The sequence below is a fragment of the Podarcis melisellensis genome (genome assembly GCF_964234715.1).
Source record: "Podarcis melisellensis genome assembly, chromosome: 6".
NCBI classification, from domain to species: domain Eukaryota; kingdom Metazoa; phylum Chordata; class Lepidosauria; order Squamata; family Lacertidae; genus Podarcis; species Podarcis melisellensis.
This window is the reverse complement of record NC_138538.1, coordinates 75,482,261-75,741,671: the sequence shown is the minus strand read 5'-3', so window position 1 is coordinate 75,741,671 and position 259,411 is coordinate 75,482,261. Positions and strand designations below refer to the sequence as shown.

The 259,411-nt window shown below is 42.9% G+C and overlaps 10 protein-coding genes and 2 long non-coding RNA genes across 23 annotated transcripts; 5 read left to right on the top strand and 7 right to left on the bottom strand.

Annotated features, from left to right (window-relative positions):
- The first annotated feature begins 16,093 nt into the window (after positions 1-16,093).
- Positions 16,094-27,173, top strand: VCAM1 (vascular cell adhesion molecule 1). Its single transcript, XM_081916030.1, has 7 exons — positions 16,094-16,436; positions 17,912-18,187; positions 19,771-20,091; positions 21,235-21,501; positions 22,137-22,403; positions 22,696-23,061; positions 25,193-27,173. The coding sequence occupies exons 1-7, from the start codon at positions 16,148-16,150 to the stop codon at positions 25,351-25,353; spliced, it is 1,947 nt and encodes a 648-aa protein (XP_081772156.1). The 5' UTR covers positions 16,094-16,147; the 3' UTR covers positions 25,354-27,173.
- A 5,665-nt stretch (positions 27,174-32,838) lies between these two features.
- LOC309371436 lies at positions 32,839-38,523 on the bottom strand. The gene is made up of 3 exons (XR_014169110.1): positions 38,419-38,523; positions 36,867-36,952; positions 32,839-34,111 (listed from the first exon to the last, which is right to left on the bottom strand). It is a non-coding gene; the product is annotated as an uncharacterized lncRNA (long non-coding RNA).
- Positions 38,524-50,862: 12,339 nt separating this feature from the next.
- On the bottom strand, positions 50,863-62,174 carry RTCA (RNA 3'-terminal phosphate cyclase). The gene is made up of 11 exons (XM_081916082.1): positions 61,989-62,174; positions 60,328-60,428; positions 58,905-59,048; positions 56,949-57,072; positions 55,305-55,363; positions 54,970-55,111; positions 53,446-53,570; positions 53,254-53,312; positions 52,874-52,968; positions 51,769-51,873; positions 50,863-51,389 (listed from the first exon to the last, which is right to left on the bottom strand). Exons 1-11 carry the CDS (start codon positions 62,034-62,036, stop codon positions 51,291-51,293), a joined length of 1,101 nt encoding a protein of 366 aa, XP_081772208.1. The 5' UTR covers positions 62,037-62,174; the 3' UTR covers positions 50,863-51,290.
- Positions 62,175-63,527: 1,353 nt separating this feature from the next.
- Positions 63,528-83,796, top strand: DBT (dihydrolipoamide branched chain transacylase E2). 2 transcript variants are annotated; one of them, XM_081916070.1, is made up of 11 exons: positions 63,528-63,629; positions 67,987-68,110; positions 69,250-69,325; positions 70,551-70,732; positions 71,818-71,945; positions 74,219-74,456; positions 75,668-75,834; positions 76,873-76,950; positions 78,531-78,722; positions 79,634-79,705; positions 81,452-83,796. In XM_081916070.1, exons 1-11 carry the CDS (start codon positions 63,579-63,581, stop codon positions 81,617-81,619), a joined length of 1,476 nt encoding a protein of 491 aa, XP_081772196.1. In that variant the 5' UTR covers positions 63,528-63,578; the 3' UTR covers positions 81,620-83,796. The 2 variants fall into 2 exon arrangements, with proteins under 2 accessions (XP_081772196.1, XP_081772197.1); XM_081916071.1 differs by lacking the exon at positions 63,528-63,629 and adding an exon at positions 66,812-66,835.
- A 1,339-nt stretch (positions 83,797-85,135) lies between these two features.
- LRRC39 (leucine rich repeat containing 39) lies at positions 85,136-96,985 on the top strand. 5 transcript variants are annotated; one of them, XM_081916088.1, is made up of 10 exons: positions 85,136-85,575; positions 85,762-85,815; positions 85,928-86,100; positions 86,537-86,642; positions 88,453-88,609; positions 90,178-90,314; positions 93,882-94,027; positions 95,586-95,738; positions 95,966-96,105; positions 96,852-96,985. In XM_081916088.1, the coding sequence occupies exons 3-10, from the start codon at positions 85,940-85,942 to the stop codon at positions 96,899-96,901; spliced, it is 1,050 nt and encodes a 349-aa protein (XP_081772214.1). In that variant the 5' UTR covers positions 85,136-85,575; positions 85,762-85,815; positions 85,928-85,939; the 3' UTR covers positions 96,902-96,985. The 5 variants fall into 5 exon arrangements, with proteins under 5 accessions (XP_081772214.1, XP_081772212.1, XP_081772213.1 ...); XM_081916086.1 differs by lacking the exon at positions 85,762-85,815 and having other exon boundaries at positions 85,889-86,100; XM_081916087.1 differs by lacking the exon at positions 85,762-85,815 and having other exon boundaries at positions 85,847-86,100.
- TRMT13 (tRNA methyltransferase 13 homolog) lies at positions 96,670-104,800 on the bottom strand (the record flags this gene model as incomplete). 3 transcript variants are annotated; one of them, XM_081916073.1, is made up of 11 exons in its annotated part: positions 96,670-97,329; positions 97,647-98,049; positions 98,733-98,807; positions 99,886-99,952; positions 100,251-100,418; positions 101,036-101,142; positions 101,866-101,938; positions 102,968-103,030; positions 103,474-103,540; positions 103,632-103,678; positions 104,657-104,800. In XM_081916073.1, the coding sequence occupies 11 exons, from the start codon at positions 104,798-104,800 to the stop codon at positions 97,134-97,136; spliced, it is 1,410 nt and encodes a 469-aa protein (XP_081772199.1). In that variant the 3' UTR covers positions 96,670-97,133. The 3 variants fall into 3 exon arrangements, with proteins under 3 accessions (XP_081772199.1, XP_081772200.1, XP_081772201.1); XM_081916074.1 differs by having other exon boundaries at positions 101,866-101,935; XM_081916075.1 differs by lacking the exon at positions 102,968-103,030.
- Positions 104,801-104,834: 34 nt separating this feature from the next.
- On the top strand, positions 104,835-122,654 carry SASS6 (SAS-6 centriolar assembly protein). Of its 2 annotated transcripts, none has more exons than XM_081916029.1 (17): positions 104,835-104,958; positions 107,845-107,905; positions 109,648-109,727; positions 110,923-111,027; positions 111,886-112,057; positions 113,652-113,729; positions 114,830-114,949; positions 115,031-115,222; positions 115,446-115,640; positions 116,201-116,290; positions 116,380-116,559; positions 117,094-117,175; positions 117,743-117,864; positions 118,179-118,304; positions 118,806-118,903; positions 119,389-119,483; positions 120,819-122,654. In XM_081916029.1, the coding sequence occupies exons 1-17, from the start codon at positions 104,888-104,890 to the stop codon at positions 120,905-120,907; spliced, it is 1,956 nt and encodes a 651-aa protein (XP_081772155.1). In that variant the 5' UTR covers positions 104,835-104,887; the 3' UTR covers positions 120,908-122,654. The 2 variants fall into 2 exon arrangements, with proteins under 2 accessions (XP_081772155.1, XP_081772154.1); XM_081916028.1 differs by lacking the exon at positions 104,835-104,958 and adding an exon at positions 105,003-105,145.
- Positions 122,655-123,463: 809 nt separating this feature from the next.
- Positions 123,464-145,735, bottom strand: MFSD14A (major facilitator superfamily domain containing 14A). Its single transcript, XM_081916072.1, has 12 exons — positions 145,474-145,735; positions 136,562-136,657; positions 134,134-134,196; positions 132,986-133,113; positions 131,929-132,043; positions 131,258-131,476; positions 129,352-129,465; positions 128,506-128,577; positions 127,931-128,043; positions 126,412-126,509; positions 125,998-126,161; positions 123,464-124,897 (listed from the first exon to the last, which is right to left on the bottom strand). Exons 1-12 carry the CDS (start codon positions 145,558-145,560, stop codon positions 124,691-124,693), a joined length of 1,476 nt encoding a protein of 491 aa, XP_081772198.1. The 5' UTR covers positions 145,561-145,735; the 3' UTR covers positions 123,464-124,690.
- Positions 145,736-155,437: 9,702 nt separating this feature from the next.
- Positions 155,438-183,587, bottom strand: SLC35A3 (solute carrier family 35 member A3). Of its 3 annotated transcripts, none has more exons than XM_081916091.1 (8): positions 183,483-183,587; positions 170,242-170,446; positions 169,284-169,438; positions 169,052-169,174; positions 165,799-165,970; positions 163,327-163,445; positions 162,268-162,401; positions 155,438-157,641 (listed from the first exon to the last, which is right to left on the bottom strand). In XM_081916091.1, the coding sequence occupies exons 2-8, from the start codon at positions 170,426-170,428 to the stop codon at positions 157,551-157,553; spliced, it is 981 nt and encodes a 326-aa protein (XP_081772217.1). In that variant the 5' UTR covers positions 170,429-170,446; positions 183,483-183,587; the 3' UTR covers positions 155,438-157,550. The 3 variants fall into 3 exon arrangements, with proteins under 3 accessions (XP_081772217.1, XP_081772215.1, XP_081772216.1); XM_081916089.1 differs by lacking the exon at positions 183,483-183,587 and adding an exon at positions 177,848-178,265; XM_081916090.1 differs by lacking the exon at positions 183,483-183,587 and adding an exon at positions 177,665-177,686.
- Positions 183,588-188,847: 5,260 nt separating this feature from the next.
- Positions 188,848-225,474, bottom strand: LOC309372194 (uncharacterized protein; the record flags this gene model as incomplete). The annotated part of the gene is made up of 44 exons (XM_081915491.1): positions 188,848-189,179; positions 190,855-190,884; positions 192,417-192,455; positions 193,366-193,428; positions 193,970-194,077; positions 194,444-194,473; positions 196,325-196,363; positions 196,488-196,526; positions 197,180-197,209; positions 197,299-197,337; positions 197,472-197,510; positions 199,047-199,163; positions 200,222-200,266; positions 203,132-203,203; positions 203,550-203,585; positions 203,746-203,787; positions 204,469-204,510; positions 205,424-205,462; positions 205,760-205,801; positions 205,966-205,992; positions 206,323-206,355; positions 207,120-207,146; positions 207,992-208,024; positions 210,406-210,444; positions 211,567-211,608; positions 212,921-212,956; positions 214,036-214,104; positions 215,230-215,271; positions 215,403-215,444; positions 216,015-216,047; positions 216,943-216,987; positions 217,486-217,524; positions 218,150-218,200; positions 220,634-220,672; positions 221,413-221,448; positions 222,150-222,185; positions 222,426-222,464; positions 223,280-223,315; positions 223,556-223,594; positions 223,701-223,739; positions 224,735-224,773; positions 225,291-225,329; positions 225,387-225,409; positions 225,459-225,474. 44 exons carry the CDS (start codon positions 225,472-225,474, stop codon positions 189,093-189,095), a joined length of 1,917 nt encoding a protein of 638 aa, XP_081771617.1. The 3' UTR covers positions 188,848-189,092.
- On the bottom strand, positions 225,468-255,379 carry LOC309372434 (uncharacterized protein). Of its 2 annotated transcripts, XM_081916048.1 has the most exons (30): positions 255,289-255,379; positions 246,743-246,938; positions 246,007-246,143; positions 243,603-243,691; positions 242,686-242,818; positions 242,276-242,305; positions 241,900-241,935; positions 240,233-240,274; positions 238,645-238,695; positions 238,355-238,396; positions 237,940-237,978; positions 237,167-237,196; positions 236,943-236,981; positions 236,823-236,840; positions 235,979-236,011; positions 235,545-235,577; positions 234,569-234,607; positions 234,308-234,337; positions 233,842-233,877; positions 232,631-232,669; positions 230,752-231,036; positions 230,218-230,250; positions 229,901-229,939; positions 229,612-229,650; positions 229,453-229,491; positions 229,276-229,314; positions 229,125-229,157; positions 226,593-226,637; positions 226,372-226,416; positions 225,468-225,587 (listed from the first exon to the last, which is right to left on the bottom strand). In XM_081916048.1, the coding sequence occupies exons 2-30, from the start codon at positions 246,936-246,938 to the stop codon at positions 225,483-225,485; spliced, it is 1,794 nt and encodes a 597-aa protein (XP_081772174.1). In that variant the 5' UTR covers positions 255,289-255,379; the 3' UTR covers positions 225,468-225,482. The 2 variants fall into 2 exon arrangements, with proteins under 2 accessions (XP_081772174.1, XP_081772175.1); XM_081916049.1 differs by lacking the exon at positions 229,901-229,939.
- On the top strand, positions 250,546-253,882 carry LOC309372471. The gene is made up of 3 exons (XR_014169517.1): positions 250,546-251,326; positions 251,621-251,709; positions 253,247-253,882. It is a non-coding gene; the product is annotated as an uncharacterized lncRNA (long non-coding RNA).
- Positions 255,380-259,411: the final 4,032 nt, after the last annotated feature.

Genomic DNA, 259,411 nt, shown 5'->3' with positions numbered 1-259,411 from the left:
CTGTCATGCTGCCGGAGCACGATTTCTGTTCTTATCCTGAAGCAAAGTTCTTAACCCGAGGTAATATTTCTGGGTTAGCGGAGTCTGTAACCTGAAATGTATGTAACCCCAGGTACCACTGTACAACCTTTTCCAACACTGTTTGCAGCTTGGGGGCAGACATACTGCTTCGTTTCCTATCAGTGCACGTCCCTAAACTTCACACTGAGATCCTTTAGCTTTTCATACCACAAATGATCCCATAATGCAGTAAGGATGATATGCTGAAGGTCCAGTATAAATCCACCTCTAATTCACTATTATTGCATCAGTAACATGTTACAGAATACACCCACGAAATAAACGCCAGTCTAGAGGGCCTCCGAGAAGACATAAAGAAGATTACTCTGTAAAAACATTCATCAGTATAGAACTGCCTTGAACTGGCAGGGGCACTGGAGGAGGGTGGGACTCTTCCTTTTTAAAAGAAAAAATATTTATGATTTTCAATTTTATACATTTCAATAACTTTACAATCATTTTAACATTTCGAAACTCTACTTCCTTCCCCCCTCTTTCTGCGGTCCCTTAAATTTATTTTTTATATTTTCTGCATATTCCAAATTAACTTAACTTACTCATTTATTCGCCTACTTTAAATATATACACTTATAAAACTGCAGGTTATGGCAATCATCCTGTCAATGTTCTGTTTACGATTTGTTTGCAAATATTCAATAAACCATTTCCACACTTTTATTTAAAAAAAGTTTGTTATCTTGATTTCTTATCTTTCCGGTAAATTTCACCATTTCTGTGTTTTCCATAAGTTTTTGTATCCATTCTTCTTTTGTCAGGACTTCTTCTTCTTTCCATTTTTTGGGCAGGTGACATTCTTGCCATGGATGGAGCTCCTCCTGTCCCCTTTTGTTGGCACCCTTCTGCTTCAAGAGACAATGGAAGAGTGCACCATTAGGAAAAAAAATTATTCAGGGCGCAAGCCTGGGCAGTGTGCTGGGTAGAAGTAGATTTAGGGGAGCACAAGTTTTTTTTAAAATATTATTATTATTATTATTATTAGGGGAGCACAAGTTGTTTGGCCACACTAGGCATCAAGCCAAGAAAGCGCTGCAGGGGCACCCCAGCAATGACAGAATGAAAAGCGAGAGGCGGGGGGCACCAAATTTTGGCCTTGCCCTGAGTACCACTGAAATTTGGAAGCCCAAAGTCTGCCACTGTCCTGGGCTGCCCAGACAACAAGACCCCCCCCCAGACCTCTTGGCCTCGCTGTTGTGGTCTAAATGAAAGCAGAGCAATGCGTTTGTCACCAGCTTGGCTGCAGGAGTTGCCAGAAAGAGGTGTTCAAGGCGCCATACAACCGTCTTAAGGACACTGCTCTGGATTTGTGTTGTGTTTACTCCTTCGCCTTTTGCATGTTCAGACTCAGAAACCTCCCCCCTAAATAAATTCACACTTGACCTAAATTTTGATTTGCTTTTTGAATTTAGGCCACAACTTTATTGATTACAGAAAGTGACTGGTTGCATAGGCTCTGATTCAACTAGCTTCCTGCCACGCAGGTAGCACTGTCCCAGGGCACCAGCATAGGTCAGCCAAGGGTGAACACCTGGAAAAGCGGAAAGCTGGGAATGGGCTAACTCCGCCACCCAAATGTCCCCCTGGACTCAGGCATTGGGACAACCCCCTCTCAGGGGTTGACCAAACCATTGAGTCCCTGGATTCCTTTAACGGAATACCCTTCACATACGGATGGCGAGAGCGTTCTCCCATCCCTATCACCTGAACCAGAGCCTATCTGCAACCTTCCAAGTTTTGACGATTTGCTACACGGCAGGTGAAACCCAAATGGCAACAGCTAATCAGCCAAGTGGGGAAAATTCCTGCCGTGCCCCTGTCCCAGCGACAGACGACACATGACGGCATAGCAAGGTCAAGCACAACAAGCTCTAAAAGTACGGAGAGGTGGGCGGGTGTTCTGAATGCATGCACCAAAAGAGGAAGCTCTGGGTCATGTGCATGGGCATAAATAGGTCCCTCGAACCATTTGGACTGTGTCCCATTGGCCAGATTATAGCCAACTTTGAGGGACCCACCAATTGGGTGTTGTGGCTTACCAATTGTACCCACCCACAACACAGGGTGTCGGTTGTCCAGGCCTCACCGTAATACGTGCCCTCTTTAAGGGAGGACCCAATTTCTGCTCCCAAATATGTCTTGCAAGGTAGTGGTTTCAGGGTTTTCCTCGGGGTTTGCTCCCAAAGCCTTTCTTACAAATGAGCATACAGTGGTACCTTGGTTCTCAAACTTAATCTGTTCCGGGAGTCCGTTCGGCTTTCGAAACTGTTCGAAAACCAAGGTGCGGCTTCCAATCAGCTGCAGCAGCTTCCTGCATTCAAGCGGAAGTTGTGTCGGATGTTTGGCTTCCAAAAAATGTTTGCAAACCGGAGCACTTACTTCTGGGTTTGCGGCATTCAGGAGCCGATTTGTTCGACGACAAAGCAGTTCAAGAACCAAGGTACCACTATAGCAAGACAGCAGAGATTTAAGGTCTGTGTTTTCCTTCTTCCCGATGGGCTACCTTCCCAGGTTGACAAGCCTCATCTGGCCCTCACTTCCCTCTACAGCAGGTGCAGAAACTACCTTCTTGACCATTGGACTCATTTTGGGTCTCGTCCACTCAATCTGCCAGAGCCTGTCTTGCAGTATATACAGCTACCGTATTTTTCGCCCTATAGGACGTACTTTTCCCCCTCCATAAATGAAGGGGAAATGTGTGTGCGTCCTATGGGGCGAATGTAGGCTTTCGCTGAAGCCTGGAGAGTGAGAGGGGTCAGTGCGCACCGACCCCTCTCGCTCTCCAGGCTTCAGGAGAGCCCCAGCGCCAGCCCCACAAGGTTGGGGGGCAGAGGGAGGTGGAACGCCGCCATCCTGCTGTCTCCCAAAGTGGTTTGGAGGCTGACGGCAAGGAGACCCCGCTGCCAGCCCCGCAAGCTCCGGGGACAGTGGGGAGGCGCAGCGCGTCTTCCCGCTGTCCCCGGACCTGATCTGAAGGTGGGCAGCGGAGAGAAGAGCGCTTCTCCCCGGTGCCTGCCCCACAAGCCCCACAAGCTCCGGGGACAGCTGGTCTGAAGGCGGGCTGCGGGGAGAAGAGCGCTTCTCCCCGCTGCCGGCCCCACAAGCGCCTGGGGGGGAATATATTTTTTTTCTTTATTTCCCCCCAATGGGCCGCTGCGTCCTATGGGGTGAAAAATACGGTATATTAAAATTGCTGGTGCTTGGAGCTTCATTTGCATCTGTCACACAGGGCAGGGGTTTATAACCTTTTCACTCCAGGATAGATATTTATAGATTGTGGCTAAGGAGAAAGGTATTTGGCTTCTAACTTCAGATGTGGGAGCACATTGGAGCCAAAGTAAACAGGAATGTGTACATAGCCTAAGACAGCTCTTGTCTCCTTGTTTTCCTAATATATTTATTGCAAACAGTGAATCACCCTGTGAATTTTTAAAAAATCTTCATTGTTAAGCTGTTTAATTGCCTTCCCATTGGGAAATATGCAGCTGTGAGTCATTTCAGTTTTCTTGTTATGGTGGCGGCCAAATCTTTTATCTTTTGTCAGATTGCTGGTTAATAGTTCAGAAATAACTTTCATCAAGCCGCACCCAGGCCAAGCACAGTTATGTCCCTTTAACAGTCATGGTAACTTTATCCTGGCAACTTGTAGTTTAGACACTTCCATTTCCCAACATCCTTAACAAATGACCGTTCTCGGGATTATCTCTTGATTGATTTGGGAAGAGACCTGCCCACTCTCACAGAGGAAGAAGCAACAGCATTCTGTGTTGCAGATATTAATATTGTGCAGTTTGAAGCGACTGGAAGGGTAAGAACTGACTCCTTATGGAAGAAATAATTGTCCAGGCCCATAAAAGTACTATTCAAACTTTTACTTGCAGAACTCTTCAAAAACAGAACATAAGCATCACAGTTACATCCCAAAATATCCATACAATGTCTTGTGCTGCCCAGCACAGGCTCAGCATCTTAGAAAATATGAAATAATCCAAAGAGACTAATGAGCAAAGGTTTCTCTCTCTTTAATAGCATCCATTTCCCGTGAGAGCTTAACTTACATCAGGGTTTCCCAAACTTGGGTCTCCAACTGTTTTTTGTGTGTTTTTTGGGTACTACAATTCCCATCACCCTGGCCACTGATGCTGATAGCTAGGGAAGATGGGAGTTGTAGTGCAAAACCAGCTTTGCCTTAGTTTGTTGGTGAACACAGCAAAGCATTTTTCTCACTCATAATCTGTTGTGGTACAGTCAATAAAGCTACTACCTGCATTATAGTTCCTGAAATCAAGAATATTGTTTCCATCCATGTTTGGGTACAACTGGACACCATTTTGAATCAAAATGGTGGACTGAACCTTTCAAAACTGCACTGATTTCTTTTGTTTCCTAGAATTCCCAAGAAGCACTGGGTACGAGTCTTATAGTCTAGTCTACTCTAGTCTAGTCAGTGCTTTTTTTCAGGGGGGATGCAGGGTTACGCATACCCCTAAACATTTTGTGAATCCAAATTTGGCCTGATTGAAGGGCAATATTTCAATATAAATGAGAGTACTCTTAAACATTTTTTTATAGAAAAAAAGCACTGAGTATAGTATAGTATAGTATAGCATAGCATAGTACAGTGGTACCTCTGGTTAAGAACTTAATTCATTCTGGAGGTCTGTTCTTAACCTGAAACTGTTCTTAATCTGAGGTACCAATTTAGCTAATGGGGCTTCCCGCTGCCACCGCACTGCCGGAGAATGATTTCTGTTCTTATCCTGAAGCAAAGTTCTTAACTCGAGGTACTATTTCTGGTCTAGAGGAGTCTGTAACCTGAAGCATCTGTAACCCGAGGTACCACTTTATACCAATATCTATAGCTATCTTCAAGTATTAAGAAGAGATCAGAACTTTGCACTCCCAACTTTTCCTGGAGCAGAGAATGGTTTTTGGGTTTGTACACCAGAATATGCTCAGTCTCTTACAGGCAATTTATACACCTATGTGCCATAAAATATTGGCCCTTCATTGGAAGTGACATAGAGAGTCTTGTTGGTGGGGCTCAAAGTGCACTTCCTGTTTCACATGCCAATTCATCAGTTGAGGTTGCAGTCCTGAAGTGGCAAATACGCATACACAAACACCCTAAGAAGACATATGTGGCTATTGTTGTTTGTTTGGACTGGGAAAAGGATGATTATGGAAGTTCCAGGAGTGTGGATGACCCTTCTTCTCCTACCCCCAAAATGCCCCACAAGAGTTGGAAGGTGGCTAGCTTAAAGAAAGTCCCTAAAACTCCCTTGGACTTTATGGAAGAGAAAGACGTGCGTAGCTTAAAATAACAGAGAAAACCCAATCTTCAGGGCCATCGCTTTCCTCCTGAGATGGCACCAGGTGCTCAGCATTGTCATAGGCAGGATACTGGATCATAAAGTGGTCTTGCTGACGAATGAAAATATCTTCCAGCATAAGAGCCAGGGTTTCTCTCACCCCAAAGGCAACTAACACCAATCTGAGTGCACACTTTTATCCAGACTGCCAACTCTAGCCAAGTCAGCGCACCAATGTTCTTTTCAACTGCCCTTGGAGGAAATCTGCAGGGACAACAGGACGATGAGGGCTTCCTTCGAGGGATATTTACCTTTGCCATGGCAGCACATGGGTCAAAATAATGGTCAACATGAAAATGCAAAACAAAGAAGTCAAACGAAGCGAGGAAGGTCAGTGATCTGATGGTAAGAGGAAAGATAACAATGGAAATCTTGTGGATGTCAGTAATTTGGTTGGTAATTTATAGATACAGCATCTCCTCTGGTCTGTTTTGCTTGGACATCCTGCTTCTGTTCTGTGTGTGCCCTGTGTGATAATTCGATTCTGAAAGCAACTCCGGTGAGAAGAATGCACGACACGATGCAGAATTTGGGAAAGCAAAATGCCCCCCACAAATGTTTAGAAGTGATGGTGGGTGATGTTGAAATATGAAGTGAAATCTCCCATCCAATATATGCCTAAGGATTGGTCTAGAACAGGCTTCCTCAAACTCGGCCCTCCAGATGTTTTGAGACTACGATTCCCATCATCCCTGACCACTGGTCCTGCTAGCTAGGGATCATGGGAGTTGTAGGCCAAAAACATCTGGAGGGCTGAGGTTGAGGAAGCCTGGTCTATAAGACAGCGTGGCTAAGAATCCTTAAATATTATTGCGTACCACCCCAATCTCCACAGCAGTACAAGATCCAGGGAGCCAGGCACTTGCCCTTTGAGAATGAGGCAAAGCGGAGACTGTGGTGTCTTTAGGATATATGGTTTATTTACGCATATATGCAACCTGAGCCTGTGATGTGGAGGGGTTCACGGCAATACACTCCAGTAAGGTCTCTTGCTTCTCCCATAAGCACAGCACGATTGCATCCAAAACAGAAATCAGCCATGCTCTCTGATTTCTTTCTGCGGCCTGTTGCAGTTTTTGTCAGCACATTGCTACCAACTGCTATCCTAAAAACGCTGGCCTTTTATCTCCTACTTCACTAGAGTACGTAGGAGCTTATACCCCTCTGCTATTCAGGGCAAACTGCTTTGTTCTTTGCCCATCTCCCTGCCCATGTTAGGTTAATAACTCAGCCATCATCACTTTCTCCATGCATAATTTTACATGCTTCCATCGTGTCTCCTCTGGCTCGCATTTTCTCTAAACTCAAAGGCCCCAAATGCTGCATTCATGGGGGAATGAAAGCCAGCCCAAACACAGCAGAGGACAGGAAAAGGATGTTTATGCTGGCGTTAACCCACCTCCCATGTGGTAGAAGCCTATGGCTACATTTCCTTACAAATTCCCATCATTTGGCGGGCAGCTAGCTAGTAATAACATGATATTTTGTCTTAGTCACATGATATGAAATATTTGGTCCCCTGGATAATCCAAACATCAGCTTTGACGTTTGTAAATCACCCCCCATCTTCGTAGGCCTGCGGACTTTGCTGTTCCAACTCATTAATGCTAAGAATGTTTCATTTGCAAGGGAAATTTATTTAGCCCTTTGAAAACCCTCTATGCCTTGGCAGACAGTAAGGGCCCATGTTCCTACCTGGCAGGAATATCTAAGAACTTGCAAATAATGTGGTAATAATAATAATAATAATAATAATAATAATAATAATAATAATAGTGATGATTTGATGGTCCAGCTAAAATCTGTGAAATGGAGGCTATGATTTTTGAGCAAGCAGCCAGAAAGAAAACCACCTTACAATTTTAGACCAAAGAGCCGAGGTTTTAATTGAAATCATTTTGTCGAGAACACAGTCCCCCCGCAATTGGGCCTGTTCCATCGAAAATACCTGCCGCAGAGATTTTAAAGAACATTTCTTTGTTCGCCTGTTTGTTTAAATATTTATAAATGGCACTTTCATAGAAAATATCACTAGGTGGTGTACAGCATAAAAACACACAATGCTGCAAGAATATCAAGAAAAAAACATCAGTAGCGTGCCAGTAAAACGGTTGTTGAAAAGGTCGTCATTCGAAGCCGTAGCTACAGTTTTTAAAAGACACGTAAGAGAAAGCAGGGATGTCTTCCAGCAGACTCCCACTGGCAAGGTGTTCCAGAGGGCACATGGTGTTGTTGTTGTTGAACTGTAGCTGTTTTTAGAATGTTTAACTATTTTAGAAGGCGTTTCAAGGTTTTTTTTAAGTATGGGTGTGCTTGGTGCCTTGGGCGCCTTTGGAAGAAAGAGGAGGATATACTTTCAATACATAACAGCAACAACAACAACTGGTCCCTGGCGAAGGCCAGTCAAAACTCAGGGGCAGGGGGGACCACCCAAAGTGTCCCATCAGAAGAACTCAATGATCAAGCTGGACAATGTTTGATTGGAAGTGAAGGGCAGTGTGGTGTAATGGTTAGAGTGCTGCACCTTGGAGACCAAGGTTCAAATCCCCACTCGGCTGGGTGACCTTGGGCCAGTCACTCTCTCTCAGCCTAGCCCATCTCACAGGGTCGTTGTGAGAAGAAGAATGGAGGGGGCAAGAAGGTCAAATGCCACCCCGAGCTCTCTGCAGAAAAGGTGGGAAATAAATGCCATAATAAATGAATAAAAGCAAAATTCCCAAGTGCCTCTGCATAGAATTGCAGCCTTGGCAACTCAGTAATCTCTGCTGTTGACTCTCCCACTGTCCAACAGTTCTTCTTACAGGTACTTTTATCTGGAAAGTGTATTTTTAGGATAGGTTCCCTTTAGTGTGCATAGCAAAAGAGGCAGAAATGTGTTCGAGTATGAGCAGCTCGTAGCCTGATAAGAAATATACGCAGCCACAGACAAGTCAAGTGAATGGCGACATGAGCTGCTGAGATTGAGTTTCCCTTTCAAGAGGCTTGTTTGGCTGGGCATCAAAGACGGCAGTCCTTGTATTCAGATATACATATTTGAAGGAAAATGTTTTGCATGACTGTGTCACCCTCTATCAGAGCGCAGAGTGAGTGCTCTTTGGAGATAAAGAAGCAAGTTTTCTTTTTAAAATAATGTGATGTGCGTGTGAAATCCTGGCATACGCTGTCTGGCTGGGTGCTGGATGATGTTGAAGAATATTTCAATTGAGCGAAGTGACTCATTTGATCCCTTACCTATGAAAATTTCTCAATGTATCAATGTGCTCTCAAGACCCTGGTTTTCAGCCAAATTGTACTTTGAGCGACATAAGAGGGTTTTTATTTTCTACAAATCAGATACACATCTAAGCTAGTGGTTAACTTCAGGCTGCTCAAGGCTGGTGTACTTCTGCAAGTGTATTCTGCAACATGTCATTGATGAAATTACAGTGGTACCTCGGGTTACATACGCTTCAGGTTACAGACTCTGCTAACCCAGAAATAGTGCTTCAGGTTAAGAACTTTGTTTCAGGATGAGAACAGAAATCGTGCTCCGGCGGCACAGCAGCAGCGGGAGGCCCCATTAGCTAAAATGGTGCTTCAGGTTAAGAACAGTTTCAGGTTAAGTACGGACCTCCGGAATGAATTAAGTACTTAACCCGAGGTACCACTGTATAGTACTTTAGTGATAGATTTATGGAGGTTAAAGGGCTGACCTGGAACAGAAGAAATGGAGGTGAAGGCATCTAAACCAATTAAATGTTTTCGTCTCAAAGACTTCTTTTGCTTGAAACAACGCTTCTGCTAGCCAAGTTTATTTGAAAACAGGATGCGGACAGAAGGTCTGATTTTAGAGAGAGCATTGTTAACTAGGTTCATGCCCATTTTCACATTTTAAATTTGGGGTTTCCACAACGTGCATTTGGTGCCAACAACAACAACAGGGCATTTCCTTACTTTCCTTTTTTCTGGTTGTCATTTTTCTTGTTACAGCTCACTAGATTCTTAGATAAGGTTTCGTTTCATCCACAGAAGAACCTCTGTTTCAAGGAAAGGTGAAAATCAGGACATGGCTGGGCTCCTCGATGGAGGACCCTCTCACTCGGGCCTTCCCCCCCCCCCACCACGCCTTTGCCTCTTCACAGACACACCCCACACAGATGAGGGCCACAGTGTCAGGTGTGGAGAGTCCTCCCCTCCCTTTGGTAACTTCACAGATAAGAATTAACGCGTGGTTGAAAGATTTATAGTCCTTTTATTACAGCATCATGCTGCAGGCACAAATACACAGCTCTCCGCAAGGAGGGCAGTTGGCTACTCTAAACCCTTCTTCTGACTTTCGCTGCATTTTGGGCGCCAGTGAGAAGTTCCTCCCTCCCTCTGACTCCTTTGCTCTCTGATACATTTGGACCTCTGGGTCCATGGTGAGGGGGTCCCCCCTACACACTCTCAAGTGATGTCCCAACTAGCTGCTCCCTCCCTTCTGATTCTGCTGTCATTATATCGTAACTGGGTAACTTCCCCTAAGCTGTTCAGCTCCTGTCTCTCTCTCTGCTTCTGAATATGCTGTAGACGGGAGGGGGGCTCTTCCCCCTTCAGTTCTCCATCGGAAAGAAGCTGGTCTGCCATGGAAAGCATTCCCCAGTCCTCATCTTCAGACCATTCCCTGACATGCAACAACTCCCACCTCCACAGTTTGTTTTGCGTGGACAGGCGGGCAGCCCCCGTGTGGAACAACAACTCAAGACATCATGCTATGGGATTAACATTGGCCACAACTTTATTATGTTTCAGTTGTGGCTCAGACATTGGGCGTTTATCCCTCCCAGTCCCCCACCGGGGATCTGGGGAACATCAGGGTTATCCAGTGGGGGGGGGGCTAGCTCTGGAGAACATATGTTCAAGCAGAGACAGCCTGCCCCCATTCCACCGCCGTCACAGGGGAGAGCAATGATGACCTCTAGGCGTACGGCCAACGCCTCCCCTCAAACAACCCCTTTAACAGGGAACCCTGGTATCGCCGCTGTGAAGAGGAGGGGACGTGGGTCACCACTGCACGCCCCCCCTTTAGGGAAGATAGGCTAAAGGATTCCCCCAAAGCCTGATACTGCCAAAGTTGTGACGTTTTGCCACAGAAAAAGCAAACCTGCCAATGCAGGAGAATTCCTTTCCGGCTCTTCAACAGCGACCTTGACGTAGCAGCGCCCACGTACCTGTGGAGAAAAGGTTAACCTGCAAAAGAAGTCTTAACTGAGGGTGGGAGAAGTGCTGGAGCCAACTTACGATTCCCAGGTAAGATCCTCCCCCAATTGTGTGGGCAGAGTGGTCCCTCCCCCTACCTGGCCTGATCACCTTGCCAACGCCTCCCCAGGTGGGATTGGGCAACTGGCTGAGGTAGGCGGAGACCTCCAGGTATCCCACCTGGGGAAGGCAAAGCCAAGCCTGTGCTAATGGTGCCATATAGGGTCCAGGGGGCTGTGCGTGACCACACAAAGGGCGCCCCCCATTTAATGTGGGGAGCGGTCATTGTTTCAAGCTGAAGTTCCAGGTTGGGGGCGGGGGGACTCAGGAGGAGCCAGGCCTGATCTTGTGACATACTTCCAGAAGCCAGTGTCACTTGGGCCATGTGACATGGAGGAGGAGGGGGCGTGTGAAGGTGCAATGCAAGAGTGTGGCACCCAAAAACCCTGCGTCATTTGGTCCCGTGCTCTCGCACAAGTAAAAAGTAGTATCTTCCGGGTTCCAACCAATCAGAAGCTGGGGTGGCTTCTGTAATTTCAGGATATCCCAGTCAAATTGGGATGGTCAGTGGGTATGTTTACCCTAATGGTCCATTAACCACTGTGAAGAGGTCAGCTGTATTTTGGTAAATCACCAGTCTTTCTGTCTTTCTTGCCCTCTTGTGTCCACCTCCTTTACATTCCATTCCAATCTACATAGAAGACAGGAATTTCCCTTTATTTCTGAGAGCGAGGAGGATTTATTAGAAGTTCGAAGGCGGTTGCTCAATGCGTTGGGAAAGAGGAATTTTCACATTTTCCACCCTGGTGGAGGCTTCAGCTTCAGCCATTCCATGAAATGGGGCAAAATTCAGAGGGCGGCCGACTTTTTGGCCAGTCTCTATACCTTCGCCATTAAGAGTGGATTCCTGTTCAGACATTAGCAGGTGATTGTGGTTATTCCCAAACTGCAAAACTTTTTCCACCTGCTGATTTGTAGATCAAGCTTGGCCCAATGAGCAGACCAATGTGTTGTTTTTCTGGTCAGCTCACCTACAAACAAGGGATGAATATTGGAAACAAGGTACGCAGAGAAAATGTAAAGTAAAGTTAAATGATTCAGATTTCTGCTCTGACTACCGAGGTGGAAAACGCTCATTTAGTTTCGGTTTCCTTCAGACAGCTTCATTTCCTGGTTCCATTCTGTTTCTGAATTTTGAAGTCATTCCATTGTTTCCACTCGGAGGGCCACCCAAGTCTAGATTAAAGTAATTTTCTTTTAAAGTCCCTTCCTGGAATTAGGAGCAACAGCAATAACAAAAATCCCTTTCAATTATTTGGCTATGGCAACCCCTACTAGGCCACTAGAGGATAGAGAAATAAAATCACAGATTACTTTGGTAAAAGAGTGAAAGAGCTTTAGTTACCAGCCATTCTAAGGTCATTAAGGTCGATCTCTTGTGTTTCTACCCTTTATGAAATCTCTAGTTTATCTCTTTAGAATATAACCTGTGGCCATTTTCTACTGTGTATTAGGGGTATTATGGACTGTGGGTGGGGTGCAGGGGTTCTGAGGAATGACAATTTTGGTGTGGCATTTTTCTATATTTATTCGTTACAATTCTATCCCATCCTTTACATCAGAAACTCAGGTCAGCAAACATAACCTGTTCTTCTGCCCCATTGTGTGGGCTGAGAGATAGTGCTTAACCTAGGTGGGTTAGCGGGAACATCTAGAATATTGCCAGGGCACTTTTCAAAATAGTGTGCAACGGTGTTCTCCATTACTGTTATGTATTGAAGTTCTCACCCTGGCCACCAGGAGTATCGTGTATATAGTTTTCACTCAGGTCCACATCAGTTACTTTAGGTGGAAAACTCTGGGTTGTTGTTGCTACAATGTTGACAGCCTATACAAGTCGGCTGAGCTGTTTGCTGTTCAGTTCTGTTCCAGCTTACAAATAAAGAGCTGCTTTGGAGAAATCGCTGCATCGTCTGCTATGTCTATCCACTATTTAACAATTACTGTCCCTTCAATGTGCATTTCCACAGACCTTTTATTCGTTTATTTTAATTCCCTAGTCCTTTGAAAGAAACCGGGGCAGTGATCCACTGATATACAGAAAAGATATGCTGCATGTTCACATACGAAGGCATCTTCGTCACTGTACAGCTTCCTATTTTGACTATTTTTAGTCATACATAGGTTATATACATAGTGAGGAAGAGCAGAACAGCTATGCAAAGTCAATAGGTCTGCCCCACGAGGGGGGAACCGAGCTCTGTGCACACATGTGCTCAGGAAGTGCTTGAGAGGTGCCTCTTTGGCACAAAACGGATTATAACCATTCCAGCGTCACAATGACAAAAAGTGGGGGACAGGGATGACATGGGGATGGTTTCTGTATAAGTAAAAGTAAAAGGTAAAGGACCCCTGGATGGTTAAATCCAGTGGACTTCAACAATGGGGTGTGGCGCTCGTCTCGCTTTGCAGGCCTAGGGAGCTGGTGTTTGTCCACAGACAGCTTTCTGGGTCATGTGGCCAGCATGACTAAACTGCTTCTGGTGCAACAGGACACCGTAACAAGTGCCAGAGTGCACGGAAACACTGTTTACCTTCCCGCCGCAGTGGTACCTATTTATCTATTCATGCTGGTATGCTTTCAGATGGCTAGATTGGCAGGAGCTGGGACAAAGAGACAGAAGTTCATCCTGTCACGTGGATTCAAACTGCCGAGCTTACAATCTGCAAGCTCAAGAGGCTCGGTGGTATACAGCACCCCAAAAGATGCAGAGAGAAAACACCCATGAAGCCTGTGTGCTTCATGGCTAAATAGGGATTCGAACCCTGGTCTAATCCAGCCCGCTAGCCTTTGCACCACATTGTGTTAAGTTGTGGGTGAACATATCAGATGACACAGTGATTCTTCAAACAGCTCTTGTTTATTCACAGGCCAGAACAGAAAACTGAAAGGTTCAGCCATCCTGCTTATATAGAGCTCCACTAAAGCGCAACAGTAACCACTTTCTGTAACTATCCAATCACTGAACGTCACTTTCAATCCCTTATTTGCATATGTGGACCTGAGTGAAAACTGTCTACAGTATCCCCCTGCTGGCCCAGGGTGAGAACTTCAGTACATAACACATTGGCTCTTTTCTCAAATGGTGAACAAAGTTTCGGAGCGAAATGGCTTGTCAAATTCCCTTCCAAGTGCATGACACATTGATAGTGCTTAGCAATTCTACAGAGCTTCTGTCACGCTCAAATTTGCAATGAACCAGAAAACAAAAGGATCCATCTTGTTTTCATGCTGCCTAGGTTTGCAAAAAAAACTTTTTTCCCACATAAGGAAAACTGTCACCCGCGGTGGCCTATCCTGTTTCACCGCCTGAGGCAAAACAGGAAGGTGCTGGACACCCTGCCAAACCCCTCACTTACAAGGGCTCCTGCAAGATCTCTCTCGAACCTGGAAGCCACCACAACCACTTCTCCTCACTTCTCCAGTGACAACAGGATGGGTGGTTTGCCTGTAGAGGCGCCTCTTGGATTCTGCCGCCTGAGCCAGTTGCTTCAGTCTGCCTCATGGAGGGGCCGGCCCTGCTCACCTGCTCATACGAGGGTGGGGAACTAAGCAAGATAATGGACCATGCAGAACTGGCAAAATTAACTGCAAAATTAAGATAATCTAATGATGAGTGTTTTATGAAAGAACGGGTGCCTTTTTTCGTACTAAAAGAAATATAATAGTATGATGAACTCGTGAGAAGGATTTGATCTATGAGCCACAGAAGTAATTAGATTATAGCATTGTGGGTTATGATTTAATAGATAGTAGGGGAAAACAACAACTCCCTGGAAAACAGGAAGGGAAGTCGACGAAAATAAGAGGAAAAAGCATAATTGTATATTGGATTGTATATGTTGAAAATGTTGAAACTTAATAAAATATAATTGGGGAAACAGCAGAGGACAAACAAGTGCAAGCAAGGAGTCAGCAAGACTCTTGTACATTATGGGATATTTTAAAGGGGATATTTATTGAAATTATTCATGGCCACATTCATGGAATGTTTCTGGCCTTTGTTATTAAGCTTCAGTTTTAAAATTGGTTTTTAAAAAATGGTATTTTGTATTTTGTCATGTAAGGTGCCTCTTCAGGGCTAAGTCCTAAAAGCAATTAAATAAAGGAGTGACAAGGGGAGGAACACAAGGGTGGGGGACCTCAGGCCCAGGGGCCAAATGTGACCCTCCAGACCTCTCTATCTGGCCCTTGGAAATCTCTCAAGCCCCACCTCGATTCCTCAGGCCACACACCTCACTGTTCCTACTTTGCACAGTCCTTTGGTGTTTTTGCCTGGCTGCAATGTGCCCTTGAAGTCTTGCATGACCGGGTGGATGAGAGAAGTCGGCGCAGAAGCTAGGCAAATGTAACAAAAGTAAGATTTGGTGCTCTGCCTCTGGCCCTGCCCAGCTCTGAAATGTGGCCCCTGGGAGGTTGCTCAGAAAGGACTGTGGCCCTCAGCCTGACAAAGATTGCCCACCCCTTTGCTAATGAGTACAGGTCAGGCCCTCAGCCTGACAGATCAAGGGACCATGAGCCAGTAAAGCAAATAAAAATAGGAACCTTAATATAGGAATTGTTACAACAGCCCTGTAAGGTTGGCCACTGTTCTCATTCCCTCTTTGCAAGGGGTTTGGGGGGGGGTACAAGAACCAAACGAAAAAGAAAGAGGCTCACTTAAAGTCCTGTATATGTTGTCACTTGAAGTCATTTAGGGTCATTTAACCCTTTTTCTTCACCATTTCCCCTCCTGTAGAACAAGCCCTAAAATTCCTTCCTGTAGGCAGATGAAGATGATGGATTTTTCGGAGCTGGCCAACCTGACTGGAAGAGTCCGTGATCAGAAAGAGGAGGAGTATCAGGAAGAATGGATGAAATTTAAAGACTATTTAGCTAACTATATTAAGATAACTTAATTGGGAAAGCTTGCAAATAATAGATAGCCTAAGGATTCAAATATGTAAGGATAAGGTTTAAGATGTTTAAAGTTAAATTAGAAAGAATGAAAGATGTTAAGTGATCAAGTTAACTTTTTGAGAAAATCGATTTTGGAGAACTGTTAAAATGATATATAATGAAATTCAACCAAGGGGATTTGAGGAAATCACTTAATAATGTTACCAAGATTTAAACAGGATGTATGTATGTTTGTTTTGAAATTTTGAAAGTTAATTAAAAAATTGAAAAAAATAAATAAAATTCCTTCCTGTTAGATTTTCATTTTTCTCCCGCACTTAAATTTATTTTCTCTTCCTTTCTCTCTCCCCCCCCCACTCCCTTCTTGACAGAGAGCCTCTTGATTTTCTTTCATGCTGTTGTCAGGGTTTTTTTTTTGTGAGAAACGAAATTTAGCTCAGGAAGCAGTAGAGGGAGAAAAGCCCAGGGAGCGACTCCAAATCCACTCCTCGCTGAGGGGGGTTTCACTTTTCACTCTTGCTTTATGGGGTTTCCCGGCATGGAAATTCCAACTTTGTCTTGCCCACCTCACCCCTTCCCCACAGCCCACCCCTCCTTCACTGTATATAAAAAAAGAAAGAGATGGAGTTTCCTCACACTGCTTTCCCTCTCGGAGCAAAAGCCTCGGCTTTCATTTCTGAAGGAGCAGCATCAAGGTTTTGAGACTGGTTTCCTATTCCCTCTCGAAATCAGTTTTAAGACAAAAGGCAGCCAAATGTCAAGAGGAACTTTGTCAGCGTTGACGGCGCTTTTACTTACGGCTGTCCTAACTTGTGAGTTGTGTGTTTTGCTTGTGAGTTGTGTATTTTTCAGGAGGTGGGAATTCTGTGCTTTTAGATATATACTAACACTGCTATCTGTTGAGTTTTGGCTTTGCCTACCCACCCTGCCTTTCACTTCAGAAAATAAACATGCAGCTGTAGTTTGTTTAATGTGAGGCGTGTTTTTAAAAATTGCATGCTCAGTCTAGTAGTATGAGACACTTAAACTATTACCTTATAAATGAATGGTTTCAGGAAAATAGCATCACTTGTGCAAGGAATAAATTTTAATGATAAATCTAAATTATTTAGGTGCAGAAGGGGGTCCTTAATAAGAGGGTAGTCCTAATCCTCATTTGAGAGTAAAACCTGCAGTGGTACTTACTTCTGAGTAGGGATGGATCAGTCCATTTTGGTTATCTCTGTTTATCATTTTTCCAGTTATCCACATTTTGCACTTTAGTGTAAATTTCTGTTTTAACTAGGGTAACATATGCTTTGTTGGAAGCAATTAAGTTCTTTTCACCGATATATTAATTATTATGCACACTTTCCCACAAAATATGCAATTTTTTGTTCGGTGAACTGTATTGCAAAATTCAAGTAAGTGTGAATTTTGAAGGAGAGCTGCATGCATTTTTGTTTTGGAAAGCGTGAATTTGCTTCAGCTTTAAATGTGAATGGAACAAAATTTCTCCTCCATCCCTGCTCCTGAGAATTAGTGACTGCATGCATAAGATTGTGCTGACAGTCTGATCCTGCCTGTGTTTACTCATAAATAGCATAAATTCTTTCCCCTGAATTCAGTAAGACTTACTTGAAGTAGGTAGCCATGTCTGTTAAAAATGTCTACTCAGAAGTAAGTCCTATTGAACTGAATTAAGAATGTCTACTCAGTAGTAAGTCCTATTGAATTGAATTAAGAATGTCTACTCAGAAGTAACTCCTATTGAAAGTGGGGTTAGGATTGCAGCCTAAATCTTGCTGAGTTCAATGGGGCATATTCCCAGCCAGGTAATTTTACATTGGAATTCCTGCCCAAGTACTTATGTACAGATCATGCAATTTTAGAAATGCTGTTACAGTTGTATGCAAAATCAATTTGTGTATTAAACAGGTCAAGTGAAATGAATTAAACAAGGCCTTTGGGGCACTAATTCACCTGCCGTCAGCTGTTCAAATCAGTTGGTGACAGATTTTAGGTTTCCAGCAAGCATAAATTTGTATAGGTTTATAAACTGTCACAACTGTAGATTTAACCCCAGACATCTGAAACTCAGTACAGTATTTGCTTAGACAGTTGTGTGTCCTTGCTTGGCAGAATGTGCCATCGAATTCAATGGGGTGTGGACTGGAGACGACTTGTTGAGAATAGACAATCTGACGGATTTAGACATTGCCTATATGGTGGGGAATGCCATTAGCTGAAAACATAAAGCCTAACTGAATTAAAGAGATTGACCCTGTTTCTTTCCCTCTTCTTTCAGCTAAAGCTTTTGAGGTGGAGGACATTGTGCCCGGCCACCAAGTTGCCGCACAGATTGGTGAAGACCTGGAGCTATGGTGCAACACAACTGGTTGTGATCGGCCCACTATTTCCTGGAGGACTCAGCTTGACTTCCCGTTAGGTGCAAATGTGAGCCGACGGGGAAGCAACTCAGTCTTAACGATGAAGGTTGGCTTTGAAAACGAGCATGAATATCTCTGCAACACTAGATGCGGGGAGGTCAGGAAACAACAGAGGGTGCAAATTGACATTTACTGTAAGTAGTATTCCTGCACAACCCTCTGAAACAATCACATTTCAACCTACTAATAATTATAACCCTTGGCGCCGGTTTGTTTTCTGTGTTTTAGTTGCACCTTACTTTTTCCATGGTCTAGATCCAGGGTTTTACGTGTTCATTGTTCCACGTGTGTCTCATTTGATCTGTGCTCATTTCTGAATTTGTTTGTTTTGCTCAAGACAGCCCAGATTACAGAGAGAGGTTGCATACCAGTTTATACAGTGTGAATAAATTGTGTACCGTAGTTTTCGCTCTATAACACGCACCCGACCATAACACGCACGTAGTTTTTAGAGGAGGAAAATCCGTAGGCATGCCACCCGTAGGCATTCCCTCCATAACACACATAGACATTTCCCCTTACTTTCTAGGAGGAAAAAAGTGAGTGTTGTGGTGCAAAAAATACGGTAGCATTCTCCTGGGATGAGGGGCCTGCACCCCCTCCTCAAAAAAGTTCAGTTAAGCAATTTTGGACCCACCACTGTATATGAAGTCGCTCTTAGAGGCATGAAGTGTCTTTTATTAGTTTTGGCTGATCTACGACCTGCAGCCCTACCTGGACACAAAGAGCCTTGCTACCATTATAGCTGAGCTGGTTAGAGCATGGTGCTGATAACGGCAAGGTTGCAGGTTCAAACCCCATATGGGACAGCTGCATGTTCCTTCATTGCAGGGGTTTGGACTAGATGATGCTCAGGATCCCTTCTACAGTTCTATAATCCTTGCTCTAATAACCTCCCACTTCCAACACTGCAATGATTTATATGTGAGGTTGCCCATTAGATGGCCCTGAGTTCTAGTATTGTGTGAGAGGAAGAAAAAGCTTCCCATTACCTGCTTTCTCTGCAGCGTGCATTAACATACTGAATAGGTTGTGTTGAACAAAATCTCCATGGAAATCTACCTGCTTAAGCCTCGCTGAAGTGAGCAGGAGGTGAACAGAGCACAGTCAAGCTCTTGAAGGGTTTACAATTGAATATTGTCAGTGAGGGGGGGACGATTCCCCATTACAGTGGTACCTTGGTACTCAAATGGCTTGGCTCCTGAACATCTCAGCTCCCGAAGGCCAAAAACCGAAGACGTAAGTGTTCCGGTTTGCGAACTTTTTCGGGAGCCGAACGTCCTGCAGCCAATCAGAAGCCACCCCTTTGTTTTCGAATGGTTTCAGGTGTCAAACAGACTCCCGGAACGGATTAAGTTCAAGAACCAAGGTCCCACTGTACAGATGGAGCCGTTATAATTTAAAACACATGGTAGAAATTTTCCGTGTTGCTTTCTAAATACACGGAAGCAAGTGGGTCCTTCATATTTAGATGCAGCTGAATGAGTACTTGTTCAACAAACATGCAGAATTTGGAAAGTTCTTTGTGTCAGGGAAGAATTCGCATATGAAAACCCCCTCACTGCTGCTTCAGTTTTCCTTCAGCCGTGATAGGTCTTAACTTGAGAAGCAGATCAAAACACCAGAAACCTGAATCTAGGGTGTGTGCACAACATGCAGACATTCCACTTTGAGTCTCTCTTGAGTAACCTTTTCTCCCTCTGTGTCCTCTTTCTAGCATTCCCCAGTGATCCTGTTATAGAGATCAGCCAGCCGCTTATTCTGGGGGAACCAGCCACTATCACCTGCCGTGTTCCTAAAGTGTATCCCGCTGAACGACTAGAGATCTACTTGGAGATCGAAGGGGAGGTTCGTCGGATGACAGAGTTTTCCCGAGAACCCATTAACAAATCTGTCGAGACGAAAAGTGCGAGCATGACGTTTACTCCCAGTGAAGAAGATAATGGGAAAGAAATCACATGCAGAGCCGAACTGCCAATTGATGAAATGGAGTTTGAGCCCAAGGCGAGGAAAACAACACAAATACTGCATGTTAACTGTAAGTAAATTGAGACAATTGGTATTCAGGGATACATTATATATACAGGAGAGAATCAAGACCTAGTGTGCAGCACTGATTAATTATCCCATTATCATCATCACCATCATCAGTGTGGATGTGACTTAGTTTTCATTTTTACACACTGTAAAGGTAAAGGTACCCCTGACCATTAGGTCCAGTCACAGATGACTCTGGGGTTGCACACTCATCTCGCTCTATAGACTGAGGGAGCCGGCGTTTGTCTGCAGACAGCTTCCGGGTTATGTGGCCAGCATGACTAAGCCGCTTCTGGCGAACCAGAGCAGAGCACGGAAACGCCGTTTATCTTCCCGCCAGAGTGGTACCTATTTATCTACTTGCACTTTGACGTGCTTTCGAACTGCTAGGTGGGCAGGAGCAGGGACCGAGCAACGGGAGATCACCCCATTGCGGGGATTCAAACCGCCAACGTTCTGATCGGCAAGCCCTAGGGTTACAAACACTTCGGGTTACAGACTCCGCTAACCCAGAAGTAGTTAAGAATTTTACCTCAGGATGAGAACAGAAATCGTGTGTCAGCAGCAGAGCAACAGCGGGAGGCCCCATTAGCTAAAGTGGTACCTCAGGTTAAGAATGGTTTCAGGTTAAGAACGGACCTCCAGAACGAATGAAGTTCGCAAGCAGAGGTATGACTGTAATAATAAATCTATCCCATTTTGGCTCTTGATTTGGCCATTGTTTAATGTAAACCACTTGCTGGTTTTTACTACAATTAAGCGATGAGTACATCTTGCTAAGTAAAGAAAATAAATAAACCATATGGAAGCAATAATACATACGGATCAATTTCTTCTGAGAGACACTAATGCTTTGTGACACACAAAGTACCGGTAGATCTTTTGGCACTGGCTGCAAAAGGAAAATTAAAACTGGAAAGAGTTAGATGATATTGCTATGATCTATTTTGGAGATGTTTAATCTGATTTTTCTTTGCTTTATATTATTGGTATTAGTTGTATTATTGCTATGTTTGTATTTTGTACACTATAATGTGATGGTCAGAGCTTTTGGCTAGCACAATAAACTTACTGAACTGAATGAAAACATTTAACAGCATCCACTAATGACAGGTTTGCAACATGGTTGTTTCTCCTTTCGTAGATGCCCCCAGACTTCCAGACTTCTCCATCCTTCCTGCTGGGTCAGTTAAGGAAGGAGAAAGTGTTACTTTGCAGTGCTTTGCAAAGGGCAACCCTGCTGCCAAGGTCACCATAAGGAGGAAATCAGCCAGTGAAAAAGTGGTCCTTGATAGCAAGGATGGAGTCGTCCACATCCCTAGAGCGACTCCTGATGATGCAGGAGACTACGAGTGTGAAGCAGAGAATGAGTTTGGGAAAGTCAAAAGGGAAGAAACACTAAGTGTGGAATGTAAGTTTGAATAAATAAGCAATACTTAGCATCTATTTTATTTGTTTGTTATTTACTCAATGAATTTATATGCTGCCTTTCTGCTCAGGAACCCAAACTGAGTTTTAGAGCTCTCCAGTTTTGCGATTCGCCCATTGACTCTCTGGCAGATACTAATAAAAACACAAACGAACACAAACAGCCCTCTCCCCAAGTCCTGTCTTCCTTCTTACAGGCCAGATGGTGTCTGTTGGCCCTGGAAGAGGGTGGACTTTGTATCTCTGCCTGCCCTGATCTCTGCCTTCTCACAGGGCAGAATGGTGTCGGTATTACATTTCCGAGTGCCCTTGCCCTGTAAGACAGGTCAAGACTGACCAAGCGCCCCTCTTCTTGCCTTCAGATGTGTTTAGCAGAAGACCTTCATGTTCTGGAAAGCGCTGATGTTAGCATAAGCTGCTTCGTGAAAGCTTTTGCTTTGAAGCGTGTGGTGTAAATAACTGAAATAGATAAATGAAAAAAACAAATCTCCATATTCCAGCTGTGGGGCTAAGGTTGTGAGGTTTGTCTTAAGACCACCCAGGGTATCTGCAGAACACACCTCACATCTTTAGTCAAGGCTTGGATAAAGTGCATCCTTTTTCCATTTTGTTTTCTAGATGGACCAAGGAATACAAGGATTGTCTCTGTGCCTTCCAGCACAGTGAAGGAAGGAGACACCGTAACTCTGACTTGTTCCACCTATGGGAGTCCCACCCCAAAGATTTTCTGGAAAAAGCACCTTTTGGGCGGAGGCTCTCGGCTCATTTTGGAAGGTGCTACTTTAACCATAAAAGCCGTACAGGCAGAAGCTATGGGACTTTATGAGTGTGAAGCAGTTAACGTGGCTGGGAAAGAAAGCAGAACTGTGGAAATAATTGTTCAAGGTAAATAAAGGTTTACAGCAAAACAAGTTCAGCTTTGATTTCTAGGGCCAGATTGTGTGCTCTTCACTTTTGGTTAAGGGCAGAGATGAAATTAACTTGCCTGCTAAATCCTTCTCTTCAGTTTTTAGTGCTGGAATACTCCCCAGCTCTGAATGCTCAAATGTTTGCCAAATATTTGAAAAGTTGAGATATGTATGTGATTCTTGATTTGACAGTATTTGCACAGTGTAACTCAACCTTTTTATCTGGATTGATTAAGAATGCCACTAAATATATCCCCATTTTTCTCCAGTCTTGTCACCCTCTACTCCAGAAATGTCACATTCTACTCCAGAATTGTCACCAACTGCTTCAGAATTGTCACCCTCCACTCCAGAATTGTCACCCTCCACTCCAGAATTGTCACCCTCCACTCCAGCATTAACAGATCAAACTGAAAATGTTACTGAGGTGGAAGATTTCGCCATTAAGAGCACAACCTATAATACTCAACATCAAGTGACTGACAGCAAAGAGGACGATCCGGAAAAGGAAACTTCCCTCACCACAAACGGAAGAATCTTTACAACGTATACAGCATCCAGAAACAATACAATCACGTACGCAGTGAAAGTTGATGATGTTGGAAACAGTACAGAAGAGGACAAAATAGTCAAAGGTAAGTAATTCACTGCCCCTCCCCAACTATTGTATCCTCACACCAGAGATGTGGCAATCATGGGAGTTGTAGTCAATCAATACCTGAGTTAGCCAGAAAGCTAACTACAGTCATACCTCGGGTTGAAGTAGCTTCGGGATGAATATTTTTGGGTTGCGCTCCATGGTGACCCAGAAGTAACGGAGCGTGTTACTTCTGGGTTTTGCCGCTTGCGCATGCGCAGACGCTCAAAATGACGTCACACGCATGCGCGAAAGCGGCGAAACGCGACCCGCGCATGTGCAGTTGCGTGTTACGTTCGCTTCAGCATGTGAATGGGGCTCCGGAACGGATCCCGTTCGCATCCAAAAGTACCACTGTACTTAGTTGCAGTATAAGCTCTTGGTGGTTTACAAGAAATATTAGGATCCTCAATAAAAATAGATTAAAACTAATAATAAAAATAAACATGAAGCGTGATACCCGAACAACATCCAAGTGTCGGGATGTGCTTGTCTGAACAAAAAATATTTTGAAGACATGCCGAAAAGAGTACAGCAAAATTGACAAAGAAGTTAAACCATGGGAAATAATTTAAGGGAGGAAAAACAGAAATACCATGTCTTGGGCAACAGTTTGGGTATTTTATTATGTCTCTTTACTCAAGAAGATCTAGCAGTGGAAGAAACTGTCCATTTTGGTTCTCTCCGTTTCTCCAGTTTTCAGTCTTAAATTCAGTTCTCCACATTTTGCAGCAATTTGTGTGTTTGTGTTTTTTAAAAGAAATCCACAAGAAAATTCATCACCATTTTAGCATGAATTTCTCTTAGCAAACACTTTTTTGCTTGCACTTTTAATGTGCACATTTTTGCAAGCAATTTGCATTTTTGTATGTTATTTTTACTAATACCTTCATTTCTATGCACACATTTGACCTAGCTTATCCATTTTTGTCAATATTATTTACATCACAATATTCGGATAGGTGTGGATTTTGAAGGATTCATATTGAACATATTTGTCAGGACTGCCTCCAGGTCCCAGCTCACAGAGGACCAACGCCCAGTTGATTTAATGTACAAAAGTCTTTATTGAAGTTTAGTTTCCATTTCAAACCCCAGAGCGTGCAGCCCTACGTCTTGACTTCAGATCGGCGAAGTCCCCTCTGAATCACTACCCCTTCCGCACCAGTTTAAGATCCTGGCCCGGCTCCACCTCCTCCGCTGTTCTTTCCTCCTCTGGGTCCTTCTGCCCCCTGGGGTTTCCTCCCTTCTGGACTCTTCTGACGCTGACCCTCCTGAGTCTTGCCCTTCCTTCCAGCGGGCTTTAGGACCTGGCTCCCCATCCGGGCTACCTGCTGTGCCGCTCGCCTGTACATTTGAACTTGGCGCGCGCGCCCAGCCGGTAACCTTCCTCCTGACCGTTCCCCCGCTCTCCGATGTGGGCGTGGTCAACCCTGACTCCTTTCCTCTCGCTGGTGGCAAGAACACTGTTCCCGATTCCTGGGACTCCTCCCCCCTACTGTGCTCTGGTGGGGAAGCTGGTCCTGACTTCCAGCTGCTGCTCAAGGAGTCCCCGCTGGCCCCTTCCTTCTGGGGCTTCCCCTTTGGCACCCCCCTCACCCTGGCCATGGGCGCTCCCTTCTGTGAGTCTTCCGATTCGCTGGTGAGACTCGTGGAATCTCTCTGACCACTGTCACTGCCTACTCCCCCCTCGGATTCCTCCTCCTCGCTCTCCATTTGCTCCCTCTCGTGTGTCTCTGCTCCTGAACCCCTGACAATATTGTTTCAGAAAGTGCAAATTTTGTGGATTTGACTTACCAAATTGAATTTTTCCTCCATCCCTAACAATGATGCAAACAATTGAGTTGGAGGAGGGAGCAAGAGTGATGTTAAATTCAGAACGGAAGGGAATTATTTTGTTAGGACAGAGCTAACCAACATGGAACACTTTGCATGATGTTGGACTACAACTCCCATCAGCCAAAGCAAGCATGACTAAAGGTCAGGGATGATGGGAGTTGTAGTCCAACATCATCTGTAGGGCAGTACATTGGCTACTCTGTGTGAAGATGTATTGTCTTTAAGGTAGCACTACTGATATAATAACTCAGCTTCACTCAACTTCTTTATCTTCCCCCCGATTTCTGCAGAGAGAATAGAAGAGCCAGATTATGTGACTCCTGTGATCATTGCTGTTTCTTCATTAGCAACGGCGGCTGGGCCCGTGGCAGCCCTATTGATTTACATTTTTCGAAAGGCGAAAATCAACAGATCCTACAGCCTGGTGAACTCCCTGAAACCAAAAGTATAAACAGAGCAAGAGTAACCACACGTTTTCTGCAAGATTAACAGAGGTGGATAATGTTGTGCATTGCTTTGATGAACTTCCTCATCATAACTCAATGTGATAAACCAAAAATACGCACTTTCATGAGAATCACCGTGGTGTAGTTGTTAAGTGTGTTGGGCTAGGACTGTGGAGACCCAGGTTTGTCCCCACGCAGCTGTTAATCTTGCTGGGCTCCCTGGGGTCAGTCACTCTCTCAAGCTAACCTACCTCACAAGGTTGTTTTAGTGAGAAAATGGGGATGAGGCTATGGGTGCTGTCCTGAGATTCTCAGTGGAAGGACAAGGTATCTGAAGAAGTGTGCATGCACACGAAAGCTTATACCAAGAACAAACTTAGTTGGTCTCTAATGTGCCACTGGACAATTATTATTATTTTTTAAATATATTCTGACTGTGTCAGACCAACACGGCTACCTACCTGAAGGTTTTAAAATGTGATATATACAGCTTCACATCTATTGGTAGCTAAGTTAAGGGATCTGTGGGCAATGGAAGACTGTGGGGTTTCAAATTTCAGCACCATAATTTCATTCTACATCATAGTTGTGGTGCCCCCAAAGCCCTGTACCCAGTGGAACTGAACCACTCAGGCACCCCTAAATCCACCTCTGTCTGTGGGGCAGATGTTACCTATTAATAAAAGGTAAATCGCTTGCTTTCGAACTGCCTTCACAGAAGGAAATCCTGGAAGCATTAGACCATCCTTAGAAATAGCGTATATTTTATAAAGTCACAGATCTGAGGGGGAAATGCCCAAACTTGCCATGGCCCTATTAGTTCTGTGCCAAAGCATTTCCTTCCACATATAGCGGAATAATTGCTGGATGGTTCAGAAAGCAACATTGGTGAGTTTGTATTATTACAGAGTGTGGGGTTCCCCCCAAGTCCAACTGAAGTTAGGGATTTTAAAGACCCACTGATTTCAGTGGAGGTTATTTTAAAAGACACGCTTAATCTTTCCACTGAAATCAACTCTACTTCTTACAGTTGGGCAGATCCACACATTTGAACTAACGTGACATCGTGTCTGTATACATACCCAATCCTTTCTGTCGTTTTCAGCAATGCAATCTGGTAGTTTCACGAACCTACAGCAATGTAAAGTGAAGTTCTATGAGAAAGACTAGGTGGAACTCTTAACATGTTCCTCAGCACCCATGCCAGGAATCTGGGGAGGGGGGAGCTGCAACAGTTAAGCTTGTTTAAAACTGTCACAACATGGTAGTGTGTAGACAATGTTCTGTGACATCCTTCTCTATGACTGAATAAAACTAAGGCTGCGATCCTATGCACACTTAATAGGGCATATTTATCTGAATAAATATGCTTATGATCACATGGCAGAACGTCCTCCACTCATATTAAGTGGAGTTCAAAACATGTGTTGTCTCCCTAAATTTTTACCACAAAACAACAAAACTGACTTTTAATGTCTACTTTGAAGGACGCTCTCAACTGTAATTTTACAAAAATTAGCTTGTACAATAACGCTCATGAAATTCATTTCCAGTGGAGTGATGATATGTCCTTCTGAAAAGATTTTCGACACCCTCACCTGCAATTTCATGTTCTTGGTACTTTTACGTCTTGCACAGTATTATTTAAATCTGTTTGTAGCAACAAAGTTTTTTTATCCTGTGAATAGAATATTCATGTTTACATTACCTCCGCTCCCATTTGTAAAATGTTGTTCTGCTAAACAGCAACGTAGCCGAAGTTCTGTAGCTAGTTTATGTGTTATTATTACCTTTGTAAATAAATGTCCTTTTCCTTGCTTTGTAAGGGTTGCTGTTTTCTTTTGGTTCTTGCGAGATTTCGTAGAATTGTTTAGTTGTTTGCTGTAAACCTGTAGCCTTCCAGATATTGTTGGACTCCAATTCCCATCAGCCCCAGCAAGCATGGCCAATGTCTAGGGAGGATGGAAGTTGTAGTTCAGTAACATCTGTGGAGCCCAAGATACACCAGCTCTGCTGTAAACCTTGGTTTGCTTAACTACACCTGCCTTCAGCACTGCAGCTCTCTCAGTCAATGGAAATTAGCTAGTAGGACTAGGAACTAATGGATGTTGATGTTGCCCCACAAGGTGTCTGTCTACTTTAGCAGTGGCAGTTGTGCTAATGTAATCGACAGTGTGAACCAAGGGTGTGAAGGACAGACTGTCTGAAAAGAACATCGGAGGGTGGGGATGAGAAATTTCACAGCAGGCCTTTCAGACCCCCAACATGTAACCAATAGTCACCAAGGCGTCTGCAGGATTTTTTCCAGGTTGAGGGCAAAATACATACCGTACATACAAAACTAGTGTTTGAGAACAGACTACCATTTCTGGTAAATTCCAAGCTAGGTAGACCTGGCCTCTGAGAAACTTCTATACCATCTCTACTCCTCTGTTATTTCATGATGAGTAGACCTGACGTGTGTGATTGTATCTTGCCAATGAAACTCTTAATCTCACTTCTGGCTCCCATCAACCCGCTCTGGCCCTTGATTAATTGCACCGCTGATACAATCAACTTCAACTTGCATTTCCCCAAATGGCAAGAGCAGCAGGAGAAGGGATTGCTACACTGCTAAGTGGTCATAAACTCTGCATCCCACCCCACCCCCAGTAAAATGGATGTAACAATATTGGGCTACTTTGCAGAGCGGCCATAACCCACTCTCTCTCGATACAACACCCATTCCTGATTATATCCCACTTTTTCTTCCCAAGGAAATAACCAACTTGATGTCCCCATTTTCACTTTTATTTTTACAATGATGAGAACTCTTTCTCTCTCTGCCTGGGATGATCCTATGGCCATTGGGGAGTGCTTCTGAATAATCTCCTATGAAATATTGGCATTGGCAGGGAATTGTTTTTTAACGTTAACAAATTAAATATTAAAGTTTACAATATTTAATAAATTTTGAGTAAGACCCGAGTAAGACGACCACTTTCTGCTTTGGAGAAGAAGCAGTATTTCCATATGAGCCTTTTGCTCTTATCATTTTTGGCCAGTGACTACAGGGTTGGAATGTCTTACAGCAATTGTGTGATTTTTGGGCTTATGACTGCTAGTCTCAGTACATTAGCCAGGTCAACAGCAACCATTCCGCAGATTAGGAATCCTTAATCCAACTTCCCTCTTCCCCAGTAAGCACATAACCTCTTCTAGGAAAGCTTCTCTTCTGCCAAGATTCCAGCATTGATCCTCAGCAGCTTTTGACCTATCCCTTCATGCAAACATTTGATAGTTTGTTTAGAAAGAGAGGAATGCAACCACTTTTTGACAATGGTTTGCTGTTTCTGCTCTACTGACGCCATGACACGTACACAGAAAGAGCTGGCAAGGGCTCCTCCAGATGGGTCTAATTTTATACATTCAATTTGAAGTTAGATTGGTGTTAAATTGCCCTTATTATTTCAATCAATGCAACAAGGATCCTCACAAATGTCTTAAGGCAGTGGTGTCTTAAGGAATATGGCAGGGAGGGAAGGAACATGGGAGTTTACTGTATTTCAGCTTTTGTCCAAAGGCTACCCTAAAACCACATGGTAGGATGAAAAAGACTGACCTTTCCATTACGCACTGTTTCAGACTAAAGATGCGGGTGGTGCTGTGGTCTAAACCACGGAGCCTCTTGGGCTTGCCGATCAGAAGTTCAGTGGTTCGAATCCCCGCGACAGTGTGAGTTCCCGTTCTGTCCCAGCTCCTGCCAAACTAGCAGTTCGAAAGCACGCCAGTGCAAGTAGATAAATAGGTACCGCTCCGACGGGAAGGTAAACAGTGTTTCTGTGCTCTCTGGTTTCCATCCCGGTGTTCCGTTGTGCCAGAAGCGGCTATGTCATCCTAGCCACATGACCCAGAAAACTGCCTGTGGACAAATGCCAGCTCCCTTGGCCTGAAAGCGAGATGAGCACCTCAACCCCAAAGTCGCCTTTGACTGGACTTAACTGTCCAAGGGTCCTTTACCTTTTTACCTACCTTTTGTTTCAGACTTATGGTGTGTGGCTGGGTGGCTGGCTGTGTGTATTCTGCAACGTGTCACTAGTGATGGATTTATAGCGGACCACCCATATGGACCATGCACACATCATTCTTTGTCTTTAAACTGGACAGCCCTTCAAAAAGATGATGGTCCTCTGTAAAGTTGGACATCTTACCATTGTTTTCTGATCTGCCTTTGCCCCCCTGCAAAGTTCCTTTGCCTTCCTGAAGGCGCTGGTCCCCCAAGTGAAGGAAACCAGAAGGTGGAAATTTGCGCAACATTTCAACACTGGGATGATGGGCTGGATTTTCTAGATAGCATGTCGAACAGAGAGAATGCAGTGCAAGGAAATCTGTTCTGCATCTCTGCATGCTGTCAGTAGGAAGAGAAGCCAAGGGGGCAAAAACTGGCAGTTCTCCTATCAAGTGAAGTTCTCTACTGAATGTTTAAAATATATGATGAGAAATTGCCCAGTGGTACCATGCACTAGAAATTCATGATGCTTTTCATAATTTATAATGAAAAGGTAATTTAGAATGCTATTTAAGCCATTGCCAAGCATTTAATACCCTCCAATATTTCTCTGATGAAAATAGGGATGTTCTATTCCATAATACATAATACTAATAATTTTGTTATTTATGCCCTGCCCATCTGACTGGGTTACCCCAGGTACTCTGAGAGGTTTCCGACATATTTTTTTAAAAAAACCATAATAAAATATTAAATGTTAAAAACCTTCCCTATACAGGTCTGCCATTGGTCCATCTAGAGCAGGGGTCAGCAAACTTTTTCAGCAGGGAGCGGGTCCACTGTCCCTCATACCTTGGGGGGGGTGAACTATATTTTTGGGGGGGAAATGAATGAATTCCTATGCCCCACAAATAACCCAGAGACGCATTTTAAATAAAAGGACACATTCTACTCATGTAAAAACATGCTGATTCCCGGACCATCCACGGGCTGGATTTAGAAGGCGATTGGGCCGGATCCGGCCCTCGGACCTTAGTTTGCCTACCCATGATCTAGAGCACAGTTGACATCTCTACAACAACTGGCAGCGACTTACCAGGATTTAAGGTCCCCCAAGAGACGAAGGGAAAGGGACGCGGGTGGTGCTGTGGGTTAAACCATAGAGGCTAGGACTTACTGATCAGAAGGTCACTGTTCGAATCCCCGCGACGGGGTGAGCTCCCGTTGCTCAGTCCCTGCTCCTGCCAACCTAGCAGTTCGAAAGCACGTCAAAGTGCAAGTAGATAAATACCGTATTTTTCGCCCTATAGGACGCACTTTTTCCCCTCCAAAAATGAAGGGGAAATGTGTGTGCGTCCTATGGGGCGAATGCAGGCTTTCGCTGAAGCCTGGAGAGCGAGAGGGGTCGGTGCGCACCGACCCCTCTCACTCTCCAGGCTTCAGGAGAGCCCCAGTACCAGCCCCACAAGGTCGGGGGACAGAGGGAGACGGAACGCCGCCATCCCGCTGTCTCCCGAAGTAGTTTGGAGGCTGACGGTGGGGAGACCCCGCCGCCAGCCCCACAAGCTCCGGGGACAGTGGGGAGGCGCAGCGCGTCTTCCTGCTGTCCCCGGACCTGGTCTGAAGGCGGGCTGCAGGGAGAAGAGCCCCACAAGTGCCTGGGGGGGGAAATATATTTTTTTTCTTTATTTCCCCCCCAAAAAAACTTGGTGCGTCCTATGGGAAGGTAAACGGTATTTCCGTGTGCTGCTCTGGTTTGCCAGAAGCGGCTTAGTCATGCTGGCCACATGACCCGGAAGCTGTACACCGGCTCCCTCGGCCAGTAAAACGAGATGAGTGCCGCAACCCCAGAGTTGGTCACAACTGGACCTAATGGTCAGGGGTCCCTTTACCTTTACCTAAGAGACAAAGGGTGGTTTACAATACGAAAACACAAAAATACATACCATAGCAACAAACGAAAATAATAACCCCCTCCACAGCATTATTATCCCCAGGTGAAGGCCTTTACAGATGTTTAGATTATCACTAACCTGAAATTACAGCCCGGAAACCTTCACCTGCCTCAGCTGCAACAAAACATGTCTCTCCCTTATCAGTCTCTACAGCCACAGAAGGCGCTGTAACCTTCCCATGGTTTGACTTCACACCCAAAGGCACACTCCTCCATTGTCTCCTGAGACAGATGGATGCCAATACATTTGGAATTACAGGGCAAGATTAGTTATGCTCACTTTGAGTTCAACCTATGAAGCTTTCTTTAGGTATCCTTTTCCCCATTCTCATAAGGCCACTTGCTGTAATTGGTTGATCATCATATCTTCTTGTATGTGTGAGTTCCATGCATGCCAAAAGATTCCCATAGGTTGAACTCCTTCTCCTCTTCTCTTTCCTGGATACAAGGAGTTCTGGGGAACACTGCTACATTACCTGCAATGGGAAACCCCTCTTGTAGGGTGTAAATGGGTTGATTAGCTAGTCCTGAGTTGATTAACTAGTACTGGGCGATGGCCAGTTTTAATTGGCGAAATAAAATTAAGGGCACACTTTTGTTTGTTTTGGGGTACCGGTATTTTGGTTCCAGTGTGCATGTGAAGGAAACCAAAGAGGAACATACAAAAACTGGCTTTTTCTTCTTCACGAAACGATTGTTCACTCTTGTTTAGAAAGCAGTAAATTTCCTTTAGCATCTCAAAATGGCACCTACTGTATACCTGAAGCTTGGATAATGTGCATGTTATCTAAATGAAATGGATTTGATTGCAGATGATAAAAGGAATGGAAAATCTTTTATCATCTGTAGTCAGACCTACATTTTAATTTTATTTCAACATGTTTTGGAAGTTGGATTGTGTAGCAAACAGTTCAAAGATGAGGAAGTCCTCAAGAAAAAGATACTAATCGCAGTACATTTTGACTTATTGACAGCACTCGAGGGGACCAAATTACAGGAACAATCTAGGTCAGTATAAATCTTCATCCTGAATCAAAGATCGTTTGAAAGATGTTGATTGTTCCCAGTTTTCCTATAGGAAATTCGCAGTGTGACAGAACTGGATGAAACTGATTTTAATTTACACTTTTTCCGGGCGCCTCATCCAACTGGCAGCTGAGTCATTCATACAACAATGCTTCTATGGCGACACAGAATCATAGACTATAAATATGAATTGCTTTTGTCCATATCAAAGGGTCATCTTACCTGAAAATGAAACTGTGCTGTTGAGAGAGGAATATCAAATTGGCCAATCACATTCCTATTGTTTACTTTTAAGTTCCACCAGTTTAAAGGGGAAATGGTTGCAGAGATGCTGAAATTTCCCATTAAAACCAATGGGACATGCGTTTTTTAATTATTTAAATATTTTTATTAGGAATTTCAACAAAACATTTTATCAAAAAACAGATCATCCTTAACCACCACCCCCCATTTTCACCCTCACCCCTCCCCATAAAGTAACCCACTCTCCCTCCCCACCCCCCAGACTTCCCTCAGCTCCTCTCTCTGGTTTATCAACAAATGTTATTCTCTGCATGTTACAAAGTTGTATATATACTTAATTTTTCTGACTGGCTATTATCAATAAAAAGTTTTTGTTTATTCAAAACCTGCCAAAGAGTCTAGTTCGTTTTGTTCTTTCTTTAGGTACTTTGCAAAGGGTTCTCATTCTTCCTTAAAGTCACAGTTGTCCTTATCAGGTAGTTTATATGTCAGTTTTGCCAGTTCTGCATAGTCCATCAGTTTCTCTTGCCACAGTTCTTTGGTTGTGATTTCTTCATTCTTCCATCCCTGTGCTATTAAGATTCTTGCCGCTGTTGTCGCATACATGAAAAAGTTTTCCAATTTCCTTGGCAGGTCTTTTCCTACAATCCCTAACAGAAAGGCGTCAGGTTTTTTTACAAATGTTAATTGGAACATTTTCTTCAATTCATTATATATCATTTGCCGGAATTTTTTAATTTTACAACGATCCCACCACATATGATAAAAGGTCCCTTCTTTTTCCTTACATTTCCAACATATATTTGAAGCAGTTTTGTACATTCTTCCTATTTGCCCTGGTGTTATATACCATCTGTACATCATTTTCATATAATTTTCTTTCAACAGAGAGCAATCTATAAATTTTAAGTCAGTTTTCCACAATTTTCCCAGTCTTCAAACAGTGTTTTATAATTATTAAATGCAAGATTTAGTTTGTTCTTTTCATAGGTGGTCTGTTTCACAAGGCCTTCCAGCATCAACCTATCTGTTCATTCTGTTAATTCTCAGGAATAGGATAGTACCATACTTTCAGGGCAAGCATGATGTCACTGGGATCCAGATAATAATTTATAGTGGAATGACGTCAAAAATTAAATGAACATAGAATGCAGCTTGTTAAAACTATGAGCCATGATCCAGCCAAAGAGAACCACTATTGACTTCTATGGGAGAGAAATAAGTACCTTCTTAAGATTACCTAGATTGTAATCTGGTTTTTTGTGTGTGTTCATTTGTTTGGCCTTAATTTGCATCTTAAATTTTGATTTCCATCAGATTAACTTTTACTTCTTTTCTGATCTTCTTCCTGGTGTTTTTATTGGGCCCCTACAACATGTCTAGAAGCAACGGAACGTGATATTAGTAATTTGACTTACCATATGGTTACTCTATGCCCTCGTTCATTTTCTCCTACACAAATCGAGTGTACGGCGTGGATGTTTACTTTGGAGAGCCACTTAAAGGCTGTCTTTCCAAGACGTCTATGCTTAAGAGAGTGTCGGTGAGGAGGCTGACAGAAAAGAAGGACAAGCCTCTCTCAGTATCATATCAGAACATGCCGGAATGATGACCATGTGGTTTGGAGCTGATACGTTTCGTTTCCAAGTGACAGAGAGCAGAGCTATCAGTGTGTAGGGGTGGTGTCTATTGATCATCATGCACAAATATGATGCAGTTGCATCCCTGCAAAAAAATTATTGGGATAGAGAAGGAGCTTGGCTGCAATCCGAGGTCATTTGAAGTGCAAGGGATTTGGGCCGCCATTTTAATTTGAAACAAGATGCTACCGATAAGCAGTGAGTGATATCTAACCAACACATTCTGTTGGCGCAAGGATTTCCATTTCTGCAGTTGGACTTTCCCCTTCCTCCTTCCTACTTGTGTGCCTCCTCAGATCTGCTCTGGAGAGTTGGGGGACCCCCAAAAATAGATTTAGGGCGTGCAGAGGAAGGGGGAGTGGAAATCCTCACACTGACAGGACCATGGCTTAGGACTGCTTCTAGGCCATCAGTATTTTGGGGTTGGATTCAATCATGAGCCACCAATTTCACTTGCACCATACCCAATGCCATTCATCCTCCCTGCAAACAAGTCCAAATTAATGTTCCTTAAAAGCCAATGCCGTCTAATCTCCCTACAAACAAATCAAGATGAATGTTCAGTAAGCAGGTCTTCTGGAAGCACCAATCTCACACCAGTACTGTAGTCCATTTATTTGCAAATTCATCACATTTCACACAGGTCCTTCAAAGGTTGCTTTTCGATATTCTTTTCAGCCTCACCTTCAGGGTTTACATTTGTTTGCTTGCTTGCTTGTTTCAAAAAACTCAATTAGGTTTAGAACTATAAACACCTGATCTATTGCACACCTACCGTTTGCGATTTCTGTTTCACAGCCGTTATGATTAATTGTGTTGGTAGCACAATCTTCGGAAAGTGCAAATCCCGGTTTTGAAAAATGAAATGGGAAAACGCCGGGTGAGCCAGCTGCACTGCAGAAGACAAGCTCACGGGCAATGAATCACACTCCAGATTTTTGAAAACCTGATGATGAAAAAACCCATCACACTTCAAGTGCTTAGATTCATAGCTGAACTATTTAAACCTGGACGCACTCGTACCAGGCATTACAGCTTTCGGTGTATGTCATTTTCCTTTGGCTCTACACAGCGTTAACAAAGATCAGACCAGCCCCCCCCCCCCCCGAAAGCATGCAGGTCCCATGAGAAAAACCTGAGGCTGCCTACAAGTAAAACAAGTATACAGTAGTACCTCGGGTTAAGTACTTAATTCGTTCCGGAGGTCCGTTCTTAACCTGAAACTGTTCTTAACCTGAAGCACCACTTTAGCTAATGGGGCCTCCTGCTGCTGCCGCGCTGCCGGAGCAAGATTTCTGTTCTTATCCTGAAGCAAAGTTCTTAACCTGAAGCACTATTTCTGGGTTAGCGGAGTCTGTAACCTGAAGCATATGTAACCCGAGGTACCACTGTATATCCTCTCTCAAGTTTACAGTCACCCACTTCTGTCTTTTCATATAGTGCTGCTCTTTCTATCACAGCTGACATAGCCAGCCTAGTAAGACCCTCCATCTGCAGTAATTATTATTATTATTACTATTACTATTATTATTATTAATTTATACTCCGCCCATCTGGCTGGCATTCCCCAGCCACTCTAGGCAGCTTCCAACAAAATATCAAAATGCAGTAATGCATCAAACATTAAAAACTTCCCAAAAACAGGGCTGCCTTCAGATGTCTTCTATAAGTCTGGTACTTGTTGTTCTCTTTGACATCTGGTACACATTTAAAGCAGTATTGTCCCACTTTAAACAATCATGGCTGACCTCAGAGCAATCTGGGAGCTGTAGTTAGTTGTTAGGAAAGCCCCTATTCCCTTCACACAGCTATAATTCCCAGAGCTCCATGGGGAGACGGGCTGATTATTAAGCCACCATCTCCCCTACTATTTCAGAGCTCTGAAGACCAGCAGGAATGGGGAAGGACTGAGGAAATTTAACAAGTGGGGTGTTTGTGCAGTCTCACAAACTGTTTTGTGCTGCTTCCTTGGGGACCCTGGTGGGTTGGGAGTGTATTGAGCCCATTGATAAGGCAGAGACACGCAGTGCTTGTGGGGCAGCCATGTTGGCTCCTGTTTGTGGATCTTGCCCAAATACATCAGCCAAACATGATGTACATGCTGTATCAAAATGTCCGCACTGACGCTGAAAACAAAGGGTACAAGAAGAGCAGAAGTCTGCACTGGGCAACAACGGATCAAAATAAATACTCTTTGTTTTGTGTAATAAAATTGGATTATTAATATTGTTGGTTGGTACAATCAAAGACGTATCAGGAGATAATCTGTGAGTGCCCCACGAGATTTTTATTACCTAGGGACCTCCACAGGTTTTAATCTGGAACTGTGCCCAACCAAGGGTGAACTTTGGGTTGTCAAATGTCAACAGTGCCCTGTGCAGCCCTAAAATTCAGCACACCTCCCTCTTGTTCTTCCACATTGTATTGGCACCCTCTGCAGTGTAGTGCCCAGTGTGAGCGCCCTGGTCGTGCCAGCCTAAAACTGCCCTGGCCCAATCTTGGGATGTGGTTTTGGCACGGGAGAGAATCACGCCCTTTGTCCTGCTCAGATGGACCACAAAGAAACACTTCCCGTAAAACTATAGGACTATCTAAATCAGGCCTTCCTCCTCCAGCTGGCAAGATGACTGGGAAACACTTCCCCTGCCATAGAAGGTCACAGCATACCTGCAAATTCTGGGTTTCCCCCTGGCACTGCTGGGCTGCTGCTGCTGCTTGGCCGGAGCCTTAAGCTGCTCTCCCAAACCATGGCCCTGGGAAAGAAGGACATGGTATTTTCCTGGCATAAGCATCCACTCTAGAGGACAGGGGTCCGTAGGCAGTCTCCATTAATGTTCTTGTGGGGCACAGTCCCCTCAATATTTTCTCCCCCCTCCCCCATCTCCCTTCCTTCCTCAGTCTCCTGCCTCTCCCCAGCCATATCCCTCCTTCTCCTGTGTGGCACAGAGCAGCCCAGATGCAGAACAGGGGAAGGCGATCCAGAGGAGGCAGGGCATTCCTGCGGTGGGGACATAGGGCCTCTGGGGGGCCAGCCTGAGCACTGGTGAGGGGGCCTGGCCAGCTGACCCAGGGAAGAAGGGAGGCAGGACATGCACCCCTGCCATGCTGCCCTTGCCCATGTCACCACTGCCTGCCGATGCTTGCTGCTCCCGCCTGGGCAGGCTATTGGCCTGGGTCTTCCTGCTATATACCTGCTGGGATTGACAAGGCATATGACCCTCACCTGAACCTCACCCGACAAATAGGAGCGTGCGGATCTTCTCCAGAGATGTTGCCTCCAAAGCCGCTTGCTCCGCTCAGCTGTTGGCTCTTCTAGAGCTCCCAGCTAACTGTCAGATTCTAGAGCTCCCTATTGGTGGCTGTTACGTAATTCCAAAAATAGAGAGTCCATTAACAGAGCTCAGTGTTCATTCGTAAAGCAGTAACATAAATCTCCATTGCTGCATATTGGGTGTGTATTTCAGCGGTTGAACGTACAGGTTTATAGCCATGCTGTAGTGTAGTGCTTATGCGACTGTGAATAAAAGGTGGCTGGGCTAATCGTCCCGGGGTTTGGGGTGGGGGGAGGTGACAAAACTGATTTTCAATAAGTGCCAGCCCCTTTATTGGGTCTTGGGTTTGCAATTTTGGGAGAGGGGAGACTGCAGCACTGGGAAGATGGCAGGCTGGCAAGGCCCCCTAGATTTAGAGGCCCAAGTTGCCCTGCCATGAAGTCTTAGGTTTGCAATTCTGGGAGAGGAGAGGTTGCCTGCTGGGGAGCGGGCAGGCTGGCGAGGCCCCCTAGATTTAGAGGCCCTAGGATTCAGCCTGCCTAGCCTATACATAAATCTGGCACTGGCTATGTCCTATACAGGAGCAGGGCCGTCTTAACCGTTGGCACTAGGGGTGCATGACACCAGGGCACAGGGCTCTCAGGGGCGCCAGGCCGAGAGTCCGGGGAAGAGCCACCAACAGCCGAGCGGAGCAAAACCTGTCGGAGCGCCGCAGTCTCTTCTGCTGCAGGCGGCTCTTCGCCAGACTCCAACACTCACCCCTGAACTCACACCGAGCCACAGCAGCAGAAGAGCCCGCGGCACTCCGACAATCTCGACTCCGCTCGGCTGTTGGCTCTTGCCCCAGCTGCATGGCAGCTAACTGTTTCGGCACCGCACCCAGAGTGCCGTGCAATGTTGTGGTGGGATCCGCTGCGTGCTGACAGCACCAAAGGCAGCAACAAAACCCGAGAAATAGGAGCGTACGGATCCTGTCCAGAGATGTTGCCTCCGATGCCGCTTGCCTTCCCCATCGTTCTGCACTGGCACCCCACGTTGGACGGCGCTGGGAGTGTGCACCGACAGCAGAAAAGCCAGCAAAGGAACCCGCAGCTTGGCGCACCAGGATGCATCGCACAGCGCCCACAACGTTACACGGCGCTCCGTGCACAGCCAAAACAGTTAACCGCCATGTGGGGGGGGAGGCAGTGGGCAGACAGCACGGTGACTGCGGCACCCAACATTTTGTCGTCCCCCCCCCCAGCATGGAACCCACTCCCCCTTCATACGCCCCTGTGCGTGGGGCGCTGGCACCCCTTTTGGTTGGCGCTGTGAGTCCCTGCGTCCACAACTGTTCTAAAGGTTCTAAAGGTAAAAACGATTTCCTTAAAAAAAGGCAACAACTTTGCCCCCCCTCAAAATGTTGACATCTCTGGGCAACTTACGGGCGCTGGCTAGATTTTTGCACCCTGGCGCTGCATATGCTTAAGATGGCCCTCAATGACAGCCCAACCCCTGGCTCGGAAGGAGGGGGCAAGGGGAGGCGAGACAGGCCTGCTCCACCCCAGCCCGGCCCTGTTTTGCTCAGGTTGGCACCACGACCTCCTGGCACATGTGGGGAATGGATTCCCCATGGAATTAACATATCACAACTTCCAGGGCGGCTTCCCCTTCTTCACTGAGCCCTGTGGCCTGCCTGTCTTAGGACCTGGGAGACAGAAAGGAAAATACAAAACAGAGGAAGTAACCAACCAGTTATTCACAACAGAAAATATCATCTGGGGACCACAAGCTGAGGACCTGCCAAGCTATCGACAGCTGTGGACAAGTCATGCCAGGGAGCCAAGCCACATGCATCAGTGACGTGTGATGCTAATAATAATAATAATAATAATAATAATAATAATAATAATAATAATTCTATGCCACTCATCTCCTCTGGGCCTTGGAGCTCCTCCTACCTTCAGAGGTCCCTCTCATCATTGCTAATGGGCACACTTGTCTTGCCAAGTCTCTCACCATCATCTAACAGGCATCCCTCTTGCAGGGCAATACTAGGCTTGCTTGCAAAGCAGCACTTTGTGACATCAGCTGGCAAACAGGGGCCAGGCTGCTGGGTTGTCAGGCAGCTGAATTAAGAAAAATAAAAGGGTGTGTGTGTCAATGTGTGCTGGGATGAGGCCACTGTGGGTCAGGCCAGAGGGTGCTGTTGGGGTCTGTGGTTGTGCCTCTCCTTGTTGTGCATCTTGCTCTCCCCTGCCCGTTCCTTTAGCTGCTCAATAGAATCATAGCATGGCAGAGTTGGAAGGGACCCCAAGGGTCATCTAGTCCAACCCCGGCAATGCAAGGATCCTGCCCACAGCAGAACTACCCAAACTGCATAGAAATTTATTCGTGTATGCGACTACAGCGGCAACGATGTTACTCACCCCAAAATGGAAAGAAGCAGAAGTCCCAGCAAAGGAAGAATGGATATGAAAACTTATGGAATATGCTGAAATAGTGAAACTTGCTGGAAGAATAAGGAATCGAGATAACAAACTTTTTATAAAAGACTGGAGATGGTTTATTGAGTATTTACAGATAAACTGTAAACAGATAAAAACATTGGCAGGACTATTGTGACAACCTGCCATTTCACAAGAGTATATATTTAAAGTAGATAAACAAATGAGCAGATTAAATGAATTTGGATATGCAGAAGATATTTTTTAAAGGTAACTTTAAGGAACCGCAGAAAGAGGGGGAAGGAAGTCAAGTTTCGAAATGTTAAAATTATTGTAAAATTAAGGAAATGTATAAACGTGAAATGTATAAATGAAAATTTAAAATAAATGAAAAGAAGACGCAGAAAAGGGAGTATGTCAGGGGAGGGGCCATCTTATATTGTATCTTTTGCAAGTGAGCAGGGAAGTCACATCGCTGAGTGGCCCTCCTTGATGACATCCTCATCACGATCCTCCCGCCCCGTCTTATTCCCCCATTTAATATGGGTTTGCTCTTCCCGCTGAGAATTTGATGAGTAAAAACGACAACATGGAAACCTTCAATCTGGATTGTTTGGGGGATGGCATTTCGATGAGGAAGGTGTTGTGTGGATACTTATTGCATTTCTATCCTGCCTTTTTCTCCAAAGTAACGTAAAGGTAAAGGACCTCTGGACGGTTAAGTCCAGTCAAAGGTGACTATGGGGTTGTGATGCTCATCTTGCTTTCAGGCTGAGGGAACCGGTGTTTGTCCACAGACAGCTTTCCTGGTCATGTGGCCAGCATGACAAAACTGCTTCTGGCGCAACGGAACACTGCGATGGAAACCAGAACACACGGAAACACAGTTTACCTTTCCTATTTATCTACTCACAATGGTATGCTTTCAAATTACTAGGCTGGCAGGAACTGGGAAAGAACAACGGGAGCTCACCCTGTTGTGCGGATTCGAACCGCTGACCTTCTGATCAGCAAGCCCAAGAGGTTTCAGTGGTTAAGACCACAGCGCCACCCTACTGTTGACAATGGAGGGTGGTGGAGAATATGGATATACCTAGGGGTTGGTCAGGTTGACCCCTGTCCAGGGCACAGGCCCAGCGGGGGACACAAAAATTGCACCTCTCCTCTCTGGCTTGGAGTGGCTAAGAGCCCATCTGCTTATGTACACACTCCAGGGGCTGCTCCTCCACTAATCTGGGTGGCCAGATGAGGGGCGCAGGCTCCTTTGGGTCCCTCAGCGGAGAAATCAGAGAGTCCCCTCCCCAGTCGGCCAACAGCACTATTAGACATGTAAGCAGAGCACCCTGCAGGGCTTAGAGGAAAAACGGCAAGAGTTGCAGGAGGAGGAAAAGGGAAAGGAGGGAGGCAGAAAGGAAAGAAAAGCAATGAGCGGAGAATGGGAGTGTTGTAAACAAAAATTGCCCTTTTCCCTTATGGGGTATCCAAGAGCCCATATAGAGTCCTTACATAGGTTCCCTATTGGTAGGAGAGAATAACAGAGGCCAACCAGAGAATATTGAGAAGCAAAGCAGCTAGTAAGCTTGATCTTTATTGAACTGTTGCAACAGGGTGCTCCGCTCACCCACAGGAGAGGAAGAGGAACCCAGAAAAATGGCGCGCAAGGCCTTATAAAGACTTTTGAAATTGCCACCCTGTAGATCAAGACCACCCCCAGAAACATCATACATACATCACAGAAGAGGTGTAACCCAAGACCACCCCTCAGATACTTCATACCTACATCACAGAAAAGGCAGACTGATGGAGGAGGAGGAGGAGAGGCGGAACAGAGCCAACCTCGGAGGCTGTGGAAGAAGTCACTGGTGGAGTGCAAAAGGCAACAAAAAGCAAACTTAATGGGTTTCTGGTCCATGGTTTCTCCCAGCTTCAGAGGCGCCAATATAGCTCCTTGCCAAGAATGCATGGAAGCCTAGGTATGCTTCTGTTGGAGACACAAGGACCAGCACACGAATGAAAGGAGGGCCGCATAAGCTTAGAGCCCGGAAGACTGTGAATCACTTCTTCCCATCACAAATGTGCCGTGCTGATCTTAGGATAATATTTTTTTATATAAAAAACAACAACCCCACCAGTGATTAGCTGTTTAAACTCCCCAGGATAAACGGTGCCAGCCAAGCAGGGGAGATCAGCTTTGTAAGATCACATGAATGCAAATCTGGAAATTGAGTTAAAAATAAGCTGTTCCCATGGGGACTAAAGGGGAGGCTGGCTCACCCTATCTCTCTGTATTTCTGTGCAAAATGGTGACAGGAGAACCAATATTCTCCATAATTAATGTGCAAAGATGCAAAAATTCAGGAACAGAGAGTCCTGCTTTTGACATCATTCCCCCCCCCCCTTTTTTTGGCAGGGATAAATACCGGTAATGTTTCTTCCTTCTAGAAATCAGCACTTCTTACCATGGGTGGGTAATACCCAGCTTACCTTGCTGCCTGGTGCAAGCTCCAAAGGAGTGTTTGTTTACATGGCGAAAATAGAATTAATTCCTGGGGAGGCAGATGAAGGCGATGGACTACATGGAACTGGCGGAAATGACTGGCAGAATCCGAGACCAGGGAGAAGAGTCGGTGGAGGAAGATTGGAAGAAATTTAAAGACTATTTACAGAAACACTGTAAAATTAAGGAATGTTAGAAGGATGCTGGAATGAAGTTATGTGGTTTTAGCAGTAATGTTACAAAGGGGTATGTAAAAATGGATTGTTAACAGGTCAGAATGTAAAGTTACAATATATTAAGATAAATTAATAAGATAAAAACAAGGATGGAAAGGATTTGCTGAAATAACCAATTGAACTAGAATACAAAAAAGGGAGGTGTGAGGAGGTCAAGGAAACAAGTAAATGAAAGATAAGACATGGGAAGATGGATTTGTTTTTAATTGTTTTTATTTTTTCTGCATTTTGTATTTTCTGTTTCTCTCTTACTTTTCTTCATTTTTGTAATTTTTTAAAACTTTAATAAACATTATTTTTTTAAAAAATTAATTCCTGGGGAAATATTCTGAGCGATTTGAAAAGTAGCATTTAACAGCAAAGCTGCTAATTGTGCTTCAACTGGTGGCCACTAACTAACTTCTAAAGAATTATGCCCAAAAGACAAGCTCACTGTGGGACACCTTGGGCCAGGCTCAGCCTAGCCAACCTCACAGCATCGCTGGAAAGAGGGAGAGCCATGTGTTTTTCCTTGAGCTCTTTAAGGAAAAGTAAGAAACAAACACAATAATAAGCAGACCAAAACAGATTTGGACTGGACAGCCCTAGAGGATCCCTTCAAGCAGATGACTATCTTCTGTAAGATAGGATACATGGGCATCCTGACTGAAAATGGGACTCTCCAGCCAGAGTTAAGCACTCATAAGAGACTTAAGTGGTGCTTCGCTCCTCCCAACCTACTAAATTCAAAGGGACTTGGAAAGTGCCTAATTTTGGCTGCTTATTTATTTAAGTTGTTGGTATGCTGGGTAATTTTTTCCAGGCAGACCTCACAAAGCATTTTACATAATATTATTAAAATAATAATCACCAGTAGCTATTATAAAGTAGAACTATTATACAATAGAATAACTGATATTGTATAAGTGATACTGATAGATCATCAGTATCACTTAGACAGTAGAAGACCTCTTTCCATTTCTGCCCTGCCTTCTACCCTCCAGGGCAAGACAGACACCCACACATTATTTGAAAGGGAGGTACCATCTTTAGGAGCTGGCGGACGGCAGCTCACCAAACCGCTTCCCCGAGATTGTGATCAATGTTATTCCAGCTCTATTTGTGCCATTTTGAAGTTAACAGAAAGCTGGGGTGTCGTGAAACTTCGAGACAAGCTGCATTCAAACACCATCAATGAAGCACACCTCTCTGTGTAGGATTCATAGCTGTCAACTTACAGATTTGAAAATAAGGGACCAGCAGCCTCGGAAATAAGGGATCAGCAGCCAAAATAAGGGGTTTTCAGAGCAGAAATATGTTCGACTTATGAGCCCCTCCGAGCCAAAGGCAGAAAGCCCAGTCAGCAGCCAAACGAAGCCTCAAGCGGTGGTTCCCACAGCGCTGGGAAGCGCTGAGCAAAGTCGAGTCCCCAGGCAACGCGGCCATTTTTATCGGCACAAGGCATGCAAGCTCCACCCCCCAGTCGTTCTTAGACTCCTTATTGGGTGAGCAACGCAGCCAAGCAACACAGTTGGAGCCTCCCTCCTCCCTGGCCAGCAGGGAGGGAGGGAGAGGAGCTGCTTCCTTTGAAACCTGGGAAATTTAAGGGACATCATCATTTGGGACAGCAGCACTGGGATAAGGGACTTTCCCACCAAATAAGGGACGGTTGACAGCTATGGTAGGATTGCTTACGCCACCACTTCTAAGCACACAGGTCATCCTAGAAACTGAGTTCCAGCAAGTTCTGGCTGGAAAAAAGTCATGTGTATGCACTCAGCTATACAGCTGCAAATAAAAACATTTTAAAGGTGTTGTAAAGTGTAATATGGGACGCGGGTGGCACTGTGGGTAAAACCTCAGTGCCTAGGACTTGCCGATTGTATGGTCGGCGGTTCGAATCCCCGCAGCGGGTCGTTCGGTCCCAGCTCCTGCCCACCTAGCAGTTCGAAAGCACTCTTAAGTGCAAGTAGATAAATAGGTAGCACTTTATAGCAGGAAGGTAAATGGCGTTTCCGTGTGCTGCGCTGGTGCAGGCTCGCCAGAGCAGCTTCGTCACGCTGGCCACGTGACTCAGAGGTGTCTCCGGACAGCGCTGGCCCCCGGCCTCTTAAGCCAGATGGGCACACAACCCTAGAGTCGGTCACGACTCGCCCGTACGGGCAGGCGTACCTTTACCTTTACCTTTAAAGTGTAATATACAAATGTGACACTAGATGGCGACAGTGAGCTATGCAAAATTCAATGTATTTTTCCAAACGTTTTTTTAAAAAAAGCATTTCACAGTGTTTTTTAATATGTATGTAGATTCCACGTGTGTGTGTGTGTGTGTGCATTTTGCTGTACATTCTGAAAAGCAAAATGTCACTGCCATTCTTCCTCTTGAGATATTTCAGAAAGCACAGTCATCTTCAGCCCTCTTTGCCAAATCACCAGCTTTTAAAATTTTGTTTTTAGTGAAAATTTTAGAGTGATCTGAAGAATGACAAAAGAATGACGGAATGATTTCTAAAATTCTTTTTTTTTTAAATAACCCGCCAACAAATTATACAAAGAAAACAACAATACAACAGCTAAAATTTATCATAAAGCCGCCTCAGAAAGCAGTCACAGCTCACACACATCTGAAAGCCTTGAAAAGCCCAAATTTCATTCACCAACTGCCCAGGAGAAGAGAGATGTTTTAACCTGGTTCCAGAATCCCCTCAAAACTGCCGCATCCCATGCTTTCACCCTATTATATTTTGCAAACCACTCTAGTGTTACCAAATATTTTGAAGCAAACAGATGAACCCATGGCTCTGACATTAAGTTGCTCACACAGACCTTCATGAGTTATTTGCACAAGTGAGCCACCTGCCAATCATGCAAGCAAACAGTGTGAAGAACCAACCAGCGAGCAAGAATGTAGGTGCTTTTGAGCAGGGATGTCCCAATGTTCTTGGACGGACCCCAGCTCTCACCAGCCCTTGATGGCATGGCGAAAGGTCAGGGACTAAGGGAGCTGAAGCTCAACGACAGTCGAGGAGCCATAAATTTCCCATTGATGCTTTTGAGGAACGAATCTGTAGCAGCTTTCCCCAAAGCTGCTGCTCTTCAGATATTTGGGATCACAAATCTCCAGCTGGAATGGTTGGAGCTACCGTCCAAAACATATGGGTGTTACCAAGTTGGGGATGGTTGGTCTATATACAGTGGTACCTCAGGTTAAGTACTTAATTTGTTCCAGAGGTCTGTTCTTAACATGAAACTGTTCTTAACCTGAAGCACCACTTTAGCTAATGGGGCCTCCTGCTGTCGCCACGCCGCCAGAGCATGATTTCTGTTCTCATCCTGAAGCAAAGTTCTTAACCCAAGGTACTATTTCTGGGTTAGCAGAGTCTGTAACCTGAAGCGTATGTAACCTGAAGTGCATGTAACCTGAAGCGTATGCAACCCGAGGTACCACCGTACGTTTCTGAGCACAATTCAAAGTGTTGGTGCTGACCTTTAAAGCCCTAAATGGCCTCAGCTCAGTATACCTGAAGGAGCGTCTCCACCCCATTGTTCTGCCCGGACACAGAGGTCCAGCACCAAGGGCCTTCTGGCGGTTCCCTCACTGTGAGAAGCCAAGTTACAGGGAACCAGGAAGAGTGCCTTCTCAGTAGTGGCGCCTGCCCTGTGGAACACCCTTCCATCAGATGTCAAGGAAATAAACTATCTGACTTTTAGAAGACATCTGAAGGCAGCACTGTTTAGGGAAGTTTTTGATGTTTCATGCTGTATTGTGTTTTTAATATTTGGTTGGGAGCCACCCAGAGTGGCTGGGGAAACTCAGCCAGATGGGTGGGGTATAAATAATAAATTTATTATTATTATTATTATTAGGATTGTCATCTTCACTTAAAATTGTCACTTTCCTCCTGGTGGCAGCATATCGAATAATGACCACCTGGACAGAATTTCAGACCAACCATGCCAAATTCTTTGAAGCAGTAACTTATTTATGATCCACCCTCGCTACCCGAGCAATATTACGGATTAACCTCTCCGCTTCCGCTGAACTCCTGCAGTGCCAGCAGCATGAAATCCAGATTGGCATGAACTATCTAGGCAAACGCAATCTAGGCAAACGCAATTTATAGAGCAGAACAGAGATGTCTCATGCCTTGTGCTGAGCAGAAGGTTAATATATTCTCTATAGCTCGTTTAATCTTCTTTACCCTAATTGTTTACTGACAATATAGTTGCACTGGGATTAGCTATGATTAACTGTGCCTCTTAAATTAATACAGGAACTTTCAAAACATGTGAGGGTTTTTTAAAAAAAAGTTACTTACCAATATCAAAATGTATTGCACTTAATATTTTAATGACCAATTAATTTTCTAAACTGGGGTAAAAATACACACAGCATGGACTTTGACGAAGTTAAACTTGTTAGGGCAAATGAACAAACCATTTTTAACCACTTATAGCAAAAGACCATCACTAAGAAAATGAGGAGGAAAGACAGATTTGTCAATTATAATAAAAAGGAAAAAACCAGATCGACAGAATGTAGGAGGACATTGAAACAGGAATGGCAAAACATTCATATCTTCCCCCTCAGGTTTAAGGGGGAGTTATACTTACACCAATACTTACTTTAAAAAATGTTTAACTCCCTATACCAGCTTTACAGAAGTTATAACAAAATCTGCAAGGCTCAAAAATACCTCAAAAATGTAAAATGAAGACATGACCGGGGCAAAAACAAATAAGCCAGCTCCATGGGAGATATTGATGCATTTGTTTAACTCTCCGGCTCAAATCCATTGGATTTAAAATTGCGTAACTTTTGCTTGATTGTGGGCTACATGATTTGTGAAGCTAACCTCCTCTTTCCTCCGTCATGTTTATGTTGGGGTTTTTGCTTCGTTTCGTTTATGAAAGACCGTTTTATTCCTGCAAGTATTTAAGCGGCTGCAACCACACAACTTGAACAGCTATAGCGGCAAGATTTATGGGGTGGAGAAAGGAGCAACATTGCACATTTCGCAAAATCAATCACGGAATTGTATGTCTGGCAAGGATGCCCTGTAATCTAACTCAGTTTGCTGAAATACGTCCCCTTCCTTCCCAAACATTCCTGGGATGTTAGTCTAGCAGTTGATGGAAACCAACTCAAAGACTGCCAGATGGTTTGCTAGACCAGGGATGGGCACCTCTGTCTAGGACTCCAGCTCCCATCAACCTCAGCCAGCAGGGCCAACGATGAGGATGATGGGAATTGTAGTCCAATGATATTCTCTTGTTAACTATGCTGTTTTAAATGTGCATTTTATATTTGACTTCACTTAGCATTGTTTTCTTTTGAAATGTTTAAGATTTATTTATTTTTGTTAACTTTGTGTTAAATATGTATTCTGTAGTTGACCTCCTTTATAATGTTTTATTTTGAAATCTTTAAGATAATATTTTAGTTTCCTGTTAATTATGTTGCTTTGACTATATACTTTATATTTTATTTTCTTCAGAAATGTTTGATTCTGGATTGTTTTACTGATGTTTAATATGCAAACCGCTTTGAGATTTTTCTTAAAAATATAAAGCGGAATAGAAATGAAATGATGGGACGCGGGTGGCGCTGTGGGTAAAACCTCAGTGCCTAGGACTTGCTGATCGTACGGTCAGCGGTTTGAATCCCCGCGGCGGGGTGAGCTCCCGCCGTTCAGTCCTAGCTCCTGCCCACCTAGCAGTTCGAAAGCACCCCTAAGTGCAAGTAGATAAATAGGTACCGCTTTATAGCGGGAAGGTAAACGGCGTTTCCGTGTGCGGCACTGGTGCTGGCTCGCCAGAGCAGCTTCGTCATGCTGGCCACGTGACCCGGAAGTGTCTTCGGACGGCGACGGCTCCCGGCTTCTTGAGCAAGATGAGCACACAACCCTAGAGTCGGTCACGACTGGCCCGTACAGGCAGGGGTACCTTTACTTTACCTTAGAAATGAAAATAATAATAATAATAATAATACTGAGAGAAAACCACATTGGCTACCCTGATTATCTTGTCAGTAGTTTAGCACTGCTGAGGTAGTAGCTCAGCTTCACTCTTCTTTTATTTCTCTTTCCGTCCATCCCTGCCTTAACCGCCCTCCCAACCTGGATTTTTTTTTAAAAAAGTGTGCTTGCTGCTCAGCTGTAATTTGTGGAGATGTAGAACAGTCCTGGTTCACTTCAAGCTGGAGATCTGGTGTGGATCATGTGATTATCCCTTTGAAGATGTACAAAATATCTATATATTTTTAAGCTCAGAGCTGGCCTTCCTACTCAATTATTGGCACAATCCCTTTTCAGTGAAACCGGCTGGCTAGGCAGGAAATGACACACAGCCCCACCTCTTCCCAGAAGGAACAGTTTCCATATACTCAAGAGAATGCCCTAGGTGTGCTATTGTATAGAGGTTTGTAAATTTTCAAAGGGATTATTATTATTATTATCATTTAGTGGTCTAACAGCAACCTGTGAGCTTCTAAGACCGAGGGCAAGTGTCCTGTCCCAAGCTGACAGCAGGAATATTATTGGGAGGGGGCGTCTGTGATCCACATACCCTAGAGCCCCACTTGCCCTAGAGCCATTGTGGCATAATGGTTAGAGCATGGGTAGGCAAACTAAGGCCCGGGGGCCGGATTAGGCCCAATCGCCTTCTAAATCCAGCCCGCGGACGGACCAGGAATCAACATGTTTTTACATGAGTAGAATGTGTCCTTTTATTTAAAATGCATCTCTGGGTTATTTGTGGAACCTGCCTGGTGTTTTTACATGAATAGAATGTATGCTTTTATTTAAAATGCGTCTCTGGGTTATTTGTGGGGCCATAGGAATTTGTTCAATTTCCCCCCAAAAAAATATAGTCCGACCCTCCCACAAGGTCTGAGGGACAGTGGACCAGCCCCCGGCTGAAAAAGTTTGCTGACCCCTGGGTTAGAGTGTTAGACTAGGAGCTGAGAGACCAGGGTTCGAATCTCCACTCAGCCATGAAGCTCTCTGGGTGAGCTTGGGCCAGTCACGGCCTCTCAGCCTAACCTAGCTCACAGGACTGTTGTGAGGATGAACCTACGCTACCTTGAGTTCCTTGGAAGAAATAGGTGGTATATAAAGGTAATATTAATAAAATAGAAGGATTCCCAAACAAATCCTTAGCTTAAGCTATCTTGGCAACCAGTCTTTATAGGTCTTTAGAAGGACAAAATGGGATCAGGAGTTGCTTTCTTGCAAAAAAAAGAAATGGAAAACTTACGCCTATCTGATATCAAATCCCACAAAGTAAATACAGTGGTACCTCGGGTTAAGTACTTAATTCATTCCAGAGGTCCGTACTTAACCTGAAACTGTTCTTAACCTGAAGCACCACTTTAGCTAATGGGGCCTCCTGCTGCTGCCATGCCACCGGAGCCCGGTTTCTGTTCTCATCCTGAAGCAAAGCTCTTAACCTGAAGCACTACTTCTGGGTTAGCGGAGTGCGTAACCTGAAGCGTATGTAACCTGAAGCGTATATAACCCAAGGTACCACTGTAAATCACTCATATCACTATGTGGCAGATTGGTTAGCATGGCAGACATGAACCCAAGTGGCCTAACTATAAGACCAAAGCCACTTTTATCCTAGGAGCACAGGCCAACGCCTTCTGTCGTTCGTAATAACACTTCCACTCTGCAAAGGATGATTTCTGCAAGTCCTCACAATGCACTGGTAATGCAGGTCTGAGCAGATGCTGGAAGAGACTCACTCAAGGCCACGTAGTGTTGCAGAAGCAAGCGATGTGAAACTTTTAATTCAGGGCTCCTGCATCGACTCTCTGGTCATTGAATTAGTGCTACTTTCTTTGAAAGCAGATACCCACATTATGCGTGTTGCTTTTTCAAGCTTCCCAAATAGACGATGGATAAATTAGGGCCTTTTTTGGAGGAGAGGAAAACAGAAGAAACTCAAGGGAAAAGTCTTGTGATTGTATTTTTTTAAAAAAGGATACTACTAATAAGTTATCTGCTGCCCCCTTCAGGCAACTCCAAACATTACAAATACAGCTGAACAGCTGTTCCTTCTGATTATGGAGAAAAGCAACCCGCCCCAGGTTCTGTCACTACATTGGGACACATTTGGAAAGGGATTACAGACAGGTGAAAATCAGCTAACACCTGCACAAACCAGGTCATACAGGTGCCACCATCAGAAAATGCCCCCCATATTATTTGCAAACCTCTGCCCTTTTACTGGTAATAAGTAGCAAATATCTTCATCTGTTGAGACTGCTTTATTTTTATCTGCAGTCATGTGCAAGAAAAGGTTACAGAAATAAAAAAAGAGATGTGAACAGAAACTGCTGAAAATGACATTTTTGTTGCGATGCACGTGAAGGATTCCATATGATCAACTCCCAACAGGGAAGAACGACCGAATCACAGAAGTCCATTTTTAAAAACCGAAGCTATCGCTTTCCCCGCTCTGCTGTGATCTATACTGCTCATCTGCTGTGTTTAACAGCAGCAATATAGGCTTTTTATTATCTAGAGAGCCCAAAATGGATGTCCTTTATTAGAATTAATTCAAACCTAACACTAATCACACTTTTCTCCCTTGAGGATGTCAGCAATATTTTTAGAGGCAAAACAAAAACAAAGCCAAAATAATAATAATTAAACCATTCCAACAAACAGCAGCAGCTACAAATTGGTGTTTAGCAGTCCAGCTCCTTGGCACTCGATAATGTAGGCATCCTTGGGGGAAGCGTCCTCTTCTGATTTTTTCACAGTAAATTTAGCCTGCAAATGAAAATAATTTTAAGTGTCATAAAGCGGGTTTATTAACATATTCTTTAAAATGCACAAGTGTAGCCACCTGTATATTGTTTGCATGACGTGCAAGAGCTTGCTTATTAAAATCAGGCTCTGAAAATAAAATACTATAACAACAACAACAATACAAAACTGTTAGTAAACAACATTCAGTTTAAAACTTGAGGTGTTAAAAGTGTGAGTAAATGTATCATATGAATAGACCTGAGGAGGCTTTGCTAGACCTGAGGGAGATTATTCCATAACAGCAGAATAAACAACTGAAAATATCTGACTGGAGAAAGGAAGTCTGTGGAGCATGTACTCATCAACCGACCTTAAAAAAAGAAAACCACATATTACTCACCTTTGTCAGCTGTTCTGCAAAATGTATAGCAGTTTTTGTATGGAGAGTGATTGGTCCAGTTTTCACTCTGGAGAGGCCATTTGCTAAAGCCATGAAAATGATTAGCTTGAGAAGAGACAGGAAGAAAAAAACCACACATCATTATTAGTGATACAGCTTTACTCCCATGGCAGCTAAAGAAAGCCAGTTGAAGTAACACTCCTTGCCCACATAACTCACAATAAAATCCTATTCATGTCTTTGCAGAAGTCAGCAAAGGTAAAGAACCCCTAGACGGTTAAGTCCAGTCAAAGGCGACTATGGGGTTACAGCGCTCATCTTGCTTTCAGGCTGAGGGAGCTGGTGTTTGTCCACAAACAGCTTTCTGGGTCATGTGGCCAGCATGACTAAACTGCTTCTGGCACAACGGGACACCGTGATAGAAACCAAAGTGCACAGAAACGCCATTTACCTTCCCACCACAGTGCTACCTAATTATCTACTTGCACTGGTGTGCTTTCAAACTGCTAGGTTGGCAGGAGCTGGGACAGAGCAACGGGAGCTCATCCTGTAGCGGGGAGTCGAACCGCCAACTTTCTGATCAGCAAGCCCAAGAGGCTCGGTGGTTTGGACCACAGTGCCACCCATGTCACAAGGGGACTTACTCCCAGGTAGGTGCCAGAGTGCAGCCCTTTCAAGACCACCGACAAGCCTGATATTCTGCCCTTCTCATTTTGGGAGGTGCCCCCACCTGACCTTTTCAAACTATTGTTTGCTTATATGAGGGAACCTCTGTGCCAAAGATAGGGAACCTGTGGCCTTAACAGATGTTACTGAACCACAACTCCCCTCTGCCCTGGCCATTGGTCATACCACACTATGAGGGCAAGAGGGTCTTCTCAGTAGTGGCACCCACCCTGTGGAACACCCTCCCTTCAGATGTGAAGGAAATAAGCAGCTATCCTATCTTTAAAAGACATCTGAAGGCAGCCCTGTTTAGGGAAGTTTTTAATATTTAATGCTGTATTGTTTTTAACACTCGATTGGGAGCTGCCCAGAGTGGCTGGGGAAACTCAACCAGATGGGTGGGGTATAAATAATAAAATTATTATTATATTATTATTACTTGGTCTTGCAGATAATCGTCCACTGCTCCCCCGTGTCGAAGATTTCCAAGCAACATCTCAGCGGCTTCGATTCCAACTTTGTCAGCATTTTTACCTGTGTGAAGAAGAAGCACAGGTAGAACCTAACACACCTGTGCAGCATGCGTGGCAAGTGTTTTGTGCTTGTGTGAGCTATGTGCAAAAAAAAAAAGAAGGTTAGCTACCGTAGCTCAAGAATGTGGACTTTTAGTGACTGTAATTATTACATCGTAATTACGCAGAACATGGATAATATAAAATAAGACACCACCACGAAGCATGTCAGAGCGCCAAATTAGTTTCCATTAGAAGCTTTTTCAAAAAAATAATAATTAAAAATCCTGTTTGCCCAAATCCTCACCTCTTTTACCAAGCGATGATCCAGCCAGCAAGCAACCTGTGGAAGTCTCTGCAACAATTCTAAACAGAAGGGGGCAGGGTGAGATGTTGGAACAGTTATGCATAGAAAACAGCCTTTGGAAAACTTTAAAGTACAGATAAGTGAATTTCTGGATAGCGAGCGTGCGGAAACCAGCAATTTGAGCCCACTCACATTATTCCACTTCCGGTTCCAAAGGCCTCATTATCCGGTTCTCGAACGGCCTCAATGTTGACGTCAAGGTCTCGGATTTCCTTTCTGATGCACCTCACTGCTGCTGACGCCATGTCTTTTGCTAACTAACGTGACAAGGTCAAACAAGTCAAAACAACTGAAACCTCGACAGAAGAGCTTTCCACCATAGGCTGAAGTTCCAACGCAGAAAAAGGCTTCTATCATACAAAACGGGCGATAAAATTCTCCTTACTCCTCGGCAGGTTGACGCACAGACACCTGGCTTGCTAAAGTGTCTCTTACATGCAAAGCGTTACTGCTTGGTAAACGCTTGCCTATTAGACAGCGTCTATACAGTGTAGGTCAGGGGTAGCCAATGTAGTGCCTTCCCAAAATTTGTTTTTGGGACTCCTATCATCCCCAACCACTGGGGCTGATGGGAGTTAGAGTCCTATAATGGCTGCAGGGCACCCCATTGGCTGGCTATACCTGGATTAGGCTCCTCTGCATATTTAGAAAGAGGTGCTATTCCGATGTCACAAAAACGAGACCCTGGAAGATACATTATTCCAGGTCAGGCTGATTCACCAACATCAGCTCCCCCAGGGTCTCTGGCAGGGGTCTTGCTTATCACATGGTCCCCGTTCCTTCTTTAAACCAAAAGTGCCAGTGATAGCTCCTGAGACACCCCCCATAAAAAACTATGGTCCTTCTCCTTCTGGTTCTATAACAAAATATGTGTGGGCACCTGCATACATATGCGTTACAAATTCACTGATATGCTGGAAAGAAAGTAGCTACACATTTTTTTTATTCACCATGTGCAGCAGAACACATGCATTTTCCCCATCAGGGTGCATTTAATTTTTCAACTGACAGATCACCAAAAGGAGGGGTGCTACAAAGTTATAATATTTTGACAGGATCTTTTGATTAAATTAATACAATTTGGTCCTGCTTGGCAAGTAAAATGTGTGTCGAATTGCACAGAAATCATTAAAAATGATTGCCAAGTACAGTCGTACCTTGGATCCCAAACGCCTTGCGAGTCGAACGTTTTGGCTCCCGGACTCAGCAAACCCGGAAGTGAGTGTTCTGGTTTGCGAACGTTATTTGGAACCTGAACGTCCAACACAGCTTCTGATTGGCTGCAGGAGCTTCTTGCAGCCAACAGGAAACCGAGCCTTGGTTTCTGAACATTTTGGAAGTCGAATGGGCTTCCGGGAACGGATTCTGTGTGACTTCTGAGGTACCACTGTACTTGCAGTTAGTAATAAAACATAAGATTGATATATAATCTATTTAGTATTAACTGACATTTCCAGAAGGTAGCCTTGGTTTTCCAAAAGCAGTTAATGAGCTGTACTTACCAAGCTGAGAGCTGTCCAATCACAAAAAAATAAAGAGCAGATTTGAACGCCTCACACCCAAAAACTTTGTGACCCCCTCACTGAAAGAAATTTGCAAAAAATTGAGTTTTGCCCCCTAAAATGACACGCCCTAAGAATATGAGGACAGGCTCACTTTGACTGGCAGAGCTCCCGCTACGAAGGCTCTTCCGTGTATCTTGGTCACGGTGCCGCGGTCGGTTAAGTCGATTGGGCTCAACTGTTTTACAGGCGACATCTGTATGATCACTTCGCCACCCCCCCTGGGGTAGTAGCCCCTGTCAAAAAAACAGCAGGTTATGGGCCAGGTTATGTTCCTGTCATGGCAACGAAGAAACAAGTCAAATAAAAACTAGAGTTTATGGCTGGCTTATTTAAGCACAGTTCAAGGTTCAAACACAATGTCAAACTGCAGTTATTTAAAAGCTTCCAATCTCCTCCTCACAGTCGCAAAAAGAGTGTGAGACCTACCTCCTTTTTATATCACAGTCCAGGGTCAAATTGAACTTCTCAACCATTGGTTTGAAGACCTGGAGAGTAAATACATTTGCTGAAAAACACAGATATATACATATTTTAGTGAGCAAAATATTCCTTCCTATCACCCTGTCAGAGTGTCAAAAGAATGTTGTTGTTTTTGACTGGTGTGCTACCAAAGCACACACTTCAGTCATTGCTATGGGAGGTTGTTTTGTGCATATATAATACACCGATACAGTGCTATTTTTCTGGAAAAAGAAGGGCTGAAACTCACCGAACATGTCCCTTGTTCTCTTAGAATGGCAATGGCGCCCAACTGAGAGGTATCGGAACTGAGTTCTGGCTAAAAAAAAAAGCTCTGCATATATAGCGATAGAAAGATAGCTAGCTAGAAATGACTAGTTAATTTGCACGAATTCTTTTAATGGCATCATGTATTTATGTTTTTAAACATTTACTTGGAAACCTTTGAGTAACAAGCAACAAGTCAAACAAACAAAATTGCTAGTAAGGTAGTGGCTTAATTCAATCTTATTAATGTTTTATTACTTATTATGATTTATAACAAATTATTATCATGAGATCTCAGGGCAGTTCACAGAATAAAAAACAGAGTAAAAACAAGTCTTGGACTCTCACAATCCCTCTTCCCCTTCATTTGCACATGGCAGCGGTAATGGGGAGGTAGATTAAAAAAAGCCGCTTCTAATTTGTCTGAATGCAAGAAATGTTGATTTCCACAAATCATTGTTTATTTGCAAAATATTATCTGATTGTGGCTTGCAGGCAAAATAAAGTTTTTGCAAATCAGTTTCCTGCAATCAGGCAAAGCAAGCTATGGCTTGCTGCCCACTAGAAGAAGACTTGCACATGAAAGGGAAATCATAATGAAAAATCATGGTTTGACATTACGTCTGAACTGAGTCGATGGGCAGTGCTGACTTTTAGTTTACACAAATCCTGGTTTGTCATTACGTATATCTTGGTTTAAAACAATCTCCAGTTAAGTTAAATAATCCATGGTTTGAAGTTGCATTCTTCTGAAGCATGCCTTTCAAGGAAATGAACTGCAATGAAAATTCTGAAGGAACCACAATTTTGAAGAAAGGTGTACTGTGCTACTTATACAATCCCACCTATTTCAACAAATAAGATGTTATAGCACCTGAATGAATGGTTTCAAGAAGGGAACAGGCTAGTAGACAAGCATTCACATAGTTAATTCCAAACAATCAGACAAAGAAGCAATTTATTACAGTTAAAGGAAATAAATCTGCCAATATAAGGGAAATAATCTGCCTTTATATGGGACTATCTGACAACTGCCTGTCAGAGCCATACCATTGTAGCTGCAGCATCAGACCATTCAAGTAGTCTTGTCAGGGAAGCTACCAAAAACAAATTTATTCTTTCCTCCTTCCTGCCAACAACATGCCACAACGCCAAAGCAGGTGGATATGGAAAACTGAGAACTAGTAACTTTTTGTGGCTTTATCTCCACTTTCTGGAATTTAGGTCCACTTAACTGTTTGGTAGCAATCTATTTCGGATGTAGCTTTCTTGTGTAATGTTGTCGCCAAAGTCTAATGAAGCAAAGGACTGACTCGGGCTGCAAAGATGGAAGGGTCAACTTACCATCACTGTATAGTCAATCTGGGGAGCCATCTCTGCATTGGTGCCACCTTTCAAACGAAGCTCTGACGGAGAGGCTGCAAATAGCACACAGGGCATTGCAACTTGCATCAGCAGGCAGACACTCCTGCAACAGGAATGAGACACAGACAGAATGTGTTATTTATTACGGAGGGACTGGAGCCAATGGGGATTCCCAAACTCCCAGATGCACTTTTCTATCTGTGGGAATGTTGTGGATAGTAGGAGAGGAGTAGGAGAGGATATAGGAGAGGAGGGCCTTCTAGTGGTTCCCTCACTGAGAGAAGCAAAGCTACAGGGAACCAGGCAGAGGGCCTTCTTGGTAATGGCACCCACCCTGTGGAACGCCCCCCCTTCAGATGTCAAAGAGATAAACAACTACCTGACATTCAGAAGTATCTGAAGGCAGCCCTGTTCTGGGAAGTTTTTAATGTGTGACATTTTAATGTATTTTTAATCTTTGTTGGAAGCCACCCAGAGTGGCTGGGGAAACCCAGCCAGATAGGCAGGGTACAAATAATAAATTTATTATTATTATTATTATTATTATTAAATATTATCCTTCCTTCACTCACGCTAGTGAGTCAAGTAGCAGAGTGCATTCCCCTTATACCAGGGGTGTCCAAACTTGTTTCAATGAGGGCCAGATTTGATGAAGTGAACATGCGTGAGGGCCGACCAAAGTTGTTGACCTTTATTTTAGTATTGAAGTTGTTGATCTTCTGTTAGAATTTTACCCCAGGAAATTAACTGCCACAGGGGCCGGATTAAACCAATCGGCAGGCCGGATTGGGCACCCGGGCAGCACTTTGGACATGCCTGCCTTATACAGCAGGAAGCTGGTTTGCAGATGCATTTGAATCTCTTTAGCTAAGCAATCCAGTCTGGCATGCCCCGATTGGATTTATTCCTGGTAAGTCCCCTTTGATCCCTCTCCAAAGAATAAAGACACAACAGTCAAGGCAAAAGGGTAAAAGAGGAAGATGGCTGCGTGACTGGACCTCTTGTGGGGTCTGCAAGGGTCACGGCCACCTACCTGGTCACATGTAGGGGGAGGATGCTCCAGACCAGGTGTAACAGGACGGTATACTAGCTGGAGTAACATCCCCCTGTCTGTGTCCACTCTAGGGAAACAAGGAATGTTGTATTTGACTGCTCCAATGGATTACATCTCACACTATCTACCAGTGACAGAGATGAACCTTACAAAAGGGTTATACTTCAAAACACACACACCGCCGAGCTCACAGAAAATCTGTTTGCTAAACGACCCAGTTAACAAAGCTTCAAAAAGCCAGCCCCAGTGTTCAGAGTTTGCGAAGAAAAGCTATAAACATTACTGTAAATATTACTATTTATTATGACTCCAGTGCACTCCCGATGCTGTTTTTTAAATCCACTTCAAGATCCAGAGCTATCTTGAAGTTTCTGGTGAAACACTGCATTTTGATGCAGTTTCCCCCAAGACAGCTTCAATCTAACTCAAACATGGCATCCCTTTCCACGAATTTCTTTTGCCACCAGTTTCACATCTGCTTTACTAATAAAGATTGTGCAAGGAGGCAACTTGGCGAAATATAAAAACCAAGGTGCATGTGGCAGAGAGCCCCAGGTATGGTACATTTGAGTACATTTCATTTTCCTTCTGGATTTCCAGGAGGGAGAAACCAACTGGACAATTATGTCCGGCAAAGACATCGCCACCTGAGGGTGTGGACCTGCAGAAGGTAACATCTACACAAAGCAACTTGTGCATACAAGGAAAGTCAAATTTGACCTGAAAGGCAGCAAGAAAAAACACAACCGATCGGCATTTTAAGCCGGTACGGTGTCTTGTCAATCCTGGATCCATTTTCTTTCATTCTGTTATGTACAATTTCTCTTGAACGCGGAAAGACAATTGCTACATCAACACCCAAAGAAGTCGGAGAGATATACCCCGCTGTTTTGGTATCCGCGACATGGGTTCCACCCTGGATCTTCCCTGGCACGAAAGTGACTTCGGTCGATCCAATTTCTCCACCTTCCATCTGCCCGTTGCAAAGGTCGCGAACCATTTTCAATCCTGACAGGTGCTGAGGCCTTCAAGTCAAGAGGACTGAGTTAGAACAGAAGCAAAGCCTGCGTATGCACTCACGTAGCAAAGAATACTAGATTTTTGCATGTCCGGTGCAAACTTCTCAGTAAACTAGAGGTGCAAGCAGTAACTTGCCTGCAAGCTCAGGGTGAGCAGCCATTGTCCCTGGCCAAGAAAGTTAGTGGTCATAGCAGCAATCATCTTCCAGGGAAAGAGGAAACCAGCGCTATCACAGCTGCAGAATTCCCTGGGAAGAGGGATTGGTTGCTAAAGTACCCTGGAAATTGTAGCTCTGTGAGGGGTCTCCTAACAACTCTCAGTATCCTTTAACAGCTCCCATAATTCTTTGGGAGAAGCCGTGACTGTCCAAAGTAGCATGATAATGCTTTAAATTCACAGTGCACATGAGGCCTCAATCACTGCTAGCACACAGAAGAGATGCTAAGTCTGTACAGGGCACTAAGGGATCTCCGCCTGCAAGCAGAGGCTCATATGACTGAATGCTACCCAGCAAGAAGAACAAAAGATTCCTACACATAGAAAACGAGCGTGTCAGGGAGAATCTTGCCCTAGAAAAGGACTGGGGACTCTGTGGGCTTCCAAACAATCATCAGTGCAGCTAAAGGTCAGGGAGGATGGGAGTTGTAGTCCAGCAATAAATAAAATAAACAAATAGCTGAAGAGTCACAGGTTATCTCCCCAAGTGTTATCGATGATAATTATAATTTATACACTGTCCTATCCCCATAGGCCTCAGGGCAGTTCACAGGATAAAATCAGAACACAAAACCAAGAAGCACACAATCAAACAAAAACAACCACAACCCTCCACCAAAACACATTTTAAAACGGCAGAGGGTGTACGTTAAAAACAGTTAAATCACTTTTTAAAATGATTGAAAAGGACATTTATAAAAACCAATTTAACAGAAAAAGCAGTACTCTCTGCTGGGGAGCAACACCAGTCCTTATGAAGCCTGTCAGGCCCCACCCTGGGTCAGGTAGATAGAGGCAGGAGAAGGACCCTCAGGCTCTCAGCAGGGTGGTCCTTGATGACTGTCCACCCCGACTTGCTTTGCTATGCAAAATGGATGTGCATTCAGCCAAGCTGACATTCCCACCCTGCAGTCTGAAGCAATAATGTCCAGATGCAGAGCATCATGGGGTCAGGTGATCGACAGGTGGGCTGTCCTATCAAAGCTGGCCTGCCAGGTTGGGGGCAACGATGTTCTCCAAGGCCTCTCCTAAAGCAAACCGCTTTGTCAACTGTTCTCCTGGACTTACCTAAGGCCAGGCTGACTCCTGCCGGCTCGGATATTTTTCACATGTAAGGGCGTACCGCAGAGGCAGCTCAGAGCTGTGGTGACGCGCAGGATCTGGCCACCCTGAAAGGAAAAGAGAGGATCAAATACTTGCGACAGATAGAAGTGACTGTCATGCAGGTACAGCCTCGTCACTGTTTCCAGGCAGCCTGCTCCTCTTTCCAGAAATTAAGTACTGTCCTGCTATTGCAGTTACCCAGTCTATTTGTATGCATGCGGACACAAGTCCCACCGGGTACCCGGGTGGGTAGGCAGAGGTCTTCGGGGAAAGGCCATAGAATAACAGAATTGTGGAGTCAGAAGGGCTCCCCAGGGTCATCTAGTCCAACCCCCTGCAAGGCAGGAATCTCAACATGTGGTCCCCCATCCAATTTGAAACCATAGTGTCTAGCTTTGCAAGTGTGCTAGCAGTTTCAGTGGCAGAGGGCCTGCTTTGTATGCAAACAACCGCATGCTCAATTCCTGGGGTCTCAGGGTAGGCCTAGGACAGATCCATGCCTGAAACCCTGAAGCGCTACTGCCAGTCTGTGCCAACACTCCAGAGCTATATGGCCAATGGTCTGGCTTCTTATAAGGCAGCGGCCTATATTCCTTTGACTGCAGCTTGCTTTTAAAGTGCTTTCCGATTTTTGTCATAAATAATGACTTGCACCAGCACACCTGCAAGGCGGGCTACTATCCAGGGGCGCACTTTGGTAATACGGCACCCTGAGCAAGGGAAAAATTTGGCAGTATTCTCCTGATCTGGAGAGCAGGACTCGAACCAGCGACTTCAAGTTACAAGAAAGGAGGCTAAACATCAGGAAAAACTCTCTTGAGAGGAAGAAGCTGTTCTACAGTGGAACTGGAGGTGAAGGCCAGGGGTCAGCAAACTTTTTCAGCAGGGGGCTAGTCCATTGTCCCTCAGACCTTGTGGAGGCCCAAACTATATTTTTTGTGGGGGGAATGAACGAATTCCTATGGCCCCACAAATAACCCAGAGGTGCATTTTAAATAAAAGCACACATTCTATTCATGTAAAAAACACCAGGCAGGCCCCACAAATAACTCCGAGATGCATTAAATAAAAGGACACATTCTACTCATGTAAAAACACGATGATTCCTGGACCATCCGCCGGCCGGATTTAGAAGGCGATTGGGCCAGATCCGGCCCCCGGGCCTTAGTTTGCCTACGCATGTGGTGGGCTCTCCTTCCCTGGACGTATTTTTAGCAGAGGTTGGATGGCCATCTGTCATGGCGGATTTCGCGGAGATTCCTGCATCGCGGGGGGGTGGACTAGATGACTCTAGAGACCCCTTCCAACTCTACAGTTCTATTCAGAAGCAAGCCCCACCAAGCAGGGCTGCAGCCTACTCTAAGTAACCTGGGTGGGGTAAGGAGAAAGGTAAACACAAGCAGTTTGGCATTCCCGTTGGGGAAACCAAGCAAGGTTTTATGCGGCTCCACGGCAGGGGATCGAAGGGGAGACGCCCCCACCCCAATATCCAAGAATGCAACTCCGATCTACCTGGAGGCCGGTCTCGCCCCCCAAAAACCCCATTCATTCAGGTCCATGGCGGCTATGGACCCCGAGAAAGGCGGCCGGCCCCGCGCGTAATCCTCTCCAACTCCCCAGCTCACCCCTTCCATGATGCCGCCGTCGATCTCCACCGGCTCTGGATCGCCCATGATCGGAAGCCGCCGTCGAGGATCCGAGCCCCGGAGCCTGCAGACCTGGGCGAGAAGGAGACTCCGGCACACCCGCCCTTTGCTCCAGGCCGCCGCCAGCGAGGAAGGGAAGCCGCGGACTCGGCTGAAGCGCCGCCCCCGCCGGGCTCGGGTTGGAGGCGCGCGGAGCAGGCGCACAGGGAGACCGGCGCAGCCGCCCTTTCCTCGGAGCTGCGGATCTGCAGCGCCGCTTGCGAAGCGGGATTTGGCTTCTCTTATCTACCGACAGGCTCTTTCGGCAACTGATTTTATTGAAACCGAAAATGCGTAAGATCCTTCCCAGAGCGCAGGAGATTTATTTTATTTTTTGATCTCAGAGTCGTGGGTTCGAGTTCCGCACCGCGGGGCGAATGTTTCCTGCGCCGCAAGGGGTTGGACTGGAGTGATGAGCTGCGCGCAACTGCCACTGAAAACAGACGACAGCTTGTCAAAACGCCGTATCATAAATTTCATTTATAAATTTCATGTAATTTCATTTATGTGCCATAAAATTCTACACGCCGCTTCTGAACAAACAAATTTGCAAAAAAAAAAAAGGGGTGAAACGCAAAGATCAAGAACAATTTGCAACCAGTGCGTGCAAAAGGTTAAAATGCTAGAACAAATACCACAGCGTTGTCTTTCCTGAGTGTGCTTCGACTAGCTTTTATTCGGTTTGAGCAGCAACAGGATCCGGCCGACCCCACTCTTGAGGCAAGAAGGTAAGGCGACCACCTTGGGTGGCACAATCACAGGGGCAGCAGATCCCGTTGCAGATCTTTGTTCCCCGATGTAGATCTTGGTTCACCCCTTGCTTCCGTGACAGGGAGAGGTTCGCCTCGAGTGCCAAAATGTCTTGGGCCAGCCCTGAACAGGGTATACGGCAGTGCAGAAACATTGTTCCTTACTTGCATTGCAGGACCAGATGATCTGTGTGGTCCCTTCCAACTCTACAATTCTGAGATTCTACTTTAGATCCCGCTTTTTCTCCAAAGAGGAGGTTCTTTCTCCACAATAACTCTGTGAGGTAGGTTAAACTGAGACACACACACACACATATATATATACTGTATATATACACAGATACACACACACCTTGCTCATATGCAAATACACGTATGTATGTCTCAGTTTAATATATATTAGTTTATATTATATATATATATATAAAATATTATATATAGCTCAGTTTATATATATTAACGATGCCACAACACTGCCATAGGTAGAAGCCTGTTCCTTCTAAAATATATACCCGGCTTCGTGCGCTGCCGAAGAGTTCTGTGCCGCTCGGCTGCTTGCGGCTGTCCATAGCGGAATCTCGCTTTACCTTCCAAGCTAAGCGCCTCCCTCTCTCAACCATTCATTGGAGAGAGAGAGAAACAGACCTTCAAGGGGGCGGGGGCAGCCTTTCAACGTCTAATTGGCTACCGGGCGCCAATCGTGCGATCCCATTGGCTGCCAGGTGGGAGGGGTGAGGAGGCGAGGGTCTCTCCTCTCTTTTCTTCCCTCCCCCGGAATAAGATGGCGGCAGCCGTGGGGCTGAGGAGCTTTTACAAGGCGACGGGGCGCCTGGTAAGGGGGCAGTGCAGTGAAGCCGGTGAGAAATGGGGGAGGTTAGGGGTGGGTGGGTTAAGAGCAGCTCCTCAGTCGATCCCGCGCCCCAGCGATCCTCCTCTGTGGAAAGCAAGAGATCTGGGAGACCTTGCCTTGAAATCTGCCAGTGATTGCGGGTATTTGAGCGCCTTGGTTGCCCGCCATATGGTTGTTCAAGGCGGGTTGCAAGGATCTGAAGGGTCACCTGAATCAGGGTCGTCAAAAGTGGGGAACTGTGGTCGATCCTCCTCCCCACCCCCCTCCCAAAAGCGTCCCTGTCGGTAACACCTTAAGAGATCTTCTGCTGCAGTAGTTAAAGGTAAAGGTAAAGGTACCCCTGCCCGTACGGGCCAGTCTTGCCAGACTCTGGGGTTGTGCGCCCATCTCACTTAAGAGGCCAGGGGCCAGCGCTGTCCGAAGACACTTCCGGGTCACGTGGCCAGCGTGACATCGCTGCTCTGGCAAGCCAGAGCTGCACACGGAAACGCCGTTTACCTTCCCGCTGGTAAGCGGTCCCTATTTATCTACTTGCACCCGAGGGTGCTTTCCAACTGCTAGGTTGGCAGGCGCTGGGACCGAAAGACGGGAGCGCACCCCACCACGGGGATTCGAACCGCCGACCTTTCGATCGGCAAGCCCTAGGTGCTGAGGCTTTTACCCACAGCGCCACCCGCGTCCCGAAGGCTGCAGTAGTTAGAGCGTGTCATCTTAGGGGGGGTTGAACTAAAATTTTGCAGATTTCTCCCAGGAGCAGTGTCTTTAAAATTACGCTTTTGAGGTGCGAGGAATTCAAATCTGCTCTTATTTTTGTGACCGGACTACATTTGGCTTGGTAGATCTGCGTTCCATTTTTGAAAAAAGCACATAAACTAGTTTTGCAGAACTGAAATCATGTTAATCTTACCATCTCAGAATGTAAGGTGATAGCAAATAAGAATAACAACATATGTAACACCAATCCATTTTAATGGTTTCTGCACAATTTGTTGCACGTTTTGCTTAGCCAGCAAAGCTAAATTATATTGATGTAACCGAAATATCTTTTGCCTGACAACTTTTTAAGCACGCCTCAGTTTTTGGAAATTGAAGAATTCAACACCTCCCTACCGCTGCTGCTCTCTTGCCCATTTTTGCAGTCTTAGCTCTGAAACTTCCCAGTATAAAATCTGCCCTGCCACATTCCTATTCGTATATAAGGCTTTTGAAAACAACAGCAGTTTTTAACAGATTTGTTAATGAAAGATGTTTTCCAACCACTGTTAGTGCTGGTGTCTTGATGGAGCTTCCATGTACAGAGGCAACATACCTCTGGGTAGGTCCCAGATGATGGGACAAATACCGGTGGGTTGAAGACAGGCAAGGTCCCCATTCTGCTGAGTCTAGGTGTGGTCAGTGCCTGACTGGGAGACGTCTTAGAAACCCCATGTATGCTGCCTGAGGTTACATGATGAATATTTAGAAATGGGAAAAACAAAAAAAACAGGAAATTGTGGTTTAAAAATGTCAAGTTGTTTACGTTTTGCACTTAGTCCTCGAAGAGCTCAGAGCAGCTTATGTATGGTCCCCAGGCAGTCTATACATACAGTAAAAAGGGTAAAGGACCCCTGACAGTTAAGTCCAGTCACGAACGACTCTGGGGTTGCGGCGCTCATCTCGCTTTACTGGCCGAGGGAGCCGGCGTTTGTCCACAGACAGTTTTTTCGGGTCATGTGGCCAGCATGACTAAGCCGCTTCTGGCGAACCAGAGCAGTGCACAGAAACATCATTTAACTTCCCGCTGGAGCAGTACCTATTTATCTACTTGCAATTTGACATGCCTTTGAACTGCTAGGTTGGCAGGAGCAGGGACCGAGCAACAGGAGCTCACCCTGTCACGGGGATTCGAACCACCAACCTTCCAATCGGCAGGCCCTAGGCTCAGTGGTTTAGACCACAGCGCCACCCGCATCCCTCCTGCCACCCACATCCAAACTTCAGATCTTGTCACAGGACCTCCTGCTATTTGTCTAGTGGCTTGTCCTTTGTGAATCCACTGAGGGACACATGACCTGACATTTGTGGATGATGATAAGATTCCATGTGTGTCTTCTCCATTTGTGATGAACACTGTGAACAGGAGTATTCTACAATGTAATCAAGCTAGCAAACCTTTGTTAAACTGATATCGTAGAGTTGGAAGGGACCCCGAGGGTCATCGAGTCCAACCCCCTGCAATGTAGGAATCCTGCCCGTAGCCATCCCTGGATGGACTCGAACCACCAACCTCCTGGTTAACAGCCAGACCCACTGACCCACTGCGCCGCATGGGCCTAACTGCAAGTACACCCTTCACTTGATTCTTACCTACACACGTGCAGATTAATCTGGCATACAGTCAGAACTTGATAACTTGAATTGGTAAACGATATGCATGTGCTTAGTTAAGTCTAAGCTTCTTTGATAATTCCATTGAATTCCACTGTGAGCTGCGGCTATTGTATGATAGTCCGATACCTAATCCCAGTGTAAAGGATTGGGAATGAGAACAAGCCTCCTGTGTGGATCTTGGTGTGGTGTTTCGATTTCATTTAATGTCTGGTGCAAGTTTGTGTGTGGTTTGCAGGATTTGTGAGTTGACATGCTGCTGCAGTCTACTTTGAGTTCAGATTGTATAAAAAGGTTTTGGCAGAAGTTTACTTCAGAAAGTAATTAATACGCTGATGATAGGCACTGAAATTGCCAATTTCAGTTCTTTATTCCCTGGGGTGATTTGTGCTTATGATGGTATTGGGGTGGTTATACATGACCACACTACCAATACTGTTTGCACTTGCAAATGTTTTTGGCGTGGACATACTACTTCGTTTCTAGTCAGTGCAAGTCCCTTAGCGTCCTGCTGAAATCCTGTAACTCTTTATACCCCAAATGTTCAGGCCTTTTTTTTTGTCTGGCAATACTCCCCCCCTCCCCCGTAATGGGCTAACTTTGGGGAAGCATTGCAGAAGAACCAATAACATGGAATGACATTCTGATGGTCCTGTAAATTTCTTCCTAGTATAGGAGGGAAGAGAGTTTGAATATTCTTTACTCGGAGTTAAAGGTACCACATTTAAACACGTAATTGCCAACTTTCCCACACAGGTCTCCTCTTTCCTGGACCTGCCAAGAAGATCATTTCTCAGTTTTTACTATGTGAAATGCTTGAGGTACTTTGCGGGACCTGCTACACTTCCTTATTAGGAATCCCAGCGGTTAACTTTTCTTTTAAACCATTTTAGGTTGATTCTAAGGCATTCTTGATCTCTTTTGGGAAGCTGTGCCAAACAACAACTCTTTGAGTATTGTGCCGTTTTTGAAATGGAAAAACGGTGCCTTGTAGATTATTCTGTAGATGCTCTCTCACTGTCCTAATGACTTCAAAACTGGACTTGGGAGCAGGACACCCTCTGGGACTCCTCCCACAATTGATGGATGAGACCTGATGCATTTCTGTGGCTGAGCTGAGCATCCCTCCAGCTTCTCAAAAGAAGATCTTCTGCTCCTTTGCATTCCTCCACAGCTTGAGAACATCGGCATAGGAATTCTCCCTCCCTTCCCACTATTTCACTAAGAAAGTAAGAAGCAAATAAATGCAGTTTACATCCAATGAGAATAACATTGACAATAAGATTACGTATCTGTGCCCTAAGTAAGTAAGCAAGCAAGCACCTATGGAAGATAATCAATTGCACCTTCTCACTGCTGATTTTGACCTAATTGCAGCATTAATCTAGTTGTGATTTTGGTAAACAATACTGTATTGTAGTGATTGGGACCACAGCTGAGGTCAGACAGATTGCTGGTGTGGTTTTTTTCTTGGTCACCTCTTCAAAGCTCTGATGAGCTTGTAAGATACAAAATGGCTACCTCTTCAGTGCTGGAGCATGGTCCATAGATGCACCGTGGACGTACATTTCCTGATATTGCCCAAAACTGAAGAGAAGGGGGCAGCTTCTCTTTATACGGAGCTCCATGTTGACTCCAAAGCCCATGGCCCGGAGCTAGGGGAATCTGATGGTGGTTTTTAATATGGTTGTTTACATTTCTTCTATACAGGCCCCTCAGGATTTTGAGGACAAATCTTCACTTTTTTGTTAACTTCCAATGAACACACAATATGGCAGAATTTCCCTTCTGAAACAAAGCAATTAATAACAATGAGTAAGATGCAAATGATAACATCTGCTGACTTTAATTGTCATTTTTCTCCCCCAATAATAAGTTGCTTCTGTGCACTTCTGACAAATTGAAAGAAGAGAATAAGCGGCAATTTCAGTCATGCTTGTCTCTAAGGCTTGGTTTTTGTTTCCTTTGCCAGCTCTGCGTCCACCATATTAGATTGTACAGTAACTTCCGTTCGCTAAAGGCAAAATACAATTGTGGCCTTGACAAGCCCTCATGGAGGTATCGAAATCCACACCGATTGTTCAGAACAACTATTGGTGAGTTTCTTTCACACATAAAATTGTTTTATTTTATTAGGAGTTCTTGTCACTCAAAAGAGAGGCAAGGAAACAAGGAAGGATCAACATATATACTTGGAGCAATCTCAATTCTCCGAGTGCCGGGACTTATATAGCCAAAATGGAGCCATGGAAAGTGAATGGTGTCCCGTTAGGGCAAATGGGGCACTGCCCTCCCAACTTCAGTCTGTTTTGGAAGCCACCACTGGGTATCAGCATACTTGGGGAAATCCTAAGGTTTGCAAAAAGCCCAAAAACCTCATGCATGGTGGAGGAGTCCCAAATAGCTCAGAGAAGATTAGTGTGCTCAGTGGCCATGAAATGTTGACTGAGGGCGGGGGGGGGGGACTGGTAGTGGGGTTTGAATAGGATGGAGTAGCTGAAACCCTGAAGCACTCCATTCTGCAGTAAGCATCACTGAACACAGTCTTGAGGCAAATGATGCAGCAATACATAGTTAATTCACAAGCCCAAAACAACATGGACCCAAAGTATCTTAAGGACTATCTGATAGTTTTTACTCCACATCAAATTACTGAGATCTTCTGATGGGGCACTGCTGGTGGTTCCCCATGCATTCACTAGAGACCAAGTATTTCATAGAGCAAGGCCTGCCTTGCAGAACTGCCTGCCACTAAAGGTTTGGCAGGCACGGTCCCTGGCTTCTTTCACATCTTCTGAAAATTGTTCAGACGGGTCTTCACAATCAGAATTTTAACCCACAAGTACCTGCTGTTGATGTTTTATTGATATTTCTGCTTGGGTTTTATGGGAGTGGTTTTGTTATGTTTTGTGTGCATTGAGCCTCCTTTAATATACTTTAGGAAAGTGAGGTTTATAAATATCTACATAAATAAACGGCTGGAAGTAAGCAAGGTTGATGGGAGACTGCCTGAGAACCCTGTGTACCCCAACTTGATTCCACAAGGGAAGAAGATTGAGATTTAAATGTAATAAAGAGGTTAGAAAGTGGGGACAGTATTGCACTTCTAATTAGCAGTTGTTGGGACCTGACTCTAATGTAATGTAAGAATTGTATAGTTTGTACGTAGAGCTACTCCATGCTGCTGTTCTGTTGTTTTGTTTGACATTTGTTCCCTTGTCTTTTCCTCCCCAAGTGTCACATGGCCAAATTGTCCAGTTCAAGCTCTCGGATATTGGAGAAGGGATTACAGAGGTGACGGTGAAAGAATGGTAGGTTTCCTCGCTTCATGCCACAAGGCTTCCTTTGCCTTGCACTTCCCTGACAAGTTGGTATAGCTTAGGAAAGGATGTTCGAGTTGTGTTAAGGCAGGAATCTCATTGTGTCAAGAGGCCCCTCACAAAATACACATACAAAGAAAAGGACATTGATAGGTAGAGCACTCCAAAGCTTTCAGTCTGCAGGTTAAAGTTCTGCTCCTAGCCATCACTGTTGTCAGCTGGCAAGGGTTGAGCTATATAGAGCAGAGGCCCATTCTCTGACAGCGACTGGCACATGGCCCATTATGGGGAGAAATGGTCCCTCATCTTTGAAGTCCACTAATTTCAAGAGTATAGCTTGAGGTAACATTCTGCCTGTATCCCACTAAAGAATAGGTAAAGGTAAAGGGACCCCTGACCATTAGGTCCAGTTTCAGACGACTCTGGCGTTGCGGCGCTCATCTCGCTTTATTGGCCGAGGGAACTGGCGTACAGCTTCCGGGTCGTGTGGCCAGCATGACCAAGCCACTTCTGGCGAACCAGAGCAGTGCACAGAAACGCCATTTACCTTCCCACCGGAGTGGTACCTATTTATCTACTTGCACTTTGATGTGCTTTCGAACTGCTAGGTTGGCAGGAGCAGGGACCGAGCAACAGGAGCTCACCCCGTCATGGGGATTCGAACCGCCGACCTTCTGATCAGCAAGTCCTAGGCTCTGTGGTTTAACCCACAGCACCACCCCGCTTCCCTGACTAAAGAATACTTCCACATAATTTTGGAAATATATTTCTGTATCCACGGAAGATAACAGTGAGACACGAGGAACAACCAATCGGCCAGAATTAGAGAAGGATGAGAAGGTGGACCTCAACCATGTCTTTGAACAAGCTCTTTCAACCAGAGTGTCTTTCCACACACTGTGCAGGAAACATAAAACTGAGTGTGCATTGGCAGTTTGAAAGGGGGGGGGCTGAGCTACGCTAGGGGCCCCACATAAATCAAGGTTACCACAGCAATCGGAGGGAAGGTGAGGAAAAGCAGCTCCTTTCCTGAAACATCAGCAAACCATGATTTTACTCAATTCTGCCAACTCATTTCTGCCGTATTTCCCATAGTTCTACCTGCAGCACCTATTTGGAGCATTAAAAAAGGAGAGGTGCCGATTGTCCCATTGTTCTTTGATAACCCTCCGGCTTCTCTGCCGTGTATGTTACGCAGGTCTTTCTTTTCTCTTAGGTATGTAAAAGAAGGCGACGTCGTCTCCCAGTTTGACAGCATCTGTGAAGTCCAAAGCGATAAAGCCTCTGTCACCATCACCAGCCGTTACGATGGCATCATTAGAAAACTCCATTACAACTTAGACGAAATTGCCCATGTGGGGAAACCGCTAGTGGATATAGAAACAGCTGCCTTGAAAGGTAACGTCAGTGGATTTCATCATTCTGTCAGGATGGTCTCATAGAATCAAATGTGAAATAGGTAAATGGGAATTTTAAAAACATAAAACCAGTTCTTGTTTCCAAGTGCTTTGCAAGTTGCAGGAGGTTCTTCACTAGGCAGGGGGTGGGGGGAGTTTTAGGCGCTTCTCAATTCATTTTTAGAGCCTGGTCACTCAGTTACGTTACAAACAGAAGTCAGGATTCAGTGAACCATTTCAAGCGTGTACAAGGGCTTTGAGCAACAGACTCGGGTTCTTATTTTTTGTTGGCCATATACAAGTCTTGGGCTTGCATCTGCTCCCCTTCTTTCTCTTTTGCAGGCCAAAGGAGCAGGTTGGAAGCTTCTGCCTTGCATTTTATAGAAACCACTAGGGCATCTGAAACCTGGGAAATTCTGGCCTGGTTAAATTCTGGTTGGTGAAAATAAGGCAGGATCCAACCATACTTTCAGGTCCTAGCTTGTTCTCAGAACCAAAAGCATAGTTCCCTATGCTATGACGCACCGTTGCTGCAGAGCCCCAAGCCTAAAGTCCCTTTGAAAGCATGGAGCTAATTCTATACAGTGGTACCTCAGGTTACATACGCTTCAGGTTACATATGCTTCAGGTTACACATTCCGCCAACCCAGAAATATTACCTCGGGTTAAGAACTTTGCTTCAGGATGAGAACAGAAATTGCGCAGCGGTGGCGGCAGGAGGCCCCATTAGCTAAAGTGGTGCTTCAGGTTAAGAACAGTTTCAGGTTAAGAATGGACCTCCGGAACGAATTAAGCACTTAACCTGAGGTACCACTGTATATCTTTGCACCCTGGCCAGAGACGAGGGCAGGCTGAGGGCAACCTGGAAGCTGCCTCCCTTGGGGTGTTGTCCCACATCACTCCAGCGATGTGTGAAGGAAGGAACCACCATGCCGCAATCTAAACACGCAAACGGTCTCGTTTCACATTCCAAAGCTTAAACAAAGTAAACTGACAGCGTTGTCACTGAGCCCATGTTCTCTTTTCCCTTGAAAGCCGCTTTCACTGCTGTGTTTTAAAGTTAACCCCTTTGCGTCCAACCTGCAGATGTCGCTCCCGAAGAGGACGTGGTCGAAACCCCTGCCGTGTCTCACGAAGAGCAGACCCACCAGGAGATCAAAGGCCACAAAACCTTGGCAACTCCTGCCGTCCGCCGCCTTGCCATGGAAAACAATGTGCGTTCCCTTTTCACTGAAGCGGGCTGCCTTGCAGTTGATCTCTTTTTGTGAGGAGGGATGCGAGGCTGGTGTAATGCATTCGCAAACTGTGTTAACGTAACGGCTAACGCAGCGATTGTGCTAATGTAACGGCTGATCAGAAGGTTTGATGCTTCATGGCAGGAGTAGATAACTTCCTGGTGGCTGAAGGTGGTACATTGCCTTCCTGTATATTAGTGCCCCACCTCCCATATTGTGGGCTGGGCTTTACGGCAAGCTCCACCCACCACATGCTATATTATGTCATACACAGTGGAGAGGCTTGCTGGGGATTAATGTGGGCTGAGAGACTCCATGGAGCATGGAGAGGCTCCGGAGGGCTGCATTGCAACACTCGTGACTTGCTGAAGTGGCTTGCATGGCTAGCCTCAGGAATTTTGAAACCATTTACTTCTTGTGCAGAATAGTTCCGTTAGAGCACAAGAGTCTCTTAGTGATATATGATACGTATGACTTTGCATGCAGTCCGGAGCCCTTACCCATAATGGCACACTATGACGAGCCCTTTTTGTTCAGGAGATGTTCTGAGTCCCATGTCATCAGGAGAAACCCTTCATGCTGCTCCCACAATCGGGGGAGCCTTGGAAGAAACCCTGGTCCATCCTCAAGGAGTTCCTGGAAACACAAACGGGGAGTTTGAAGTGTGAGGCAGGCAGCGTAGTCCCATCTGCTGTAGAATCAGACTTGGAAGGTGCCCACTGCCAGTACAGGAAATACAGGGACGCAGGTGGCGCTGTGGTCTAAACAGGGCTGTCTTAAGCATATGCAGCGCCGGGGTGCAAAGATCCGCCCAGCGCCCCCCTCCCCAGGTTGCCCAGTCCCAGGTGCACAGGAGGGCGGAGTCGGTCAGCCGCCTTAGCGTCTCGCTGGCTCGGTCACCCCCGAACTTGCGGCGAAGCAGAAAAGCCCGCCGTGGTGCTCCAACCAATGGGTGGACTGTTTCCCAGACTCAACTCTTGGGCTCTCCGGACTCTGGGCCTGGCACCCCTGAGAGCCCACGCCCGGGTGCCCCGCACCCCTAGTGCCTATGGGTAAGACAGTCCTTGGTCTAAACCACTGAGCCTCTTGGGCCTGCCATTCGGAAGGTTGGCGGTTCGAATCCCGGCGACAGCATGAGCTCCTGTTCTGTCCCAGCTCCCACCAACCTAGCAGTTTGAAAGCACACCAGTGCAAGTAGATAAATAGGTACCACTGCAGTGGGAAGGCAAACAGCGTTTCCGTGCACTCTGGTTTCTGTCACAGTGTCCCGTTGCACCCAAAGTGGTTTAGTCATGCTGGTCACATGACCCAGAAAGCTATGGACAAATGCCAGCTCCCTCAGCCTGAAAGCGAGATGAGCGCCACAACCTCATAGTCGCCTTTGACTGGACTTAACTGTCCAGGGGTCCTTTACCTTTACCTTCTACAGGAAGATTAAACCCACCCAGCTTCTCTGAAGGAGAATCCACCACTTCTCAAGACAATCTGTTCCACTGTTGTATAGATCATACTATCAGGAAGTTCTTCCTAATGTTTAGTCTAAATGTCGTCGTCTGCACCAATAAGTTAAACCCATTGGTTCAGGCCCTAGACTCTGGAGCAACAAAAACCAAATTTGTTCTTTATTGTTGTGTCAGCCCATCAAATATTTGAAGATATCTCCTGTTAAATCCTTTCTTCTCCCAGCTTTTAGCAGCCTCAGTGGAATTGTGTGTGGATCTTTGTCGCAGCACATTTCCCGTGTAGCCTTGAGCAAATGGATGATACAGAATTTTTGGTTCACACTATTTGGTTGCATGTATGTGTACACCAATTTAAGGGTGTATGTGGATTCCTTGGGGAGGGGGTGGGTTACAGGTCCCAGCTCCACACTCACCCAGCTTCAACAATCCTGCAAAATTAGATGCTTTCAGATTATATGACTGGACACACGTGGAGTCAGTGTTAATGAAGTACCTATAAATATTTGCAGAGGGCAGTATCCAACCAATGCATTCCATCAGCGTAATGCTTTCCATTTCTGCAAAGGAAATTTGGGGGGGGTGCATGGGGGCAAGAGAGGACACGTTCTGTTGTGCAAGTGGAATTACTTGCACTGAGGAGATGCCTAAGTTGGAAATGGCCCACGTATTCTTCAAACGCTTAACTTGCCTGCCTTCTCTCATTTTTTTTGCCATTTCAATAAAAAGGACGCGTTCCCTCTCTTCATGCCCTATATCCAGAATTCTTTAGCTTGTGCTCTTGCCTTTCAGATTAAACTGAGCGAAGTTGTTGGAACAGGGAAAGATAACCGTATCCTCAAAGAAGACATTCTCAATTACTTGGCCAAACAGACGGGAGCTATTTTACCTCTATCGCCAAAACCTGAAATTGTCGCGCCGCCGCCAACGCCGAAGCCTGCAGCAGATAAGCCAAAGACGCCCAGAATCCCTCTGCCCACTTCCAAACCTGTCGTAATTTCACAGAAAGATAAAACAGTGGCCATTTCAGGTAAATAAATTAATGAAACCTCCTGAGGATCTAATATAGAACAGCATGCGTAAAATCTTTGTAAAGGGCAACTGAACAAGTAAAACATGAATATTTGTTTCTGCATTCGTAGCGAAGCACACTGCTGGTGTTTTTCCTCTTGTAATGCCAGTAAGATGTTGAGGGATGTGCTGCAATTTTTTGTTACCATTTGAGATGAATCCAGGAAAATGGCAATGCAGAAGTTTTGGGAGAGCTCATTCAGGCACTGATACTTAGGGAAGCTTCCAAAGAGTGGCAGGTCTGCTCCCTGCTCCCATCTATTCTCATATTAATCAGGAATCACCAGATTACCTTCCTGACTCCTGGAAAATTAATCCAGACACTGTCTTGGTGAGACTTCTAAGCCTTGGCATTCAGTGACATCACCATGCAACAGGGCAGGGGAGAACAATACCCTGTTGTGGCGCAGTGCCAACATAGTGTATTTTCTGGTACTCTGGGTAACCAAACCATAGCTATGGCCACGCATCCTTCTCAAAACGTCTCCCACCCAGGCATTGATAAAGTCTGCACACACTTAGCCTCAACAGTAAAACAGCCATGGATGCTGTAATCTGTTCAATGGGCAAATACATTCTTACTATACTGCAGTCTTCTGCAAATAAATATGGTATTTTCTCATATGGTTTCTCCCCCCGAGTTTCTCCTATGGCTTACCGGAGTCCCATCTGCGATATTTAACCTTTTTAATAGTTTTGATGGGACGCGGGTGGCGCTGTCAGTTAAACCACAGAGCCTAGGAGTTGCCGATCAGAAGGTCGGCGGTTCGAATCCCTGCAACGGGGTGAGCTCCCGTTGCTCGGTCCCTGCTCCTGCCAACCTAGCAGTTCGAAAGCACATTAAAGTGCAAGTAGATAAATAGGTACCGCTCCAGCGGGAAGGTAAACGATGTTTCCGTGCGCTGCTCTGGTTTGCCAGAAGCGGCTCCCTCGGCCAATAAAGCAAGATGAGCACAGCAACTCCAGAGTCGGCCACGACTGGACCTAATGGTCAGGGGTCCCTTTACCCTTTACCTTTAATAGTTTTGATGCCTATGTCTGAGGTTCTCATCGTCATTAGTTAAGTGGCATATAAATTTTGTTAAATAAATCTGAAGGAAGATGGAAAGCAAGGCAGGAAACCTGGATATCACTGGAATTTGTTTTTCTTCTTCTCCCCCTTATTTCCAGGATTCCAGAAGGTCATGGTGAAAACCATGTCTGCAGCGCTGAAAATTCCTCACTTTGGTTATTGCGACGAGATTGATCTCACGCAACTTGTCCGGCTGAGAGAGGAGCTGAAACCTGTGGCGCTCGAACGTGGAATTAAGCTCACCTTCATGCCTTTCTTTTTAAAGGTGAGGCGGAACCAGCAGGCCTTGCTAATGTGCAAAACGAGAGGGGTTTGTAAGAATCTCAAGCTGTCCATACAGTAGTTTTGGTAAGATGCAAATGCATCAAATTGTAATAAGTTTCAAGGGAGATGTCCTGGTGATTTTTATGGACAGTTAGTACAGAAATCGATATCATAAATAATAAGAGTCCTTTAATTGGTAGACAGCACTCCCTCCTTACAGGCTGCTACACTGACAACATATTTAGTTTTGCACGTATGCTTGGCTGCTACAATAGACTGACCTTTTTCAAAAAAACTTAATTTTTTTTTCATGCTTCTCAAAATATTTTGAAAAGTATGAGGCGTAGTCATGGTCCTCTTTCAAAATGCAATTCTTTGGGTTGGGGTGCCTCAGAAGTTGTTGATGTTAGTATTTAATTTATATACCACCCTTCATCAAAAGATCTCAGGATGGTTCACAATAATGTTGTAATTAACAAAAAGGATCTTCCATCCAATAATTTTTTCCATGGAATACCAGAAATTACTTACTCTGACTGGAGACATTTCCACTGAAATGCTAGATAAAGAAAAGCCAATGGGCTTCTAGGCACTTTTATTTAAATGAGTGGTGTGATTTTCCCTTTTCCCATTCCCTTTCCCCCCATCAGCTCCGGTGAGTTGGGGGATGTGCCGGAACAGGGCGGAAGTGAGAAAGGAGAATTGGCAAAAAAAATAAAATCCCCTCCTCTTGCATTAGTAGGCACCTCTGCTCAATCAGAAGCCCTTGGGAGCATAGGAAGCTGAGTCAGACCATTGGTCCATCTTGCTCAGTAAAGTCTTCACTGATGGGCAGTGTCTCTCCAGGGTTTCGGACAGGTATCTCTCACAGGGTTACCTGGAGATGCTGAAGCTTTCTGCATGAAAAATGGGTGCTCTACCACTATCTCCCTATGTACACGTATGCAGAAGCTATGTTGCACAGTTTCTGAAGCATGCAGCCTGTTGGCTCTGGCTGCTAGAATAATCCCATTTGTCTTTCTTGAAAAATATTTAACAGGCCGCTTCTTTAGCCTTATTACATTATCCGATCCTCAACGCTTCGCTGGATGAAAACTGCCAAAACATCACTTACAAGGTTTGTATATTGACATTCCTGTCTCATTCTTAAGAGAGATCCAGCTTTGTTTTACGATGATTAGATACGCGGAGGGGGTGTTAGGGGAGGGGTAGTACCTCTGGTGGGAAACATGTTGTGCTCCTTGTGGGGTAGTTTGTCCACCTTGGGGTCCCCACACACACACACAGCTCTCACCTGTGGCTCCTCAAAGTTGTCAGCATGTGATAGTAGCCACACCATGGGAATGGCTTTGACTGGCCGCCTAAACCAGGTGAGGGGAGCCGATAGGCCTCAGACTCTTGGGGTTAAAGACTTCCCCTGCATTCAAAGACAGGCTCCAGTGGATTGAGCGGACGAGACCAATAGGGGACGAGAAGACAGTTTCTGCATGGGGGTCAGATGGGGCTCATCAGCCTAGAAAGGGAGCCCGTTGAGGAGGGGAGAGACTCCACCAGGCAAGGCCTCCTTCCACCTGCCTTGCTCTACCCTCTGCTTCTCAATGTGTATTGTATTATTTTATTTACTGTGGCTTGCCCTTGTTTTATTGATTATAGTTTAGATATTATTGTAACTGTTGAGTGGATTTCTGTTTAACTTTTATATGTTGATATTATTATACTACTCTAATTGATTGTTGAATGTTACTTTTTTGAGGTAGGCTGCCTATTTTAAAGTTATGTTTTATTATCACATTTTTGTATTGCATTAGATTGTTATAAGATGTACATTTTTTGTTTCTTCAACTTGTAAACCGCCTTGAGAATTGTAAGATAGAAAGGCGGTATACAAATTAAAAATGAGGATGAAGGAAAACTCTGGTCCTAAACCTCCACTGCCTTGCGTGATATCTTCAGGAGAAGAAAAGGCTAAGGAGTAAACCCTGCACAAATCTGGAATAGAGTCCCTAAAGTGGTTGGATGGTGTCTTGGACGCCTCCTTTTGGCAACGCCTGCAGCCAAGCTGGTGCCAAACGTATTGCTTTGGACTGCATCAGTGAGGCAACAACATCTTCTTGTCTGAGCAGCCCAGGATCTCCATGCACACTAGCCAGGCTTGCATCCCACGGAGGTCACTCGGGTGCTGCTATCACAGTGGTTTGACTTCACCTGTGGAGGCGCACTCCGTTGTCTCTCATGATTGATGCCAACAAGATACAGGAAATTATAGTTTGTACTGCAAGCAAGCAGGGTGCTTATGGGAGTACCTCAACAGCAGTTTGCAGCTTACATGGGTTTGTTGTTGTTGTTTTTAAAAAAGTAAAGTCCTGTATTTTATCTCAGGAGTTCAGAGCAGCGTATGTGGTTTCCCCCAACCCCATCTTATCCTCAACACCCCTGCAAGTCAGCCTGAGGGAGAGATCAATTCACCCAAGAGCCACCCTTTGAGCTTTTGCTGGTAGACTTGGAATTTGAACCCGTGTCTTCCCGGCTCAGTTGACAATACTGGCTACATCTAGCATTGCATGAATTGAAGTCCAGTTATGGAGCAGGAAAGGGAGAATATATTGGTCATGCCTTCTTATATCTTGAAGAGAAATTCTGTTTTGTCCAAAACAAAGAGGAATATTTTTTATATATTCATTCATTCATTCATTCTAGGCTTCTCACAACATTGGAGTTGCTATGGATACAGGGCAAGGCCTAGTTGTCCCTAATGTGAAGAATGTCCAGGCCTGCAGTGTATATGAAGTTGCTTCAGAATTAAATCGCCTTCAGAGCCTGGGGTCTGCGAATCAGCTGGGAACAAGCGACCTCACCGGGGGAACATTCACACTCTCCAACATTGGCACAGTGAGTTTAAGCAGCCTTTAAAATCCAACTCTAGAAACATACCTAGCCATATTGTTTTAAATACAACCAGGCCACCAACTATTACCCCATAGGGGGAGGGAGAAACTGGTCTAGCTTTGGGGACTAAGCCCCTGGGAGGACAGGGGGTTAGATGAATGAATATTCAGTTATGTAAATGCCCTACGTTTAAGCTGAAAAAGGCTCCCACAGATGGATAATAATATCAGGCTAGCAACTCCCATCATCCCTGGCCCATCGGCCATGCTTAGGGCTGAGGGGAGCTGGAATCCCAACAATATCTGGGAGGGATTGGATTCCCCATGCCCAGCTTAGATGATAACCACCGCTGCCAAAGTAGATAGTCCTGTTGGACTTCATAACAGGGCAGTGGAGCCTGATGGTCTCTGTGGTGGGTGGAGGAGGGGTGGCAAAAACAGCTACGAGTGGAGATGGCGAAGGTGTCCGTTGACCTTGCAGTCTGCTGTTGCTTCTCTTCCTCACAGGGCATTTGGAATATGAGAGAGTGGTATGAAGAGTAATGGTGTTATGTACAGTGGTACCTCGGGTTACATACGCTTCATGTTACATACACTTCAGGTTACAGACTCCGGTAACCCAGAAATATTACCCCGGGTTAAGAACTTTGCTTCAGGATGGGAACAGAAATCATGCTTTGGCGGCACAGTGGCAGCAGGAGGCCCCATTAGCTAAAGTGGTGCTTCAGGTTAAGAACAGTTTCCGGTTAAGAACAGACCTCCAGAACGAATTAAGTTCTTAACCCGAGGTACCACTGTACATGCGAGCACACCCATGGGCTGGGAGGGGGAGAATTGTTTCCCCCAGATTAAATATCACCCAATACAGATGTCATCCCAAAAAATGCTTGTTTATTTTATTATTTTATTTTCCAGATTGGCGGTACCTATGCAAAACCTGTAATTCTTCCTCCTGAAGTAGCTATTGGCGCTCTTGGGAAAATACAAGTATGTTGATTCTGAATTATAAACCTACAAATGCAGTATTGATTCAATATTGATCACTCCCATACGTTTTTGAATGCATTGTCACGACCGGTGTGCTTTTTTTCTGGGGGGACACAGGGGTATGCGTACCCCTACACATTTTGTGAATCTTAAGTTTGGCCTCATTGAGGGGCAGTATTTCAGTATGAGTAGGAAAATGAGAGTACCCCTAAACATTTTTTAAGAAAAAAAGCACTGGTCACGACACTCTGCAAGTGTTTGTTGGTTTTCACATAGGGGCAGTGAAAACTCAAACAGAGTGTTCTGATTGTGAGGAGCGGCCAAACTTTGAACCAGTCTTGCTGCTCTTTCACAAAGGCGCATTGTCCTGCTGCAATCACTGTGAAGACTCAGAGCTGTGGATGAGCACTTGTTCCACAAAGTCCCACACTAGGGGATGGGGTTTGGATTGCTCAATAAGCCTATAGCCCCAAACATACTTCCTAAGGCATAAGGCCCATAGTGGGAATTGGTTTTGAGCAAATATGCACAGGATTGTGCTGTAAAAGTAACTTGAAATACTAGCATTTTCCTCAATTGCAGATTTGCTGTCTGCTCAGTTGAGGCCTTTAGAGAGAGAGAAATCACACAACTGACTGTTTTCTGAGTGATACTATCAGTTTTGTGAGGCAAGCTTTCAGAGTCACGAGGGGAAACTCTCTCATCCGACTAATTTCAGGGCCTCTTGCCTATCCAGGGCAATAGCCAAAGGTGTTAGAGAGTTCAGATGATACAACAGTGGTGGGGCTCATTAGTGAGAACGATGAGACTGCTTATAGGAAAGAAGTACAGGGGTTAATTCAATGGTGTAAAGAAAACAAACTTTTGCTTAACACCAAAAAAACCAAAGAACTCATAATTGACTTTAGGAGAAAGAAAAGTGTATTTTTACCATTGCACATAAATGGCGAGGAGGTAGAGAGGGTTGGTAGTTTTAAATACCTGGGCATTTATATCTCTGAGGACCTCTCATGGACTGCAAATATTAATATGGTTGTGAGGAAGGTGCAGGGGAGGTTGTATTTCCTGAGAATGCTCAGGGGACTGAATCTATCTCAGCACCTACTTCTGTCCTATTACCACAGTACCATCGAGAGTGTCTTAACCTATAGTATATTATCGTGGTATGGGAGCAGCTCTGAAATGGATAAAAAAGCTTTACAGAGAATAATTAAAATTGCCCAGAATGTTATTGGGCTCCAACTACCAACCCTGGATGAGATCTTCACGTCTCGCAGCTTGAAGAAGTCACACAATATCCTGAGAGATCCCACCTATCCTGCTCACAACTTCTTTGAACTGTTGCCTTCGGGCAGAAGATATAGGACAATGAAAACACGAACCACACGCCTTCTGAATAGTTTCTATCCAAGAGCTCTGATTGCACTAAATAATGATCTCAGGGCCAGTTGCAAGAAATAGCAAGCAGGGAGTAGGAAGGAATGAGATAGGTTTTAGGTTATGTTATGCCTTTAATAGGTTATGTTATATTCTGGATTATGTTATGTTTTATAGATTATGTCTGAATAGGATGAGAGTGTTGGAGATACGTGCAAATGTGTATGTGAACCCGGTCTTTGGGTGTTTGATTTTCGTTGTTGTGTATACTGTGTATATACGGACAATGACAATAAATTTATCTAATCTAATCTGATGTATTAACAATACTCCATTAGTATTCTCTCCTTTTCTTCCTGGATTTTTTAGGGCCTTCCTCGGTTTAATGCGAAAGGTGAAATATTTAAAGCACAGATAATGAATGTGAGCTGGTCGGCCGATCACAGAATTATCGACGGCGCTACCATGTCCCGTTTTTCCAACTTGTGGAAATCTTACTTGGAGAACCCTGCTTTCATGCTTCTGGATCTAAAATAAAGAGGACTAATGCATGGGTGCATCGTTTAAATTTTGAAACTGCTATCAAGCTAGCTATGCTAGCAAGTGTCCTTAAATACTACATTTCACAATTCAGTGTGTGAATTGTGTGAACACTTACAAAGTGTGATCAATAGGCCTTTCTGATCACCGGTCAGTGTACTGATTAGCTGTTACATTTTGTCGGGCTGAGTAGGTTAGTTTGTAAATTATTAGGCTAGAGACCGTCATACCAGACTGTCATACTTTGGCTCTTTGATGCGGCATTGAGAAATCTATGTTGATAACAGGCCGTATTCCACTACACTGTCATTGCCAGATGAAGGTTACTAGCATTTGTTTTTTAACTGCTTCTGCTGTTGGTAGATTAATCTTTTCTCAGAATTTGATTGGAAACAGGGTTTTCTCTTTCACAAAATAAAAGGGATGTTACCAAGTTTCTGATGCAACAAACGCACAAATCATGTTCAAATAAATTGCTTTTATTGCTTATTTTATTAAATACACAGGGATGGCCTTTCATTGGTTATTGATGCTAACGTTTCTTTTCCAAACGTCCTTTCTGCCTAAATTAATTTCTGTAATATGTGAAGCAACTGTCGGCAAATGGGAATATGTCCAATAGGAGTAAAGTTTGAAGCTCATAACAGGGCACAGCTTAGCTAAGGAGCCATAAATGAAACTCATGCAAAATAGAGTTTCTTCAGAATCCCAAGTGTGTTGACTTTGGAGACTGCTCCGTATCAAGATGGTATGGATAGGTATTTTGTGTGAAACCTAATGAATGTAACAGAGGTGCCCAAAGGAAAGTTTGCACAATATGTTTATTTTGCTGTCCCCCGCATGCTGCTGTGGACCAGGGGCACAGACTCCTGGGGGCCCAGCCCTTTTTGGGACACCCCCCCAAATATTTTGGGGGCCCAATATCCAGAAAACAGGAGGAGGTCTGAGCACAGTGCAGCTTCCATAGCCAGTTCCTCCTCCTCTTCCTGCTGCGGAGGGGAAGGAGGGTCCAAACAGCCCCCGGCCAATGGCAGCGGGAGGAGGAGGAGGAGCCACTGGCTCTTGAAGCCATGTGGCCACCATGTCCAGCTCTGCCCCGGCTCCTCCAGATGCCCTGACATCATGTGTGACATCAGCCCCCCACCCATCGCCCTTGCAAGCACCTCTGGTGTGGACAAATGTAATTTGTGAAGCAAGCCACCACAGATAGACATAGCTGACATCACTTCCTGTGATCAGAGAGGCACATTTTGAGCCAGCACAATAATAAAATTTGCCAATGGCCAATTCCTGCGTTAGGTTTCTCCACATGAGTGCATGCCTGGGTTTGGAAAGAAGGCTGTTAAGTAGGAAGTAAAGGCATACAGCAGAAAGGTATTTGCCCATTCACATGAAATGAATACTTTGAAGAGATGCTGGGTTCAAGCTGCGTCAACTGTTAAGTGGTTTCATCTGAGGATTTTCCACAGCGCCACTGGAGTTCACGATCCCTTTTTCTGCACGTGCATTTAGAGCCAAAGAATTGTATCCAGTTAAGTCGCTGTATGCACAGGAATTGCCCCCCATACCGTCCCCCAAATCTGCTCGGAAGGCTATTCCAACTCTATTGTGCAATTGTGGACTGGAGTTCAGAACAGCGAAAACCTGAGATACAAGCAGAAAGAGGTTTGAAACAAGCAATACACAAATGAACAACTGTTTAGGGAGATTTAAAGTGACCTTAAAAGGGAGCATGCCGGATTAAAGGCTGTACGTGACAGAAACTAAAAGGCACTTTAAAGAAAGAAACAAATTAAGCTTCTGAAAATCATATGGGAAATAATCATACACTCAAAATGCTTGACGGAAGCTTAGTATTGCACGCACAGCGTATTTTCAAACAATATTGTACTGTATCCTCATTGTGAAAAGTTATTTGGTTAAACATCCCTACAAACTTCTGAATAGTATATGTTGATTTTTTATTAAAAAAACACTCCTTGTCATCTGTGAGAAGAAAGTCGAGGTAAAATATCTGAGATTTAGAAACCTAAAGATGTGAAATAATACTCAAGTCTCATATAGATCTGTGAGGAATTCTGTATCACCTTTGCCGATTAAAAAACAATTACTATATACTGTCTTAACATTTCTTTTAAATTGTTTTCTATTCTTGAATAAATCTTTTATTACAACCTTTGTGATTTGATACTTTTATCTGAGGGTATTTTGTGGCTTTAAATCCACCAAGAACATAAATCCACATAGTCCCGAATACACACCATTCGTCTCGTCGCATGAAAGCAGCCGATTGAGCTCGTCTGCAGAAACTTGTTTATTTAAAGATTTTCCGTAGTGCCAACAGCATTCAGCCTCCTTTTTACCTGTGTGCTGACACATAGACTGGATCGAAAAGTGGATGTAAATCCCAGAGGAAAAGTAGCTATGCGGCACGATCAAGCTATAAGAAGAATGGACAGTAATCGGTGGGAATATCAGAAGTAGGAAAAGACCGAGAGATTCTGCAAGAATCTGGCTGGGCAGTGCCAATTTTTCTGTTTCCCTCCTCACTTCCTTTCACCGAAGCAAATCATCATAATGTTTACAACAACCAGGTTTTACGTATAAGCTAAACAAGCTATAGCTTAAAGCCCCACTCTCTTGCCTCCCCCCAAAATTAGTCTCTTTGTAAAAAATTAGAGTCTTTGTAAATTGTGTTTCTAAAGGAACTTTTTTTATTGCCAAATGCCAATGTGTTTGCATTATTAAGTTTGTTATGAATAAAAAATCATTTTAAGTTAGAGCTTAATGATTATTTCACTATTAATATACTTCTTAATTGTATTTCACTATTAATATACTTCTTAATTGTATTTCCGTTTGACAATTACTTTGATAAAATGCATATTTTGTTATTTGCAAATGGCTTTAGATACCTATTAGGTCCATAAATTCCCATATAGCATATATTCAACACAAAAAACAGCGGCAAATTGTTGTTGACAAAGGACTGCTGGACATATAAAGGGCCCCATTGTGACTGAAGGGTCAGTTCTAATTTTTTACCTGTGCATTTCAGTCCCAGTACTTAGGACAGAGAGCAAAACTTAGATCTCTAAGCTTAAAGAACTTTCCCTCATTGGGGAGGGAGAAGAGAGACCTCCTTTGTGACTGCCAGCCCTGGCTAGTAAAAAGTGCCGCCCTTATTGTTCTCCTCACCCCAGAGTCACCTTTAAAGATGCTGAGTACATAAACCTCTGGATTTATTTGCAATTTTGCAGGAGCACCTCTCATGCCCACAGTACACTAGGGAAGATTAAGTGATTACTTCTTCATCCAAAAACTGTACTGTACTGTGTACCCTTGTCTCTGCAGCTATCCTTCTGAAATTTGGCAGGGTTCACGCTCTCTGGAGGGGTGACCTTGCTCCAATTCTGGCCAAAGATAAGAAAGTAGAAGGCGGACTGAGAGAGAGAAGTTACTGCCAGGAACTTTACCATAAACTGCTCAAGCATTACTGGCTGTTCCCCATTATTGTTTACTTAAAAAATGGTTGCTGTTATATACCCAAATTGTCAGTTCTTCTATCCAGGATTCCCCATGGATTTAGATTCCTGTCACCAATCATAATCAGAGCTGTTTTATAGTAGCAATATAGTAAAACTCCTCTTTTTTTGTACAAAGCAGCTGAGTTTTCTTTGACTCGTAGGAACACGACAACGAGTTCTGAAAAGCGGAAAGGGATTCAAAATTGGGGAAATACTTCAGAGGGCTGTGACACCTGGTCACAGCAATACTTACTATTCCCGGCCAGCGTCGTGGGTTAAAATTAGAACTCGTCAGGCGTTGCATTTCACTCTTCCATAGTTGGTACAAAGGTTGTAAATGGCTTTAGCAAAGCATTCAGGGTTTGCGGCCGATTTCTGTTGTCGCACAGGAATCGGGGAGTCATGGAAAACCAGGCAATAATTGAGGTAAGCCATTACAAAATGCTTCCGTTAAAACGCCTGAGGTGAATGCATTACCAACAGATTTGTTGATCTGTTTGCTTTGTGGCTAAAAATGGGAGCAGTCTTTTGAAGCGGCTGAGCAATTGTGAGATTGGCTTTGTCCAAAATAAATAACTCGCCTCTCCTCTTTTTGCCTGCTTGACTACATAGGCCTGCGAAGGAGGCTGTGATCATTTTAGGCTGTGGAACCCCCTCACTTTCATTGTACATTGTTTTTTATTGTTATTACTGAAAGTTAGCAGGGATCAATGATTCTTAACACTGAAGGTCTTGCCAGGTTTTCCTCTTTTGTGTGTGACGCCCCTGTATGTGACAGTGATGCAGAAAAATGAAACCAGACACTGAACCAGGAGGTGGAAGGGCCATGACTGAAACGTCAGTTTGTGTCGGCACGTTTACAGCTGTTAAGGCACTTTGGGAAGTCAGGATCCAGAAAATCAGCGAAGAGCTTCGAAAGCAAAAGGCGTTCAGTCAGAGGTCTGCAGAGAGGTAGGTTGTCAATACGACTTGAGTTTTCCTTCCCCAAAAAAACAACTTAGAAATTGATTTCCTAGCTTCATTGGGAGCAACATATTAAGTTGAACTATCTCCTTTGAAGGCCTAATCTGTTGGTTTATTTAAGGTATTTATGAATACCCTGATACTCCAAAGGAGCTCATGGCAATAGACAGCAAGCAGAAAGCAAAATGCACCAAACTTCAATCAAAACTTGTATGAGCTAAAAATTAAAATTCAAAAACAATGGAACACCGACGCATATTGCTTCTGAGGATTAAGCATCTTGTTATCAAACTGTAATACTTTAGGTAATTCAAAATGTCTTCGGTTGATGTCTGAAAACTAATAATATAGGACACAGAGAGCCAGGGCCTCACCACAGAAAAAGCCCTTCTATATATATTAATACGTTACAACCTTTTTCTAGGCTGACGCTTGTTTGGGAAGAGAGAGTCAGTTTGGCCAAGCTCAAAGAAAAAGTTATCACAGAAGACGGAAGGGCTGTTTTAAAGATTGAACAGGAAGAATGGAAGGTATCATTTGCTTGATGCTGCTAATGAAACATTTTACAATGTTATCCCGGCTTCAGTGCTCCACTTCATCAGTTTAATCCAAGCTTTGCCAGTAATTATGGACTACAACTCCCATCATCCCTGACAATCATCCACGCTGGATGAGGCTGATGGGAATTGTAGTCCAAAACATCTAGAGGGTGCCATGTTGGGTACAACTGATTTATTCTACTGTTATATGCTCCTGTCTCCTTGGAGGAGAAGAGCTCCGGGGACAATGCTACAAAGTCTTCCTTTATTTTGGATTAGTGTGCATGCTTGGAGATGTGTGTCTCTATACTATCATTTTTATATATACAGAAGCACAGCACATTGGAAATACACAGGCTTCCAAAAGTAGGAAGCACAGTCACTAATCCTGCATCAGATTCCCACATCAACAGTGCTGAGCTCCCTGCAGCTCCCTAAGCCAGCTTCCAGTTTCATTCTCTCTCCATCAGATGCTCTCGAGCTGCAGATAGCTTCTAATGGTCTCTCTGTGCTATTCTGCTGTGAATGCTGACTTCAGCCAAGCAGAGGAGTACCCTAGACAGCTCCATGCTAGGTTCAGGCTGAAGACTTCATGAGAGCAGAGCTCTGATGTTGCTTCAGCGACAGTCGCCCTCAGCCTGGAATAGGAGCCGTCGCTCTGTTTCAATAGCTAGTCTCATCTTTGGTGTGAGGAATACTTTCCTCTCAGCCTGCCTTGGCAGTCATTGAGTCCAATGGGATGGAGGAGACGGGTTGCAGTTGGGCTTCTAAGCTGGAGTCTCTTGAGCCAAAGGGAAGTGACAATCAGAATCACAACACCTTCCCCAAAACCTGATGGGTGAGACAGCCCAAGAGCAAGAGGGAGAGAGATTAAGCCATCAAATAACAATTCTTCCCTTTTGTTAAGCCACTGGTTGCCCATTAGTTGCTGGACTAATAACAATATGCTATGTGGTTTTATATTCTGATTTTGTTCTGTAAACTGCCCTGAGACCTATTGGTAAAGGGACCCCTGACCATTAGGTCCAGTTGTGACTGACTCTGGGGTTGCGGCACTCATCTCATTTTATTGGCCGAGGGAGCCGGCGTACAGCTTCTGGGTCATGTGGCCAGCATGACTAAGCCACTTCTGGCGAACCAGAGCAGCGCACGGAAACACCATTTACCTTCTCGCTGGAGTGGTACCTATTTATCTACTTGCACTTTGACGTGCTTTCAAACTGCTAGGTTGGCAGGAGCAGGGACCGAGCAACGGGAGCTCACCCCGTCGCGGGGATTCGAACTGCCAACCTTCCGATCAGCAAGTCCTAGGCGCTGTAGTTTAACCCACAGTGCTACCTGCGTCTGTCCTGAGACCTATAGGGCGGCATATAAATTCAATAAATAAAATAAATAAATATGGCAAACAATGTACAACGACTACAAATGTAGTCAGAGAGTGGTGGGTAATGAGGGTTTGGGTTGAAGTTGAGCTCTCTGGCATTTATAGACTTTAATATACAGTATTGAAATCCGGTCTATGTTAGCATACTGAATGCTTACTATTTTTATTCCCCCCGCCCCCCAAATCTTGGAAATTATAAACAGTGTTTTTACCTATATTCTTTGTACTGGATTATTGAAGGAGTCAAAACTATATAGGCATAAACAAAAATCTCTTAGTAGCCGTTCATTTGCTATATACGGTATGTTCTCCATTGGTTCCTGGTCTTATTTGGCACCAAACTGATTGGATTCTTGTACCTGTTCATCTGGCATGATAACTGACATCTCCGTCTTGTTTCGTCTCATGCAAATTTAGACTCTGCCTTCTTGCTTACTGAAACTGAACCACCTCCAGGAATGGCAACTACACAGAACTGGTCTGGTTAAAATCCCTCAATTCATCGGTCGCTTTCAGAGCCTCATTGTTCTAGATCTATCTCGAAATTCCATTGCAGAAATTCCTAGGGAAATCGGTGAGTTGAGCCATGAAACCTTGTAGTTGCTTCTGAATCAGGAATGCAGGAATTTGCACAGCGACATTTACCCCGTCGAAAAGAATACAGTGGTACCTCGGGTTAAGAAGTTAATTTGTTCTGGAGGTCCGTTCTTAACCTGAAACTGTTCTTAACCTGAGGTACCACTTTAGCCAATGGGGCCTCCCGCCGCCTCCGCACAATTTCTGTTCTCATCCTGAAGCAAAGTTCTTAACCCGAGGTACTATTTCTGGGTAAGCGGAGTCTGTAACCTGAAGCGTCTGTAACCCGAGGTACCACTGTATGCTTAAAATGCACCGTCTGTTGATGTTTGCTGAAACGTAAATCATTCTGAGATTGCTTGAAATATAAAGTGGTATACAAGTCAGATAAAATAATAATAAATAGGGATTCCTGTTGGGATGGCTTTCCACAGAGAAGGCCTTCCCGTATGGTCTCTGTGGAGGTGGACCCAGCTTAACACTTCCACAGTCTTGAAGATAAAATTGAGAGAGCCTTCAAAATCTATCAGAGATGGCCCCTCCAAAGCATCCACCTTCTTGATGTCTTCATCTGGGTTTTTTCCAGAGGATGCTATTGTTGTACGTGTGGAGGAAAACCTTAAAACAGGGGTGCCCAAACCTTTTTCAAAGAGGGCCAGTTTTGATGAAGTGAACATGTGTGAGGGCCAACCAGAGTTTTGGAGCTTTTTTTTACCCCAAAGTTGTTGAGGTTTTTTTAGGATTTTACCGCAGGACATATATAGTCCTATATATAGGATATATATAGTGGTAGCTCAGGTTACATACGCTTCAGGTTACAGACTCCGCTAACCCATAAATAATGCTTCAAGTTAAGAACTTTGCTTCAGGATGAGAACAGACCTCCGGAACAAATTAAGTACTTAACCTGAGGTACCACTGTACTGCCATGGGGGCTGGATTAAATTAAATCGACTGGTGGGCTGGATTAGGCCCCCGAAACAGACTTTGAACATGCCTGCTTTAAAACATGTAGCAGAATTTCCAAAAAACCAAAACCAGACCTGAGGCAATAGTACTTTATCCAGCAGAGTTTTACTTGTGCTGAAGGCAAATGAGCATAATGGTCACAAATCCAGTACATTCAGGATTGGCACAGTCCATAAGAAATCCAGTTGCAGCGCTTACAAAACCTTATAAACTTAACTCATAATGAGGCTAAACCTTAGCACTAAGCATGCTATGTACAGAACACCACACCAGAAGGAAGAGAGATAGAAAGAGAAAGAAAGTAAAACCCAGGCTCATTCTGGCCTGTATTTATAGTTAGCATGACCTTAATTGGAAGAGATAAGAGAAGCAGTTCAAACCAGCTTCCCAGAAGGTATAACCCAAACAACATTAAGCTTCTTTCATACGGAGAAGCTTCCAGAACCCTCTTGAATGAATTAGAATAGGAAAGATACCTACACAACAGGTCAATACTTTCTGCACTAAGAAAAGCAAACAGAGAGCTATTTGTTGGAAAATAAGCTTTTAACAAGTGAACATCATCACCAATTTTTGTTTCATTTGTAATTTTTGCAGGCCAGTTGTCAAATCTCCAAGAGCTGATCCTCAGTTACAATAAAATTAAATCTGTTCCTAAAGAGCTAAGCAACTGTGTCAGCTTAGAAAGACTGGAGCTGGCAGTGAACAGAGACATCTGTGACCTTCCCCATCAGGTTTGGAAAGACCATATTCCTTCTCTCTGTTTCTCTGATCACAAGGGTGACAAGACTTGCTTACAATTACTATTTTTATACCAGTGTAATCAATGTGGAGGGACGTGGGTGGCACTGTGGGTTTAGCCACAGAGCCTAGGACTTAGAATCATAGAGTTGGAAGAGACCACAAGGGCCATCGAGTCCAACTCCCTGCCAAGCAGGAAACCCCATCAGAGCACTCCTGACATATGGTTGTCAAGCCTCTGCTTAAAGACCTCCAAAGAAGGAGACTCCACCACACTCCTTGGCAGCAAATTCCACTGTCGAACAGCTCTTACTGTCAGGAAGTTCTTCATAATGTTTAGGAATGACTTGCCGATCAGAAGGTCAGCGGTTCAAATCCCCGCGACGGGGTGAGCTCCCGTTGCTCGGTCCCTGCTCCTGCCAACCTAGCAGTTCGAAAGCACCTCAAAGTGCAAGTAGATAAATAGGTCCGGCGGGAAGGTAAACGGCGTTTCCGTGTGCTGCTCTGGTTCGCCAGAAGCGGCTTAGTCATGCTGGCCACATGACCCGGAAGCTGTACGCCGGCTCCCTCGGCCAATAAAGCGAGATGAGCGCCGCAACCCCAGAGTCGGCCACGACTGGACCTAATGGTCAGGGGTCCCTTTTCCCTTACCCAACCAATGTGGAATCTATTCCTTCACCACGTGCCAACTTAGCCCTTCCCTTCCCTTGCAACCAGCTGGCACCAACATGGAGACACCACTTGCGAGAGTGGATTTAATGTAACTGTCACAGTTCATCCAATTGTGGAAGCCTTTTAATGGTCAAAATTGCAGTAGCTCCATGTACAGTGCCATGTGGGTGTGCCAGTTCTCATAACGACACTGCTGCACAACCACTGTCCAATAGTTAGCTCAAAGACAGATCCCAAGGATCTGGTGCAAGGGCTGCCATTTTGAGCTATCCCCTAGTATCACATTCCATTGTACAATTAGGGCTGTTTACCGATTAGAGGAATCTCGGTTGATTAACTGATTTACCATTGGTTAACTCTGCATGCATCGGCACATCAAACAATAGTTCCGAAGGAGAAACATAATTTTGAAAGATGATGCATGCATGTTCCACAGTAGGCATGATTAGATTTCCCTTTTGTATTTGCAAGAAGGTGGGAAGCCTATTATAAGATGGCATGGGACACAACAGCACAAGCCTATGCACATTTACTCGGGAGTAAGCCCCACTGTGTTGAATGGAGATTCTTTCTTAGTAAGCATGCTTAGGACAGCATCCTAAATGTTGCAGCCAAAGCAGTTCAAGGGGGCAGCGCTAATGATTTGTTTATTAGTCAGATTTAAGGTGCTGGTTTTGACCTTTAAAGCCCTTCACGGCCTAGGACCGCCTCTCCTGGTATGCCCCATGGAGGACCTTAAGGTCCATAAATAGCAACATCCTAGAGGTCCCGGGCCCTAAGGAAGTTAGATTAGCCTCAACCAGAGCCAGGGCCTTCTCAACATTGGCTCCAGCCTGGTGAATGCTCTGTCTCATAAGACATGGGCCCTGCAGGATCTGATTTCTTTCCGCAGGGCCTGTAAGACAGAGTAGTTCCACCTGGCCTTTGGCTTAGAATCAGTTTGATTCCCTCCCCCTCTGTTGTATTTTAATCTTGTTTTTAAATTGTATTTTAATCAACTTGTTTTTATTATTGGTTGTTATGCAAGGAGATCCATTATTTCCAGAGAGGTTACTCATGCTTCTACTTCCTCGTTCGGTTTTGTAATGTTTGCCATGGCTCTACCTAGCTCGCTCTGCAGCCGTTTGTGTGTTACATTTCCTTGCAGAAATTCTCAGGCTTGGTTTTCCCTTGTCACTCTACCAAAATATCTCAGGACTCTGTTTTGGCCCTTTCACACTGTTTGCATAACGCCCACAGGCTTATGTGCTTATTATACAAAGTCAAACGGAGAAAGAGAACAAACGAGCCATTGCTATAGAAACAGGGCCAATTTATTTATTGAACAAGCATATCCCACTGGTCACTAAGACACCTTTGTTGTGGCTCATCTTTCATACAGTATTGTATACTGGACTAGATTCAAGAGTAAGCTGCCTGCCTGACTATATCCGACACATAGCCCTGGTGCCACTGATTTAGATATGATTCTTCTCAAGGAGGTGGCAGAGCTTAGCTGGCAATGGCACAAGTAAGGTCAGACCGTTGTCTATGGCCTCGTTGGACGCAGAGGACTGGTGGGAGGAAGCAGTTGGGGAACCACCAAAGGAAGAAGGCTCAGAACCCAGGGAGTGGTGGTGGGACGATGTTTTAGTGGGCTGAAGGAGAAGACTGGGAAGAGGTGTTGGAAGCTGAGGAGGTAACAGGGTTTAGTGAACTGGGAGAGTCTGTGGCAGAGAGAAGTCTAGAATCAAGAAGTTGGGGAGGGAAGCAAAGAGGCAGAGATGAGTTAGGCTGGTGAAAAGCCATAATAATAATAATAATAATAATAATAATAATAATAATAATAATAATAATAATATAACTTATATCCCGCCCATCTGGCTGGGTTTTCCCAGCCACTCTGGGAGGCTCCCAACGGAATATTAAAAACACGATAAAACATCAAACATTAAAAAACTTCCCTAAACAGGGCTGCCTTCAGATGACTTCCAAAAGTCAGATAGTTGTTTATTTCCTTGACATCTGATGTTAGGGCGTTCCAAAGTGTGGGCGCCACTACCGAGAAGGCCCTCTGCCTGGTTCCCAGTGTGGTGTAGTGGTTAAGAGCGGTAGACTCATAATCTGGTGAACCGAGTTCGCTTCCCCGCTCCTCCACATGCAGCTGCTGGGTGACCTTGGGCTAGTCACACTTCTCTGAAGTCTCTCAGCCTCACTCACCTCACAGAGTGTTTGTTGTGGGGGAGGAAGGGAAAGGAGAATGTTAGCCGCTTTGAAACTCCAAACTCTTCTTCTTCTTCCCTGTAACCACACTTCTCGCAATGAGGGAACCGCCAGAAGGTCCTCGGAGTGTCTCTCCCTCCTGCTCCCAGAACCAAGAGAGGCATGAAAAGGGCAGAGGAGAGATTGACTTCACACAGCAGTCTCCAGTTGCTTGGGGAAACCCTAGAAAGGAGGGAAGGCAGGAACGTTCAGTCTTGGCAACTGAACTGAACCTACCAGGGATGAGCTGCTGTGCTCATGAGGCCTCTCTGCCAAGTCTGTGCAGACTGTGTTCTTGCTAATAAAGCATTCACTCCAACTTGCATGGTGTGGTTTACTGCTGGCTGGCTACCGATACCTGCTGAGCTAAGTCCTGCACACGTGGTACAATGCTTAGGACCCTAGTCTTCTGCTTTCCTTTCAAAGATCAATGGGGAGGATGGATTAAAGATGACATAAGCAACATCAGTTATGTCCAGGTATCTCCTGTGATCTCTCACACCTCATGGGGTGGGAGATAGGGAGAGGCACTACTGGTTTATTGCACAGGAGAGCCCAAAATTGGATCCAACACTTCCTCAATGTTTATAGCCCACAGCATGCTTCATAAAGTTGTTATCACTGAGATCCTTATGCATTTTTACCAGCTCAGCAACATGAAGAAGCTTTATCACCTAGATCTGAGTATGAATCAGTTCACCACCTTCCCATCAGTCATCCTGGATATGCCAAACCTGGAATGGTTAGACTTGGGGAGCAACAAAATTACAGAAATCCCTGGGGATCTGGACAGGTAAATTACAAACTTTGGGGAAATTCCTACCGCTTTCCAGTATTTATTGGTAACAATCAAAGTTGACTGAAATGAAATGTCTTGTTACCAGATAGTAAAAACTGAAATATATTGCAGTATAGGCAAGCTGTATTATTGTACCATTTATCCTAAAGCAAACAAGTCCTTGCTGGTCGTGGGACAGAACAGGCTGTTTCCTCTGCAGCCAGCAGAGAAACCAAGTTGCCCATTCTTCTTCCACCAGCCTACTCAGTTACATGCATGAAATTCTGAATGCTTATGACTACCAGGTGAGTCCTTAAATAGAAGGGTGTGCAAACCAAGCTAGCAGTTCAGGCTCATAAATTGATGAGGAACATAGAAGCCCCCTTTGTGATTTGTGCAGAGAGGGATGAACAGGTGAATGACAAAACAATTTTGGCATGACTGTCTGACTTTGGGGGGGTGCATATTCTCCTCTGGAAATGCTATTGTTAGTTACTATTGCAAGGGTTTACCCCCCACCAATTCAAACTAATGGTTTGACATTGTCAGCCCTGACAAGCACCACCTCTTCAAGATCTCAGGCAGATACCGTATTTTTCATATTTACGCACCTGGCCGTAAGATGCACATAGTTTTTAGAGGAGGAAAACAAGGGGGGATTCTGAATGAAACCATGGATGTATGATTTTTGTGGTTCATGCTGTGGTCACAGACATGTGATTTGATGGTGAGTTTGGGGTAGCCCAATGCAAAAATCCTGAGAATCCATGCAGATCCGTGCTTTGTAACCACATTTTTGCACCATTGCAGCCCCACGAAACAGTGGGTACGTGATTTTTTTGGTGCAGGCTGTAGCCATGGACATGCTATGTGATCTGATGGTAAATTTGAGGTGAGCCAATGTAAAAATCCTGAGGATCCATGGGCTTTTACCTCCCCCCTCCCAAGCAGCCTCCTTTATCTCTAGCATCTCTTATCTCCCTCCCCGATCCCTTACCGATCAGCTGCTTCCTTTCAACACTCCCTTTCCTCTTGTTTGCCTTAGTGTCTTTTCCTTAGCTGGAGCAGTTTTTTGCTCCTCCTTTTCTTCTAAATTCTCTCCTCATTGCTTTAGTCTTCCTGTCTCCTCTCCTTGCAAGTTTGCTGTCTTTACCTCCCCACTCCCAGGCAGCCTCCTTTATTGCTAGCGTCCCTTATCTTGCTCCCGATCGCTTGCCGATCAGCGGCTTTGTTTCAACACCCACTTCCCTCTTTCAAAAAAAAAGCATTATCTGCTTTTTGCCCCTGGGCAATTCGGCTCCAGGGACCACACATTCGCTCCATAAGACGCACAGACATTTCCCCTTACTTTTTAGGAAGAAAGAAGTGCGTCTTATGGAGCGAAAAATACAGTATTTATCCTCAGCTAGCTGCCAGAGATTCCGTAAGCGAATACCACAGAGAAATTGCTCATAGCACTCCATGCTCAGCCTTCATTACTACCACCGCAATGAAGAATTACAGGGGGTAAAGAAATGTGTATATATAGCCAAGTAGTTTTCTTCATAATTAAGGTATCTGCTTGACTTCACAGAGCTGAAAACCTACATACTTTGTGGCTCCAAAGGAATGAAATAACTCATTTACCCGAATCCATTCGTAACCTGAAAAATCTGAGCACACTTGTCCTTACCAGCAACAAGCTCCAAGATATTCCTGCTTGCCTAAAGGACATGACGGAGCTGAGGTGAGAGGAAAGCAATCGCTGTGCCTGAAATGTTCATATTCATAGGCAGACACACAAACCACACCGCTGCCTTAATATTGTGGAGGAAGTGGTCCAATAAGGTTTCAAAGAACACATACTACTCCAGTAAACTTCGCTGCAAACCATTTCACCTGAGGATTAGATTTTAAGGCCTGAAACAGATCTTCCTCATTTGCTTTCTGAATTTCTCTCTAATGCATTACTAGATTCGTCAACTTCAGAGACAATCCACTGAAGCTGGAGGTAACACTACCCCCTTGTGAGAATCCTGAAGAAGAAGAAGAACAGGAACTGTATGGCATTCAGTTCATGCACGCATACATTCAGGAGTCGCTCAGCAGAAAAGGTATCTTTATACCATTAAAATAAAAGTTATATTTGAATTCAGTGACCAAATGCTAAGGACATATTTTCATGTGATGCAACCTTGTAATTTTTTTGCTTTCTAATCTTTATTCTTCCTCAGGGTGGAAATATATTCCTTCTTAAGATTGTTGGCGCTACTTTTAACAAATAACAAAGGCATTTCTCTCTGGGCTGTCAAGGCAGGCTGGGAAACACTAATATATTACTAGATTTGTCAGCATGTTTGCATGTGCTGTCTAATTTTTCCTGCCTCACCCCCCTGTAGCATAAAATTTTCTAAGGGGAAACAGCTTTGAAAGCTCTGGTGAAAAATCACCCCTTCTTGAGGCAAATTACAGCTTCAGAAATAAGGGTTTTCACTGCACAGGAGAAAGGGTTCAATGCTCACTGTGCAATGCAATCCCAGTTCTGATGTGGGAGCCTCTAGCTGCTATTTTAAAAGAAAAAACATAAACATGTGAAAAAGTAAACTATGTGTTACATGTAAGGTATAATTTAATTTAATTTACAGTCCATTGGCAGGGGAAAAAAATACTCAACAGGCTTCAGCTAAGTACTTTAATTCTATGCAAGCACATAATGCAAAGAGTATAAAAACATGTTTTTAAAAAACCTTTCAAAAAGATATGGTGAACAGATAGGATTATAAATAGGTTGACAGTATTATTTTTTTAATGTAAGTTTCTTGGCATGTAGATTTCTTCCATTAAATATTTTCTCTTTCAGAAAACATGGAAAGTGGTATGCTAGCTGGTGCTGCTGTCAATGAAAAGTAAAAAAAAATCTTTGCCAGTCTGAGTTTTCACTGCTGCTGGAAGTTCACAAGAATATGTCTTCCAAACAAAGGCGTTCTCTCAGTGAAGGAGACTAAGTTGATGTTTCCTTTCTTCTGGTTCCAGAGGAGGCTATAAAAACCTCTAGCTATTTGGTAAGCTCTATACTGGATGTTAGAAGAAGAGACATGTTCTGCAGACTGTGTGTCCAGTTTTTTCTAAAGTCCTCTCGCTTTTAAGCAGTTGAGGGGGTTAATGAAGACTGACATGGCACAGCTGTCAGGAGTACATTTTCTAAGGACACGCTGAGATCTGTATAGTGCTGTAACACAGCTTCATATCCTCTCTGCTGTAAATATTCAACCCGACCATGATCAATCAACAGTTTGCAAAGCTGACCTATCTGCTTTCGGTCCTCAGTGGTTAACAGCCTAAAACCAGAAGGAAAAAATATTTTTAAGTACAGCAATTGTAACATCTCAAGGAATCAGGACATCAGATTTAGAGCATTGCAATGCAAATGGGCGACTTAAGAATTCCTTTAAAGTCATACAGTACCTTAAAGACCAACAAATTTACGTTTGTGGACTGAGATCTACTTTAAAATCTTGTAGGTTGCAACAAATTACAAAATACATTTTGGAAGGGAAAATAATACTCCTAATTTACATATCTGAGAGAGTATCAAATGCAGAATGTTAAAACCTATTTATTTCAATAATCTGTTGTGCTGAAAAGGATCACGTACCCTTGCAGGCTATCCAAATTGTATTCATCTTGGTCATGTTCTTCTGTCTCTTTGCTTTGTTCTTCATTCTTTGTATGAGTTGCATAACTTTTCCTCTCAGTTTCTCTCATGCCACAAGTGGCCCAGCTTGTCATCCTTTTAAAATAATTGAATTCCATTGCCCCAAGTCCTACTTTTGTGAAGAAGTCTTGGCCTACGTAATGCTTCCAGTCACATCTATGATGGCAACACAGGGCAATAACAACTCCAGCCACAGGGCTCCAGCTGTCTGCTATAGGCTTGCCATGCAATTCATTAGAAGTTATGCTGGTTTCATTGCTCTTAAAGCGTTTAGCTGCAGGGCTCTCCTTTTCGCCTTTGCAGAGTTTTGCATATGTTTCAACTAAGCATCTCAAAGCAAGATCTGTGAACACAAAAGTATTGTTTAAACTGTGGCTGCTTCAAAGAGCAATAGAAATAATGTATAACTTGTAACATTTATGTCATCTTGGTCATGTTCTTCTGGTGTCTGAACCATCTTTTCACCTGATTCCATCCACAACAGTTAAAAAAACTTTGTTCATTGTGCCATATTTATGGTGCAACATTTTCAAGCTATATTCTTACTTAGCAGCCCAACCCAATAGGACTCCAACTCCCAAGTTAAGTGTAAGAAGGCTTGCAGTTTAATAAATACAACAATTATTTATGAAATGGTTTGGTAAGTTCTATTAACTTGCCTTAAACTCCTTTATTTTGTTACCTTATCAGTGTTTCCCAAACTTGGGTCCCCAGCTGTTTTGGGACTACAACTCTCATCATCCCTAATGAGCAAGATAGGGATAATGGGAATTGTAGTTCGAAAACAGTTGGAGACCCAAGTTTGGGAAACAAGGCCTAACATTGTATTTCCGTGAATATTTTTAAGCAGATCCAATGTGTTCAGCTATATACCAAGGAGAGATAATGACATACTGATTCTCAGAATAAAGTCAAAGCCTGCGCCAAGCCATGTGACCCTTTGGGCTTGTGTGATTTTAATCAGCGATAACTTCTCACTGTATAGTTCAATCACCTCTCTCTTCACCAACTAGGACAGTCTTGTACCTGTTGCCGCACCACAAACATGTTTTCCAATTCCTATCACAGGCAGCTTCTCTTTCACAAGAACCGGGACCTTATCTGAAAGAGAGAACCCCAGCCAGCATGTTTCTGACTGCTGCAGACACACACGTGCATCAAGCAATCAGAAGAAAATCAAAACAGAAAATCGTATGCTTTTACATACAAATTACATGTTGGTCCAACCACAGAGCAGCCAGAGACACTGTGATGAAAGGTTTTTAAAAGAAAGATTACCAAAAAAAGCACAGTAGGACATAAGAGTATCAAATCTAACAACATAAGTAAATCAAATCAAAAGCCCATCTCACAAGCTCTTTTGAAGCCAGCTCTGGGAAACCCATAAGCAATAAGGATGTGGAGGCAATAGCCCTCTTCCAATGCCAAACAATTCAAACACACATTCCTAGTCAAATGTATCAAGTTTTATACAGTGGTACCTCGGTTTTCGGACATCTCAGTCACTGAATGTTTTGGTTTTCGAACGCCAAAAACCCGGAAGTAAATGCTTCTGTTTTCAAATGCGCCTTGGAAGTCTAACGGCTTCTGCTGTGTGTATCTGTTGTTTTTCACAATTTTCTCTATTTAATTGGCAGACCGCTCTTTGTACCTCGGTTTTCGAACGTTTCAGAAGTTGAACGGTCTTCCAGAACGGATTGCGCTTGAAAACCGAGGTACCACTGTACTTGGATACAGCGCCTTCAAGTTTTTCAGTGCAATGCATTTGGCCACAAACAAATATTCTAAAAATAACGTACAGAGGACTAATCTGAAGTTAGTTCACTGATGGCAATCTGAATGTGTAGAGTAATGCACATGAAACTGAAACACTCTAATTCATTTGTCTGTCTGACCTGCTTCGTGATTATTAACACTTAAGGAACACAAATGGGGAGTGTCTAGTAATGGATTTGAAAAGTTGCATTTATATACCTAACGGTATATAAAATCTTGCTACTGAAATCCTGTTCTCTAGCTCTTGCACCACACTTGTTCTCAAATCTCTGTTTAGTAGGACTGATCCTGCTTTAACTGTTTCTAAAATCACCAGGGTTTTTTTCTGCACGGTCTTTCACAGAGTTCATAAAGAATGATTACTGTCAAACTGAAGCATATGTTAAATGAATGAGCAACTTACTTAAACACAAATGCTGGATATCGACTTGAAGCCTTTCAAAGCAATTTTTTCTATGCTTACCATCTACCTGTGAAAAAGCAACAAGAAAGTTTTACGAAGTAATTGCCTCCTAAAAGAGTTACTTGGCAAATTCCAGTTATATTTCACAAATGAAATAAAAAAATGTTCAGTAAAAATTTCAGTATTTTTTCTCTGCTGCAATGTTGTTATTGGCAAGACTTTAAAACAGACAAGTTTAGATTTGGCCTTACTTTTTTATCGATAATCTTATTTTTTGTAAAAAAAACCAAACAGAAACAAAAAACCCTTGAGTTGGCTTCCCCTGGGGGTGGGGGTGGGTTATAAGGCCTGCAATATTGCCTTACCTTAAACCTAGTAGTTGCTCTTTCAACAAGAAGAAAATGCACATCTTTAGAATCTTGTAAGGCTATATCCACCCAGTGGGACAGCTTTCCTCGTCCCGCTCCAAATTCAACAAAACAGTTGCCAGGTTCAAGCAAATGTAGTCTTTCCATGTTACCTAATATAGAAGCCTACAGATGTCAAAAGATTATCAGCTCAGCGAAATCAATTCTCTCTACTATCATCAACGTAACAATCAGAAGAATTTTCCATAGCCCGTACTAAAATGCTACTTCTGATTCTGCCCATACTAATGGATTGCAGGATTAAATTATTGCATTGTTATTTTGAGCATATTCTGGTAATTCCATGCAGGGGGGTCATCTATGTGGCATTCACAGGCACATGCACCCACAGAGGCCCTCTTCTTGCTAAAATTAGGCTTGAAAGCAGTGTAGCGAACAGAACAGGTTGTGGTGTGTGTTTGTTGTACTTACAACAGTTCCTTTGCTTTGCAAATGCATACCCACGCACCAAAAAAAGTTGGTGAAATTGCAGCCAAACCTATTTTTGATTTCTGCTTACTTAATACTATGAGCATTTTCTTTTGGCATCTACTTTTTAAAGAAATTCACGGGTTTATTTAATGTCCAGACTCATTACAAACAAATGTAAATGAAAGCTCCATAAAGCATAGAGCAATTTCAGAAAAAAAATATAGATGTGCTAACACTTCCAAGACATTTATCAACCAGAAATTTAAAAGAAAGTTTTGCTAAAGTCAGTATTTACCACTAAGAGTACTCACCTGTTGTTTCAAATGCTTAAAAGCCACGTCTCCATTTTGGGGGTCATTCAAGGCCTCTTGTAAAGCTTGGTGAGAGAGGATTTGGTCCTTAAGTACATAATTTATACCTGAAGAGGAAAAGCATTATTATCCCTTGCCTGAGTTTCAACTGAGGCAGTCAGAAAGAACCTCCTTCCAAGTAGATACATCTTGTAGACAGAAGGGTAATGGATGGCATGATGGGGCTCTGCAACTCCCAACCTTGACAGGTTGTGCCACTGCTGCTTATGGAGAGGGGAAAAGAGGCAACATGGGCCCAACTCATTTATGCAGCAAATCCTGCACCCCGTCAATGCAGTTGTACCATAGCAATGCCCCTGCCTCCTTGCCCCTCTATCTCTTGCAAACAGCAGCAACACAACTGACCAGAGGTGTCAGGTGAGCACCATCGACCCACTACACTGTCCCCTCCTGTGACCAAGTTACTAACCATATAAGAATACACAATTTTGAACAGCAAAAATATTTTAAACAGTCGGTGTTTAAAGGTTTTCTAGTCCCATCCTTACAAATAGTGATACCTCTGGTTGCGGACGGGATCCGTTCTGGAGCTCGGGTTGGATCCCGAAGTTTCCACAACTGGAAGGACCGCTTCTGTGCATGCGTGCACGGCAAAACACTTCCGGGTTTGCCACTTTCACAACCCGAAGTTTACATTACCCAAGGGTAACGTAAGCCGAGGTGCTACTGTATTCCAAAAACATTAGGCTTTGACCATTCGGATTATTTCTACAATACTCTTATTTCCTCAACACCCGACATAATCTATTATAAAAATAAAACAGACTCACAGTTACTTGCTATTCTTAGCTTTCTAATTAAGTCCTCCAACTCTTCTTTAGACAGCGCAGAAATCGGTACCTGCTGAAGGGTACACAAAAGGAAACATACAAAGTTTATTCTTTTCTCTCCATTTATGAAAGAAAAGGTTAGCCTATATATAGAGATATATATACACACACACACACACACACACACACACACACACACACACACACACACATATATATATATAAACCTCAAATAAGCAGTATTAAATCTGATCTGATTCAAACAAGGTGCACCTGCCCTTAGACTGGTGCTGGTCACCAAGAAGAAGGGATCATGTACGGATCCCCCGGGCATGATCCTCAAGTTCTCTCCAATTAGGAAATGTAGTGACTAGACAAAGGAGAATAAAAGGGAATTCAATGCAGAAGCAATAATGGTGCGATTCTCCCAGCCTGTCTACACATTCTAACTGAAGTGTATGGAAAGCCTTGAGGAGGAGAGCTTGATGTTTCTCACTGTACCTAGTAAATGTGAACACACATCTAGAAACTTGGTTGTCTGGGCAACTGTCAGTTACATCCTACCTGACGCTCTTTTTTTATATGCCGTATATATAGCTGTTTATGGTATCAGTGGATCCTGCTTGGTGTGATTCATAAGCACCTGTAGTCCAGTCCTACATGCATCTACATGGAAGTACCGGTAAGCTCAATGATTTTAGTGGGATATATTTCTGAGCAAAAACGCATAGGATTAGGCTTTTTCATCAGATCCAGCCACAGCAACAATGGATGAAGAAGATAATGGCACATATAAGAAGATGGATGCAGTCATCTGAACAAAGGCCCTTTGGGTGTGGTGCCTCAAATGATCAGCTGCATATGATTTTGTCCAAAACCAAAGAAACAGCTTTTTCTATACTGAGGTTTAAAATACGGGTCAGCTAAAATCAATGTTTAAACCCATTGGATTGTCTTCTAGGCTAATAAATCTTGCTGCAGAACCATGAATGACACACAAGGAAATGTGCACTTACAAGAGGCAGTATCCTTGCACCAAAGAACATATTGCAACTGCTTGTCATTTGCAACAAACAACATATATTAAAATTTAATCATTCACCTGCTCTCCTGGCAACTCTGTTGTATCTTTCAGTCCTGCATTAATATCTTGAGCATAGTAGACCTTAATTAAATCGTGGAACAAATATCATGTTAGGATCTAATTAGGGCAGGACAACATACAATTACCTTTTCAGTATGTTTCTATGGTTTTACCTAGCCTTTCATTAAAAGGTTCACGGAAAGAGTTGCTTCTCCATCCCCTTTCCATTTTTCTTTTGATGCCATTCTTCTTATTCCCCCGTTTTAAACTTTAGTGGCCACCTCTTTAGAGGAGACTGCCTTAGACTTTTATATCCATAGTTTTAAGAGAACCCACTACTCCATAAATCATGTCTGCATAACTGTAATAAAAACACCACCCAAACAAAGCCACATAGATTTTATCTCACCTAAGAACCATCAGAAGGAAGACTGGCAGTAACATCATTGCAGAAGGCAGCTTTGCTTAAAAGACACTATTATAAACCCCGTTTAATTCATTCAAACTATTAGATGTACACTTACAGGCTTTGGCTTCTCTCTCGAATTACACTTTTTCAAGTGTTTTTGTAGCTGATCTTCATATACAGTACTATAAGCAGAAACAGAAAGAAAACTAGCGGCACTATTCACTGTTCTCAAAACAAAAAGTTAGCGTACAAACATCTATTAAGCATGCTTACTGTTTCGGATCCAAAGGGCATGGAATTCTTTTCCTGCCATTTTCTTCCTGAGTGGCAAAAAAAGTTTTAACTTTAAAACTGTGTGCTTACTTTAGCAGTCAATTGTATTGTTATATGTTATACAGAGTGGCCTCAGTGAGATCAGTGGACTTGACCATGTCCTCTAAACTGCATTTAGCACCCTGGAACGGAATACAAAATCAAAATTGGCTTTCACAGAATGGGGTGTGCAGTTTGCACTCAAACCCTTAAAACATTACCTGGAAATACTTAAAGCATGTGTAAAACAGAAAACTATTTTTATTTTATGACCTGATGTTTCAGACTGCTGTCCTATATACACATTAACCTGGCAGCAAGTCCTATTGAAGTCAATGGGTCTTACTTTGGGGTAAAATGCCATCATAGAATTATAGAACTGTAGAGTTGGAAGGAACCCCGAGGGTCATTTAGTCCAACCCCCTGTAATGCGGGGAAGCTTTTGCCCAACTCCAACACACAACTCTGAGATTAAGAGCCTCCTGCTTTCCCAATTGAGTAAAGGATTGCATTGCACAGAATTTCAGATTTCAGTTTCCAGTTTTATAGGGTGTGGTTTTTTACTCCTGGGAATGATACACTGCCTACAAGTCGTCCACTATAAATATTAATTTAAAGAAGAGCTCAGGATATGTGTGTGTTGCATCAGATGAAGACTTCATCCAGCATGGAAATAAACGAAGCCACGAGGAATCTGCAACTACTGAATATGTGGTGGATCTGTCGCAACATACCACCGTGCCTCTGAGCACGTGCAAAGCGCATTTCCTCGTTTCTGGAAAGAAGGGTGTCTTTATCGACGGCGTGGTTTTTATTTTGGTCATCTGATAGTGGGGTGTTTTTTGTTTTGGTCATTGTTTATTAGAACGAAAGCGAACTAGCTGTTTGCCAATCTCTCCCTCTGCCTCCACGTCGCCTGGTGAGAAACGAGCTGCAGCCATTTCTCTCTCTCTTTCCTCCCCGCCCTCCGCCTCCAAAGCGACTACCTCACGGCCTCCGTGCTCGCCGCAGAAGCGCTTGCCCCGGGCCGGCACCATTTTGCAGAAGCGCCTTTTCCGCGCCACGAAATAGGCGCAGCGGCCCGGCTGAGGGGAGACCGGCGCGTCGGCGGCAGCAACCTCCGCCGCCATCTTGCCTCCTCCTCCTCCGTCCCCGAGAGGCCTCCTTCCCTCTTTTCTCCGCCCCGCGGGAGGCCGGCGCCAAACTCAAAGCGCAAGATGGCGGCGGCCGAGAGCTTGTTCAGTCAGTTGGTGCCGGTGCAGGCCAAGTGCCAGGGCTGCGAGGAGAGGTGAGCGGCGAGGCGAGGCTTCCCCACAAAGGGAGACGTTTTCCGTGTCTCCCCTCACAATGGCCTACGGGGGGCTTTCTTCTCCCCACTCCCTCCGTTGCTTGAAGGGCCGCCCTATCTCCGCCGCAGCAGGCGGGCGGTTGGCTCGTCCCCTGACGGGACTCGGGGAGACGGAGGGTCCCTTGAGGTGGGGTGTGTGGGGGCAAAATCGGCTGCTTGCCCCCCACCTCTCCAGCGCAAGACCCTTTTGAAACAGGAAAGCTGCGGTTTTCTGTAGTCTGGCCGCTTTTGAGGGGGTTTATCGAATTTTTTTTGGGGGGGGGCTTTTTCAGAGACTGGTCGTAACACGAACTCTGGCGGGCTGGGAAGACGCGTGTCACGCCTTTCAAACAACCCCCTTTCGGGATTGCAGAGAAATGTCGTGCGTTGGGGGTGTTAAAGCGCTGCGAGGCTCGGGAGCAACGGACACGGGAACCTGCGTGTTTGTGGTCCAACCGAGTTCAGCGGAGAGGAGGAGCCAGGCGCCGCACCTGAGCCTTAGGGATCTTTTGCCCCAGTTCATCCCCTTCCCAGCATGTTGGCGCCATCATTTTGCGTGTGTGTATGTTGTGTGCCGGATTTACGTATAAGCTAAACAAGCTATAGCTTAGGGACCCACTCTTTTGGGGGCCCCCAAAAAATTTAAAGGAAAAAAACCTGGGTGTACATTTCCAGAATACTGTATAAGATAATTAATAAATAAATAAAACCTGCATATAGCAATAACAGTGTAGACGCCTATGATGTAAGTAATGGGCCCCACCTGCTAGCCTGCTCCCTAAAATATCACTGGTTTTTTTCATTTCTAGTATCAGTTGCTTTGATAAAGTACATATTTTGTTATGCGCAAATGGCTTTAGATGCCTATTAGGTCCATAATTTTGTTATCTGTGTTCGACTCTTCGTGACCCCATGGACCAGGTCCATAAATTACCATATAGCATATATTCAAGACAAAAAACAGCGACAATTTGTTGTTGACAAAGGGCAGCTGGACATATAAAGAGCCCCATTACAGTACCTTCAGTGGCTTAGGGTCTCATCATACCTAAATCAGTCTCTCTCTCTCTCTCTCTCTCTCTGTGTGTATGCAAATGCATGGAAAGGTAACCATGAGCATATAGACTGGCAACTTTAAAGCATATAAAGGTAACCTTGAGCATATAGACTGGCACCTTTTAACAGGGTTGTGAGCATGAGCATAGCCAGGATTTGGTTTTTTTGGGGGGGGGTAGGACACCCCCCACCTGTCATCAACCTCTGTCTAGCAGATAGAGAATGAAGCCATCCAGACAACAGTTGTTTTAAATTACTTCATTTCGACCCCAAGTTCTCAGAAAAATCTGTCAAAATCATTTGACACTTTCTACTTTAGTTAAGTATTTTTTATTGACTTGTAAATAGAATACGTACGTTTCTGAGCGCAATGCAAAGTGCTGGGTGCTGACCTTTAAAGCCCTAAATGGCCTCGGCCCAGTGTACCTGAAGGAGCATCTCCACCCACATCGTTCAGCCCAGACACTGAGGTCCAGCTCCGAAGGCCTTTCAAACTTGAGCACACCTGCATTTGAACTTGGTGGAGCACGAAATTTGAGCCATGCTTGCTTGCTTAGAAGTAAGTCCCGTTGCAATCCTAAAAAGCTATGGCTAGGAAGCAAGTCCTGTTCAATACAGTAGGACGTAAGTTCCAAGGAAACATACATAGTAAAAATCACACTGTTACTGAGTCATTAAGTGCAGGAAGCCCATAATTTTTAAGAATGCTGTGAGCAACTTGGTGCAAACTATTTTTTGAATAGTTGAGCTCCCCCCCCCCCTTTTTGGCCTATATTATATGGAATCAGTATTTTGGTACAGCATTTTAGAATTAAAAACGGGATAATGCACTAATCAATTTAGATTTTAGAATGAATTGCACGCAACAAGCATGACTTAGTAAGTTTCTGTTTATTTCTAATTTGTGCTGCAAATTGTCTATACAAATGGAATTTGTAACAATTAGTTTATGAACAATTTGGATTAAGAACGCTACAAACCCAGAAGTAGGTGTTTTGGTTTGTGAACTTTGCCTTGGAAGCAGAACATGTTCCGCTTTCTGCTGAGTGTGTTCCATTTGTAAATTGAGTCCCCGCAACTATGGGAAAGCACACCTTGGTTTAAGAATGCTTTGGTTTAAGAACGGACTTCCGGAACGGATTAAGTTAGAAAACCAAGGTACCACTCCTCACCATCACTGCTGCCCCAGTGCTCACTGATCATGCACAATCTGCACTGGGCTCTTTTGAGTTGTTCCCACCACCTCATCCCCATTGCAAATAATAATGTAGCCTGCTGATAACTTATACTGTTTTGGCTTCATAAGGATCCACACTCAATGAGTGGGCTTGTTATTAATTAAACAATGGGTGGTATGAAACTAAGGTTCATTTAGAATAAACTCATTGAAATTAACAAACATGACTATAAAGTCCATTAATGTCAATGTGTCTACTGTAAGAAAAACTTGGTTGCATACCACTCCATATTAGTGGATTGGTTTTAGGATTAGTGATGTGTGTATAAATGAATGGTTTAGATAGCAATTTTAAAGCAAGTGGCATGTATGGAGACATTACATTAAGAAAAGTATGTGTTACCCAAGTTCACTTTTGTATTGTTGAGAAAACTTCCTAGCGGAATATAAATATAATCTAAATAATTCAATGATTAAGGCTTCATTGCTGTTTTGTAGCTTATTTTAGCACTTAATCTAATTTTTCCTGTGAAAATCTTGATCAGAGCTGAAGTACAAAATATTTCATTTAGTAAAATGAAGAATAAAGACGGAGTCACATGTCTGTTTTGCAGGCGGATAAACGTTCGTGTGAATATTGAGCTGCAATCAACAACAAATCCCATTCATAGAAAGGTTTGTATTTTGCTTGTCATGTGTTGGTTTTGCTATCCTTTAGCTGCTTCTTCATATGATCATGTTTACTAACACAGAGTAGGCTCATCGATAAAACAGCTAGCACCAAACAAATTTGATTCCATAAACAGTAGCCTTGTAAGAGGTAATAGATTTCTGGGGATTAGTAGTCTTTTCCCCCCCAAACACATACTGTGTTTCCTGAGACATTTCTTGAGTATAAACAATGCCCTAAAGGCTGGGGCATAGACAATTGAGAGGGATGATGTAGTCCAACAATATATTTTGTTGTTGTTGTTTAGTCGTTTAGTCGTGTCCGACTCTTCGTGACCCCATGGACCAGAGAACGCCAGGCACCTCTGTCCTCCACTGCCTCCCGCAGTTTGGTCAAACTCATGCTGGTAACCTCGAAAACACTATCCAACCATCTCGTCCTCTGTTGCCCCCTTCTCCTTGTGCCCTCCATCTTTCCCAACATCAGGGTCTTCTCCAGGGAGTCTTCTCTTCTCATGAGGTGGCCAAAGTACTGGAGCCTCAGCTTCACAATCAGTCCTTCCAGTGAGCACTCAGGGTTGATTTCCTTCAGTATGGAGAGGTTTGATCTTCTTGCAGTCTATGGGACTCTCAAGAGTCTCCTCCAGCACCATAATTCAAAAGCATCAATTCTTCGGTGATCAGCCTTCTTTATGGTCCAGCTCTCACTTTCATACATCACTACTGGGAAAACCATAGCTTTAACTATACGAACCTTTGTTGGCAGGGTGATGTCTCTACTTCTCAAGATGCTGTCTAGGCCTGTCATTGCCCTTCTCCCAAGAAGCAGGCGTCTTTTAATTTCGTGGCTGCTGTCACGGAGATCCACAAATCCCCATCCTTCTTGTAGGAACTGCTGTACAGTTTCTTGTGGAACATTATGAATAAGCATTGTCTTTGGGGTTAATATTTCTATGTTGTTCTGCTGTGATGTCATCTGTTGTATAGATGCATTCAAAAGTTACAAAATGCATGGGTAGGCTGTTGCTGACCTGGTTTGCATGTAACACTAAGGCATAGTTTGTTTGAATGTCCAAGCCTAGCAGAGTACCCGTGGTTTGCTTTCTACTTTGTTACTACTTTGAGCTGGTTTGCATATAATGCTAAGCTGCACAATGGTTTAGGATGAAAAAGCAGACTGCTGGAGATTGGATTGTGCGCCCTTTGTTCCTCCTGCTGTCCTCTTCCTTCTGTCAGTTAAGCCATGGTTTTGCTTAGCATGTAATCTAAACTCAGCCTTGTTATTTGTCTTTCTTAAGACAAATTGAGTGGTAACCCAGGTTTGTTATTAGGTTTGCAGCTCATCTTGTGACAGCCAAGAAAAAGGCCTTTTTGTTGTGGTACCCTGCCAGTGAAACAGTCTCCCTTGAGAGAAGGCAAACACCTACTCTTGGTTAGCAGTGGTTGCTAAAAACATACTACTACTTCAGGTTTTTGCTAACCATTAATATCAGCATATTGATTTTATCTTAACTTTTTTGCTCCTGAATTTATTGTTTTTATTGTATTTTTTGTGTTTGATTATGAACCACCTTGATATTTTTTTTTCTTAATCAAAGGGGATATGGAAATATTTAAATAAATTGAAAACAATCCATAGCTAAAACAAACTGTTACATACAGTGCAGTGTGCAGACGCAGCCACTGAATGCGTGACTCCGAAAGAATTGTGAAGCTGTAATAAATTTCTCCAAACTATTTTCTTCTAGGATTTAGTTGTTCGTCTAACTGACGATTCCGACCCCTTCTTTCTATACAATCTTGTTATTTCTGAGGAAGATTTTCAAAGGTAAGTTACCAAGTTCTGATTAGAAAATACTTAGATAAAAGTTTGAGTAGCTGCGTTTTAGCTAATGATTATTATGAACATTGTTCCTATGTACCTAATGACTTGCATATCTCAGAAGGAAAAAGGAGATTCCAACTAAACATCAAGAATAACTTTCTGACGCTAAGAACTGTTTGACAGTGGAACAGACTCCCACAAGACCTGTTGGACTCTCCTTCCTTGGAGGTTTTTAAGCAGAGGTTGGATGGTCATCTGTCATGTATGAACTAATTGAGATTTCTGTCTTGCAGGGTGTTGGACCAGATGACCCTCAAGGTCCTTTCCAACTCTACACTTCTATGATTTAGTAACAAATACAGTGGTGCCTCGCAAGACGAAATTAATTCGTTCCGCAAGTCTTTTCGTCTTGCGAGTTTTTCGTCTTGCGAAGCACGGTTTTCCATAGGAATGCTTTGAAAATCAATCAATGCGTTCCTATGGAAACCGCCTTCAGACCAGGTCCGGGGACAGTCTGTCCCCGGACCTCTTCTGAAGGCCGGCGGGGGGCGAAAGTCTTTGCTTCCCCCCCCGCCTGCCTTCCCGGGACAGCGGAGACTTATCCGCTGTCCCGGGGCGATCTTAAAATGCTGGCGGGCGGCAGCGCTGCCGCCCGCCAGCATTTTAAAATCGCCCCGGGACAGCGGAGGAATTCTCCGCTGTCCCGGGGCGATTTAAAAGCCCCCGGGAAGGCAGGCAGGGGGGACAAAGACTTTTGCCCCCCGCCAGCCTTCAGAAGAGGTCCTGGACCTCTTCTGAAGGCGGGCGGGGGGCAAAAGTCTTTGCTCCCCCCCGCCTGCCTTCAAAAGCCATCCGGGATAGCGGGAAGCGCTTCCCTGCTATCCTGGACTGCTTTTAAAATGCTGGCGGTGGGGAGCAAAGCCTTTCGGCCCCCGCCGGCCTTCCTGGACCTCTTCTGAAGGCCGGAGGGGGGGGAGGCTTTGCTCCCCACCGCTAGCATTTAAAAGAGGTCCCCGGAGATTTCCCTATGGGCTTTCTTCTTGCGAAGCAAGCCCATAGGGAAATTCGTTTTGCGAAGCGCCTCCAAAACAAAACCCTTTCGTCTAGCGGGTTTTTCGTCTTGCGAGGCGTTCGTCTTGCGGGGCACCACTGTATTCTATAGGAATACATATTCATTATACTCTTTCTTTTTATACAGTTTAAAACTCCAGCAGAGTCTTCTGGTAGATTTTTCTGCTTTTCCTCAGCGATTTATAGACCTTCTTCAACATTGCATCCAAGAACAAAATAAAGACATCCCAAGGTTAGTAAAACTTAAGCAGTAGTCTATATTTTCTTTAAAACAAGTAATACAAACAACAAAAGTAGCATTCAAGGAGGCTGATTTTTGTCTAAAGCACTTACCGTATTTATTTTATTAACACCATTTGAAATCTCACGTTCAGTAGGAAAACAAAATGGGCAATGCAAAACCTATGGGCAGGAATCAGCTAATGGAAGCCTGCACAAGGGGGCTTTCCCCCTCTTCTGTCCCCATGCCCTCTCTCAAATTGACATGGGGAAGGGGCAGGAGATCTGCTAGAACAGTGAGCTGGAGGAGGAGAAGGCTGACTGTCCCATCAGGCAAGGAGAAATGTTTGTGCTGCAATCTGCTTAGCTCCAATTATTTCATATAAATCTATCAACTACATTTTGCTTTGACTTGGCTCTAGGAGTGCTAGTTGGGGTTGTTGACACCCTTTAAGTGGAGAACACATACCTCTTGCTGCAATAGAGTTAGAGGCAAAGTACAAACTCTGACCAGTGCATCTAATACTCTGTTATAGTGCAATGTGCCTTCCCCCCACCAGCTGCTTCCTTATTCCCTATCCTTTGTCTTTTCATGAGCTACTTGCAAAAGATTGTTGCTGGCTTTTTAAATAAGGCTTGCAGACTTCTTAGGAAAAGGTTGTTGCACCTGCATTGATCCACACTGCTACCAGTGGGCAGAGGAAGTAGCCAGTATTTGTAATGATTGGTGGATTAACACACCAATTGGATAGCAGTGGAGTTGGAAGAGTTATTTCCTTTGTACCAGCCTACCCTTCCATAAGGATATGTGTGTCATGTGCTGAGAGACCCAGCTAACAAGTAATTTTTAATGTGTTCTTACTCTTTTTAGGTTTTTGCTGCACCTGGTTTCATCAGGCCCTAATTTAGATCACACCCCTGCTTTTTTAAATGTGGTTGAGACAAACCCATTTAAACACCTCACCCACTTATCACTGAAATTCCTACCAGGAAATGATGCAGAAATCAAGAAGTTTCTGGCAACCTGTTTGAAATGTGTTAAGGTAAAACTAAGTTTTCAAGTGTATGTTTTGGGTTACATTTTCGGATCTTTTGGCATAGTGAATAGCTTGGGTTACTTTGTCAAAACAAGGAAGCAAAATATAAAGTTGTGGGGTGTGTCCTGCTGTGTGGTCTGGCATACTCTGCTTTTCTTTTCATGACAGTGGTGTAACAAGGCCACCTTGACATAAGTTTTCTATATTTTACAATTGAAAGTTCACACATCACATTAAACCAATGTCGAAATAAAGTACAGTGGTGCCTCGCAAGACGAAATTAATTCGTTCCGCAAGTTTTTTCTTCTTGCGAGTTTTTCGTCTTGCGAAGCACGGTTTCCCATAGGAATGCATTGAAAATCAATCAATGCGTTCTTATGGAGACTGTCCAGGGACAGAGAGGAAGCGCTGCACGCCTTCCCCTCTGTCCCCGGACCTGTTTTAAAGCAAGGGGCAGCGGGGAGAAGATTGCTTCTCCCCGTTGCCTGCCCCGCAATCTCCGGGGACAAGAGGGGAAGGCGTGGGCGCCTTCCCCTCTGTCCCCGCACCTGTTTAAAGCAAGGGGCGGCGGGGAGAAGATTGCTTCTCCCCGTTGCCTGCCCCGCAATCTCCGGGGACACGGGAAGGCGTGCGCGGTCTGTCCCCGGACCTGTTTAAAGCAAGGGGCGGCGGGGAGAAGATTGCCTGCCCCGTTGCCTGCCCCTGTTTTAAAGCAAGGGAAGGGGCAGCGGGGAGAATCGCTTCTCCCCGTTGCCGCCCCTTGGTTCAAAAGGGGTCCGGGGACAGAGGGGAAGGCATGCGCGCCTTCCCCTCTGTCCCCGGAGATTGCGGGGCTGGCAACAGGGAGAAGCAATCTTCTCCCCGCTGCCCCTTGCTTCAAAAGAGGTCCGGGGACAGCGGGGAAGACGCTTTGTCATTTTGCGAAGCAAGCCCATAGGGAAATGCGTCTTGCAAAGCGGCTAAGAAAACGAAAAACTCCTTCATCTAGCGAGTTTTTCGTCTTCCGAGGCGTTCGTCTTGCGGGGTACCACTGTACAGTTTAATGTGAAATTGCTGGTGCTCCTGCTGCACTGCCAGGAACAAGTTACGTTCTGGATTATCGTCATCTGGACTTGGGTTTTGGTTTCTTTCTCTCCAGCCAAACTATTAATTGAATCCAAGGTTTGTTCTTGGCTTACCACTCATGATTTGTTTGAGGGAAAGAAGCCTCAGGCCTGTGTTTGTTTCCTTGTAGCGCAGCGGAATAAAAGCAAACCACCTGTGAGTTCAGCAGTGTGCACCAACATGCTGTTCATTCACATTAAACCATGCTTCATTTTAACTATGGTTTAATGTGATATGCAAATGAGGCCAGTGCATCTTTCAGAATTAGGCCTATGGAAAGGCACCTAATAGTTAAGTAGCCCAACTCCTGTAACAGGAGTGAGTTTGTATCTGATGTGCTGAATAGCAGTGCAGTCCTACGCATTTTTACTCAGAAGTAATCTCCCTGTGTCCAGTAGGACTTGATTCCAAGTGAGAATGTTTAGGATTGTAGGTTTAATGATTTCAAGAACTGGGAAGGGTTGCATTGACCGACAAAGCTGTCAACTGTACCTAGGAAGAAAAATTGCTGCTGGAACAGAAACTTAGAAAAACAGACGAGGACCTTACAAGACAGCTGAACTATGCCCAGCAGGTAAGAGCAGAATTCCACTGTGGTTCAACTGATAGAAAATTAATGTTAAAAAAAAACCCCACCCTGTGTTGGGTTGTATACAATGTTACCTGTGTGAGAGCAAAACTTCCACTGTTGTAAGCACTGGGGCATCACCTTCCTCTAGTTGAGATTCCTGCTTTGGACTATATGACCTTCGGGCGGGGTCCTAACCAATTCTACAATTCTCTAATTCTTTACCCTCTCCCCTGCATGTCCTTAAAATGACAACCCCTCTGGAACAGATTTTTGGAGTACATTGGGGGGCTGCACAGAGGATTATTACTGTATTGTGTTTACTTAATGACCTTTTTGTACCTGACCCTTTAGAAAGAAAAAGTCTGACAGATCCTTACCCCAAGGGGCACTCAAATCAAAGTCAGACATAGCAAAACATAGCATAGGTGTGGGCAGGGCAGGGAAAGAACATGCAATTCAATTTGTTGCACTAAGGTGTCGGGGCTAAGAGAATGAGCCCAAAGGCTCCCCATGAAATTGTGTTTTGAGGGGTGGGATTAAAAAAAAAATGAAGAAGATTATTGTCTCTGTTTTATTGAATTCATTGTATAAATACTGTGTCTAAATTTAGGATCTGTGATATGCCTTCTTGCTGAGAATTCAGTACAGGAGGAGAGGAAATGATTTAAGAATAGCTGCATTAGATGGCTGAAGCAAAAGCGACAGAGTTCTCTGGCTCCTTGAAGTGTAACCAACTTATTGCAGCTTGTGCTAAAATAGGCAAAAGCCTGTTTCATCAGATGCATGGGAGGTTAAGGGTAGGCTTAGCTGTAAAAGCTCATATTGCACTTAAGTTTTAGTGTTTAAGGTGCTATAGGTTTCTGTAAAAACAGAAGAATTATGTGTGTCTATATAAGGATGTAAAGTGCAAAGCAATCACGTGTTTTTTGGGGGGGATAGCTGTGATGTGGGAAATGTTCTGTAGGCTAGTCTTTGCAGTGGGATGTGTTTGTAATAGGATAACCTGCCTGTAACCATATATAAAGCACTGGCATAGTATTGATTAAAACCCTTCAATTACATGCAAGTTGGCCATCTTACTATTTTTATTTTCTCATATTTAGAGCTTGTCAGAAAAGAGCAGGGAATTGGACAAGTTGAGAAATGAATTGGCATCCAAAACAGCATCTCTAACGAACAAATATACCCAGGAACTGACAAATGAGAAGGAGAAAGCTCTGCAGGTGTGTAAAGAGACGCCTATATACATCTAGCAGAATCCTTATGCCTTTAGTAGTTGCTCAAGTAATTGCTGTTCTTTGCAGGCACAAGCACAATATCAACAACAGAATGAGCAACAGAAAAGGGATCTGGAAAGCCTGCATCAGAAAACAGTGCAGCAGCTGCAGAATAGGTTGAAGGAATTGGAAAATGTCAACAAGGAGCTAATGGAAAGGAGATACAAAGGCGATTCGACAGTCAGAGAACTTAAAGCGAAATTGTCTGGCATAGAAGATGTAAGTTATATTCAACTATTAAGATCTACATTGGGAGACAATTTGATAGTTTCCAGTCACTCATATAAATATACTAAATGTTGCCAGTTATGTATTGAAAACAAGTTTTTTGTTTTGTTTTTGTAGAATATGCTTAACTTCTGTCAAGCATGAAACAAAGCATGAATTTTTGCCAGCAACATTTTTGTTAAAATGCTTGTAAAATATTTCTTCAACCACATAGGAATGCCAGAGAGCAAACCAGGAAGTTCTGTCTCTACGTCGAGAGAATGCTACCCTAGATGCTGAATGCCATGAAAAGGAAAAACTAGTAAATCAGCTGCAGACTCGAGTTGCTGTTTTAGAACAGGAGGTCAAAAGCAAGGAGGATCTGGTTACTAGGGCAAAAGAAGTATCGGATGCAACACATGAGCAAAAGGTTCTTAATTTTACTTTCTAGAATACAGCAGTACTTTAACTCATGGAGAATTGAATGCTGAAATGAAAGAACATGAGCTACAATCCAAAAAGCTGCTTATCTGTGCATAGCTGGGGTTCCTCATGCCCAATCTACTTTACTTCCTATTTGATACAACATAAGTGTTGTGCTCCTCAATATGCCCTTGAAATTCCTTTTAAGTTTTAAAAATAGTGTGCTGTGTGACATGGGACATTCCCATTAGAGAAACAAATCCAAAAGCTGCTGGGCACACACAGATAGTTATGTAGTTCTCTGGGTTATGGCTATATTTAGAAAGTGTAGGCAATACTACAATTTATTGACTTTTTAAAAAGTTATATATTTCACCACACTGTAGTAACTATAGTAATATAAATAAGCATTTTTGGATGTGATAGGCTTTCCAGAAATTGCTAGCATTTTACATTACAGAATAGGAATTTCAGAACTAATGTTCTTGTTACTTTATGCAACAGATCCATGTGAATATTTCTTGGCAAAACAAAACCTCCCTAATACAATATATGCTTTTTTAAAAGGTAAACCTGGAAAAAAATATAGAAAAGAAACAAATTCAAATAGGAAATCTCGAAACAACACTAAAGTCACTATCATCTGAACTCCTTAAGGTTTGTTTAAAACACGTTATTGTCCTTCTTGATGATGATTATTTGACTTCATGTTTTTCCTGATTTAAAATTCTGCGGTTGTTTATTAGGCCAATGAGATAATAAAGAAATTGCAAGGCGATGTAAAGACTCTAATGAGCAAACTCAAGCTGAAAAATACAGTAACAATTCAGCAAGAAAAACTCTTGGCTGAAAAAGAAGAAAAACTGCAGAAAGAACAGAAGGATCTACAGGAAGCAGAAAGTTCTCTCCGAGCAAAAGAGCAAGAGGTAACTTGAGGGTCAGGTTTCTATCCAGTAAGTGTTTTTTTTGTTGTTTTTTTTAAAGATGCTTAACTTTAAACTCATGCTATGTCAGTTCATTCTAGGTCTCTGCCTTGAATCATAATCCCTGTACATATGATTGGCAGACCAATTCTATGGTGTGGTGGAAATACCATCAGTATGAGCTTTTCAATAGACTTAATACACTTTGCTTTTAAAGTAAGCTTTGGTGCTGCCGATTAAACTGCTATGGACTGATAGTGTTAAAACATAGGTAGGCAAACTAAGGCCCGGGGGTCGGATCTGGCCCAATCGCCTTCTAAATCCGGCCTGCGGACCGTGCAGGAATCAGCATGTTTTTACATGAGTAGAATGTGTTCTTTTATTTAAAATGCATCTCTGGGATATTTGTGGGGCATTCGTTCATTTCTCTCCCCCCCCCCAAATATAGATATAGTCCAGCCCCCCACAAGGTCTGAGGGACAGTGGACTGGCCCCCTGCTGAAAAGGTTTGCTGACCCCTGTGTTAAAACATTTCAGGTGTGCAAGTTGCAGGAACAACTGGAAGCTACAGTACAGAAGCTGGAGGAAAGCAAGCATCTTCTCAAAACGAATGAAAACGGTGTGTGTATATGAGATTCTTGCATTAGCCACTAATATCTAATTCTAACAATTGAAGCTGGTTTGAGACGTAATCTCACTTTCGTGGGTCTACAAATTCTATGTTCTTAGATATGTGGCAGTTGAACAGCTTTCAGTTAAGGAAGTACAAGCATGTAAATATTATTGTGCAAAGACGAAGAATTCTGTTTGGCAGCTGGAACCTAAAGAAGAATTTCTGGGGCTGTCATATTCCTCCCCTTTTGTTTCCTTCTCTCTTCTGCAACTTCATTATGTAATTTAAATTTTTAATAAATAATTCCTGAATGTAATTTCCCCACTTCCCATCTATTGTGTAAGGCTGTTGGAGAGTACTGACTAGGTTTCTCAGTCTCTAATTTAATATATCACAAAACTGAGACTGCAGTCCTACACCCAAGCATGTTGAACTTGATGGACTGACTTCAGTGTAAACATTCATAGGATGGCACTGTGAATTATTTACGTATACTGAGCTATGGTTTAGATTTAAAACAGCAGATAAAAGTCCTGAAAAGTGAAAAACCTGGTGCACATTTTTTCTTTGTAGTCATCACATGGCTAAACAAGCAGCTGAATGAAATTCAGATGACGAGGAAGCAAGAAGTGTCAGGAACATCTACTAGTCCTAGTGGTACCACTCCAAGAACTGGCATTTCACCTCACAGTATGGTAATAGTAATGTCCTTAAGAATTTTTGTATGGTCCTCCTGGTCCTTTCCCTCTCCTATAGTGTTAATTTCTACACGTACTGGGAGAGAAGGAAGTGCTTATACCTAATATCCACTACCATTAAGATACAAATAGAGGAATTTGTTTTCAACTGGACAGAGTACAGTACAAATAATGAAGTACTATATAAATTATTAGTATAGTTTAATTTTGGATGTGTTTGCTTTTAAATACAAAAAAGGTATGAAAGGAGCTTTGTAACTAATAGTGTGCTGTTGTTGCCCTGGCTTTATAATTTAATTTTTCTTTTGCAGGTTGATAGCAGAATTCCATTTTTGAATTCAGGACTAGGCTATCCCATCTCTCCTTTGCTGCCTTTTCAAAGTTTCCCAGATACAGTGGCTGTCAAAAGCATCAACCAGCAAACTTCAGGACAAAAGGCAGGCACCCAAATATATAATTTTATATTCTATTGCATCTTTCCAAATTAGCATTATAAGCTGCTGCACACCCAGAATACAGGCTTTAAGAATACGTGTAACAAGGACTAAGCTTCAAGTTCTCATATGGAGAAACTGCTACCTGTGGCAGCAGAACTAAAAAAAATATTTTTTAATGAACAAAAAAATTACCCTGTCACTGTTTTGGCAAACCTCATCCCACAGGAACAACTCTTTCCCCTCTTAAGTTGTTGAAATCTCTTAGCCTCTCCTTTTCACAGGTATATAAAGTGAAATTAATTTTCACAACTGCCCTCCTTTGTAATTTCAACAAAATACTGGGCATGTGGAAGCCTAAGGTTTATGCCTTAGCGGCTTAAATTAAGTTTTAGTGTTGTGCGTATCAACCAGATTTTAGGATAATTCTTCTCAGCATTCTTTAATGTATAATTAAAGCCTAGACATAGAAATGTGAGTGTGTGAAAAATTTTCTGTCTCCAGCAGGTTCAGTTCAATATGCAGCCTCAAGAGACCAACAGATGTTCAGATTCGCAGCCAGGGATTCCTGTGATGACGAATCACCCAACAAATAAAGAGAAGTGAGTGCTTGTGCTTTTAGTTTAGGAGTGGTCCATCGGTGGCCCTGGCCTAATTATGGGTGGAGGTTGCCAGAAGAGAGGAAAGGGGTGCCAAAATAGATGGCACAAAGTCCTTTGGCAAGAGTGATTGTCCCTCTGCTGGCAGTCTGCAGGATGTGGGGAGAGAAAAGGAGTGGGAAGGAAGGAAGGAAAGCAGGTATCTACATCCTGAATGTGTCTCCCATCATATTATCCCTGAAGGAATGTGGCCTTTGACTGAAAGGGACTCCCATTAGCACCAGCCAGCAGGTTGGACTACAACTCTGACCGTCCCCAACACCATCTGGAGAGTTTGACTTCTTCTAAAGAAAGCAGTATTTTAGGAGACCATAAAATGTATTATTTGAAGATCTTATGAAACCCCAGCTTAGTGAACTTAGAAACATTCTTTGAGTCTGGCAAACTGAAATGGTTTCTTCTTATTAAGTATCTTTCTTCTGATTTAGTGGGGAAAACATGGGATTGGAAGCAAAATATTTGAAGAAAAGAGAAGACAGCATTCCTTTACGAAGGCTCAGCCAAAACACATCTCACAACACAGGTGGGCAAGCATGCATGTGCATTAAACTTACCGTATTTTTCGCTCTATAACATGCACCTGACCATAACACGCACGTAGTTTTTAGAGGAGGAAAACAAGAAAAAAATATTCTAAACGAAACAGTGGATGTATGATTTTTGTGGTTCATGCTGTGGCCACAGACATGTGATCTGACGGTGAGTTTGGGGTAGCCCAATGCAAAAATCCTGAGGATCCATGTGGATCCATGCTTTGTAACCACGTTTTTGCACCATTGCGGCCCCATGAAACAGTGGGTGCGTGTGTTTTTTGGTGCAGGCTGTAGCTATGGATATGCTATGTGATCTGATGGTGAATTTGGGGTGACCTAGTGCAAAAATCCTGAGGATCCATGTGGATCCATGCTTTGTAACCACGTTTTTGCACCATTGCGGCCCCATGAAACAGTGGGTGTGGGTGTTTTTTGGGTAGCCATGGATATGCTATGTGATCTGATGGTGAATTTGGGGTGACCTAGTGCAAAAATCCTGAGGATCCATGTGGATCCGTGCTTTGTAAACACGTTTTAAGTGGGGAGGGAAGGAAAAGAACTCAAGGGACAAGGAGCACGCGTGGGGGGTGTGGAGAAGGATGCTGCTGATAAGTCGGAGGGAGAGCGCAGGGAGAGTGAAAGGGAAGCAGCAGGAGGAGAAGGAGCCCCCCCCCTCTCTCTCTCTCTCTCTCTCTCTCTCTCTCTCTCTCTCTCACACACACACACACACACACACACACACACACAGAGTGTCAATTCTAAAGTCGGAGGGAGAGCGCAGGGAGAGTGAAAGGGAAGCAGGAGGAGGAGAACGATAGCTCAAGCACACACACACAGCCCCTATAGTGGCTAATCCAACATCGGACAGCAAAAAACTGCAGGCAGGGACAGAGAGCACGGGGTTGTTTTAAAGAAGCCAACCCCGCTCTGCTTCTCTCCCTCCTCCCGGCTAGGCTGGCTGAAAAGCTTTGCAGCTACTTAGCAGCTCAGTGGGGAGGAGAGAGGTTGTTTTAAAGAGGACGGGGGTAAAGCAGCCAAGCCCGCTCTGCTTCTCTCCCTCCTCCCCAGCTCAGCTCGCTGACAGGAGCCGCTTACACCCGCTTTGCTGTTTCAAAGCGAGCCACCGACAGCTCACAACTGCAGCAGATTCCCCCGCCATCTCTAGGCATTCGCTCCATAACACGCACAGACATTTCCCCTTACTTTCTAGGAGGAAAAATCTGCGTGTTATGGAGCGAAATTTACGGTAAAATGTGAGAAGTTGCTCTAAAACTTTTTGAAATCTTCTGAAGCTGTTCATTTAAGATAATTTTCCCCATTATTAGGACACCTGAAGTCAACTGCCTTGATAAAAACTCAAATACCAGCCAAATCTGCAGCACCTTCCAGACCCTCTGCTTACTTCCCTGGATAGTGGACAACGTATTTGCCATGGTAAAAAGTTTAGCAGCAGTTGCAATTCTTTTTATGATTATCTCCCCTGTAAAGTGTTAACATAAACTCATTTAGTAAGCAATGAAATATCTGAGAGATAACAAGAGCTAGTTTTTTGGTCTGCTTACATTGTAATGTGAATTACAGAAATTTCCTAACAAGACTTCCAACATTGTAAGGACCCAAATGAGGGATTGAGCAATTTTGTATCACTTATCACCAAAGTGCACTGATGGGAAGAAAGGTTTGCAATTTCTCTCCCAGGCTGAATTCTCTGCGCTACATGTTTCTTCTTGGATATGGACCTCAGAGATAAAAACTCATCTTTGAAGCCTTGGAGCCTTTTCTTTATTTTAAAACTTGTCAAAGTTACTATGCACTTCAGCTGTGACTCTTCACGTCATCGCTACCAGCTCCTAGTTACATTTAAATTAAAATTTTACCAAGGATGAGCTCATCCATTCATTCTTTGCAACACTTCTGAGGCTTTTGGAAGTGCAAAAATGTCCTACTTACCATGTCAAACTAAATTACCTTAATATTGTCTGTCTGTGGCTTATTTGGCCAGATGGTGGCACTCTTAATAAACGTACTGAACCTTTCCTAACTTTACAGGGAGAAAAGTAAATAAGCTCCTCCAGGTTTATTTTGCAATCTTACAAATTTATTTTTCATTGCTCCTAAATATAAGTAATTTGGTAGTGTTCCACTAATTTCAGTGGGACATTGAGCAGTGCAAAAATCCACCAAGATTCCTAATAGTAAGCAAGTGTGTCTAGTTCTTACCAGGGTTCAGGAGGCATTACTTGCCATGGTTGAATATCAAATGCAGCAGTCTAAATTAGATTTGCCAGGTGAGTTCAGCCTTACAGCAAACTCTTATTTTCATTTAATTTTGAAATATATCAACTTTTTATATCTTAATGGTCTGTAGTATAATATCAGAGTATCTTTAACATTCTAAGTGACTGTTCAACATTTGAATCACAACAAAGGATAATTTTGCTGCTTTTCAAATTATTTTAAACTTAGGATGTCAGTTTTTAAGTTGTAAAATGTTGCAGTCAATGTACTGTGGCATGATTTAAGAAGTCTTATGTTACATAAAACTGGTGCATACCTATAGCAAAACAACTTTTGTAAAATTAATGAAAATCAGCAATCCTTCAAAATGATTTTGAGGCCTTTACATTGCTACTGCAATCAGTAAGATATATAAGCACTATTCTGATTCTCCCAAAAGCTATGGAATTTCAGAATACTTGATGGTGGGTGATTAATGTACAGTGCAAGACCTATTAATCTCAGTGGGTTGTGATTACACTTCTCTATTCTAAATAGCAGCAGTGTAAGATTTTTGCAAAGCATTTTTTTTATCAGTCTCACTGATTTATATTGGGAACTCTACATGTGTGATTTCAAAATTGAAGTGTCATTTCTTTAGCTGTTAGCAGTCATGATATTCAAGTCTCTTAAAGGTGGTTAGTATAGTAGGTTGTTACCCACTTATGAGTGGCTTGCTTTTTTAGCACATGGGCTTTTTGTATATTGTTACAGGTGTGTAAATACAAATTATTTGAACATGTATGGCAGAATCATTCTTTGCAGTGTAAAATTTGTACATTTGTCTTTTAATCAGAATGCATGTTCACATGTATCTAAATGCTCATTTCAGTAAATTTTCAAATAAAATGAAACAAATACTGCTGGTGGAATTAATCTATAAATTTTGACTCTTAAGAGAAGATGCAAACATTTAATTTTGTTAACTGACAAAAGCTAAGGGTTGCATGGTATTAAGGCTACAATCCTACAAAGGCTTACGTGGGTCTGACTTCTCAACAAATATGACACAGGATTGCAAATGCTGTTAAAAGAGACTGTTGCAGAAAGTCAGCTTCTGCCCATATTACATCTACCCCATGCTATAGAAGATGGGTCACAAACCTTTTTTGGACAAGTGGGCACATTTCCAACTTTGAGAGTGCTGGGGCTGCCACGGCAAAACACAATATGAAATAGCTACTTCTAGCAACTTTGTTACCCTTGGAAGACAGCTATATCCTATTGGTCCTGATTTTATTTAGTCAGTAGGGAATTCTTTCTACAGTATTCCATCGCTCCCCTCACCAAGTGCTCCGACAATTGTCTAAAGCAGATTTAAGAGGGGATTGCCAAATTTTCCTTCCCATTTTGCTGGCAGATTCTTTTCTATTAATACATAGTCACCACTGGATACTACACCTTATAGAATATGTTTACCTCTTCCTGGTGTCTCATACAAACAAAGCACAGGCTGGTGGTGCTTTTAAGTAGTAAAGAATATCTGCGAGTACATAGAAGAAGCAGTGTTACCATGAGAAAGGCATAAGCTCATCTACACACATGGCATATAGTCTTGTTTCAAGTAATTTGTTTTTTAAAAAAATCACTAAAATATTCAACTTTATTAACAGTGTATTTACATATTTTTTCCAGCTTTTAGTCAACCGTGGTGCATTAAAAAAGCTAAGCAATAACCACAGTACAAGATGAAAACATTTTGAACTATACAATACTTTATACACGTTTTATACAAAGGAACACTTAAATAATACAACCGGACACAAAAATATACATTTTTAGAGAAATTCACATCAGTAATTGTATAAAGCTCTCTCCTGTACTGTGGTCCTGAAACGGCAGGACTAATCCTTGGCTCTGAAGTGTTACTTGTGACAGTCCTGAAAGGCCACTATAGCGCAAGGATTGCCACCTCTGTTACCAGGCATGGCTACTTACCAGTCGCCACTCACTCTCTCTCTCTTTGCAGACTTCATTCACAAATAACAACAGAGCCAGAGAAGGCAGATCAACTGCCATTTGGCTTTAGCTCTGTACTTAAAAAGCTACCGTCGCTGACCAGTAACAGAAGTGGCAATCCAGCATAGACCACACCAACGTCTTCAAGGCTATCAGCTTAGAGTTGAGTTTGTGTGTTCAAGTGTTGAGGTCCTTATGCAAAACATCCAAAGCATAGTGGTATCAAATTGTATTTAGGAAGGTAGAGTTCTGGAGCCAGTAATAAAATCTTTTAGGCTCACGCTACCCACTAGTTTTAAGTACTACATACTGATATATACTTAATTAAAAGAATGAAAGAATTAGCAGAATAATGCACTTAAAGGAGTGTGTACTGTTCAGGATGTGTGTTCAACACATGATTGTGTTAGTAAAAATAAGGAAAGCCCGCCAGACACTGATTTGACAGTCCAAGGTCAACCCAGTTCACTTTTCTTGGTCAAGTGCATCTACATTAAGGCTTTGAATTTGTCTGACCCAAGATTTTACAGTTAAAATAAATGGGTACCCAAGTCCTGCTAGTATGTCTCATTGAGACCAACATGAAGAGAATAAAGCTTAACACCTTCCAGAAACTGATGCAAGAACACATGCCGATACCTTGAATATATATAATTTAGTTTCAAAATTAAGATGTAAAGATTTAATAAGTTTTTGTTTTTTTTTCACTAGGACATTATGGCAAAAAATCCTAGAGGGTAAAAAAAAAAAATCAAAAATCAAATAATTTAAGTTGTAACTTCTTTGGAGGATTTTCCACTTCCTGTTTGTGGTTCTTACAATTTTCATGCAAAGAGATAAAATTTCTTAAGACCACCTTAAGAAACGACACTTTCAATGGAAATGGAATGTGCATCCAGAACTGCAGGTGAGGGGGGAAAGAGAGTAAGAAACTCGCTCTAGGAGTCCTCGAGTTTTGTTGTCATACATTTGTGTCTTGTAATAAAGGTTCCTTGGCCTCTCCAGGGGCCTGTGGACTGTGCGGGTGACCGTGGCCACCGCAGTGCTTTTTCCAGTTGCTCGATCGACCATTTAAGTTGGTGTGTTCGGGAATAAACAAGGCAACAAGCAGAGCCAGTAATACGGAGCATGCTCCAAATAGGAATGGGGGACCAGGAATGATGGAGTTCTGCAAGGAAAAGCACAAGAGAAGCTTACCAAAAGAAACCACCACTTTTAGTCTGAATTGCGTTTCCCCTTTAGATTATCTTACGCCAGATGTTAGTGCAGCAAAGATTGGACACTGGGCCAACAGAGTTGCAAAGTTTCTTTCCCACCCTTCCTCCCGCTAACGTAAACGATTAGAGGGCACTGGACTTTGAGCCACTAAACACAAATAATAACCTATCATCTCACCCCGGCTGTGTGACATATTTAAACCCAAACTACAGAACTGCTCCAGATATTTGAGAATGCCAAACACAACAGGTAATCCCATATATGTCATTCAAAGTAGAGATGATGGCTACTCTATGCATTATTGTTGTTGTTGTTACACTGCATCAAGCATTGGACTTGCAAGAATAAAATGTTCACACAGTAGTTTGCTGGTAAAAGTAATACAAAATCTTTGTTGGCAAAATTCTGGATTTATCCTTGAATGCCACTCCCAAATGAAGTGTGCATTTATCAATCAGAAATCGGTCTTAAGCTGCATATGGGTTTTCTCCAGATACTGCAAAAGCACTGCACTTGCAGCCTCACCCCCCTTTCCAACAGCCCAAACTTCAGCAGGCAAGGTACGACACAGTTAACAAAATAAAATGATTTTCCAGCAGTGGACAGATGTGAAGTATTTTTTTAACTTGAGAATGGTGAAACAAATAACCTTCAGTATTTCCATGCAGTGAGGAATTGATATATTAAGCCATTTTGAGGATCAGATATTCTAAGCCAGGTACAAGGTACAGTATATTCTAAATGTTGTGGACTCCCAACTCCCTTCAGTCCAATCAGCATGAATGATGGACAGGGATGATGACACCTGTATGGTACCAACACAGGCTACCCATGCTGTAAGCTTGGTATTCGCAACCTCTGCTATCATGTACCAGAGAAGATACTTTTTAGAGCAACCTTCACGGATTCTGTTTCTGAAATGACCCTTAAGGACAAATCACACATTAAGCAAAGTCTACCACCACATACACACCTAAGAGGTACTTGTATGCAAGCAGTGAAATGTTTGCCCCCCTCTGTTAAAATATACAGAAACGCTGAAGACAATACCTGCTGCGAATGGTGCTGTGTGGCTACATTATCTCCCAGATCATTCTGAGTCACTGGAATTTCATTCAATTCTACATGGAAAATGTAGAATATAAAACCATAAAGTGCTGGTCCCAAGCCATTGCAGAGGCCTCTAATTCCTGTTATCATTCCTTGTACGACACCTGGAAAACAACAAAAGAATCAGCTACAGGCTAACAGTTTTCTATACTGGGGCCATACTGTGTGCTTAACAAATATTTGCCTGCCTTATCTGGTACAAACTGTCTGGAAACTGTCTCCCCACAATCCCGAGACTGCTAAAGACATTTTGATCACTTTTTACTAGTACTCAATGTACTTCTAAAAAAATAAAGCCATTTATTGGTTCCGAGAATTTTCCACTTCACGTGTCTTGTCTTATGAAGTACCTACCCTGTTGATCAGCATCAGCAGTTCGCGAAACAAGTGCACTGACGGCTGGAAACGTGATGCTAGACATGGCAGCAACAGCTCCTGCTGCCCACATCATCCTGGAAAAAAGTACGGATAAATTTGTCAAGGTATAATTCAGAATCACCTCTGAGAATTTCAGCTTGATATCACGTAATGCTGCAGGGAAACCAACCATTTGTATGACATGAACGTGCCTTTTTATTATTCTTATTTATTATTATTATTAGCAAAAAGGTCTCATCAGTGCTAATATTGCAAAAAAGGAGCAACAAATTAGCTTGAATAATGTATGTAAGATCTACATAGAAGACATCGGAAAACAAGAGCTTGTTACACTTCTCTGCGGTCATTGAAGGCAATACCCCCAGAAAGTCATACTCTCAGTAGACCAAATCAAAAGGCTTAAGTCATGACAACCCACTTCCTGGATCAGATCAAAGTTCCATCTAGTCCACCTCCTCTTCCCACAATCAGATGCCTATCAGAAGCCCACAAGCAAGATATGAGCAATGGAATTTGGAGGAATACTGCCTCTGATCCTGAAATATATATACCCATGCCTAGTAGTCAGTGATAGCCTTATCCTCCATGAATTTGTCTAAACCCCTTCTAAAGCTGTGCAAGTTGACGGTCATCACTACAGTACTGTGGTGTGAAACTGCTGGTACATTTGCCAACTAAGCAGGGTCTTGCATGGTTTCAAACTGGATGGGCAACTGCGTGTTGAGATTCCTGCATTGCAGGCGGTTGGGCTAGATGATCCTTGGGATCCCTTCCAACTCTACAATTCTATGGTTCTATACCTTCTTTTGTCTGTATTGAATTGTCCAACCTTCAGCTTTAGTGCATAGTTCTAGCATGACAATATGATTTAATCAGATACAACCCATGCATCTAGATGGGTGTACTCAGATTTAACCATTGTAAAGGTAAAGGAAAAGGAACCCCTGACCATTAGGTCCAGTCATGACCAACTCTGGGGTTGTGGCGCTCATCTCGCTTTATTGGCCGAGGGAACCAGCATACAGCTTCCGGGTCATGTGGCCAGCATGACTAAGCCGCTTCTGGCGAACCAGAGCAGTGCACGGAAACGCCGTTTACCTTCCCGCCGGAGCAGTACCTATTTATCTACTTGCACTTTGATGTGCTTTCAAACTGCTAGGTTGGCAGGAGCAGGGACGGAGCAATGGGAGCTCAACCCATTGCGGAGATTCGAACCGCCGACCTTCTGATCGGCAAGTCTTAGGCTCTGTGGTTTAACTCACAGCGCCACCCTCGTCCCTTTAACCATTGTATATCACCCTAAATGTGTAGCTCAGAACAGAGACATTATGACAATCATCACTGCACATCTTTAGAACACACTTCCCAATACTATGAATGAAAGCAAGAGAGATTTATGAGTCACATAGCATATATTTTAAGGAGTCTTCTAAATAAAGAACAGGATTCTGCCAATAAATAAACAAAAAAGCAACAGATTGAAAACATTACTTACCAAGGTTCTGAGCCAAAGCCATACCACGCAAGTTGCAGTATTTGAAATCCCAGGCCCAACAGGATGGTGTTTTTGTTTCCAATTGACCTCATAAGTAAACTCAAAACTATTGTCTGAGGGGAGAAAAATGTCAATATTTTAGTTAATGCAGTATAGTTATTGGAAACACCCAGGACACCTCAGAGATTTAAAAAAGCATTAGCTACAGAAAATCCTGGGTTAGTTCTCAGTGACCCAGGCATCTGATTTCTACAAAGCTGGAGACTGGGGACATGATGGGGGGGGGGGCGCAAGTGGAGAATCAAAGTAACAACTATTGTTTGCTTTCATCATACACATTTAGTAAAGTTGCACTGGAATGTAGAAGTTGAACTTTATGTACCATTTATACTGGGAAGCCCTTCATTTTCATCTTATTTTTGCTGTGGCTCCACAGATTATTTTTTAAACATTGGTGCCATAAACTTTAGTGCCTTACTTAGCTAATCACCAGTGACAGCCCAACCACCTCTGTTCTTGAAGATACTCTGCTAACAGAACCTCTACAGCAAACCAAGATTGTCAGTTATAGTTACCTGGGCAACAATGGAGAGAATCCCAAGGACTGCTATAAATGCTGCAACACTTTCTGGTGAAAATCTCATTATCTAAAGGATAAATAAAAAAACATTGGATCATTTTTACGTTAAGCATAGATGAGCGTGTCGAACTGTGCTCAGTTCACATGTTACCTCTCTAACTAAAATATTTCATTTACTAAAATACTGAATATAGCTAGCCAACTCCATTTAAAGGCAGGACAATTTTTTAAAATGTCCCTACAATGGTACAGGGGATGCAGGTGGCGCTGTGGTCTAAACCACAGAGCCTAGGGCTTGCCAATCAGAAGGTTGGCAGTTCGAATCCCCACAACGGGGTGAGCTCCCGTTGTTCGGTCCCAGCTCCTGCCAACCTAGCAGTTCAAAAGCAGGTCAAAGTGCAAGTAGATAAATAGGTACCGCTCTAGCAGGAAGGCACACGGTGTTTTCGTGTGCTGCTCTGGTTTGCCAGAAGCGGATTAGTCATGCTGGCCACATGACCTGGAAAAACTGTCTGCGGACAAACACCAGCTCCCTTGGCCTGTAAAGCGAGATGAGTGCCGCAACCCCAGTCGTCCACGACTGGACTTAATGTACAGGGGTGCCTTTACCTTTACAATGGTACAGAGGCCTGAGTTTCAGTCAGTTCCTCAGCAGAAAGTGAACGTGCTTCTAAGCAACGCAAATGATTCCACACAGCACAGAATAAAAAGTGGTTTGCCCCCGTCAGGCAAAGCTGACAAGTCCTAGCAAATGAATCTATCATCAAGTCATTCCGGCTTGATCACCCCTCATTTCTGTCAATTAATATTCCACAATCAAAATAATTAGGCAAATGCTTACCTGTCTGAGGTACAAGAAAAAGCTGGAATACTGTCCTGCCTCAGGGAGGTATGAGAGAAAGACTGTTATGCAGATTAGCAGCACAATGGAATCCTGACCAACTTTCTTCAATGACTAGAACAAGAGGGGAAAAGGGAAATGGTCAAGTATCATTTATAGAGTCCATGTGATGTAGTGGTTAGTGTGTTGGACTGGGACCTGGGAAAGGAGAGTTCAAATCCCCACTTGGCCATGAAGGCCACTGGGTGACCTTGAGCCACTCACTGCCTCTCAGCCTCACCTACCTCACAGGGTTGTTGTGGGGTTTAAAGAAGACTGGGGAAGGGGAGAACCATGCATGCCACTTTGAGCTCCTTGGGAGAAATAGGCACAATAAAATAAATATATGTTCCTTGCCTCACGGGAGGACAGTGAACAGGGCCACACATATGGAGGGGTTTCTGCATACATGAAGAGATCTCCACAGGAATGCAGGATAAAAGATGAGTAAATTTTAAAAGGGGAAAAAAACCTGAAACAGCCCAACAAAGACCTGAAATTCCACTGCCATTCAGGAGCCATAGAATGTTGAAGAGAGTTTGAAATAAACAGAGACGGAGAAAAACTGACGGATGAACACCTAATGCCTTACCCTGGGTGGGCAATTAGGGTAGGAAATGTGTGCCTCCCCCAACCCAGCCATATTTTCCCTCTCTCTAGAATTTCTCCAGGACACAATAAGGTTTTGAAGGGTTATATCCCCATCAAAACTAAATCCTCCCCAATCACATGGACATATATGGTCTGAAGCAAATAAAGGGATTTTCAGAAATCGGTTTATTACTTTCATGTCTCCATTCTGGACCTTCATAAAAAGCAAGGAGGCCAGCGAGGACTGAGCTTTTCTCGTATAGCTGAATTTCTGTCCCTGCCCATTTAATAAATGGACACAATTCAGTCCTGGTGTAGCCACTTCAGCTGGGACACACACTACCCACCCCATAGCCGTTCATTCCTCTCCCGGAGTTCAAGAATGTGCTCATGTTGGAGCCCAAGTTCTTTTGTCTCCTGACCCTGCCCCAAACATTTTTACAGTAGTTAGTGAGCCTGTTCCACTTGGATGGGAACTTCCATATACAGTGGAACCTCTACCCATGACCACAATCTGTTCCAGAGGCCCATCCTGAAGTCAAAACAGGTTGCTAGGAGAGGTGCCGTGGTGCACAGGTGGCGATTGTCTGCTTCTGCGCATGTGCGAATGGCGATTGCCCTTCCTGCACATGCGCGAATGGCGGCAAACCTGCTGGTTACTTCCGGGTTTGCTGAGGACGTTGGGTGACATGAATGCGAACGGAGGCAAACGTAAGAAGAGGTTTGACTGTACAGTCGAACCTTGGATCCCGAATGCCTTGTAAGTCAAACTTTTTGGCTCCCGAATGCCTCAAACCCGGAAGGGCTTCGGCGGCTTCCAATTGGATGCAGGAGCTTCCTGCAACCAATCAGAAGCCGTGCTTAGATTTCTGAACGTTTTGGAAGTCAAACAGATTTCCAGAACAGATTCCATTTTGACTTCCAAGGTACGACTGTAGTTTCTTAAGGCAGTTGGGGACAGCTAACTGGCTAAAGAAAAATCCTGCCTAGACCTACAAGCATGACTCTGGAAAGAGATTAAGTAAGCAAAATTATATGGAAATATAGACCAGCCAGGCATTTAGCCGCAGACCAAGTGTGTTTGCGTGTTTTGAAATTGGGCCACCCCACACCCTCCTAAAACATTAGCTAAGCAACCAATTGCAAAAAGCAATGGGGTGAAATTCCAGTACAGACATGCTCAACAAAACATTTACTGTTACACATTAATAAAAACTCCAGAGTTTCAAAGCACACCACAGCACCCTCTGTTCCAAACGTTTAAATACATTATTACCGCAAATGGGTCAGCTTGTTCCCAAGAAATGGGTGCTCCCCACGACGCAGGCCTCATCTTTTCTGGCAATGATTCAGGTACAGCAACGAGGATAAAGCAAATATCCAGCAATGCAATAGCTGTAGCCAGGACCACAACCAGGCTGTCTCCGTACACACGACCCAGGTAGGCACCAATGGCAGGACTGGTAACTAAACTTGCAGCAAAAGTTGCCGAAACCTATGAATGATAACAGGGATAATATTTTCAGTGAGTAACCACATCCTCTCTTTCTGATGTCAAGAAGGATTCAAGAAAGTTGACAGGTGGGGGAAAAAGAAAAGAAAGTTGACAGAGAAATAGAAAGCATTTAACACAAAACATCACCATAAGTTTTGATAATTTATAGACTTAATGATCATGATTTTCCTATAGCAACTGTTGAATGTTAGGTAACGGAAGAATGACTTAAAGTTATGAGTAAGAGTAGCAATAGATTGTTCTTTCACAATACAGAAGATGTAAAGATTCTTCTGATAAATAGGAACAGGAAGCCAAGACCGTAGGATGCTAATCAAGAGGAACCCAATTAGGTGCATGTACTTCCTGTAACGTGTTACAACTCACATTAAAAGAATTCTAATTACTAACGACTGTTGTGTTTAAAACATTCAGATAAACTACACACATACCAAGCCATACGCCATGCTCCTTTCATGTTCTTGGGTTATATCTGCTACATAAGCAAACACCACTGAAAAGGTCACTGCAAAGACTCCAGAGACAGATATAACAGCAAAGTACCACCTAGGAACACAAAAAACCACAGTAATAGTTTCTTAAAGGGATAGTTTCTTAAAGGTAGTTACAATTAACAAGAAAAATCCTAGCCTGGGCTGGAGAAATACAGCCAAATTTTCAAATAAATATTAAAACAGCATTTTTTTGACAAACCTTTCCGCAATATATTAGATTTAAAAAGCTTTCATATTTGTTTTATTTATTCAAAGTATTTATAAACTGCTTTTTAGCTAAGCCCATACAATGCACACAGAAAGAAAAACATGGGTTATGTTAAGCACATTGAATAGGTGCATTTGGCATACTTTGTCAGAGTGAACGTCCTTGAGTCATAAAAAGTGAATGTTTCAGCAGAAAAGGAGAAGCAAAAAATGACATATAACTGGTCATTCCAGAGACGCTCTGCACCAAAAACTGTATAGGACTCATTCTTGTCTAAAAACCTGAGGAACAAGAAATTGCAGAGTCCCATGAACCAAATCTCTGCTTCAATAAAGCCTAGGGACTGCTGGAAAGCCTAAAGCATACCAAAAGGCAATCTCCAGCACTGCCTTGAGAGCAAAACAAGGAGAGCAGCCAAGGACAGCTTGTCTATGTCATTCACAATGCATTCATTGCTAAGTGAGCTGGCACTCCGCTAACAAGCACCATCTAGCTTTGCACAAAACACAGTTCAAGTTTTGACATTTTGTCGTCGTCTTCTTCTTTGGCGATCACTCATAGCCGAGTAAGATTGTCTTCCATAAACACGGTTTAAAAATGAGTCCGTAAACGACTGTGGAGACCAATTCTGGATCCACACGTCCTTCCACAGTGGGGACATGGGTTTCTGGGCGGGAGTCAATCACGATGTGGATTTGCCAACCGTGCTGTTCTTATAATGAAAACCAAGCACACAAGACTAACATGACAGACGTATACAGGCAAATTTTAAAAGGGGACACTAACCATGGACTGATCTTCATTAGTGGAATTGGTGCACAGGTAAAAAATACTGTTAGCAGCAGGAAGGATTTTCGGCCCCAAACGTCAGACAGAGCCCCTATCAGAGGGGCGCTCAGGAAAGACAGTAAGCCCTGGGAAGTAAAAACAATGAAGAACAATGCACACACTGAAGGCAAAAAGAAGAGCTGAAAGGTTTCACATCCTGATACATTCATTTAAAGCAGTGCTTCCCAAATTTGGGTCTCTAGCTGTTTTCGGACTACAATTCCCATCACCCCTGACCACTGGTCTTGCTAGCTAGGGATGATGGGAGTTGTAGTCTGAAAAAACCCCAAGTTTAGGAAACACTGATCTAAAGCCTTTTAAAAAGAAATACATTCACCTAAAACCTACTTTAAAAAAAAGAGAGAATCTGCCCCTTCCTTGAAATGACTCACTACTCTACAGCAAGCAGATTCAGTTAATAGGATGCCTATAACACAAAGTGCAGGATAGGGCTCATATGGATGTCTCTTAGCCCACCAAAAACATAGGTAGCCCGACAGTACTCCTTCCAGTTTTGGGAGTCGGCATTGCAAAAGCAGGCTTATATACCGTGGTTCACTAGGTGAGAACAAATCAGCTGCAGATAACCCTCAGCGTGTTCCAAATAAATACTCGCTCAAAAATATATGTTATCTGAGTGGCTCACAAAAATGATTAAAAATGCATTATAAACTTGTTCTTTTTGATAAAGAAAACAGGAATCATAAAACTGAGAAGCCTATATCACACACACACAAGTTGTTTAAAAGGCCTGGGTTAATAACACATCTTCACTTCAAGATTGAACTAGAACATTAGGAATCCCTGTCACTACTGGAATTTAGTAACACCGTATCTTGAACTGAAGGCTATGATCTTCCTAGAGTTTTGAGAGGATTCTTAAAGGAATGATATGAAATACGTAGGGTGAACAAGAATTAAATGCAGTCTAACTTTTGGCTTATCGTGTTTGATCTCCCCCTAAATTCACAACGTCAGGTATAATCCTGAACTTGTATAGAACAAGGCGGAATAATTGAACCATTCAGGTCTAATTTGCAGGCATCTGATTTATGAATGAATCATACACTTCAATAGAAAACATTTAAAAACTAGGCTGGTCTTACCTTTACTCCTTGGATTAGGCCATTCATTAAAAACGTATGTTTGGGAAAGGTTTCGTGCAAAACCTGTGAAACAATTACGCATGTGACATATTAATGAAGGACACCTAAGAGTATGAATACTCTATTTAAGCATAAAAAAGTTTCAAAGTCCTTAGCCTTCATTACCACCATCACAGTTTACTGAGACAGAATCACTTCCCTTCGTAGCAGAAAATGCTCACTGCTGCCAATATTGTAAAAAGCTTATCACCGTTTGTTACGTGATTTTTCTAAGAAAAAAGGAAGAGGGAGAAGAAAGACGTTCTACAGCTAAGGGCCTGCAATACCTGCAGCGTTCTGATGCGATAGAACTGTATCACTCAACATGGGAACTGTTTCTACCATAAAGACCATTGCAACTGCTGATGCCCACATTCGTCAGAAATCCCAGTGTGGCATGGTGTTACTTGGCAGTGTGGCAACACTACCATCAGTAGCTTCCTTTTGCCCTGACTTTTGAGATACTATGCCTCTTTTTTTAAAGAGTTTCTAGGTTTCTGCATATGTGAATTCAGATAATGCAGAAACACTTATATTGTACTTTTTAAAAAATGCAAATAGTGTATCAAACTAATATAAAATGTGATTATGACTTTCTTAAGGTTCTAATTATATTAAAGAAAATAAATATCTAATGTATCAAAAGAAAAAAATATTATTACTCTGAAGAAACATGAACATCATGATATAGCATCATATAATGGAAAAGAATTATGTAGTATTAAATTGTAACTAATTTTGTTATTCCAATATTAATTTTTTAAAAAGGCTTATCTCTCTTTAAATCCGCCTGCTTGCTGGTTGTTTCATGCATTAATTTGGTCATTAGGAAAAATTCCCATATATTCTGTCCATTCTTTGAAAGATTGAAATATTTTCCCTTTTCAGGGTTGGACAATGGATAAACTTGCCAGATGTTAACAGACTGGCAAGCTAACTGCACTTCTATAAGTACTACTTCTGAGTTTAGTACACACAGAAGAGCAGTTTTAGGAGTATTTGAAACATTATATCCGATAATTTCCTTTATCGTGTTTAACACCAATTTCTATTTCTATTTTTACACAATTAAAAAAAAAGTGCAAGTAACCAGTCAAAGGTTTTAGAGAGCTAGTATAAATTATTCTGGTACCAAGTGCAGTTTTTTTCTGTCATTACATAACAGCACACAATAAGCTATAATGACCATGCAAACACAGGAACATTGATGGTCAGCAATTTGTTTACTACCTCCATTATCATATTTGCATACACGGCACTATTTGCAGTTGTTTGCTTTTTCTGCATAGAGAATTTGGAATTGTGCTCACATTTATATCATGAGGCACTGAGAAGGAAAGTCTGACTCTTACTGAGGGGTGAGCTAGGAGAAAAGAAGTCTGAAGAGACAGAGGGGGCATGGATACTGTGCATGCTGCAGAGTTAGAACTGGCAAAGGAACCTTTAGGAAGACCTTTCCCTGAAGATATTACAAAATTCAAAGCCACCTATCCACATGCAAGCCAGGCGTTGCTAGCATGTTTCTGGCCAAGACAGATTCACACTGCATCAAAAAAGGGGAAAGTGAAAGAAATCAGAGCAGAGCTGCCCTAGGAAATTCTAAATGGGTGTGTGTTTTGGAATTGAATTTACAGAAACACAGCCTCTGCTGGACTGTTTTAGGCTTTCCATACTTCAGAAAGTTAGCAGTGAAATAGTGCAATTACTTCCTTCTCTTATTACAAAGCTAAAATTGTATGTTCAAAGAGTGTTTATTTTTACCTTTCAAATGCAAGACAAGCCAGTTTACTTGGATTACAGGAATATTTAACTGAGAACAGAACATTTACTTGAGGACAAATATCCCGGTCACACTATGTCTCTTGAACACAAACCGCCCCATTTCAGTTACATATTATCATCAATAACAGCATTTTGCCAGATACAGAAATAGCAATAAACCACAATAGAACACTTAAGAATATATTCAGAATTTGCTTTTAGCATGCATTAAGTCATCTTAAGGGGAATGGCTCTCTCGTACAGCCATACACATAACCTGCCAGTCATGCCAAGACTGAACACATTTATCTGACGGCAATAACTGTTTACTCTGTTGCGTATTTCCAAATAACCATGCACTGTTTTATGCATGATACGGATGCACAATCCCCAACATCCTAAACTGTAGTTGAGCAGTAAGAATGAGTAACCCATCTCACTCCTCCTCCTAAATATTTGCTTGCTGATTCAATCAAACCTCAGTTATTCCAAAACAGGGAACAGTGATTTAATGTCAGTTTACTAAACAGCTTTAAGTACCAAGGAAGGGAGGAAGCAGAGAGAGGAGTGGGAGTCAGGTCTAATCCCTTGTTAAAATACAGTAATTAAAAAAAAGAAAAACACTTACCACTAAGGTAGGTGCTGTCAGAAGCCCCCATGCAAAGAATTCCAGAAATATTACTATCACAGCATGATAGACACTAGGTGAGCCTATTCCTTGAGGCTGAAAGAAAGAAATATAATTGTTACTACATATAGCCCAACTAGTCACATATAATTTCCTCACTAGCAAACAACAGGGAAGAGGTGGTTAACTGTGGCCTCAGATGCTACTGAACTTAAACTCTCATCAGCCCCAGCCAGCAGTACCAATGGTTAGGGAAGATAAGACTTGCAGTTCTTTTACAGTTTGCAGTTGCTTGCATGCATGGATGCATAGAACTTATGTCTCAGGTATTCTACCCACCCACCCAAGCAACCAGGAGAGATTTATAAAGTGACTTTGCTTGTTGACAAGATAAAAGTTTGTCACATTCATGCATAAGGACAAAATGGGGTTTGGCCAATTATAGTTTGCTCTTAAAGGAGGAACAAAATGTATGCTAGGATCCTTGATTAAGGGCAAATTAAGGACAGGTATTCAGACAAAATGGAAAATCAACGGCTTGCTGGCCACTTTAGGAAACCCCCATGTGTGAGTAGAGAAGGTACATGAGCCCAAGACTCAACTTTCCATGAGCATGTAATGGAAAAACCACAGTCTGAATGCATCAAACTATTCATACAATTTTTCAGTAAGCATTTTCATTTCCATTACGAAAATCTATTTTGACTCTTGTATGATTCCACTATAGGTTTGAATACTGGTCCTCTATTCTCTCAGGTCAAGTGACATTCATGACAATGGTGCATGTTCCAGTTACCCATCCTTACATTACTAGATCGGTGTTTCCCCAATTAATCCTCTCAAAAGTGTGCTACTTCTTTCTTTTGCAAAGAATTTGCATACCTTCATGCAAAACCCACTATCCATGAAAATGTATCAATGACAAAGTAACATGCAGCCATAGTATTGCTTGAACAAATCAAAATGAGAGTATCCAAGTTTTCAAGTGTGGCCAGTGGCATAGCGTGGGTTGTCAGCACCCGGGGCAAGGCAAATAATTTGCACCCCCTAACCTGTGGATTTGCGCCCCCTAACCCTAATCCCCAGATGCTGCGCCCGGTGCGGCCGGCCCCCCTGCACCCCCCATGCTACGCCACTGAGTGTGGCCATTAATTGCATAAATGTATTGGAAAACTGCCAGAGACCTTTGCTAAAATGGATGTTAAGGTTAAACGCCTTACTGTAGCGAAAACTCTTCAATATAGAACATACTACTGTTAAGCCAGCGGCTTATTGTTGGGCACTACACCCAGAGACAATCATGTAGTGGGCTCATTTTGGTTCTCTTACTTACTATATCTCTCCCAATAACTCTGCATGAGACCACATTTAATTGGGATTACAAGTGCAATACATGTTTGAGGGCATGGAAAGGTTGATGCTAAAAACCTTAACTGCCACAGGAATTCAATTACTCCTCAAACTAAGCTCAAATTAAGCCAAGAATGAGTACAGATCTCACAGCACAGTTTACACCTTTGTACTGTAGTACACACAAAACCAAAAAGGAATATTTTAGTGTAGCACTACTTTTTTTTTTTGTTTTGGTCCAAAACTGAGCTGAATTTTGCATCAAAACTCATGTATGGAAAAACAATACCCTGCCAAGAGTTGTAACTGCCAGAGTGCTTCAACATTTCTCCAGAGGCGCTCCTGGCACTGATGCCTCTGCGCTTGCATTCTTTCTGTGACTACAGAAAGCTGGGGGAGGCGGAAGAAATGTAACTGGAGGGTTTGACAGTCTTGTTCATCAAGCTAAGATAGATGATCACCTGGCTGGGAGGCAGAAAAAGTCTGCATGCCTCTGCCACCCCTTGCCAGCTGCAATGTGAGAGAGAATGGAGGAAAGTTAATCATTTCCCCATTTTTTTTACTGAGCTCCAAACATGATCTCTAACTTTAATATTGTTTCATCTCTCTCTCTCTCTCTCTCTCTCTCACACACACACACACAAATTTCCTATTTAGCAGCTTTACTTATATGCAAAAGATTAACTTCCCCTCCCAATCTTTCAGCCAATTAGAAGGGGAGTAGCTGGTTGTTTCAGTTTCTGATTCCCCATTTTTCTTCTTTTTTGTCTCTCCTCCCTTTAACTTTGGGTTTCATTTTGTACTTGGGAGTTTATTAGGCTGAATTTCTGAGCCTCTTGTTCAGAACTTAAACCAGAAATCAACCACTCTGGAATATAAAAACCCCACTTCAAATAGATCAAGTCACATTCCTTCAAACTGGCTATCTCCCACTCCCCCAAAATAGGGGCATGTTCAGAGGAAATGTTTTTGGTCAGACACCAAAGCCACCAAAAAAAATTGACACCCAAGTACACACACACACACACACACACACACACACACACACACAGAGAGAGAGAGAGAGAGAGAGAGAGAGAGAGAGAGAGAGTGGCAGCAGCCAAGGTGTTGTGGCATTTCCTTACATAAAATTATTAAGGCTCCTGCATCTGTACACTGCATCTTTTATGGCATTGTGACACATCTATAGCACTCAGACCACCAGCAGCCAACTCATGCTGATATGCTTTCCCAGCCAAGCCAACAGAGGGGAGGATTTCATCTGCAGCTACCCTCAGGATTTCATCCTTTTCCCAAAAGGACACGATGGAACAGTGGCAGATGGAGGGGAAAGGGAAGGAGCAGTGCTTCAATTCCTTGTAATTACTCATAACAGACTTGGAAAAAAGTTAAGAATCTGCTGCAAAGGATTAAAACATGGAGTGTAGAAACTTTTAAAAAACAACAGTACTCAAGCTGCAGTAGCATCACACAACTTCACATTTCTAAAATTCTAGAGCACTTTCAAATACAATCAAATGCTTAACCACATCCTGTCACACCCAGGAGCTGTATTAGCATGCTTCCTTAAAATGGTGGTATGAACAGTCGGAATTGACTGAATATTACAAACGGGGAAGTACAACAAAGATGAATGACAATGAATTAATGTTACTTCCTTTTGGGGGGGCAGTATTCCTTTCTTTACTTTCTTTTACTTTTTTGCATTGACATTTTCTTGAGTAGTGTTAATTCACATTATGGAACAGGAAAACTAGTCAGAACTCTGTCACTTATGTACGTTTTCCTCCAGACATATTTTACAGTACTTCGTGATGCTTGGAAACATCCACACAGAAACATTCATTTATAAGAGCATCTGACTGACCACATTGCTTTTATATGTAGATGCAAAAGTCAGCTATGTTTGCAAGCAATTCTGCAACTTCTCATGAAGGCACCCAGGCGTTAAATATGCAGCTGAAGACCACAGAGCACCAAACACATCGTAACTACTATACCATTACGTACAATCAGCACAGAAGGGCAATTACATGCTTCCCTTGAGGGTGTAAAGTAGTAACAGCACCTCCTCATTCTCCACAACAATCTTACTCTGGGCTGGAAAGAGCACGACAACACTCCTTATCCAAGGGGAAAATGCACTGTGATGAAGCAATATTGTTCTTCCTACATATGAATACATGAAGTTGCCTTAGAGTGATGTGTGTTTTAAACCATGATTTGCCATGCGTGCACTGATCATGCTCACTTTGCCCATCTCCCTACTTGCACTGGAGAGAAACAAACCACGAGCCCTGTCTTCACGTTCCATCCAAACCATGTTTTGGTTTTACTCCAAACCACAAGGATAAGCAAAAGTTTGTTCTTTGCTTATCAGCCATGGTTTTTTTGGAGCAAAACAAACCACCATCCCTGGTTCAGATGCAATATTAACCCAGTAGTTGTGGTTTGTAGAGTGTATAGCCTATGCATGTTAAGCCATGAGTCAAAACATAAGTCTGTCTAGTTCAGCTTTCTCCAAACAGGTGTCCTCCAGATGTTTTAGACTATACATACAGTGGTACGTTGGTTGTCAAACTTAATCCGTTCTGGGAGTCTGTTTGATTTCCAGAATGGTTTGAAAACCAAGGCACAGCTTCCAATTGGCTGCAGGAGCTTCCTGCACTCAATTGGAAGTCGCATCGGACGTTCAGCTTCCAAAAAATGTTTGCAAACCGGAACACTCACTTCCGGGTTTGCGGTGTTCTGGAGCCAAAACGTCCAAGTACCAAGGTGTTCAACAACAAAGGTACGACTGTAACCCCCATCATTCTTGACTACTGGGCAATAGTTCAAGAGCAATGCTAAACCAAGGTTTGACATTACGTGCAGAAACCTCAGTCTTGTATGCTTTTTCCTACTCTTCTGTGTGGCCATTACCTCTTTCCTTTGAGATTAATCCAAGAGTAGAAGTAGGTAATTGTGGTGCCTGATGGAAGGGACCATGTGTCATGGACTGGTTGGATGCAAAGGAGTGGCAGGATGAACCAGCTGGGGAACCACTAAGGGAAAAAGGCTCAAAGCATAGGGAATGGTGGTGGGATGACATGAACGGTCAGAGGGAGGTGGTGTCAGAAACGGGGTTTAGTGAGCGGGGTGAATCTGTGGCAGAGAAAAGTCCAGAATCAGAGGCAGAAGGGTGGCCAGGAGGCAGAGATGAGACAGGCTGGTGAAGAATCACGGGTGTCTCCCCCTCCTCAAGGTCCTCTCTTCACCCAGACTTTCAGAACCAGATGAGGCATGAAAGAGAAGGAAAGACAAGCTGCACACAGGGACAGTCTCCAATTGCTTGCAAGAAGCACTGAAGAGGAGAAGACATAGGTGGCTGTGGGGAGGAAGGAACTTTTAGTCTCAGCAACTGATTTCATGAAGTAAGATGCTGTGCTGAAACTGTCCAGTCTGTGAAAATAATGCTTTGCTAATACACAGTTATCTCCAGTTTTAAAGTGTGTGATTTACTGACTGCCTGGCTTTGCAGCAGAATGTGAGCCTGAAAGTTGAGATAATCTCTTCCACCTAATAACCAAAAATGATTTGGTGATTCATGTGAACCACCACTATCAGTAGCTTACCAAAGTCTAAGGCAGAGGATTTTCCTGTCTCTACTACCTGAGATTCTTTAAGTAGTGATTCAGAGGTCTGAATCTATTGCCAAGCTAGGGCATGTGCCTTGGGAAGCCGTGACAACCCTGCCTCATGTCTTATAATAGGCAGTGCTGCAGGTGCCTCAGTCATCCCTTTAAGGATGAAAAAGGTGACTTGTCTGCAACAGCGTACCTACTCTCCTGCTGGAGAAGAGCATTAGGTCACAATTGGCAACTACTCCTTTCTTAGCAATAAAAAGGCCACACAAGTACCGACCTATTACTGAAGCACCTTCAAGGATCAAGAGGAGTAATCCCCAGGACAACAAACATTTCAAGTACAGATTTCTGGAGTAATTTATAAGGCACCCTATGTTTTGAAGTTTCACATACATTTATGTTGAACTGGAACTTAGAAATCTGACCTGCAATAAGGAGGGTGAAAGTGACAACTATGAAACCTAAAATATTTGTTTTCTAGTGTGAGCATTTGCAACAGTAATTTGACAAAGGGTAGGAATTGAGCAGGAGCTGGAGGAAGATAAGTTTCACTGTAAGTTGTAAGGAGACATCCACTGAATCAAAGTCAGGAAATGAGACATCACCTATTAAATCAGAACTCAAGCCTACTAATAAGTATACATCCTTTCTCAACTTTGTTTCAACATAACCAACCTCAAAAATATGAAGCAGTCTCTCCTTGAAAGCACAGGCAGTTCACAGAGTCCCCAGAAAGTGAACAACTGTTGGATACCCTCCATTCACAGTCTTCACTAACCTGGTGCCCTCCACAGGTTTGGGACATACACCTCCTGTGGCCAGGAGTAGTCTAAAACATGGGGGGAGGGCACCAGGTTGGCAAAGGCCACTTTCTCAAAGTTGCTCTATACAGTGCAGCACAAGACAACACACCTGTGCTGACTACTTAGCAATTTTAACAATAATTATGTAGGTGGTGTTAAACATTCAAGGGAGCAACTTGTGCTTTAATCATTTCTACCGTAACATGAATACAGTGTCTCCGCCTGTGTCCCTTTACTATTGATACAGCAGATCCCACTCAATTTTAAAAAAGCTAAACTACATTGGAACAAGTTACCTGAACAAGAATAATCAAGATATACAGACTGTGTGCCTTCCTAAGTAGAGAAATGGACAGAGCATTGACAAGCATGTTTTTTTAAGAAGGACAGTGAATTTTACAAGCAAGTGAGGCTGCAACAGGTGCTCTACCTACTTTAAGCACTATTAACAACATAAGAGTAATCTTCTGAAAATATATAGGATATAAATAAAATGAACATGGCAATGGCGGTAAGCTGAAAATACAGTTAACTGCAAGTAAGAATTGTGGTGTGGAATTGCAAAAATATTGAAATGCTTTATCTTCAACAATTCTGTACTATTATTCCCCTTTTAAAAACGGGAAACTCAGAATTCATTTAAGAAAATGTATCTTCTAAGCTTTGTTCCTTCAGTGAAAAGTGTCATTCATTTGAACCATCATAAATAACTGTGTAAATTGATAACACATGAGTTTGACTAACAGGATTATGGCATTCAGAACTCTGAGTCAAAGCTCTTCATTGCCAATTTGCACAAAACATTTTCCTGCATATGAAGAAACATGCATGACTTTCTCATGTGCAGAACTGTGAAGAGCACATCTGCAAAAACAAACCAACCAATCCAACAGCAGAATCCAGAATAGCTGCTCACACCAAGCTGCTCACATGAAGAATGTAAACAGGAGGCCTGTCCCCAAAGACTCGGGTTCCCTGATGTGTGTGTTCCTAATTGGCCACAACTCTTTAAAGCATATCTATTCATGGTTCTACACGCTTTACATATGTACTGTTCACATTTTATGTGTGAATTATGAAAAACATTGGTGCGACCACAGAATGTGTTAAATGTAAAACAACTCCGAATTCATAACCGAGCAGGAAAGTCAAGCCAAACTCAAATCAAACATCAATAGGCTATTATCAGTTCTCTGCCATAAATTCACTCTCTCTTTGCTCAAGTCCATAAACAATAGGTGGCTAATCTTTCCAGCCAGTTGCTGCTGGACTTCAACTCCTCCCATCCCTCGTTACCTGTCATGCAGGCTAAGGTTGATGAGTTTAGAAGTCTAACAACATTTAGGGGATCACAGGTTAACCACCCCTGCCTTAAATACATAACAAGAACAGGCAAAGCTGGATTCCAACCATAGTGTTAAAAATGTAAAAATTGCAATCACAAGCTTGACCAGTAGAGTACAAGAAGATAATTGTGCATCTGTTACTTGAAGGCTCTAGAGAAGGAAACACAGTGTGTGTTCATGTGTCTATGACAAGATGATCTCCACGCAGAAAATACATTTAAAGCATGAAGCTATCCATTAGCAAGAGATGTACATAAGTAGCTTATAAACAGGGTGTGTTAAGGTGTGGGTGTGTGACTTGCTGTAAATGGCAAAGCATAGAAATTAAAACTAAGTTCAGCAATTGAAGCCCCCTAGGCCAAAGCTCTTGATCAAACTGCCAATCCAAGGATAAAGGTGGATGTACCAGCATCCCATCTGGGGGACTGGCAAGACTGAACTAGAAATACTAGTTGCCAAGAAAATGATCTATTACACAGAAACTTCAGCATCCTTGCAAAATTACAAATGCCTTTGAAAAGTGCTCTACATCTTGTGACAGAGAAAGCTGTACAGACATTAATTTTGCGTTCCCCTCCCCCCAAAAAAGTTTCAGGGATGAAAACAGGGACATGCCTGTATACCGTGAAACATTCAAACCAAGATTACTTCATCAGCACACATTGCTGAAACAGCCATATATTTAATATAACATAGTACAGAGCAGGCATCCTACACCGGCTGGAGGTGATGCACAGGTGAAACCACAGCAGTTTCCTTTAACAAAAACACCTGACTATGCTAAATAGAATTTGCAATCTCCGGGTGGATCTTTCCTTCAAATAGTGAATTCAAGCAGCTCAAGAGTGTCCATCACTATGGAAGCACAACAGGTCCACCCAGAATAAAGCCAATGATTTCTGCACCAGCCAGGAGATCTCAGAGAAAACATATGTTTGTGAATCAAAAGAAGGACGTGCCCTTTTCCTTCCACGCTTTCCAGTATAGTGATTGTGTGTATGTGTATGTGTGTGTGTGTGTATATATATATATATATGCTTTCGTAGATTTTCACGGGTACAGGAATGTAGGTTTTGGTGTCCTCGGGTGTCTTCCCGTGTAAAAGTTGGGGTGTCTAGGCGAAACGTCGCCTAGACACCCCAACTTTTACACGGGAAGACACCCGAGGACACCAAAACCTACATATATATATATACACACACACACACACACACACACACACACACCATATAGTATATCTATAAGGATTTCTGAACCAGAAGCCCCTCTAATGATATATAGGACAGCAGAGGAAAGAGAGAGGAAGCTGTGCTCCCCACCTGAAATTCACCTCCCTCACGAGGCCCGATTACAACTTTTGTCCCTGAGGAGGGACACACCTTTTAGGGAGCCGATTGTGTGACAAGCTGGTTTAGTGTAACGGGAAGCCCAAACCCACTCGGGACCAAAGGACGGCGGAAGGCAAACTCGCTCTCTAGGGAAAGTGTAGTCAACCAAGCTCCTTCCAAAAGCCACCCTTAACATTTTCCCACGCAGAACCAAAAAGAAAAAAAGAAAAAAAAAGGCCCCCCTTGGTCCAACCGGGGCAGTTGACCCATTCCGCCTTCAGTTCAAGACGACCCACCAAACTCGTTGGGCGGGCAGGCGGCGGCACCTGGGCCCGAAGCACGCGGGCGAGAGGCCTGCCTGGTCCCGCGGGGTCTCGCGAAGCACCCCCCCCCCTCGCGCCCGGTCCCCTCAGGGCTCCGCTCCCCTCAGGGCCCCTCGCAGCCGCCCCCCCCCCTCACCGTGCCGCCGTCCTTAATGATGATCTTCTTGGCCAGCAGGATGCTGCGGTTGGCGGCCCTTTTCTTCTTCTTCCCCGCCTGGGTCATTTTACCATCGTCCTGGAGGGCCGAGGGAAGGGCGGGCTGGGCAGCGAGAGGGGCTCGGGGCGGAGGCGTCGCGTCTTCCTCTCCCGGCAGCGGCCGGGACCTCGCTTCCTCCAAGCGACAGCCTCCCTCTCAGGCACCCGCCGGCGCCGCCATCTTGGAGACGGGAGGAGGGGAGGGAGGAGGGGAGGGCGGGGCGGAAGGGGAACAACAACTGCGGCGCCGGCAACAGAGACTCACATCACGCGATCACCCGATTGGTCAGGGGGCCCTGCACGTGAGCCCCGGGGGCCTCGCCCCTAACTCCACCCCCTTCCAACACAGGGCGGCGGAAGGGAGCCAATCGCTTTCGTCGACGCTAATTTTCGCGCCAGCCCCGCCCAACCTTCGAGAGGTTCACGCGACGGGACGCGAGCGTCGCTGGGGTGGGCGGGGCTACGTGACTGGCAAAGCAGGGCGTGGCAGGAAGGAGCCGCGTGAGGGCGGCGCGTCACTCTTCCCTTTTCTAGCTCTGTAGGCAAGAATGTGCCAAGATTTCATAAGTTAAAATGAGGCTGCGGTCTTATTTTATCATTATTATTGCTTTTATTTTTATTTTATATACTGTGATCTTTTTCTGTGAACCGCCAGACTTCTGGGTATAGGGTGGTATATAAATTCAAATGATAATAATAATAAATAATAATTCAGAGTTCCAGTTTGAAGAATTGGTTCCTGATATTGCTTTCCCGCCCTGAGTCTCCCCTGCCTGTGCCCCCCCCCGTAAGCCTTCCTTCTTTAAATGGATTGTATGTTTTGGATTAAAAGCAGGAGTACCAATGTCCTAAAATAATAATAAACTGCCTTTTTTATAAGTGGGTTGTATGTGCAGGTCTTTAAATGAGATAAAACAAAGCAGGGGAAACTACAGATCTTCATGCTCTCCAGCAGGAAACAGCATTCACCAACATGCAAAGCGATTCTCATACTGGAAGCAAGCCCTTCTCACTTCCATTTATTTCACTCCTTTGCCAAGGATAGTCAAGATGTTGGTTTTTTAACGACTCAGAATTGGGTTGTAATTTTAAAAACATTTATTAGAAAAGCTTTTTTTTTCTTTTTTAAGTGACTTCTGCAGCAAGCCAAATGGAGCTCATCCATCACCACCTTTCATGCAGACAACAGTTGCCCAAAAAGCTTCTGCAAACTTTGGCAGACTTCTCCCCACTCCCTGGTCCGAATTTAAATTGGAAGGACACTTTCCTCTTTCAGTCTTAAATATTTGCTTTTAGTGTGTGTAAAGAGTAAGACTCAGCTATGCAAAACTGCTATGATAGGATTTGGAAGGTTGTGCTTGTAGGCAAACCAACACAACATTGTGGAGAAGTCAGGGGTGATATTACCAGAGATAAATTTTATGATAACTGGTCTCCATTCATTTCTTTGATTAATTCCTCAGTAGAAGAACCTGGACCACCTTCTGTTCTATATTTATTTTGAGATATTTACTGAACTTCCAGATTTTTATTTATTTACATATCATGTTGACCAGTGGCGTAGCATGGGTTGTCAGCACCCGGGGCAAGGCAAGTAATTTGCGCCCCCTAACCCATGAATTTGCGCCCCCTAACCCTAACCCCCAGATGTTGTGCCTGGTGCGGCCGGCCCCCCCTGCACCCCCCACGCTACGCCACTGATGTTGACTGTCTCCGAGGTTTAAAGAAGGTTATTTTCAACTTTGTAAGTCTGCTGTTGTAATTGATCCTATATGTTTGGCATTTATAGATATATTCTTTCCAAACACATGTAATGAGGACATATCGTTCATGTACGTTTCCCCCCTCTCTTGACGTGATGCTTGGAATTGTGGTTGTTTTGTATCGGTTTGTTTTAATTTTTTGTTAGAAAGGAAGGAAGGAAGGAAGGAAGGAAGGAAGGAAGGAAGGAAGGAAGGAAGGAAGGAAGAAAGAAAGAAAGAAAGAAAGAAAGAAAGAAAGAAAGAAAGAAAGAAAGAAAGAAAGAAAAGCCCAACCAGAACTAACTAGGAAGACCTTGAGGTCATAGTGGATAGGTCAGGTGTCAACCTGGTGTGTGGAGGCCGTGAAAAAGGCAAATTCTAGGGATCATTAGGAAAGGAATATAAAATAAGACTGCCACTGCCATTCTGCTGTTATACTAATCTATGCCATGGCGACATTAGGAATACTGTGCCCAGTTCTCGATGTCTCAGCTCAAAAAGGATTTGGTAGTGTCAGAAAAGTTTCAGAAAAGGGCAGCCAAAATGATCAAAGGACCGGAACAACTACCTTATGAAGAATGGTCGCAGCATTTGGGGCTTTTTAGTTTAGAGAAAAGGTGAGCAAGAGATGACATAACAGAAGCACATAACAGAACGTGTGGGATGAAGAAAGATAAAGACAAAAAAAATCTCCCTCTTTCACAGCAGAAGAACCCATGGGCATCCAATGTTCTGCTTCATTGGAAGGCTCAAGACAGACAAAACAAAGTCCTGCTTGGGTGCTCTACATAGATGTCCAGCTGGTCTCTGTGAGAATAGGATGCTGGTCTAGATGGGGCTCTGGCCTGATCCAGAAATCTCTTCTTACGTTCTTAACCTCAGGGTAGTCTAGCCTATGAGGGGACACGAGTGGTGCTGTGGATTAAACCACAGAGCCTAGAGCTTGCTGATCAGAAGTTTGGCAGTTCGAATCCCCGTGGCGGGGTGAGCTCCCGTTGCTCGGTCCCTGCTCCTGCCAACCTAGCAGTTCAAAAGCACATCAAAGTGCAAGTAGATAAATAGGTACCGCTCCGGCGGAAAGGTAAATGGCATTTCAGTGTGCGGCTCTGATTCACCAGAAGTGGCTTAGTCATGCTGGCCACATGACCCAGAAGCTGTATGCCGGCTCCCTCAGCCAATAAAGCGAGATGAGGGCCGCAACTCCAGAGTCGGCCACGACTGGACCTTATGGTCAGGGGTCCCTTTACCTTTACTTAGTCTAGCCTATGCATTTGGAAGAAGGCAAGCCAAGAGCAGAAAACGCACACGGAGATTAGCAGAAAGCATGTTTTGGAAGTGAGACCTCACAGCTCACAAGGGTTTCTTTCATTTACTTCTTTTGGCCCTCCAGTTCAAATTCATCATAAAATATTTCTTTAAATAGTCTGAAAAAGGCATCCATTATCCCGATAGCTTGTGGTTCTAATACAGAATGTTTACCAAATTATCCCCCTTCTTTTCATCTTTATCCCATCAGGTTCTGGACCCAAATGGAAAAATCATTTTCACCTTACCGAAATCCTTGGCGAGTTGCCTACAACTCTTTCACAATGTTCTGCAGCTGAGATTGTATTTTTGAGATTATATTACACTTTGGGAAGGGGAAAGGTTCATAACAGGCACCTGCCGCAACAGGTTTTGACAGAGCAAAGAGGCTGCTTACCTGTCTGCAGCTTCAAGAAGGTGGCTGCGTATGCATATTATAAACTGAAAGGCCTGAGGGGAAGCAGGACTGGTGTTCTGTCTTTTGGAAGCTGAACAAGATTAAACCTCAGCCCACGCTCTTACCTACTGGTGAGGAAGTGAAGAGAATAAAACAAATGCTTTAGGAGGTGACTAATAAGGTGTCTCCTGTTGTAGCATAGTTTGGGCCATAGATCGGTCAGGCACCCAAGTAATAATTTCTCAAAACTTTTTTTAAAAGCTTAGACCACCCTTCCCCTTTTTTCTACCTGTTTTCCTTCCAATCCCCCAAACTTGACACCAATGATCTGTTTTGCAAATGAGCTTGTGGAGCTGAACAGTCATGCAATTGCAGTTTACTACTGTCTGCCAAAGAAATAACGTCTAGAGCAGGGAAGCTCTCTAAAGACAGAAATTAGGTTGGCTGTATGTATCAGCAAGCTGCAGCTATGGAGGCAGAGGAAGGGAGTTCTTACCACTTTTTGGGAGTCAGTGGAAGCCTACAGTGCTAAAAAGTGACTAGGGAAGAGGGAGCTCCATTTGGCTCCCTGGAACCTTACCAATTCAATGGTTTCCCCCGCAGATCATCACCAATACAGTGGTACCTCGGGTTAAGTACTTAATTCGTTCCGGAGGTCCGTTCTTAACCTGGAACTGTTCTTAACCTGAAGCACCCCTTTGGCTAATGGGGCCTCCTGCTGCCTCTGCGCTGCTGGAGCCGGATTTCTGTTCTTATCCTGAAGCAAAGTTCTTAACCTGAAGCACTATTTCTGGGGTAGCGGAGTGTGTAACCTGAAGCGTACCACTGTATTGGGGCCGGGCTTGCACCACAGGTTGTGAACTTAGGACTCTCCTAAGTGGTTTCTGACTTGGCAGGTACAAAGTTTCCTTCAGTATGCATAGAGCTTTGGGTAAAAGGATCATCATCGATTGATGCAAGAGGACATGCATGAAATCTTTCACCCAAACATTCTTTCGCATAGAAGCAGCTGCTAACATGAAATCAGTACAGCATTATAAATATCAGGGAAGATTTATCTATTTAAAAAAGTGAACAAAATCAGGTCTTTAAATTCTTCCAAACGGTAGCCATCAAATTACATTTCTACAACTCCAGCAACATGTATGCATCATAATAAAAGCATCCTAGTATGTAAAAGCAAATATTCTGGCCATTTCCTAAAGGGACACAAAACAGCAGCAGCAGGTCACAGTAAAAATATACTTTTTACAAGCAAGGACAAAAAAATTGCTCATTTTTCTGTGTGCAAATGACTGGCAGGGGAACAATTATTCTTTGGCTAAGCCTAGAATGTAAGAAAAACTACAAGCAAATTCAATTTAATTTTATTGTTTCATAGGAAGTTCTATATCCAGTTTTGTGTATATGTACATACAATTCATGTACAGTATCGTTTATACAAATCTGTTATCCGTTTAAACAAGTGCCAGAGCTAAATCTGCCAAAATGGACTTTGACAACAGGTATTATGTCAAAAGAAAGAAGTGACAGGGAGAATGATGACTGGTAGCAGTCATAAGTGAAATCAATGAACCTGCTTAGCAAATTCGGTTTTGCATCAGTGGGTCTCTCTAACGATGAGCCAACAAAACTGGTCGTCTTCTGTTTTGCTATTGCTGCATATGCCACGTTTAAACTCACAAAAATTCTTCACATCAACAGCAGGTAGCTACAGTGGCGTAGCATGGGTTGTCAGCACCCGGGGCAAGGCAAGTAATTTGCGCCCCCTAACCCGTGGATTTGCGGCCCCTAACCCTAACCCCCAGATGTTGCGCCCGGTGCGGCTGGCCCCCCCTGCACCCCCACGCTACGCCACTGGGTAGCTATTGTTTTGTTTCTCTAGCCATTGATCTGGCTTGTTTAAGATGTATGGAAAACATATTCCAAAGATGATCAGATACAACAGTGAAATATTCCTACTACGTGCATGTACGCTTCCAAAATAAATTTGCACTCATTATAAATAATGTGGGTGTGACATAGTGAGGTATTAATTGGCAAGGTTGATTTAAGTATATCAAAACTAGGTACTTTCAAATACTGTACACTAGTGAATTCTTGGCTGCAGAAACTACAAACAAGGGCATCTTGGGTAGTCTGGGTGTTTCAGAAGTGGCATGAGAGCTGTTCTTCTGCAGGTTTATCCCATAGATGGTGCTGCTGTAGCATTTAAAGGCATGCCGGCATGTGAGAGGGACCTTTATAAAGGGTCCTTAGCTCATTATTATTGCTGCTGTCCCAGCTATGCAAGAATGGTTTAGTTAGCTCCCACCATATGGTGGCAAGCTTTTAAATGTTACAGCATAAATGTATGATATAGGTAAAGGACCCCGGACGGTCCAGTCAAAGGTGACTATGGGGTTGCGGCTCTCATCTCGCTTTCAGGCCGAGGGAGCCAGTGTTTGTCCACAGTTTTCCGGGTCATGTGGCCAGCTTGACTAAACCGCTACCAGTGCACGGAGGACCGTAACAAGTGCCAGAGCGCACGAAAATGCCATTTACCTCCCCGCCACAGCGGTACCTATTTATCTACTTGCACTGGCATGCTTTCGAACTGCTAGGTTGGCAGGAGCTGGGATAGAGCAACGGGAGCTTACCCCGTTGCGGGGATTTGAACCGCAGACCTTCCAATCAGCAAGCCCAAGAAGTTCAGTGGTTTAGACCACAGCGCCACCCGTGTCCCCTGTCTGAGGATCCATTCTTACTCAACCAGTGCTATGTTTGCTATTTCCCCTCTCCTTCATTACATGCTTCTCCAATAACGTCTGCACAAAGGGCAAGCAAGACTCCTCAGTAGGAGCATCAGATTTTTTCAATAACTTTTTTCTAAGAGTTTCAATTAATCTGTAAAGTGTGGAATCATGGAAGATTGCAGCCGTTACATCTGCGATTGTAAAAGTGTATTGGTTTTTAATTACTTGCTGCATTAGAGGACTTTTTTAGGTTTTAATTTCTTCTTGATTGGTGAGCTACTCTGGAAACTTTGGGATACAGAGCAGGGTAGCAATGTATGGAATGAATCCCATTGTTCCATTTTAAAAATGAATCCGATTGTGCCATTTGAAGAATCTGAAGCTGTCGCTGCCGTGTTCTCTGAGCGCTTGCTTCAGATATTTAACTAGTTTTAATTGGCACTTTTTCAGGCGGTGGGATAGCTATTTTCTATTTTGTTCTGGGATCTAGGTTCAGTTCACTTGCCAGTCAGGATGGCACAATGTGACTTTAGGCAAAACTTTCCCCATCTGTAAAATGGAATTTAATAGTGAGAAAAGTATTTGCAAGGTTGCTGTGAAGACAATTGGAACAGCTAAACAGCATTCAGTGGACACTGAACTGTTACAATGCCCTTTAAGGTCATTCTCCCCACCTCCATCAGCCAATTTTAGTATTTCCAAACTTTTATTCTTACTTACAGAGGTTTTTCAACACCGTAGTACCATTTATTTCCTCAGATTACAGGATTCAGATACCCTATTACAGAGTAATCCCTGTCTCCTCAGAAATTAATCCTATTGGGTTCAATGGATCTTTCTCCCAGGTAAGCGAAGCACATTCAAGTAATTAAAAATGATAATGGCTTAATCTCAAACTATTACGTTGAGTCCTGCATTTCAGTTAATCACAGGCCCAATTTCATCCTAGGGCTTCGGGGGGGGGGTGCAGATACTGACAAAATGCTTAAAATATGCTGTATTGATTTTTTTATATATGAAGTGATTTGCTAATCCTCTGAATTAGGGTTGCTAAATAAGCAAACACTCTGTTCGCCCAACAGAAAGGTATTTGCAAGATGAGATAGCCAAAATGATCAAGACTAGTATAATGTCTCCTGAGAATACTGTGTTTGGGGTGGGGGCAATAGGAACCCAACCTCTTGATAAATAAACTCATCCAGTTATCAACCAGCTACCATTTCAACTGAATGCTTATGTCTCTGACAATGCCTGAATTTGTCCAATTCAAGAGCCCCCAAAGAACGAAAGAAAACCCTAATAATACTGGGAAATTCATGCCTACTGTAACTCTGCCCCACACCCATGCTGAATTCAGGGATAGCTCAAATTTCTTAGTAGTTTTATCCAAACAAGCATAGGAGGAAAAACGAATGAATTCCAAGTGCAGCATTGTAATAAGCAAAAAGTAAAACAGAATTTAAGGAAAAACAACATCGGCTTCCAACCTGAGCTCCCTTCCACCAACATGGGAGATGACTAAACTTAATTTTCTTCACAATGACCAGTTGTTTTTTGTTTTAAAAAAAGTCAGTTGTGTTTATACTTCTTTCTAGTTCTAAAATCTTGCAGTGCGATCTTATAAAGTCTACTCAGAAGTACATTCTATGGAGTTTCCTGTTCCTAGGAAAACAGGTATGGAATTGCAGTCTGAATTCAATGGTTGGTTGTTTATTTTTATATAATTATTTGTATTTGGGACTTTCCAGCCGTTTATTTTCTGTATTTGTTGGTTTTAGTATTGCATTCTGCACAATTTCAGTATGGATATCCCTGCTCTGTGGAACAGCGTTCCTGTCAAGATACAACAGAAACCCACTCTCTGCATTTTCCAAAAACAGCAGAAGACATTTTTGTTCCAACAGCTTTCTCTCTCAGCTGGATAAATGCATTTATTTTTTGTTGTTTTAGTTTTGTTTTGTTTTAGGGGACACAGGTGGCGCTGTGGGTTAAACCACGTAGCCTAGGACTTGCCAATCAGAGGTTTGGTGGTTCGAATCCCCATGATGGGGTGAGCTCCCGTCGTTTGGTCCCAGCTCCTGCCAACCTAGCAGTTTGAAAGCACCTCAAAGTGCAAGTAGATAAATAGGTACTGCTCCAGCGGGAAGGTAAACGGCGTTTCTGTGCGCTGCTCTGGTTCGCCAGAAGCGGCTTAGTCATGCTGGCCACATGAACTGGAAGGTGTATGCCAGCTCCCTCGGCCAATAAAGCGAGATGAGCGCTGCAACCCCAGAGTCGGTCACGACTGGACCTAATGGTCAGGGGTCCCTTTACCTTTACCTAGTTTTGTTTTAAAACAAATCTTTTGGTGTTCAAAGGTTTTGACAGTTTGTACTGTACCTCGCCTTGAGATGATGGTGTAGAAGGCAATTAAATGATGATGGCAACAACATCCACCAACCTTGGGAGCAGTTGGTGAAGGGCAAGGTTATAATTAATTAAAAAAGCATTTGGTGAAGGGCCGAATAACATATGGACTGTTAGAAAATTGCTCATGGTACAGGAAATGGGAACACTGCAAGACTTTCATGGCTTCTCAATTGTTTCTAATTAAGGTCTGAAGCTATTCTCTCCCCATCCCAACCCCAGTCAGGTTATGATGTTGGAAGAAGTTAGGATGCAAGGAAATGCCACTGGGAGAGCAGCTTTTGCATTGTGTTAAGATTTAGAAAGGGTTAAGCATCTTCTCCACCCCCAAACACTGATTCTCCTCTGCCCTAGATTTGTGCTTATAAGAAGACATGTTCAGAAAGCATTTATCTCCGGGGTCAGCAAACTTATTCAGCAGGGGGCTGGTCCACTGTCCCTCAGACCTTGTGGGGGGCCAGACTATATTTTGAAGGGGAAAATTCAAACAAATTCCTATGCCTCACAAATAACCCGGAGATGCATTTTAAATAAAAGGACACATTCTACTCATGTAAAAAAACGCTGATTTTCGGACCATCTGCAGGCCGGATTGAGAAGGCAATTGGGCCAACAGATTTATTGGCGATTGGGCCAATTGATTTATCTGTTAGTATGACACCTACCTCCTCTGTGTAACAGATCCAACAATATGTGCCCTGGATTTCTTGCACAAATGGGTAGAATTTCTTCAAAACATGCTGCCTGAAATTATGATCACAATACAACATAACATACTCTCGAGAGAAGTTTCAGCCAATATCACAACCGTCTGATAAACTTTCCCATTTTCTCCTTGTAACACTAAAACAATGACTTATAAATGAGGTTCAAGATTGGTTATCAAATTGGGGGGGTGGATACATCAGCTGATAGTCAAAACGATATAGCATTTTTTGTTAAATATGGTTGGTCAAATCACCATAACAATTACAATCAAATATATAAAAGGATGTCACATAGAGGAGGGAGAAAGGTTGTTTTCTGCTGCTCCAGAGAAGTGGACACGGAGCAATGGATCCAAACTACAAGAAAGAAGATTCCACCTAAACATTAGGAAGAACTTCCTGACAGTAAGAGCTGTTCGACAGTGGAATTTGCTGCCAAGGAGCGTGGTGGAGTCTCCTTCTTTGGAGGTCTTTAAGCAGAGGCTTGACAACCATATGTCAGGAGTGCTCTAATGGTGTTTCCTGCTTGGCAGGGGGGTGGACTCGATGGCCCTTGTGGTCTCTTCCAACTCTATGATTCTATGAATTTTGAAAAAATAAAAATAAAAGCTCCTTTGTTTTCATAAACACTTTATTTCTTTGCTAATGCCAATGTCTGGAATATAAATTACTTTCACTTTGAACCGTTACCAGTGGAAACGCTGCAGAAAAGCGATCATTAATGCACCATTTGTAAATTAATTCTTTGCCGTAAAAAAGAAAGCTGTGCACTAACCCGACACTTTTATTAGATTTGACTTAACGGACTGCTTGATTCACATAGTCATTGAGATTTCAGTCCCATACACACTTAACCTGGGAGAAAGTCCCACTGAATGTAATGGGAACTTGCACCTGAGCAGAAATGCATGGGATTATGCTCTGAAATATTTTAATAGACTAATCTGGAGCAAAGGAACATTAAATTAACGTAACTCATAGCTCCCCACAAAGAACCCATAGCATTATAGCTGTGAGAATCACAAGAGTGCTCTGAGACTCCTAGCAGCATCACAGAAACATTCATTTATTTCTTTGACATCTGTGGAACGCCCTCCCATCAGATGTCAAAGAAATAAACAACTATCTGATGTTTAGAAGACATCCGAAGGCAGCCCTGTTTAGGGAAGTTTTTAATGACTGATGTTTTAATGTATTTTTAATCTTTTGTTGGAAGCTGCCCAGAGTGGCTAGGAAATCCCAGCCAGATGGGCGGGGTATAAATAATAAATTATTATTAATTAATTAATTATTATTATTATTAGAAACATGTTGGGGCAGAAGGCAAGAAGAACCATAGTTGTTACACAGATGTGTAAGTGGGGTGTTTTGTAGACATTTCATTACTTTTGATATGTTACCGTAAGCAGTTTAATACAAGATTTGCCCACAATATTAAGCCGTAACAAGTGTTCCAAGAAAGTTTGCCCAGCTATTCCAGGATGAAGCAAAGAAGGTTCTTTGGCAATCTCTCGTACCAGGAGAAATGATGCCCTATACTCATTGCACAATAATGTTATCAATATTAATACAGTTAGCATGTATTCTTCACAAGACTGGACAAAAACCACTCTCAGTTACATAATTCTTGCTTGTGTGTGTGTGTTTTTTAAAGCTCTGTAATATAATACCGTATTTTCACATGATATATCACCATGGCTCCAAAAGGAATGATAATACCTTTAACCATTTCCATGACTAATTTTAAAAATAATTTTAAAATATTTTCAGATTAAATTTTGTGGCAATGAAATGCACTGTAAGGTAATTACAAGATTTTTTTTTGCTTTTATATCTTTATATAAAAAGGATTTGCTCTTTGAACACACACATCCATATCTGGTGCCAGCTCTGGCACTCGATCATAGCCTTTTGTTGAATAAAAGCACAGTAGCTATGCCTCTTCGATTTGTTTTTACGAAGCCTTTGGTCAGACTCAATGGTAGTGCTGCAGCAGCGAACGTTGTGACCTGATCCCTACAACACTTCTGATTAATCCTTTTTATTATTTGTGGATTCAAATCCTTCCTCTCCGGGAATCTAATCAAAAAAAGTTTCTCGTGATCGTTAGAAATGTGTATAGATATGTTTCCCAACACCAATTTCTGTTTACTTGTACAGCTTTCTATATAAAATATATAAAATGTCTGAAATTAGAACGATTCAATCCTACTTTGCAGGGGTTTAAATCGGAAACCAAATCAGAAACACCATGGTTGCACCAAGTCTTATTTCACTTTGATTTGATCATTACAAATATACAGCAAGTTAAAAAAAAAACATACTAAGATGAAACAGTCAATTTGCAAAAAAAGAAAAGAAAAAAGGTATGTCATGTGCTCTTGCAAGAAGAGTGCATAGGGCATTTCTGCAGCTGTCAAATACAGTAAATAATTCTGATTTAACCTCAGAGTTCAGGCAGGAAGCATTTCTAATTGTAGGTATTAGGTGCAACGTGTTCCCTTCAAGTTTTGTTCTAGGACTTCCTTCGTTTCCAGAGGTACATACTGTTTTCTGTCTTTCTGTAGATTGGTCTCCCATAAACCATTATTTTAATATGTTGTCATTCTTCAGATACCATGTAAACTCTTCCATTCCAGTGCTTGGTGGTCCTCCATATCATTATTTTGAGGTCCTTAATGCACAGTTTTTGCAAAAAAAAAAAAGGGCTGGCACTGAAGATTCTGCTATGCTTTAATAGGATTCCCCGCAGGCTTTGGATCATAACCGTATAGGAATGTAGCAGCTATTACAAGAACGGCTCCAAGGAAAAAAACACTGAAAGTGAAAAGGGGGGGGGAGAGAGACTTAAGACCATCTACATTCATAAACTAGATATCATTTACTTCAATGTATTTATTTTATGGCTAAAATGTTCATTAGTTTTGCTTTTCCCATTTCCCCATTCTATTTACAAGCAGATATCTGGCTTTTCTCTTAACCTGGTCATATAACGAAACACCAGGACACATACAGAGGTCTGCAAAGGAACTGGAACAATAAAATAAAAGTGATAAAATAGCGCCTTATTAAATAGATGCAGTTAGCAAATATGAGACTTTTGCACGGCAACACGAGAGAACTTCCTAGCTTGCAAATAGTTACTGTTAAAGTCTCATGACTCTCATGTCTGGGAGAGAATTGGACAAAAAAGCCATTGTTTTGCTTTGGACACTTCCACAGGCATGGAAGACAGTGGCTTAGACTGAGAAGTCCAATATGTAGGCTGCAGGGTTCAAAATGGCTGAAAAAATGTGCATCAAAATTCAGGGTATCAAAAAATTGTGGCTATCAAAAGAGTGGGCTTTCAAAATTCAAGCAAGTATGTACCTGCTCTAAGATATTTCTACTGGAGTTAAATATTTTTCTTCCGTTTCTGACTGAACGCACTGCTGGTGTTTTAATATTCTCTCTTAAAAGTATGCAAATAAGGAAAGGAAAGATTCTAATCAACTTATGTTCAACTTGGGAACATAAGAAGCTGCCCAATGGAAAATCAAACTGTTGGCTCGTCCAGCTCAATCAATGACTGGCAGTAGAAGGGTTTTATAAATGGTATAAATGGTTTTTCCGAATCCCACCTGAAAAGCTCAATCTGATGTCATTCAGCGCGAGGAAGTCTGAGTCCTGTTTCTCCTGGTGGAAAAGCAGTTCCTTCAGCAAAAGTGTTTTTGTGAAAACCTCTGAGGATTGGGGATTTTTGCAAGCCCCAAATCAGTGACTTTGTCTGCTTGTATGACTATCACTGGCGTGTCAGGATTTCTGTGTAGAGAACTGCTATGGCAACAAAACTGCTGCGCTATCCTTACAAGCATACAGTGGTACCTCGGGTTAAGTACTTAATTCGTTCCGGAGGTCCGTTCTTAACCTGAAACTGTTCTTAACCTGAAGCACCACTTTAGCTAATGGAGCCTCCCGCTGCCGGAGCACGATTTCTGTTCTCATCCTGAAGCAAAGTTCTTAACCTGAGGTACTATTTATGAGTTAGTGGAGTCTGTAACCTGAAGCGTATGTAATCTGAAGTGTATGTAACCCGAGGTACCACTGTACAATATTGGCTCCTGTTTATGATGGAGGCAGGAAGATTTTTGGCTTAAAGTTTCTTGCTGCTCAGCTGCAATTTCATGTGCTGTAGCACAGCCCTCAGGTAAGAACAGGGGTGATCGACACATCACCCCTCTATTACAAACTGTAATAGAGATTATTGCATCAAAAGCATGTACTACTCTGTTACTGAGCTACAATCCTGAGTGTCAAACAAGGGAAACCGTTGCAGGCGCACTATCAATAGTGCCCTCCTTGTTCCCTGGCTCCCATTCTAGAGGAGAAGATTATAGATCTTTTCTTCATTCTACCAGATGGTGTAACGTGTCGATCGTCCCTGTTCTTACCTGAAGGCTGTGCTAGAGCACATGAAATTGCAGCTGAGCAGCAAGAAACTTTAGGCCCAAAATCTTCCTTCCTCCATCATAAACGGGAGCCAATACTGTATGCTTGTAAGGGTAGCGCAGCAGTTTGGTTGCCATAGCAGTTCTCTACACAGAAATCCTGACACGCCAGTGATAATAATAATAATAATTTATTATTTATACCCCGCCCATCTGGCTGAGTTTCCCCAGCCACTCTGGGCAGCTCCCAATCAGTATTAAAAACAATACAGCATTACATATTAAAAACATCCCTAAACAGGGCTGCCTTAAGATGTCTTCTGAACGTCAGGTAATTCTTTATCTCTTTGACATCTGATGGGAGGGCGTTCCACAGGGCGGGCGCCACTACCGAGAAGGCCCTCTGTCTGGTTCCCTGTAACCTCACTTCTCGCAATGAGGGAACCGCCAGAAGGCCCTCGGCGCTGGATCTCAGTGTCCGGGCTGAACGATGGGGGTGGAGACGCTCCTTCAGGTATACAGGACCGAGGCCGTTTAGGGCTTTAAAGGTCAGCACCAACACTTTGAATTGTGCTCGGAAACGTACTGGGAGCCAATGCAGATCTCTCAGAACCGGTGTTATGTGGTCCCGGCGGCCACTCCCAGTTACCAGTCTAGCTGCCGCATTCTGGATTAATTGCAGTTTCCGGGTCACCTTCAAAGGTAGCCCCACGTAGAGTGCATTGCAGTAGTCCAAGCGGGAGATAACTAGAGCATGCACCACTCTGGCGAGACAGTCTGCGGGGAGGTAGGGTCTAAGCCTGCGTACCAGGTGGAGCTGGTAGACAGCTGCCCTGGACACAGAGTTAATCTGCGCCTCCATGGACAGCTGTGAGTCCAAAATGACTCCCAGGCTGCGCACCTGGTCCTTCAGGGGCACAGTTACCCCATTCAGGACCAGGGAATCCTCCACACCTGCCCGCCTCCTGTCCCCCAAAAACAGTACTTCTGTCTTGTCAGGATTCAACCTCAATCTGTTAGCCGCCATCCAACCTCCAACCGCCTCCAGGCACTCACACAGGACCTTCACCGCCTTCACTGGTTCTGATTTAAAGGAGAGGTAGAGCTGGGTGTCATCTGCATACTGGTGAACACCCAGTCCAAACCCCCTGATGATCTCTCCCAGCGGCTTCATATAGATATTAAAAAGCATGGGGGAGAGGACAGAACCCTGAGGCACCCCACAAGTGAGAGCCCAGGGGTCTGAACACTCACCCCCCACCACCACCTTCTGGACACGGCCCAGGAGGAAGGAGCGGAACCACTGTATAACAGTGCCCCCAGCTCCCAGCCCCTCTAGACGGTCCAGAAGGATGTTATGGTCGATGGTGTCAAAGGCCGCTGAGAGATCCAGCAGAACTAGGAAACAGCTCTCACCTTTGTCCCTAGCCCGCCGGAGATCATCAACCAGCGCGACCAAGGCAGTTTCAGTCCCATGGTGAGGCCTGAATCCCGATTGGAAGGGATCCAAATGGTCCGTTTCCTGAGTGAGTGCCGAGGGCCCTGCTCCTTTCTGCCACTTACCATCCGGCCTGGGGCGGGGCCTGACAGGCCTCACTAGGACTGCGTGCTGCTTGCTGCCTGCTGCCCAGGAGGACTCCCCTGAGTGAGTGCCTGAGGGCCCTGCTCTTGCCACTTACCATCTGGCCCAGGGCGGGGCCTGACAGGCCTCACTAGGACAGTGTTACTGCAGGAGGGGCACAGAGTGTTTTTAAAATGTTTTTAAAAAATTTCTTTTGGATTTTTTGTATGTGGGGGGTGGGGGTGGGATGGATGTTTGGTTGGGTTTGGGGAATTATTTTTTATTTTGATGTTCTTGTAATTTTTACATTTTGTATGAATTTGATCATTTTCCTTATCTGAGTTAATGTTTGAGCTATTAATAATGGGCTTCTGGTTGAACTGTAACTTTAGTTATTGTAGATCTTGCAGATAGCACCTCAGGTTTAAACACTAAACAAAATTAGGATCAGCAGATACAGAGATCATTATTTTTTTGAGGGGGAAAGAGGTAGAGCTCTTTTAAATGTTTTACAGTTGCTATCTGAACCATACGTACTTGTAATCAAGTTCCTCTGTATTCAATGAAACTCACAATGAAGTTTTTTTGGGGGGAGTGGGGACACAAATTCATAATATGGTTTTACATAAAGATATATGCCACCTATTTCAAAGAATCACTCTGAAAAATATTTGAGTCCAGATTAATATGGAAGTAGTCTAAAATGCCGTAATTTCATATTTCCTTCCCTGAAAAGTAAAACACTGTGACCATTACTCTTTGCATATGTTGATCTTAGCGGAAACGAAAAGTAGTATGTTTGGCTCAGAATAAACCCTCTCAAATTAATGGCCAAATTAAAAGTTATTTCAGTTGCATGGTTAACAGCCATGCTTGGAGTTTTTCTTTTTCAAAAAAATTAAATAATAAACTGGGGGAGCAATTTTTATTGGAATCGCAACATGGAGGGAAATGAGTTGTGACATTTGCAGGAGCAGGGGGTTTGTCATGTTGCTGGAGAGATAAGGGTTATATCGCCTCTCCCTGAAGGCTGTGGTCATGATAAGACTCACATCCCCAGCAATTCGGTCTTAACTTTTAAAAAATGTGCATCACCAGGCTATTCAAGAACTGCACAGTTTATGTCTAGCTTAACACTAAGAACAGTGTAGTCAGTTTAATGAAGTAAATCAGTGCAATTCAGGCATAAAAACTGAGTCGGTCCAAAAAGAAGCATGTGAAAAGGTCCTGAAATAGTGACATAAGTGACCATAAATGTGCATTTAATAACCTTTGATAGACTCCGACTAGAATCTATATTTTGTAATCCGCATGACAACCACCATTCTCCACGATAAAATACAAAGGCTGCATCCTATTGCAAAGTATTTAGAGTGCGTACTAACCTAAGCAGTTAAATTTACTTAAAATCAGTTGAGACGCAAATTTCAAGTTATTTATATAACGTACTCTTACCTTGTAGGGACAAAATCTTGCAGCCAGAAGTATGAGATTAATGTTGACAGTATAATAGACAAAGATGTTGCAAATCCTTTTAAAATGTTGTCTGCATATTTTATAACAGCAGCTATGACAAGGCCTCCAAGTGCCTGACAAAACATTGAAAAGCAAGTTGTCATCATATTTGAAAACTTCTAAGGAGAGGCCTTTCTTACTATGCAAAGAAAATGGAAGACTGTCTTTTCAAAGACGGCACCTCCCCTATGGCTTTTGTAAGTATTGCATTAAATAGGTATTTGTAACACTAACATGTAGGGCAGGGGTCAGCAAACTTTTTCAGCTGGGGGCCAGTTCACTGACCCTCAGACCTTGTGGGGGGGCCGGACTATATTTTGGGGGAGAAGGACGAATTCCTATGCTCCACAAATAACCCAGAGATGCATTTTAAATAAAAGCACACATTCTGCTCATGTAAAAACACCAGGCAGGCCCCACAAATAACCCAGAGATGCCTTTTAAATTAAAGGACACATTCTATTCATGTAAAAACACGCTGATCCCCAGACTGTCTGCAGGCCGGATTGAGAAGGCGATTGGGCTGCAACTGGCCCCTGGGCCTTAGTTTGCCCAACCATGAGTAGGGTGAGGAAGTGCAAAATTATATCACATTAATAATAGGGCTGTCAACTGACTGAAGAGAACTTAGTTGATTAATTGGGGTTTTGTCAATTAAATCTGACTATGAATAATCTGAAGTAAAAAATGAAACTATTATAAGATGACACCTGCACTGTCTTAGAAGAGGCATTATGCTTTGTGTTAGAAGTTTGATTTGGTGGTGGAATTTGCCATCATATGTATATTTCAATTTAGGAAAAATAATGTCTCTGATTAATGGGGGGGGGTGCTTTTTAATAAGTCAAAGTATTTTAAACTAGTAATTAAACTGAATAAAGATAACTGACCCTCCTCAATAAGAAGCAGTGGTACTTATCCCAGAAAACTGACATGTTTAGCCTGTGAGAGAATATGTTCTGCTGGTTTTTGAGTTAAATGTAATTCTGGATGCATTACCTGCAGAATGACGACTATCCAGGTGAGCTGGTTGTAACCTTGAAAAAATCCATTCTTTGATACAAGTTCCCCATCATAAATGTACACGCCCATCAAGCCAAATATGCTGCCAAAAAATCCTAAAAAAGACGAGACAGATTTTTTTAAAGCACAGTGAAATGAACAGCAAAAATAAAAGAAGAAACTCTCTTAATTCACCTGCATGTAGAAATGCAGGTTGGTCCCCTCCTGCGTCAATTAATGTGCTCCACGTGGGGAATCCCGAATCATGTCCTGGTGCTTGCAACTAGTATAAAGCTTTGTCTGTTTACTGGCAGGTGCTGGTCATAGGTAAAAAGTAAACTGGCTGCCTCTCTTGTTCAAGGCCTTTGTTATGATTTTTTTTATCCTTTTATCCTTAGCCACCAGACCAGAGTGGGAACTCTCTCGCCCAGGTCCACCAACCAAGCGTCACTCTATTGATTGCCCATGACTGGGCAGTTTGAGCTTTAGACTTGGTGGGCTGTTCTGCCCTGCAATGTGGCTGGCCATGGAATTTATGCCTGCTGGCCGCTGGAACATGACTGCTGGCCACCCTGGGCATGGTGTTCAGCCTGTGACGGTTGAAACTGGCACCCACCCGGAGCAGGATATTATGATATTTAAAGCCCTAAACAACATGCTCACAGCATATCTGTCAAAAGGAATGTCTTTCCCCTTAGATTTGAAAATGTATTTATTAAAGCAAGCTTTTAATTTGTGAGTCTGTCACTTTTAAGAGTTTCCCCTTTTGAAAAGACTATTTTGCTCTGAAGCTACGAGTTCTTCATTTTGAGCCTACGTTTTTGCATTTTTATTAGCTGCAAACTATTTTATCAATCATTGCTTTTCTGTTTTATATACACGAAGGAGCGTCTTCACCCCCATCATTCTGCCCAGACACTGAGGTCCAGCGCTGAGGGCCTTCTAGCAGTTCCCTCACTGCAAGAAGTGAAGTTACAGGGAACCAGGCAGAGGGCCTTCTTGGTAATGAGGCCCGCCCTGTGGAACGCCCTCCCATCATATGTCAAAGAGATAAACAACTATCTGACGTTTAGAAGACATCTGAAGGCAGCCCTGTTTAGGAAAGTTTTTAATGACTGGTGTTTTAATGTATTTTTAATCTTTGTTGGAAGCTGCCCAGAGTGGCTGGGGAAACCCAGTGAGATGGGCAAGGTATTATTATTATTATTATTATTATTATTATTATTATTATTATTAGCGGCTTTGGGAGCAATTTGGGAGCGGTGCGCCAATTGTTGCTTATGAAGAAAGCTGGTGTATACAGTTTAAAATAAATAAACAGAATAAAAATATGAGCCTCCCCACTTTTTAAGATCTGCTTTAAAATTCTCTGTCTTTCTCAGTGCATGGGCTCCAGAATGCCCAGGATGCTCGTGTGGGGACATTTCCAAGAATTTCAATATTTATGCGTTTTTCTGTGTCTGCTGAACCCTTGGAACCAAACCCCCTTGTAAGATGCAATCATACTGTAAATGCATTTCTATTTCCTGTGCTTTAAATTTTTTTGCAGTTACATTTTACTGTTATAGTTATTTTACTGTGTAACCAATAATGGATTTTTCAATGCTGCCTTGAGTGCATTTAGGAGAAAGGCAATTAGCAAAATTAATAAGGATGGATTCAACTGCTAACATGAGGTCTCATAGCACAATTGTACAGTCAATTCAGATCTAACCTATGAACTGGAGAGGAGCTTTTCTACAGGTTCATAATATATCTCTACAAATATACATGCAATCATATTTTTAAAATGGCAGTACATAATCCTGTAATCAGTTGTTGAGAAATGATATATTTTGTTTTAAACAAAAGGAATTCATGCGTGTTTTTATTACACAATTCTATTACAGACATGGGGGGAGGGATTTAAGTATTCATCAAGAAAATGTTTGCAGGATACATAATATACCCAGTTTATTTTCAAAATAAAGGCATAGTATAAATAACTGCCACATTAGGATTATGCTTTAAACTGGAAACATGCAGTCAAATTTAATCTAGTTCTAGTACAATACATGAGCCAGGATCCAAAGTCTTATCTTAGGTTTGCCCGTGAACTTGCGACACTTCAGACGGAGTGTTTGACTTTTGAATCTTTAAACAGAGGACCCTCATGGAAAATGACAAAGCATTAAAAAATCCCCTAAAAGAGAATTTTAGTTGCACTGTGGTTTGGATCTCAGCTACCGTATTTAGCACCCATTAGATGATATCAAATCAAACAAAACAAGCTGACTCAGATGTTAAATGAACAACAATTGTATTCCGAACAGGATGCAGCGTTTAGAGTTCCTGTTAGCAAAGTTAATGGCAAATTTGGCATATGCTTCTGTAACAATTTAATTACACTAAAGCATGTTGAGGTACTCCGATTAGATTCTGCTGGAAATCTGAATCTCCGTTCTGTCTTTTTCTCGAAACAAGACTCACCCAGCTGAATGTTCCTGATCCATACTGACTGTTTTGTTTCTTTCAAGATTTTCTCAAAATACACTCCAGCAAATCCGCTTGAAAAGCAGGCTATAAGTACTGCCATCAGGCCCACAAACTGTGATCCTGCTGAGAGTTCTTTAGTGGCTGCTTCTTGTGAATCTGATGGCCACTAAAGGAAACAAGCAAAATAAAACATGTATATTAAAATCGTACAGCAAGTTGCCAAATATAATTTAATATAGCGCAGAAGCTTGTGCTTTGTTCTTGCTGACAAGAAGCGAAAAGAGGCAATGAAATACCAGAAACATTTCTCATCCAGCTCTTGTTTAGTCCTTATACACATCTTTATACCCATGAGCAGCTATTGATGGCATTCCAAGTTTGCAGTGAATCAAACTGTACTGACAATTGAATTGGGTTTTTAATAATCCCCTTTAAAAGTTGCCTAGGCATAAAGGTAAAGGTAAAGGGACCCCTGACCATTAGGTCGAGTCATGACCGACTCTGGGGTTGCGGCGCTCATCTCGCTTTATTGGCTGAGGGAGCCGGCATGCAACTTCCGGGTCATGATTAAGCCACTTCTGGCGAACCAGAGCAGCGCACGGAAACGCCGTTTACCTTCCCGCCAGAGTGGTACCTATTTATCTACTTGCACTTTGACGTGCTTTCGAACTGCTAGGTTGGCAGGAGCAGGGACCAAACAACAGGAGCTCACCCTATTGCGGGGATTCGAACCGCCGACCTTCTGATCGGCAAGTCCTAGGCTCTGTGGTTTAACCCACAGCACCAACTGCGTCCCATGCCTAGGCATAGTCCTTCACATTAAAAAAAAAAAAATTCCACCCAAATTAATGCCCACCATTTTGTTTTGGCAACTTTTTGGTTTGTGGCTCTAAACATATGCAGGTTGCCCTGATGTTTATGCAGAAGCCAGTCCTGCTTATCTCAATGAGACATACTCTCATATAAGTGTGCATGTGCTGGTAGTACAAGGTTGCATCCCTGTGGACACTTAATTGTGACTTCCGAGAAAACATGCTTTGGACTGGGCTGCACATTTGCAAGGTTAAGCATGTTTACCTGAGACTAAAACTTACTGAATACAGAGAGCCATGTTTCCAAACAAACACAAACAGACATGTGCTGTAACGCATGCTAATAAAAACATCTAGTTCTTAATCCAGTCTTCTGAAGCGTTTGGGGGGTTTTCAGGTTTACTATTTTATTAAATGCTGTTTGTGTGTTACCTAACCAGGCAGAGGGCCTTCTCAGTAGTGGCGCCCTCCCTGTGGAATGTCCTCCCTTCAGATGTCAAGGACATAAAAAACTACACAACTTTTAGAAGACATCTGAAGGTAGCCCTGTATCAGGAAGTTTTTAATGTTTTATATATGCTGTAAGCTGCCCAGAGTTGCTGGGGAACCCCAGCCAGATGTGCAGGAAATAACAACAACAACAACAACAACAACAACAACAACAACAACTAATCCAGCAAGTCTTTCAAGAGATGTTCAACACTGGGAGCACTGAATTCTATGTTTTGTAAGTGGTGCCCCTAAAGAACTAGGTACGTTTACTGGTGACATGGCCTATATCTTGGGATCATATCCCAGAACAGCATGCATAAATTGAACATGTGAAATATGTTTAGGACAGTATTTATTCTGCTACTTCCTTCCAAAATAACAAGATTATTAAACAGTGCCCAAAAGAGTTGTGAACATTTGGCCCATGTTGCTCCGCAGAATCACATCTGCTTATCAATGTTCAATTAATCAGGAGTTCAGTGCACCCTTAAGGTATATTTGATGAATGAATCACAAGCAGAGATCCAGGGAGGGACATTTATTGACAAAAGAACTGATTGCAATTGTGTTCTATTTCTTTATTCCTCTTTTGCCATTTAATATCCAATTATGGATTTTGTGACATGAACACAGAGAAAAGAGTTTGCCCAGCTTCATTGCAACCAAGTTCAAACACATGAAATGGATCCTGAGGTTCTGTTGCACTTATTGATCTGCTTCAGACAACATCCCAAGCTAAATGTTGGCTTAGGAAGACTGTGAAAATGTGCATGATCCCGGAAAGAAACACTATTATTAGTGGGACACAGTCTGTAGGCAACGTGTCAAAACTGTCCTTCATGTGTTCTTTTACAACAGTTTTTATCAGCAGAATACAGTGGTACCTCAGGTTAAGTACTTAATTCGTTCCGGAGGTCCGTACTTAACCTGAAACTGTTCTTAACCTGGAGCACCACTTTAGCTAATGGGGCCTCCTGCTGGTGCCGCGCCGCCGGAGCACAATTTCTGTTCTCATCCCGAAGCAAAGTTCTTAACCTGAAGCACTATTTCTGGGAGTCTGTAACCTGAAGCGTATGTAACCTGAAGCGTATGTAACCTGAGTTACCACTGTAGAGAACACACAATATATCTTATTATGAGACTCTTTCCTGGCCAATCTTAAAACACCCTTCTGAAAATGTTCCTAGAAGGTACCCATACATTTATTACTAAGCAAGTGCCCAAATATTTAAATGTTTTAAAGTCTCTTGGATCTTCTTTGATATTTTACTGGGGCTATGATTTTGTGTCTTGTACAGTGGTACCTTGGGTTACAGACGCTTCAGGTTACAGACTCCGCTAACCCAGAAAAAGTTAAGAACTTTGCTTCAAGATGAGGACAGAAATTGCGTGGTGGCAGCGCTGTAGCAGCGGAAGGCCCCATTAGCTAAAGTAGTGCTTCAGGTTAAGAACAGACCTCCAGAATGAATTAAGTTCTTAACCCAAGGTACCACTGTACTCTGTATTGTCTCATTTCTCAGCTGACAGCATCTGCAGTCAATGGATAAACTGATCTGGGAATCAACATTTCATAAGGATTCCACCCCTATTCTCTCATTTATACATATCAATAAAAAAGCAATCCTCCCAGAACAGATTTAGGAGGCACAGAGGGAGAGAAGGAAGGGATGTTCCACTGTGAAGCCAAAAGTCCTTCGTTGGATACTACCAGTGCTTTTTTTCTGGGGAGAAGCAGGGGTACGCATACCCCTAAACATTTTGTGAATCTAAGTTTGGCCTCATTGAGGGGCAGTATTTTAATATGAGTAGGATAATGAAAGTACCCCTAAACTTTATTTATTTATTTGGGGGGAAAGCACTGGATACTACCCCAGGTATTAAGTAGTAAAGCAAATAAGATCTACACTTTTAATATTCAGGAGTATGTTTATGTTAATATTTACCTGTACAAATGCAACTCCAGCCATCAAAATCACTAATGAAAGCCATTGATACACACCTAATTTCTTACTGAGCATGGACACAGAAAATAACGCAGTGGTAAGAATTTTCAGCTGATACGTGACCTGAAAAGACCAAATCAAGATGACTCTTGATTAATGACTCATTATTTGTGTGCACAATATTAAAAACAAACAAACAAGCAACAGCAAACTCCTCAAAAGCATACCATACCTGGTAAGTGGCTGCATCTAGGTTTGACAAGGCAACATACAGGAGATTATTCTGTAGTGTGTAAATCCCAGAAGGAATAGCCAGTTTAAGTGTCTCCATAGGCTTATTAAGGATTTCATCATGCAACACTCTGTTCAGAGATCGTAAATTGCACTCTATGCAAAAAGAGAGGATAATAAACTCCTTGTAAGTTTTAACACAGATTAGTGTGGCCTATTAATTATAACAAGCTTTTTTGCTAAAAACTTTTAGAGCTTTGCTTTTAAACATGACATTCCTAAGCAAAAATTTGCATAGCTATGTAGTTAATGTCCATTTACAGCAATGGGTTTACCGCGGTGTCTTCACTGCATAACTGTGCAAAGCTGACAATGGTTTGTCCCGATTAAGATATAGCAATATCTAGTTCCTGCTGATGAAGACATCTAACTCGTCTCTTCAGCACTAGGAACACTGGCAGCAAAATGAAGAAGTTGTTGCTGTGTCCAAAATACAATTCCGTACATTTCTAATAGTTAATTCAAGTGGTGAGTGGCAACAGAATTGTAGCAATAACAGGACCACCAAGAAACAAGAAGATTATAATTGTGGATGGGAAAACCTGAGTTTACAAGACGTGGAATTTTTTATTTTTTTTACACACGCACAAACAAGATTAAGAGGTCAAACTGCTCCCCCCCCCAAAAAAACCCCAGCCCAATGAGGTCTGAGCATGCTCAGTAGCTGTGGAATACAGTTGGGGGAAACAAAAGACAGGTAGGTGTGGGAAGAAGAGTGGAATTTTCTTTTTTAGGAAGACGGGTTCCTGCAACACTGAACACGAACAATTCATTTTGGAGGGAGGATACAATGCAATATTTTGCTAAAGGTCCCACCTTGTATTGAAAAAAGTATTAACCCCCTCATAATAAACAAACAAACAAGCAAACAAACAAACAAACATATAGCAGACACCTACTGCTGTCTTTGTAAACCAACAAAATACACGCCGTGATCTTCAAAAGCTCAGCAATAACCACTGCAGTCGAAGATAGATAACGAGGTCCTTCTTCTTTCAGTGTCCTTGAATACCGCATAGTCAAAACCAAGCTAGTTGTCTGGAAGACCAAAATCCCCAAGGAAAGGTATTTTAAGTTGGTAGACATAGCTTGACTATCGCTTTCCTGGGGGGGGGGGGAAGGAAAAGAAAACATATATATCAAATGTAAAACAGGGATTACTGAGTAAAATAATATGTTGAAGCCTGTTTAGGAATTGCTTTCAGTACAAAAAGAAGTCTCTGAAGTCAAGGAGTAACGAACCAAGTTTTTTTAAATGAAGCCACTGCATTACAGGTAGAACAAATGGTCTATGGTGGCAGCGCTGAGCCAATACAACAGAACAATACCTTGTTTTTGCGTACTTTGGCTGTTGCTACTTGCTTTAAGGACTATTGCTCACTGGGTTTTTCTTTGAGCCGCCTGTCAATTCCCCAATTAAAACTTCAAGTACCCAATTAAATTCCCCAATTAAAACAAAAGCAGGAAGCATTTTGAAGACAGTTAAGAAAAACAAATGTGTCTTTTTAAACTATATAAATACCCACAAATCAGCAGGTAGTTAAAAAAAACCACCCCATGTTACTAAGGAGGGGTGTACATGGGATGTTTATTTTACAAATTAACTAACAGATGGGTGATTCTGATTTATAACCTGCCCTTCCACTTACTAAAGTAGCATTCAGTGCAGCCAACAACATTCATCATGCAATAAAACAATCAAAGCAGCACAGCAAGGAAGTAACAGAGTCCACTTCAAATGCCAACACTAACAGAAAGCCTGCCGGAACAAAACAGTCTGTGTGGCAGTGAATAATTTCACTGCTGGTGAAATCTATGGAAAAGACCAAGCACTGAATGTCAAAGCAGGAATAGGGAACCTAGACTACAGTTCCCATCATCCTTCCCTATGGGGTTGATGTGAGTTGTAGTCCAATAACATTGGTCTGGCCACAGGTTCCCCATTTGAAAATGGGGCATAGCAAAAGCTGATTAAAAAGTCAGAACTGTGTAAAAAGCAACTCCAACCTACTCTTTTACACACCTTTAGAATTTCATCATGATTTTTCAAGAGCTGGCAGCTATTCTTCTGTATCTGATGGTTTCAGCGCCTCTCCTTCCCCCACTGGAAGTCACATTTACACACATACCATACCCTCCAACATTTCTCCACTGAAAATACAGATGCCCTATTCCATCATCAGGGACGTGGGTGACGCTGTGGGTTAAACCACAGAGCCTAGGACTTGCCGATCAGAAGGTCAGCAGTTCGAATCTCCACGATGGGGTGAGCTCCCGTTGCTCAGTCCCTGCTCCTGCCAACCTAGCAGTTCGAAAGCACATCAAGTGCAAGTAGATAAATAGGTACCGCTCCGGCGGGAAGGTAAATGGCATTTCCGTGCGCTGCTCTGGTTCACCAGAGGCTGCTGGCCACATGACCCGGAAGCTGTACGCTGGCTCCCTCGGCCAATAAAGCAAGATGAGCGTCGCAACCCCAGAGTCGGCCATGACTGGACCTAATGGTCAGGGGTCCCTTTACCTTTACCTTATTCCATCATCAATCATCAGTAGTAGTATCATCATACCCCACCCATCTGACTGGGTTGTCCCAGCCACTCTGGGAGGCTTCCAACATATATGAAAACGTAATAAAACATTAAACTTTTTTTTTTAAAAAAAAATCTCTATACAGGGCTACCTTCAGATATCTTCTAAAGGTTGTAAAGTTACTTATCGCTGGGGGGGGGGGACATAACCATACCCTCCATAAGGATGTCCTAAGGAAAAGTGGGACATTCCAGGATCAAATTAGAAAACTTCTGTAAATCCAGGACTGTCCCTGGAAAATAGTGACACTTTGAGGGTCTTACGTACAACTTTACTAGAGTGCTGTGTGTGCATGAATATTTGGGCCTGGTGTTGTCTCATGTAGTTCCATACTAACAGGAGCATACTGTTAATAAAGCAGACTTTGGAGCGTACTCTCCCACCAAATGTAGACTTTATTAGGGTTGCACAAGAGTTGCATCGTGCCCTTAATACACAAGAAAGCTATACAAATTGTCAGAGCCAGGCTGGGGGCCATGGACAGCTATATCCAAATTTAATCTTCTGGAATCAATGAGGGAGAGGAATCCACTCTCAGGCTCGCCAAATAGGCCCCTCAGTCTGCTGAGGTAACTTCTACAGATTACTTGAAAGGTTATCAAAGGCATCTATACTTTGACAATGACCTTGCCGGCTTCCTGTTGCAGCAGAACAAAATTTAAGTTTGTCTGGAGATCAACACAGGCCTTTGGAGACATGGTACACAAAGGAATGAAAAGACCTGCAATACTATCCTGGAAGGCCAGGAACACTAACTTGGTTGCCTTCAGTGCCAATTAGCTGGTGTTACAACTGCATGATCAGATCATAAAAGGAACCCACTCCCAATTAATTTCCATGGGTCTGATTTGAGTAGAATTTAGGTGGACACAACCCTCTTATCCCTGATTCAGGATACAAACACTTTGACTTTTGAGGGTTACATCTCCATCACCAACAAGGCTATACTGCACTATTTTGCTTCTCTCTTAACTAGTACATTATTCAAACTTAATCTCTAATTTCACCAAGATAAAGACGCCCCTGTTTTTCTTTACTTCTGCTTTCTACTTATCTTGGAATCTGATTGTTTTGTTTAAGGTACAGGGCAGATCTGGGTTACATGTCAGGATTTATCATCCCACAATAGAGAGCTATTGCTCTTTGGGGTGTAACACCTGAGAGAAACTTATTCTGGCTGCCATCTCTATCTCAGAGCCTACACCTCTGACCTTATGGCTCTAATATCACAATTTTTTTGTACTTAACAAACCCCAAAAAACTTTTCTCATTCCACCCCCCATTCATGTTTGATGAAGAGTTGTGCAGAACTCACAAGCTTGCCAAAAGGTTTTAATTATTTTAATTATTTTTCCAAATTATAACAAATCAAACCAAATTACTTAAATTTAATACAATATCTCAAAATCAGGTTTCCTGCTCCTGTTGTCAACATATGTCCATAATTTCCCCTCCCATACCACTTCCTTTCTTATTTTGTCTCCAGCTGACATCCTTCACTTGACATTAAACCGGCTTTTTTCACCTTACAAAGAGCAAGCTTGCCAAAATGTTGTGACATTTTCGTTGGCCCTCATAAAGGTATTTATGTATTTCTTTTTTAAAAATTGTATACTGCTGTATCATAAATATATATATAACAAAGCAGTTTACAGCAACATAAAGCCATACCATAAAGCCACAGGAAGTTATTATATAACTAATTATATGGTTAACACCGCATGAAGTTAGCCTCCAACATGGGGGCAATCACTCAGCAAATCAGTTTCTCAAATTTATATTTAAAATAACAATTTTGTTTGGCTCTTACAATTCCCCACCCCAACATCTTATCAAACTTTTCTCATTGTTGTTAGCCGCTCTGAGCCCGGCTTCAGCTGGGGAGGGCGGGATATAAATAAAATTTTATGAGGATGATGATGATGATGATGAAAGTCTTCTGGGCTTGAGAGTGTCTACATATGTCTGAGAAGAAGAGAAAGGCCAGTTTTCAGGATATTGTGGGCGTGTGTGGGTGACAAGCTTTTTGGGAGGCCTGCGGGTGGCGCTGTCGGTTAAACCACAGAGCCTAGGACTTGCCGATCAAAAGGTCGGCGGTTCGAATCCCAGTCACGGGGTGAGCTCCTATTGCTTGGTCCCTGCTCCTGCCAACCTATCAGTTCAAAAGCACCTCAAGTGCAAGTAGATAAATAGGTACCGCTCCGGCGGGAAGGTAAACAGCATTTCCATGCGCTGCTCTGGTTCGCCAGAAGCGGCTTAGTCATGCTGGCCACATGACCCGGAAGCTGTACGCCGGCTCCCTCGGCCAATAAAGCGAGATGAGCGCTGCAACCCCAGAGTCGGTCATAACTGGACCTAATGGTCAGCGGTACCTTTACCTTTTAGCTACTTATTCACCCTCGATAAAAGCTTCATGGAAAGAAACTCAGAGCGTGGAAAGAGAAGCTGCCATCTATCTCGGCTTTGCTCGTTCCTCCGTCAGGCCGTTTGGCTCTTACCCCATTCCAGCTCTTTACCCCATAACAGAGAGGCGAAGTTGCTTGCCACTGGGAGAGGTGGGAAACGGGGACTTGCTAACCTTCTCCATTGCACTGGTCCCTCCCAGGCTAGGCGCCATGATGCTTCCCTCTTGCCACGGTCCAGGACTGCCTCTCGTAAGAGGATGAGAGAGATGCTCAGCAGAGGAGGCCAATGCCTGCTCTGCCTCTATGGAGGGGATAGCTGGCATGAGCTGCAACGCTGCTTTTGCAATGATGCCAAAGTAAGAAAAAATAAAAGTCAGGAAAGAAGAGCCTCTCTGGGTACAAAGCCTTCAACGCTCTCTAAGGGGCTGGTTGCTGCTGGGTGCCATTTTGACAGGGAAGACAGGCCAACCTCCAGCCTTCTCAGCTTCCTCCTTCTCTGCCCCCAAGACAGGAAGGGGAAGAGCATGGAGCTCACTGGACTTGTGTAGCTCCTCCGCTCTCAAGAGGGCAGCATTCCCTCCAACGTTTCTCCGATGAAAATAGGGACATTATTTTAGAAGACATCTGAAGGCAGCCCTGTTTAGGGAAGCTTTTAATGTTTGATGCATTACTGTATTTTAGTATTTTGTTGGAAGCTGCCCAGAGTGGCTGGGGAGGCCCAGCCAGATGGGCAAGGTATATTATTATTATTATTATTATTATTATTATTATTTATTAATTATTATTATACCCCACCCAACTGACTGGGTTGCCCCAGCCACTGTGGGTGGCTTCCAACAAATATAAAAAACCTAGAAAAAAAAACATTTTTAAACTTCCCTTTACAGAGCTGCTTTCAGATGTCTTCTAGTGACTTATCTCCTTGGCTTGGGTGTGTGGAGGGTCGCATAAATTCACAGCCTCCAACATTTCTCCGATGGAAATAGAGACATCCTAAGGAAAAGCGGAACATTCCAGGATCAAATCAGAAACCTGGATGGCTTCTGTTAAATCCAGATCTGTCCCTAGAAAATAAGGACACTTGGAGGGTCTGGGGCTTGCAAAAAATGTTCCGCTGTGCGTTCTCCAATGGCCTCTTATCAGCAGTGGGGTGGGTGTATGGGAATCTATGACAGCCTTAGGAGAAGGCCTGAGACGATTTCGGCTGGTTAAAATACGGTACCCTTAAATATGCGTTAGAGTGGGGATTTCTAGTTTATTTTTGCTCTTATTTTTTATTATGCATTTTGTTTGTCTGTTTTCCAATTGTATTTTAATGTTGCAAACTGCCCTGTGATCTATGGCTGAAGGCCGTTATACAATTTTAATAAATTAATAATAATAATAATAATAAGCTGTTCAACCCCTCACCCTGTCCTGTCCGCACTGGCTCGGAGGGCAGGAAATTATGATGGTCAGGTGCTACCTATTCAGCAAGCTCCTATTACCTGCTAGCCAGTCAAGGATGCTGAATAGCTTCCTTAGAGAAGAAATCCAGATGCGATAAATTCCTCCCACTATTTATACTTTCCGGAAGCAATTAAAATGCCTTTTTGCTCCAACAAGTTTTCCCAGTTGGCTGAACAGATCTCTGCCAGGGGTGTCCGTTTTGTATTGTTTTTTAAATTCATCTTTTCTTATTTTTTTACACTGTTCTTAATGGTTTTTACTAGGTTTTGTAAACTGATTTGAGATATATATGTGAAACTCAGTATACTACTACTGTGGCACTTTAGGACACACACACAAATGTTATTTTAGGATGGCACCCAATACTATTCCTTTTCCAAGCAAATATTAAAATAATAAAGTTTTTTTCAATCTGCTGGCCAGATAACCAGCAACTTTTTGCTTGACCAAAAGTTTTTTTTAAAAACTGATTAATATATCTATCAACTGAATACTGCAGTCTTAATCAAATGTGAACTTAACGTCCCACAATACTTATTTCCCAATGACATTACAGAGAAAAATATCTGATGGGTTCTTGCCTTGAGTTTTCCAGAGCAATGTGGATTTAGAACTGAAAACCAAAGTTTGGGATAGAGGATTATAGCACAAAGTGGTAGTAGCTATCACTAAGACTAAAAGGAAGGAAGTAAGTTTACAGCTAGGTGACTTTCCAATGCATCTGTGACCAATTTCACCTTTTCTTTACACCTTTTCTATTGTAGATGATGCTACATTTAGGAACCTAATGGATGCCTGGTACCCAAGAAGAGGATGATCTGGGAACAGACCCAGCCTTGATTTCAGTATCAAATGAAAGCGGGAGAGCTCAGAAAGCGTTATTTCATGAAATCGTATGAGTTGCTTATGGCAACTTAGGTGAAGAAATGCTAATCTGACAAGGACAAAAGGGAATGAGAACGATATCTGTGGTTTTTTTAAAAAAAACTGTTCAGGGATTAGAAGAAATAGCTGTAAGGGAATAAGATAGGAATAAGCCCACAGGAAGAAGGAGTTACAATATCGTAAGGTATCCTGACATTCTGGGATGGGGCAAGGCATAAATGAATTTGTACATTTGTAACATTTCAATTCAAAGACAGGTGTATTTCACATTGACCAGCATTTTGAGTTTTGCACAAATGTCTTGGAAGTGAAAAGAACGCGTCTAACTGTTCTTAAAATTCTCCTGCACGCATTTTATATTTGTATAACATCTGAACAACTAAACAAAATATAAGCCAGAAAGAAATACCAATTTAAATTTTCATGAACAACCTTAACATACGAGCTGCTAACTATGGCCTAATAAACAAGTCCAACAGAAGACAGATGGCTGTTTCTCCTGAATGACAAGTTTCTCAACTTTTATGTCAAACCAGCTTCGGCTGGTGGCCCAGCTACGCCCTTATCTGGATAGGGATAGCCCAACTACTGTTGTCTATGCTCTGATAACCTCAAGGTTAGATTACTGTAATGTGTTATAGGCAGGGCTGCCTCTGAAGATGGTTCAGAAACTTCAGTTGGTGCAGAATTCAGCAGCCAGGTTGCTCATCGGAGCAAGACAGTTTGAGCATAGTACACCGGTCCTGGTTCGACTGCACTGGCTACCAATTAGTCTCTGGGCCCAATTCAAAGTGCTGCTTTTGAGCTATAAAGCCTTAAACGGCTCAGGACTAATTCTGCATGTTCAAGTAGATTTTGGGCTTATGACAATCAAAGAGAAAAACAACTATGCCACATACAAACCACTTTTGAAACTAAGGGGATTTCCAAAAGTGGTTTGCAATATACACATCTATTATTTGAAGGGGGATGGGGGGCAAAGATTTCTTTGACATACCTAATTCCTTTGGCATACCAGAAGTCGCTCTTTGGATCCTCACCCCCATTAAGAGTTCAGCCAACAAGAAAACCCCCAACATATTCAGCACTGTTATGTATTTTCTTAAGAGCATTCTTAATAAAAACATATACGGTAGAAAATGGTTAAAAAAACCAAAACAAACCATAGAGATATACTAACTTCAAGTATAATCTTCTCTCCGTTTTCTGCCATTTCAAAAACTGAAATGTTAGGCACATAGAATTATTCAGTCAACCTTGCTGGAGAAGAACGACCCATCAGGTATCAGTTGATAAGTTCCATGCCACATTTTCTTCCCAAGCTGTCTTAGAAGAAAGCACTCGATTTCCAAGTTTTGTGTAGCATCAGCTTGCTATATGCCAATTTTGCTTGCTGCCGTTCTTCTTCAGCAAACACCAACCTTTGTAGCATATGCAAAATGATTTCATTTTCTTGTAGGGAAAACGTTTTTCTAAGTTAAGAGGTGACTCCAAAAGACCGATTCCTCATGTGGACACTTAAGTACCTTGCACACAGAAAAGCACTTTTGATGCTATGCTGTACCTAACACCGCCTTTAAGGCAAGTGACGTGTCAGAAATTGTGTAGCTAGCAATATGCTACGCGTTCCACTGAAACAATAAACCACTCACTGTTAAGCACGCTGCAAAGCACAGCCTGTTTAGAGATATTTATTTAAATATCGTGTTTCCTCTAGATAAGAAATCTCAGACTAAAGATCTCCAAAACAGAGACTGAATTCCACAAAGCACTTTATATATGCTAAATATTTACGAACATAGAAACTTTCAACATAAGGTTTAAGCCTGCTATGTGTTTGTGGAAATGGACAACTACAAAATGTTTCTAAGATGCAGGTTGATAACCTTATTTGCTTCTTTAGAACAGTGCATGGTACATGAAAGACCAAAATGAATGGAGTTTTGCTGAGCAGCAGAGGATGTGGTGCATTTTTATTATATTCAGCAGTATAATTTTGGGGGTAAATATTAAATATCTATAACCTTGTCAAAAACAATGTAAGAAATACTTTACCAATGGTTTTTTGAGGGGGCGGATATGATGGCAAAAAGCAATGGGCTCAGGTTTTAACACAGGGGTTTTACGCTGGAAATCTTCCTATTTGTAGAAACTACTGGGGCAACAGAACAAATTAGCCAAGGGAGACTTTTAGAAAACTAAGGCTGAAAGCCTGCAACCTTGAACACACTTATGGCTAGTCCTACTGAACTCAACAGAACCTATTCCTGAGCAGACATGCATAGGATTGCACTATGAACATTTAAGCCTTATGGAATAGAGGCATTAGGAATTAAAATAGGAACTGTGATTATTCAGATTAGAAGATATAATCTTGAACATAAAGGTACTGAATTGATTTTAGAATGCTGTATTGTTTTACTGTTATTAGCCGCTCTGAGCCCCGCTTTGGCTGGGGAGGGTGGGATATAAATAAAATTATTTTTTATATTATTATTATTATTATTACTACTGTGAGTGTGCTGCATGTGTTTGCCCACCTTACAATAATAGGCTAAATCTGGGCTGGCTGCAGCATTGACTGGGTCTTTGGCCCCAATGGAGTTACCTAGTGGTGAGCTGTATTAGTCTTCCCCTAACCCAGTGGTTTTCAACCAGGGTGCTATGGCACCCTGGGGTGCCTTGAATGATGGTCAGGGGTGCCATGGGCAACCATGGCCTCTGTCCCTTTTTTCTTCCCTCCCTCCTCTGATGCCCTCTTGCGTCTCTGCCTCCCAAAGGCTTATGGGGCTGTTTGTTGCTGCAGCCCTGGTTACAAGCTCCCCAGATGAATGGTGCCTCTGGGGCTGGCCAGGGGGTGCTTTCCAAGCCCCTGTGGGGCAGTGTGAGGAGGCGCCTCTCTTTGGGGCGGGAGGGGGGCAGCTCAGAGACCAGGGGCGGCAGTGAGAGGGGAGAAGAGAGGAGGCTGAGGGAACACTCTACAAGGGAGGGTATTTGAAAAGGGGTGAGGGGGCTTTTGGCTCTGCAGGCAAGGGGTGATGTAACTGAGCTCCTGAGCCCCACAGGGGTGTTGCAGAAGGAATGTAGTTGGTCAAGGGAGCTGTGGACCCAAAAAAGTTTGAAAAACTTTGCCCCAACCTCGGGGCAGCTTGGAGCCACCATTTAAATTCCTCACAATGCTTCGGGGTATGAATAAAGGCTAGTCAGCACATGCACTACCCACATTGCCCTACACCAGGGGTCAGCAAAATTTTTCAGCAGGGGTCCGGTCCACTGTCCCTCAGACCTTGTGGGGGGCCGGATTATATATTGGAAAAAAATATGAATGAATTCCTAAGCCCCACAAATAGCCCAAAGATGCATTTTAAATAGAAGCACACTTTCTACTCATGTAAAAACACCAGGCAGGCCCTACAAAAAACCCAGAGATGCGTTATAAATAAAAGGGCAGTCTACTCATGTAAAAACACACTGATTCCCGGACCGTCTGCGGGCTGGATTTAGAAGGCGATTGGGCCGGATCTGGCCCCTGGTCTACACCCATCAATGTAAACATAGTTCTGTTTGTTCAAACCTCTCTCTCTCTAGTTCAGTATTTCCAACGTCAGACCTCACTCGCAAGTACTTTGCAGAGAATTACAACTTTCCCCTTCACATTGTCAAAAGTTGTTGAAGCAGGCCATAAAAGAAAATTGAGGGGGGGGGCAGGGTATCCATTTCTTTGAGAACAGAACCCTTCACTTATTTTAATTATTTCAAAAGCTTCTCCTGAACCAGAATGCTTTTTTTAAAAAAAAAATATTAAGACTGATGTTCCAGTCTCATAGTGTGAAGGTAGAAGAAATCTAGTCAAGTTTATTATTCTGTTACGTTTAGCTTGTTTATCTGCCCTGCTGCCTGTCTGTTTCGATTGTGTATTTTTTTTTTAAAAAAAGTTGTATAATCACTTAAAAACACGCAAACACAATTGTTAAGTGCCTTGAGCAATTTTTCAAGCAGAAAAGCAGGATTCGTGAAGGAATAAATACCCTCAGTTTTCCTGTTCTACTTGCTATCGCCTAACCTCACCCATCTTTGTTCCATACTACCTAAGCTAAATTTCAAGAGGATGGAAGTTGTGGTCCAAAACATCACATCAACGCACGCTTCCAGCAGTAGTAATACTCACGACGACTATCTAAAAAGCACCTCACCAGCCATGAAAATAAAGATTTATTCACTGCTCAAAGCAGAAAAGGGTATCCCACCCATTTCAAGGTGTGACGCAAATCTCACACAGCTTAAGCTGTGATGCAACCTCATCCATAGTTATTTCAACAAAGCACTTGGCAAAGGTAGATGTGTTTTTCAAAGAGTGATGACAGTAGCAGTGGCACTAACATTTGTAGACAATTATTAGCTTGACTTTCAACTCAGAGGTGGGCAGAGTTCAGGCTTGCTGAATCTATTTTGTCTCTTCCTAGAATCAAAAGATTACCAACCAGAGTCAGGTGCAAGAGACATGAAACGGTTGTTTGCATACATAGGACTACTAGAAAAGAGATTACTTTCTTTTGCACCAGAGTCCACTCCTAGTTACTACAACTTTTCTTCATTTCAGCAGTCTAACTGAGCTGGAAAAGTCATTTTGCTGTTGCTATCGTTAAACAATCGGGAATTGGAAACCCATGCAGATCTACTGCAACTCACACAATTTGCCAGTAGATCCCAATATGCTCTCTGTCTACCTCACCCTTTTTTAACTGTACCGCTGCCTTCCTTTTGTAAGCCACCGAGTTATTTCTTATCTCCCAGTTGACATCCTCTTTCGCCCTCCTGTTATGTTTTCTAGTTCTTGCTCAACAATCAAAAATCAAATTCAATTTATTAATCCTCCAGTTTCCCTTCAATAGTAATTCTACAAAGACACAGATATTTTAGGATACTTTCCAAGATCACTGTCTCCCCCCGCCACCAAATTTCAATTACCAGGGAGGATATGAGAAACCTGTTTCACTATGCTTTTAATACTTCTGGAAATTGTACAACCTAATTGTGTGGGAAAACCTTTCGAAGAGGCAATGTAGAGAGTCAGGCTGTAACCTGTAAAACATGTGATACATCTTCAGCCTCCTCTACTCCTCCCTGCCAAATAGAAATTCCCTGACACAATACACAAAGGTGTGATTAGATGGCTGCTATTCAGATATCAAATAAGGAAGAGCGCAAAACCTGAATCCTGATGCACAGGAAATTCTGGGCCTCATAGGTTTACATTACTCCACAGATTAGCTGTTACTGTGCACACACAGAGAAGCAAGAGTTTGATATTGACTTAGGAGTTCCTGTGTCCAACTCTCTGTGGCAAGAGTAAATGGAATCGTTTCCCTCTCTTTATTCATAAATAGTACATACAAGGTTTTCATTGTGTAAATGTCACTCCATATTTTCTCTTTGTATAATATAGTGATAGGTGCCAGCTGGAGAAGTACACATAGCAACTTTAGGCTGCAATCCTATACACCTATACATATTTTCTTGAGAGTAAAGCTCAGTGAGACCACACTGCACTTCTCCTAAGATTTGGACAAATGTGCCATTAATCCTTAGGTACAGTATAAACTGAATTAATACAAGTGTAGTAATTCTGGGAGTTTTGGCTGTTTGTGTCTTTTTCATATGCAAGGAATGGCAGTCCTTTTTCATTGCATCTTTCCCAGTGTTAAGATTCAAATTTCCCCTCAAAATCCAGTTCCTTACCTACCTACACCCCTGGGCTACATGCTCCTGGCTTGCAACAAACTAGCATAAATTTGTTAAATAAAACCATAGAGGAGTTGCTGTTCTTTCTAATTAACTGCCATGTCTCCTGTGTTCCTCGCTTGCCAAAGTACAAGTTACTAGAATCCAGGCCATCTGAGTGTCCAAAGAACTCAATGCACATTAGTAATAAATTTGTTTCTCAACAGTCCTTCACGTTGAGCCCACCAACAAGCAGGCAACCTATTTGCCAGGAGTGGCATAAGGCACAAAGGAATGGCAAGATATCTCTTCACTTCATGCATCCCTGATCCAAATGTCTCCTTACATTTTTGTAACCCTCAAGCTTAACTAGCCACTTCTAAGCTCAGTGGTCGCTTTCCTTGGCGCCAGACATTTCTAAAACAAGAATCACAGAACTGCAGAGTTGGAGGGGGGTCTCCGGGGTCATCTAGTCCAACCCCCCTTGCAACGCAGGAATGCAGCCCACAGCGGTCCCTGGCTAGCCTCAAACCCCCAACAGCCAGACACGTTGACCCACTGCACCAATCACAGAACTGCAGAGTTGGAAGGGACCTCGGGGGTCATCTAGTCCAACCCCCCGCGGCGAGGGAATCTTGGACTTGAACCCTTCACCCTGAGATCAAGGGCCTCATGCATCACCGACTGAGAGCTGCCTCCCAGCTAAAAAGCCCATCTTTTATCCTGGAACAAAAAAAATCAAAGCTCCTCGAGGGACTCCAGAGGGCAATGCGCAAGGCGAAGGAGAGAACACGAAACTTTCCTTTCCTCGCCGCGATCGCAAAGCTTCAGGCACGGCCGAGAACGGGCTGGCTGCGCTTGGGCGGGACGGCACTCTGCACATGCTCGGAGGCACCACCGGCGTTCGGTGGGGGAGCCCAATCCCTCGGGGATGGGGTGGGGGGTGCTTGAAAGCCAAGCCGCCCCCACCCCGAAGAACCCCGCCTCCTCCAGCTTCGCATCCCCTCCGGGTCCCGATTCCTCCCGCTGCCTCCCTCGGCGAGGAGCTGCCCTTCCTTCTTCCCGCCCGGGTCTCCTTCGCTTCCCATCCTCACCTGCCGCGCGGGGAGCCTGGCGCGCTTCCCTTCCGGGTGCTGCTTTCTCCCCCCCACCAGCCGCCGCTGCCGCCGCCATCCACTCCCGGTCCCGCCCCGACAACGCTCCGGCTGCAGCTGCGGCTCCGCCCGCTCGGTTCCCAGCGCCCCGGACGGCCCTTCCTTTCTCCGAGGCCGAAGCCCCGCGCTCCTCCAGGGCGAACTTCCCCCGGGGAAGCCCCGGAGTGCGGGCGGGAGAAGCTTTCCGCAGGGCCGGGGAAAGGAGGCTGAGGGGCTGAAAGCGAGCGGAGGGCAGCAGGCACCCGTCGCCCTGGCCCACCTCTTCCAACCCTTTTTATAAGTGCCATGCACACAGTCCTGGGACAGATTTATGGTGCCATAAGCCTATCTTCTTTCACACAGTTGTTGTTGATTATTATTATTATTATTATTATTATTATTATTATTTAACCATGTTCTCCTTCATGTTAAACATTATCTCTCTTTTTCTTCTACAGGAGAATGGGTAACTTTCAATAACAGTGTTATAGGAATTCTAAGGTATATAAATCATATGTTCATAAATTTACAAGGCAAACACATACATAAGTACAGTATATTAAACTATGTGTCTGAAACAGTACAGGAGAGCAATCCCGAAACCATCTTGACTCTCCTGAAATGTTTCTCTGCAAGGAGGAAGAAAATAGGAAAGCTTCCCCATTGTCTCTTTGCTCATAAATCCTGTCTTAAGGGCGTCTGTGTATGAAAAGGGTGAGCCTGTGACCTGGATTCAGGAACAAAAGAATGGCCAGGATGCCTAGGTAAAAGCAATCAGTGACCATTATCAGGTATCCTGGCAGACAGGTTTTCTGCTGTAGACCTCCCCTTCAGTGATGTATGATGTTTTGCGGGGTGGTCTTGAGCTACAGGGGAGGCAATTTTCAAATGTCTATATAAGAGCTTGAACACCATTGTTCTAGGTTCCTCTCCGCCCTCCCTGCATGGGGTGAGCAGGGGACCCTGTTGCAACAGTTTAATAAAGATCATGCTTACTAGCTGCTTTGCTTCCCAATATTCTCTGGTTGGCCTCTGTTATTTTCTCCTAGCAATAGAGAACCTACTTAAGGAATCTGTATGGGCTCTTAGATACCCCATAAAGGAAAGGGAGCAGTATTTTTCTTATAACAAACTATAAAGGACATTGTTTAAATTTTGTGCTCACAATATTTGTGAGACACGGCAGGTAGCCAGGATCTTCCTTGGCCCCCTTCCAAATAACATTTGCCTTCCCACCACCTAAGATAGACCTGCATATCTGTGACCATTCAAGCAAAATGCGCCCCACCCACCATGAATGGCAGCCCACCAAGGGCCTCATAAATTTGCTTTTGATATCTTGCCTGAAAATTCAAAAGCAAAGAGTGAACTGTCAAGCTGAACTGCAAACAGCTGAAAACATGTCAATACAAACTCTGCGAGTGTCCATTATGATACCATTGTGTCTTTGGAAACGACCATGTGTCACAGGGGTTGGTAATTATGAATGACATTTTCAGTAGCCGTTGTGCAAGTTCCTAACATAGTTGTTCTTTCTAGTAAAACAAGTCAAAGTATGTAAGCAGGTCAGTCTAGCCTGGGCATTACAATGGTGCCAAACTGGCTTTTCCTGTTCATTGCTTGCAATTCCAGATTCATAAGGCCTATGGGTATGTTTCTCTTATTTTAAAGGCCTATTGTGCTCTCTTTGAATGCTATTAAGTTTCTGTTTCTGAAACAAGAACCCTGAGTTCTTCCTTAACTCATATTCTCTGAAGAATATTTGGGAGTGGCAGGTGTAGCAAGTGAAAAGTGAAGACAATGATGAAGCCACAGCCACAAACAGAGAATAGTCTGTCCATGCCGGTTCCATTATGTCTCTTTTCTGACTAGATGCACAGAATGGTAATATATTTTGTGTGACTTTACAGAATGTTATGTACAGTGGTACCTCAGGTTAAGTACTTAGTTCGTTCCGGAGGTCCATACTTAACCTGAAACTGTTCTTAACCTGAAGCACCACTTTAGCTAATGGGGCCTCCTGTTGCCGCCGCGCCGCCGGAGCACGATTTCTTTTCTCATCCTGAAGCAAAGTTCTTAACCTAAAGCACTATTTCTGGGTTAGCGGAGTCTGTAACCTGAAGCGTATGTAACCTGATGCATATGTAACCTGAGGTACCACTGTACCAGTATGTCTCTGGTACTGGCTATAAATATGAATTTATACATGGCACTAAGGTCCTCTTCTCATGGTAGACTGTTAGTGTAGTATTTGCTGCAGTGTGGTCCCCAGTGTGGAATGTACAATGCCCTCTTTAAAACTGTTTACAGTGGTACCACGGGTTACATACGCTTCAGGTTACATATTAGTTGATGAGCACTTGGATTAGTTGATGAGCACTTAAAATTGTATTCTTATCTTAGAAAAAGTTAAAGACGGACTTATCTGCACAATTATTCAAAGCTTTCACCCCCAGCTGCATTTCAGCCATTCTACTGAAACATTTATTTATTTATTCGGTGGTGTATACAAAACAACAACGTCAGTCTGTCATTTTGGCAAAGGGATATCTTTGATTCATGTTCATCATTCCTTCCTACTCCTATCCCATCTTGCAAGAGACACACATACTAGCTCATCATATGGGATGTGTAAGTGATTACATCTACTGACATTAGAAAGAATATATAGAGGGTGGGTGGAGGAGGTTGAATAATTTATGTCAACATCCTAAAATACATAATTAATTATATTTCAGAAGCATATAACAGTATTTGCTCCATCTATGTTGCTTTGGTGTCTATTTCCAGCTATCTGAAAGCACCAGATTCCCTTAGTTTCCCTAAAGCACTACATTCCCTTAAATAAACCTTTAGGCATTCCCGTTTCAACATATAGCCAGAATATCTAGCTTATGTTCCCAAACTTTATGAAACCCACGTAATTTGGCTTCTTCAGTCTCTCAAATACAGTTACTGAAAATAGAACAACAAATTGCAAAGACACGGCAGTTCGTATGAAACCAATAATAAATTTATTAGAACAATTTAATACCTATTCAAATGAACAGTATATTACATCCTGAAGACCTTTCGAAGTTGTATCTATCGATTGGTTTTGAACAGAATCCTAAAAGCCTTATTTGAGAAAAAAAATGTGTTTTTGCCACAAGCTATGTAAAACAATGATGCAAGCTTTAAAGGATTAGGCACATGAGAACACTAAGGAGGGGCAGCCATGGTTACTTAGAGTAGATCCATTGAAATCACAATGGACTTAAGTGACTTGAGTCCATCAATTCCAAAGGGTCTACTTTGAATATGACTGGCTTAAGAGTGAGACTGAAAAACCCTTTCCTGACAGTTAATTATTTGACTACCAAAGGTCCATAGAATTTTAATGGAGTTTAGGCTCAACCCGAATCCTCTCTCTTGTATTTTATAGCTTCTAAAGTGTCATAGAGGTTCCTGCTTTAGGGATGTTACAATAAGGACTTCAATAGCCATGTAGTATTGTTTAAAATGTCCTGAATTCTGATTTTGAGCTATGAACAACACCCAATAAAATAAACACCTATTGTTTATTTTATTTTTTATTTCCTGCCCTTCACTCTAAGGTCTCAAGAGCATTAAAACACAACATGAAAAACAACTTAAAACAACTTAATAACCATAAAAATAAGTGGGGTCCTACGAACATACACTTTGAGAAACTCTTTGTACTTTTATAATCTGAGGTACTTGAAGTGGGATTAAAAAAACCAACCCTTCAAGCACTGCTGAATTCTGACTCCGGATGTGCTTAATAAACACACTAATTTAATTGCAAATAGTCTGTCTTAACTGAATTATGGATAATGATGTGTCGTCCTAATTCTATTCAAACAAAAGGCCCATTTTAAAATGCCTATGCCGTTTCTAAGTTTAAGGACATGTTATACTAAAGATGACAGGAATTTAAGTGGTCTTAAATTTCTGAAACCTTTAAAAAAGTTATATGCAAACACAAAGCATGCTGTTGCAGAAAAAAAAAACACCCCATTGTATTAGAGGGTCAGAGGCAATGTAATAAACATTTTTAATTTAGATCATCACTAGTGTACCTGGTACATACTGTATGTGACGCTATCACATTTCTCTCTAAGAGTCTGTTTATTGGGGAGGGGGAATCCACAAGTAGGGGTGGGTGTTGTTGTTTTTAAATAAAAAGAACATAACCCAAACATTTGTAATTTTAGAACAAGCCTTCTCAAAATGTATGTCATCATCCCTGCTTGAGAGGTGTCTGAAAGGCAAGCCTTTTGAGTTACAGACTGGATGGGGCTGATTTAAAACAAGAACAAAAATTATACCTATGTTGTAGGGTAGCTGGCAACTGGTAACTTAGGGAGGAGCTAGAGTTGATCTACTGGAGCTGGCTGGAGATAAGGGAGCCTGAGCAGTCTCCCACCCTCTTGTAAGTAAGGACTGTAGCTCTAGTGAAGAAACGGCACCACCAAAAAGCTGGGACAGGATGCAATTGCTAACTTTGAGCAGGACAGAATCAATCAACTTTCGCTCCGTATTATTGTGGCCATTTTGCTTGGCCTTCGGAAGGCAAGTTAGGCAAGAAGTGATTTACAGAAATATTGTGGAATTTTAATTTGTGCATCCAGCACAAGCTCACTCCATCAGTAAAAGCCTTGATGTCATAGCTATTTGTATGAATATAGGAATGCTCAAGCTTGTTAGTGGTTCCTGGTTATTTAAATCCAAGCATCTATTTGAAATTGAATATAGCTTATCTTTATTCTCTTATAATCATCATAAAGGTCTGACATAATTGTGCTTATGAAGAAGAGGGAATGTTGAGATATTCACCGCAAGAATAGTTTCTCTTTCGTAATCTCTAGGCTGATTACTATAAATTCACTGAGGATAATCATCCTTGTTATCTTACTGTGGGTCACTTTCTGAAAATTAAGGTGTATTGCTGAAGGTTTGGATTATTACCATTCTATACATCCATTTAGAGGTCTTGGCATGTGGGAGCTATCACTCTTCTAGGACCACAAGCCAACATTTTAAAATATGTTTAATTCTCTTGATAACAATAGGCTTAGCCTATTGTAGGCAACTCTGTATTGGGAAAATTTTAATGCCTAATGTTTTATAATTTTTTATGTGCTGTAAGCTGCCCAGGGTGGCTGGGGAAACCTAGCCAGATGGGCGGGGTATATATAATAAAATTATTATTATTATTACTATTGTTACTAAATGGATTGTCACCTATAACTCCCAAATTCTTTAGAACAAATAGAATCCTGCTTAGAGCAAATGCAGAGGAAGCATTCATTACATCTCAAGAAGCAAATAAAACATCATATTTCTTGCAATTAATATCCCTACTTCATACGACGCATATGAAGCTCTGCTATGAAAATAAAGAGACAAGAAGAGTCAGTGTCATGACCTATTGCATTGTTAACCCAGGGGTGGGGGTGGGGAGGAATAAATGTTTTATCAGTCCATAAATTCGACTCAATCGTTTCATATAGAAAGTAGTATTCTGTTGAAGAAGCCAATCTTCCTTATTGGTATGGCTTCAGAAGTTTAGATCATCCATTGAATAAGAGATAGTAGAGGTGCGAGAACACTGAAAAGTATCAGGCTGAAGATCGGTTGTTTGCCAGAAGCGTCCTGCAAAAGAACACACATATATAATAACTCTAGAATCAGTTTCTAGTATTGTGAGGCAGTGAAAAAATTCCCTTTCTGCATAGTTGTAGAAACCTCTTTCAGCCCTCATATTTACCCCATACAAAAAAGCCCCACAACAGCAGTTCTATACATGATTTCTCTCAATTAGGTTCAGTGAGGCTTACTCTTAAGTCAGTAGGCCTAAGAATGCAACCTTATCCTTTCCTCATAGGAAAGTGCTTTAATTGCTCGGTCATTTGGGCAGTAGTCGTTTTCTGCACCTTTTTCTAGCTCTGCAATATCCTAGCACACAGTATTCCTAATGCGCACACGCAAGAGACTTCTATAATGGCATTATGGCACTCATCATTTTTTATTTTCAATCCCTTCCACTAGTAATTTGCATCATAAAATATGCATGTTTCATGGCTGGCACACAATGAATTGATGTTTAAAGTAAACTAGCTTTGCTGGGGAGTCACAGATCCTTTCAGTGCCTATTGGCCACAATGTGAATCCCTTGGCCCTTTCTTCCACTGAATTTTGGTGGGCATTTATTTTGTTGCCCATTCCCCAGTTTGGAGAGCACCATTTGGAAGGTATCGCAATCTGCTTGGATTCCCACCATCGCAAATAATTTGGTGGCATCCACAAACCCGACCACCTGACTGCACATCATTTATGAATAAGGCCTTGTCTGCTCATGAGGCGGTAGAATGAACTGTACCGCTTCAGACTGCCAGTGGAAGCATCACAATCATTAAGTGTTCCACTTGAAAGTGGAAATTTCAAACAGAGAAAAGGCCAGGATAAAACCTTTCTCCCTCACATCCTAGGTTTTTGTTTTGCTTGCAGTGAACTTGTGGGAAACTTTGAAAAAATGGCACGCACCACCTTCAGAACGCAGTGGTACAGTCCATTCTGCCACTGCATTACGATGCCTGAGATTAAATAGCATCAGTCTCTGGACAGGTCCTGAGGGTACTTCACTATTTACCTTCCTGATAACCCATCCCTTTATCCTATGATTTAGGATCCTTTGGCTAAAGTCCAACTACAAAATGTTAACAGGACTGTAATTTTTACAAGTTACGATAAGAACCCTTTTCGAGCAAAAGATATGTGAAAACTTCCATTTAACTACAAAACGGTGTGTGTGACTAATTTTAACAGTAAAAGGAGCAGGCAGGAGAGGGACTTTGAATCCTCCTCCTCTCTTGCCTTTTCCTCTTCTTGTCAATTGCTGCAAGTAATTTTCTCCCTATGCAGCTCTGATACTAGAAGTGAATTGGAAGTGGAGAAAATACCTGGAGTGTGGAAGAAAGGGAGGGTCTACTCCCCTCTCCTGCACCCTCCCTTTGAAAAACCCAATCCACATTTCTACTGTACACATACATTGGATATACAAGAGGGAGAAAAAGGTGTCTGCTCCCTTAGACTCTAGTGCATCACTTCAAAGCATTGTTAGAAGAGGAAGAGGAAGAAGAAGAAGAAGAAGAAGGCGCCCAGGTGTGGCAGTCAACCAAAAGTTGCACAAAAAGATCAATTTCTAGTCTATGCCACCGATTCAATACCATCCAATATTGTTCACAGTATAATTTTGAACATGGCCATTGTCATTTAACAGAAATAAGGAAGGGTGTGTGTGTAAATGTTCTGAAAACAGTGTACTTACAGAGTGAGGAGCCTGATTGCTTTGAAAACCCTGCAGAAGGGGGGAAATGAGTGCAAATTATTTCAGCAACTCAGCCTCGGCTCATTCATAGTAAGTCCTCATATGGCCTCAAGGTGCAGAGGCCTTTTTGTGCGTAGCCTAGGAGCCTCTGGCTCATGATGGGACCTCCAGAGCCCAGAATTCCCCCTTTTCTTATTGAAACACAGTTCCCTCCAGATTTCTAAGATGTGGCACAGATTTTTGCCAAGGAGGAGTTTGGCAGCATTCCTACACAGAACCAAGGCACTTTCTTCTGTAAGGGCATAGAAAACTGGAACCATGCAGATTGTTCAACAAAATTTACTCTTTAAGAATACACACGATCACAGACTTGTGGCACATTCCTGTACTTGTTTATTTGTGAAGAAGTCTGGCAGAATTAAAGGCCAACAACTCCCATGAAAGTGTACTTTAGGCAGCAATTCTAAGCACACTTACTAGGAAGTAAATCCCACTGAATTCAGTCAAGCTTACTTTTGAGTAGAGATATATCGGATTAGGCTATTAGTGTTAACTTGTGAAAATATCACAGCACATGATAAAGCAAGTTCTCCTTCATGGAAAGCACATGTTGCGGTGGGGGCAACCATGACATCCCCTGTTGCTGGGCGGGTTAGTATGGATGGCCATGAATTTGATTGGGCACCTCCAATTGTTGCTGGGGAGAATTTAATGTTGCAGAATTGTTTGATTGATGGGGTGCTATTTATTCCCTGTGCGCAGCGTTGAGCTTCCTCTTTTCACTGCGCACATCGGATTACCTGCCCACCCTCCCTATATTTAGGGTTTGTTCGTGCTGACCTTGCTATGCCTGTCATGGGGTCATCTGCTTTTGGAGCAGGGGCCTGGTAGGAATTTTTACCATTTGGCTGATTGGCTGGTGCCATTTGGTTTTTCGCCTACTGCGTAGCAAATCGTCACAACTTGTAAGGTTGCGGTTAGGCATTGGTTAATTTTGGTTGGTGGAGGGGATGTGGTTGGCTGTGCCTGCCCCTCCAATGCTGCTGCTGCAAGGATATTTCAGTGAAGGAATCCAGGGGCTCGCCATGCTCTTGTCTGAACCCCTGGCAAGGGGCTAGGGCCACGCAAGAGCCCCTGGGAGCACTTGGGGAGAGGTGAGAGCCTGGCGCCCAGCTCTATTTGCTCCCCCAAAATCTTTACCCTTACTGACTTCCACAGGCTTGCAGTTGTCAGTTCTGTTCCTACCTCTATGTGGGAACAGACAGTCACTAACCAATGCCTAAGCAACCACTCCCATACTGTAATTCAATAAAGTTGTGGCCAAAATTATGCCAAAAACCAAAACAAAAATGTTGTGTGAACTGTGTCTTTATTTGGGGGTGTCCTGGGGGGCCTTGACATGCAATAAACCAGTTTTAATACTGGGTCGAGTGCTTCATGATTGATGACAGTCCCGGACTATTTAGGAGCTTTGCCAATACTTTCAAAGTCATATATATACTTTTAGAAATGCTTTCCAAGCCAAGAAGAAGATTAAAAGCTAATGCAGAAAGGCTGCTTACCTTGTTGGAACCATATGGCCTACTTCCGTATGGTGAACCCTGTAAAAATGAGAAACCCATTAAATCTAGAAAACGTGTGCTACTATCCGGCTGAGGTGGAGGAATCACCTACTCAGTTATGATCCTCCTTGTGAACATTGGCCACTGATTCCAACCAAAGTTACAGCACAATCCTAGAAATGTAAACTCAGAAGAAAGCTCCATTGGGTTCAATGAAGTTTACTCCCAGGTAAGCAGATACAGGATTGTCCCTCGCTTCTCAGCACCAGTGTGTAAATACTCTTTGGTTTTAAAAGTATTTAGTCACATATTTTGAAAGAGCGAGGGAAAGCCTACTTCATAAGGATATTCAATAAACACACAAGACGTAACCGGCTGTACTTTTGAATAAATAAGATATATTATTCATTGTATCAAATTGTAGATTTCAATGGAAGTTTCATAAAGTTCAACAAGAAAAGCAGAAGACCCAGCAGATCAGTTCATTCTCTAGTCAGTTCATGCATAAGGTCCATACATGTAAAAGTATCTATTCCACCTGTCTGTTCAACGAGTCCAATAATTCACATGAATGGTTGTTACAATTCCACAGAATTCTTTCACAGAGTCTAAGACAAGGATTTCCGGAATATTAGCCTTGTTTTGCCATCCTGGGCTTCATCAGTAGAACAGGCTCATATGTAATATTACAGGATAGTGGATCTTATAGCATAGTAGTGGTGAATTACTGGACTGAGGGTGAGAAAAAGAAAAATCTCCAAAACTTCCTCAGAAAAAATGTCTTCTGATAAATTTTGTCTCAGCTCTGAAAAGCATAAAGCTCATTGCCATATCATGTTGAGAGGACAAAGCAATTTAGCATGGCACCATGCTGATTTACTGAGAAGTTAGTTCTACAGAGTTTATTGGTATTTATAAATAACAAATACATTTGTTAAACAGTCCTTACATATCCACCATATTGGCTGCCTAGCCGTCCGCCACCATATTGGCTACTTCCATAGGGGTAACCCTAGAATCAAAGCAGAAATGAGAATATATATTAAAAATGTAAACACCAATATTTTATTTGTTAATGCTATAGAAAAAAATTCTGCCTTGTCCACCACCACGCTGGCTACTTTGGTTTCCACCATTTTGGTACAATCCTGTAAAGGAAAGCTCTGATTTTATCCTCCACTCATGTAAAAAAGAAAAGGGGGGGGGGAAAGCTCCCTATATAGGCCAAACTAAATAAGATGTTGGAGTACTGTGACTGGAGCTCCTGTGATTTTTGCACTGGGCAAGAGGGTATAATCCATTGCCTCTGTAGAAGTTTTTCAGTGCAACCCCTCTCCCCCAATATTATTCAAAGTTGAAAGGGATACAGGCACAATATGGGTGCCTCTAGGTTTCAATCTCCACGACTACTAGCTGCACAAAATTGGCACACTGAAATTGGTTACCCCACAAAATAGCCCTGAACCAAATCAAGAGCTTCAAGGTTGCTTTTTGAAAAACAAAAATATGTCACGAGCTCCTAAATGTAAATTCTGTTGAAAATTGTTCCTTACTTGTCCGTATCGTCCACCACCATATTGATTGTTGCCGCCATATTGGCCATATTGGCCGTATTGGCCGCCTTGGCTGCCACCATACTGGCTACTTCCTGACTGAGAACCCTGTAAAAACAACAACACATAAGGCAGGTTTTTAATGCAATTAATGTGGTTGAAGTTTATTCCTTGTCCCTATATGGGGTCAGAAGGACAATTACAAATGTCATTTGTTCGTATCTTTTAAGGGTAATATAGATATGTTTAAAATATATGCCACAACAGACTAGCCTCAAACATTTAATAACTGAAACAGTACACACAAGAGATTAGGTGGGCAACCACAAAAGAATTAGCTGCACTCATGCTGCAGAAAATAGGAGTTTTGGAAAGTAGTTCATTCATAAATAGACAAACACACACAAACAAATGCATCCGTCTCATATAGCTTCTAAAACATAAAAATGAATACAGCAGGCAATGGGTACTTACAGTCATTCCACCTGGACAGTAACACCCAGGCTGAAAAGAAAACACAAAACACTTGTCAAATTTCTTTAGCAATCTTACTAGACTGCCATTTTTATGGAGGAATTTTGTGTGGATTAAGATTGATCAATGATTCTTTACACTTTAAAAACCACGAAACGCAACCCTGTATCGGGCAATTTTAAAATGTTTAGTGTTTTACAATTTTTTATGTGTTGTAAGCTACCCTGAGTGACTGGGGAAACCCAGCAAGATGGGTGGGGGTATAAATAATAAATTTATTTATTTATTTTATTATTATTATTATTATTATTATTATTATTATTATTATTATTATTCTGGACCCTAAAACTTCAGCTCTTAGTTCTTCCAAGATGCATTTTTCGAAGATTGCTAAGGTTTCGGTTTTGATATTCTTTGTATTTCATTTCTGTTGCGTTGTCTACATTAGATAGCAAACCTTTTTTGCACAGGGTCTGTTTTCTTAAAAATTCAGGTACATTCATCTGGCTTGTACCTGAATGCATGCAATGAGCGCTCACACCCTTCTTTGTGGGCGCCCTTTGCGGGACCACACACGGCACCACGGCCCATTTGGGACCCACCAGCTGGTTGGGCTGGCCTGCCTCCCTGTGCTAGTCCTTGGAGGTTCCTGCCAAACCTCAGTTAGCCAATCAGCCCTGCAGGAAGGCGGGGCCAGCTGCTTAAATAGGAGGCGGAGCTGGCAGCAACCATGTGATTGGCTCTGGAATTTCACCCACCCACCCACCCACCCTTTGTTTAATGCTTTTTTGCAGGTTAACCATTTTCCTTCCTGTTCAGCGGGTGCTGTTGAAGAGCTGGGAAGGAATTTCCTTGCATTGGCAGGTTTGGCCTTCCCTGTAGAAATTTGTCACAACTTTGGCGGTTTTAGGCCTTGGGAGGAATCCTTTAATCCGTCTTTCCTAAATGGGGGGGGCGTGAAGTGGTGACTCCCCCCCCCGATGGCGATTCCAGGGTTCCCTCTTGTTATGTACTGAGGCCAGCATACCTTGAGGACTATGAATGCAACCTCCCGGGCAGGACTGGAACTTAGAGGGGAGGGGCGTTATGTACTGAGTTGAATAGGATCCAAAATGCAGCAGTCTGATTGGTCCTAGAATAATAGGATTCAGAATGCAGCAGTCTGATTGGTCCTAGAACAATAGGATCCAGAATGCAGCAGTCTGATTGGTCCTAGAACAATAGGATCCAGAATGCAGCAGTCTGATTGGTCCACAGGAGCCACCCAATCCAGCTCCAGGTGGAAGTGAATCCGCAGTCTGATTGGTCCACAGGAGCCACCCAATCCAGCTCCAGGTGGAAGTGAATCCACAACCTGATTGGCCTACAGGAGAATCCCGGAATTAGCCAATCACGTGGGGCCCATTTTGTAAATAATGTATATAAAGCAGACATTCTGGGGGAACTTCCATTCCTCCTCACCGCTATGAGCTGAATAAAGAGCATGAAATCCACTCTCGACTCCAAGTATATTTCATCTCTTAAAGGTGTTTGTATATGGGAGTCTCTGACCATACACTGAAAGGTTGTCAGTGAACTCTCCTGCGTTGCAGGGATATGGGGTGGGCTGCCAGTATACACAAATGTCTTGCTGTGCACCCTCCCATATCCCATTTACCCTGAAAAGCCCCAGTTCCCCTGGCGGGGGGCTGGGAGGGATACACGCCCAATGCCTAAGCCAAGGTCTTCCTACATCTGAAAGGTTTAATAAAATTGTGGCCAATTTTTAATCCCATAACACGTTGTCATGAGTCATTATTCTTTCTGGTGGTCTCTCGGGGCTGGGGGGGGGTGTCCGCTTGGGCACGCGATTAACAAGCATGGTAACGAGAAAATGCTTACCTGTCCACCAGGTTGCCTGCCTCCGGCGTATGATGAGCTCTATATTTGCAAAAACAAACCAACAGGCTTTCATGTTCTAAACTTGTCTATCTATCACTACACAAGAGTCTACCAATAGCATCTAGTAATTACAGTATCAATTGTGTGAGGGAAAAATGCTTACCGGACTACCCTGCTGGCTTCCTGAAGGTGATGCTGAACCCTGTAATTATACAGTGAAAACACAGGTCATATATATATAGCAATGGCTTTCTGATTTTTATACAGTATGCGGAATATGATAATAAATCTTTATGATAAAATAAAGTGGCCATTACACAGTCAACACAGACTGGAAAAAGCCTTGATTGCGGAGGGTTAGGCTAATAGGAACTGACTCTTAAGGCATTAAATGTGGAAAAGGTTTGGTAAAGGAATCAGGGGAGAACGATGATGGTCTGTGGTCCAGCGGCCCATGATTAATCGGCTTCAAATCCTGATTAAGAAACAAAGTTAAATGGAAGCTGATTGACCTCATCCGTGGTTGACACTGTCTTTGGGATGGAGACACATGTTACAGCAACCTTGCTAAAGTTAAGCTGATCTGAGCCTAGTCAGTGTCTCCATAGACCACCTGGGAGCCCTTTATATGTCTGATGCCTTGAATTTCACCATGGAAAAAAGTCAATGTATTTATGTAATAAATAAAATAAAGGGGATGAGAGATGCAGATGAGAGCCACAATATTTACCCGCAGAGCAGGCAAATTGCACATCTGCTCTAAAATATTGCAGCAAATTCACAAAATATCTAAGCAAATTTATAAAATATTAAAGCAAATTTATGAAATATTAACATTTTGACAATTAACATTACCTGTCCAGACTGGCTTCCTCCTGAGGATCCCTAAAAGCAATACACAAGCAATCAATTTCTGTGCTAATATGGCAAGATGCCTACTTCTCTTGTGTGGTTTCTGCATGTTAATTTCTTACCTGTCCAACAGACTGACTGCCTCCTGAAGAAGTCGAGTTCTGTAAAAGAGTAGGAAGTGTTTGTTTCTGTTCCTTTTAAAAAGCAACAACCAAGCAATCTTTGGGTGGTTTAGATTTCTTTTGGAAATAAGAGAACGTCTATACCTCAATCCAGCTAGGTGCCAAATTCTTACCTTTCCACCAGGCTGACTGCCTCCTGAGGAAGAGTTGTTCTGCAAAAAATTAGGAATTGATTGTTTCTGCTCCTGATACTTTGCGGTATGCTTCTTTGGAAACAGGTAAACGTCTATATTCTGACCCTGCTGCAAGTGTCTCTAATGCTGGATGAGAGCAGCACCAATTTGCTTTGCATCCAGAGTTCCTTTCCTATGGCTCATGAGAAAGAGACTAGATCTACTGCCGCCTGCAGTCCTTCTGAACAGGTGACTGCTCTGATTGCTGATTTTTGACAGCAGTACGCATGTGCATCTAGTGTGTGATAGGGTATCTTTAAAGCAGTGGCATAGCGTGGGGGGTGCAGGGGGGCTGGCCGCACCGGGCGCAACATCTGGGGGTTAGGGTTAGGGGGCGCAAATTCACGGGTTAGGGGGTCAAATCCACGGGTTAGGGGGCACAAATTACTTGCCTTGCCCCGGGTGCTGACAACCCACGCTACGCCACTGCTTTAAAGATATAAATAAGGTTGCTATATGGCCTGCTTGTCCATGTTTTGGCCAGATTCTGAGCATGCCATCCAGCGTGGGCCGTTTGGGCCACATTTCCAGCTTCCATTTAAAAAATAGTAAATTGCCAGCTTTTGTAGACCCAGAGATATGAGGCAAAACCGCAGGAAGATTCTGGCCAATTGTTTAGCGAGATGCCAAGTCTGTGTCTGCCTTCCATTGTCTTAGGAAGGAAGGCACAGCTATGATTGCCATACAGAGAAGCAGCGATAGCCATCTTTGTTTCCCTCTTTCATAAACTGATGGCTACAAAGCAATGCAAGAAGCAATTTACGATCTCCCCCTTGTCAACGTATTTGCTCTTTTTTATAATCTTGCTGAAGGGAAGCTGCCCAACTTTTCCGCTTCCTAGATTTTAACAGGCTTCTAAAAATATGTCAGCTTAAGGCAAAGTATCCTTCCTTCCTTCCTTCCTTCCTTCCTTCCTTCCTTCCTTCCTTCCTTCCTTCCTTCCTTCCTTCCTTCCTTCCTTCCTTCCTTCTTTCTTTTCTTTTCTTTTCTTTCTTTCTCTTTCATAGTTCCTTCAGTGCCCTTGAAGAAAGCTTTTGCCAAAATGCACTGGACGTTTTACACACACACACCTTTGTCTGACGTTACTGCATTTTTCTCTCTTGATTTGCATAGCCGGCAGATTTGCTTAATATGCCGACTCGGCTGACCAGATTTGGAAAACTGCAGCATATTATTTTGTTACTATTTCGCAGTTATCATAATGGTTCCTAACAGTTATTAGACTGAGCTGCGAACACATTCTAATAAACAGGAGAACACCAGTTTTCAAGACCCTTGGAAAGATTTCTCAAATGCATGTCTCAGCTCCACACATTAAAAGATGATCACATCTTAGAAGAATATTTAAAGCATGATTATATTGGAGTATTCTTTTTGGGACTAAACAAAAAGCCTTCTATTCGAATTCCAAATACTCATGGACCAAACCTGGACTAGGGAGGAGCCAATGTTCCAATTATAAAGGCGCATTCACTGTCAATGGTAAGAGAATTATAAATGGGAAAGATTTTTTACCTTTCCATATTGGCTGCCACTGCCGTACGATCCACCCTGCCCATACTGGCTGCCGCTGCTGCCGCCATATGATCCACTCTGCCCATACTGGTTGCTGCCGCCACCGTATGAGCCACCCTGTCCAGAAAACAATTATTATTATTTTTTTAAAAAGATGGTTTGTCACTGATGCACCATATTACCATATAAAAAAATCTACAGCAAGCCACTCTCTGAGCAGAAATAAGCAGAAAATCTTGGCCCTGATAGTAGTCTTGATTCAGTGGGAGGCATCCATTCACTACTGGCAAATTTTGCACATTTCACCTCCTCCAGTCTCCAGCACCTCCTGAAAATCTCTTCTGGAAGGTCCCAGGAGCCTCTGGAAAAAATCTCCAAGGGCTGCTGGAGACCTGCACAGAGGAAAAAGGTAAAGGGACCCCTGACCATTAGGTCCAGTCGTGACCGACTCTGGGGTTGTGACGCTCATCTCGCTTTACTGGCCGAGGGAGCCGGCATACAGCTTCCGGGTCATGTGGCCAGCATGACTACGCCGCTTCTGGTGAACCAGAGCAGCGCACAGAAACACTGTTTATCTTCCCGCTGGAGTGGTACCTATTTATCTACTTGCACTTTGACGTGCTTTCGAACTGCTAGGTTGGCAGGAGCAGGGACTGAGCAATGGGAGCTCATGTGGATTCGAACTGCCAACCTTCTGATCGGCAAGTCCAAGGCTCTGTGGTTTAACCCACAGCACCACCCGCGTCCCTTGTGTGCATAGAGGGAAGGAAACTGGCAAAGTTATCTCCCAGTAGATGGCACCATTCAAGGCAACCCACACTTTTGTCTCCATATGTATGGATTGGATCCAGGCTTCACTCCTATCATGGATGGGGAGGCTAATTTTGCACCTCCTGCTGTAGCCCTCAGTGCCACGCTGTTCTGGAGGGTGTCAGTGTCTTCATCCAGGACAGCATGGAAGGATGGGGGGGGGGAGCAGGGAGAGGGAGGAAGTGGCAGAAAGTCACCCCCCCAACTTTCACCAGATTCATCCAATGGATCAGAAAGCTTTGTGGGCAGAAGAAAACCAGAAGAAGGTGAAGTCCAGATGGCCCTCTGCCACCTTGAGATATCTATCTATCTATCTGTCTATCTATCTCACATCTATGTATGCTACTTTATGAATTTGTTTTTACCTGCCCATATTGGCTGCCTCCACCGTATGATCCACTCTGTCCACCCTGCATGGGAAACATTAATTACAATAGCTACTTTTTATGGCTGCTTTCTATTATCAGGAGCAGAAATTAGCATATAAATGTTTTCTTTTATTTATTTTTTACAGCTGTGTTTATGCTAATTTATGCAAACCTTCCCTAAGATATTTTCAAGATTTAAGAGCAAAATAAGCATAGTCTGTGTGTGTGTGTGTGTGTGTGTGTGTGTGTTTGTGTAATATTACAATGGCAGGTATTTCATTTATCTGGGGAGAAAATGCTTTTTTTTTATTATTATTATTATTATTATTATTATTATTATTATTTCATTATTATTATCATTATTATTATTTAAGAATAGCAAACCTTCCCTAAGATATTTTCAAGATTTAAGAGTAAAATAAGCATAGCATATATGTTTGTGTGTGTCTAATATTACTATGGCAGGTATTTCATTTACAGTCATACCTCGGGTTTAAGTAGCTTCAAGTTAAGTATTTTCGGGTTGCGCTCCGTGGTTACCCGGAAGTAACGGAGCACGTTACTTCTGGGTTCCGCCGCTTGCGCATGCACAGACGCTTAAAATGACGTCACGCTCATGCGCGGTAGCGGTGAAACGCAACCCGCGCGCATGCGCAGTCGCATCTTACTTTTACTTCAGGGTGTGAATGGGGCTCAGGAACGGATCCCGTTCGTATCCAGAGGTACCACTGTATCTATTAACATAGTTCTTACCTGTCCGCCGCTGCCGCTGCCATATGATCCACCCTGGGAAGAAAATGCTTATTTATCATCATCATCATCATTATTTAAGAATAGCAAACCTTCTCCAAGATATTTTCAAGATTTAAGAGCAAAATAAGCATAGCATGTGTGTGTGTGTGTAATATTACTATGTCAGATATTTCATTTACAGTGGTACCTCGGGTTAAATACTTACCGTATTTTTTGCACCATAACACTCACTTTTTTCCTCCTAAAAGGTAAGGGGAAATGTCTGTGCGTGTTAAGGAGGGAATGCCTACGGGTGGCATGCCTACGGATTTTCCTCCTCTAAAAACTACGAGCGTGTTATGGCTGGGTGCATGTTATAGAGCGAAAAATACGGTAATTCGTTCTGGAGGTCCGTTCTTAACCTGAAACTGTTCTTAACCTGAAGCACCACTTTAGCTAATGGGGCCTCCTGCTGCCACCGCGCCGCTGGAGCACGATTTCTGTTCTCATCCTGAAGCAAAGTTCTTAACATTAGGTACTATTTCTGGGTTAGCAGAGTCTGTAACCTGAAGCGTATGTAAACTGAAGCGTATGTAACCTGAGGTACCACTGTATATATTAACATAGTTCTTACCTGTCCGCTGCTGCTGCCGCCATATGATCCACCCTGAACAGAAAACAATTACTACTTCAGATAAGGTTGGTGCAATACCACATTATACTAGTATATCTGACACTAAGCTACTTTCAGTATTGTGGAACAGAAATAAGCATAACACTTTTACGATAAGACATCTTTGTGCATACTATCTAACACTACGGTATAGACCAGTGTTTTTGGACAACAATTCCTTTCATCCCTGACCACTGGTCTTGCTAGCTAAGGATGATGGGAGTTGTAGTCCAAAAACAGCTGGAGACCCAAGGTTGGGAAACACTGGTATAGACAAGGTCTCCAGATGTTGCTGGAGTATAACTCCCATAATTCATGGCCATTGGTTATGCTTGCTGCAGATGATGGGAGCTGGAATCCAGTGTCTGGAGACCCAAGGGCGAAGAACATCTGTAGAGATTACATTATATATATATATATATATATATATATATATATATATGTATATATATATACACACACACACACACATTTACCTGTCCGTATTGGTTGCTGCTCCCGTATGATCCACTCTGTCCACCCTGAACAGAAAACATGTTACTTCAAAAAAAAGATTGTTTCTTTGAGATGCCATAGTACCATATGCTTAACACACATTGTGCAACTAATCGGGATCCATTTCTTTCTGGTATTTGCAAAGAAACTGCCTTGGTTGATCTAGCTGGAGAAAAGACAGGAATTCCAGTGCCGTGAATTCAGCTTAACATTATTGTCATTCAAATTAATGGAATGGACATCAAAGGTCTCCTAGTCCAAATGCCTGCTACGAGTTAACACCTCATGGATTTCTCCCTAGTTATCTCCCACCTCATAAAAAAGGGCCCATTAGGTCCAGTCGTGGCCGACTCTGGGGTTGCAGCGCTCATCTCGCTTTATTGGCCGAGGGAGCCGGTGTACAGCTTCCTGGTCATGTGGCCAGCATGACTAAGCCGCTGCTGGCGAACCAGAGCAGTGCACGGAAACGCCTTTTACCTTCCCGCCGAAGCGGGACCTATTTATCTACTTGCACTGGTGTGCTTTTGAACTGCTAGGTTGGCAGGAACTGGGACAGAGCAATGGGAGCTCACCCCGTCACAGGGATTCGAACCGCCGACCTTCTGATCAGGAAGTTCTAGGCTCTGTGACAGAGTTATCCCTAGTTATCACCCACCTCATACAAAAGGGCCTCTGAAGCAGATCTTAAGGATTATGCAGGAACATAGGAGGGGGGAAAATGCTCCTTCAATCGCCTAGTCTTAAGCTATTTGGGGCTCTTTAGAGTAAAAGCACCACATTTAGTGGTGCCCAGAAACAAACAAACTGTTAGCTGGAGATGGATAAAATATGTTCAGATCAGCATTAATAATCTTGATACCATGTTCTGAAATTAAATGAAGTTTCTAAAAAGCTTTCAAATGACAAATAATGTAACAACCAATAATCTAGCCTGGCTCTTACCAGAGCACAGATAATGCCATAATGACATGTACATTGTATATTACATGCATGTATAATTCTTTTACCTGTCCATATTGACTGCTACCACCATATGATCCACCCTGTCCATATGGATGACCATAACCATATGATCCACCCTGTATTTGAAAAAGTCTTATTACTACTTATTACAACCATTTTTTAAAAAAAATATGCAAGCTCAATATAACTGCATAATAAATAAACTGTAGATAAATAGTCAAAGCTGGGGGGAAATATAGGAGAAACAACCATATTGGCAGTTGTCCCCATATGATCCCACTGTCCAGAAAACAGCTATTTCAAGAAATATTCTCTGATGCTGAAACACTATATTGCTGAAATATATCTGCACTCAGCTACTTTCTGTAACCAGGACAGGAAATAAGCATAATTTTTTTCCTCATAATTCTCTCTTTCTCTCTGTCTGTCTCTCCATATGCTATATTACAAAATAACATTTACCTGTCCATATTGGTTGCTGCTGCCGTATGATCCACCCTGAACAGAAAACAATTATAAATTGAAAAAGGATTATTTTAATACATCTCAACTAGCTTCCTATATTTAAAGACAGAAACCCCCCCACTAAACTTTTATCTATATAATAGCACACTGTGTATTACAATACACACACACACAATAACAAAATACTTTTTACCTGTCCATATTGGCTGCCACCATAAGATCCACTCTGTCCACCCTGAGCAGAAAACAATTATAAATTGGAAAAGGATTACTTTAATATATCTCAACTAGCTTCCTATATTCAAAGGCAGAAAAAACCCACTAAACTTTTATCTATATAGTAGCACATCGTTTATTACTATATATATCTATTCTATCATCTATCTATCATCTATCTATCTATCTATCTATCTATCTATCTATCTATCTATCTATCTATCTATCATCTATCTATCATCTATCTATCTATCTATCTATCTATCTATCTATCTATCTATCATCTATCTATCTATCTATCTATCTATCTATCTATCTATCTATCATCTATCTATCTATCATCTATCTATCTATCTATCTATCTATCATCTATATCTATCTATCTATCTATCTATCTATCTATCTATCTATCTATCTATCTATCTATCTATCTATATCTATCTATCTATCTATCATCTATCTATCTATCTATCTATCTATCTATCTATCTATCTATCTATCATCTATCTCTATCTATCTATCTATATCTATCTATCTATCTATCTATCTATCTATCTATCTATCATCTATCTCTATCTATCTATCTATATCTATCTATCTATCTATCATCTATCTATCTATCTATCTATCTATCTATCTATCTATCTATCTATCATCATCTATCTATATTACATATACTAGATAACAAAATGATTTTTACCTGTCCATATTGGCTGCCACCATAGGATCCACTCTGTCCACCCTGAACAGAAAACAATTATTACCTTAATAATATTACCTTAGCACATGTGCAATGCAATCCTACCACTGGCTAAATGGGGTTAGGAAGGAGTGCAGGTTTGTCTCCTTTGCTAGAGATGAACTTGGGTAGCTGGCGTTAGGACTCAAAACAGAGATTCAGTAGGGGAGAGACAAAGGTGGCCTTGGGCCCCCTTGATCCAAGGCCTCTTCATTTGCCAGATGGGCTCCTGAATTGAGCTCTTACCCTCTGTTAGCATGGAGCTGGCCTTACTTATCTTCTGCCCATTCCCCATTCGGACTGGGGAAGTGGGGATTAAAAACAAAACACCCAGCCAGCAAAAAAGAAAATGACACCCCAACACCATCTACTCTGACCAGCACAAGCTGGCAGGATTTTGGAAGTGGTGGCTATTCCATCACTATTCCAGTTCAATTTAGGATTGAATTCTAAGCTACTTTTATGTGGGGGATCAGAGTAATAATAAAAATATGTATACCATGTAAGACCTCATATATATTACATATAGTGAAGGTAAAAAGGTAAAGGACCCGTGGATAGTTCAGTCCAGTCAAATGACTATGGGGCTGCAGCGCTCATATTGCTTTCTCAGCTTTCCGGGTCATGTGGCCAGCATGACCGAACCGCTTCTGGTGCAGTAGAATACCGTGACGGAAACCAGAGTCCACAGAAACACCATGTACCTTCCTGCCGCAGCGGTACCTGTTTATCTACTTGCACTGGCGTGCTTTCAAACTGCTAGGTTGGCAGGAGCTGGGACAGAGCAACGGGAGCTCACTCTGTTGTGGGGATTTAAACCACCGACCTTCTGATCAGCAAGTCCTAGGTTCTGTGGTTTAGACCACAGCGCCACACTCTCCATTACTTATACACTGTATGTTAAAAGAGTTTTTACCTGCCCATATTGGCCGCTGCCGCCACCGTACGTTCCTCCCTGTGCAGGAGACATTTTTAAAAATACATTCATGTATCTGCCCTAAGCAACTCTCAATATTTAGAGCAAAATAAGCATTAAACAGGTTTTATTTTCATGCCTCTGCATATACTGTATATTTACCATGGTGTTGTATCTGTCTAAATCATACTCAGAGCAGAACCACTGAAATAAAGTTAGTCATAGTTAAGTGATGTCGAATAATTTCAGTGGGCTTACTCTGAATATGACTTAGCTGGATGCAAGCCATGGTGCAGTATATACTCTGTACGTACTATAAATTAAAAGTGCTTTTACCTGTCCATATTGGCTGCTGCTGCCATATCCGTACCGTCCACCCTGTACAGAAAATAATTATTGTAAAAAAATGTTGCTGGGATAAAACCATATTGCTTTCTACATTCAGAAGCAGGAATAATCAGAAACGCTTTTAGTAACTCTGGGTATGCTACTTGTAATGTAATGCCTATTAAAAGTTCTTGCTACTTATTAAAAGTGATTACCTGGCTGCCACCACCATATGATCCACCCTGTGGGAAAAAACAAACAATCCATATTTCAAAAAGGTTCTTGATGATCTGTTGTCTTACACTAATATATGCGCACTAAAATATTTTTTAATGTTCAGGAGCAGCAAAAAAGCAGAGGGATATCTTACTAAGTCATACTCCAAGTAGACCCATTAATATCAATTAACTGAAGATGCTTAAGTCCGCTGACTTCAATGGGTCTGTCAAGAGTATGACTGATGCTGGATATCACCCATAAAACCCATTTTTCCATTTGTTTTAAAATCTTAGTGTATAATATTACCACATGATGCATTTCATATATGCTAAGTATCAAAAAAGAGTTTTTACCTGTCCATATTGACTGCCATACGATCCACCACCCTACACAGAACACAATGACTTCAATAACAACAAAACCCAATTGCTAAAGATGCTATATCACTTTAATAGGTCTGAACTGCGGAAATACTGATAAATGTAAAAGTATCTACTGTACATGGGATGAGCAATCCCAAAAGGGGGGGGGGGGGCGGACTAAAGTCAGACAAACTGCCATATTCATAGCCTTGCCAGAACTGTGTCACTACAGAGGACGAAAGAGTGGCTTTCCTATTTATTGTCTTCTCCACCCCATGACCAGGAAAAGTAATCTTATGTGAACCAGGTGTCCTATTACCTATAACAGGGTAAAAGGTAAGGTAAAGGACCCCTGGACTGTTAAGTCCAGTCAAAGGGACTATGGGGTTGTGGCGCTCATGTCACTTTCAGGCTAAGAGAGCCGCTGTTTGTCCACAGACAGCTTTCTGGGTCATGTGGCCAGCATGACTAAACTGCTTCTGGCGCAACAGGACACCGTGATGGAAGCCAGAGCACATGGAAATGCCATTTACCTTCCCGCCACAGCGGTACATATTTATCTACTTGCACTGGTGTGCTTTTTAACTGCTAGGTTGGCAGGAGCAGGGACAGAGCAACGGGAGCTCACTCCATTGCGGGGATTCGAACCGCCGACCTTCCGATCAGCAAGCCCAAGTGGTTTAGATCACAGCGCCACCCACTCCCTCCAACCTACAACAATGCTAAATGAAGTCTAAATGAAATCACATGAGGCAACCAGTTTGGGAACAGTAAAGAAAAATAGTTACCTGTGCACCAGGGCAAAAACATTCTCCCTGTAAAAATACAAAAGTTAGCTCCATTTTTGTTGTGAGAAGTCAGATGAAATGCAATTCGCAATCCCCTAAGTTTATATTGATAAAATGGGAGCTGCAAGATTCTATGGATACTTCTGCCACATTTTAAGTAACACGTGTAAATTCAAAAAGGATTTAAGTCGTAATCTATTCCTACATGGGATGGGAGTCAAGGCCCAATGTTGCATCAGCATCTGGGGGGAAATCCACGTTCTGAATTTTCTGAGGTAAAATTGATTTCTGTTTTCTGATGGCATATCCAGCATGCTGTTGCTTGATGGCGTCAGGCCCAGTTGCTGTGCCACCTCTAGGCTGGTGCAGCAATTTGTCTTGAGCGATAGGGATGTGAATGTGGTGACAATGGCCCCACGTGTTCCACCCCTGCCCAGCCAGAGCTTGGATTGTCCTGCCAGTTATTTAAAATTTTATTGTATGAATTTGTGTGTATTGAGATGCAATTCGTCCTATAACCGGTGAAACCGGTGAAGGGCAGGATATGAACTGAGCAAAAGCCTGAAACAAATGCGCAGGCGAGTCACTCGGGATAATCTTAAGATTTTCTTTGAAAAGCAGAAGAAAAGGAACTACAGTTGCCCAAGTGTCAGAAAGAGACTGGTTGTCAATAAAAGGTAGCGAGGTAAGGAAATTGAGGATTGGAGAAACTGAAAGCCGTAAGAATGAAAAATGACCAGAGAGGAAATTGACCGAGAATTGGGGTGGTGGGGGAGCAATTGAAAGAAGGAATAGAAACTGAAGTCTCCTCGCTCTCCCATTAACATTTGGGTACAAGAAACAGTTGAACAAGGTCCATCAAATTTGCTTACCTGCCTATTGGCATAAGCCACAAATGATCCATCCTATAAAGGACAAAGTGAATTAAAAACAAATAGCATCTCAATATACTGTTCAAAGTGCATGTGTTTAATTATTTCATTGCACCAAGCTCTAGCATTATTCAACATAATTTGAATTTTGAAGTATTTAAGGCAGATGTTTAAAGGTCGATGCACACACTGTGCTCCATGTGTTAGTAACCTTGAGGCTGGATTACTGCTATGCGCTCTGTGTGGGGCTGCCCTTGGGCCTGGTTCAGACGTTCCAGCTGCTGTAGAATGCAATGGCCGGATTACTGACAGGGACATCTGGCCGACAACATTTGCCACAATTGTTAATGCATCTGCAATGGTTGCTCTTCTACTCCTGAGCCAGGTTCAAGGTCCTTGTATTATTTCACGAAGCCCTGAACAATTTAGGAGACCTCAACCCCAGCACAGTCGCTGAGATCAACTGAAGGAACGTTGTCAATTGTGGCCTGAGTTGGCGCGGCTCATTCGACAGAAACAAGGAACCGAGCCTTTAATGTCATTGGCCCGGTATTACGGAATGCTATACTAGCAGAGATTTAGCAGGCGCCTTCGGTTTCAACTGTCAAACGCCTGCTGGAAATGTTTCTATTCTGTCAGGCTTACGTAGATAATTAAAAACAAATCTTTCCACAATGTATAGCTGATTTCTGATTTTATTTTTATTTTATGTTTTCAATTGAATGGTTTTATGTACAATTGTTGTAAACCACTTTTTTTGTCAATAGAGATGTGACTATATATATATATATATATATATATATATATATATATATCTATCTGAGAAACAGCGCCATAATTTGTCTTTACAAGATTATCATGCTGCTGTACAATGTAGGTGGAAGACCCTAGGATTTGCTGCTGACCAGTAAAAGTTCTTCCCCCTGGAAGCTAGAATGTCAGGAAGCAGCCTATGCCATAATCAATCTTCCTGCTAGCAGCTGTTGAAAGAGATTTGATTTCCCCTCCAGTGTCCTCCTCATTTTCATTATGTCATAAGTGCTATCCTATATGACCAACAATATACACCCAAAAATGCACCTGGAGGCACCTTTGTACGACTTAAGAGCTCATGTTACAATCCAGAAACTTCTATTTTTAACTTTCTAGCATTGTGCCTGTTTAAACAATATGAGGCAACGTAAGTTATTGGGTGAAGACAGAAAGAACAGGGGGGAAAGATAGCCCATATTCATAGGCGCCGACTCCATGGGGCCTGAGGGGGCCCGAGCCCCCTCAAAAATTCGTTTGGGGGGGGCTCTGCCCCCCCAATAATTTAAGAACATTATTAGTTATATTATGCTTTGTAAAATCACAAAATTATGTTGGTATTTTTTATTTTCCTTGTTTGACGATAGTTACCTTTTAAAATACATTCAGTAATGACTTAAAACAAAGCCACTCCCGATCTAGAGAGGGGGTGGGGTTGCGGGCTCTCGACCCATCAACAATCTCGCGGGGCTGGCATCAGCCCCGCGAGAAGCGGGGATTCCCCCTAGCTCATTAATATTCACCGCCCACGGCGGCAGCCAATCGGCTGCCGCAAAGGGCGGGCCCTCACAGGTTCACTTAAGGTCGGGGCAGCCCGGGGCTCGCCCCTTTCCTTCCCCCAGCAGCAGCAGTTTGGAGGTCTTGGGCCCCCCCAATATTTTTTATAAGTCGGTATGGGCCCCCGCCCCCCCAATATTTTTTATAAGTCGGCGCCCCTGCCCATATTGCATCCTGCAGTCACAGGGTGAGCCCAGATTTGCAACTCAAATGCAAAGCAATGAACTGAAGACAATATACCGTATATTATTATCAATAAATTACCTATACTAATAAACTATGCCAGCCCATCACTTTAAAAATGTTCTAAGACTGCTGCATTTTTCAGCTTATTTGCATATTTGCTTTCCCTTTCAGAACCAGATTTGCATTATTTTTTTTTCAGAAAGGAATCCTGGAGAAGAATATATTCATTTGCACTACATGCACTGAGTATATTTCCAAATAAACCCTGGTGCTTCATATTTCTTACATAAATCTTTTCCTGTGGGTTCAGATTTTATTTTATTTTTAAGCCCAAATTGTGTTTTGGAAGATCATTTTTCATTTTTTGTTGAGTTTCTTTTCGTTTTCTTTTGCATGAGATTAACGACTTCATTAAAATTCCTAAATTTATGCCACGTCCTGATTAAGAGCATAAAGAACCCTTGATTTCCCCCCCCCCCCTACTTTCAATAGGAGAGTGTATACTCCCTGGAGAGTTACTTGCTTTCACTGTCTTTGTATGAACACCAGAAAACTATAGAAAGTGAGTGGTAATTACTATTGGATCAGAGTTATTTGAAGGACCACCTGATCAAATTGATCTACAAGGGGAAAATTCTTACCTGTACATTATGGTTTTCGTTATTATAAAAGCTTTCGCCCTGTGAAAGATGCAAAATAATAAATAAACACCATCTATTTCTGTAATGTAATTATCAAAAGATTTTAAAACTTTACAAAGAATTATTCTATGGCCATTAGGATATACAATAAGAACCAAACAGTCTGATGTGACTGAAATACAGAAACTTCAAGAACATCTGAAGGATTGTGTGGGGTATGTACTAAAGTGAAAGCCAAATTAGTAATATCTGGGGAAATTAACTGAAAGGACCACTGTAGTCAGGACCCAGAGACTGTAGAGGTTATTTATTTACTTAATTTCTATCCCACCCTTTGATCGAGAAGTACCCTCAAAGCATCTTACATAAAATACTACAATGCAACGACATTGGGGCTGTTTCTACTTCCTCTGGGACCCAAAATTGCTTAGGGGCACGACATATCTGTTTTCATAGGAATTCACTGTCCAAAGGATGAGAAAGAGGAACAAGTCTGTTTCAGGTGAACTGCTGAGCGTTCGCATTTGGATCTTTAGCTGCCTGGTTCGTGTTTCTTCCTTTCATCCCCTAGATCTGCAAACCATTTTTACTCTCTGAGGGGAGTTCTGTTTCTTGGACAGGAGCCTACCATGTTGCAAGGCAAACCACTTTTGAAATGAAGAGGAATTTCAAAAGCCTGATACAACGTAGTGGGTGGTTCTGCTGCCCACTGAAAAAACAGCCATTAAAAAATGCATCAGTTGTTTGCAGGTCCTTGAAAACTCCTAATACTGCAGTCTGAGAGGATGCCAATTTTGGTAACAGGTCCTCCTCTATAACAAATAGGCGGGCATGATTTACTGTGCTCCAAACCATGGTTATTAATCCCTCTGAAGCAGGTTCTAGCTTGCCTGAGCAGCAGTTAGTATAGTTCCCAATTTGCTTGCCAACGGTGTTTAAGGTGAGATGAAGAAATTTCCTCAGGGGAGGAAGTGTGCATGGCTGATTTCCTAGCTGCAACACACATGTGCCCAATTGTATCTTCATTTGTCTCTTAGTGAGCTCTTAGCATGTAGTGCCACACCACACACAGTGGGCTGGCACAAGCGATGTACAATGGCCTAATTTCAAGTCATAGCTAGTATGTTTCAATGAAGACTTGAGGGGAGTGGATGTCCTTACCTGGCCATAGGTATTGATACTTGGTGGACTAGAGGTTTCATTCTGTAACAAAGCCAGAAATTTCAGAAAGCAGAGTTATTTGCTTGCCTGAGCAACAGCTTAAATAAACGAAACAAGGCGAAAGAGGAAAATCTGCCTGTTCACTGGATTTTCAAAGCTATAGAAGTTTTGAGAGCCCAATCAGTGGAAAGGCAGCACCAAAGTTACAAAGGAAATGAAAAAGCAAGTTGTGCTGCTTTCAGTAGACATTGTATTCATTCGAGAATTGACAATGCATCTGGCGTTTGATGCCGAATTTCGGTGGTGCTGAACGCAAGCCATGTTTGCAAAGGAACAATCAGGAGACTTGGGTCCAAATTGTTCAATGGCAAAAGCAGGCTCCAGATTGTTCCTTTGCAAACATGGCTTGCGTTCAGCGCTGCTTTGCACCTGATGATATATGATGCTGGGGGATTGACAGATAGGTGGTTCCACCCACCTGTGAAAGGTGGATCATGAAGGGTTGGCCATAATTGAATCTGGACCATTGACCGAAAGGAGTTCCCTACCCGGATATATAGAGACACATTGTATAAAGTGAGTATAAATAATCCTAGAAGTTTTCAGAAAACATCTTCTGGTTTATTTGATGTGCTTATTTAGACACATGTGCTTTTTCTTTGCCATTAGGAGATGTCTGGTTTGGGGGGGGAGCTCCCCTCCACTGCTGCAATTAGCAGCTCAGTGGACAATTATATGTATGTAGGTTTTAAGCAGGCAGTGCTGAGTCAATAAGGCTTTGTTTGACGAAGACCTGTCTGAAATAAGGCCCAAATCATTTCTTCCATTAACTACACCGTAGGGCTGCATTTAGCTCTCCTCATGCAGCCCAAACAACACTTCTTCTTTTATTTTATTTGTAATTTGTTTATTGAGATTATTCAACTGAGTACAGTAACACACATATAACACAAAAATTGAAACATAAACCTAAATATCTCTTTTGCGGGTGGAAGCATGGAAACACAGGAGAAAGCTGAGTGTTATCAGAGAAAGGTTACATCATGTAAAAAGGTACGTTCAGAGATATGCATTAGTTAGACCAGCCACATGTTCCAAAATACCACAGGTACAGGTCACCCTGTTCCTTCTTGATTTGTAAATGTTATAACGCTCCACCAGTCTGCAGCGAGAGAGTCTTGCTTCTTCTTTTTGCCTCTTGCTAGGCGCAAGTGTTGTGTTAGCTTCAAAGGTAAAGCTATTTCCTGCACTTTATTTTAACACCTCTACAGTACAAACAATTAATTTTGGCACTAGCAAATACAACAGGTGCTGAAGAGTCAAAATGAAGAAAATGGTGTCAGGCAGTTCTTACTTTTTCACTCCGAGCTGCTCTGATCAGAGCGCGAGCCTGCAGAGAGAGAGACAAGGGAAAGTTTTAATGGCTTGCTTTTATCTGAATGAACATCAAGCAAACTATTGTGTACCATACTAAGAGTTTGGTTAGCCACTTCGCAAAATATGATGTGGGCCACCTGAAGCTCAGAAAGAACTGCAGAGATATAGGTAAAGGTAAAGGGACCCCTGACCATTAGGTCCAGTCGTGACCGACTCTGGGGTTGCGGTGCTCATCTCGCTTTACTGGCCGAGGGAGCCGGCGTACAGCTTCCGGGTCATGTGGCCAGCAGGACTAAGCCACTTCTGGCAAACCAGAGCAGTGCACGGAAACGCCGTTTACCTTCCCGCCGGAGCGGTACCTATTTATCCACTTGCACTTTGACGTGCTTTCAAACTGCTAGGTTGGCAGGAGCCAGGGGCCGAGCAACGGGAGCTCACCCCGTTGCGGGGGCAGAGATATAACAAATTTTGAAAAAGCTCTTCTTGGATCTTCCCCATCTCTGAATGAGTGTTGGAGGACAAAGCCGATTAGGAGTTCTGCTCTCAACATAACATTTTATTCCAGTAATTCAGGCTGGGTGGGAGGAGCATAGAAAGAAATCGGTACTGGAGCATTTCTTCCAACTATTTTTTTTTAAAAAAATATTTGGATTGGCAGAGAAGATTGAACGGGATGGGACTTTCTAGAGCAGTGTTTCCCAACCTTGGGCCTCCAGCTGTTATTGAACTACAATTCCCATCATCCCTGACCACTGGTCTTGCTAGCTAGGGATGATGGGAGTTGTAGGCCAAAAACATCTGGAGGCCCAAGGTTGGGAAACACTGTTCTAGAGCAACCTCTACAATCTCCCTGAGCTGAATGGTAAAACAACAAACAAAAAGGATTTGAAAGATAGTGCAAAGGAGAATGGGAGGAAGCCAACACACACCATCTGGATGGAAACATGCCACAGCTTTCCCTTCCATTCTCAGGGTTGTGGGTTTGAATCCCATGTTGGGTAAAAGATTCCTGCATTGCAGGGGGTTGGACTAAAGGATCCTTGTGATCCCTTCCAACTCTACAATTCTATGATATATACAAGTAGCGCTTACTTTTTCACTCCGAGTCTTTCTGGTGAGAGCGCTTTGCACACTCCGTGCCTTTCTGATTACAGGAAGTGCCTTGGGAAGTAAGGAAAGAAAACATTAGCTTTAGATAACATTTATGCTTCTAGCTGAGAGCAGTGTTCTTCAACATTCCTATGTTCAGGGAACCTTGTCTACATCACCTTGTCCACTGAGGAACACCTGCATTTTACATAATATTGTTTTAGGTAGGCCTGCAGGGCCTCTGCATTACTCTGTATAAACATAGCATACCCCTTGAAACACACTCAACACTCTTGTCTGCACTGCATTATAAGGGAACAGCAGTGGGAAGGTTGGCTTCCCTCCACTAGATGTGAAAGAGCTGGGTTCAAATCTCTGCAGTTAAGAAGCTCACCGCATTTCTCTTTCTCAACTCAACCTAGCTCAAAAGACTGATATATTTTGCCACATAAACTGGCTAATTCACCCATGAGTGTTCAGGCTCCATAATAAAGTTGGCGCCATCTATTAGGGAGGTCTTTCTGCTTACAGAGCACAAGTCCTCAGGAAGAGCATATTGTACAAATGTGTACATTTGCATATTAAAAATGAAACATACAACATCAAAGACTCAAGAGAGAGATGTTATAAAATTATGGAATAACTGTTTTTTTTCTTTTCTATTTGGCTGAAAGTTCTGCTTTATTATCATTTGGTAAAACTAGCAAGGACCAGTTAAAACTGCCTTGGTCTGATGCCATTACGATATTTCTTTCAGGAAAACTAGAACTTTGTGGATGAAGGCTTGGACTATACAAAGATGACAAATATACAAGTCAAATAATAATTATTATAATGTCACATTAGGAAAAGTGCCTAGGTACACAACACCACAGAGAATACCATGGGTAGCTGGAACCAGGCAGTTTACAAATACCACACTCAGACCACGACCCAACACGAAGGGTCAAGAATGTATGACTAAAACTCTCTGCTAATGTACATGAACCCGTGTGCAGTTATCTACTTCCTGAAACAGTTTTTGAAAGCATTTATTCTCTTGACCTCAAAGCTGGCAAAGAATCCTGCATCCTGTTGATACAGCTACATATATTTATGCAATTTTAAGAGCATATGAACCATTGCTGCCAATAAAATCCAACCCTGCTGACTCTTTTAAGAGTTAAAACTGAGATTATAGTCATGGGTAGTGCTTACTCTTTTTTCCTGAATCTTTCTGACGAAAGCTTTGAATGCCTCCTGTAAGGGGGAAACATAAACCCAAGTTAGCAGATGCTGAATGAATCCCTCTGTGGCTTTGTTTGCACAAATATGCTCTTTAGAAGCATATTTGGAGCAAATCCAGCATGTGGAAACCAAAGAGTACTTACTTGAGCTGCTACGTCCCTTTTGCCTCTACAGTTTGCTGAGCTCTGTCGAGATAAGTGGCATGGAATGAAATGAAAACAGAAAGGTTTTTTTTTTAAAAAAATAAAATCCTAAAATAATGCCCATTCAATTTGTGACCCATGAAAGTGGAAGCTGAACTAAGCCCTCCAGCCAGGTCCCTGACATTCCCCACCCCCGAGGCAATATAAAATGTGCAATGGTCCGAATGGAATAGATCAATGGAAATCGCTAGTGCCACAACTGTGCAATAGTGAGAAATTGTGCAGCAGCCTTGTGATATAATAAGGAAAGCCAGCCAGCTTTCTCTCATACCTGGAAGGCTACAGAAAATTTCTGGTATTAGGTTCCATTTAGTAGTGCAGCCATATCAAGATTTGAATTATCACTTCCTTCATCGGCTGCAGTTTGAAACAGTTGCCTACTCTAGAATATTTGTTAGTCAAGTCTTAGGTTCCTGAGTATGAGCGATGATTATAGGGTTCAAATCTGAGAGTCATATTCTTCTGATTCAAAGGATAATGTGTGGACCCCCAATTCAACTTAGGCAATGCCTAAACTGATATTTTAAAATATTACAAATGAAAAATATTTACCACAGCTTTTCCTCCGTAAGTAGAGGCATCACCCTGCAGAGGGGGAAAATAGTATATTGTTATATATTTTGAAAAACAGAACCAAGAGACTAATTTGTGATATCTAAATATAAGGTGTCCCCCGCCCAAAGCTAGGAATGCATCAATAGTACTAACAGAAATGGTTTAGCATCCCCTCCTCCAGGGAACTTTAAGGAACTGTAGTTCTTTAAGGGTTTAATGGGCTTTAGTGGTTAACTGTCAGTGCTTTGGTGAAACAGGATTCTGTGATGGAAACCACCAAGATATATAGGTATAAAAGTGATAAATGTGTATATCATCAACAGACCTAGGAGTGTTTGTCAATCTGAAATGTGCCACTAGGGGATGCTGTTCGTTAAAATGTGAGAGAAAGCAGAAGACAGCCATTTTTATATCAGATTCCATGTGGGTTTTAAAAGTTGAAGTACAGATATTAGAAACATAAAGAGTTGTGAAAATGGCTTTCCCCAGTCAAATGTCTTATTTTCTCCTGCCTTTCCTTTAGCCCACTGAATTAATCAGAAAAAAAAACACTAATTTCATCTTGTATAATCATTTTGTGCAAATGTAATGCACTGCAAGACAAATTTAATGTCTTACCAGCGTTTTAAAATTCTAGTTTCAGTTGTATCACCTTATAATATCAAAACGACTGTTTGAAGAATGTGAAGTAGAAGATTTCAGGCAAAATAATATCCGTATTTATGCTTTTTTTTAATGAGTTCATGAAAGTAGAAAAGGTAATTGAGAAAGATGACTATGCTTAAAAAAAACAACTTTTGGGGGGGGAACTGTGAGAGTATCCCTTTAGGATTTCATCTCAGAAACAAGTGAAATGTTATCTCCTTGGGATAATCAGCACATCACATGCCAAGTGTAAGGTGCAACACAGAAGAGCTACTCTTACCTGATCGCAAATGACATTGCCGTAACGTCCACCAGTCTGCGATCCCTGCCAAAAATTTAAAAAAAGGAACCCAATTATTTACCATGAGAAAAACTGCATAAATATCATGGGTTAAGGAGCCTGGAACTGAAGGCTGCACACCAAGGAACACCAGAGGTTTGTTGCCGGCTCTGTCACTGGGGGAGATGGAATGGGGGGCACTGTCCCATGTCTTGCATGTTGTGTGTGTGATGTGTGTCCCTCCATGTTTGGGTACATTCAGATGGTCATCACCAGCCCAGTTCCTGAACTGATGGGGCACCGGCAGTATTTACTGGAAGAATGTGGGCATCTGTTGGTTTTCATGACTTCTTTGCATCTTCTACTTGTGTATATTTTTCCTGTCCTTCAGGGCTGAGCGTGCCTTTTTCCTTGGCAAAGCAGAAGTGTATCTCTAGTTCCAACCTAAGTATAGGCTTGATATCCCCATCTCTCTGCAGACGATACTATGCTAGGTTGGCAGGAGCCAGGGACATATGCTATAATATTAAAACAATGTTTTACCTGTCCGTACTGACTGCTGCCACCACCAAATGATCCACCCTGTACAGAAAAAAATACGTCTTATTTAACAAAGGATTGCCTTAACCTATCTGCAAAGTTACTTCCTCTATTCGGGAGCAGAAATAAGCAGAGATACTTATTTGCATTTTATTTTCTGGATCTCTGTGTATACTTTGCGCATTAGCAAGTGTTATTGGCATTATTAAATTATCCACCCTTCACCCTAAGGCCCCAGGGATGTTTACAACAATTAAAAAAACATTAATATGAAAACACAGTATTAAAAACAGTGTGTAAAACAACTTAAATAAGGTGGATTCTGAAAATAGAGATCTCAAGTGTCAAGGGATATATATATACAAAACGTTAAAGAAAGAAAAAAATCACTTGATCTTTAGAGACCCTTCTGAGTATCTTTATTGAGGTGTTCAATAAATTTATTACCGACCGGGGGGAAATATATCTGAAGGTTGTAATATCTCTTAGACATGCTATGTTTGTTATTTCCTAACCTGTCAGTTTTGATATTTATTAACTGGTTCTACAGAGGCTGAACTTTGTTATTATTTCATATTTTGGTCTCTCTGTAATGGATGGTTGACAAAAGATTAGATTGATTGAGTGACCAAGCCCTATACCATGTGTATTTTTAAAGTGTTTTTACCTTTCCATATTGGGTACTGCTGCTGCTGCTGCTACTGCCGTATGATCCACCCTGCAGAGGATACGGTTTATTATTATTGTTATTTTTTTTTAAAAGAGATTTTTCTGCTGAGATACCCGCTTGATTTAATACATCTGTAACAGCCCTGCAATAATATGGTCTCTGGAAGAGGCACTAGGATAGAGTGGATCTCCCTCTCTGAGGACGGAGAAAGAGAGAGAGATCTACACTTGGAGAGGAAGATCTCACCCCAGGTCCCCTGCCCAGAACCATGGTTATCTTCATAACCCTAACCTCATTGATGTTAGGTCAGAACTGCCATAATGGCAGAGGAGAAAGGGAACATGCCAAGAACAGATCAGGAGAAAGCACCCAGTCTGTGTTTCATGTGCTCCAGTCTGGAGCACAAAAGCTCAGGAGTTCTAGGAACTGAGCCTCAAGGCAACAGAAGAGATTGAGTATGACCATGGTTGGATACTACCCAGATCAGAACCACTGACATTAATGGATTAGGATTCATTTACTGGTAGGTCCATTGATTTCACCGGGCCTACTTTAGTTGGCTACGTCCCATAGATTTCTGGTGGACTTTTCTCATGCTTAAGGTGGGTTATAGGTAAATGTAAAGGGACCCCCTGAGCATTAGGTCCAGTCGTGACCGACTCTGGGGTTGCGGCGCTCATCTTGCTTTATTGGCCAAGGGAGCTGGTGTACAGCTTCCGGGTCATGTGGCCAGCATGAATAAGCCGCTTATGGCGAACCAGAGCAGCGCACGGAAATGCCGTTTACCTTCCCACCGGAACGGTACCTGCTTGCACTTTGACGTGCTTTTGAACTGCTAGGTTGGCAGGAGCAGGGACGGAGCAAAGGGAGCTCACCCCGTCGCAGGGATTCGAACCGCCGACCTTCTGATTGGCAAGTCCTAGGCTCTGTGGTTTAACCCACAGCGCCACCCGCATCCCTGTAAATATTTCCTACTATTTCCTAAATATTTCCTACTAAATAGATTGAATTTGTCAGGGGGCAGATTTGTAAATCCAGGGACTGTCCCCGGGAAACGGGGACTTCTGGTAGCCTTACTCTAAATAACTTGGGTCTGGTCACCATCCTTGAATGCAGTTTACAGTCATGGATTCTGATAAACCTAAACCTTTCCTCGTTCCCTGACATGCCCCCCTAAACCAGGGAAGAAACGATGTCAGCCCACCACTGTATTTCTATCCTTGCAGAGCTATGTAACCTGCTGAATTGTAACTGGAAATCAGTAAATTAAAACAGGCAAATGAGAATAGGGCAGAGGAGGAGGGCATGGGCACAGTTCTGCTTTCGCACAACCTGCCAGGGCACTAGATGAGCTGGTTGGTCCACCTTTGTTTCTCTGTCTACCCCACATTTAAAACCTACAACCTATGAGCCTGTACACACAACATATTCACCCTCACCACCACAGTCCTTGGAAATGTAGTTTGTTAAGGGAGCTGGGAATTGCAGGTCTGTGAAACTCCCAGAATTATTGAGGGGGGGTGCTTTACAATAATAATAATAATAATAATAATAATAATAATAATAATAATAATAATAATAATAATTGTTTATACCCCGCCCTCCCCAGCCAAGGCCTGGCTCAGGGCGGCTAACAAGCAATTAAAAGAAGAAGAAAAAAGTATGGTGGGTGCACAGCCTAAGAAGCCTACAGTAGTGTTTGATGCGAACTATAACCGTGTGTGTGTGTGTGTGTGTGTGTAGACAGATATAAAACACAGTCACACACAATGAAAGACCACAGACAGAGACAGAGTCCTGTTCTCCAACCAGCATTCAAAGTGAATGGATGTCTTCTATGGGGTGACACAGCACCCCACATTTATGCTGTGTACACAATCTAAGCTACAGTGGTACCTCAGGATGCGAATGGGATCCATTCCGGAGCTCCATTTGCATCCTGAAGAGAAAGTAAGACGCGACTGTGCGTGCGCAGGTTGCGTTTTGCCGCTTCCACGCATGCGCGTGACGTCATTTTGAGCGTCTGGGCATGCGCGAGCGGTGAAACCCAGAGGTAACGCACTCCGAGAGATTAAGAGAAACAAAACTTGTAGGAGAATTATTTTATTGTATTTAAATAAGTGGTTATAAATTTGGAAATAAGATGATAATTTGCTTGACAAAATTTATTAATGATGCAAGTGGGAGCGGGAGACGTGAGGAAGTCCAAGGATGTTATGAAATTTTGTAAAAACAAAGCAACATTGTTTATTATTATTGTATTTCTTGTCTAAAAACTCCAATAAATATCTATTAAAAAAAAAAAAAACAGAAGTAACGCACTCCGTTACTTCCGGGTTGCTGCGGAGCGCAACCTGAAAGCGTTCAACCTGAAGCACATTCAACCCGAGGTATGACAGTACTTTCTATATTCAGAAGCAGGTTAAAAAACAAAAATCTTATGGAGATAGACAGATAAACAGATAGATAGATATAAATTACCTGTCCAAATTGGCTGCTGCCGCCACCGTATGACCCACCCTGTACAGAAAACATTTATTGCAAGAGGGTTACTTGAATATATCTGCACAGTTACTTTTGTTCCCCAATTTTTTTTTATTAGTTTTCCAAATTTAAAACAGACATATCAATAAACATTAAAAATCAAAAAACATGCAAGCAAACAAACATATATCTTAACTGTAAAAGATCCAATTTTGTTAACATTGTTAAGTGACTTCCTCAAATCCCCCTAGCTGAGTTTCCATATAAATCATTGTAGCAGTTTTCCAAAACTAATTTCATATATAATTTACATAGTCCTTAACATCTTACTTTCTTTTCATTTTAACTTTTATCTATAGTATTCTACAACATCACATATTTAAATCCCAGGCCCATTTGGCACTCGCAAGTAATTCTATTTAAGTTATCTTAACATATTTAACTAAATAATCTTTATTTTTTTTCCCATTCCTCTTAATACTCCTCCTCCTTCTGTTCGCGGACTCTTCTGGTCATGTCGGCTAGCTCCAAAAAATCTACCATCTTCATCTGCCATTCCTCCACTGTTGGTACTTCTTGTGATTGTATCTGCACAGTTACTTCCTATCTCACTCTTATTTTATTTTCTATGTTTGTGTGTGCTGGCATGTGGCTCTCAGAACACTGCTCAGAAGGAAATGCGGTTCTCAGGCTGAAACCCCCCCCCCAGTGTATACTGTTTATTACTAGCATGTATATTATATACTCTATAAACGGTATATTACAAGTGTTTTTACCTGTCCAAATTGGTTGCTGCTGCCATATGAGCCACTCTGCAGAGAAAACATTTATTATAGAAGGGTTACTTTAATATATATGCACAAGCCTACTTTCTATATATTGTTTCTAAGGCTGGAAAAATAAAAAAATAGAAGGTCCTAAAGGAGGAGATCAGAATACTATCATAAACACAACACCAGGGAGTAGAATTTGAACATACAGAAATGGGCATGAACTAAAGGATATATAATAAGAAAAAAAAAGGAATATTAGCCCAATATGTGATCACAGTGGAGAGATTTTTAAATGGACATGGACAGAAGAATTTACTCAATATGGAGTAATGGTAGTGGGAATAAAGGGAGGTCAAAAGAAATAATATGGTTGGCATTTATCAATCATAACAACCTTGGACTTTTCGTGGGGAAAAGAAATTTCTGACACCTTGACTTAAAATAAATATTGTTTAACAGAAAGTGGAGAAGATGGATGTTAGCATAGATTGAACATTTTAAATAATCCACAACTGGCGTATACTAGCACATATATACTCTTTAACCTGCATATTAAAGGCTCCGAGTCTTCTTCCCTTGGGAGTTCCCCGTCTAGTTCCTTCCACCATTTCTCTGTGTTCAACAAGTCCATGACATCTGGCATGTGGCCCTCGGAAGGCTGCCCAGAATGGAATGTGGCTCTCAAGACTGAAAAAGGTTCCCCACAACTAGGGTATACTGTCTATTAAAAGTCTTTTTACCTGTCCAAATTTGTTGCCGCTGCCGTATGAGCCACTCTGCAGAGAAAACATTCGTTACAGAAGGATTACTTTAAGATATCTGCACAAAGATACTTTCTATATTATTTTTAAATTTATTTCCTAAATCTCTGTGGGCTGGCGTGTGGCCCTCAGAAGGCTTCCCAGATTAGAATGTGGCCCCTGGACTGAAAAAGTTCCCCCATATCTAGAGTAGACAGTCTATTACTAGCATATATATTATATACTCTATAAACCGTCTATTAAAAGTGCTTTTACCTGTCCGTATTGGTTGCTGCCACCACCATATGATCCACTCTGCAGAGAAAACATTTATTACAGAAGGATTACTTTAATATATCCGCACCAAACTATTTTCTCTATTATTTTAAATTTTATTTCTTGTATCACGGTCTGCTGGTTTCACAAGAGCCTGCCAGTCAATACCACACAGTTCAAAGATGGTGTAAACTCTTTATTAGCTAAAACACAACCTCCACAGACTTGGTTGAGTGTCAGGCCTAATGAGCAGAGCAGCTCATTCCCAGTGGTCTTACTACATGAATAAGCAGCTTCCAAGACTGAAGGTCCCTGCCTCTCCATAGCCATCTAAGTACCACCCTCTCCAAGGCTTTTCCCAAGCAATCTGAGACTGTGCCTACTTAGAGCCAACCTCTCCTCTGTCCTTTTCATGCCTCTTCTGGTTCAGGAGGACAGGAGCTTGTCACAGAGGAGAGGGAGACAACCATGCCTCTTCACCATCTTCACCAGCTGAACTCATCTCTACCTCTTGGCTTCCCTCCTCTCCTGCTTCCGCTCCTATTTCTGAACTTCCCTCTACCACAGCCTCTTCCTGCTCACTAAATCCTGTTACCTCCTCATCTTCCAACACCTCTTCCCCCTAGTCTTCTCTCTCTGACTACTCTTTGTCATCCCACCACCAATCCCCGGGCTCTGAGTCTTCTTCCCTTGGGGGTTCCCCGGCTAGTTCCTCCCACTATTCCTCTGTGTTCATCAAATCTATGACATCTGGCGTGTGGCCCTCGGAAGGTTGCCCAGAAGGGAAGGTGGCCCTCAAGACTGAAAAAGGTTCCCTACAACTAGGATATGCTGTCTATTAAAAGTCTTTTTACCTGTCCAAATTTGTTGCCGCTGCCGTATGAGCCACTCTGCAGAGAAAACATTCGTTACAGAAGGATTACTTTAAGATATCTGCACAAAGATACTTTCCATATTATTTTTAATGTTATTTCCTAAATTTCTGTGGGCTGGTGTGTGGCCCTCAGAAGGCTTCCCAGATGAGAATGTGGCCCCCGTGCTGAAAACGTTTCCTCACGCCTAGAGTATACTGTCTATTACTAGCATATATATTATATCCTCTATAAAATGTCTATTAAAAGTGTTTTTACCTGTCCGTATTGGTTGCTGCCACCACCGTATGATCCACTCTGCAGAGAAAACATTTATTACAGAAGGGTTACTTTAATATATCCGCACCAAACTATTTTCTCTATTATTTTAAATTTTACCTGTCCGTATCGCTTTAAATTTTACCTGTCCGTATTGGTTGCTGCCACCACCGTAGGATCCACTCTGCAGAGAAAACATTTGTTACAGAAGGATTAATTTAATATATCTGCACAAAGCTACTTTCTGGACCTGGACCTGCAACCCTGCAGTCACAAGCACATTAGGAACACAGAAGTCCATGGAGGAACAGGTCAATTCTGTGGCCAGGGCAGCTGTCTACCAGCTCCATCTGGTACGCTGACTGAGACCCCACTTGCCCTCAGACTGTTTGACGGGTGCATGGTGCATGATTTGGTTATCTCCCGCTTGGACCACTGCAATCCACTCTACGTGGGGCCTACCTTTGAAGATGACTCAGAAACTACAACTAATCCAGAATGTGGTAGCTAGACTGGTGATTGGGAGTGGCCACCAGGACCAGGACCGTAACACCAGTCCTAAAACATCTACATTGGCTCCCAGTGTGTTTCCGAGCACAGTTCAGAGTGTTGGTGCTCACCTTTAAAGCCCTAAATGGCCTCGGCCCAGTATACCCAAAGGAGCATCTCCACCCCCACCCTCCAGCCCAGAAACTGAGGTCCTCCTCCGAGGGTCTTCTGGTGGGTACCTCACTGTGAGAAGTGAAGTTACAAGGAACCAGGCAGAGGGCCTTCTCAGCAAGTGGTGCCCTCCCTGTGGAACACCCTCCCACCAGATGTCAAGGAGATGACGAACTACACAACTTTTAGAAGACACCTGAAGGCAGCCCTGTATCAGGAAGGTTTTAATGTTTGATGTTTTATTATGTTTTTATATGCACTGGAAACTGCCCAGAATGGCTGGGAAAACCCAGGTGGATGGGCTGGGTATAAATACTAAAATTATTTATTTATTAAATTATTATTATTATTATTTCTATTTCATTTTTACTTTTACTTCCCATATCTCTATGTGCTCTCAGAATGCTCCCCAGATGAGATGTGGCCCCAAGGCTGAAAAATGTCCCCTACACCTAGAGTATACTATTACTAGCACATATATTAGATAAACTATAAACTGTACATTAAAAGTGGTTTTACCTGTCCAAATTGGTTGCTGCCACCACCGTATGATCCACTCTGCAGAGAAAACATGTATTACTACAAAAGGATTACTTTAACATATCTGCACCAAACGACTTTCTCTTTTATTTTTTAGATCTCTGCGTGCTGGCATGTGGCCCTCGGTAGGCTGCCCAGAAGTGATTGTGTGGCCCTCAGTATGAAAAAGATTCCTCACATCTGGCATACAGAATGATCATGTCTTACACGCATTTAACTTGTGTGATTTCAACCTTGCACGGTTGAAGGCCAGCTGCCTGAAACCACACAGATTAAATGCATGGAAGGTGAGGGAGGAGCTTAAAAGCTCTATTTGCACTGTGGTTTCCTGGCGCAGAAAGAACTTTTAATCTCTCTTCCTTACATATCAGGCTCTGGGATGCTCTCACGAGATCTCAAGGAAGCTTGGACAGTCCCACGAAAGCATCCCAGAGCCTGGAAAGTAGGGCAGAGAGCTTAAAAGCCTTGCTTGTATACTATGACTCCCATATATTGCACATATTATATATGCTATATATGAAAAAGGTATTTTTACCTGTCCGTATTGGCTGTTGCTGCTGCCATATGAGCCAACCTATACAAATAATAATAATAATAATAATAATAATAATAATAATAATAATTGCAAAACAGATTTGGTGGCCACTTTAAAATCTCTTAAGTAAGTTACTTTCTATATTTAGAAGCAAAAATGGAATAAAACTTTTTAGGAAATCCATCAGTTTTATTACACATCAAAAGCTTTTACCTGTCCATACTGGCTGCTCCCGCTGCTCCCGCTGCTGCTGCTGCTGCCGCTGCTGCCGCCGCTATATGATCCACTTTGTCCGCGCTATGGAGAAAACACGCATTACTTTGAAGTATTTCAAATATTACATTAGCAACTATTTCTGCTTAGACTCACTAAATGACACACAGGTGCTTCTGAAAGCGCACATTCCTACAATTCCTGCAGGGAGCCAGATGGCAGTACAGTCGTACCTTGGAAGTCAAACGGAATCCGTTCCGGAAGTCCGTACAACTTCCAAAACATTCGGAAACCAAACCGTGGCTTCTGATTGGCTGCAGGAAGCTCCTGCAGCCAATCGGAAGCTGTGGAAGCGCCGTCAGATGTTCGGCTTCCAAAAATAGTTCACAAACCAGAACAGTCACTTCCGGATTTGCGGCATTCGGGAGCCAAAACGTTCAAGAACTAAGCTGTTTGAAAACCAAGGTACGACTGTACTGGATAAGCTTTCAGTGGAAGTGAATTATGTAGAGCGAGGGCACTTGTGTTTGCCTATGCATAATTTATTTGCTTAGAAAAGTCTTCAAAAGCTGCCAGGGATTGCCTGGGGTCACATAGTTAGGAAGAGGTCCCATATTAAGGAAAAAGGGACTGAGTAACTCTTGAAATGGGCCATTCGAGAACAGAAACTCCCTGCTTTTCACACTGAAAATGCTTAACTGTGGACATTTGGTGTAGCTATAGCCTGGCATACTCTAGTCCACGGGCTTACGAAGAGTCAGACACGACTAAATGACTAAACAACAACAATAGCACACTTTCATCCACAGACACCTTGCATGTGGTTTCACCTGTTAGTGTAAGACCATAGAAGACATAGAATTTTTACCTGTGGACAGTTGCTACTGCTGGTTATTTTACCGGTATAACCATCCTGGAAGGAAAAAAATAATACATTTTTAAGGCACTCTGGTTTATTTAAACTGTTGCTTAAAGTAATGCATAATATGCTATCAGTTAAAGATCCAATTTCAAAAGCCAGCAGGGAAGTTGGCATGTTATAGCCAAATATCTTAAACTAAGTTAACAAACAAGGAGAAAGGGACATACCAGTCCACAAGGATTATAGTTGCCACCTTGGGAATATGAACCACCCTGTGGAAAGTTGGAAGAGAGGAAAAAACAACAGTTACTTCATATATATATATATAATCCTCCATAAACACAATATCAAAACAGCCTTTTGCACCAACCAAAAAATAGCCAATATCCTCAGAAACCCCAAGGATAAAATCCAGTTGGAAAACCAAGGGGTCTATGAAATACCCTGCAAAGTCTGCCCAGCCACGTACATTGGACAAACAAACAGACGAATAAATGCACGTATCGCAGAACACAAGAATGCCGTCAAAAAAGAAGAAAAAACTTCCTCTCTTTTCCAACACATGAAAGAAACAGGACACGAAATTAATTTTGCAGATTCCAAATTGCTCTTTAACATGGAACATCACCACAAGAGAATAATCATGGAAGCCATCGAGATAGAGAAACACCCTCACAACATGAACAAGCGTGACGACACATCCCGCTTGCCAGACATCTGGAAATTAGCCCTCCCCACAAAAACTGACACCAGATCCAGAGGCACACAGAACGCCATCACCAATCAACCACACCAGACCCAAACCCAGACCCTCTCCACAGATAAATTACAGACACCATCCAGTAGCCAAACCATGGAGGCACCTCCGGATGCTGCACCCCCCTGCAATCCCTACACAGATCTGGCTGACACAAGCCACAAAACCACAGCTCGCCCCTATACACGAAGCCAAGCCAGAGCACAACTAAGTGCAGTACAGCCATCTTCTCAGAAAAACTCTTCACAAAGTTCAAGAGGTCAAGACACAAAGACTTTAGCAACTAATCCACACCTAATGACCCACCTAAGTGGTACTCAGGATATCACTCAAGAAATCACTCAGGATATCCCTCAAGTAATTAAGGAACAAAAGAAGAAAAGGCACACTAGCCTGGGAACTTCCTCTCTGCCCAGAACATTGGAGGCTATACACCACACCCCTTCAACAGTATTTATAGGAACTCAAACACTGAGATCCTGCTCTGTTCCAGTAACAAGAAGCCGAAAGCACCAGCCTGAAGATGACGAGTGAGACCTCGTCGAAACGTCGCCTAGACACCCCAACTTTTACACGGGAAGACACCCGAGGACACAAAAACCTGCATTCCTGTACCCGTGAAAATCTACGAAAGCATATATATATATATATATATATATATATATATATATATATATATTCCATAAATCAAGGTACATTCAGTCTAGGAAAGAATATAATTAGGGCTGGGGAACCTCTGGACCAAGGGCCCAAAGTGGAAGAAAATGAGGGTGGGAGCAGGAAATGACATCACGTGATTGTCAGGGGGAGGAATTTTGCTGAAAAAATGGCCTCAGGTGCCATTTGAAGAGACCTGGTGGGCCAAATAAAGCCCATGGTCCAAAGGTTCTTCCCCGGTACTGCTAAAAGAGAAGTGAAATGATTTTCCAGTTGGAAATAAGTTGGTACAGTGGTACCTCGGGTTAAGTACTTACCGTATTTTTCGCCCTATAGGATGCACTTTTTCCCCTCCAAAAATGAAGGGGAAATGTGTGTGCGTCCTATGGGGCAAATGCAGGCTTTCGCTGAAGCCTGGAGAGCGAGAGGCATCGGTGCGCACTGACCCCTCTCGCTCTCCAGGCTTCAGGAAGCTACCCGCAAGCCGTGGGAGCCCGCGGGAGTTCCTCCCGGGCTCCCACCCTTGCGCAGCGCTGCCTGCACCCCGAAGCCCCGGTGCACTGAGCAGTCGCGCTGGGGCTTCGGGTAGCTCTGCGCAAGCCGCGGGAGGGCTCCCACGGCTTGCGGAGAGCAGCCTGTTCTGGGGGCTGGGGTTTTTTTTCCTTTATTTCCCCCCAAAAAAACTAGGTGCGTCTTATGGGCCGGTGCGCCCTATGGGGCGAAAAATACAGTAATTCATTCCGGAGGTCCGTACTTAACCTGAAACTGTTCTTGACCTGAAGCACCACTTTAACTATAATGGGGCCTCCCGCTGCCGCTGCGCCACTGGAGCACGATTTCTCATCTCATCCTGAAGCAAAGTTCTTAACCTGAGGTACTATTTCTGGGTTAGCGGAGTCTGTAACCTGAAGCGTATGTAACCTGAAGCGTATGTAACCCGAGATACCACTGTACTCTCCAAATATAAAATGAGCAACGGCTGCACACTTAATTGAAACAATCAGTCGTGGTGTCCGTGAGAATGTGTACTCTCCTTCCAGGAGGTGAAGTGCTGGAAACTGTTACATGGACCCATCATGGTCTGTGCAGGCATAAACCATACAGATGTGCCCTTTCGCATCGTTATCGGTTTTTGTACAGGGAGCAGCAACTATGTACAATTGGGTCCTTCATGTTTACGGATGGAGAACCTGTGCCCATAAGACTGCAACTCCCATCAGCCCCAGACAGCACAGCCTATAATCAGCAATGCAGTCCGGTTTAGACTTGTAGTCCAAGGCCCACAGGTGATCCAAATGTGTGCTAGACCATAATGCCAATGGGGAAGACACAATATGCAATTTACCTGTTTGCTTCCAGTTTGCTGGGATGAGCCGCCCTACAAGGGAAAGGAGGAGGAAAAACAGTCTTTACTTGTGAAAGTGGACCTTTTCAAATACCAGATGACGCCATATTTATTATTACTATTATTATTATTAAGTTAAAAGCAGTTGTACCTGGCTACTCCCGTAAGTTTGTTGGGATGATGATCCGCCCTACAAGGGAAAGAAGGAAGAAAAACAGTATTTTCTCGCAAACTGGGAGACTTTTCAAATACCAAATGATGCAGTATTATTATTAATAATACTAATACTTAGTCCATAATAATATAGGAAGGTTCAAAACAGTTCTACCTGGCTACTTCCGTAAGATTGTTGAGACGAGGATCCACCCTACAATGGAAACAATACAAAAACCAGTGTTTCCTTGGAAACAAGGAAATGGCAAATGATGCAGTATTAATTTTTTTAGCAAAATGGGTTAAAACGTAGGGAAACGAAGAGCCGCTTTACCTGGGAACTTCCATAAGTTTGCTGGGATGATGATCCACCCTGAAAAGCAAATAATTTAAAATACTGTATATTGTCAGAATATTAAAAAAAAGATTGGTAACTTTAACACCAACAAAAATATGAAAGATTTGCAAAGGGAGTAAACGAGGACTGTATCCTGTATATAGCCACGTTACACTATATCACTGCAACAAGGAGGCAAACAACAAAGAATAATATAGAAATTTATGATAAATTAGAACCATTAAAAACGCCACGTGAGGGAATATTTTCAGTAGGAATCCTTTACCTGGATACTTCCAGAACTTTGCTGAGATGTTGATCCACCCTGTGAGAGAAATAATTAATAAAAACATTAATTACTTTCGATATGGTAGGGTGGGGTGCTGGCTTCCCCCACTGTGGGGGTCCCAAGCACATTAATGTGGCATTTCTCTCTGTACCACCCTTTTAAAATATGGAGACCAAATTAGCAGGCGGGAAGCAAGACCAGGAGACTAAATCCCAATACAAAATTACAGCTGCTGAGTCAGGGAAAAGATTTCACGATATTAAGACCCATGCTGGACACGAGCCTTCAAAGAATTCAGAGCAGAGGAATCTTACCGGTTTGCAAGGATTGCCATCAGTTGTATAGCCCTAAGAGAAAATTATGAACATTAATATTAAACCTCATCCTCAAAAACAAAACATACTTTTTACTTCTGGTGCACATTTATTTCGATCTTCGACTCCATTGGTCGAGAAGAGATTGTGTCAGTTAATTAAACTACTAACTGGGCATTAATTATCAAGCTGACAAAAACTTAATAGACAGATACGGTCTGCACAGATAAATCAGCTATTCTTTTTACATTTGCTATGGGTTCTTCAACCAGTATTTATTTGCGTGCCAAGGCTCTGTTCCCTAGTGGATAAAAAACACACAGACACGAGTATTTAGGTTTGTGGGTTCAAATAGGCCACAACTTTATTGGTTACAGATGTGAGCGGTTTGGCTTACGTATTGGGTAAAGCCAGACTATATTTTGACTCCTGCCCATCTGCAGGGAGTCCATCTAAGGGTAAACCACCAATAGGGGGAGTCCTATGACTTACATCAAATAGCGGTAATTCTTACCCATTTGTGGCAATTCTTACCTGACTGCAGATGCTACCTCCAGCTTTAGAAGAGGATCCACTGCTCACGACCGAACTCGAGGATCCGCTGCTCACGACCGAACTCGAGGATCCACTGCCAACAGAACCAGGAGATCCACTGCCTCCAAAAGTAATAGAGACCCCGCTGTTGCCAACTGAAGTTGAGGATCCAGTGCCGCCAGCTGAATTAGGGTATCTGCTGCCACCAACTGAGCCGGGAGATCCACTGCCGCCGAATGTCACAGAGACTCCACTGCCACCAACCGAAGTAGAGGATCCACTCAGCTAAAGTACATACACACAAAAAGCCATGTCAACATTAAAGAAAGCCATCACCTGTACTATTCAACCTGAAATCTCTTATCTTGGGGAAGGACCCTTTCTGAGGTAAATCAATAGGAATAGCATAAAGATGGACCATTCCCAGTGTCGACACCCCACCTACGCAGCAGTCTCCCAAAGGAAATCAGGCAGGTCCCCTTTTTACCTGCATTCAATAAAACCCATGTAAAACTTCTCTTATTTATCCAGGCTCTGGCCAAATTTTTATGAGTATTTTTACGCTGCTGGTTTTAAATGCTGCCTGTAGTGTGTTACAGAGCTGCATTGAATTGGTTTTTAAGTAACATTATTATTCTGAGCTGCTCTTCACACCCTTTGGGGAGGAAGGGCAAATTATAAATCTGAATGAATCAATAAATAAAGATTTGCAAAAGGTATGGCCATGGAAATTATAAGGCAAGGGGAGTAATTTCCAACTGCTGAAGAGAGTATTTCCTCCATATTTTAAGGCTCCTGGAATAATTAAGCAAATAATATTTGCTTCGTATTTTAAGACAACAGGTAATGTTTTGGAAAACCATAGTGTGTCATGAAATTGTTGCGTTCAGAAAACATTATGAACATGCACTTAATGTTGGCTATTTTTGCTCTGATCCAGGCAGGGACAAGACTCAAGACAACCTATTTCTGCATTTAAAAATGTGCTGTTATTCTAATTATTATTGATTTCTTACCCACCCTTCACCATAAGGTCCCAGGGTGGGTTAAAAGTATACGGACACATAATATTTAAACCATTTCTCTAGTTGGATGTGCTGCAAAAAGGGTTTCTCTCACTGATGCAACTGCAGGTGCAAATCTCTCTTAAAAAACTTAGGTAACTGAGCAATATATGAATGGCTTAAATAATCAAAATAAAAATCGATCGCACTTATGAACCGTTTGCAGGGAGAATACACACACCTTGCTGTCAACAACTCGGTTGGCACAAAGCATGTTGTTGTTTTTTAAAGAAGGTTCTGTGGATGTATCCCAAGAACTGTGCATGCATGCATGGGTGGAAGACTTCCCTGTTTAGGGAAGCTTTTAATATTTGATGAATCATTGTATTTTAATATTCTGCTGGAAGCCGCCCAGAGTGGCTGGGGAAACCCAGCCAGATGGGCGGGATATAAATAATAAATTATTATTACAGTGGTACCTCGGGTTACATACGCTTCAGGTTACATAAGCTTCAGGTTACAGACTCCGCTAACCCAGAAATAGTACCTCAGGTTAAGAACTTTGCTTCAGGATGAGAAGAGAAATTGTGCTCCGGCGGCACAGCGGCAGCGGGAGGTCCCATTAGCTAAAGTGGTGCTTTGGGTTAAGAACAGTTTCAGGTTAAGAATGGACCTCCAGAACGAATTATGTACTTAACCCGAGTTACCACTGTATTATTATTATTATTATTAGGTTTGGTGCATCTGGGTTTCTGACATTAACCAGAGCAGCATGGCTGTAGGAACTATCCAGCAGCAGTTCTTCCACACCACTAAAATAACAATCTTCTAAGAACTCCTAGTGAAACCAGTAGGAATTATACAGGGCTATTTACCTTAGAGCCGTAGGAACTGCCTCCCTGTGACTGAATACTCTGTAAAAAAACAAAAACAAAACAGATATTTTGGTCACCTTGCTGTGTTGAAAAAATGGCAGGCAGCTGCAGCAAGAGAGGAAGAAAGGAAGGAGGGTTTTCCACTGGTTGCCTTTGGCTCTTTCTCAACTGTTATCTTCTAGAAGCAGCCATTCCATTAGTCCACAGAGCAGAAGAAGGCATACAGGACCATTTCACCAGCTCTGCTACGAAACCATCTTAATATTGCTTCTCTTCCTGTTTCCATCCCGCCTGGCCTTTCTAACAGCTATTAACTTTAAGAACTGGTGCCTGACTTTGCTTCCCACCCCCCTTCCTTCTAATTTTTTTTTTTTAATGCATACAAAAAATGTGGATTTCCATGCTAACTTTTTTTTAAAAAAAGTTTGTGGAATGTCTTCGTGCAGTTAAAAAAATAATAATCACAGTGTTATACAAGAATTGGATGAATAGTGACACGGGCTGGAAATAAACTAATCTGTCGAACCCTTATTGGAAATACTAGAGCAGGTTTGGGAACCGTCGGCCCTCCAGATGTTGTTGGACTACAACTCCCATCAGTTGCAGAATGGCCCAGAATGATGGGAGTTGTAGTTGAGCAACAGCTGGAGGACCTAAGATCCCCTAGACCTGTGCTAGAAGCTCTAGACAAGCAGAAGATTCCTACCTGCAAATAATAATAACAATAATAATAATAATAATAATAATAATAATAATAATAATAACAACAATAATAATTTATTTGTGCCCCAGCCAGTTTGGGTGGCTATTAACAAATATAAAAGCATAAAAACGTTTGAAAAGCAATTTCATTCATTGTCGGAAGAGTTGTAATTTCACATATAATGGTACAGTCACATGATGTACTGTGATCTCACATTCTGATCGTGTTCTCCTTTAATTGCTGTATTTGTTGCCTTGGAACTGGTCTCAAGGCATTAAATGCTTTGGCAAAATGTTTTGCTGGCTGTAGTTTTTCTCCACATATGCTAAATCTCTTTGCTAGTATGCTTAGAACCTCTTAATGACTCCCCCCTCCCAATCTTATCAAATATCCAAGTAGACAAGAGGAACATTCCAACACAGGGTAAGCTCCCAGAGCTAAGTGTGTTTTAACAGACAGATCCCTCAAAGGAGCAGAAATCAAGCTGCAGCCATATGAATGTGTTTACCATTTTACAGGCTTGGCTGTTGTAGGAGGATGAGGTCTGTGAAGTAGAAAAAGAAAGAAATTACTTCCTGAATTAACACAACTGATATGCTAACTTGCAGAAAAATTCAGCATCCGTTAAAAGTTATCTGATGGGCGTAGGGTTACTTAAAGACCAAACAAATCATTTCTTTGGAAAAATAAATAGTGAAATAGTTAGGAGACAGGGAGTTTATGCATAGTACAGATTACTATCTGTAATAATTTACATTTTTGTGGAATTTCCTCAGTACTGATATATAACTGCAGACACATATACACTGATGTTTTCTTTTCTTTTGTTTTACAAATGCTTGGTCCTTAAAGCAGTTATTGGAAGTTTGATGCATTATTGGTCGTTCAGGTAGTCTTCCTTCCAAACTTATTTCTTGGACGGAAGGCCAACGTTAGTTAGTATCCAACTAACTCAGAGGTGAAACAGCACTTACCTTATCACAAACTCGCCCAGGTTGTCCACTCTAATTGGGGGGAAATAGAAGCCATTGTAAAACAAATATTTCAAATGCAATATAACACCATGTTAGAATAAAATCCTGCACGCATTACAGTCAAGACTGTTTGTTAAGCAAATTTCTGATCTCGAATATAAACGCTAATTGGTTTTGTGATGCAAAGTGAACATTACCGAGAAACACAACTGTTATCATTTTTGCCACTTAGAGGATTTAGTGCAGCTACACTATAGTTACCTGGATGGTTATTCGGATGTCATCTTGGGGTTTTGAGCCCTGTGGGGGATAAGTTGATAATAATAAAAACAACAGCAACAAAGTGCAGGCAGCAGAATGTCCTATAGCTACAAAGATTTCCCTAGATGACAATTTTTATTAAAATGTAATTTAATAACAGAGGGCATATAACAGCGGCGAACTAGTCGCATGTCACACTTGCCCAGGTGACAAGCTGGATGGGAAAAATAAATATTTGTTGCATGAACAATCAGCGATCTCTCTCTCATAAACCAAAGCAAGTTGCCACAACAATGATCTGTACTGTTATAAAAGCATAAGGGCAAGTGCAATTATATAATTAAGAGATATAAAGAGATAATCGCAACTACATTTTCTTAGAAAGAGGATATAACGCATCTGAACTCTGCTTAAAGCAAGGAGTATTATATAGCAATTTGCGAGCTTGAAAACTCACTCGCTTTCACTGAAGCTAAATTCTGATGTGTGTGAGAGAGATCGGGTCTGTTCCCACACATGGTTTGCACCATATCTTTATAAATTGACTTTTACAGTTCAGAATTCAGCACGCTCAGGGCTGACACTTTGGATGGGCAAATATCTCTATTTTGGTCTTTTTTCATTTGTCATTTGACCACATTCCTCCACCAGATTGCAACTTTTATTTATTTATTTTGCTACGTATTGTTTCTTCAGCAGTCAAGTTTACAGCTTTCATCCATGAGGCTTGGAGTTTGCTGAATATTCTTTCAATGCTGAATTTACTAATTCTTCACAATCAGGGGAGGGGAATTACACAGCCATCGGATGCTGCTTTCATGGCTCCTGAGTTGTTAGGCTGCAGCTCAGGTGTTTGGCACATATTTCCACAGTACTCTATGAAAGCAGGTAATCTGCCAGTGCAAACAAGGACCAGAATCAAGCTGTTAGTTGTTACAGAGAAGCCTATAGATAGCAAAGAAAAATTAAAACGTACCTGGGCCTTGATTTTGTCCCCATATATAGTGTTCTGCAAAGGAACCGGAAACTAATTAGTTCAACATAGAGGAGTACCTGCCTTCTTGAAATACTTGCTAACTTTGTGTGTGCTCCATTCTTACAAGTGATATCCCTTGTGCTGCATTGTTATTAATATTTGCTGGATAATATCCTGCTTCTACATCCTGAACCCTGTGTCATCATTACACTGAAGTGGAGTGTTCTAAGAAGCTAGTGGTTCAAAACAATAAACCTAATCCTCTCCCCTCGCTTCATTCATATATATTTTTGCATCATAGTGCTCATCTACATTTCCTCTCGCCCCACAGCTCTCCATCCCTGTGGGGAAAACCACTCTTTAGTGCTCAGTTGAGCAAATGGCAAATCCCTTCAAGTGAGGGTTCCTGCACCAAGCAGAGTAGAAGTGCTTACCTGAATGTGTTTGTATTTAGAGTTGGCCAGTTGCTAAAAAGGAATCAGAAACCATTTTATTTGTATTGCGTATGCACACATCACATCATTAATCTCATAGTCATGACTTTGTGCTGTGATAAATGATTAGGAAGAGAGGCTGGAAGAATGTTTCTTCTGTCAAAACAGACCAGCTGATAATTAGGGCATGCTCAAAATGGGAATAAACCCAAAGCTGTTTCATGGAAATAAAAATGAATTGTTTATGAAGACTTATAGGCATAACAACGAAATGAGAGTGTCCAGCAAAAAAAAAAAAAAAAAAAAAAGCAAATGATGCTTTATTTGAAAGCAGACCCCAAAGTTGTTCAGGAATGAACAGTGCAATCTTATGCGTGACTCATCAGAGGTAAGCCCCATTGAATTTAATCTTGCTGAAGAATCAGCTAAACAAATTAACAAATAGGGTTTTTTTTTGCAGGGGACATTTCATGAAAAGCAAAGCAGCAGTACAACATAGGGCTGGCATACGTCCCAAATTTCCCGGACACAGCTGGGATTCAGCTGTCAGAAGCTGTGTCCGGGTGGAAATTGCTGAAATGTCCAGGAAAATCCAGACATAAGGCAAGAAGCGTAGATTTTGTCGGAAGTGTAGGTTTTGGCAAATTTTCTTATAAATTGCTCAAAAACGTCTTTTTTAAACAAATAGATTTTGCAAAAAGATAATAATTAGAAATTCTAGTACAAATATGTTGTAGTTCCACAGGTACCCATGCCTAAATATCACTTCCAGAAATACTTCCAGGAATGGAAGAATTCTTGCGTTGAATGAGCTTAAGAGCAAGAAAAATGAAAATATTCTTACCGACGAGTATGTGTTGCGCTGTGAAAACAACAAAAATACAAACAATTAGCCATTCCCAAATAACTTTCCCCACGTTAATAAAAACCTCAAAGCACAAAATGATATTTTAAAAGAGCTTACTTCGGGTGGGTAGGGCTGGCTGGGAGCATACACTATGACCTGCCAAAAAGTAATAATAATCAAATGACAAGTTAAATTGGGTTGATTTCAAAAGACATTTCCTGTTCTGCCTCAGGTGGCAAAACATCTTGAGCCATCCCTTCTGAGGGCAGCGTGGCTGCACCGATCTTCATCCCAGCTATTGCTTAAATCAGTAGGAAATTTGTTCAGAAAGAGATACATACCTTCCCTTGGTTTGAAACAGTTGAAACGGACTGTAAGGAAAGCAGAAAGCAAACACTGAATACTTTTTGTTCCCTTGTGCTCAGCTGACTGGGCTGGAAGCATCAGGGAGTACTAGGACAGGAATAGGGAACAGTTTTCCACTGAAGGGCCACAGTCCCTTCTGGGCATTATTTCAGGGGCTGCATGGTAGTGGTGGGCAGAGCCAGAGGTAAATGGGGATTTTAGCTTTCTATAGCAGGCTAGTTTCTACACACACACACCCTCTATCCTTCATCCATCCACCCAAGCAAGCAAGCAAGCAAGCAAGAAGCAAATTTGGTCCCCAGCTTTGAGGTCCCTCATCCTTGCCCTGGTACTTCCTTTCTATAAGGCCTGTTCCACATTTTTTGACACCTTTGACACAGCAGTACTAGTTGATTGCTCAGGCCTGCAAGCGCTCCATTTGGAGAACAGCCTTTACCAAAGGTGTCATGGGCTTTGAAGACACTCGAACTCATGACAAAAGGGAGAAAAGTGCAAAGAGGAAGGCATGCTTGGAAAACCCTCACCATGATCAACTCCCGCCCGGAAACCTATGTCCCCACTGTGGAAGGATGTGTGGATCCAGAATTGGCCTCCACAATCACTTACAGACTCACTGTTAAAACCTTGTTTATGGAAGACAATCTTATTTGACTACGAGTGATAGAAGAAGAAGAAGAAGAAGAAGAAGAAGAAGAAGAAGAAGAAGAAGAAGAAGAAGAAGAAGACTAGTTGATTGCTAGTTCCTCACCTGTCCGTAGGAAGTGCCACTACCATAGCTTACACCAGGCTGCATAAAAAAGAAACCTCAGTTACTTCTTTATAAAAGTCACGCATTTCAACAAATTGCTACGTTATGAAATTAAACCCATTTGCATTGGTAAGTTTAAAGAGAGATGGCAAGAATTCAGGAAAACGGTGTTGATTAGTAGACATTCTGTTGCTGATTAACCTTTAATTTAAATATGTAGATCTTGGAGAAATCCTTGTTGGTGGTTGGGAGGATCTAATTAAGATTTTATACACCCAAATGAGCTAATGCTGAAGACACAATGTGGAGGTTTTCGCTTGCACGACTATTCACTTGTGGCATACGACACAAACCATCCATCACACATCTAACCGTGACAATAAACTTCTATGAGGAAAAGAAGGAGGATGCTTACATCGTAGCAGCCAAACTTGTTGTAGATATTAGCAGTGGCACCCTGTATGGGGAAAAAAAAGAGAACTGATATGATTCTTTGTCTTGGTCTGCTGGTAAATGGAATTTAATGGTATACAGTAATATGGGTTCTGACGGCTGAGGACAACCAAAGTGGATACAGCCGGGCGTGGGGGTGGGAGGTTAAATATATACAGAATACAGAACTCCCACAAAGGCTGCCTAGATTTTCAACTACAATAATAGCACAGGGACAAGGTTTTAAATGAGAACAGAAAAATGTCTGCTTACCGCAAGGCATCCTCCGCCTTTCTTTACACCTCCTTGGTACACTATAACTCCCTGTAAAGGAAGTAAGGACGGGTTATTTCTTTGTCAAAGACTTTATTCAATGCAGGCGTAGAAAACTGCAGTGCCTTCATTGCAATCCAACTAGTTTTGAGGGGATGGGGAAGCTTGCTTGAGAGTACAGCTGCTGTCCTTGGGAGCGACACGTGTAATCTGCAAAGACCCTGGAAACTGTCTTGCTGTAAAAGGGAGAATGAAACCCACCGAACGCTTCAAGTGTCTTCCTTACTTCTGACACAGGTGAAGGACAATAAGAGCTTTCCTTTCCCCCTGTTCAGTCTTCATCCTCTTGCTCTAAATGACTAATTCACAACCAGGACAAAGTGACAAGGGGATGCTGTTGCCTGTTGGTGTCTTGGAGATAATGGATGCTTCCAGGTGGGAACTTAATTTGCAAACATGTTGTTGGTATTTTTCAATGTATCAGATTTTCTCCAGAAAGGGTAAATCTAGATTAAATTGAGGTGGGTGGGGGTTGTCATTTTGATGCCTTGGGGGGTACCAGCTTGGGGACCTCAGTCTAAAATATTCTTAACTGGCCACAGAAGGGGTTGTACAGGTGAGAAAGAGAAAAGGTGTAGTAGCAGCCCAGAAGCTGGCTCCCTCACATTTATCCATTAAAAGCCCAAACTGCGGAGTCTAACGAAGCAAATACCTTTGGGACAGAAATAGCTTTGCGTGCTGTTAAGACTGGTACATAAATGTGGAAAATATAAGGGCATGGAATGCAACACATGGAAAACAAGGTACCGTGAGAAGAACAAAGATGGCAGCAGTGAATTACTTCTATGCAATTTGTGTCGGACTATGTTGTTCTTGTTGTTCAGTCGTTTAGTCGTGTCCGACTCTTCATGACCCCATGGACCAGAGCATGCCAGGCACTCCTGTCTTCCACTGCCTCCCGCAGTTTGGTCAAACTCACGTTGGTAGCTTCGAGAACACTATCCAACCATCTCGTCCTCTGTCGTCCCCTTCTCTTTGTGCCCTCAATCTTTCCCAACATCAGGGTCTTTTCCAGAGAGTCTTCTCTTCTCATGAGGTGGCCAAAGTATTGGAGCCTCAGCTTCAGGACCTGTCCTTCTAGTGAGCACTCAGGGCTGATTTCCTTCAGAATGGATAGTTTTGATCTTATTGCAGTCCATGGGACTCTCAAGAGTCTCCTCCAGCACCATAATTCAAAAGCATCAATTCTTCGGTGATCAGCCTTCTTTATGGTCCAGCTCTCACTTCCATACATCACTACTGGGAAAACCATAGCTTTAACTATACGGACCTTTGTTGGCAAGGTGATGTCTCTGCTTTTTAAGATGCTGTCTAGGTTTGTCATTGCTCTTCTCCCAAGAATTTTCACAGAACTGCACTAATTCACACAATCAAGGAGTCACTGGAAGGAATCGTTGTACTCTTGTTTCTCTGTGTAAGTGTAAATTTCTGCTCTGAGCAGTTGGGTGTGGTTGCGCAAGACCCAAGATTATCGCGAAGACGAGTGAGCCTATGAAATTGGTAATATATTGGGGAAAGCGGAGCTTACCTGGCCTTGAGAGCTACCACCCTGAGAGGAAAACGTTGAACCCTGTAAAGCAAAACGGAACGAAAAAGTGATGCTCTGTCCATCAAGCACAACTGTTAAATAACAGAATTTCCATAACCCTCCTTCAAGGCATGAACAAGACACAATGGCTTATTCAGCGTATCCTGTGTTTTATTTTACATCATTCTGCTGCTCTGCATCATTTGAGCAGTAATTCTACCCACTCTCCTTGGGAGTAAACCCTGTTGAACTCAATGGGATTTGCTTCCACAAAAGCAGGCATAACTTACTTGAGCTGCTCACATGATAAATGTGTGTACAGTGAATAATAATAAATTTTATTTATACCCCACCCTCCCCGGCCAGAGCCGGACTCAGGGTGGCTAACACCAGTAAAATTACAGTAAAAACATAATGGGGGGGGACCCAATTTAAAATACAGGTTAAAATGAAATTTAAAATGCAGCCTCATTTTAAAAGTAGCCCATAGATCAAAACCATAAGGGGAGGGAAACGTAAGGGTCAGACTGAGTCCAAGCCAAAGGCCAGGTGGAACAGCTCTGTCTTGCAGGCCCTGTGGAAAGATGTCAAGTCCCGCAAGGTCCTAGTCTCTTGTGACAGAGCGTTCCACCAAGTCAGGGCCAGTACTGAAAAGGCCCTGGCCCTAGCTGAGACCAATCTAACCACCTTGCAACTTGGGACCTCCAAAATATAGACATTTGTGGACCTTAAGGTCCTCTGTGGGGCATACCAGGAGAGGAGGTCCCGTAGGTACGTGGCTCCTAGGCCACATAGGGCTTTAAAGGTCAAAACCAGCACCTTAAACCTGATCCTGTACTCCACCGGGAGCCAGCGCAGTTGGTAAAGCACTGGATGAATGTGATCCCGTAGCAAGAACCCCATAAGGAGCATCGCTGCGGCATTCTGCACCCGCTGGAGTTTCTGGATCAGCTTCAAGGGCAGCCCAGCGTAGAGCGAGTTACAATGACCAAGCCTGGAGGTGACTGTTGCATGGATCACTGTGACCAGGGCGAGAAAGGTAAGGGACCAACTGCTTAATACGGCGTTCAAGATAGGGAAGGAGGAGCAATATGAAGAAGAGCCGTATATCGCTCAGTGGCAGAACACCTGCACTGAGTGCAGAAGGTCCTGATTCCCAATATGTCTGGATAAAGCTGGGAACATCTCCTTTCTGAAACCCAAAAGGGCCCTCTTCCAGTCAGCTTGATGGACCAACAGCTTGACTTGGTATAAGGCAACGCCCCATGTTTCAAATATTGGACTCACCTGCCCTAGATTCATGTTTGAGTCGTGTGAACAGAGGCCATGTCTGCTCAAGCATAGCCTCTGTTCACAATACCTCTGGGTGGCATTTTTGTCAGGTATAAGTGTCTGGATACACTGACAACAAAAATTAGCAGTGGTAATATTTATAGCAGTAATCCCAGTATATGGGGTGGCTTGGGGGCATAGCTGTCCCTTATTCCAAATAGGATTCCTCGCAGGAAAAGGGAAAAGATGACAGCTATGCTTGGGGGAAGTTCAATAGAGAGAGAGAGAGAGTATGTGTAAAGATAAAGGAAATAGCTTTCCGCAAATAACAGAAAGGCTATCAAAGGGCTAACATTGTCATTTGTGCCATATATTTTGAAAAAACGAGCACTTACCTGGGCACACTTGCTGCTGCCTACATGAGCTCCTCCCTGCAAGCAATAAAAGGCATTTGACATTTAGCAAATGTAGTACAGTTTCAGGTTTAGTGAAGGGGAGAGGAGAAAACACATTCCCAAGCATTCCAAAGAAAAACAGAAGCGGGAAGATGGAGACAGGAAGTTGGAGCCACCAGCACTTCATGTTCCTTCCCTTCTCCATTGCATTAGGGCAGATGTAGGCAGAGGTTTCAGCACAAGAAAAGGTGTCAGAGAAGAAAAATACCGTCATTCTGCCGGCTGAGAACCATTTTGCTGCTTTTAAATGCACAGTAAAAAAGCAGTTGTGTCAATAAGGGATATCATGGGATATAAGGAGTTCAAGGATACTTACTGGTCCACAGTCTATTTTTATGACAACGGACTGTAAAGAAACAAAAATAATTACGATTTAGGAAAAGGGCTTGTGCTACAGCTTTTTTTAAAGCTGTACGTATCATTGACATAAAAATAAATCACGTGAACACGTTCTGTCACATGACTGTATGAGGATCAGAGACTACATAGCGTGTGAACCAGAGGAACATGGGGTGAAAGAGCTGCCCCTTCTACAAGTACAGATGTCGTAATCACAAAGGCTCATCCTATCTAACCACACAATTCACACTTAGACTTTTCTCACTGGTTGTGCAATCCGTGGGACTTAAAAGTTCGCCATCTGGGCCAAATGCCAGTCACAATAATGTAAGGGGAAAGTGCATGGAAATATCAAAGATTTATCATCTGTTCTTTATTTCAGCATACCTTCTTCCTACTTTTTGACGATACATTGGCTTTTTTAGACTCATCTTCAACTTCAGTCTCATTGGAAAGCTTAGGAAACAGGACTATGCTAGGAACTAACCAGTACGTTTCAGCATCTTGGAAAACAGTCGCTCTGGAAAGAAAATGCAGTTGTTAATAGGTCATGGTTTCTTGTGCAGTGTCAATAACAGGTTTTGCCTTATTGCTCTAAGGTAGGCTTTCTGGTTGCAGTTTTCCCCATTAAATCCGAATGTATGCATATTTCTTCTATTTTTAATGGACTGTTGTTATTCACCAAAACGATAATATCACATGATATGTCACACTATTCTGACATATAAATAACTTGTTGAATCAAAACTCTCCTCCGTCCCTCCTCTCCACTTTTCTAATACTTTCTTCTCCATTATTAATAAATTCACATTCTATCTTAAGAGTGTGATTGAATACAGGCTCCACCATCAGTCAAGCTTTTTCTCCCAGGTTTTGTTTACTGTCTAGCCTGATGAAGAGTTCTGGAGACCTCAGAAATTTGCACACTATTTTGTACCATTTCGGTTGGCCCTAATGTACACATTCAATGAATCACCACACCAGTAAACCAGATGGATCACTATGTCATACGTTGGGCGGCCAGATGGGGGAAGAGAGAGCTCTTCCTGAGCCTTTAATAGTTGTGCAGAAGGGGGAGTTTCAACAGGTGTGGCTCGCATGTCACCCTATTTATATGTCTATCGAAAACATGCAACTTTTCCTGCATGCAGTATTATAATATTTAATCTGAATGCCAAGCTGAAGTTAAAAAAAAACACTCCCAAAACTAGGGGATGTTTGTGAGTATCAGAGAAATTTTTGGATTAAAAAATAAAACCCAAAGAAACAGAAAATCACAACGAAGCTTTCTAATATGCACTTACATAAACTGAACCTTTTTAGCATCAGGTGAAACCCACAGAGATGATATGTTGTTCTTCTCTTCTGAGTCCTTGTGAATTAATGATGAATTCTGAAAAATTAAAGACAAACGTTAAGATTATTCGTTCATTTTCAGACATTTACTGAACTTGATTCTTTGAAGGAAATGTCTTAACAGCAGCATTGGAGGCAGAACTCCAGTTTACTTTTTGCAAGAGAACTTTTGTTACTGAGTAGTGTATAAATAGGCAAAATAAAGATAGGTACTCCAGAAAATGACAAAACAAGACATTCAACAGCACTGTAAAGCCCTCTCACATGCTCTTTATGTGCAACTCAAATGTGTTTTTCTGCATTGCTAGCGTTTTATAATAAAATATTCCCATGGTGTTTTCTGCATAAGCTCGTTATTGTGCTTTGCTTTGTGTCAGGACCATATAAGGTGTTTTTTTTTCTTTCCTAGGTAAGGTTTCTTCTGGCCTTTGTAGAGACCGCCTTACGAAAAATGAGACTATTCCCCATGGGTCACATGGGGAGCTGGCCATGCTGCAAAACACTGTTTCTGACAGTTTGAATTGATCTCCCTAGGGTGCCTTCTTGCTTTCTTTTAAAGTGGTGCTAATGGCCCAGCCCTGGGGAATCACCATGGAGTCATTACCGAGCACACAGAACAGAATGCTACAAGGTTGGAACACTGAATGAAATCCAGTGGTTTGACGCAAACAAAATGATCCTTTCCCCTCAGGTGAACAGTTAACAAGATGCCTGTAATGGCTATATGGGGTTCCTCGTGCGTAAGTTGCCGCCACTCCTGGCTAGGTAGCCTGGTTAAACCTTTCCTGGCTGGACAGCCCTTCACTTCGTGGCTGTTCAGTCGCTAGCAGAATCCGTCAGTGGGCGTTTCTTGAACTTCTTCCAGCAAAGAAGTTCTTTGACGCCAAGTCTACGCCTACTTTCCCTGCGCGGAAGTCTTCAGCGCAGGGTGGGTGTGGGTAGCGGAGGACCTGTGCTCTCCCCACTGGTCTCCGGCGAAGAGTCCTGGAGCCCCCTCTCCGATTCCCCCATCCGCCCCCCTTTATCCCTGGTGTTACGCTTATTTTCTTCCCCAGACGATGAGTTCCCTCTCTCCCTGCTTGGCCCTTCTCCGGAATCGCTTGGTAGCCCTGCCTCCACTTCTGGCTCCGATGTCAGTTCCCTGACAATGCCTTTTCCCACCCACTGCATGATCCAGAGCTTTGTACTCCTAAGTACAGATCAGGCTCCTGCAAAAATAAATGTACCCATTTGCTAATTGATTTTAAGAGGCTGAGCCCTGCAAAGGCAGCCCAGTGAGGACAACTGTGCAGACACCGTACACACCCTTCGCAGGCTTACATTGTAAGAGAGTGGTGCCTGTTGTCAAAATGTTATTCCCTATTATAAACACATCTCTGCTTCATCCTCATTAAGTATAACAGCGGCTGCATTCATTCATAAATATATTGCAACAGTCCCAATATTTATTCTTGGGGGAAATCCACTGTGAAAGTGATTTGTTTATTACTGCCGTTCTGGGCCCTGGGGTTAAATCAAAGGTTGTCTTCCCTCTAGACAGCTCTGACTGATGTTCAGTGTGCACTTTGGTTCCATTGGGTTGTCTAAGGGGTTGTTTGTTTGGGCTGACTCTATGGTCACCATACTTTATTGTATGCAGGCAATAACAAAATGGCTTACTGAGACAATATTGAAACAATGTGGTGGTGGTGGGGATCCTTGGTAATCCAAGTATATGATGTTGACTGGGTCATGCCATCTACATGTCCGTTGGCCCATCCCATCTTACGTTGAACCTCATTCAACAGGGTATGTATTGTGAGTACTTATCTACTTTTAAAGAAATTTCATATATGACCTGTTTTTTTTACTTTTTTATTCTCCTTTTGTTCCCTTTTTCTTTATTCTGATATCTTACATTTTATTTCACTGTGTTATCCTGAATAGCATTTTATAGAGGTATAAATAAAATATTCTCTAATTCCTTTTCCTTGGATAGATGTATTTGTTTTTCTCTTTTGTATTTTCTTTTGTTGTGATTATGTATGTATTTTAACTTGTATTGAATAAAATTATCTATTAAAAAAAAGAAAGAACCTCATTCTACAGGGATTTTACCATGAGTTGACCACAAAAATCTATCATGGAAAGCGGTACTGTCTGAATTCTCCTAAGGGTAGAATGCTGTAATTCATTTCTCTGTTTGAGCAGGATCATAATTTCTAGCCTTAGGAGAATTCAGACAAGGATCCCACCCACTAAGAATCCTTTTTCGTGTAGCTTATTGTGTATTGTACCCAGACAGATTTCCTCTAGATGGGACCAGCAAATTCAACCAAGTTAAATAGCCAAGCTGAAGGAGCAAATACATACCGTCATGTTGTAACAGTCGTGGGTCTGTGTATTTGGATCCGTGACTTGAAACGAACCAACAGGGATGTTCTCATCAACGTCTCGGGCTTGTAGCATAAACCATTTAAATTCAGCTCCGGGTGCTCCTTGTATGTCGACTGGAGAAACACAGAACATGAGAATCATAAGTGTAACATATTTTGCATTCTGTTTCAATAGCACTGACCATAATATATGGATGGTTGGGTGACCCTCACTTACGCCTCTCCACATTGCCTTAATTTCAGTAATATGGGACATTTTTAGCTAAATCCATAATATTTCTATTAAAGCAGAAATAGGAGTTATGCCATGTGGTTTCCAAATTCCATTCTGGCAAAAAGACTGATGATGGCATGGAGAAAATCCCCTACTCCACAAGGTGTCCACTACATATCAGTCACTTATCAGAAGAATACAAGCACTATCATGAGTAATTTAAAACTGCCATTTTAAAGAAGCATCTCTATAATACCCCTTTTGCATGCACAGGTTGTAAAAGCAGGAAAAATATGGACGCTTTCAGTGAATTATAGTCTATTTTGCTATAGTAATTTGGCATACACACCAACAAGTTGGTCTCATAAGACACATTATCTTTCCATAACTCAACATCCAACTTATTCCAGTCACCTTCTTTCCAATAAAGTGTTCAGAATAAGAAGGATAGTGAACTATAGCAAAATTCGCAGAGTAAGAGGACGCTTATGTAACATACCTTTTATTTCACTTCCTGGGTCGTACACCTCTGATGGCACAGAAATGGAATAGGGCAATTCAGATTCCTGAGGCTGAGCTGGGTCGTCGGGCAACAGAGTTCCACAATCTATTGAAAAATTCCTGTACGTAACGCTGAAGACTCTTGACATGAAGACGCCACAGAGCAGAAGCACAACCAAGTGGTACCTCTCCATCTTGAGGGGGAACAGAAAACAAGAAATAGGTGAGCAGAAGTCTAGTGACCAAAGCAGTAAAGGTACCCCTGACTGTTAGGTCCAGTTGCAGATGACTCTGGGGTTGCGGCGCTCATCTCGCTCTATAGGCCGAGGGAGCTGCCGTTTGTCCGCAGAAAATTCCGGGTCACGTGGCCAGCATGACTAAGCTACTTCTGGTAACCAGAGCAGCACACGGAAACGCTGTTTACCTTCCCGCTGGAGCGCTACCTATTTATCTACTTGCACTTTGACATGCTTTCAAACTGCTAGGTTGGCAGGAGCAGGGACCGAGCAACGGGAGCTCACCCCATCGCAGGGATTCAAACCGCCGACCTTCTGATTGGCAAGCCCTAGGCTCTGTGGTTTAGACCACAGCACCACCTGCGTCCCTATGACCAAAGCAGTAAGCAAACACAAATGGCACGACTCTCATAGTAGCCAACCTCTTGGGTCAAAGTACGAGGTGATGTCACTCTGATACACTACAGTACACCTGGAGCCCACCATTGGCCAAGGCAATTTTGGCAGTAAGTAAAGGGCTGGAGTGGAAGCTGTCATTTTATTGAGGGACCCAAGGAAACATAGAGAAGTGGTCTAAGCAGAGACAGTATGGGGTCATTACAACAGCTTCAACCTCAGACTGAGTCCTACCAGAACCTTTCTGGTCTATCTTGTGTTCAGAGCAAGCTTGAATCCTACATAACATCTCAGCTTCAACTAGTCCAGATTCTAGCATCCTAGAACCACTAGGAAAACACAGAGTGTGCTATTTCAGTTGTGGTACCTTGCATTGCAGGTTGGCCACTCACATTACAGGATGTTGATAACAAAACATCCTGCACAGGCATTATCTTTCAGGTGGCTCACCTATACGCAATATCTATTCTGCATAGCCATCAAGCCTGACTGTCCTGATTAAGAAGGTGGCTGAGGGTGTTTTCATACGTCAAGTTTAAATTGGCTTGCCCTGAAATCAATGCCTAATGTGAATGCAAAACTGGCAAATGATCAGAACAGGCATTCCGTTTCTCCTTCTCAGCTTATTGCCTTTGAACAACAATGGCACAAATGGTGCACGAAGGCTTCAGTGCGCATTTGATTTCCTTGTGTGCAGTCCTAAGACATATTGACTTAGTTGACACAAAACCATATTAAATTCAAAATGAGGAATAACTGGCTAAGTTGTTATGGAGTTAAGAATAAGGTTCAGGAAGTTATAAAGGACAGGAAAGCATGAAAATCAGTTATGATGACAATGCACGAAAAGCTGGTATCATTTTAGGCTTTTATCATCTAAGCCAATGCTAAGCAACTTCGTTGTGTATAATTCTAGACAATGAAAATGAATGAGCTTTTTCTGCCTCAATGAAAAATGTAAGTGAGAGGCATATCAGTTTTCAACTATTTTGAAAGCATCTCAGCCAAAAAGGGGGAACAACTGATCGCAACAGCCACCAAAGATAGTGCAAGCAGCAAATTGAGCAATACATTAAAAATATGTGAATTTTATTAAATTAAATAATCAATATTAAGGGGATAGGAAATCAGCAAATGTAGTAGCAGTTTAACTGGAGGACAGAAACGGGATCTGCTCAGTGGGTCAAATCCCTAATTTCCACACCCCCAGTGAATCACCTTTGACAGCTGAGCAGAACAACTCCCCAGTTGTTGTTGTTGTTGTTATTTCTATACCACCCTATATCCGAAATCACCAGCCATCATAATGACACCAGGTGATTGACACCTGTCAAACTCAAAGCAGCTACTGATCAACCAAAGCCTATTTGTGGGAAGTGATTTGGAGTCAACAGTGTGCATCTTTTTACCCCAGGAAGGTTTTGTAAGAAAGGCTGGACAGGAATTTTTAAAAAAGAATGTTGTGGTTTCATGACAGCCTTCTCTAAGTTGTTAATCACATTGCCTTAACAATTATGACTGCTTTCACCTTTTGCATCATGTGTGCAGTGAATCCACCAAAATCTTTTAACACATAAATCCTTACAAAGCAACCCAACTTGATGTTTCACCTTAAGTGAACGATCCTCTTTTCTGTTTTCCTGATTCTTATTTATGAGGACTCACATCAGCTGAGAACCTGCACTGACATGTTTGATTCAGAGCTCAGGGCATATTAATTTCCTTTAAAGGATTCCATTCGTACTCAGCATCGCCTGATTCTTCCCATACCCACTGGAAAGCTACTCTCACATCCTTCATTTAATACTCCAGGGCCTGACAATGAATGTAGCCACGCTTCCTCTTGTCCTGCTGCTTCCCGCCCTCCACCAGGGGAAACCACTCAATCAGAGCAAATGGCAATTCGGGTTTTCTCCGGATTAACGTCTGCTCCGAGTTAGCACTAAAGAGTGGGTTTTCCCTGGGAAAGGAGCGGGCAAAGGGAAAACTGCTCGGACTCTTGCTTTCTAGTCACAGGAGAAGCAAAAGTGTGGACAAGCCCAATGTTCAACATTCTGTTTCTTTTTAGGTACAATTTTTCAGATGGACAGATGGACAGATCCACACAGGTTTATGGAGGAAGTGGATTTTGCACATGTAGGGTAAACAGTGGGGTTTTCCTGGGAAAAGCAGTGGGACAAAAGATCAACATTATGGACCCATGCCTAGAAATCATGGGTGATGCCTAGAAAACCTGGATGAGCCTTTATTCAGCATACTGGATGTACTCAGTATTGCATTCACTCATTACATCTCTAGAAGAAGAAGAAGAGGAGGAGGAGGAGGAGGAGGAGCAGCTTGGATTTGATATCCCACTTTATCACTACCCGAAGGAGTCTCAAAGCGGCTAACATTCTCCTTTCCCTTCCTCCCCCACAACAAACACTCTGTGAGGTGAATGAGGCTGAGAGACTTCAGAGAAGTGTGACTGGCCCAAGGTCACCCAGCAGCTGCATGTGGAGGAGCGGGGATGCGAACCCAATTCACCAGATTACAAGTCCACTGCTCTTAACTACTACACCATACTGGCTGCCACATGGTCCCTAACTGGAGCCTGTGTCAATTCCCCTGACTGTCCACATGGGAATAAAGGGGGGTTGCTTTTTTAGCAGGACTTGCAAAGGAGACACTGCTTGACAAGTCCCTGTGCAATGTCGACAAAAGGTTCTACATTTTCAAGGTGGAGGAAAGTTTCCTGAAGCAAAGCGAAAGGAATACACTTGCTGTTGGATCCTACAACAGCATATAATTTATTTTTTGCACGTAGGAGCAATATAGAACCAATATTAATGGCAAGGGGAGCACTGGGTCCAATGAAGGCCCAGCTCTATGTTATATACGGGAGGGGCGGGCTAAGCATGCTCCCTGGTGGCCCATGCCCTCTTGTGATTTGCTGATTAGATGATCGGGCGGGACTAGTTACCCAGGCAGCAAGCTTAATCCCAGAGCTTCCTTTGCTGCCTGGGAAACGGTCCCTGGGACTTCCCATGTCAGATTCTACTGCGCGCAGGAATGGCAATCCGCAATGGCACCCATCAGAGACAGTGAGTGGACATAAAACCACCAATAAAGACAATGAGTGCTAAGGATGTCAGTGGGTTGCATATGGACATAGAAGTCGTTTGCACTTTTTCTTTGTAATTTCTGAAATGAGTGCTTTCTTAACGGGTGCAAGATTTTAAACCACCAAGAAATTGATGCATCTATTGTGGCATGACTTTTAGTTGGCAGAAACCTACCCCCATGAGACGGATGCCATGAAGGAGATGGTGAAAGTGCTGGATATAGACCCATGTGCATCTACACAAACACACAGAGGGGCCCAGTTTGCAAAAATGTTTGCAAAAGGCACGAATAACGAAAGCAGAATCATAGTACATGAGTCGATCAACAGAAGTAAAGCAGATTTGGATCAGTGAGGGGCATCAACAAGATCTAGGTGGGACCAAGCACATCTTCTGAGCCCCATTTTGGATATTATAAAGGAGTATGGGTGAGTTGTGCTTCCCCATCCCTGCTTAAGACCACTTTGGCAAGTTCAAATCCCAAAGCTAGCAAACAAGATCCATGGGCTGCTGGAGTCTTCTGGCAGCTGTGTTTTAGGTTCACAAGCTTAAGTGACAACAGAAACCAAGCAGCCATGGGAACAAGTCACAGTGTCAGCAGAAAAAGGAGGAGGTTGCAAAGGCTGTGATGAAAGAACTGAGTCATGCCAGGGGAACAGCCCAGGAGGACCTGCTTAAGCTTTGCCGTTGTCACAATCGATGCAAGGTAGTGAGCAATCAGACGCCTGGAGGAACAATGACCATCCCTATGAAACAAAAGGGATGGAGACTGTTTCGCTCTCGGGTGCCAAGGGAACTCACTCACATGGGATGTTCCGCATGGATTTATGTTCAGGTATCAGTGTGGTAGGTGTGGTTGCTCGCTTTCCTATGGGTACATCCACTTGACCCACCTCTAATTAAATCTTAAGTACGGCATGTGGGTGCTGTTCTTTTAAGTGCTGTGATAAACAGCGATTTCGTATGAGCTAGTCTCTGTGTTGTTGAGATCTTTCCCTCTGACTCATAACTCCTAAGTAATGAGCCGCTCTGTTCTGGTCTGAAATGTGACATTTAAATCGGACAGGTTTGGGAAATGGGAGCTTTGAAATAATTCTAAACCTGAACTTTGTACTATCTTCCTTCCTTCTTGACCTGTAGGTGAAGGAGCAAAACACAGCATCCCTGACCACAACCAGCTGAAAGGACCACTTCATATACTGCGGTTGTTGGTGTGTGTGTTTGTTTAGGTGAGTATAGCCTAAGATGGTTTAAGAGCACACATAAAAATCTGAAGCGTAAATGTGACAAACGTCAGCATCATTTCAGCTGGTGTTTGTTGCATTTTACACGTGCAGTTAGCATTTGCATGTTCTGGTCCTGCAGGGACATGAGGGTGGGGCAGGGGAGCTTGTGTCCTTGTTCTTCTCCAAGCAATGGGCTGGACTGGAGGAGAAGCAATTGCCCACTCTACCCAAAACAGAAAGGAAACTCAAGTATGGCTGAGAGAGCTTGATTAGTGCATGGCTGTTTGGCCATACAGAAGAGTACAGAAGAACCAGTATTATATTCCAAATCAAGACGTGGGGAATTATTTCCATATGCCTGACCAACTTTCCAGATCACTTCATGAATCTGATGAAGTTTTCTGTAGATCTCAAATATTTATGCCACAATAAATGTGATAGGCTCTTAAGTTCACCTCCGGACGATCGGTATTTTTGCGGTAGGGATTCGATTGCGTGGCAGAAATTAAGTCTTGCACAATTAAAATGGATTAAAATCCTCTGGTGCAACAAATCTCCACTCCCTTTTTTAAAAAAAGGTAATCTTGCAGTTAGGAAAGCAAAGTGCACCAAAAAGGATAGGATAGTGACTGGTTGATGAGAAGACATACAACTTCCCTACAGGGAAACCAGGACTGATTGCTCTGTTAAAGGTGGACATTGTATAATCTCCATGCAAGCTTTGTGCCAGCAAATCAGGATGAGTGTTCATTAAACAGGAGTCCTAAGATGCCACAGGCCTTTTGATTATATTTGCTACAACCAGCTCAACCCTGTTTTATACCATTGCCAATTCCAGAACCTCAAAATTCTTCGTTGTTCTTTCCAGAACTCTTGAAGAGGCAGGATGTCCCATGCTCAGGTTTGCTAGGCTGGCTGCTGTGGTAGGTGAGGGTGGCAGCAAGTGGTTTGCTATGTGCCCACTCTTGCAGAGGACATAGCATTGGGCAGGATCTCAATCACAGGGATGGGGAACCCCATGTTGGATCTTGAGGTGATGCACCAAGCAGCCCATCACAGCTCCCGTGGAGCTCAGCCTGGTGTCACTCAACTCAGGTTGCCAGCAGGATCCCGTGCATGACTTGCACCATGTTGGATCCTTCCCACTGGTTAACTCCCATGACATTCCTCAGCTGGCATTCTGGGATGGGTTTTCTATGAAAAGAACATCAGACGTTCGCAGCAGAGAACATGCCATGCCAACCCTACAATTATGTTGTGGCCTATTTTAACCCACATTTGTCTTATTGTCACCTAACCTTGTCTCTGGAGCATCTTAATGTGCCTGCCCCACAACTCCTGCACTCCCTCAGCTTTTTCTCACAGCAGTGCCACAAGCCACTTCACCTCAGGAAAACGTCTGTAGATGTTTTCATGCCTGCCATGTCCTTCATCTTCTCAACTTTGGGCACCAATGACCTTAGGTCTATCAACTGCCCTTCATACCACTCAGCCTTATTAAAACTATGTAATCTTTCCCTCTTCTTTCTGTCCCTTTCAGCTTCTGCTTTCATGTGCAAACAAACAACAACAACACGGTGGCAGCCTTTCCCAGTCATTTTTATTTTGTCAGTAATGCTGCTTGAGGAGGGGCTGCAACCAGGGCAGGAAGGAAATATAAAACCAAAACTCCTTTGCACATCGAAGCATCCCTGACTGGGGCAACCACAGCAAATATGGCAGAGTAAACCTTCTCTCCAGACTTCTACCTCATTCTGCCCTCACAATTACCCAAGAGATTGCTGCTGCCCATGCTGGGCACTGCCAACACGGTCAAAATCAAAGTTGCACTGAGGGACATAAGAACACAAGAAGGATCTGCTAGATCAGGCCGTTGGGTCAAACATTCTGTTCTCACAGTAGCCAACCAAGTGTCCATACCAAGTCACTAGCAACTTGAATGCAACTTGCATTCTCCCTACCTGCGGCTTCCAGCAACTCCTATCTAGAAGGATATTGCCTCTGACAGTGGAGGTAGAACATCGCCACCAGAGTTGGAACCCCAGATTCTCATTTGCTTGCTTCACATGTCTACCAACCCTGGCTCATACAATTAACAGGTGAGGTGGTAAATATATTCTGTATCTACAGTCTATATTCCACTTCAAATTGCATAGCCAGGGACTGAATGCCCCTCCATATGCAAAGCAAATATTATTATTATTATTATTATTATTATTATTATTATTATTATTAATAATAATAATAATAATATATATATATACCCTGCCCATCTGGCTGGGTTTAGACACACAAAAGTAGATGTTGGGGGAAACGACTAAAGAATTGTTTTCCCCCTGATATTTTAATTTTGCATGCAGTGATTTCCCCTCTACCCACCCACGGGAAGGTATTCAACCATACAATTACTCCCCTCCACCCCTCACAACACACACATTATGAAGTTTTACCACTTCACCTACAGCAGTTTCAAACTTGTTTCTCTGGGCCACACTTCAGGGGGGAAAAGTTGCTTGTTCCCAACACCAAATTTGTTATTGATAAGCAAGACAATGGAAAACACAACTAGGGTTGCCCTCAGTCTCACTTGACACTCTGAAATGAAAGAGGCGGGTAGGAAGGAAAGATGAACTCTTCCTCTCTTTTTCAAAAGATATTCATATCCATATTCTGCAAATAATTTTTTAAAAAATTGATACTGTACTACACTGAAATATCCTTCCTTTGATTGTCATTAATCTTCCTGCCATACTTGCCATCTTCTCTTGCCACACCAGACAGGCTTGCCAAACCCTTGGAGAACCACTGACACACAGCTGGAACTAATCCACAAATGGTTGTGTTCTTCCATTATAAAAAATAAGAATCTTGTGCAAAGATACCAAGTAGATATCCTATGCTCAAAGTTATCATGTATATCTTCTGCATAATATTACAAGGATGTTTGGAGATTTAAAAAAAAAAATTTTTTTTTTGGACTTTTTGATTCAGGCCTGAAAATAAATGTTAACCAAAAGGAAATGGGTGACATTCACATGGAAAGAAATGTATCCAGAATTTCAGAAAAACTATCACAGAAGGAAAGACCACAGACATTGAATTGGCCAAACTGTGCAAATGGGAAATAAATGCTTAAATAAATAAATTTTGTCCTTGTATTGAAAGCATTCCGAGTTTTATTGCCCTCAACCACAGACAGCACTGTCGAATCATTTACCCAAAGCATCCAACCACTTATAATTTAGCATTACTTCATAGCAATATATATGCTTGCATATACAACAGCCTCAGCTGCAGGCATTAGAAAATTTCATCCCTATGGAGAAAACCTAAATAAGAGCAAACTCAAGAAGAAAAATAAGCCACATGCCTTTTTTTTTTTTTGACATTGTCCCAATTGCACATTTCTCAGCCAGATTTCCACCCAGCTTCAATATTTCTTAGCATAGCACATCCTTTCCCTTTAGGAATGAAATCACTCTAGAATATCCCATTAAAGCAAACTGCGGTGACATAGGGAGCAGGTGAAACCTCTCCTCCGCCTCTCTGCCTCCTCCTCCCCACAAATTCCAACCAACACACCTTGTTTCTGGAGTGCAGATCAGCTGTGAGCAACTCCTGTGGTCAGTGTGCAGCAAGTGTACAGCCCTGGAGTGCAACAGCTGAGCTAAGAATGGCAAGGAAAGCCTATCCGAGGTGGGTGGATACACCAATCACAAGCAGGGCGGAGAAAGGAAGCCAGCCAATCACAGACACTGGTATCACCTCCTCAACAATTAGGACAGAGCAGGTGGAATCCTCCATCAAGGTGTGGCAATAGCCATTCGCGCTGTTCATGACTCACTCCTTCTCTGACCTTAAAACCACCTGTGTTGAAACTGGTAGATTTAAAAATGGAGCCTAGGGAGAGATTTGTTTCCAGCCAAGGCTTCTGGTTGGAATGGAAGAGAAGGTAACAGGAAACCCAAGTGTTTACACATTTTGTTGGCATCTCAAATGAAAAATCATTTTGAATTTGCATCTCTAGGCAAGCATCTTACTGTTACTATTACATTACTGTGAAGTGAAGAATAGGATACATTTCGGCTTCCCCCTTTCTAGTGTCCAAGTTAAAATCTATGTTTATATTAAGCTGATTGTATGTTATGAAGTCACTTCAGGAAAATTTACCAAAGGATAAATTTCATATAAAGGAAAGGAAGGGAGAAAATTAATATTTACAGGCAACTATAAACTTTTTTTTTTTAAAAAAAATAATATTGGCCAGCCTAGGGGTTTGCAGACAATGGTTTGCAGATCTCTTTAAACCACAGTTAAAGGTAGCTATGATTTAAAAATGAGTGTGTGGCATGCTGGTGCATGAGGCTAAAATTGTGGCTGTTTCCAGGGGCAGAGGAAGGGGGGTGCAGTGGGGTCGGGACACCCCGGGCGTCACCACTGAGGGGGGTGACAAAATGCTGGGTGGCATTCTGCAGCGCACCCAAGCCGTGCGTCTCTCCTGGGAGTGACGCGGTGGCTTGGGCGCGCGCAGGCTCTGTGCTGCCCAAACGGTTCGCCCACTGCCTCCCCCCCACCTGTAGGGCGGCTGAGTGGGAGGAGGCAGGCAGACTCTGGAGGCCCCGCCCTCACCCCTCCCTCGCCCTGCCCCTATGGGCAGCTCACCCCGCCCCTGGGCGCACTGCCCCAGGCGCCTGAGTGGCTTCCTCTGCCGCTGGCTGTTTCATGTCTTTCCTACAGTTGTAGTGCTGCCACAAGCTAACCTATGGTTTGGCTTGGGGTTATGTCCAAAACTGGGCTCATGGTTTGTTTCTGCACTCCTCCAAACAAACCATAGTCATTAATCCAAGAACAAACCTTGGGTATAGATCATAGTTATTTTGCAGAGAGACTAACCACAAAATTTTGAATGTAACACTAAATCAAGTCATGGTTTGGCTCCTGACAGGATATGGGGAGGAGCAAAGCAGCCGCCATGCAGCAGTACTCTGCATGTTCACATTTAAACTGTGTTTAACTTGTGCTTTAAAGAGATGTGCAAATTAGGCCAATGTGACCTTGAAAAGGATTTTTTTTTTAAAAAAGCTATATTCACTTTGTGAAAAGCAACAAATTGTTAAAAAAGAAATCATGATGATCAATAAGAAATTATGCTCCCTCACCCTCAAAAACCCTAATGCTAGGAATTCTAAAGACATTAAATACAAATAGGTATATAATTAAGAGAAACAAGGTATGGCTAGAACAAAAAATGTAGAGACCGCAACAAGTTAACTGCAGTTAAGTAATCAAAGATATCAGATCGCCAGCAGTTTCAAAATTAGCTGGCAAAATAAATAAGCAAACCTCCTCCTGCCCAAACACTACCCAAATCTTCTGAATATTCTTTATTCATGGGGGAAAAATTGTTTCTAAGAGTCAAACCCATTTATTAGCAGAGATTCACTTTATCTGCATCTGTACCCAGGTGCCTATTTCTCCTCGCAAAAACCAGGATTGCTTTTTTGCCCAAATCCTGCTAGAGGCTGCTAAACATTCATGAATCTGTAGCTGAAATGCGAATTGTGTGAGTAAATGGGTGCTACTTATACGATTCCCTGGATCAAGACAACAGCTTGGGAAGGGGTGAGTAGCAGTGTTCAAATTATGTGGCAGAGGTGGCTTAATGAAACCCACAAGCCCCCAACCTCCCCACACAACATTCCCAAATCATGCCTCTCCTCGTGACCTTCTATAAGTAATAGGTAAAGGAGACCATTAGGGTACAGGGAGCTCGATCCTGTCTCCCCTGCCCTAGGCAATTCAACCTCTGATTATAAGAAAAGGTGGGATTCAACCAATAAACAGCTTAAGGAAGAGGGATACTGGGTTTAATTGCATCCGCTCTGCCTCACCAATGTGCTAATTGGAGACAGTCTGGTGGTTCCTGATACACACACAATTGCTTGGGTTGGGACCAATATTTGGGTGTCCCCTTCCGCACTGCCACAAAAGAGGAAATGCGTCACCAAGGGAGAGCACAGGGCTGCACACAATTTCCTCATGCTAATTTATTTATATATGGGCAAACTTAGAAGTAATTCCTCTAATTTAAATACAATGAAGCTTGCCATAGTTGTGTGAGCTGGTCACCTGCCTGCTGTCCCAGCGCGAATGTCAATAATAATAATAATAATTTTATTATGTATACCCCACCCATCTCTCTGGGTTGCTCAGGCCACTCTGGGTGGTTTCCAACACATATAAAAATATAATAAAACATCAAATATCAGAAACTTCCCAAGGTCCAGCAGTAGAAGGGGACAGCTTGAAAAGTCTGGGGGCGTGCACAGAAAACCATAAATCCTAGCCTAAATTACTGTGTGAAATACTTCTAGCAGCAGGCAAACAAAACACGGCAGACATTCAGGGAAGTAAAAGTGCAACTAAGAGTCAAACCCATTTATTAGCAGAGACTCACTTTATCTGCATCTGTACCCAGGTGCCTATTTCTCCTTGCAAAAACCAGGATTGCTTTTTTGCCCAAATCCTGTTAGAGGCTGCTAAACATTCATGAATCTGTAGTTGAAAGTGCAACTATTTACACCACCATTACCGGTAATTTAGTAGAAAACAATAGCATTTTTGGTTCCCAAAATATGTGGCATGCCACGTTTCATGGCTAACAGGCTAATCAATTTGCTAAAGCTAAGAATTAACAGAAACCATAACCTTTGTAATATCTCCTTGCACAAGTTCCCTGCTTTGCCTTATGGTTCTTTGCCTTCAAAAATGGACTTGCACCAGACCACCATTCAAACAGAGGACTTCTCTAAACAGAGCACTGTCTGTTATCGCTCTCATGGAATCACAGGTTGGAAGGGAACACAAGGGTTATCTAGTCCAACCCCCTGGAATGCAGGAATCTTTTGCCCAATGTCAGGCTCGAACCCACGACCGAGACTAAGAGTCTCATGTTCTACCAAGTGCGCTCTCCCAGTCTCTGTCCTCTAACAGCTCTTTAAATGAAGGATTCTCCTCTGTTGAGAAAAACACATGGCCATCCCAGCCTAGACATCAAGGTCGGGGAACCTTTGGCACTCCAGGTTTTGTTGAACTACAACTCCCATCAGCCAAGGCTATTGACTATGCTGACTGAGGTTGATGGGAGATGTAGTTCTGTAACATCTGGAAGACTGAAGGTTCCCTATCCCAGGTATATACTATTTAAATTCTGTGTGTGTGTGTGTGTGCACACACAAACATATCGGTATGCACCTTACAAGCCATTAGTCAATCATTTTGATGAATTCTCTTCAAACCCATATTAGCTGCAAACATATACAGTGGTACCTTGGGTTAAGAACTTAATTTGTTCTGGAGGTCTGTTCTTAACCTGGAACTGTTCTTAACCTGAAGCACCACTTTAGCTAATGGCGCCTCCTGCTGCTGCCACGGCGCCACCGGCGCCACTGTTCTCATCCTGAAGCAAAGTTCTTAACCCAAGGTAATATTTCTGGGTTAGAGGAGTCTGTAACCTGAAGCGTATGTAGCCAGAGGTACCACCGTAATATTTACCATGGGATGGGGTTACTAGAGAAGCAAAAGTGGGAGGGTATGGGCACTACAAGAAACTATCCTTCTTTCACACCAACTCTTTGAAGAAAAAGTATAACACATTTCCAATGCTGAGTATTAACCATTCTCCTCTTTGGGAGTTTTGAATGAC

Excerpts from the sequence above, each read along its gene's own strand:
- VCAM1 (XM_081916030.1), top strand. The coding sequence starts at position 16,148 with ATGGGGTTTCCCGGCATGGAAATTCCAACTTTGTCTTGCCCACCTCAC. Across the intron at positions 18,188-19,770 it reads GGTGCAAATTGACATTTACT|CATTCCCCAGTGATCCTGTT; the intron begins GTAAGTAGTATT and ends TCCTCTTTCTAG. Across the intron at positions 20,092-21,234 it reads ACAAATACTGCATGTTAACT|ATGCCCCCAGACTTCCAGAC; the intron begins GTAAGTAAATTG and ends CTCCTTTCGTAG.
- RTCA (XM_081916082.1), bottom strand. The coding sequence starts at position 62,036 with ATGGGCGATCCAGAGCCGGTGGAGATCGACGGCGGCATCATGGAAGGG. Across the intron at positions 60,429-61,988 it reads ACGGCGGCATCATGGAAGGG|GGTGGCCAGATCCTGCGCGT; the intron begins GTGAGCTGGGGA and ends TTTTCCTTTCAG. Across the intron at positions 53,571-54,969 it reads CGGGAGCTCTGCCAGTCAAA|TTAGCAAAAGACATGGCGTC; the intron begins GTGAGCCTGTCC and ends TTGTCACGTTAG.
- DBT (XM_081916070.1), top strand. The coding sequence starts at position 63,579 with ATGGCGGCAGCCGTGGGGCTGAGGAGCTTTTACAAGGCGACGGGGCGC. Across the intron at positions 63,630-67,986 it reads ACAAGGCGACGGGGCGCCTG|CTCTGCGTCCACCATATTAG; the intron begins GTAAGGGGGCAG and ends TTCCTTTGCCAG. Across the intron at positions 70,733-71,817 it reads AGAAACAGCTGCCTTGAAAG|ATGTCGCTCCCGAAGAGGAC; the intron begins GTAACGTCAGTG and ends TCCAACCTGCAG.
- LRRC39 (XM_081916086.1), top strand. The coding sequence starts at position 85,940 with ATGAAACCAGACACTGAACCAGGAGGTGGAAGGGCCATGACTGAAACG. Across the intron at positions 90,315-93,881 it reads TCTGTGACCTTCCCCATCAG|CTCAGCAACATGAAGAAGCT; the intron begins GTTTGGAAAGAC and ends CATTTTTACCAG. Across the intron at positions 96,106-96,851 it reads GGAGTCGCTCAGCAGAAAAG|AAAACATGGAAAGTGGTATG; the intron begins GTATCTTTATAC and ends TTTCTCTTTCAG.
- SASS6 (XM_081916028.1), top strand. The coding sequence starts at position 105,018 with ATGGCCTACGGGGGGCTTTCTTCTCCCCACTCCCTCCGTTGCTTGAAG. Across the intron at positions 105,146-107,844 it reads GAGACGGAGGGTCCCTTGAG|GCGGATAAACGTTCGTGTGA; the intron begins GTGGGGTGTGTG and ends TCTGTTTTGCAG. Across the intron at positions 114,950-115,030 it reads AGAAGGAGAAAGCTCTGCAG|GCACAAGCACAATATCAACA; the intron begins GTGTGTAAAGAG and ends TGTTCTTTGCAG.
- MFSD14A (XM_081916072.1), bottom strand. The coding sequence starts at position 145,560 with ATGACCCAGGCGGGGAAGAAGAAGAAAAGGGCCGCCAACCGCAGCATC. Across the intron at positions 128,044-128,505 it reads TTCTCTCCATTGTTGCCCAG|ACAATAGTTTTGAGTTTACT; the intron begins GTAACTATAACT and ends TTCTCCCCTCAG. Across the intron at positions 126,510-127,930 it reads GGCTTTGGCTCAGAACCTTG|GATGATGTGGGCAGCAGGAG; the intron begins GTAAGTAATGTT and ends ACTTTTTTCCAG.
- SLC35A3 (XM_081916089.1), bottom strand. The coding sequence starts at position 177,880 with ATGGCAGAAAACGGAGAGAAGATTATACTTGAA. Across the intron at positions 163,446-165,798 it reads GATCAGGAACATTCAGCTGG|GATTTTTTGGCAGCATATTT; the intron begins GTGAGTCTTGTT and ends CGTCTTTTTTAG. Across the intron at positions 162,402-163,326 it reads GGATAGTCGTCATTCTGCAG|GCACTTGGAGGCCTTGTCAT; the intron begins GTAATGCATCCA and ends ATGTTTTGTCAG.
- LOC309372434 (XM_081916048.1), bottom strand. The coding sequence starts at position 246,938 with ATGGAGAGGTACCACTTGGTTGTGCTTCTGCTCTGTGGCGTCTTCATG. Across the intron at positions 242,819-243,602 it reads GCTAAAAAGGTTCAGTTTAT|AGCGACTGTTTTCCAAGATG; the intron begins GTAAGTGCATAT and ends TTTTCTTTCCAG. Across the intron at positions 226,417-226,592 it reads ACTATAATCCTTGTGGACTG|GATGGTTATACCGGTAAAAT; the intron begins GTATGTCCCTTT and ends TTTTCCTTCCAG.